The sequence below is a fragment of the Aptenodytes patagonicus genome, chromosome 3 (assembly GCF_965638725.1).
Source record: "Aptenodytes patagonicus chromosome 3, bAptPat1.pri.cur, whole genome shotgun sequence".
Lineage (NCBI taxonomy): Eukaryota > Metazoa > Chordata > Aves > Sphenisciformes > Spheniscidae > Aptenodytes > Aptenodytes patagonicus.
Window position 1 is genome coordinate 81,087,043 of NC_134951.1, and position 288,358 is coordinate 81,375,400.

At 39.8% G+C, this 288,358-nt stretch overlaps 1 protein-coding gene across 1 annotated transcript; it reads right to left on the bottom strand.

Moving 5' to 3' along the window:
* Positions 1-19,474: 19,474 nt before the first annotated feature.
* PDE10A (phosphodiesterase 10A) lies at positions 19,475-213,088 on the bottom strand. The gene is made up of 22 exons (XM_076333970.1): positions 212,242-213,088; positions 132,985-133,113; positions 100,168-100,196; positions 88,490-88,610; positions 86,506-86,555; positions 70,906-71,046; positions 68,371-68,526; positions 65,460-65,510; positions 63,515-63,573; positions 60,813-60,864; positions 57,172-57,314; positions 54,881-54,973; positions 54,053-54,239; positions 52,485-52,627; positions 50,338-50,421; positions 47,253-47,403; positions 44,030-44,185; positions 40,607-40,779; positions 38,476-38,587; positions 33,887-33,967; positions 29,802-29,890; positions 19,475-24,124 (listed from the first exon to the last, which is right to left on the bottom strand). Exons 1-22 carry the CDS (start codon positions 213,086-213,088, stop codon positions 24,007-24,009), a joined length of 3,165 nt encoding a protein of 1,054 aa, XP_076190085.1. The 3' UTR covers positions 19,475-24,006.
* Between the last annotated feature and the right edge of the window lie 75,270 nt (positions 213,089-288,358).

The window sequence follows — 288,358 nt, forward strand, 5'->3', positions numbered from 1 at the left end:
GAACCTGAATGACAGAACCATACACAGCTTTTACTCGTGTTCCCATTTTTAAGCATTGAGCCAGTTTTGAGTGACTGTAAATTAAAAGTACTTTTAGTTCAAAATCAAGTTTACTTATTTGAAAGGAAAAAGAAAAAAAAAAAAGGAAAAAATTTTCTGATGGGATGAGAGTAGCATTTTCTGCCAAACTGTCATGGTGCTTGGATCAACACACTGGATTAGCATGGATCTGACATCACCAGAACAACACTGACAATGACATCCCTGGAGCATATTTACCAAGAAATGATGCCCATACCTACCATTAATATGTCTCAGCCTTAGACCATAGCTCCTTTGGGATGAAGATGGCATAGTGCATTCTGTGTCACCCTCATGACCCAGAAGGCCCACAAACATTGCAGCTGATAACTAGCTGATAATTGTGGTGGTAATGATTTTGTCATCCATTTACCCACCCAGCATTAAATAATGCAGTAAACTCAGGTAACATCAGGACGTTACGAGGATGATCCTAACACTTGAGAAAAATGGTAGGCTGATTTTCCTAATTTTTCCTGGAAGGTGAGACATTGATTAATTTTTTTTTTTTTTGGGGGGGGGGCGAGTAGGGGGTGAGATCGCCATCAAAAAATGAAAACTTTTTTGTAACTCATGTTATTATTGTACTCTGGCTCAGAGTGACCTAATAAATGAGTCACTGTTGCACTCTGGTGTATTTAGAAGAATTTAGGTTTAAGTACATAGATACTCTGGTCCTGCAGGACCTTGTTTCCCTGCGAGGTGAGGTAATGAAGACCACAGAAGCAGAATTAGGAAGACAAGGTTTGTGAGCTGTCTCCAAAGGGACAGGAATTTGGAGGAAAACAATGCAACTCTTTTCAATGCTGCACTGAGACAAAGGACCAGGCAGCAATCAAGGGGCAGGTTGGTGCTTAGGCCAGCTCTCCGTACCTCAGGGAGCTGGACAAGACCTTAAAACAGCTGCACACCCTGGCAGACACCCACACAACATATGAAAGACACTCGAGCCTGCAGGCGGCCATGCTAGAAGGTCAGGGCACAGCCTGACCTCAACATCCCACTCCCCAAACCCAATGGCAGCCCATGAGAAAGCTAATGAGAAAGGCAAGAGTACATTTGCATTGTCAGTGTGTGCCAGGATGCCCAGGTGGCATTTGCTCTCAATGCTAGTAACAGGCAAGGCCAGCTTCAATGAGCTAATATTTCCAAGTGGCTGTCATTTTTGTCTCCCTAGTACAGCTTGCTTCAGCTCTTCAAGATGGTGACAACCTAATGTGGCTAAAACAGGTTCCTCTTAGCCCCTCCTGCCTCCCCAGCAAAGCGAGCATGCATGTCTACTGTATTAGCAGCACACCAGTGCTTTTTCTGGCAAGCTGACCCTGCCTGATAGTGAATACGGAGGGCTTGTAGCAAGGGGAGGCTCTGACCCAGAGAGCCAACAGTGCCGTTACAGTGACAACCTATGTCCAGCAGTTCTGAAACAGCGGGACATGTTTCGTCGTGAAGAAACAGTCACGAAGTGAAGAAGGAGTCCCTCCACAGAAACACATGGAAGCACTGCCTCTTCATTTCAAACAGTACAAGAGACTATGAGTTGAATGCATTAACATTAATAGTAAAAGCTAAAAAACATGGCCACCCCGCTCAATAGGGAAGCAGGCAGAGGAGGCCAAAAATGCCAAAGTGAGCTTTTTCCTTCACTCATCACTGAAAAGGTGAGCAGGAGGCTGGTACAGGTAACATCAGCGAGAGAAGGGTAAATAAATGTAAAAAAACCTAATAGCCTGAATGAGCAGATTAGACAGCTTAGGGTGATGTGTTGCTAATTTGGCTGAACCTGATGAACATCTGTCTAGCATATGTGAAAAACTGCCTGAAACAGTCTCAGACACGTTAGCAGTTACTTTCGAGGACAGCTGGGGTCTGGTGAGCCACCAACGATGGGAATAGTGCAAGTACAGGGTCTGTGTTTGGAAGAAGCGGGGAAGGGAGAAAGGAGACGAGTAAAAGCTCAGCAACTTTACTTTCAACTTCCAAAAGGAAAAACAACCTGGAAAAAAGTAAACTTGTTCTAAGCACCAAGATGAAAAACAAGGAGCTGAATAACAGCCAGTATGATGGTTTAAGACTGTTAGTGCAGGGGAGAAGCAGTAGCTGTTGCATATTTTGACTTTACTTAGGCTTTTGGCATTGTCTTGCATTCTTATGAGCAAGCAAAACAAAAACAAAAAAAAGAAAATCATCTAGATGGAGGTAGGCTAGCATGGGTCCAAAATAAAAACAAAAGAAAACTCTGTAAAACTATATTCAAAGAGTAGTTATAAAGGTTCCCTGTCTAAATGGAAGAGGTACCAAGCAGTATTATACAGAGATTCATCCTGAATCTGTATCTAATTTTCCAAGAATTTTTGTTTATACTGTGGATGATGGAATACACAGTATGCTTGTTAAATTTGCAGATGACATGAAATGGAGAGGGGATGCAGATATTCTTAGAGACAGGATTGGAACTGAAAATGCTCTTGATAAATTGGAAAATTCTGAGAACAGCTGGATGAACTTCAATATGTGCAGAAACAATCAGCTGCCCAGCAGCCAGCAACAGCTGGCTCAGTAGAAAATTATTTAGAAAATATCTGGGGAATATGGTGGATAACATGGTCAGCACAAATCAACAGTGTCAGTATGGTGAGCAAGACAAACGCCATTCTGGGATATACAGGCTAGTGTTTAGCACATAGCAAGTGGGAATACTCCTGTCAGTGGGGCCAGCACAGAAGAGTCTTCAGCCAAATGTTATGCCTAGTTTCAGGCACTGCTCTTCAGGAAAGATTTAGGACAACTGGAGCATTCCAGATGAGAGTGAGTTGAAACCATAAATGAGAAGAAAATTTTTGTGGTGGAAGAATTTAATTTAGCCTGAAGAAGAACCCAAATGAGGGAGATAAAGCAGAAAACATGCTTGTAGCATGACTGTAAAGATTTTAGGAGTTCAGGTATAAAAAAACCATCTCCAGTGTTACAGAGCATGCCTTGCTTTTCCCAGTTTCCAAATGAGCAGCCTGGGATGGCCAAAAGCAGACCCTAACTGCTCTTGCTACCCAGGAAAACAGACTGGGGACTGATAAACGCAGCCAGAAAGTCAAATCCTGACCCGTCAGCCTAGACAGCATGATAACCCACAGAATCCCCTTGCTATTAAGTGGTATTTGAAGCACATATTTAAATGTGATGCAGTCGGATCCTTGATTTACATATCAAGGAGCAATAAATTTAAGTGGAATTGGCTCACTGGACAAAGGACCACTGGGGAGAAGTAGGAGAAAGTGTGCGGATATGGGTAGGTTTTAGCACAGAGTAAATTTTATAAACTGACATCTAATAAGGCAGAACTATATTATTCCTTCGACAATATGATACAGGGAGCAAAGGGGAGGGGGGAAAGAAACCATTTAATTTTCCCTTCCTGCCACTCCATTCTTATCTCTGTTTCTTTTTTAATTGTCATTTCTAATTCCAGAGCTGTTTAATTGTTCCCATGATTGACTTGTGCTGGAGGGATGGAAATGAGCATGATAATAAGGTCTTGATTTTTTTCATAGAAACGTGCGAGAGAGAGAGCATATTGCAGCATTATGAGTAGAGGAGAAGCAGCAGCAGCTGCTACGGAGAAGGATCTGCCTAGCCGATTATATTCACATCTCTTTTCTGTCTTTAAACAGACACAAAACCCTCTTGTGGAGATTACCGTTATTTATTCTAGAAATGTAACAGTAGGCTGGCTAGGTACAGGGCAGAAAAGGAGACTAATTGTGTTTTCCCATTCAGAATATAGCCTGGAATGGCCCTGAAGGGAAGTCTAGAGCTCGTTTAGGATTAAGTTCATACTCAGATACTGTCCTTTCATTTCCTCTCTGAGCAGATCACGGTAGTCTGAAAATCTCAACACAAAAGCAGCCTTGAGTTCAGTCCTTATTTAAGCTGAAGCTTTAAGGTCTAAGTGGATAGGAGATGAGGCAAAGTACAAGGTAAGGCATGAAGCAAAAGGAAGCAAATTGTCTGTTACAAAATGGTTTTCTTGAACAGTTCAGGGGCAGGAATTCTCTAATTTGTCTCCTTAGTGACTCCGTCAATGAACAGATAGCAAAGGTGAACACCTCAGGGCCTGTTTCCTGCTAAGGGATAGGTCTGCATCCTGTCACTACCATTTCTGGGGATAAGTGGGAAGCCGATAGGAAAGTGAAAGTTTCCAAAGGCACTGGGCAACATGCTGGGCAGCACAGGCTCTTCCCCTTCCAAGACTATCTACCTCCACTGCAAGTAAGAGTAGTCTGCTTCTAAAAACCCATCCCACCATGCCTCTGTAGTCTATAATAAAAGAAAACACTGCTCTGAGGAGGAACTAGGTCTTTGAACATGTCTGCATAGCATAAACGCAAGCATAAGAGGGTGGGAAACTACACGCTTAAGAAAAAGTAGGGGATAGAAAAAACAGTCTGAGAGACCTTGACAGGCTGGAGGAATGCGACAACAGAAACCTCTTGAAGGTCAAAAAGAAGTGCAACATCTACAACTGGGATGGTCTAACCCCACATAGCAGTACAGGCTAGGGACAAACTGGATAGGTAGCAGCTTTGCAGAAGGCTACTCGAGGGCTTCTTTTGGGCAAGTTGCACAAGTGAAAGCAGTGTGCCGGCGACAAAGGCAGCTAACAACATATTAGGCTACATAAGCAAGTGCATAGCCAGCAGACAAAAGAAAGTGCTTATTCCCCTCTACTCCGCACTGGCAAGGCCACGCCTGGAACACAGTGTCCGGTCTTGGGCCCTATAGAGCAAGAAAAACATTGACAAACTGGAGAGAGTCCAGCAGAGGAACACCGAGATTGCTGAGAGGCTGGAGCACAGGCCACCACAGGAGGAGCTTCTTTGTATAGCCCAGAGATGAGACCACTAAGGAGAGGCAGGAAAGAAATTGCAGTATCCCACTGCAATGAGCGGTAGAGAAGAAAGAGCCTCTTCTTGGAGGTGCACAGTGAAAGGGCGAAGGGCCACAGCCACATGTTGCAAAAAGGGAAAAATAGGTTGGCTATAAGGAAAAAAATCTTCACAGCAAGAATGGTTGAGCACTGAAGCACGTCCCCAGAGAGGCTGTGAAAACTCCATCCTTGGAAGTACCTGCAACTTCACTGGATAAAGTCCTGAGCATCCAATCAAAATTTCTTAGCCCAGCATGGAGGACAGCTGGACTGGGCAACCTCCAGAGGTCCCTTCCGACTTAACTTTTCCTGTGTTTCCAGGAACGTCTTTAAGCTTGCAGATGAAACACTGTAAAGTCAGGAAATATCCTGATGTGCTTCCCCTCATCCTCTGTCTTGCGAATTCAAGCTGTGCACTGCAGGTGGCAGAGAAGCAACAGAAAAGAAGAAGTCATAGTGCCTGAAGGATGTAAGTGAGGCAAGATCTGTAGGAAGAGGTAACCTCTTTTATTAGACCGACTGATATAGTTAGAAGAACTTGGACGGGATTTCAGGCACGCAAACACTTCTTCAGCCTGAAAATAGAACCAGCCCCACTTCAGCGCTAAACACAGGTTGAAAACAGTTACTCTGAATTTAGCTAGCTATATTTATCAACTAGATCATCTGAGAAAAAAACCCACATAATTGGCACTTACGGAGTGGAAGAGATTTTAACTACATTTTCATCTCTCCTCTTGATATACCTCCTGAGAGAGGCAGAGGAATATTTTTGCCTACAGAACATGAGGGTGGAAGAGAGGTTTGGAGCGTGACAAAGCAGCTCAGTATGGCTGAGCACGGCTTTCTGGGAGTTGAGGAAACTTGGGCTGCACACTGCGAAACACATACATGAGCCGGAGCCCGGCATGAGGTTTCAGACAAGGTCACTGAGCAGGGGCGGCCCCACAGCATGTGCTGTGGCTCGCTCGTCGGCACAGACCACACAGGCGATGCTCAGCTTTTCTTGCCGCATGGAAAGTCCACGCATCAGTTGGCAGGCTGGGAAAAGGCCTTGCCCACTGCATCCCTCGTGGCTTCCTCACCATACACCACACGCCCCACCTGGCCTTTCAGCCATGACTGGCTGACAGGAACTGGCGCCTCAGCCCTGAGGTGCTCACCTGATCCTCCCGCTGCTGACAGGGCCTGGCAGAGGCTTGGGGCCACGCTCACCACAGGCCCCATCCATCACCACGGTCACCAGCTGGATGTCCCGCTGTCCCCACGCCCCCGCCCAGCACTGGGGCCGAGCCCCCGGGCCTGAGCCTCACCTTCCCTCAATTGCGTTTCAGCCTGTGACATAAGGCCCGACCTGGGCTTGGTTTGGGATCAGCTTTGCGAGGCGCTTGTCTGCCACCCTGCTGCCCCCCATCGAAGGTATGGCAGGGCCCCCAAATCCAGCCCAAATTTACTGCAGGAGCCCATTGCTCCTTTGCAAGCATTAACCTCCAGTTACAAACCCTGGGGTCAGCCCGACACACCTCTCCCTGCCGGCAGCATGGCCCTCCTGCCCAACCCTCACGGGCCCAACCACATCGTCCTGGAGGATGGGTGCTGGGACACGCAATGCACCCGGCCAGGCTTTTGAAATAGCCCCTCCAGCTCCCCAGGTACTTCTTGTGCTAATTACTACTGCTTCTTGCACTAATTACTGTTTTCTCCAGTTTTGTCTAAGAATGGCCTGACTGACACTATTTCAAACCCCCACAGACAACCAACACCATGCATCCCTTGTCTAAAAGCATTAGTGACCAAAGGAAAAAAAAGGAGGGGGAGGGGAAGCTTTTCTTCTGGCATGTCCTATTTTTGGTAAATTTCCCTCCACCCCCCGTTTTCTGTTCCCTCCATGTCTTTAATTAGATTTACTTTCAAAATTTGTCCTGAATTTATATATTCCTCATGTAACTAAATGTCAATTAAATTGGACGCAGTGCCTAGCTGTTACTTCTTCCCTTCCTCCTCCTCTTCCCCTGCTATCCTTGAATACGGGTGGCACAATTGCTATTTTCTAGTTCGGCAATGATACCCTTCATCCGATGTCCTTTTTTAAAAAGCTCTCAGGCTCGCAGTACCATGCACCAGTCCTTTCGACATCCATGCATCGCGACTGTTCAGACTCCCCAGAGGCAACCCGAGCGTGGATGAGCAGTTGTGGTTCCTGTTCAGACAAGGTTAACTCCTTTCCACTTGACATGGTCTCTACCCCTTCTCCTCCTGCCTCCCTCTCTTCTCCACTCACCCTCAAGTGCCTCCCTCCACCTCATTTAAAGAAAAAGCTGTGGCAAAGCAGGCCCAGCTCAAGGCCACTCAGGAGCATGGTTGTAGCAAATCTGAGGCACCCAGCACCCATTTCTGAAGAAGTCCCTGGCTCCTGGTACATGCGAGCATCCACCTGCTGCTTGTGGCAGGAGAGGCTGTGGCATTCCCAGGCCAGCTGTGAGGAGCCAGGAGGAATGCCTACACAGAATACATGCTTAGTTTGGATATTTCCTGCAGATCTATGACATTGATCCTGTTCCCACTACTTAGCTCCTACTGCCCCACTTTTCTTTTACTCCCCCACATGCCTGCAGATGCTTCTTTTTCACCAGTACAATATCCCTTCCAAGCCTTGCACGAGCCTTCCTGTTAACGTAGGAGTGCAGAGGACCTTGGCCACCACCCTCACCTCCTTGCAGGGTGAGGCTTCATCTATTTCTAAAGAGATCATGTGACTCAGGTACTATAAACACAAGGGAGCTAAAGGACCAAGACCTTACATCTAGTCATAGAATCATAGAATAGAATCATAGAATAGTTTGAGTTGGAAGGGACCTCTAAAGGTCATCTAGTCCAACCCCCCTGCCGTGGGCAGGGACATCTTCAACTACATCAGGTTGCTCAGAGCCCCGGCCAACCTGACGTTGAAGGTTTCCAGGGATGGGGCATCCACCACCTCTCTGGGCAACCGGTTCCAGTTGTCCTCCAATAACACTTGGGTTTTCCCCCCACATTGGCTAACCTCCAAAAAACATAGTGCTCTTGTCTGAGGAGCATTATTATGTCTTTCATTGACAGAGCACCAAGTCTTTTCATTATATATCAAAAATATTTTAACCTTTAAGGAAAGAGGGCTTCCTGCTTTGCTTTGCTGACAGCAGTCAGTGACTGAAGATTTTTTAGCCTTGAACTGAGCCGAGGTGTTGGGTGTCTGCAGTGTGAAGGACCAGCAACAGGCCTAATCCAGGAAAGCTGAATTCTCGTATCCTCACACAGTCACACCAGTATCTAACGAGAGATCAAGAAGCAGGATGAAGTCAAAGCATGAGCCTCTCCAGGAATTTGAGGTGGGTGAGAAGGACCCGTTACATAGGAAACAGTCTATAGGCAAGTCTGTACTAAGACTCATGGATGAGTCTGTACACTTAAATCAGACAGCAGGGCAACACCATTCAGTAAATGGCCTGTGGAAGAGGTGAAAGAAAACAAGTGATAGGAAGTCTTAAGAGCACAGTATCTAGCAAAGCTACAGCCAAATCGAGCCTCTGTGAGTGTCAGACCAGACTTCTGAACCCGCGTCAAGTTGTTGAATCAAACTGTAGACAAGCTGATGACATAGTGAGAGTGTGTGAGAAATAAGATGGAAGATAGCCTTTCCCCAAGAGATAACAACAGGTACACGTCTGACTGGCTTTAGGACCATGAGCAAGGCCCCATCTGCTTAGCACAGTTGTCCCATCACATGTGCATCAGCTTGAAAATCCCATAATTTGTTCCCAGTACAGGTAGAAAGGAAGAACGACAAAAAAAAAACAAAACACAAACCCCAAAACCAAACAACCATATTGATGCCTGTACATTAATCCTACAAGCATACCTAATGAAATCCATTTCTCCTGAAGCTTGAGTAATATCAGACTGCATGCCTGATTTCTGACAAACTAGATGACAACCATTTTAGTGAACGTTGAGCACAGCACTGGTCATCACACCTGCCTGACTCAAAAGGCTGTCCTAAGGCTGACAGCTATCCTGCAGATTGGCACACAGCAGCCCGAGCCCCTCCTTCCGAAGGATCTTTGGCTTATACTCAGGAGTCACAAAGCAGTTGGACCCAAGCAGTTGGACCCAGTTATAGTTTAGAAGAAACATGAAACCTCCCATCTGCACCCAGCAGTGATCATTCCCAGCCAGCATTCCCATGTACGGTGACCACAAATCTAGCTAAGTCAATATAGCTTTGTTACTAGTGAAACATGTAGGCGCCAAGCTGCAAAGCCTTTCTTACCTCTGAGCTATTGCTCCTGCTCCTCAAACTATGTTTGTGTAAGGGGAAAAGAAGCAGCAGCATTCCTTCCATTACTGTTGGTGCTACAGTGGGACTTTTGTTTGCAATGAACAACAGAAAAGGCTGCCAAGAAACCAGATTTATTGCTACAAGTTTTATGGATATTATCTTTCCCCTCGAATGTCCTGAAATGCAAATATCTTACAGTTGTTACGTACTTCATCAGTCATGAGTTCCATTTCCTTTAATTTCATATTGTTATTAAATAAAAAGACGCAATCAACCAGAGGGCAGGGGGGCCATTTGAAGGGTCAGATGTATTTGTTCTGCAAGCCTCTGTGAGGGGCCCAAACCAGACTACTGCAGCTGGAGTGACCTTGTGCTCAGACCCGTGGAGCAGCTCAGAGGCTGCATAGGCCCATTGCATTAAGTGCTGCAGAGGCAGCCCTGTGGTGTGTGGAAGAGGCAGGATGAGGGCAGACTCTTTCTCAGTTATCTCCAGCACAGAAACAGGCTGGATGCTGTGTTAAGCCAGATGTGTAATCTGGGCCGTGTGTAGTGGGCCCGAGCAGGCTCAGACAGGTACCTGTGTCAAAGGCAATATCTCCAACGCTGGGGAATGGGGGCAAATAGCATTTGCATTATTAGAGTAGGTCTTCTGAGGTCACTACCAACCATCACTAATTACACTGCTACCTTCGGAGGCTAAATGGACATTGTACTTTAGGGACTGACAGTGATTTAGTCATTTACATCTGTCCCAACCCCCCCTCTAAGACTGGTCTTTATGAAAGGAGTCAGCAGGACCTTTCTGTGGAAATCCTCCACGGACACAGCCAGGATCCAGCTCCAATTTTTCCACACGAACCATGACAGAGCTGAAGTCTCTAGGGTGCAGAGAGGAAACAGCAGGAGGCTGAGGAAGGCTTACCATAGGACTGGGATAATTCAAACCTGTCTGCTGTGCAGGGCAGGCTTTATACAAAGGGCAAAATGGAGCCCTTAAATACAGCCCATCTGTCAGAAACTGTTTATAGGATCCGGGGACAGCGTCACAGTCCAGCTATTCAGTAGTCACACCATGCAGTCTCATCAGTACCATTGGGAAGGCTGGTGTCAACACCAGCAGGCTCCAGGATTAGATTTAGGAGAGTTTCTAAACTTAAATCTTTAAACAAAACCAGAAGTCCTTAACAAGTCAAAATCTAAGATGATTTTTACAAATGTGCTGCTTAGTTGTTTGTCTCCATCCCAGTTTCATAATCACACTTTTGTCCCAAAAATATAACCTGTAGGTAGTCCAAAGCATTGCTGCACTCAGTCTTGAAACCCAGACTCATCTGTTAAGAAGTATTGTTCCCCATTGCAGACAGTGGTAAAATATCTCTACGTAATGCATCTTAAACAGAACAAACAAGGTAACTGCAGACTTGTTCTGAGATACTGCAGGCAAGTTGCATTGTTTAGTTTGTGTATTAGAAATGCCAAAAATTTTGTTGGTATTCATACAGTCTATGAGGCTTCAATAGGTCTTATTTTTTACCATAGTTCTAAAGTCAAAGTTTAAACCATAAAGCACAGTCTGGTATCTTAGGTGGCTTTCCAGCAATGTCAGACTAGACCTCCCACTCCCTGGCACCTTCATTCTCCTCCCATAAAGCTTTTGAATGTATTGGCTGATTTCATCCAAACTTCAGAGGGGAACAATCTCAAAAATAACAGAGTTCCATGTTTTATAAAACAGGTGGCTGTTTAGAGAGAGGACTGTGGTTCACCCCATAACTTTTCATTCTGTTAGCTAATTTCTCCAGGATATGGGAGTCTGTGTATCATAGCCAAAATACTGCAAGAGATGGATTGTAACAGGAAACAAGAGGAGAATTTCAAAAAGTTATGTGTTACAATAGCAGAAAAACCTAACAATATTTTTAACCTAAGAATAATAATGCAAACCCATAGGAACCCAGGCTTCATCACCTGGTGGGTCAGAGGAATACCTGTTTGGGAACACAGTGCAGGCTCAGGCCCTTCGGGAAGGATTTCACATCAGCTCTGCTCCTGTGGATTCCACCAGTTAATATTGCTGGGAGCAGAGATGAGCAACACCATGGACTTCTGTCCCAAAGTCTTTTCTGCACAAGGGTATATTTGGTTTGGTTGTGTCTACTGCTTGTTGTTTTGGTGATTGGCAGAGATCGCCTTACCAGTGGTACTTACCTCTTCCTTGTCAAACAGAGAGGACTCGCAGTCACACTGATCACCCTCCGATCCTATTAATGCAGTGACAGTGATGTGCAGAACAGCTTCTGGGTTAGATCACTCTAAACAGCCAGCGTTAAATGAGATGCAGTACCACACAGGCGTATGAGACTACAGGAGAGAAAAGTGACTGCAGCTTTCCTAAAGCTGTCCCTGCCCTGCCAATACCCCATTTCCAACAGGCTGGGGATCTGCCACATGCTAAAAGTAGTTGAGAAAGTTATTTCTCAACATTTCAGCATTTTAACACACCAATGTTTTGCTTTTTGTAGTTTATTTTTCATAGTTTAGTTATGAAGTCTGTTTCTGTGTGTTCCCAGCCTGTTGCTACCGTAAGTGTTGAGATTATATTATTTCCAACAATCATAATAGCTATTTGGAGTCTATATAACCTGGACAATTAGTATCCAGACGGTTTATTATCAAGTTAAATGCAACTATCCTCAGAGTAAAAAAGTTTTTTTCCAAAATATCACTCTAATGGAGTTTTCACAAGCCCTCCGCTCTCACCATTTCTTGGCATGTAGAAATTATAGCATGTTACCTTTTTCTCCTAGGCTACTAGACACCAAATGCAACATGGGTATAGTGCTGGAGAACCATACAGGCTGTAGGATAATCACACATTTTAAAAATGTGTGCTTTTATGTACATACACATGAAAAAGCATGTGAAAGATTTGGACCAACCCTGTAGGGTCATGTGGAGAATTACACAGTTAGTATTTGGTTTCTAATCTTATTGCAGAATGTGGCATATTCTATTTATTTCATTATTTTTTTTCCGAGGTGAAAGTAACACTCGTGAAACTGATGTTCCCAACCAGCGTATCTCCAGGATAACTTGATGAGACAAGCTCTAGAAAGGAAGAGAATTCAGTCTGTCCCAGCCCATCTTCTGTCTCTGCTGAAGTTGCCAGCATCCCCCTCAATTCAGGACAAGCATGGCAGTAATGTCACTTACAGAAGGAGAGAAAACGGGTTACAGCCATCAGCCTACTCTGTAAAGATCATAGAATAGATACTTCCAGGCTGTGTCAACCTCATTAGCCTTGACTGCGGCAGCATAAACATTAAATTACAGCATTCTCAGTCACAGGACTCTCTTGCTTAAAATGTAGAGTTGTTACTAAAACACAGTAAAACAGTTAGTGTCAAGTCATTGACACAAAGCCTTCACACATCTGCAAAAGAAATAATGTTCTGCTCCAGTCTTCCCATGGTATGGTTTATATTGACTGACTTAACTGAAAAAGATGACACAGATCCTCTCTTGGTACATGTACCAGTTGAAAGAGTGCGAAAAAAAATCTTTCCTGTTTACCACGTGGATGTCTGCCACAGCATTTCCCGTAGCATCAGTATTCCTGGGGAGGGGGAACTCTTATCAGTGTCAGAAGTGTTTTGTCAGACTAAGGTTAGATACCAAACAGAAATGGAAGCTCAAGCAAAATTCTGCAAACTCTGCTCTGTTTTACTGCCAGTATAAGCTAGCAGCAAAAAGAGTAAGTACACAAATGGCACACGTGACGTAGGCTATGCAAGATCAACTAAATTCAGGAAATTATTAAAAGGTTTTGCAAATGAAAAACCCTCTTGATCTCACTCTGTAGTCCTTTCCTGTCACTTCCTAAACAGGTCCATAATACAGTTTCAGCTTCTAAAGAAAAGCACCAGGATCCCCAACCGCATTCATTTCATCTATGCCAACTCTGTGTAAAGACACTGTCCAAAGCACTTCAGAAAGCTCTTCTGCATAATAAGCATTACACGACACCGCTATGAGGCAGAGGGTGATTCTGTATGAGGCCTTTATGCAATTCAGGGCAAAACTTACTGTGTAGGAAGACTGGGTAGCTGAGACTTCACCCTAGCTACTTTAGGCTAGCCAGTGGGTGAGAGAAGCTTTCCCTATATGCAGAGCCTGTCTTTCATTTTAGTTCTGCCCTCAGCTCACCCTGACATGCCACAGCATTTACTTCATTCCAGGCTTTTCAGGTATGTAATACTGCATGCAAACTGTTACTCTCAGGGCAGAAAGAAACTAAGGTCTCCTTTCCACAATTCCAGCCCATTAACTCAGTATTTGGTATATACCCTGTTCTCTGTGCTTTACATAAACCTTGGAAACATAGCCCTGCAGAATAGCTTTACACTTTTAATTCCCAATTCAGACCACAGAAGTAGAGAGGGTAGAAGAGGCTGTAGAGATGGCAGTCTGTTTTACTCATGCAGTCCTCAAAGGTGAAAGAAGAAAAGAAATTGCTCCACCAGGAAAGCAAATTCATAGGACAAAAGAGCAGAAAGGAAAAAAGCAGCAAATGAGGAACCTGCCAACCTATGGTCCAGCTATGCTGGACCTTGCTCTCACCAACAAGGAGGGGCTGGTGGGGAATGTGAAGCTCAAGGGCAGCCTGGGCTGCAGTGACCATGAAATGGTGGAGTTCAAGATCCTCAGGGCACCGAGGAGGGTGCACAGCAAGCTCACTACCCTGGACTTCAGGACAGCAGACTCTGGCCTCTTCAGGGATCTGCTTGGTAGAGTGCCATGGGACAAAGACCTGGAGAGAAGAGGGGCCCAAGAAAGCTGGGTAATATTCAAGGATCACCTCCTTCAAGCTCAGGAGCAATGCATCCCAACAAAGAGGAAGTCAGGCAAAAATGCCAGGAGGCCTGCATGGATGAACAAGGAGCTCCGGGACAAACTCCAACACAAAAAGGAAGCTTACAGAGGGTGGAAGCAAGGACAGGTAGCCTGGGAGGAATACAGAGAAATTGTCCGAGCAGCCAGGGATCAGGTTAGGAAAGCTAAAGCCCTGAGAGAATTAAATCTGGACGTCAAGGGCAACAAGAAAAACTTCTATAGGTACGTCGGGGATAAAAGGAAGACGAGGGAAAATGTGGGCCCTCTCCGGAACGAAACGGGACACCTGGTTACCCAGGACATGGAGAAGGCGGAGGTACTCAATGACTTTTTTGCCTTGGTCTTCACTGGCAAGTGCTCAAGCCTCACCGCCCAAGCCACAGAAGGCAAAGGCGGAGACTGGGAGAATGAATAGCCACCCACTGTGGGAGAAGATCAGGTTCAAGACCATCTAAGGCACCTGAAGGTGCACAAGTCCATGGGACCCAGTGAGATCCATCCGTGGGTCCTGAAGGAACTGGTGGATGAAGTTGCTAAGCCACTATCCATCATATTTGAGAAGTCGTGGCAGTCCGGTGAAGTTCCCACTGACTGGAAAAGGGGAAACATAACCCCCATTTTTAAAAAGGGAAAAAAGGAAGACCCAGGAAATTACAGGCCAGTCAGTCTCACCTCTGTGCCTGGGAAGATCGTGGAACTGAATCTCCTGGAAGCTATGCTAAGGCACATGGAGGACAGGGAGGTGATTCGAGACAGCCAGCATGGCTTCACCAAGGGCAAGTCCTGCCTGACTAACCTGGTGGCCTTCTCTGATGGGGTGACTACATCGGTGGACATGGGAAGGGCTACAGATGTCGTCTATCTGGACCTCTGTAAGGCTTTTGACACGGTCCCCCACAACATCCTTCTCTCTAAACTGGAGAGGTATGGATTTGATGGGTGGACTGTCGGGTGGGTGAGGAATTGGTTAGACGGTCGCATCCAGAGGGTAGTGGTCAACGGCTCAATGTCCAGATGGAGACTGGTGATGAGTGGCATCCCGCAGGGGTCCGTATTGGGACCGGTACTGTTTAATATCTTCATCAATGCCATAGACAGTGGGATCGAGTGCACCCTCAGCAAGTTTGCAGATGACACCAAGCTGAGTGGTGTGATTGACACGCCAGAGGGACGGGATGCCATCCAGAGGGACCTGGACAAGCTTGAGAAGTGGGCCTGTGTGAACCTCATGAGGTTTAACAAGGCCAAGTGCAAGGTCCTGCACCTGGGTCGGGGCAAGCCCCGGTATCAGTACAGGCTGGGGGATGAAGGGATTGAGAGCAGCCCTGCCGAGAAGGACTTGGGGGTACTGGTGGTTGAAAAGCTGGACGTGAGCCAGCAATGTGTGCTCGCAGCCCAGAAGGCCAATCGTATCCTGGGCTGCATCCAAAGAAGCGTGGCCAGCAGGTCGAGGGAGGTGATTCTGCCCTTCTACTCTGCTCTGGTGAGACTCCACCTGGAGTACTGCGTCCAGCTCTGGAGCCCTCAGCATAAGAATGACACGGACCTGTTGGAGCGGGTCCAGAAGAGGGCCATGAAAATGATCAGGGGGATGGAACACCTCTCCTATGAAGAAAGGCTGAGAGAGTTGGGGTTGTTCAGCCTGGAGAAGAGAAGGCTTTGGGGAGACCTTATTGCAGCCTCTCAGTACTTAAAGGGGGCTTATAAAAAAGATGGCAGCACACTTTTTAGCAGGGCCTGTTGCGACAGGACAAGGGGGAATGGCTTTAAACTAAAGGGGGGTAGATTTAGACTCGATAGAAGGAAGAAATTTTTTACGCTGAGGGTGGTGAAGCACTGGAAGAGGTTGCCCAGAGAGGTGGTGGATGCCCCATCCCTGGAAACCTTCAAGGTCAGGTTGGCCAGGGCTCTGAGCAACCTGATCTAGTTGAAGATGTCCCTGCCCACGGCAGGGGGGTTGGACTAGATGACCTTTAGAGGTCCCTTCCAACCCAAACTGTTCTATGATTCTATGAACCTTATCAGCAAATTCTATTTAATGATTTCAAGGAATTGATTTAGAAGTTTTCACATAGCAACGATGCAAGTCTCTCATAGGATGTTTTCCTGTGTGAAGCTTTCTTTTAAGTCCGCAGTATAGTACATCTTGCTTTTCTGAGACTGGTGGTCTTGGGGTTCACACACCTTCTGGTGAAGGACAGAAAAAGTCTTCAACTGATGCCTCAGCAGCTAGAATGGCAACAACCTCTAAACCCTAGGTCAGCTCCCTCTGATCTGTTGGTATTGCAAAGGTTTAGAACAAACTCAGTGAAGACTGCTGTCCTTGTACATTCTGGAAGCAAAACTGTATTAGCAGACATCCTGGATTAGCTCTGAGTCCCAGACCATGTGGAAGTTCTTTAGGTTCGCTTGACAAACCATGCACTTAGTTCACTAATGCTTCTGGTATATCACCAGTAAAAGATAGCTAGCTCTGATGGCAATGCTTTGCTGGGGACAGGAGGAGGGATTTCAGACAACATTTTTCTGTAATATGCAGGAAAAAGTAATGAAAGACAACTTCCAAAAGGAATATATTCTGAGTTTTTGTGTGTTATTTTACACACATACCAACAACAAACAACATGAAAAAATGGTACTTATTCCTTGGAAACTTTAGTTCTACCATGCTTGTGACTCTAGAGTACCGAGAACATTTACTAGTGCTGTGGCTAATTAAGAAACTTGGAAAGGAAGGAAGTCAATATATTGCACATGAAGCTCTGCATGAGGTTGTAGCCTGTCTTAATATATTCGGTAACTAATCACGAAAACCAGGGAGAACTGCACAGAAGATAGACCAAGTTACCTGGACAAGTACTGAATACAAAATGGGATGTTGTCCGACAGCTGGAGCTCATTCAGGTAGTTTAGAAGACCAGGAGAATTAACCATACCACTCCCAGCAGGCCTGGAACAGGACCCTGCAAAATGGCTGTGGAACAGGAACTACAGATGTAGTACTCAAAAAGCCTTTGCCATTGGCCCTCACATAGAAGTCAGCACAGCTTTAAAATAAAATCTGATACTGTGTTTAATTAAAGGAGTTTGAAAATTTTAAAGATTATATGGCACTGTGACAGCTCAAAAGTTGTTAAATATGAAACTACATATGCCAGCTTGAAAGTTTGCCCTGTAATTTCGTAAGCCTCCCCTCACATCTGGAGAAGATATCTGAGGGCATCACAGCTCTGTAATATTTGTCCTCACCTGAGAGGAAAGTGAACACCATCATACATATTACTAGGTGACCACCTGATTGCTTTTACATATGTTTTGAATTCTGGACTGCACGTAACCAGGGAAATTTCCAAACATGCATAACACAAAAGTGTGTTTAGAGGCTTACATAAGTTAACAAAAACCAAAACCATCCAGTGTTGGGCAACTTGCACAAGGGCATAATGGAAATCTGTCACGGAACAACTTAGTTCCCTCAAGTCACTAAGTAGCATCTTAACAGATGTCCATTGTCTTTCCAAAGATACTGTAAATATTCTTCTCTGCAAGCTTCAGTACATTTTCATGTTAAGAGGAAAGTCACATGTCACTGGCCTTTTTCCCAGGCTAGTCACATGAGAAACTACATTTTTTTCAGCAAGGTGGGATTTTTTTGTTACAAGATGTAAAATACGCCCAATATTGAATACTGTTTTTCTCTCCACAAGACAGCAGCAGAAAACAACTTGGACTTCACTAGTTGGAAACTAATGTTAGTTGTCATACTGCTTCTCTTCTTTATGATCAACTTGTCCATCAGCACTAATTCCAGCCTACCCGTATTCACCACTGCTACTAACGTTGATGGTAAAATTTTCAAAGGCTTCTGACAGATATTGACTCTCTTAGGTGCTTCCAAAAGTTTCTTTTTTTGGCTTTTTTTTTTTTTTTTGGTATTTTACAAGCTCTGGTTTTTTCATTTCCATATACTTATTAAATAGTGTTTATTAACAACTTAAGTTGCTTCCATAAGCAGCATAAAGACAGCTCAAGGAACAGAAGTAGCTCTACAAACATCATATTGTCACTTACATTCACAGGGTTTACATTGCTATAAAAAAGAAACATAATTAATGCCAGCTGAATGTTAACAGACTATGTGGTGAAAATCATTTAGCCTTTCCAGCAATGTTACAAACCAAAAAAACATGAAAGGAAAACTTGACCTGGTATAATTCATCCTTTTCAAAGTTCTTGAGTCTCAGATTTCCCCTTTCTTTTAGAAGACTTTTAAACAACAGGTCTTACGCACACAACTACTACGTTCTAAAGCATTCTCAAGAATGTAACATTCTTGATCTTCATCTTCGTAAGCAACATCCATGGTACAGGTAGCTCTTCCTAGAGCACTACTGAAACACATTGAAAAAAACTTTTCTCCCTAATCCGAGGAAGAGGGACTACAGATTGAGGAAGGGGAATTTGTCCTCAGTAATTGACTTCAGCAAAATAAGCACAACAAAGTAATCTCCAACACTTGTTGAGCAGGTGAAATCCATTGAAGTCTCCATCCCTTACAATTGACCCAAATGAGCACAGGATCCTACAGAGCACTTGGATACTTTCAAATAAGCCTAATTCAAAGTTCCTCAAAACCAACAGAAATGCTCCTTTCCTCCCCAAACTTCAATGAGCTTCAGGTAAGGTGCTTTTACATTTATATTTTCCAATATCTGCAAGGGAATGTATTCATACACAAAAGTTAGCCCTAGCAGCATGTCCCTTGCAGCAAACAGAGCTTTCTGGAAGGGCTGGTCACAACAGTACAAACCCAGGTATAGTTTGTAAGACTTGTTTTTGACAATTGTGTGCAGTAGTTAAATCAAAACAGTTGCCCTGGAAACCTGTTTCTGGCCAAGTTGTCCTAGCAATGCTGAGTTCCTTCGGTGAGGAGGAAGACCAGGGACAGTTGGAGGCCATGTTGAGATCTAGAGACAGAGCTCAGGTTGAACTCGCTATCCCAGGCTCAACATCCTTCTCTGAGAACGGAAGGGTCATGCAGAGTCATAAGACACAAGGCCACTTTGAGGTCTATAAATGGCGAATACCCTGTTTACCGAGCATGAACATTGCAAGAGATCTGTGAAGCAAATCAGTGTATTAGGTACTGCATTATGCTTTGATTCCGTGTGGATTACTCGTGGTATACACACACACATATGCACACACACTTCCCATCCCTCACTTCCACGCCCAATAACAGCAAAAATAAACATGAAAAATAATATTAAAAAACTCTGTATTCAGTAATATTCACACCAAAGTATATGTATAGATATATCCATTAAAATTATGAACATTTCTAAATATATTTTATGTATCATACATATATTTATATGTATAATTACATATCCACAGAAGTAGTCTTGCTGTGCTAAAGCCAGCAGTAAAAGCAAAAACAGGTTTCACAATAGGACACCCATATATGCATATGTACTGGCTGTTTAGTTTGTGAATTTATTTACAACTTAACTATATCATAATAAATGCTTACTGTTCTATTGTACAAACGTAATAGTAAAGGTTTAGGTTTGTTTTTTAAATACAAAGACTGCAAATGAATACATGAAAAAAATTACATACCATGTACAGTATTTATAATTTATAAATGCAAAGTTAAGACCTCTTTAAATTATTGCACTTGCATATTTTTTGTTTTTTTACAAAGATAGTTTATATGTATCATATATATATATGTGTGTAAATATATATATATAAAACAAATTTTTCAGCTCACTAAATGTAGTAAAGTTGAATGTTGTTACCTTGAAGTTCGTTCTTCTTCACATAACAGCCCAACCTGAATTTTGAATATATATGAATCTACTCTACAAATCAGTTTGATCTACCCTAGAAAGCAGTCCATTATTTTAGGTTTTTTGACAGAGTATACACCCGTATTACAATCGAGCACAGTTTTTGGTCAGAAAGCAAAATAAGAGTTATGATGTGCCTTTGCTAGATTGGGATATATAACCTAAAGTTTGAACATGAACTTCCTCGTAGTAGTGTGCAGAAAGCCTTTTCTGTGTTTAGAATGAACAAATTCATTGTTCCACTTCACAGAACTGTTCCTATATCACAGTGTTTGAGGCAAATGCATTCTTTCAAGAGGGTCATAATTGTTTTTGAGCATCTAACAATCTCTACTTTTTCACATGAATAGTGCTATTTGCTATCCCTACAATTTTAACACTAAATGCTCTAAATGCAGTCACAGCAAACTGATTGCACTGTTCTAAGTTTAAACACGTGAAAGAAGTCTGTGCCACATAAAAACATGAATTCTACACTGCATGTCCTCTCCGATGTAAATACGTTTTATCATATACTCCAACTAAAAAGATGTATTGCATTTCTCTAATGTAATAACTAAATGGCCACTTATAAAAAAACACTGCCATGAGTTGAACCATTACAGCAGAATGTTGTACTACTGTACAAAATTCATAGCTTAATTATAACAGTGGAGTTTCTGTCAGTGCTGTAATAAAACATGCAACATCTCAGATGAGTGTCATGCTATGTCAACTATTTTTCTCACTTAGTGCATACCTTTCAGGCACCATTTCATAATACATTAGAAATGCTCAGATATGGCTTCAAACAGTCCTTTTACCTTTACCGGGCTTATAAGGGAAAAGCAATTGGAATTATTAACAAAAATAATGCAGTTTTGGGAGTATAAAGTCTAACACTTCTAGGAAAGGAGAGATCTGCTAGGTTTTTTATACATTCTTGCTGATCTTGGGCAAGATCAGTTTTAGGAGGATAAAAATGCAAGGAAGAATGCCCTTTGGCATTTTAACTTAATGAGCCAGATGTCTTACAGATCTAGATGTCTTACTGCTCTATTTGTGAGTCCAAGTCCAGAATTTTGAACAATTAAATCTCAACATGTACTTGAGCCATGAGATTCAAAAGCCTCTTCAAAGTTTTAATTTTTGGTGGTTTTGACTTTGGAAGTGTGGGTATAAGTTTGTTTCTACAAAAAATTTACACATCTGAATCTGCACTCTGTAAATGCTAAGGCAGACTAAATTTGCTTAGAAAATACAGCCCGTTGTGGCTACTTTTTTGGTCTAGGTGCTAACAAAGAGTAACATTTTGTCATGACCTTTTCTTCTTTTACACACCAGGAAAACAAACCAAATCACAACCACTGGAGCCAAAATTTTTAACTCTAACGGACGTTATTCTATAGCAAACATATATTTTATGTGGTTTAGATAGTTCTATATTAGAAACAATACCTGATTGACTTGAGACTTTAATAGAACAACTTATGCCAATTTGACAAATTTGTTAGGGAAAGATGTTCTGTATCGGTACCTACAAACTTCAAAACAAAAATATCATGTGATACTGCCAAATATTTTGAATGGTAAGTAACAGAACTAGTGAAATTATCTTTACTGTCAACGAGTAAAAGATGAATTAGAAGCTCTCCATAACACAGACACAGTATGATAAGGAACTTTTTTTTGCAACGCTTGTAAGATCAGCATTCAAAGAGGGAGAATAACAGCAAATATACTTAACCCATGAAGGAAAAATGTTCCATCCAGTTGTTGGGGTATCTGAATTTCAGAGAGTATTTTTGCAGTCACTGTAGATTTAGGTAATTTTCATGTAAATATTAGGAACCGTGGATTGTGTCTCAAGCACTTAGTGGATGAAAGGTTGCATCTACACGATTTAGTTACAACAGAACTGCTAAGGAGTAAAGCAGAGGACACAGCATGAGATACTATTCATTCTACTTTGGTGTAATTGTTTCCTGCCTTTTTTTTTTAATTCCAAAATAGTTTGCTGTGGTTAACAATGAATTTCTGCACTTAGAATTGGCAAAGCAAACTGAAAAAAATGACGGGGCTGCTGCCAGGTAACCTGTATCATATAAATAAGATAACTTCATACTGAATTCTCAATCTCTGGGATATCTATGTACTGCAAAGGCTTAGGTGCATTTATACATTATGTGATTATGTATCACATACTGTACACATGTACAGATACTGGTATGTGCTCGACCATAACAGAAGGCAAAACTCAAGAGTCCAAGTCATTTACACGAAACCCATAAGATGGCATGCTTATTAGAGCAATACAGCTCAACACACATGAGATGGCAAAAGAGAACCTGTGTTCTGTCTTTAAGTCACTACTAGTATTTGTTGCAGTTACACAAATGGCCGTGTTATCACAGAACCACTACAAGGCTGTATTATCTGTGAAAAAGCATATAATGCAGTATAGGCTGTATGTGAAAGGTATGCAAAGACTGTGTTTTCACTTACTGTGTGGATCAATATGAAGATTTTTTTTTCTTATTATTTTTAAGAGAAAGATGAAGGCAAATTAAGTGTTGTTGAAACATAGTCTGTACAATTGCACTAAATTTAAAAGAGTGGCATTAAATGTAAGGTCTTAAAGTCTGTGCATAAGTTTTTAAGGCTGAAGCCTAAGTCCGCACAGAACTGTAAACACAATATTTTAGAGTACTTTTCTTCAGTCAGCTATTCTTTCATTGAGAAAGGCAGTTCTAAGCCTGGAAATCCTGCTGAACTAGGGGAAAAAAGCAAACGGACAAAGGGAGAAGTTTCCTAATTTCACTCATCTTGGGATGGGGGAAGAGAGCAGTAGAAGACATGCAGTGTTACTGTGCAACACAAAAGCTAGTCAATACAAAAACATTTTTAATTTATTGTGATGGTACCACAATCCCTCTTATCAGACCTGACTTTTCTGACAAGGCTTTTGTTCCCAGCAGATAGCATACTCCAGGTATGTCTCTAATACCTTTTAAAATACAACTCAGCAGGTAGAAATAAAAATTATTACTTTACTTAATTGTGAGCTAGGCAAGGAAACCTTTGCTGTCACATTTAAATTTTAATCTGATACTTCTGTCACTATGGATACAAAAACTCCAACCTGAAACTCTCTCTCATATCGGAGACAAATATCCAGTACTTCCAGTGTTATAAGGGAGGAGTTGTCTAGGTTTATAAATCATTCTGAAGAACAAAGCACCATCACTAGTTCTTTCAACGTTTGCCTTGTGAGTGACAGACAATTTGCATCATGATGCTTAATGAAGTACTTTAAACCTTTAACCTGAATGTTGGTTTTCCTTTAGTTTGCAGCAAGAGAATTCACTGTAACCTAAGCATGAATTATAGCCTCCAAGGATTCTGCTGGAGTTCAAACTGATTACAAGTAGATCACACATAAACATTCACAATAGCAATGGGTATATTGTTCTATTTATAGCCAAGAACTCCCAAGTGACACTGGTGTTAAAGCCAGCCACAGTACGGTATAATAAAAGTACCATTGAAACCCTCACTAGAAAGATACAATTTAGAAGTACCCCCTAAGATTTTTGTTTCCCCCCCATCAGTTTTAAATTAAGGCCTCAGCAATGTAGCCCATGAGATAAGGCCAGTCTTTTATATTCACAAGTTGTAAGTTCTCTTTTGATAGCTGATTCTAAAACATCTGGGTTGTCGTTTTCCCTCTGTTCACATTGTGTCACTGGTGTAGGTCAGGAGATTGGCTGCCAGAGTCATTTAGCTGAGGTAACTCCATGGGTGTTACCTTCCTAGGCAGATCTGCTTCTTAGTTAGCATTTTGTAGCTTTTCTTTTTCCTTTTTTTTTTCCCCCCCAAATAAAACCGAAACAAAACAAAAAACAACCCCCAAAACAAGAAGGGATGCTTTTCAGGTTCAAGCAATCTGTTGCTGCTGTTCAGTCATCGATCTTCACAGGAAGTGAATCTGAGGTCCCAGGAGCAAGGGACTGGGAGGGAATCCATATAGAGGCTTCCTCACCTCTTGTTACTTTCTCCCATTGGTTGAGATTGTCCCTGGAGATGCAAAAAGTCAAAGAGGTAAAGCACTGTTCATAAGTTTACTAGGATTTATTCCTAACAATACTGTCTGCTGTACTATACTTTGAGAGGTAGCTTTATGCTGTATGTAAGTGCCTGTACGTCATCAAGCTTTTATCATCTTTACATTATTTCACCCTTTACCTTCAGTTATTCCATTTTGTAATTATGTGTGGCTCATATACTTGTTGACTATGTGTAAGCCTATGGCATACTTTCCCCAGAATGAGCCCTGGAGCGAGAGGCTAGCACCTGCTTCCATTACAAATTTCTAGCCCTCATGGCTACAGAGAAAATCCAGCTGTGACCCAACAGAGACGTGTCTGCAGAGACTCTGAAACAGCAGTCTGGAGACAAGCAGCCTTCGTCACTCCAGACTTCAGGGATTTTACCACAGCATACTTCGGCCCTTTTCAAAACCACCACAGAGATCAGGACTTTTGCCAGGAAACTTCCTTCACTGGAAACCACAGAAGCGCATTAAGCCTTCTGAAACTCCTGCACATGGGCTGCCTGACAATGTATAAAATGTTGCATGCCAACATCATAGTATCAACTCTCAATTACTAATGTGGTGATCATACTATCAATCTACTACATTTAAAGAGTACCCTTTCCTCAAGACAGAAATTTTTTTTTTAGTGTCTCACAACCTGGCCAACCCCCAAGTCCAAATTTTGGCTCACAAGCCATAAAATGATGAGAAATTAAGCTGGCAATGTTCTAATGATCTGAAGGGAGTACAGACCCATAACCTTACTTGCTGTACACTAGTACCACTCCAGTGACTTGGAAGTCTGTGTTGATGATATCCAATAGCGGACCATACCTGCAAACTATGGCCAAATCTAGCATTCGGTCTTCAAAGACAGAGAGAGAGACAGAGAGAGAGAGCACAAGCTCAACTGTTTCAATTTCATACTATCAGATACCTAGTTACTAAAACAACAGTTTTAGATGTCTTCAGTAAACAAACAGGATGGTAAAAGCACTAAGGTCTTACATGCTATGTGTCATATTATCATATTACATCGGAATTTACATGGCAGAACTCTTCTGATTTTTATGTCACAGCTTTGCTTAAACAGTTGATAAAACAGCAAATAATGAGCTGAAAGCACAGTGAACAGGCAAGAAGAGAAAATGTTGCATTTTCTGGGGATGGGGGAAGGCAGGATTCTGATGGAGTCTACCGAGGAAAGCTGGTGCCCTCTAGGGGAACACCTACACCATTTTCTGCAGGCAGATGGAAACCTGCTCTGCCAGTGCTCCAGGCCAAGTGGAAGTCATGAAGCCAGCATTACGATGGTGCTGAATCTCAGCTAATACAATCAGGCACTAAGGATCAGAAAAACTGAACTGTCACTATTTCCCTTTCCTGAAACTGGGAAAGTAATGAGGAGAATTACAGCCAAAATATTTTTAAATTATATCAATTTCAGCAAGAATTGAGAGACCTGAAAGCATGTAGGAAATTGTTTAAAACTATTTGGTCTGAAATAAAGGAAAAAAATAAATCACTTCACCTCATCCTTAAAATAAATATACTATCATAGATTTGCCACTTTGGTAGGCCTACTGAGTACGTGGGCTACAAAACACACAGAACTTGTTCTGAACACTGTAACATAGGTGGCTGGTAGTTTTGATCTACACAAAATGACAAGAGAGTATTTTGAAATGTGGAATAAATTACCGGACAAGAAAACCTTCTAGATTCTTAGCTGCTACCTTACCTCAGGGAAATCAGTGACTGATACCTTTTTTTTTTTTTAAAGATGCAGATGATACGATTCATTTGCCTTTGTGCTCCCAATGAAGCCCTGGCTCCTAAGTGTCTGGAATAAATGCCCAGAGGCTCTCAAAAATAAAAACCTTGATGCTGACATGCTGCCTTGGCTGCTTCTGCTGCTATTATTTTCAGCTGGTTCTGTGTTCCAAAGAACTCAAGGACACGGCAGCTTAAACACTGCATTCCAAGAACGAGCACTGCTGGTGAAGGGGTGATATCAAAATCGGTTCAGTCAGCAGCTGAGGCAATACCAAACAGGAATGAGGCTGAATTCCTCTCATCACACTGAATAACAGTTACCCATCAAAAATAAAGGAAAAAAAAGTGTAGTGCAAAATCAGCTATTTCAAACACTCTGGAGCAACTTAAACCCTGCAATAACATACATTTTAATAACTAGGGAGTTGAAGTTAGATCTGTGTTCTTGATTTCCCAGTCTGCATCTCCAAGTCTGAACGCTCACCACTTCCTCCTCAACCCCCTCAAACAGACAGCAGAGGGTAATTTCAAGGCTAAGCTAAAACTATCAAACTGCTCCTCAGAAGACTTTATGCCAGGGTGTGGATTTTCAGGAAGCTCTTTAGTCTTACAGGGATCTTAAACCCTATCCACACATCTATGTCCCAGTTCTGCATCAGTGCAATCTAAATTAAGGAATGCACAAGGGCAGGGTGGGGAGCTGTGTCTGTACAGAGCTGTGCCCAGTCTGGAGACTGTGCCAGCGTAGCTTTCAGAAGTATCAGTATTATAACTATAATTGGAATTCCAAACAACAAACATAATTTCTAGAATAGAAAAAGTTCATATAATCTCTGCCAGGAGTCTGATTGCTTTTACTTCAGACATCACTCCTTTTGCAGAGAAACTCACTCTTGAGTGTTCATGCTTGATCTTCAGAAGCATGAAGAACCTTTCATCTAGAACACATACGTATGTGGGTGCTTGATACTCTACAATTCAAATTTAAATCTCCTCAGCTGAGTACTGAAAGATGGACCATTAAGTATTACAAGCCACTTTTGCAAATAAGCCCCGTTTGGATATCCATGTGGCTAGAAATCAAAAGATATGGGTCTTTCCAGAACCCTGCTCCTGAAAAAGATGCTGTGCAGGCTTAAGCACTCAACCTAGCCTCTCTAAGCCTCAGTTTCCATTAAGTGGAATAACAATGCTAACTTCTTACCAAAGGTGCTGGCAGGCTTACGCAAATCGTTCTACAGTAAATACAAACCCATTTTTAAGACCTCCCATTTGATTGTGCTAGTAACAGAGCTTTCCTGACATCCAGCGCTGAGGTTACTTTATTAATCAGACTCTGCAAGACATTTTCATGTTAAAAGCATATAGATACTAATTTGGGGAGTAAAAGTACACCCAGATGTTGACAAATAAGTAATACAAAAGAAATAAAAATTTTCACATATATAAAGAAGTTTGTCAGTATCTGTTAGCTTGAGTAGAAACAAGTAACTGGAAACACGCATGATAAACATTACTGCATTTCTAATGATGGGTATTATATTTGATGCTGTTTAGTCCATGTAAACAGTATAAAACTCTCTGTGACCGAAAACATGGTTACACAAAGCACAATCTGTGTTCCAGTTACATGGTTCTAATAACTGACCATTTAGCTTTCAGCCATCAATACAGCTGAAGCAACATGCCTTCAAGCAAGGATTACAAAGAAAAAGCAGCTAGAAAACTTCCAAAATCTCAGACTACCTCTCAGTAAGGCAGTTGGATGACTCACGACCTTGTAAAGACTGAAAGGATTACAAGCAGTTCTGTAGTTTACTTCATGTTCCCTGATTTCACACTGAAAGCAACTCTTCTTTATTTGTCAGAGTACACATTATTCAATTATCTATAATCAAACTATCATATACGTATGTATTAGGTCAACACGGCTCAGGGAGTACACATTCCTACCCTGTACTGTAACTCCGAATTCCAAAACAGGATTTGGGCTTTGATATGATTATGATAGTAACACACTCTACAGCATTTTGAAACGAGAGAAGAGTTTAACGCTATATTGTAAGTGATGGAACCACTAAAATATGCACTTATGAATACTTCCACGTTACCCAATTTAGGATAACGAATTACTGCCTATTATTTACCAGACATTGTTACTTTCATAGCTTCTAAGGACGAAAGACACTACTATAAGGATCAGCTGGCCTGACTGCCTGGAAAAGACAGGCCTTGGGAATTTCATCACAGTAACTGTGCCTCAGACCCGTATCCCTTTTACCTCTCTCTTTTTGAAAGTATACCTAGCCTTGGTTTAAGATCTTCAACTGACATTATTCCAAATGCTAAAAAAAGACGTTTGCCATATTCCTTGGTTGAACCTTTGGGCTTCAAGTGGTCTTTACCTACTAAATTAATGAGCTTTGTCTAACCAGAAAACATACTATGGAGACCGTTACGGATTTTGATAAAGTCATTCTCTTGGATAAACTAAATACATCATGTCAGATTTTTCAGTCTCTCACTACTAAGATCTCAAAACGTTCTTTAAGCTCTTTCTTAATCTTCTCTTATTGGCTAGTGTCTTTATGTACTCTGAGCACAGACGCTAAACAGGATTCCAGCTGTAGCCCCATTAACGTAATAACTACAGAGGTATAGTCTCTAATCCTACTTAATATTCCCTCCATATCCATCTAAGGATTACACAGCCATGTCCAGCAGCAGGACCTTAGAGGCAGCTGACTATTAATGATGGCCCCTAGATACTCACTGTTTTTCATAAGATAGTCCTCTTTCCCACTGGTACAGACCTACGTATTCTTCTCACAGCTATATGAAATAGTGTTTGGGTGCGAATGAAATTATTTTGCTAACCACTACATTAAATTTCACGGTGTTTTGTATACAGTGGGCACCCTTCTGTTACTTCACACAGATCATTTAGCCCACAAGATCAGGAAAGTGACAGAGCAGGTAGATCTGTACCACACAGGACAAAGAAAAAGTTCAATGCAAGCTAGAATTTAAGGACCACAAGAGGAAAAAAAGATTATGAGAGAGGTGCTAGTAAAAGCATAGAAAAAACAGGCCTCTTTTCCCTGGATGTGACTAAAGATTGCTGGCATTTTATGAACCAACTGTTTTTCCTTAGGGAATACTGATTAACCTGAAACTGCAACATTTTCATGAAGCATACCTGTTTTCAACAGAATTTTTGTCAGGAAAGATTGCTAAGGTCCAGGATATAATTATTGGACAGAACTACCTACAAAGAGATCCACCATCGTTCCAGGGTAGAAGCAGCCAATTGGTTAAGGACCCTTGACTCTCCTCCAGAAGACCCAATTTACAACCCAACTGATTGATAGGACAAAGTTGCATTTGCCTCTCCCACACCCCAGTGGTACTACCCTTATGCTTCCAATTACTGAATATTCTGGGGATCTTTCTTTTTCTGCTTTTGAATAAAAATGTTCTGACATGAAATAAAACCACATGCCAAAACCACATTTTCTTAGTGAAACAGAATTCTAGCCAATCTTAGTTGTGAGAACCATGTTGAAGTAGAAAAGACAGAAAGGGAAATTGCACTAAACCAGCCTAGATAGGGATACATAAGCACTGAACCTGTTTCTCCCTAAATGCTTTTGGTGTCAAACACATTTTAGTCAGCTGTGTCTGTAGATCTGCGTTGGATAGTCTCAGCCAGTAGTTACTGCCTCTGGGTTTCTGCATAGATTAATGCGATATGTGTACCCCTGTTTATCTGCATGCAACTTCAAAAATTAAAAGTTTGTATTTCCAGACAAACTTGCAAAGCATGTTTGCTTTTTCTTTAACCAAGCTACACACTATGCAAAAACTTGCACATTCACTCACCTGCACGCTCGGAGTAGTGGCCCGGTTGGAGGAAAGATCTGTGCTAGTGTGGTGTAACATGGGATGGCTACAGCATTGTAGAACCCGATCTATGAAAAACAGCAATGAAAAAAAAAAATAGTTAAATGTTGCCAAACTACAACACTGAAAGTTAACAGCCAACTAGCTCAAAGCTGTTGAATACTTACTTAATTACTACTTATGTTAGTACTTCATGCTTCTGCATCTTATCTTAATATCTGAATACTTTAAAATGAAGCACTAACAATGAAGTCTCTGGCAATTACAAGTTGCTTACATGCCTTTCTCTTATGACTAATATGGCTGCTTCAGATAGGATTTTCTACAGGACCCTTTATTATTCAACTGATTCAATTGATTTGCTTAGGATCTGTCTGGCTTTTTGGTGTCAGTAGTGGCAGGAAGTAGGCGCAGATGGCAGAGCCATTTCTGCAAACATTGTTCTTGTGACAAAATTTATTTTTTTTTTAAAAAGGAAAGTTGTGCAGCATTGCCAAAATATGGTCAGATTCTGGATTGTTCTGATGTCCTCCAGTGTATGTATTCCATAGCTCAATTTACTTGAGATGGTAGGGGCTTTGCACCTTTGGAAAGTTTCTAAAAGATGTGCACTGTGATCAATAATTGGTTTGCAATTTCTTTTCATGTATGCGGTTCAGTGATATATTTTTACCCTTATCATACAAATCTATTTAGAGAACATCAAATGAGCACCTTTTTAATGATATCTGATTCATACAGGCTTAGGGGCCTATGACAGCCACCATGTCACAGCTGAACTGTCATGACACGAAGGAATTTTTAGAAAATGCTACTTATATATTAGCAAGGATGACAGGTTAAATTCAGATCCATTATAACATCACTCATTTATCCCAGACTCTCATGATAGTTACAGTAGTGCACTATGATCCCTTTCTTTGGGCACAGTTTTTGAATGCCTTTTAGTGAAATACCACGTATTATACTGTGACCAAAGCATTTGATAAGAAGTCTCTTTTTAACAGTCTAAACATTGGCCCTTATTCAGAAATTGAAGAGCAACTCTTGTCCTCACCTCCATCAATGCAGAGATTCCTCCCATACTGCTATGTAACCAAGTCCGTTCTGTACTTTAAAAAAAATAAGATACCTTTTCTGACCTGAGAACCCAATAGTCTGAGTTGAAGTAATCATGATGTAACTGATAGAAAGAAACTGCAGCTGGTGAGAAGGCAAGGCTGCACACAGCTGTGATGTCTGCTCATCAACAAAAAGTTTGCTATTTTGCATAATGCATTGTTTTCTTCTTATGTGTTTTTCCTTGCGTTTTTCTGTCTTGTTTATTTGTTTTTAAGGGGGAATATTTTATTTCACTGGAAAATAGCAGATTACTCCATAGCTATCAAAAATTAAATGGGACCTTAGGTACAGTCACGCTGTAGACTTTCTTACTCAATGAGAAGTGAGTTGCCATTGCAAAACATAAAAGATTTCAACCAAACTAAGTTCATCTGCAATATATTCCGAACAACCTTCTCTTTGGAACCCCGGTATCGAAAATAAAATGTGTCCTTTAAGGTCCTGAAAGCTTTTAAGTTAAAATGCACATCAAGGAAGAAAAACCTAAAAGGCTCAATGGATTTTGGTTTTGAATAAAGCCAAGCTAACTAAAGATATTCCTTTGCAAAAGTTTCCATTTCTGACCAGAGCAAACTCACACAAATCCCTTTTGTAAAAAGTTTAGGTTATCTGAATAAATTATTCCAGACTGATTTTCATGTTGCTGTGGCTAGACAGAAAGCCTAGAGTTCACTCAGATATGAGCAATCTATTGAAGTCACTGCAGGAAAGGCAGTGTACGTATAACCTAAGACGCAGAAGAAGGAAGAACTAGAGAATATCTTTTGTTTCTGAATTAAATTGTTCCTGTCTCTTCAAACTGTGCATCCTAAACATACTGCTAGCTTTAAGAGCTGTATCTTTAATGATAATAATGATGATAAACCTTTTATTTTCAACCTGAAAACTGTATTTCTGGGATAAGCTTTGAATGGCTGAAGCACGTGAACCGTTCCTTCTCTCTCCTTTCATTACTCAGGCTGGCTTGACTTGTTTATCAAAAGGGCTTTCAGGTCACTGCATAGTTTTGGCATTTCTGTTTTCTTCACAGGTTCCAAAAGGAGGGGCAGAAAAGAGGGTGATGGGATCCTTGCTGAGTCAGGAACAAATCTGCAGTACAGGTTCCACAGTAGGAAGACACCAAACTCGGAGACCTTACATGAGTTGTGCTGCAAAGGGTGTGAAGCACAACAGAGACCAACTGATCCAGCCACCCAACTGAGAGGAAGAGATATGTACAAGCTATTCTCATCAAAGATGAGTACTTGAGGCAGAAGTAGTTTTTTTCAGAGATTACATGTTTATACAAATCCTCATTTCCTAAACATCACTGTCATTTAAAAAAGGTATTAATGCTTTAATTAAAATCCACATAAAAATACTCATTAATGCTTTTTGTTAGAGCCCAAGGAAATGGATGATAATGCTTTATTAAATTCTTCAGTCTCTACATAAATATAGGACTGGTTACTTTCACAGAATTATATAGGTCCTAAATCTCACATTTTGCTGTAATGTTGTTGTAAGATACAGCAGCTACAACTGTACTACTGAAGCTGGCTTTTAAGGTCCTATTTTGCTTAATATTTTACTGTTATACTATTAAGAAGCATGAAACAGAGCACAAAGTAAAAAAGAACCTGATGAAGACAGTACCTGGAACAATATTTATTGCGTTTTAAAGAGAAAAAAAACCAGTTTATTTCTTAGATCTGTGCTTTCACCCCATTAACAATTCTTTCACAAATGCCAAGATGACTACATACCATAATACTGTGTACTTTTCAAGATGTTCAAAGATAACTAATATAGTGCATGGAAAAATAAACCAAATGCAGAAAAGTGTTTCTTCTCTTTTTAGGCTTATACTAAACATACAAATTCAGTAAATCAACTGCTAATTCCTTGCTATAACAAGGGTAATAGTTTTAATGCTAAAATATGATAGAGCATATGGAGTAAAGTGTCAGAATATAAAAATGTCCATAGTCTTGCTTACCAAGTAATTAATCTACAATGATTTTGTGATACTTTGTCATTTCATATTTATTTTAAATATTATTGTTAATTTCAGAGCTCATGAAATGCTTTGCGAGTGCTGACTACTGATAATCAAAGCATCAGAGGCCACTGAAATAAAAAAAAACCCAACTTGTACATATATCTATGTATATGAATGGACAATGGACAATTTAAATTTCTTCTTCTCTGCTCAGATAATCAAAGGACAAGCTACCTGTTTCGTTTACCCAAAAAAGTTAGTCCAAAGACCTTTTTTTTCCCCTCAAATTTCTGTTTACAAAATACCAATTTTCCCTAAGGAAAGCATAAAAAAAGCAGTAATTTCTGTACATTTGTGCACAGGAAAATCAGTACCCAAAGACTTTGAAAAACAGACAATTGAGGGTCTTAGAAATACACCCTTTATTGCTTATCCTCAAGAAACTCTTCACATTATTTTTTTTTTTTTTTAGGAATGTCAAAAGGCAGTGTTTATAGTTCTTCAAAAAAGTAATGAAGAAGTAGTGGTCTAAAATTACAAATATTTTGAAATCTGAACCTGGATACTTTAACCAGGAACAGGTGACAAAGTTAATTTTGCATTCAGGATAAAACAGCGAACCCTTTTAGCTAAGGGCTGAAGCAACCACTTACAAAGTAGAAAAAGTGTTATTGACACTTCTCAAAATCGTAGGTGATTGTGGGTTTAGCTGGAGCTACAAGTACAAAGAATGGAACAGGTGACAACAGCAAAGAGCACATTGTCATTTAAGTAATGTCTTTGAAAACAAGTTTTCCACTGCTACTTAAAAAAATTCACCCTATCTTGCATGCAGAACATAGAATTCAGTAGCCCACATACCCTAACGTCAAATGAAATATTCCTTAATATATAAAATGGTTTTTCCATACATGTTTTATTAACACTATAAAACGTGTCATTTTACAGAGAGAGTTCATACCTGACCCTGAGGGACTTCGTCTTTCTTGTCTCTGTCCATCATAGGAATAGGTTGAATACCCGTTTTCTTCATTTCATCACCCTGGAGAAAAGCAGAGAGAGAGATTAGGGAAAAAAAAAAAATCAAGACTACTGAGATCTGAACTAATTTCCATGTTCTATTGTATGTCAATCTAAAACTCCAGAATTTAAAATGATGTGTGGTACCGGTCTAAGGCAATCTCAGAAAACTGCCTAAGGAGATGCTCACTTTATACATTCACCTAAATGATAATGTAAATAGCAGATCCTGAAAGTTTTTGAGTCAATGTACACACATTTTCCTTGTTTCCGAGGGCATCTCCATAATAAAAAGCAACTGGAAGAATAAAACCAAAAAAATCAGTTCATTCTATTCTGTTCTATTCATAGTTAGTCTCATCTTTCAAAACATTACCTGTTTAAAGCACTATAATGCAATGACCAGTAGAACACAACTCACCCATCCAAGGAAAAGCTGAGTAAACCAGATGAATTTACAATGTGCCCTCTTTTTCAACAATCCAGTCTTTTTGACCATGCTGCTTTGAAGAAGCTGCCTGTCAAACAGCCTTCTTCTCTTTAAGTACGTTATCCCTCTACATTCATAAAAGGAATACTGGGAAAGATGCAGTATATCCAAAGACCAGATATATGTAATGTACAAGAGAAAACTGCCTCCTTATATTTCACCCATTACCAGCAGAGCAGCCAAAACACATTTCTGAGCCCTATTCTGGGCCTGAACACAATTACTCCTTAAAAATCCGTAAGTAGCTGGCTACTTTCTGTAACAAATTGAAGTTTTCCAAGTCTTATGCCTCAACTGCGTTGTCAAAACACCACGGATGTTTAATCTTGAGGTTATAAAGGCAACTACAGCCATAGCAATGGTTGCTTTTGGCTACTGCTCATGTCTGAGATTCCAAAGTCAATGTGATCTTCAAATTGCTAACCTTATGTATTGGGTTTGCGTGGCGAGGTCCTGGTAGCAGGGGGGCTACAGGGGTGACTTCTGTGAGAAGATGCCAGAAGCTTCCCCCATGTCCGATAGAGCCAGTGCCAGCACTATGAGGGCTGCTATTCGGAAAGTTAACTCCATCCCAGCCAGACCCAACACGCCTTAGTTAGGGAGAAAGTTTATGCAGGATAATAGCTCATACAATATTTGCTTATCTGTGTCCTTTAATGTGAGATTCAGCTTACAGAGGTTTAGCTATCTGAAAGCTTGGGACGTTCCTAAATCCACGTGTTTCTGCTACAGTTAGTGAAGGCATCTCCAGGAGACAATTTATTACATCTTTCTCATAAGATTCTATCAAGCCACGTTTCAAGTGCCAACGTGCCCTTCCAAGGGAGGATTTTGGTACTTTTACTCAAAGAGAAGTTTGCAATAAAATGAATTGATCCTGGTCTGAGCAGAGCATCATTCTGTTTGACTGCCTTGCAACTACCTTGAGTGTAGAAAAGATGGGGGCTTCTGGAAGTCAGTTCCCTCTTGCATATTTGGCCTCAACATCACCTATTAGCTATGATCCTGCTCAGTTAACCAACAAGAGATGTAATCAGGAAGCTATTTTTTAATTGGTGTCTGTACTATTCTCTCATATCACATATCTCTTTCACCAAGTAGTTAGAGAGGCTAGAATCATCGAATCTAGTCTCTGTTAGACATTTTACTGTTGAAAGAAACAAAAGGAAAGGCCTCCTTCCTCAGCTGACAAAAAAAGATGCCTGTAACAATTCCAAGCACAGAAATTCAGTGGATCGTTACTTAGGAACTATAAGCAAATTTTGTTTTTATGTGTTCCCAGTAAATAATATTTTTTTTTTTTCCCATTTGCTTGAAGTACTGCAATTGGTTGATCCAGGACTGTCTGCAGCTACCATAGTCTCAATGATAAGAACCTCAACACTAAACCATTTAGCATCATATGATTTTAAGCTCTTTGATTAACATAATATCAAGTGCCTGAAAAACACTTGAAGTCAGAGCTTTGAGGAAGCTGTCCAGCCTCTGACAGATCATGCCAAAACTGAACGAAGCTCAGATTTATGTTCGCGATTTCACCTTGAAAGAAAAAGGTATCACAGAATCACAGAATGGTTTGGGTTGGAAGGGACCTCTTGGGATCATCCGATCCATCCGACACACCTACCCCAGCAGGATCAGCTAGAGCAGGTGATCCAGGACTGTGTCCAGTCAGGTTTTGAATATCTCCAATGACGGAGACTCCACAACCTCTCTGGGCAACCTGTGCCACTGGTCGACCACCCTCACCGTAAAAATGTACTACGTTTAGATGGAACGCATGCACTAGAAACACAAGTGTTTTCTTGTCTTCAGTATGTGTGAACACATATATGACACACTGTTGTAAAAAATACTGTTTTTATCCTCATAGTTATGATCATGATCAGAAAGTTAAAGCTGAAATTTTAAGCAAAGAAGTTTGTGTCATACTTGCAGTACGGCTATAATAAGTGGACTATAAGTCTCTTACAAAAATACTGCAGAAAGTGTTTAATAGCTGCCTAGTGTCTCACATCTCACAAAAAAATCACAGCAGACAGATCTTATACAAGTTTGTAATCCTATATAATTGATCAGCAAATGTGTTATTTTGCTTAAGTTACAGCACTGTGGGAAAGCTTCATGCAGAGTGATATCAAGGTAGATCTTAGCTGAAAACACTAGCTACACTGGGCTTCGTTCAATGAAAAAAGGTCAGTGTGACATACCACAAAATTGCTGCAACCTTTTCTGCAGTTATTGTTTTAGTTAATAATTACACAGAGGAGAAATATTATAAAAATGCTCTGATGAAATAATTCAACATATTAAGATTATGAACTCAAGTAGTAATTAGAAGCAACATTCTATCCTACTTTCAGAACTGTAACATAACCATTCAATCTAGTCAAATATACTTTTCTAGAGTTTACCTTTTTTCCCAGCTAAGTAACAATTTCTGCAGTGAAACACAATCTAAACTTTCTATTGGTTTACCTTTCCCAGGATTTTCTCTATATCTGTCTCCAGCTTCCAGTTTCCAGAAGCGTTTAGACCTGTGGCTAGATTTGTCAGCCATCCTGACTGGATCACAACATATCCAACTTCTGACATGTATCAGTTAACCTCTTCTTAAAGAGGATTCAGTAAAACACCAATTACAGAATTAAATTTCTGTCAATAACTTCTAATTTACATTTGCTCCATGAAGTAGCAATATAACAAGATCCACCTTTATTAACTCATCCTTGGATTACAAAACAGTTTAAAGTCTGGGCAGGCTCAATTATGTCCATAATTCCATCTTTAGTATTGTTGAGTAGGAAAAATCAGTTTGATCCTTCCTTCTCCACTGAGTTCATAAGATTTGCATTAAAAAGTCATTTTACTTGTAAGCAAAAAAGTTGAGTATGTAATCAGTGAGACACATCAACGTTATACCTCCATTATATCACTCATAAGAACACTCATTTTCCAGTGATGACATTTTAGAAAGTGAGTACTGTACTAGATCTTTGAGCTTATACAGTCTGCATTTTTCAAATATTTTATTGTAGTCTGAGCTGTTCGTAAGAGAAAGAGAACGTGAATACAAGAAACACCCACAAGCCATGCACATCTTGAATTTCATAATGAACATGCAACAGGCACACTATGTGCATGCTACATCAACTCTGTGGGGCCCGATTTCCATTTTACACCTGTGTAAAACAGAAATAAGCCCACTGAATTCTGCAGACTTCCACAGGGCACATAACAGAAAAGAACAACACTTTATGATACAAATGTGCAATAGTAGTTCTGAAAATACAGCGTATCTTCTAAAACTGCATAATTCAACTCTATGCAACACCCTCAGAATTTATTCCTTATCCCTAAAGTAGTCACTTCCACTTTAAAAATTAAACGATTAGAACATTTACTCCTCAGCATAAGACACGTGAGAGATTGCATCTTTATTTATGAACATGATTATATTAACACAGCTCAATGCCTTGTTTCAATTCTCAGTACATCTTATCTGTGGAGTTACTTTCAGTATATTAAAAAATCAGCTCTCTCTGAGACCCAGTTGTTGAGCTGTCTCATAAAGAAGGTTCAAATGGTCGGATCAGAACAATTTTAAAGGTTTGTCATATTTGCTTTAGCATTTCCTGGACTCATACTACAGCTTTATAAGTGTGTTAAAAGGCAGCTGAGCTGGAAGATGGTTTCATATTTTGGATTTCTAGAATACAAATAGATCCTTCACAAAACTACAGTTAGTGACTCAAAAAACCTTACAGATTTTCTTCTGTATTCTGTTGCTTGGTCACTTCATGCTAGGACATACTTTCTAAATTCATCTTTAACAGAGAGGAAAAAATGTTGCCTGAAAATCAGGAAGCTAACTCGGCTCTTTAAATAGCTTCAGAGTAAACAACAAAACACGTGCACGCACCAATGAACACTCTTTAAAACAAACACGCTAAGATATCAATTGAAAAATACTTATGGTTGTTTTTTTCTTCCCGGATACTTCCATTTATAAGGAGAGTAAACCAAAGAAACACACATACCTCGGCCCAGAACTCCGCATATATATCATTGGCTGTCAGTCTGGTAACTGGCCACAACTTTGTTACAGAACACAAATCACAAGCCGTCATCATCAGACCAATCACTCTATCTCTGAAGTAAAACAACATTAAATTGTAAGTTTGGTAAAGAATTAATGACCACACTGCAAAGTTTTTATTTGCCCTTCCTCAGTTCAACCGGCAGTAAAGTATATATACTACTAAATCGCTCCGACTTTGCTTGTTTCTTCCTCACTTGTTTATGATTCATTGGTAAGGCATCACACAAATTGTATATTTTATTCCCTGTAGTATTCCCTGTACTGTTTGCAACCAGAGTTCATTGACCATCCTCTGCAGAATCACATTCGTAGAAAAGTACACAAGAATGCCTGTCTGTTGAAACGCTCGCATGCCCCTCCTTAATTTTCTGAAAATACAGTACAAGTCTATAAAAAGAAAGGTGGCATATCCTGTTGCTGCATTCCCTTCTGTTCTTTAAAGAGAGGAACACATGCTCCAAAAAGAGGAAAAACTAGTTCTGAGTCTATCTCAAAGTACTCTGTCATTGCTTTGTTGGAATGAATTCTAACCCTGACAGGCAGAACAAGAATCCTACACATAACTCTGTCCTATACACTGACGAACCTGTCCACAGAATAACTGAACAGCTTCAGTAGAATTATAATAATTATTAGAATAAGGCACACACACACAAAAAAAAAATCTTACTTAAACAGTTTTCTAGTATTCGCCTACTACCCAAACCTATGGTTTATGAATCTAAGTTTTATAAAGAAAACTGGCAAATTAATGATTGAATTCATGTGTTTTCCACCCAATGGAGAATTTAAGATGGCACTTAAGGACACCTGCATCTTTGTTAATAATGCCTATTCCATGAAAAAAGCACACAACCTGCTAACTTGCATGCCAATGTGATGGCAGTCATTATAACTGTACCAACAGACAAATACACCAGGGAAAATACACAAATACACAATATAATCAATAAATAAATGGCAAAGTGCAATTCCCCTGAGTTAAGAAAGAGCATTCATCAGCCACGTAAGGGCCAAATTTAGCATTCCATTGCATGTACAGATACCAACTAGAAGTCTTGGATTCTTTAGCCACATTACAAGCTGATGTCCTATCCTCGGGAACGTGGCTTTGCACTGAAAATGCTCTGAGGGCAGGAAAGATTAAAAAAAAAAAAAAAAATAGAAAATTCAATCACACACTACATAGTTGTGATCCTATTTAAATTTTATAAACCCTAAATTCAAAATTTCTGGTAAATTTCATTCTGATTATCAGCAGCTACTATATCTTTGTCTTTTTAAGAAGTTGACGTTTATTCAAGTCTGATAAGCTTCAGTTCCATACTGGGAAATAAGATTTTAAAAACTGCCCTTCCTACAGCGTTGTAATAATTTACTCAAAACTACTGGCAAAACCCTGTAAAACTCCTCAGAAAGAAGACCCACGTACCAAAGTTCCTTCTGAAAAGAAATCAGAATCACGACTCAATATTTTCCCATATACCTCTCTAATTTTTCCCTGCATTAGATTAATGACAGGATCCACTTTCCAGTAAAGAAGCTCTGAAGGGCTGCATGAGCCCTTTAACGAAGCCTGTTACAAGACACATCTCTCATCCAGGGTGCGCTATGTTTTGCTTACGTGGACAGAGTCATGTGTTTATGAATAGGAATATATGCACTTGTATATTTTTAAAACTTAGAGCTATCTTAATTCACAAAGGTTGAGATCTGACCAGAATTTTTTCCAAAAAAGCATGTTAACAGAATAATAAAAATATTGACATAAAAATAAAACTAAGTAATTATTGCACTATACCTTTTTCCCCACCACCTAACTGCCTGTGCACTAACTTTCCTCTGCAGATGATCTGTCACTGAACTGTGCAGATGACCTCCAAAGGCAGTGACATGCAAATATAAAACAATGGAAATTACTGTTACATCCTTGGAATTTTACACACAGCTGGTCTTAGAAATCTCATATGTAAGAAAATTACTGTGTACACAGAGATTTTTTTTCAAAAATACGGTTTTTCTTTCTAGGACTAATGCCATAGTGAACTAATACTGGTTTGCTGCTTTACCTGTGTGCTTGGTTCTTAAGGTTTAATGCTCCCGTCTGATGTAGCTCTTCAAGCTGTTTTCTATTTCCAAAATACAGGGCAAGGTCTGTGGCGATGATGGCTTTCCGGATGATCTCAAGTACTTGCTCATATTCGCTGGAGCTCAGATTGGAGAAGACATTGTGCCCTTCCAGCTATGAAAAAGTAAAAAACCAATAAAAAGCACAAGCTCTAATTCTGAGATGATTTCAGTCTTTACTTCACCAGACAGGTTACAATGGTTTTACAGCCCAATGACAATTTTTGTTGCAAATTCAAATGTTGACAGCCTGAAATTCCCATTTTTACCTTTCCTTTTTAAATACTGTCATGAAACCTATGACTAAGCCACTGATTCGGTTTTGGGACTGCTCCTTCTGAAGCCTAAAGGTATTAATAGAGAAAAATGGTAGCTTTTTCTTCTCTGACTTATAAGCACTACAGACACAGCACTTCCTGACAGTATTAGCTTGGGAACTTGTGATTCAATACTGATCCAGAGCACTGCATTGCCAAGTTGGTAAACTGAGTGTCTGATTCACTCTGAAGTACAATGTTGATACTTCATAACACATAATATGGATAAGGAAATATCCAAGTTAAAGTACTAAAATAATTTTGTTTTCATAGTGTTCTACATGAAATGTGCCTGAAATTGCTGCATTTACCGATACAATTTTCTCTATAGAAATAAAGTTAATTACAGTATTTTAATGTATATGAACATTTAGGGGAAAAAGCTGCTTTGTTCAACCATAAGTTGACTGACTTATAAACTAAAGACAGCGGTTTCCACTACGGAGGTTCTGGCAACATGCTACTGTCTTCCCTTTTCAATTTCCACTATGTATTATTGCACATTTAACTGACAATATCCATGTGCTATGATCGCTCGTGAAGCTACATCACATTTTGAAAAGTCAACACTATTCGCTTCCTCTAAGATTTGGAAAACAACTTGTCAAAAGTCTTCCTACTGTTGAGAGGAAACAGAGAAAAATAAGAAAGAATGAGCCAGCCGTGTCAAGGTGTGCACATTCACAAATAGAAAATATTATTAAAATATATCAAAAGCAGATGTGTTTTGACATTTAATTGGCATTTGGGCTGAAGCTCATAAAAAGTTTCCCTGACTTTTGTCAAGCATTTACATAATTTGTTGAAAATAAATCCTCTGTGGTACAAATAGGCTTGGTTTCTCTCACCATCCGGAACGTAAACGTCATTTTCCAGTATTTTTACTTGGACAAGTAGATTTGTTGTGAATAACGAATAGAAAATACAATCCGTCTATGACTCAATGCTCCTTTGACAGACTCCTAAGTCATAGAACATGATATTTAAAAAAAAAAAGTTCAGAACGTTTTAACCCATCATCAACACTTTGGGAGCAGGAAATGACTACTACTAGTTTTCATGATTTAGGGTTTTGGGGACCATTTCCTCCCCAACCTTGCTGCCTAATCCATGAGAACAGGCTATTTGTCCTAATATTTAAATTATTCTAGATTCTGTTCTTTAGGTTTTAGAAGCTGCACTATCAGAAAGACCACTGTGACAGCTTCTGTTCATACTACTTAGAAAAGAACTGATTCTGTTAAGTACTGACAGAAGCTGCCATTTCTGAGCATGTCACTTAGGCTTTTGAGTAGTACCTTCAAAGTACAGCTCCTAACGTTTTATTCTTTCCCTGCTGAGCTAAAGCTAGTGAATAGAATCCTATGTATTCGTAAGTATGGTGTACACTAGAACTGCAGGCGGATGAGCAAAGCAGCTATAAAGTTCCAAACAGTGAAAAGTACTGCAGGTTACTCACATAAAATTAAAACTCATTGAGATAAACCCTAAAGGGTTTGGTGGGTTGATTGGCTTTTTTTTGTAACAGTCCAGGAATTCAGTAAGGCTTTTTGATTCAAACAAAAACCAGCAAGTCCAAAAGGCTGCTCTAAATTGTCTTTGCTGCTAATCACCACCCGTGGGCACTTGGGTAGCCCGTGTCTGAATCCACTCTACAGCCCTGATGACCTATCTCCCTTTCCTCACTCACACTGACGGCCAAGGCTAGGAGGTAGCAGGGAAGCAAAAGGGTTCCCTGCCTTCTTGGCAAATGGGACTTTCACCGATTACAACATTTCTGCAGGAAAAATGCAAAATGGTTTTTGAAGAATGACTGAAGTCTGCTTCACGTAGCCATAGTGGGACAAAGAAGTGTTAATGACTGAGGAACTTGCTCACTGTGCACAAACTCACATGAAGAATGAATACTAAAAATCTAATGCCATACCACCACTGAAGGATTCAATTACACCCTCCCCTACATGGAGGAGCATTCAGAGATAAAGCTTCCATTCTCTGATGAAATGTATGAGATACCTAAAACCATAATCACAAGATGTGCTTCTGAATACAATACAGAATATGTATTTTTCCTAAAAGGTGATTAGGTATTTAAGAAAATAAATATCTTCCCCCTGAAAGACCAGAAAGAAAGAAAAGTTAACAATGAATTAGTGGCACAGTAGTATGGTAAGGCTGTGCATTGAGCATGTGCATGGTAGACTAAAACCGGTGAGCACAAGTATGTTATGGACTGGCAGTGGTTTCATCGGTGAGAGTTCTCACTCTTCTCTAGTCGAGCATGAAAAAAATTTTCACCGATGAGAAAATATCTGTGCATCAGTAGCACACTTGGATTTCCCAAAACGTGTCTGCATGCTTTCTTGTAGTTTTCTATTCATTAAACATACAGACACCTCACCTCATATTAGGAAATCTCTTTCATAGAACATTACCTTACTCAGTTTTTTTTACTTCAAATTGCTGAATAACAAAAAAGCACACGATGACATAATGAAACAAGTTTAAACTTTCCATGCGTGCAAAATTAACATTTCCTCCTTCATGCCACACATTTAATGTTCACAGAATTTATTACAGCAGGTTTTCAAGCTTCTCATGCAAACTTTTGCCAGTACTTGAGTTTTTATTCAGAATTTCAGGATGGTTGAAGATTTTGTTGAAGCACATTATGTCGGAAATATCTAAGTAAGCAAGAAACTGATTTTTCATTTTCAAAGTTCCTATTCCATATGGTCATAGGAAAAACCCTCATTTACCCAGGAGCTAAAAGCTCCAAAGGAAGGCCTTAAGCAAAGACCTTCAAATACACAATATTTTTAATAACATCAAGATTTTGGGGAAGCTACGTTTTGCACTATTATTGAATGCTTGGGTTGCTAATTGTGGAACCCGGCTTGCTGTAATAAATCTTCCTCTCTTCTAAATGAGCACTACAATCCAGAAATGAAATTAAGCATGCTTCAGAAAATCTACTGGGTAATGATGTGACTCCTATTTCCACCACTGGACTCTACTGCACAGAAGATACAATTTCAATAATCCTACCTGCAGGATGGACACAGTCTGCGAGAAGTGGTGCTGTTCCATTGTTGACGTGGAATAGAGGGCAGCTAAGGGGTGATCAAATTTCTGAAGATAGCTGTTGCTGTAACCTCTGTGATCCAGGTCGTGACACAGGCATGCAACTAAAAGACCTTTTCGCTACAAAAAAATTGAGATAAACATGAAAAGTAAGATGTATTTCCTGCCCCTAGATGTCACTCTCTTCCCAAAATACTGTCAAAGTTGCACTAAGCTTCACAGCCTTCAAAAAGCACATGGAGAAACATCCTTAAAATTGCAAGAAACACGGAAGTGACGTGCTGAATTAAAATTCTCAGTCCAATTGTAATTCAAACCTTTTATATATTACGAATTTAAAAAACATTGTTCCACAATCACATACTATTGGAGGGATTCTGCTTCAGGAAGAAATCTGAGTTTTAAACAAATAGTCTGGTCATCCACTGAATCCTTACCATGTTTATTAAAAAAATAAAAAGTGCAGTTATTGAGGGAGAGGATATACATAAGATGTATGATCTCCTGGTCAAGGCAGCTGCACCAAAGTCCGATGCTAGACCTGCCTCTGCAACACTCCTTGAAGACACTGACCAAGTCTCCTAGGTGAAACTTTTCCTAGGAAGTCACTAATATGAGCCACAGAAACGCTGGAGAATGGCAATTGCAAACAAAGACAGACTGTAAAAACTGATTTTTTTTATTTAGTTAACTCTTAATAGAGAAGAAATGGAGTCCCTGAAATCTCTCTTTCAACACACAAAATACGTGGGCACTTGCAAAAGTTTTTCACACAGCAGGTGTGTTTTGAAAACACATTCATTAACGTTTGTGAGGCGGTCACTGTCAGCATGGACTATCACAAAAATGTCTTTATAGACTTAACAGCTCTGTCTTATAGTTGGTTTTGATGAGTGTTCAGTAAACAAGGAAAAGGCTATAAAATGAAGCAGAAAAAGAATACTGATTAGCCACCTATTAAGTGAGCAACATCCAACCTGTATACTGTACTAAGAGGCACATGATTCTGTGGAAAAATAGCAAACAATGATGTAACTAAAGATTTTATCACAGGTATACAATGTGCAGAATTAAGGTTGTAGCAACCCTAACTGTATTTCTGATTTTGAGACCACTTTTATTTTAAATCCTTCACTTTTATTTTTAATGATGTCTTTTCAATATTGCATCTTGTGAAGTGCATTTTTAAAAAGCACATAATAAAACAGATGATGCAGCAGCACACATCCACAGATCCTCAGCAGAAGTGGAACCCTTAGGAACATGACACACACCTGAATTACTTGAAGTGGTGCAGTAACAGCTGTAGGAAGCTGGTATCCCCTTTTTACTACTGTCAGGGGGGGCAAGACATGTAACCAATAGACTTGAAAAACAGTCTCTGACAGCAAAAGAAAGATGAGTCTCAGAATCCTTTGTGCTACACGTTAGATCTAGTGGGCATAAGCTTTTCTGTCCTTCCCCCACAAGTTTAATTCTCCTGTTGCATCCTTTACAACCTGTGTTTTTTCCAGTCTTACAATTCTCATCAGTCTGTTCCTTGTACCAGATGGTTCTCTTTGTCTAGCTTGTCCCACTCTCCACATCCCATGAAGTCATTCTTGTCTCAGTCCTTCAGGATTATATCATGCCTAATCCCAGTGCTCTTAACCTTGTATGCATTGTCCCTGCTTGGGTCCCAACTCTTTGACCACTGCCAACTGCTGGATCTATTTGTCTCTAGATCAGAGTCCCCTTTACAGTGTTTCATACTTCTTTTCCCATCTCTAAGTCTATCGAGGTTCATGTCATCATCCCTCACCTGAGACCAGCCCATCCTAGTTCCCCAAACTTTTCTTCAGCAGTTTTCTGTATTCTTGTTGGATTCATCTCCAGTCTCAAGAGAGGAGACTGCTAGAAAGAGCTGGAACATAGGCTGGGATAAGGCATTCAAACAGGTGAAGGCTGGCTGGAGTTTGGCAGGGAACAAAGGCTGTTTCCATCTCTCTTAACGGCTGCCTCTTTTGCTCTCCCTGTCTTTCTTACTCTGTGTCTCCAAAAAGATGGGGCTTACTACTTGGTTAGTACTGAATGCTATCAGAGCTTTAAATATTCCCTGAGGCTGCAATCCAGATTTTTGTTGTTAAAGGAATACTGATTTTTTCAAACCTGTATAGCTTTGCCAAATTTCAGCATGTGCTTGGCAAATGCCACTTTCCTATTTCAGTGTCAATTTTCAAGTCCCTGCTTTACAGCAGAATAAACTAGACCTTTTCAAATGAAAGCTCACCAAATTTTATTTTACTCTTATACACTCAACAAAAACTTGATTTCTCCTAGCATGTTTCTTTAAAAGAGCCAAACAATTTTGGCTGAAATTTCCCCAAATGAATCAGCTTGAGGAAATCATGGAGCTTGAAAAATTACAGCCCAAATGGCAGTACACAACTGAAACCAGGTTCTGCCAGTCAGAAGTTTCAGGTAGTATTAATAATAGACAGCACTCCCAGTTGCACCTACCATAATTCAGAAAAAAAACAAGTGACAGTTCTTCATAGTGTATATTAACATTTAACGATTCTAAGCCTTCCATTTTATTATTACAATTTTTCCAGTTAGTGATCTATTCAAAGTATTTTTTTTCCTGATTTTTTTAAACACTATGCATTTATCTTTAGAATATGTACACACATGCTAAGGAAAACTGTTGTATAATAAAAGTTGACCAGTGAATTAGCACATTTGGACAACTGTTTTCCTTCCATCCTTTCTACTCTTCTCCTTTTACACATATGTCAGCCACCTCTGCAACCCTTGTCCTCCTATTCAGGATCTCCCAGACCTCACAGGGTTCAAGATCCAGGGTGTTTCCCTCCCCTCAGTACAGATCTGACAGTAAGTTAAATAATTAAAATAAGGACTGTGGTTGTACGCGGGCAGGGAGAACCTCAAAATGTGGACATGGACTTAGAGCAAATCTGCTACTGCTTCTTCAGTGGGCAGACCTGAAAACCATGAAGGAAACACTAGGATTAGGAATCTGAATAATTCTCCTTCCTCAAGCTTTCTACTCACACCCGTTCCTCTGCAGGGACCTTTATATACACTCTGCCCAAGCCGACAGCAAAACTCTAGCATAGAAAATGTACTTCTACGATGGCTGATACCTCTGGTGAGGTCTAGTAACTGATACAATCATCTCACCTACCTCTAGATCAGTGAAAAGCCCCTGGTTGTTCTGAAGTATGGCATACATGCAATGTGCAACGGTAACTGCATGCTTCCAGTTGTGGTACGGCACACGGCGATAATTCTTCTTTACAGACATAGTAAATCGGCATAGCTTTTCAAGTTCAAAGCTAGAAAGAAATTAATTTGGTCAGAGACAAGAAATAAGAATGGGGAAAATAACCAACAGAGGAGAAAAGATGCTCTTTGATTTACTCTTCTTGCTAGGATTGACTCTCATTGCGGATGACTCATAGATTACAAGAGTCATTCAAGTTTTGACAAGGACAGAGGAGCGTGGATACCTGACAATGCTCTTAGTTTAATCTGTAAAGTTCTGGAACATAAGTCTAGCTACCCAGCTCAGGCAACGCAATTGCATAACCTTCCCTGCTCCCAGAAACTTGAAGCGTGGTTTCTTTAAATCGTTACCTATTCAACCTGCTAAATAGTGAAACTCTGCATCAAATGGACAATTTGAAAACATCATTTGTGATCAAAACAGAAAATTAGGGTTTTGTGTCAAGCTGTGTCAAACAAATGACACAGAAGAAATAATCCTGTTTAAATTAAAATTTCAGTCAAATGCCAAATGTGTAAGTTGTTTTGAATAAAAGAAGTTGAGATGCTCCATATTGACATCATGAAAAGAAGATTTTACTTTTTCCAAGGCTTTAAGATTTTTTTTCCAGTTTGGCCAAGTGAACAGAAATTCACGTTTCACCATTTTTTCGTTTTTTACCAAACAATATTTTGTTAAGTAATTGCTGGTCAACCATGAAAATGCCCCAAGTCTACAGTATTTGTAGGATTATTTCTTAAAGATTGTTTTTTATATTTTTGCTATTAATACAGACAAGCAAAATTAATTTATGATCAAGAGTATTTTCACTAAGGTAATAATAAAAAGCAGTAATAAAGTAATTGTTATGTTTGGCTTATATGCTCATCAAAAACACCTCTGAGAGAGTTCATATTCTGTAGTACCAGAGCTCTGCACAATCTTTAATAGACTTTATCTACCGATGTTCCTTTGAAAGGAAAGCTGAATACTTTTTGTTTACACATGGGAAATTCAGGCACAGATTAGATATCAGGTAAAATTTTCTAAAGTACCTAATCCGAGCTGCCTGGGGTGAAAAGTGAATTTTACACTTGAGCCCAGAACTGAACTGAAGATGCCAGAGTCCCAAGTCACTGACTTTTTCCCCTCATAAACAGATCTGTTTTCCTTTATTCTCATTTTTTCCCCTGTTACTGTGGTTTGAGGTTTTTTTAAGTTCCATGTTTTGATAATTTCTTGGGTATCTCAGGGAAGTGGTATTAATGTTCTAGTTTTGCAATACATGTGGGCTGAGAAAACAAAGCTGAATGTCTCCGACCTATATGTAAAAATGTAAACACATCTACTATACGGAGCCACTTAGATAGAAAAACGTATTTCTATGGTTGTGTGCTGAGGAAGGTAATATTTCTTCTCAGCCTTAGTCTGATGTTAGTAAAAATGGAGGTATAGTCTTTCAAAAAAGCTTTAGGCTTTCTTTTTTAACGCTAGAGAGTTAAGTCAGACAGCTCTAGAACAAGTGTTAGAACTACTGTTTAAAATAATACATCGTAATTCAGAATACCACAACAGTCACTTCCATCTACATCCAATATCAACTCAATGGTTACTATGGGATAGTACAAAGGGGAAAGTACAAAGCCAAAGCGAAAATCATTATCAATGATACCTCAACGTAGAATACTATTATTCCCTCCACTGCTGTATTTTGTATACTTGATTAAAGCAGTAAAAGATTATTTCTTCATGAGAGCAAAGAAAATGTAGCAAGTATCATAGATTTTTCTCCAAAATCCTCCCTGGACACAACAGTTATACATTACATAGGTGTATACTTAAAGGCACAACCTTACTCCTCAATATATTAACAATCAAATTTTAGTCTTAAAATAGCTGTACTTGTTTCAGAGGGTTGAGAAGTTTTGTTCTTTCAGAAATTAAATACAAGTCCAGTCCCAACAGCCTCCTTTTCAAATATTTTCCTCACTTTTGTTTCTTTAATTTATATGGGAAAGCTGAGACTCATTTGAAAAACGTCAAGTGGGTATCAATTCTTCCCCATCAAAGTTACACCTCGAAAGAAAGAGACTGGGAGACAGAGAGGGAAAAGAACAGAACTTAGCTGAAAATCTGAACCCCAGTCCTGCATCCACAGCCATTCAGTCAGGAATGGAAACAAGCTAACTACACTGAGCAGTAGAGAACTGTATCTAGAACAGTCACCCACTTTGCAGTATTGAAGAAGACATGAGAAGGACCCTCAGATTTGACTGTATGCTTTGAGGGCATGGAGATTGATCCAGTTACTAAGATGAAACAGTCACCAGCAAATTTTTCCCAAATGTTGCTGCTTTTTGCAGGGAGATACTTCCCCTTTCAATTGCCCATCTGTAGATTTTTTCCATAATTTGGAGCAGCTCCTTTCTTTCAGCCATGGGACATACTTAGCCAAGAGACTACTGATCTTAGTAATGATAATGGACACTGAAGGGACAATAAATGAAACATTTCATCTGAAAATCATTCACTTCCATAATTAATGCACAACGATCCTGATAACTGATTTATTTAGCAAGGTCAGATCTAACCTTGGATTATTTTAACCATACATTGTATTAATTTCAGCAACTATATATTTGAAAAATCAGTATTCATGGACCTTCTCTCCTTTTTGGCAAGAGCGCCTTTAATATCTTCACCATCTTCTGTCTGAAAAGCAATCTCATCTCAGAACCAAACAATACTTCTATATATTGGAAGGACAACTGTTTGGATGATAACATGAGTTCTTTTACCTGGCTGTTCCCAAATTTTATTAACTGAAGACCAAGAAGCTGGGACAAGAAATCCAGCCTGCTTATTACAGCCCTGTACAGAACAGACATAGTAAATAAACTCCGAAGAAAATAAGACCTTGAATTATAAAATAATGATCTCAAAATTTCCTAATACATAAACACATAAACAACAGAATTAAAGCAATAAATCAAGTACTTCATACCAGGCTGTCCCACAGGACTGGTGAACCATGTAGACAAAAATGGCAGGCCAGACATCCTCATACGGACTGATATCAAAGTGGTATCTAAGAAGAAAGTTTCAGCTTAGTAAGGACAAACACCTTTTCTTTCTTACTAAAAGCAAGTGAAAACAACTAGGTAATGTATATCCGACAGCATTCACTTGTTTCTGAATATACACAGGAAACTGACTTTACAGGCTATATTTTCCAGCAATGTAAGTTAATATTTTTCCGCTAAGGTCAATGGAACTATGCTCATACAATCATACAATCATTTAGCTTGGAAAAGACCCTTAAGATCAGCGAGTCCAACCGTTAGCCTTTGGTTAGCCTTTGGCTTTGTTTAGTTAATAGAAACATAAATCTTTATTTAAGAATCCATTGCTTAAGTCATGTACAAAAATCTTTGTTCTACAGGGATGATGAGAGCTTTACAGGCACTCTTAAAATATTTCAGGCTTTCCTCCCAGGAACTGTAAAGATGGTATCTCTAATTATATATTTACTGGCTTTTTTTCAATAATTTCTCTTGCGAATTCGGTGAGACACAAAAAATAAAAAAACAAAAAACTTTTACCGGCTAATAGAAATTAAGTCCAAACTTCAAAAATCAAACATTTAATACTGCATTTTTAATGTTTCGTTAGCTGAGGACTTCTCCCCTCTCCCGATATCAACATTTAGGCCTAATATTAGGGACCCACTCAGCAGAACTGTTTGTCCTTTGATTATTAATTAACCCCTTCCCCTGCACCTGCTGTGCTGCAAGTCTTCTGTTTACTTTCCATTGAACCCGGCCAAACGCTTGCACGTACGTGGCATACTGAACAGCACAGCAGGTACAAAAGAGCTGGAGGTAGCTGAATTGCTTGGAAAATGGTTAAATGTATTCAGATTGCTCGAACTAAAGGATGTTAATATAATTTAGAATGAAACCTGTCATCTTTGCAAGTAAAAGTCATTTTTGCTGAGGAGGTGGGTTATATAATATCATCTAACAAAGCACAAGAAATTGTATGGCAAAGAATAAGCTTCTATTAGGGTGTAATCCTGCAAGCTGCTAATACTCTGGCGTTCAAGCAAATCACTTCAGCATGTAATGAACTTCAACTGTAAGCAGTCCCCGTTAAGCATACGCTCGCATGCTTTGCTCGCTCACAGCTACAATGCCTAGCGCCTGACAGGAGCGAGCAAGTTCTGGAGATTACGTTTACAAAGACAACTTAGATTTTGTGACTCAATATCATAGAGTTCTGATTTTAGGCACCTGGTCACTACAGTAGAATCTATTGTCCTGGGCCACAAACAGTGACTAAAAAATGAGATGACTCCCAATGTTAGCATTGAGTGGGGACTGACTGATAAAATGCAGGTAGAGGTACATCTTCAGCGCACAGCAGATCCTTGAGAGCTGAACGTAACTGAATTATTTCAGAGAAAGCCTAAGAGTCTGGATGGGAAGTCCTCCTCCAAATTTAGGCCGCAACTCTAAACTCTAGCACCTGGGATTCATAACCCTGAATTATCTTCAGAAGTTTGGAGATCTGTATCCATTTCCCCCTCCTTCAAGAAACACAAGCAGATGCACAAAACACACACACCAAAAAAAACCCAAAACCCAAACCCCAACTCCTCCCCCCCGCCCCCAAACCCAACAAACATACAACCCAGAAAATCCCAGGAACGAGCTGAATCTTTTATTCTAAAACATATACAAGGGGATGAGATCATCCATTTGGTCTTCTTAACTACGGATGTTCCAGCTCAGCCTCCTCTCTGGCTCTGAGCTGTTGCTGACTTTGGACTATCAGAAAGCAAGCTCATCTCTACAATCTTTAGATATAAACCAATACTTAAAGCAACTGCTGTAGCTACCCATGCCTGAGGAAAATGCTACCATTCTGAGTAGGTATCATTTTACATCTTTGATAAATAAATTTCATTCACAGGTCATTAAATATAGCTAAGTATAAGAAAGCCAGAGATAAACCCCCATGATTTTGGGATAGTTCAATAATAAAAGTGCTTCCTACAAAACCCTCCGCTACACCTAGGAAAAAAACCTAAACATCTTTTTCACAGACTGATACAAGATGCAGCTGTCGCTATATGAGAAAAATACTTACAGTTCAATTTCTTTATAAATATGTGGAGGCAGTGTACAGTGCATGAGGTTTTGCCACTCTTCTGCTGTACAAACACTGTGGTAGGATAGCTTCTCCATTGTTACACGATAAATACACTCTGAATGGCGAATTCTGTGGTACATCTGAAAAAGGGAAGTCATTTATTAATGTGAAATTTTAATAAAGGAAAAAACATTTCTTTCCTGTACTCAAGCACTTATTCTTAAAATACACATCTGCAAAAACGTTAGTGCTTTTGGCTGCTCAAAAAGAAAAGTAACAGATTATATGAAATTCAGTACTTCTGGAAAACTGGGCCTTCTATCACATCACATTCTGCATCTACTCACTCAGGTAAACATCTAAGGCTCAGCTGATTTTTCACTGCGTCTGAGCTCTCCCAAGAAAAAGAATCAAAGTTCAGGAGTTAGAAACAGAGCTCAGTCCCTTGCAATATGCAAACAGAAAGAAAAACTGGTAACAGGGCACAATTCATATTTTGTGCCACTGCATGAATTCAGCTATTGATACAAATAACTGCTATCTATGCACAGTAAAAAGTACACAAGACCTATCATTATCATACCTACATTACTGTGCAATAACTGTGAAAAATAAGTACAGTTAATTACAGAGAGGTTCAGACAGCAACTGCAGACATGGCATGGTTTGTAAACAAGTGAGGGCACAACAATTTTACTAGAAAAGATAATCCTCTGGAGCAGTCCGCCCTGAATGGTAACATACACCATCTAAAAAGAGTGAACTCACACACAACTGAGTGATTGCATACTCCCATGCAGACCTTTCTGCTTGCCTTGAGTCATGTGGAACATGTTTAAGTAACTGTTAGTAAAATTTGCTGCCCCAGTATACCGACAGCATGATGTTGGTAAAATGGCTTAATGTAATTCACCAGGCTTAACTGGCATTGCATTGTATCTTAACTCCCATGAATATGACGCATTTCTTCTGCATTGCATTTATTGCATTTTTATACTTATATAGTAATGATCATTAAATTGCTTACGCTTCCTACAAGAATAGTATTTTTTGTGACAATAGAGGGTTTGAAAACAAAAATAGCTATCCACTCTTATCTAGAAGCATGGATAATTCTGAGTATACAGCACAGCATATAAATGTATAAATTGATATCTTTGAATATTAAGCATATGGAATCGAGAGAATACATAATATCTCCATCCCTCAGTTAAATCTGTAAAACATGTGATCTGACTTTATAAAAGTAAATAAGAAACATACTTTCTAACGGAAAAGAGAAGACAGACAGGTATCAGTCACATTTCAGAGCTTGCTCTCTCAGTTTAGCTACACGACATTGATGTATCCAGAGTATTATTATTTCAGAAAGCATCAAATGAATCCCGATCATCCTCTTAAAATACAGTTATTCAGCAAAGAATTCAATGATTCCTGTTTCCTCGTTAATTCAACGAAACAGACTTATGAATCACCTTAATAATCTGGAACATCAAAATCTTTAAGTAGGATTCTAAGTCTTCCCATTACAACCAACAGCTTACAAAACTGTAAACAAAACTTACATTAGCACAGTGTAAGGCTAAAGCACAAAAGACTGCAAACATTTTAAAGTTGTTCTCATCAGTTTTAGAGAAGGCACTTCCACTTATTTTGTTCACCATCTGCACAACACCTATTACACTTCCTCGGCTTACAATAGGCATGCACAGGATATTTCTGGTTGTGTACCCTGTGTAGAGGTCTACTTCTCTGGAGAGCCAGAAAAGAGAAAGAAAAAAAAAGAAAAGAGTTAATATTATTAATTAATATCTATTCCTTGATTCTCAGAAATGTTGATGTACAATATACTAAATAGTTTTAAAGTAGATGTAATTACTACCTGCAAGAAGTTCACCTCCAAAGCTCTTAAATATTTCCACCTACTGTGTCATATTTAGAAAGAACTTTTTAATCCTTTAATCTCCATTTGCAAGATAAAGAATTAATACTTCCTCAAATGTACAGTCAGCTTATTCATAAAATTAAAGAATACATTCAGGTACTTAGGCATCCTATTTGTTAGTGAACTTTTTTCTTGTCCCCTGAAACTAATCAGATCGCAGGGAGGCTAATAAAGAAAATCAGCAACAGTCTACCTAACTGGGCAAAGTTCTGTAACAAGAAAAATAACTAAATTTTTCTCCATTATATTTATATTTGATAAAAATAATACTCTTTATTTGTATCTTAACAATATCTCCGATGGCTAAAGCATTTAAATAGATATCTATAGGTTGCCTCCTCATCAGAGGATCACGCTTCCATAAAAGCATCCTAGTATGAAATTTAAGTAGTAAATTTAAGTAAAAAGTTTGGTGAGCTATTTTCCCCTCCCAGGAATAACATCCTACCTGTTAAAGCGTGGATCTGCATAGGCATCAGGGATGTTAAGGACTTCTCCTGTTCTTGCCACTTGACCAGCTATTCCTTTTTCTATAGAAAATCTGCAGAAAATAAAAGTGTGTGTTAGCCACAATATGAGCTACCTGGAAAAATATTTTTCCCGTGGAGTCTGTCTTGGGCACGGTAATGGATATTTGTTCCCAACCAGCGTCATTTTGATGCTTTTAGGAGAAAAATCTTACAAGACAACAACTAGTAGTAAATAATAAAAAAGCACATACTAATAGATACTTTCTGAAAACATTTTATATAACTACAGTTTAATACAAAAGATGCCATAATATGACCATTTTAGCGACAAAAATTCAAAGTCTTCAATAACCCTGAGGGTTATGCCTAACAAACATGACATTTGTACAGAACCTGAGACTTGTGTTTACCTGTACAAGCTATTGATTTTATCATTGCTTTCACATATTCATTGTTTCCTTAGACACATCATAGGCAATATGGAGCTTATTTCTTCAGCGGGGGCGAGGGGGCAGGTGGATTTGGTAAAATAAACTTTGGAAAAAGACCAGTGGTAATTTCAAAGCTAAACATTATATGCATTTGCCATGTACACTTCAGAATAACTAGCTTGTTTCATCTCATGACATGCAAACAATGCCACGGTGCTAACTGAATCCCTTAATCACCACAAGAAAGTTAAACACAACAAATATATTCTGGAGTTGAATCAGAAAAATCTACAAGTCTGTCTTGCGAGGAAATAATTTTCAATTCTTTGACATAAAACAGTTATGACATACAAGCACAGAAGAATTCGTGGAGAAAAACAAGTAGAAAGAATCACATGTGGAACACTATCAAATCTAAATGTACCTGGGCAGTATCCTGCCCCCACTGAAGTTAGTGACAAAGCTGACAGGATTTCACCCTGCACACCTGATTTTAAGTTAGTTTCTTCTGCTGCTTCTTATGATATGTACATCACACCAACTTAAGGCTCCTTTCTGATGACTGACTGACTCAGTGTCACTTTCTTACAGATATTTAAGTTGTACCTCTTTTTCAGTATACAGCACCCATGAAATGGCTCACACCCTTGCACTCAGAGTCAACATTTCAATAATTTTCATACAGAAAAGACAGAAAGATATAAGCAAGAAAAACAATTATCAAGTAGGAGTATGAAAGTGTATGTTAAAGCAGGCCACCCTCTTTCATTTACACCACCTCCTTGCTTCTCAGTATGTAAATTGCACCAATTTTGACTCCTTTCATTCTCATTCACACAATGTAGTAAGTGGGAGTAAGTTTGTCTAAAGGAGTCTAAGTGAAGACATGAATCACATCTCATATTGGCCCAGAACTTTAAAAGTCTAAGGAGGAAATGAAAAAAATTCTGAGAAAATCTATGCCGAGTATTTTAACAAAGTTTTAGTGCAGGATATTTAGTGATGCATTTCTTTCTTTTTAAGAAGCTGTAGGTTTAAAACCTGTGTGCCTTTGAAAATCTTGATCTGTATCTATTAAGGATTCATAACTTTTGAAGAGTGAAAAATGTTATCTTTACTTTGTTGTCTTGCCTCTTTCATTAAAAAAATATGCATATGTGTAAAAAATATGTACTTGTGACATCAGGCAGAAATACACATCAATTTTAGGCAGAGAATCCTATGTATTCATTACAAGCCCATATACATTTTCAAATTCACCACTTCAAGCATACTTCAGAATCACAATTATTTAAAAGTTTGAAAATACTCTAAATTCACATGAGAAAAAGTAAAACTAAGTTACTGGACCTGAAATCTTCAAAAGCAATGACCAGCCCATGCTAGATTCTACATATGCCTAATCCATCCGTAAGAAGTACAAATTGTGATTTCCTTGCTTCGGATATGCTTGAATCGCACAAATTTCAATTCCTCTTGGGAACCCTCTTGGGAAAAAAAGTCCCATACCGGCAGACTATGGATTAGGTGCACCTTTACCTGCACCTTTACCTACCTCAGAACACCTCTGTTTTTTTCCCAACATGATTTCCAAAAGGACCGCCTCCGGAAGACGGCATTTCCAGGAGTGACGTTATAGCTTCAGAGACGTTGTTTCGATGGCACTGCAATGTCATTCCCAGAAGTACTACCTTCTGGAGGCGGGTCCTGGTGGGAATGATATCACAGTATGACAAGTATTGTCAGGGTACCTGCAGATAGGCACAGAGACTGGGTAATAAAATGCCTGCACATCCGTAGTTATAATGAAACTGCATTCTTCCGCTAGCTGCTCTTACCTTATTTCTTTGGTCTTCTTGAAGACAGGTTTCCCATCATTTTCTTCTCCAATATCAAAAAGGTCTGAATACAGCTCCTTATTTTTGTGGTCAACCTGGAAGAGTGCACACCTATCTGCATTCACCAGGTTTTTTGCATATATCTATAGACAAAAAAACAAAACTAGAGTTAACGGTCATGAGTTAGATTATCCTCAGTCATTTATCTGATAAAAACATAAGTCCCTAGAAGTTAAAAATTTTGAGAAATTATCCAGCATGAAAATATGTTTGAAGGAGCATCCACCTTCACAGCAATCTTTTAGGATACAATTCAAAATGAAAGTGTGTCTTTTATTCAATATTTTTTTGTAAATTACAGTGTTCTCTTTGAGAAACACAGGAATATCTTTAGAGGCTTGAATGTTTGCTAAAAGAAAAAAGGCTTTCCTATTACACTGTTTTTCAAGTACAAGGAATACTTTTCAAAATGGTACCATTCCTCCCTCCATGTTTAGATATTGTTCACCTTTACTTGATTTTAAATAGATAGGATATAGCAAGACCTAAGAACATTTTTGGCTTTTTGTCTTTATCTTCAATACAAATGCATTGGTATTGAATATCCAGCAAGGAAAGACATAACAGAGAGACTAGTGTTTGTTTCTAAAAAAGCTAAATGTGCCTGTAATACATAACAATGAACAAATAGGGAAGATTAGAAGTGTCATTACGGATTGCCCTATGCAGCGGTATAGGAAATGGCTGCGCCCTCCTGATGCTAGGGATAGTTCTTGCACAAAAGCTGAGACTTAGTAGTTCTACATAAACTAACCAAAGCCCACAAGGTACCTCCCATAGTCAAGAAAGTACCACAGTACAGCAATAGACTTGCATGGTCTCTATCATACTTTGAACCAGCTAGTTTCATCTTAGCAAAACTAACTGCCAGCCAGCGCTGATTGTCAGAACAGAGTCTTGTCCTGGGAACACGGCACCCCTTCGCTGAAATGTTTCTCTGACATACAACGGACCTTCTGAGAACAAGAAGAAAGAGTGAACCAAAGTCCAACAAGGATCACTGTGTTAACTTAAGATGCCATATAGTCAGGTTCAAGAACCTGCTCTATCCAATTCAGATACATCTCCTATGTTTCTTATCTGCTCAGAAAGTATAGTAACTGCACTTTTTAAAATTGTATGTAATAGCAATCTAGTCATCCAGCCACAGAAAGAGGCTGACTACATCTTGGTGTGCAATGTATGCAGGTGGCGTGTCTTAAGAATTCTCAAGACTTCCATATGAATGAATTAAGTTTCCCCCCTTCTCTCTTGTCTTTCAAAAATAAAAACAAAAACCTAAAATATTTCATTTCATATTAATGCAAATAGGTAAATGTTAGACCTCGGCAGAAAAAACCTATGAGGCTCTAATCCCATGTCATATGAGCTGTGTAATGGGAACTGCACAGAAACCATCTAGACCAACTCTATAAAACCTGGAGGGCCCTCCCGTACCGACAGAATCTGTGGCTGGAAAGATTCTGTTGCTTTCTACTCCATTTGCTTCATCAGAGCAGTAGAAAGTCAGGGAGACTGCAAGCTAAGAGGTAACTTTTGTGAAATACTTCCCACTTAGAGCATTAAGAATTTTAAAGATCTCAACCACTCACACCATTTATTCCTTTGCTCAAAACAGAGTGAATGTAAACTGTGCCAAAAAGGGCAAGGGGTCCAGTAAATGCTTCTCCACACCTATTCAGAAACTGTATCAGATTTCTTTATAGAATCAACAGCACAGTGTTGATTTTATACAATTAAACTTTTGTGTTCTAATGCATATGACTCAAGAACTTACCTTGGCCACGACTCATGCTTTTCAAAAATAACTGCTTAAACACTACTAATTGAGAGAAACAGTTAATGGGATGAGAAAGTCTTACTTCTCTAAAGCTCTAGCTCAAATCCAGGCCAGTGGCTGCAGGGGAATATCAGTACAAAAGGTATGCTTTGCACTGTCAATAGGGAGACCAGGGACCACCTTTTGGGTAGGTTGTTTTAACTACTCAAGCATACTGGTAAGAAAATTTGCAAGGCAACTTGAACTTCTGCTTCCCCTCCTTGCATCTATATTCGAAAACACCCTTATACCACTAACTTCGCTGAGTGATTTTAATGAAAATAAAAATGAAAAGAATGCTAAAATCCCCATACTTTTTTCTTTATTATTACAGGAACAAATCAAACTTTAAATATAATCACCAAAGGGTGAAGTAGTGAGGTGAAATTGCGTTCCACTCTTTTCTCACTGTGAGACACAGAATAAGCCACATAATGATAAAGTCGCACTCCCATAAAACGGCAATAAATTTGCAAACACGCAATTCAATTAATTGGCCCAAGAAACAGCCAACTGCTACAGCTTACAAAGGAAGCTGAGTATGAAACATCTACACAGGTTAAAATGCAGAATCATGATGCAGCCAAATGTTGGAAAAGAAGATGAAAGAGTAAGCCTATTTCACTGCCAATTGTGTTTTCCACCAGACCTCTATTCATAGGGAAGAACAGGGAAGAATATAAATATTTGTTCTCGATGCCATATGCCATATTACACCAGTTCTTTTAAATGTTAAGCTATTTTTAAGCAGTTCATTTAAATTGGAAAAGTCAATGTTCAGAAATGTGTCCTATGTGCAGAATTCTTGACTGTGTACTAAACTAGAATAAGACAAACACTGCAGAATATTTTCCATTACTAATTCAAGTGTCTAAAGAAAACCACTTTAATATTGTTTGCATTCTAAGTTTGTTGTCTTTGAATAGTCTAGCTAAGAATATCACTTTGAAGACTGGAGCAAGTATCGGAGTACTGTTGGGGAGTAATTTTTTGAATACACAAACTGAAACAATAGTATCACAGACCTGATTAAGATTTACATTCAGGAAAAAGAACTGCAGTATGCAACGAATGTGCATAAAGCTAAAAAGCATAATTTATATATCAAACACTCAAAATGTGCTACAAACAACCAGTCTGTATGTATTTATAAACACTATTCAGGACATAATTCTGAATTCAAAATTGATTCAGGAAATTATAATCTTTCTGAACTGTACTTTAATTCATTGATAAGTTATTTCAATGGACTTGGCTTTAGTGGTTTTTATAAAACATTGACCGACTCTGTCACTAGTTATGGGTGTAAATACTTTTGCAACTGGAACAAATACTCTAGGAGTAATGTTTGACCTCCAGTCGTTCCTATAGACAATAACTTCTACAGGAGTGTTTTCCTAAATTCAACTCACTACATGCTGCAAAAAGGAATCAATACAACAAGCTGAAATAAAAACAAAACCAGAAGTCTTTCTGTTACAATTTTCAAACCTTCTCTAAAACACAATAGTAAATATTTAGTTCAGAGACAATCACATTCCATTACTTATGAAAGCTGTGAAAGAAAATTGTTGCGACAATGAAAAATCAAGCTGACCTTTGCCACCTTCTTCCATATAGAGACGTTAACACTGTTTGTATTACATATCCATTATAAACAGCTCATGTATTTAAATGATGTAATGTCTTACTTCAAGGAAAGGAGAATGAAGGACTTCAATAACTAAGACTAATAAACTTACAAGTGAAAAAGACAACTTACCATTATATGTTCAAGTAGAGAATCTATTGCAACTATATTATCGAAATACGTTCTGCAGAGAAAGAGAAGTCAGTAAATATTGGTATTTAGTCAAACACTTCTCAAATGGCTGTCAGGGGCTCTTGTTTCACAACTGCTTAACAGTGGAGCCCGAATAGGTAAAGACAAACCTCTGCACCTTGAAAATCACTGCCTGGCTTGCTATAGCACAAGGGAATTGAGAAATGGTCCTAGCTCTGTTCCTTTAAGCCATTATTCTACGATGACAGAATGTAGAATATTCTCTATAATATGTAGAATTTTCTCTGTAGAAAAGGAAAAGACTACCAAACATTGCCTACCATGGATTGAATAGGCCCCTGCTGAGCAACACCAAAAATCTATCAAAATGCTTTGGCACCCTTTACGCACTGAAAATTTTAACAGGAGGAGTAAAAAGGAAAAGAAAAGCAATCCAAAAGATCAAAAAAAAATTTTTCTTCCATTGCTGATATATATTATCTACATGCTTTCAAAATATCTCATTAGGTTTATGCATAGAGGACTATGTACTGAGAACTTATGAAAACTATGTATTCTAGCTAAATTCACGTCATATTATCCAACCCTTAATACTATTTCAAAGGCAACAATATATAAAACTCTTAATGAGTCTTCTCTATCAACCCAGGTGTAGCATGTTAAAGTTGCAGAAAAAGACTGATCAAAGGTATCTCAGTTTCACAGCAAAGTGGTAACTGTCCAAGGACAGTCAAGAACATTGAAAGATAAAGGTCAAACTTATTAGTAAAAGAAGTCTAAATCTTCCACATGCCAAGTCTTAATAACCCTCGGATTACAATGTTCCCAGCAGAGAGAAAGACATTGTCCCATGGCCTTGAACATATATACAGCTCAGTTCTGTTTGGATCTAGTGGAAAGGAAATATATAATACGCTAGTCTTACATTGTCAGGGACATGAAGAGGTGGAGCACTGCATACTATGCTCTTTCTAAAATGTTACAGAACATGTCCCAGTGACATTGCATGCAAACAATTTCGTCACTGAATAGGAAACCCTCCTTCCATATATGAAAAGGTACAGACCATTTCTAAGAGGAAACTAATTATTTTCTTGCTAGTGCAAGTCTTTACCTACATGAAGTTCATCAAGTTGTTATTAAACAATATCCCAATTTTGTGGCTCAAAACATAGGGTTTCTTTTTTATTAAAACTAAACAATTCTAGCAAATGATAATGCTGTATGAGAGGTATTTTCTTATAGAAATACATATTAAATATTTGCAGTATTTATTGTAATTTTTATCTTAAAAAGTTAAAATAATTACAAAGTTCTTTAAAAGAATCTCAGTACTATGTACCAAGAGTAAATTGCCAGCCCATAAATTTGGGTAGATTAATCCAGAGTTCTCTGGTAAACTAGCTCAGTACAGATGTTAGCAATATAAAAGCACTCTGGAAAGGAACATAATGGTGCAAGACACTGCAGCAAGTGGGTAGCTCTGGCAAGGGAATGATGAGAGTGCCCTTTAGGGGAGACACTCTGAACCTAAGCTGAAATAAAAAAAAAAGTCAGGAAAAAAGCTAGGAAAAACATCTGGATACAACCAGCTGGCCCTCCTTGCAAGGCGTAGACTCCTCTCTGCGGTGTATCACTCCCCATTCCAGCCGGGTCAACTCGGCTTGCCTGCACTTCTGAGAAATGGCACAGGAATCTTGGACGTCCTCTAATCTCATCAGTTTGAGAATTGTTCATCAAGACCCACAGAAGTGTTTGTAACAGCAAAAATCTGAGACATCTCATTTTTCCACAGTATCATCAGTCCTCTGTGTAATGCACTTAGAAATTCTTCAGCCAACTAGTTTGATAAAACACTGTTAAGCATCCCAGACTGTGATTTACCAAAAGTACAACTCTGGTTTGTCTTTTAATTTATTGGCTATCTCTACTATTTAAAGATGCTAATAGCAGCAACAAAGAAAAAGGGATGAAGGAAGAGCAGATCACCTAAGACACAAAATTGACTTTGGAAGTCTAAGCCCAAGCTTTCATGCTCTTACTGTGTTTTCAATTTAATCTTGCATTTATTGTGACAAGAAATTAAAAGAAAACATACTACATGCAGTTACAGTCTTTGAAAATGAAAACAGAGCCTCCATAAAATGCAGGGGGAGAACAGATGTGTGACAGTCCTGATTCTTCAAGGATATATCCCTGAAGTGCGCATGCTTATGCATGTGTGTGTGTATATACATATATGTCAAAAAAAGCGGGGGAAGCTGAAGCAAGCTAACTAACTTTTCATAAAGTCCTTTCAAACCTTCTAAAATTGGCCATGAAAAGACAAGGCAAGCCTATTTGTCACTTCTCAAAAGAGGGACATGTTTAACTCTGACAGAAGGGGGGGGGGGGAAGGCAAAACCCCATGCAAAAGACCACAACAGTAAACAAATTCTGTAAGGTATAATCGGATGTTACATTTTCTTCTGCACCACCACCAAAAAAAAAAGTTTAACAGGTATACACCACTGGCACCCACATCATTCGTTCTTGTCCCTGTGCTGAAGTTTGCCCACCCTCCGAGGTATGCCTTTGCACCTGCTTGTGAGCTACAGTGTAAAACACAGGTAGATTGGAAGAGCCATGTAGAAAAGCTCATAAAAACAAATTGATGAGATTATAGTGCAAACCACACTTACTTCGATACATCAAGCAAGAAGTCATTCAGTTCAGTCTGCTTGGCAAGGCCCCGGCACACCTAGAAGCACAGATCACGTTATCATTTGCTCCAGAAGAACACTGAAGTCAGAGGGAAACTGAAGTCACGCAGTCTACCCATTTATTTTGTATGAAAAAACCACCACTACTAGTATATACATATGTTACAGCACTGTATAAAATTAAAAGCTAGATTTGTGTGCTGGGCTTCAATCTTAGCTATCTAGCTGCTGAGCTAAAACTGTCAAACGCAAGTAACATCTTTCTTAAGACTCTTTGAAAGATGTTGGTTGTTACACTTGTCCATGCTGCCTCAAAGGCTGCCATTGAATGTGGTTGTGGGATCAACTTGATGACACCTCCTTATCCAGACCCTCAGGCTCTTCTGAGAATGTCAAATATTTTGTTTGCTTTCTTCCTTACCATACTTCTACCACTTTTTTCCAGGTTGCAAAGTAGCACGTAGACACAACTGAAGACTGACACCAGGCAAGTTTAAGTAAGCTAACTAGCAGATGATACATGCTCAACTTTGGGAGAAATCAGCATGAATACGAACCCAAAAAATAGTATGCATACTACATTTTAGAAGCAAAGTGTTAGATGAAGCAAAGCTTTGAACTGTATTTTTACTCCACCTAATTGCATACTCTGTATCTAAAGAACAATTGTACACCTGTATATTACCAGAGCAAGCATTGAGGTCAAAAAAAGAAAACAAGCCTCTACTGTTTGTACCTTTTACACAATAAAATATCACTCAGAACTAGTAATATCTTTCATCTGTGCAATGCAGATATAAATAAATAAGCAAAACATGACAAACAACATCCACAAGCCTTACTCTCACATATAGTTAGGTAACTAGGTACGACTTCTTGATATACACTACTTCCTAAAGCCCAGCTGTGAGTCTGGTAGGTACGGCCCAATGCCAGATCAAACCTCTGCTTTCTTCTCATGCAAAAACTTGGGAAGGGCAAGCCTTCTGCTTAGCAGAAGGGAGACAAACGAAAATGACCAATGAACAGGCTTAAACTAAACTTTCCATGTTTTGTTTTGTTAGGTGTGAAAGACTTCGCAGTTAAAGAGGGAGTCATTGTTACAAAGTGAAGCTACAACTGCATGCAATTGCAATTCTACTAGCGTACAATAGCCTACGCCAGCTAATTCTGCCTAAATGTGCCAGGGTGAATGACCACCCCAAACAAAGTCAATGACTCCAGCACCAAGGTGTCAAATATTAGAGTCTAGAAAACAAAAGCAGGAAGCTTTGTGTGAGTCTTCTGCCAAGCCTATAAAAGACACCTTGGAAAAAAGAATGTCACGAACTTCCTCCTGTGAGTTATATGTTTAGTTTCAGTGTTACCCTCTTCTATTAGCTGAAGTAACAAAAGCTATTAGCAAAGCTGCTGGGGTTTGCTAGAGCAGCTTGCACTGTGTGGAGCTTCATTAGGCACCTGACTAGGGACAGCATGAAGCATCCTTAGGGGGATTAGTTACAGGACCATGAAGCAGCTAGCAAGGATGGCTTGAAGTAGGCTTAGCCAGCAACACCTAATAATCTCAAACTGAATACCAAAGCAGGAGGAAAGCAACCAGTTGGCCGAGCAGTTGCCTTCTTGCAAGAAAAAAAACTGCAGTTGTTATAATTCTGCTTTAACAATTATTTATCTACTTTGTTAAAGTTTCTTTTTCCTTTAGTAAAAATACTGTTAAGCTATTTGATCCACGGTTGCCAATGAGGAAAACTAGCTCAATGAACACCAAAAATGTTAGCATATTTTTCCCAGGTTCAGGGAAGGGGCTTGAATCAATGTTTGAGTAGTGACCTCCACTTAAATTTGACCATAATCCATGTTCCTACTAATCAAGTTCTGGCAGAAGGGTTACACAACGAAAAAGTGAAAAGCCACCCACACTTACTTGTACTTGATGTATTGCTACTGAAGCCCATGCAAGATTTGCTGTTGCAACCTGAAACAAAAGAGAAGAAACTAACTCTGAAGAAACCTTGAAAACTGCACATCAGTTACACGCTCGTTTTCTCTATCTAGCTGCTAAGTAAATTCACTGAGCTGTTTTAGACAGGCAGGCAGTAACAATTTGTGGGAAGACAGTTATTTTGTGAAAGTCTCAGTATACTTGCGAGTGTTTCAATTTTAGTAAGGTACATTCAGTCACAAGAGAACAATCCTCATTTTTTGTATCAAAAAAATGCTTACCAATGCTCTTCAGAAGCAGTATTGGGAACCCATCAGCTCAGAAATATAACAGCAAAACAAACATCCCATAAGCCAAGGGCTTTAAAAATTACATTATGTACATTGTTGAAAGGCATCTGCCATAGCAATAAAATATTCCATAACATCTTTCTGGGGCTGTATCTCTTCAGCCACAGCTATTTCCAACTGTAAACAGGCACCGTTTCTTTCACTACCATTCTGGTGGCAGAAGAACCAGACCTGATCCCTCAGCTCAAGACTAGTGTTTTAAGTATGACAGTTTCCAGGCAACTTTTCAAATAAATGTCATGTAAACAGCAGTTAACTAAGATGTGCTACCATGCATAATCTCCTGTCCTTGAAACACAGGAGCTTTATAGGAACACAGAGGACAGAAGTACAAGAGGTCTGCTGCTGCATACGCTCCTAAGATACTTCTTTTAAATTTTTTTTTTTTTTTTTAAAACAGAACACGTTGTACATTTTATAAAAACTGCTAATGGTATCCAGAGGCTTTCTGAAACCTGAAAATGAAAAGAATGCTTTAGAACACTCAGAAAGTGACCTTAAAATATTTTTAATTTACTAATGAAATACTTCTATTTAGCAGCCAGTCTTTTCCAAGTAGAACATTCATGAACTTCAGTTACAGAAGGTATTTCATAAAACATTACAAATTCATATTTGCACAGAACAATGCATGTCTGAAACCTACCTGAACTGTAGATTGATTAATGTAATAGGATAATTTTAAAAAATAAATACATTGCGTGTAAGCAGCAGAATTAACGAAGCCTGGTTTTGTATGAATGCCTGTTCTTTGTTCTGTGAGCAGGGACACTGGCACCACGATACTAATCCAGTCCCCTACCATGACCTCTACCTACTGGTGAAAAAATACCAGGTGTGACACTGAGGATGGAGCTACATTGACTGCCCAACTAATATACACGTATGAGCATCATATGTATGCTAGGCTACTTAGGTTACTGATAAACAGAATATACAACTGACAAATATTGCTGTTTTTTCCTTCCTTGGGAGGGCTAGTTTTAATATCTCGTCTGCACATTTTCTGTTCTTTTCACAGGAATAATTCCTGTTCAGTACAGCTAAACTGCTCCATGGTGCATCTCGTACCACTATCGAGACAACAGACCTGGCTACTACTCACCCCATTTTGTCCTAACCTCTGTGTTCAGGTTCCTGAAGGGAAAGGGTACAGAGAGAAATGAAAGGGTACAGAGAGAAATGTACAGAGGTACATTCATCTTAATGTGACAGCCATCTTAATGTGTAGGTGGGACATAACAAGGATCCTCACCTAGACATGAGAGCTAAGATGCACTTCTAACACCTTTAATACAGCGATAGCCTTTGAGACATCTGCTCCGTTTTCAAATTTTTTTGTACTTGGCTAACAACTCATAACTTTGAATTGACAAATGGACATGTATGGGCAATGTAGCTACACAGGCCTTATATAAATACAGTAAACCATGCAGCATAGAGAACAGTCATGGAAATGGGAAGATGGTTATGAATGGGAATATCTGGATGGGGAAGCATCAGAAGGAAAAAAAGGCAGAATAGAGCTTTACGAATGGCAGCTAGATTAGCAGGTCATCCAGGTACCAGCACATCTACACACAGTTTCTAAGGACATCTTGGTCAGGAGACAAAGGACAGTGAGTAAATCTTGATGACTCACAGAGATGGGACAGGCTAGAGAGACAAAAGATGTCAGCTCCTAAAGGCTAAAGAAAAGGCTGACCCAAAACCAGCACATGGTTGTCAACCTAGGAAGAAACCAGGAGACGTAAGGACTCAACAGCCGGCATCCCTTGTCCTCCCATTCCAAGGCATCCTGGAGAGACTAGCAGGGTACGTGCATCTCTGTGCGCAACTCTTAGAAATACCACCTGGACACACACATCTTGGTGCCTGAGAGCGTGTAGATGTACGAATGTGAATGCAAATACATGAAATCTCTTTTGCTTCACTTTTGTTTTAAAATAAAATTGCTTCCCCCTCCTGCGAGACCTAGCATTGAGACTGGCTATACTGTTGCTACAACACTGCAACATTATGTTTTACGATAGGGCTCATTCACTTGAGAAGCCACACCAAAAAAGTCAGCTGGGGGGAGGAAAAAAAAAATAAATAAAAGTCTTTCCATACTGTAAAATAAAGCTTTACTGGAAAGTTAAAATTGAGACTCAGGATGACTCGACAATGTCCTTTTTATATAAAGTTATTTCGGTTTTTGACATTTGATTTACACTTACATTTCATTCACCTGCTCTGCATTAACTTCTCTAACAACTCTGTATTGAGTTTATAATCAATAAAGAAATCTTGAACCTGTTTTTCCACAGAAGAACACAAGGTAAAATTCTTGATGTGTCCCTGTACTTGTATATGTAAATTTTACGTCCTGTGACTGAAAATACAAATCACTACCTGTTTTTTTCAATAAGTAACATTCATTGAGAACAAAAATCAAGTATGAAAAAAGTCAAAAACACGAGAAGAGCGAGAGAAAAAAGTTTGGGGGGGGCTGAAGGGCTGACCATTGTGGGGAAGTGGGGAAAGGCTGGGCATGAGCTCACCTCTTGGTGACTAAGGTGGAAGGCTTCTTTGCCCCAGTGACGGTAAAGCTCCAGGATACCAATCAGATCACCAATTGCAGTGACAATTGGCAAACACAGAACAGATTGGATACGAGTCCCTGATTCCAGTCCAGTACCTTTGGGAAATCGCTCATCCTAGAAAATGTAAACATAATCTGATAAAACGTAAATATCATAACATTAACATGAAAGATATAGTGACGTTTTCCTCCCACTCCTGGCTGATCAAATCTGCAGGAAAATGATAAAATTCACTAAAACTCGTATCTCAGCATAATTTACACACAGTATTAAGACATCTACTAAAAAACTGCAACAAAAAAGTCTCAGCATTAATTTACATATACAAATAACCTCATTGATGTAAAGTTAGAATTAGCTGTGATATTAGACCCAGCTTTGCGTTTGTTTTTATAATACATTTTCTCTAATCTCACAGGCAGCAAAACCAGCACTTCATTGCTAATGCCAGTCCAGATTAAGTAAAAACCCAAACAAACAACACTACCCCACCCCCACCCCCACCCCCAAAGCATTTGTAATCATGAAGTGGACTGCTCAGATTTCAGCGTTACCAAGCAGACAGCAGTGCTTCCGAGAGAACAAAAATCAAAACCTGAGGCTAAGGCCTTAGGTTATACAGAGTTATAATCCACAACCAACTCCCAAGGAGGAAAGTGTCTTCCCAAAAAACTATGCAGGAGAATAAGAATCTTTCTCCTTCCCTTGCTTATGCATCCTGAATAAAACGGTGCAACAGTTATAGGAACAAATGTTAAAATAATCCTACCAGCTGCTATAAAAGGCCCAAATTCATAACTTTTAATCTAAATAGGGAACGTCCAAGGCTTTATAGCTTCAGTTCCCCATGTGGGAAAACTCACAAAGACCTGAGAAACCTCCTGGATGTTACAGTTAGTAAGGCAGTAACTAGCTGATGTGAAATGTGCAAGACCCACTTCATTGCACATCAATCCTTCAGTACTTGATTCGTACCAGATGTTGCCTTGCTCAGGCAAGACAGGCACTCCTTCAAGGCTGATCAAAATCTCTCCTTTCTCGAAGAAAACAGCAAGTAATCTCTACCTTAATTTCTAAGTTGACAATCAATCTGAAGGCTAGGAACAAATGACAGACAAAAGAGAGTGGGAAGCACTTTGCAACACGAGCCTCCTGCTTTCACTTTTTAATTCTGTCCTCCCAATATAAAGGGCTGGCAAGTCTATCTGCAAGCACTTCCCTTGCACTGTTGAGATGCTCCTAAAATCACATGAAGGCAAACCACGTCACCAAAATGAAACTCCCTGTTCGGTCAATAATCCACTGATACTGTAAACCAACAAAAAACTCCTCCCCACTACCCCCCTGCCCCCGATTTGATTATGAATATAAAATCAAAACATACAGCCCTCATATACAAGGATATTGTTATATTAATTGGAGATTACCAGTAACAATTTAAGCCCTGTGTGTGACCGAACAAATCTAACAACATATAAAATCTTTATAGTCCAGGGTGTATAGAAAGCACTGACTGTTACTACAGGGAAAGCGGCTTCTGCCTTTTGTTTCCGTGGTTCTGTTTAAGTGTACTCACATTAGGCATTTGGTATTTTGTTTATAGCCTGGGTTTGCCCACTAAAGGTCATACATTTTTTAACAAATATTTTTTAAAATAGAGACAGCAATGTCCAATTTTGGCCACAGTATCCAAAGATTGTTATTCTGGACAGAACTCAAAAGGATAGAAAACACTGAAGAGAGAAGAGAATTTAAACTTCCTTGGTGTTCTCATAACCAGCTGATCATAAAGTGTTCTCATAAAGTACAGTTTAAATATCAGTTTCATACAATTGCATAGATACAACTAGAGGATGTTGACTTGAAGTTTTTCAAGAAATTAAAAAGGACAGACATACAGAGTGCCAAGAATTATCAGAAGATCACCTTAGGATTTTCTGAATCCTTTTACGGACAAAAGCCTGAATTTTGTTACAGTTACATTAGTGTGCCCTTCACGTAGGTCTACTGATATTATAAGTATTCTAGCTTTACATTAGCGTAAGCAGAGATCAAAATCCTGTCTAATAACCAGAATTCTGATTGACATTCTTGTCAGTGTGAGCCCTGCATTATAATTAATTCAAACTTTGATTGACTACATGGAAGTCGTCTTGTTTGGGATTAGCACACTAAGTATTTCAAGACCAGGAGGACAGGAGTTTTGACTGACAGTTTTTTTTTCTTTCCAAGTGACTATGGTACCATTACTTCCCTTATCTGACAACCAAAAAAATGTTAAAAGAAAAAAAATAATAATCTTTAAACTTAAAAATAAATGAGATATTCTGAAATTATTCCATCAAGCTAATCCAAACGCAAATTTATTTTCTTGGAAGCAAGACAGATGTAAATTCTATCATTATACATTCAGCTTAATAAACATTTCGGCATCAAAATATTCATTCTAAGAACATGCTGTAATCATCTCATTAAAAAGAGAGAGCTTTTTACCCCCAGAATATCTTCTACTAACAACGTTTTTCTGGATCTGGCTACATAAGCAGATACTGTAGTGCCATGTGCAATGGGCCCTGCAGGAATGAGCCGTGGTTGTCCTTCTTTAGCTCCTGGTGGTGTAAATACACACAGACTCTAGTTAGAAGGAAAAAAAGAAAAAAAATGCAATTAGAAAGCATGGTTACTTTTACAGAGTTACTGTGCTACCTATGTAGTGTAAAGGATTAAGTAGATAATGTAGAGAAACACAGCTTTTGACAGTGAAAAGTAGTTGGATAAACTCCGCTTAACTGTTTTGAAATCTTAGGAAATCCCACTCTAAAGTCACTGTTCAGACAGCGGATAACTTTTCTGCCGAAGTCAGTCATCGCTTATATCAGGGTTGGACTGCATTTACCTTGAACACACAGTACACTGCATAAAGACTCACAGAGGAAAATATTACCTTGTAAGAGAAAGATTTTTTTTTTCTAGGATGCACTCATTTATTTCAATAGAAAATACTCAAAAAGTAAACACAATCTTTAAATTTCTTGTTTATCTCATCCCATGGAAAAGTAATTTCAAAATTATCCTAACACTATATTTCCTGAAATCCAAGTGACTGCATTCGTCCCCTGTACTAGAAGAAACATCGATCTTACTTGCTGTCTACCTAAAACAGTCTCATTTGTAGAAAAGTCAGGTATGACAACATTCACATCATGAAACTCACCCAGAAACGTCTGATAATTGTTCTATAACAAAAATATTAAACAAGTTAACACCACCAGAATGAATGGGATTGCAAATATTATTTTACAAAAAGAAAATTAAACACATATATAAAGGTCGAACCTGCAAACCCTTCTGTATGTCAAACACTCTTCAAATCTAAAATTTCTTTCATTTTTGGATGAAAAAAAAACTTTATGGAACAGTAGAGTGCTGGAAAACAATGCCCCTATCACAGTCTCTTTAACATTTTCCTTTATTTTTCTCCTCAGACAACCTGCAAAGAAGCAGCCTGTTAGTGACCACCGATTTTAAAGTCACAAAACCACAAAAAAACCCGTCTTCAATGCAATCAGCAGGAACAGTTCATTTTACAAGCAAAAAGTTTCATCTTCTGTTTCATTTTTCTACCTTCGTCTCATTACATCCATCAATTTATGTGTCTCCTAACGCTACAGCATCCCAGAGACTCTCAAAATTAAAGCATTTATCACTGTCACACCCTATTCAGCATAGCAGAGCTATTACCTTTTAAACACAAAGGGAATTTAGGCACATGAAGAATAGGTGACGTGGCAAAGGTTACACAAGGTGTTAGAACAGCAGGGATCAAATCTGTATTTCCAAGACTTCAGCTTAATGTCCTAATCTCTTGAGCCACCCCTCCTTATACATTCTTAATATTAACACAACTAAAACACCACCTCAGAGACCCACCTTCTATTGGCAAATTGTGTTTTCTTATTTACTGTAATCAATGATCCAATTTATTTCATGGATAAATTTGTAAGACCAGGAGTATATATAGAAAGCTGCTGTAGTAAGTAACCCTACTGCTAAATAGCGGTATGATTTTAAATTATGAACTTAAAGCATATGAACTAAGATGAAACATTTGAAGCAAAGATCCTTGCTAGGAAAATAGAATTTTTTTTTTTTTTTTTTTTTTTAATTTACATATATAATACCACAGATAGATGATAGTGCCACCACATTCCTGGTAAGAACAGCCACATGTTGTGCTACTCCTTTGTACTGATGAATTTTACTATAAGACTTTGTTTTCATTAGGGTTGCTACAAGGATCAATCACCCAAGATTCTATAGCATCAACGGTTATGATAATTAATATTAATTACATCTAATCTGTCTCCTACGTTTATCATTCACAAAGGTTTCTGTAACAGTAGACAAAAGCAGGTGCACAGGTACTCCAGATTCCAGTAGCTCAGAATGCAGCGTTGCCTTGAAAGACTGAAAAAAGAGCTTTTAGCTTGTTCAAATAAGATTTCGGCTTAGGCTTAGGAGTAAGCAGGGAGCTTTGCACAGGAATTGTTATTATTTAAATATTATGCCATTATATTCATACTTAATTCCCTGCAGAAAAACACCCAACAGAAAATCTAAAAAAAAAAAAAAAAAAAGAAAAAAAAAGAAAGAAAAAAATCTATCGGCCTGATTCATTAAAGAAATTAAGTTAAATTTAGGCACTCTGAAATCAATGGCATTTCTCTTATTTTGCTCTCCTAGACCTGTGTGGTCAGTATCACTATAGCACCTGAGTACCTCACAACCTCTAACTACGCATTATTACATCTCCCCTGTAAGGTGGGTGGTGTCTCTATCCTCATTTTATAGATGGAAACTACGACAAAAATTTTGTATTAATACGGTTATTTTAGCTGAGGCTCCAATTACCATTTGAGTATGAACTTCACAGCTCACCTCAGAGCCTACAGAATGCCTTGCACTATGGCTTAGAGCTAGAGCGAGCCGAATGGATCACAAGACAAAGAAAACTCAGGTGTGAAAGGAGACAGACTTCAGAGATCGATAGTTATCAATTTGGGCTCTGTGAAACCGGGTAAATTACTAAACAAGGGCTGTCTTCTAGCACAGAATATTAAAGGTACAATTTGCATGTGAAAATTCAGCATCTACTGCCAGCTGTAGAAAATGAAGTGATGAGATGCATCCTCAATAATTATGATTTCTTTATTCTGCAAACATGCAAGGCACATTATAGAACATACTAAACAATTCCAAAAGGAACACACTGAAACGTTCAGAAACTAAGGAGATGCAATATAATGCACCGTATGTAGGCACTCCTGCAGTGACGAAGGTACCTTAGCTGTAATGGATTAACAGCATTTTGGAAGCAGAAAGTTGGACTTTATGCTGAGGGGAAAACAAATGGTCAAAGTACAGAATTCATAGCCAAAACAAGAGTGAAGTCTATCTAAGAAGAATCAGTACTCCAATGGTTAGGGCATTTGCTGAGTTCAAAAGAAAAACACTCAAGACTCCGACAAAACCAGTAACTGAGCATCTGTCTTGTTCTTAAGCAGAAAGTCAGGCAGTCTCAAAAAGTTCAGAAAGACAAGGAAGAGAGTTTTCCATCCAGTTATTCTTTTGCTAATATTGTGATACAGGTGAGAATTAAACTACCTTAAAAGGGAAAAGGGAGCTGCCACATAGTATTTTAGCTCTGACAAGTCATTTCAGCATATTTATTTCATACGAATCATGCAGCTGGAAGGAAAGGTGCTTCTTCCATGGGGTAGCTCTACTGAACATGCACGCTATTTACTCCATTTTGATGCCTTGCATTATGGTACAAGTGCACGAAATCTTGAAATTTTCTGTTTATTCTGATCCCAAATATCAGCCTTATTCTTCAAACCCATTTACACTCACAGCTTCTTTAAAAAGTGGCCTTTAGCAGTGAAAGACACTGGAAAAGTCAGAATGTTTCTTTTCCGTACAAATTACAAGAATGTGCTACAAAAAAAAAAAAGCAATACAAACACACACAAAACCCAAACAACAAAAACCATTAAATCAGTACTTCGAATCTGCCAGAACAAGCCTGCTTAATTTACCAGAATAAAAAGCTCCATTTATGCTTACTTTCTTATAATCTAATAAAATAGACACATATAATTCTTAAATGAAAACTTAGTTTCGCAGTTACTTGCCTTCATAAGCTTCAGTTTCATGTTTTTACATGCACTTAAATAGAATGAAAAAGAACATTTTACATAACAGATCCAAGAAAAGCACCCCATGATCTGAAAAAAAGTACATTATTCTAATAAAACTGAAGAAACCACAGTTCACGATTTATTTAAATCAGTGTTCTGATATATTTTTTTTTAAAAATCAAAGCAGCTAGTAAAAGGTTTAGGATATAAAGGGCACAGAAATACCAGAATACATACCTTCACAAATGTTTGACCTGCTACACTATATGTTTATAGGAAAAAGATTTACTATTAGAAAAGTACTTTTATAGCAGGAACAGTAACACTATAATGTGTTCAATACTGAAAAGGTGGTTCATACTGCAGAGTACTGCAAAATGTAGGAGATGAAACACAATATTTAAAGTCTGAATTCTGTAGTCTAAGTAGTGGAATGAGTCAAATTAAATTAACAGGACACTGGAGACCAAAGTTGCTCTCCCCAAAGACTAACACTTTTATTCGCACAATTCTTCTTACTTTTTCTTAAGACATTTGCTTCTTTATGCCAGGATAGCAATGTGTGACACTTAGCAAAGTAACTGTGTTATTTAAATTACGTGTATAAAATGTGCTTTTCCACACTGGTCTCCTGAGTCATGCCCATAACTAAATATAAAACGACGCACAAATCTTTCTCTTCTCAGAAACAGCTTCTCAAAACAAAATACAAGAAAAAAAAGACAAAACCAAACGGCCACTTTCACCAGAAAACACTCACTTCTTCCACACATACATATTTTTTCTCCAGAAAAGGCCTTCACTGGATCTTCAATGGCCAAAAAACTGTGTTGACACCACAAAGTGTTGCTAGCAAAAGTTGCTAGCACAAGTCTTTCCTGTGTCCTTGTGTAAGTATCAGTTTGGCTGGTGCACCCCTCCATTGCTACTACCGTGAAGTACTGCTGTGAACAGGCATCCCTATATTGGAAAAAGCTTGTGGACGTTATTTTATTTCCAGTGATAAAAAGAGTTTTACAGAAGCAATCCTATTCTGCTTCTTATGGGAAACTACAAACCCCACTGCTAAGGGGTCAGTGATCAAAAAACTCTTCAAACTACCTAGTAGGTTCTGAATTTGCCACCATTCCTCCCGACTCTGTACAGGTAGAAAAGTATGACTGTGCAAGGACAGACCTCCACCTAGACCTCAAACAGCAACCCTGTTGCTGCAGACGATGCAGCACTACTAAAAAGAAAGGCAAATTTTCTCATAACCATATATAAGCTGCAATTAGTCCATAAGCTTCTACCATACCATATTGACTTTATATATACACCTAAAAAAGTTTCATGACTGTTGATACATTCCATATATGATCAATTTAAATCTGAATGAGTTTAAACATTTATTGCCAATTAACAATGTGGAAACTTCTCGAGTTTTGTTGGGGTTTTGTTAACAAAGCTTTTGAATCCTAAAAGCCATCAATGGCAAGGTCAGCCAAAGAAAACGCAGTAAGAACAAAGAAGCTGTGCTCTGCTCTACTATGGCATGTTACTGAAATAATCTCTGAGGCATCCCACAGAGACAGCTTTAAGGGAATCTCTTTAATTACCACTGTCCAAAACGACCAGGTTTTTCACATCACCTATCCAGCTCACATTCCCTGTTTTTCCTTTTGCTTAAGAAAATACTTATAAAATAAAATGTACTGTAGTGATAATAAAATTTAGGGCTCACCTACTCTCTTCTAACCATGAATCACTCCAGCATTCTTTTAATTTGCAAATGCACGTTCAAATCATCCTTCACCAGCTCAAAGAGCAATTAGAAATGTTCCCATGCAGACATCGGATATACTGTATACAGCTTCACAAGCAAATGAACAAGCGGATAGATTGGGCCCTTTCAACTTACTTGCATTTCTTTAGTGGGTTTGAATATTTTACTTCAAAAACAGACTAACAGTTTGCATTTCTGGTAATGACCCTGAACAGTGACTAATAATCAAAATAAGGAACCAGTGGATTTTCAACCACAACTTAAACAATATATCGTCAATAAAAAAGGAAATATGAGAATATAAAGGCCCATAATTTCCCAAATACTATACTGGTAACTCACAATGCAGGAAAAGGAAAAGGCTGAGGGGACAGCAGGATGCCTGTGCGCTGCTCACAGTATCTTTTGCTGCTATAATCACTTGCGGTGAGAATGTAAGTCAGTATCAGAAACAGATAAACATGAATAGCTCTTTACTGACATTGCAATGTCACTGTCTCTCTTCCGGCAAAAGTTAAGTAATAAAAGATATCTAGTGTAGACAGAGCATTAGATATCTCTACTGCCGATGAGGGAGCAGGCAATCAAGATGGGAGAGTCACTCTGGGTTTGATAAACTACCAAAAGAGCAAACATTGTCTTGGAGAGCGAATCCTTTGGAAGCATCCAGGTTCGTGCATTCCGGCTCCCGGCAGCCCACAGGATCCTGCAATTCCCTATTTTGATCTGTTTCACCTCCTTCCAGACACAGACAGAATCTCCTTACCTACATCAAACTCAGCTACCCTATCACCAACGTTTTTCCAACAAATTCCATATGGTGAATGGACTTCTTTCTTTAAATGTAGTTAGGCAGAGGAACACTGAAGTCTGACACCAGAACCCTCCTATACTTTGTTGGAACCTCAGAGCACATGAGGTGCTTCCTTTCCTGCCTTCTGTGACACAACAGATTGTTCCAGCTGGGCCCAAAATCTTCAAAATGATTGCTTCCCTCCTAGTTTAATTTCTTAATTCACTTTGATAAAGTCTCCAACCAAAAAAACCTCCTGTTAATTTTGACTGATGTTACAGTGTGACTTGGAATCCACTAATAGCATTATCGTGACCACAGAGAGCAAGAGGTGCTTAAAAAAAACAAACTGAAACAAAACAGAAAGTCCAAAACAAATAACAACCATAACAAAGGTTCAACCACTGGTGAACACAGAAATGTAACAAAATTCACCCTTTCATATTTCATAGGCACTTTAGTATAGGCCACATATTGTAATCTCTAATGTCTTTTTAAAATGCTAATATATTAACAAGTCTTCCAGTCTACAGGAATGCAGAATGATGTACACTGTAATCACTTCTTGAGGGATATCAACACGACAGCATTCTCAATTCACAGCTAAACACAGCAAACTTGGCTTTCAGATACATAAAAAAATTAGCGTATATCCAATAAGCCATAACACCATGGCTTTTGGTGCTCTTTTCGTGGTGCCATGCATACAGTGTGTTTAAATTATGAAGTAATTTATCTTGAACCTCTTTTACTGTGGCTGGAAAAACCCTCATTACTCCTCGTTTGTTACAGCTAAGAGCATGCACATGAAGAATTACTGATGTTCATCTTGTCATGCTGTCATAACTTGGCCCCACGGTTGGTTTTTCTAGTAAAAATCTAATGCTTGACAGAGGAAGCAGATTAAAATCAGTAAAAGAAAAGATTAGGAGCAGAAGCTCAAGTCTCTTTACACTGTACCATCAGCACCTCCTGACAGATATTCTTACAGTGATAAGAAAGTACCTATAGTTTGCAGGTGCTTTCAGTCTTTGGCTCTTCTGATGAAGATATCAACCGCAGGTGTAATTGATGCTATTTTTCTAGTTGGTGTGTAGCCCGTGGGAATCCGGCACTCCACCAAATCCCAACCCACAAAGGCTAGAAACCATTCAACTAACTATATAAAGTTTGCCAGGACTGGATTTGAACTGCAAACGTGTATTGCTTGCCATTTCACAGACTGCTCAGTTGTTTCTTCTTTTTTTATAACTTTCCTTATAACTAAGCAAATACCAACCATAAACTGATTTTTCTAAAATTTCTTTGCAGAAAAGAAGTCTGGATAAGAATCAGGTTTAATGATTAGAATGAGGGTTAAAGTATACATGACAAGCACTCCATTAACAAACTGGTTTGGTGGTAAGGGTGACTGGATCCTGATCTAGTTTCTTTCACAGCAAATTTTGCTGATAAAACTGGCCCTAAAAATGCTTAATGGAAAATCATTTAATATTCGACTGACATTAAATGAAAGCCTTAATACTAAAGCATTGCTATTTGACTTGATGCTTGGAAAAAAAAAACATTAAAGAGACATGGGAACTAAGCAAGTTGATATTAAGTGAGCGTAATGGTTTTTGCTGCTCACACCTCTTTCTGTTCAGTAACAGCAATAGATCTTTACTCTTGGTAAAGGACATAACAACCTACATGTAAGACCACACAGCCTAATGATAAAATTATTTGCAGATAGGTATAAAGGCTGTGCCCTAAGGCCAGGTTTTTTGCAGGAATAAAACTCATCACAATAAGCAATGATGACCAAGAAAATGAAACAGAACTAATTTGGAAACTATCCACAGACAAAAACCTTGGATTTGTAAACTGGCTAAGTTGAAGTAGTAGCCCAATACTACCACGCTAAAATCTCAAAGAGCTACAGGCAATCATGTCCTAGGTTTAAACACAAGTGCAGCAATCCTACTGCATGAAGCACACAGGGATAAAAGAAGAAAAAACCCGCAGCAACTAGCTCCATTTTTTACAAAAACTTCTTATTTCCTTCTTGATAACTGACATTGTACTTGACAGGAGATTTGCATTTTTAAACTACATAGCATGTACAAATGTTGGATACTTGTGAAATGAAGACAATGCACTTATATGGTGTAAAACAACTAGTATGGGGCGGGGGATGGTGTTTAACGTTTTCATCCTTCTGAATGGTATCAATTTCTTACTGCACTTCATTCCTGGAAACTTTCCAGTTGATTTACACAACTGAAAAACACAACAAGAGTTATACCAGTTCATTGACACAGAGAATTAAGTTGACATACGTCTCTTCCATCCCTTCCATTTAAGGCATGGTCAGCTAAGCATTTTTCTGAAAGATGTTTGTCCAGACAGTTCTCAAACACCTCCAGAGATGAGGATCCCTGAGCTTTCACAGGCAATACGCTGTAGTGCTTCATTACAGCCACAACTGGGGAAGCTTTCCTAATGCCAATTCAAGCCCACTACTACTTCCCTTACACACCGTAGCTATGGAGAAGAGATGATTCCCTTCCTCTCTGGCTTATCCAGGCGTATCTTCACCCCTCAACTTTCTTTTCTTTAGACTAAGCAATACTAGTTCTTTTGTCTCCTGACCATTCTCCCTGCTCTCTCCTGAACTCACTTCAGCTCCTCCAATTTTTCCTTAAAAGTGCAGTGCTTAAACCAGACATAGTACTCCACCTGAGACCTTAGCAGTGGACAGAGGAATGAGAAAATTACTTTACACAAAGGCTACATTTCTGCTTCTGTTACATACAACAGTGTCTTTTTTGCTACAGCAACGATATTGCTGATTCATGTTTACCTTCAAATTCACTGCAAACCCCAGAATCTTTCTCAAAGTCACCAACTGCCCTACAGAGAGAGGGGCAATCTATGGAGAGCCCAGCACTTGTCCTCACTGAATCATTGTCCAGTTTCTTCAGACCATTTTCCCAAGATCATTTTGAATTCTAATCCATCCCTACAAACACATCTGCAGTCCTTCCCAATTTCATGTAATATGCAAATTGAATAAGCCTATATTCTTCCTTCACCCATGCATTAATGAATATACTGAGCAAAACCAGATCCAGGATAAATCCTTGAGGATTTATGCAAAATACCCTCCCATTCTGATAGTGAACCACAAACAACTAGTCTCTGTCTAGTTTTCTAACCAGTTCTGCATTCTACCTATAGTATATTCATCATGACCATATTCCACAAGTCCATTTACCTGAATATTAAATGAAACAGGACCAAAATTTCACTAAATTAGATCTTGACAGTTATTTATCCAATTTCTTTTTTGGAGAGTTTGATAATTTGTTGACTCAAAGTTAAACTCAGACACTATAACTCATCAACAGCTTTCCCTCTCTGCTGAGTATCACTATTCACTGGCAAATAAGAAAGCAACAGATTTCTTTCACTTTATGTATAAAAAGAGTACATGATGTTAGAATTGATTCAAGGACAGAGACCAAAATTTTCTGAATTGACTTGCAGCTAGAAGGGTTTCACCTGAAAACATGTTTAAAAGACTCAAATTTCAGAGAAGGTATCTACACATTCAAAATAATGTACCTTAGCCTGGCACAAAAACCTGAGACAGTTAGCAAGCAGTAGATGTTTTTTCCTTAGTTCTTAACAATTCAAATCACCCACCCTATAAATTCACTAGGTGGCACTGCACATCAAGCTACAACAATTTCTGCATGAACAGAAATTCTAGAATAGCTTATTAAGATACACCCTGAAGCACAGAGTATGTGCACATGTTTGTGGCCTCACATAAATTGTCCTGGTTTCGGCAGGGATAGAGTTAATTTCTTTTCTAGTAGCTGGTACAGTGTTTTGGATTTAGGATGAGAACAAAGTTGATAATGCACCGATGGTTTAGTTGTTGCTAGGTAATGCTTACACCAGCCAAGGACTTTTCAGTTTCCCATGCTCTACTGACGGAGAAGGCTGGAGGTGCACAAGAAGCTGGGAGGGGGCACAGCCAAACTGCCCAAAGGGACATTCCATACCATGTGACGTCATGCGCAGTACATAAACTGGGGAAAGCTGGCCGGGGGGGCCGCTGCTCGGGGACTGGCTGGGCATCGGTCGGCGGGTGGTGAGCAACTGTACTGTGCATCACTTGCTTTGTGTAGTATTATTATTATCATATTATTATTATCATTTTATTTCAATTATTAAACTGTTTTTATCTCAACCCACGAGTTTTTCTAACTTGTGCTTTTCCAATTCTCTCCCCCATCCCACCGGGTGGGGGGGAGTGAGCGAGCAGCTGCGTGGTGCTTAGTTGCCGACTGAGATTAAACCATGACAATTTCTTACAATAAAGCTATTGGAAACTTCTACCTGAAGCAAGGATGATCTGTTTGTCAACACAATTTGCAGTTTCAGGAGCTAAGTAACACTCACAAGACCTAGTAAAAGCTACTTGAAGTGTATGCCTATTAAATTCAAAGTCATACATCTTTATGTAGGAATCACAATGTAATCATGAGGTGAATTACTCACACGAATAAGGACTATAAACAAGAAGCATCTGAAGAATCAGATAATATAAAACATTAGAAACTCTGTAGCTGTTCTAAGTATTTTAGAACTATTGCCTTGTAAAGATGTCAGCTAGCATGGTACTTCGGCACATTGATTTACACACACACACACACCATCCAATATGAGGATTTCAGTAAAGCCTTTAAGTCATGTTTGAAGAGGATATTCAATTAAGGTCATAACATGAGAATTATGAACTATATATTCATCCCCATAAGGAATAAAACAGAAAGCTGAAATAAAGTCAAGTCCTTTGCTGGAGAGTTGTGAAACATTCCTGTTTGATTTGGAAGTGTTTCCTGTCTCCAACATATGGTATTTGCAAAATGACTGTTATGTACCTTAAGAATAAATCATTTTATTTGCATAACTGCACTAACCCATGGACAAAGACAATTTCTTAGATAAGGAGAAAATTCAAGAACCAGAGGCAGTATGGGCACAGGTCTGTTCAGATCCCTTGACCCTGATGAGAAAGCTATATTGTTTCTAGTACCTGAGTATTCTGCAATGCATTCAGCCATATGTATAGTATATGCAAAACCAGATTCTGACACACAGGGCAGCTTTATGGGGAAGGAAGGAGTTGGGCATGTGAGTGGTACTTACCTGTTTGGGGGCAATCATTTGAAAAGCAGAATCATACTATCAAAACACCCTTAGCAAGGAGTGCGATGAGTGCTAGAGCTCCCAAGCAATCTGAACAACCAGAAGGTCGCTGAAATAACTGAACCGGCCACGTGCATTCTGGCACCAATTCTGAGCAATACTTGCATAAAGAAATGCACTGTAACCTGCAATTGGTGCGGCATCTTCCATTTCGTTCAAATTCACTCAGGTAAAGATCTTGAAGCCATTTGACCTGACCTGTCAGCCAGAAATTACCTTGTCCTTACGCTGTTATCCAACTCTAATACAAGTCAAGATATAGTTTTGTATACTTCAATAGAGAGAAAGAAAATAAGGTCATAAAGAAAATTTATATATGGACAGAGATTTTAACAAACTCACATTTGTGCTGTTAAACACCAAAGGATTTTTTTCTAAAACAAGGTCCTCCTTTAAAGGCCAGCGTATCATCTATGTTTTGCAAAGAGAAAAGGACCAGCTAATCTAGAGCTTTTCTTCGCATTAAACAAATTTGCTTTCGGTTCTAATATAGTTTTCATGTAACGGAAGTGCTGTCCATGTTAAAAATTGCACCAAAGAAAGATTTAAAATGAATTCTTAGTAACCCATGAAAAAAAAATTTGCAGTGATATGGCAATTCTCTCAATATTAAAAAATAATAGCACACAGTATGCAGTAATCATTTGCTGGTTTTCATTTTGTAAATATCTAGAAATTCTGTAAAAAGAAGTTATCTTCTATCCTAATTAGAAACTCACTATTTAATCTAGGCTAAAGGTAGTTATGGAAATCCCATATTGCAAAAGTGTTCCTTAGCTGAGATTAACACGTGTCAAGATTCTCGAATTTGGATTTCTTTAAACAGGCACAAGTATACCTATACGTATTTGCAGCGGGAGCTGAAACGAAGTAGAGTTAATGCTTTTGCTTCAGTTTTGATCCTAAGTTCCCTCACAGAATATAGTCAGAACACACATCACTAAATGTTACAAAACCATTTGGGAGAAAGCAGGTATCAACTTATTAACAGAATTCCTCCATTCTTACACAATCCCCTCACAGTACCTAATTCCCAAAAAGATATATACTCCAGAAAAGCTGTATTCAGGCACAAATTATTTCTTTGAAAGCATGGTGGAAATAACTGTTACATCAGGTCTAGTTCTGAAACACGAGGCTGCTGACTGGATAAATACAAGCAGATTTATGTATATTTCTCAAGCTAACAAACAAAAAGCCAAATGCTAAAATTGAAAAAAAAATATTGTCCTGGTTTCAGCAGGGATAGAGTTAATTTCCTTCCTAGTAGCTGGTACAGTGCTGTGGTTCGGATTTAGGATGAGAACAATGTTGATAACACACTGATGTTTTAGTTGTTGCTAGGTAATGCTTACACTAGCCAAGGACTTTTCAGCTTCCCATGCTCTACCGACTGAGAAGGCTGGAGGTGCACAAGAAGCTGGGAGGGGGCACAGCCAGGACAGCTGACCCAAACTGGCCACAGGGACATTCCATACCATGTGACGTCATGCTCAGTATATAAAGCTGGGGGAAGAAGGAGGAAGGGGGGGACATTGGGAGTGATGGCGTTTGTCTTCCCAAGTAACCGTTAGGTGTGATGGAGCCCTGATTTCCTGGAGATGGCTGAACACCTGCCTGCCGGTGGGAAGCAGTGAATGAATTCCTTGTTTTGCTTTGCTTGTGTGCGCGGCTTTTGCTTTACCTATTAAACTGTCTTTATCTCAACCCACGAGTTTTCTCACTTTTACCCTTCCGATTCTCTTCCCCATCCCACCAGGGGGGAGTGAGCAAGCGGCTGCGTGGTGCTTAGTTGCTGGTTAAACCACAACAAATAGTTTTGTTGAATTTGCGAAACTTAAGTCACAAGCCAAGCATCAAAAATTAAGTCACCAAAAAATAGAAGCCATTCTTCAACATGTGGCCATAGGTGTTCAGCAACTACTTTGTCCAGGCTAATGATAGGGGGGTTTACCATTTTTGAAACTTCAGCTTAAAGAATTAGCTCCTTTTTGCCATTTATGCTATGCAGAAACTTTTTGTTCCCATTTAAAAAAGATATTTAATAAAAATAAATAAAAATACATTGCCAGTATTTGCTGGACAATGGTTAATCTCACTTGGACGCATCCTTTAAATTAAATATTCAAGAGACAAAGCTATCCAAATTAATTTTCAATGACAATTTCTTACAAAAACTAGGCTAATGCATTACCATTTAGTTACAAGACTACAAACATGAGGCTGGCCCAAAGCCCACTAATGTGAATGGAAAATCTCACACTAACTTCAAAGGACTTGGGATCAGTCCCTATAATAACTACATGAAGAACATTCCATTTTGGGAGATGCAGCTACATAGCAGCGGTTAATAAAGTCTATGTGTGTTTTTAGTGGTTGGAACTTTTTTCAGGAAAGAGTTATACTGGGAAACAAATAGATTCAACTGCCTAACAGGCAATTAAAGAAAAAAAAAAAAAAAGCAGAAGGTCATAAAGTGCCCAGGCCCTCAAGGTATCAGAAGACTGGGAGGAACCCCGTATTATGCCACACTAATCTAACAGAAAAACCTCACCATCGTAAGAATTTTCTAGGTCTCAAGCTGTAAAGTTAATTTTACTGTAATCTTTTACAACGCATTTAGAGATGAACATGCTCAGCTGGCATGCAGTTACTGCCACTGAAGCTGGCCAGCGCTGTGCATTCAGAACGGGTGGCTGCACTTCCTGCAAGCTCCTGCCTTTGGCAGCAGGAGGAAGCTCTTCAGTGACCGTTTGCATCACCCCCCACCCATGACAGTGGACGCTGTCACCTTCTAAAGAGAACCAAAGATGGCATTCACAAAGGATGAACACGTTACTTAAATTACACCCCTCAGCGAAAGGGTTATTAAAAAAATATATGCTATTTACATACTTACAGAACTCATTCAGAGCAGAGCCAATTTCTGAATAATAAAACGGGTTATCTTTATTATACAAAATAATCATTAAATGAAAAAAAATGCAAAACCCACTTCCATTTCTTTTAGGAAATTTCTGTATGGGCCTTCTTCCACATCCTTCAAATTAGACACTATCTTTTTGAATAAGGAAAAAGTGTTCTCAGGCAAGGCTCAAGTCACCTGCAGGTTTGTACATCTTCAATCCTGTTTCCATTATTTCAAAAATGTCATTCTTTCCCTTTTTCTGAATTCAATTATTTCACAAAGAGCAAAGTAAATTGGCTAACGGACTATACAAAAATAAACTATTAAAACTGGCTGTGTAAAGTAAGGAAACAAAAACAATGAGAAAAATATTTTCCTGTCTAGTCATTTTTCAGTAAGAAGAGTTTAATTTGTTTCTTGAACCGATGAAAGACAAAATTTCTGACAAATTGTGATTTTTTAAGTTGATGGAACTGACTGAAGCATAAACTGCATTTCCTTCTTGGTAGCCATTCGAAGTAACTACAAAATCTGGTATAATGGTAACTGTACAAATTAATCTGGATAGAAAAAAATGAAATGCGTTCTAAATGCCAAATAACAAAACAGCAAATATTGGACTCACTGTTATTCAAATTATTACATCAGAAACTAATTTCATTCATAAGTTTTAAAAGTACAAGTTATTTTACGCTAACTAAAATCTACACCTGAAATTTACATTATCTCACTATCAAGTTGCAGCTGGCAGTTAACAGAAGACCTGATAATATCTAAAAACAAATCAGAGAGATAACTAGATGGGAAGAATAGGCTATGGAGAGAGTAAATCCAGGTTAAGTTTTCTGTTTGTTAAAGACAATTAATAATGGGGTTAAATCGCAAGTTAAGTTGCTATAGTCAGAGAAACAACAGCACTACTGCCAAACCTTTAAAAAAAAATTAAAAGGCCAAGGATCTAAATGCAGGAAACTTTTTCATTACCACTATGTTCAACAAACTTCTATTTTACAGAAATAAAGATAACATAAAGCTAATATTCAGCACTCAGGTAATATTTCCTGCTAAATGACATGCAAAATAAAATCAAAATATCATTGTCAAATTGGAAAATGCACTTGTAACTGTACAGAAAAGTAGCTTCTTAATCCAGTATACTTACATTATTGCATTCTCCCAGGAAATACAGTGCAAATCCATCAGCTTTTGTAGCTGCCAAAGCAATAATAAAAGAAATAATTGTACTTACAGGGGAAATCGAACTTACACAACATCTCTGAGGTGAAACCACAGATTCAATTCCACTTAGGACAAACATCTAAAATTCTAAAGGTGAAGGGCTATTGCTGTCTCCCTTGAAACTTCCCAGACTCTACAAAGTTAGAGGTATGAGATAACTCTTGTTTTCCCCCATCATCACTTACTACATTCTAAAAGATAATTAGAAACAACCTCTTTATACATCTTATTCCTATTCCAAGGCCTAATGTCTGTAAATTCAAATTAATTCATATGACAGTAGAGAAGTAAAATAAGAACATGTATTTACAGTATAATCAGCCAGACAACATTACAATTTCCATGAGTAAAATAAATACCATTCGTAGATGGTAAGCTATATTTGTCCTCGCCTTAAGATAGAAAATTATGGGAAAATAAAATGTTGCAAATATTGCCATAAAAATGTATTTCAAAACAAACTGTTTCTATTTTCTGCACCTGCCCCATATTAAAAACACTGACACACACCAGAAAGTTTATACTTGTCAGATTTCTGCCAGATTCAGATTGTTGTATGAAACTGGGTAAAGTCCAGTTCCTTAAACTCTCAAATGTTCAAAGTCAGCCAACCATCATAACTTACTACTAAAATGAAAACTCTCAAAATCAGAAGAGGATATAGCAATCGATGTTTTTTACCCTGCTTTACACAATAGACTTTGATACTTTGAGCATAAGTCTGTCTTTCCAACAGTTAATATACATTCTAACCAGTAAATGTACATATCCGATACCTGTTTTTTATGAATGAACACAAGAATCCATTTAGTATGTTTCAGGTAGTGATTATACTTGTGTGGGATCAAATCAATTGGCTTTCTGCATTTCTTTGACAAAAGGAAAAAAAACCCACTGTGTAGTTACTTGCTTATTGTCAACTGTGAAACACCAGTGAGAGTTCAGGGCATGGTAATGTGCATTCAGATTTTAAATCCTTCAGCTGCAGTATGTAAGCACATTGAGTTACGAGGCAAATGAGCACTGTAAAGGAAATATAACAAAAAAAAAAACTCATCTGCTTAACAAAAGAAAAAAAATTGTAAAAGATAAGCAGACCCTGTCTCCTATAGCTTCTTGCTTGCCGTGTATTAACAAAATCCAGTCTGATTTGCTGTGAGCTGGACATCAATATCCAAATAACCACTTAAGCAAAATCAGTAAACAGAAGTGGTCCTTTTAAAACATCATGTATATAAACCAGAACTATTACTCATCATTACAAAATGATGAAGTAGCAGGGACGGTAAAACCTTTCTAAAGAGTTGACTTGAAAGCTATACTGAACAAAGCTATTGATACTTCCTATTGAAGTCTGAGTACATCCACTCTGGCTAAAAAGAAGCCGAATTGCACTTATTTGGAATTATTTTTTTGTTTTTATTTTTTAACTTTTGATCATGTATAGTATTTTCTTACCACAAAAGGTACTTACATCAAATAGAAAAAAAATGGTTAAACAACTGAACGTAATTTGAGATCACGCAAAAGATATGCCCTCCTTCAGTAACATCTCAGTTCTGTTTCAAAAGGAGTTCAAGTATGCAGTGATATTACCGATAGATTTTTTTTTTTTTTACACTTTCAATATTGCCATTGCAACACCATCGTAACCAGAATAGTCTGTTCTTTGGTTCAGGGGACTCTAATTTTGCAATTGGATACACAACTCTCTCCAAAGATGAAATTCACTTAAGTGCAGTCAGGGATTCACTGAGGGACAGAAGGTGAAGTAAGTTCATACTGAGACAACATCCAAAGGAAACACTGTTATCCCTCAATACCTGTCTTTATTAATTAAACCACATATGAAATGGGCTGTGCACTGATGCTAAGTAACAGCTCAGAGATATCTGATTCTTTCTTACCTATTTTAATGATGCTGCTCAGTTCATACAGAAGTAGTTGGTTATCTCCTCCTGTATCCAGGCGCTGTTCTATGTAGCTGTTCAATTCGTACACAACACCTTGCATATTCGTATCCTGGTACTACGGAAGCAAGGACGAGAAGAACATTTTAGAATAACTCAGATGTATTTTGCAGGTTTTAAACATACAAATTCATTAAAAATAATACGTTGAGATTTCAATACCAAGTCAATCGTGACTGTCCTAATCCAGCTGCCTGAAGAACTGGGTCACTGCCAAGTAAGAGGCACAGCACTCCACTCTATGCTCCATTAGACATTTGTTCAAAGCGTACCGAGTACACCACTGAGCAATTAATAATCACCTAAACTTGGCCAAGGTCACATGACAATGTCTCAAGAAGAAACTGAGAGATGTGACAATTAGAAGGTAAGTAGCCTTCAAGTCCTTCCTTTTAAGCTCCTGCTCCACCACAGAAGGAGGCAACTAGCTGCCTTTGCCAGCATCTTCCACCTCAAATTCATGAACCAAATGACAGAACTGTGCCAAGCACCAGAGCTTTGAGGTGGTAGCTCAAGGAGCTCAGCCTTTCAAATACAGCAGCAATTAACACCAAGAGACTGAAGGACAGAAACTGCAAGAGTCAAAATCATGCTAGCCGCTGTGGCCTAATAGGCATTTGTTTCAACTGAAGACAGCAGATAAAGCCAGAAAGAGATTACAAATCAGCTAGGATATTTAGGTGGGAGCAATGGGGTGCTGGTTGCTGGCACGATGAAACAGCATGACATGGCTAAAATCTCATAGGAAAGGAGATGCAGCCTCCCTTCAGGGGCCCAGCTGCATTTGGTTATCCAGTTCCTGAGTCCTGAAACCAAGTCCTGAAGGGCTGATAAAACTGGCAGTAAATGTGCACGTGTAGCACGACAGCATCACAAACAATAATTTCACAGAAAGCAATACTTGGCAGTAAGTAAAGATTCATTACCCTGCCCAAAACTGGTAATGTGGTAACTGAAGAAAGTAATATGGTCAATTACTTATTGAACTCAGTGACGCAGTAAATTATATTGCTTAAACTAAAAATGAAGCTGGTGATATTTAGACAAATTACTGTTGCTTGAAAGACTAAGACTTATTCTCCTGCTTATTCATACTTTAGAGCCAAATGTAATATAGACCAGATTAATGTAAACAGTACTATAGAAAATAAAAAACAAAACAAAACAAAAGCAAAACAAACAAACAAACAAAAGGCAAAAAAACAAACTCCACCAACAAAAAACCCAAATGCTTGCTGGATAATATCAATTCCCGATTCCTTTAAATTAAGCAGATCTTAATCTTGACTTTAAAATGGCTCCTGAGAACATACAGTCTTTGCCATGACCCCTTCTTAACACATGGTGTTGTATTAATCTATTGCTCCAGATGGACATACTAGAACATTTGAGACCTAGGGTGTCCAAAATGTTCTCAGTGTAACAAATACTTAATAATTCTTTCTATAAATTGATGTGATGATTATAAATTTTGACAGCGATGTAAGGTCACACTGCATACATGCATAAACTGCTCTAAGTCTTGAGTTTACAATACCATTATTAGCACCGTATGGCAGCTGGCAAGCTTCCACTGACTGTCCTCTATTGTGTCCCACATTTACTACTGTATGATTCTTCAAAGGGAGAAAACAATAGCATAGTTTCATGAAAGTGGAATTTTTATACTTATGATACAGTCGTAAGTAGCCATATAACAGGAGAATGGTGAACGAGAGTCTATATTATTCATACATGTTAACCCATATCTGCAAAAGTATGTGTAGCCACATATCCTAAAGCAACAATAGCTAATCAAGCACACACACACAAAGCCTTTATCATGTGGAAAAATGCCTTCTCAGAACTTGGAAATGAATATATATCTCTTCGCCTGTGATGCACAGTCAGGATTTAAATCAAATCTTCAAAGGTTAAAGCTAATACATTAAGAGAACACATCATCAAAATGAGCCCACTGGCATAACAGCCGTGGCAGAATAATAACTTTCCCCGTAATCAAGCAGCAGTTCCGCGTGCATAGTAATTACATAATAAGCTATGTGCCCTTTACCCTCAGCTCTGCAACATATGCCTGCAAACATTCTGTAAGCAGCGCAAATCATTGCATGCATCCATGTTACTAAAAAGATGGTAGCTGCATAACACATACAGCTTTAATACGGCAGATTTCTATTACTGACAATCTGTGGATCCACAACTGGCCAGATGAATAGAATTTGTCCAGATTCACAATTAAGTAATTCTATGACTTAGATCAATCACCAGCAAAGAATTACTCCATCATGCTGCAGAATGGTTTTATTTTTATTACAGTGGAGTGAAAGAGGCTTATTTATTTGGTTCTAGGCATTTTAGATTGGATAACCACAATTATGTTTGGTTGAAAAGCCACAATATTCTTTATGAAACCGTTTGTTTAAACACTGAGTAAGTCATCAGCAAACCTTGGTACAAGCACTATCCAATGCGGTTGCTAACACAGACGTGCGCATATTTGGTGTAAAACTTACTTTAGGAAAGTAACTCCTCAAAAGAATTCGACACACTCAGTGGAAAAAAAGTATTTCTTTGTCATCAGAGATAGCTAAGTACTGTTTCTTAATTTGTTATGGTAATTTAGTTTGCAATTTAAACATTATTAATACTCAAATCCTTTTACTTAATTCATTCTTCCCATTGCTGATTTCCTTCTATTTAAGATTCAGTGTCTACAAGTATATTGGCATATTTACTGTAAAATTCTGAATTTCAGCGACATTACATTGAAATAATTCAAGTGGAATAAAAACTGGTTTAGCACTATCATACCACTATCATACTGGCATCATATTTCTAGTAGTTGCATATATTATAATGCTATGAAAAAGAACTAACAATTAAGGAGGAAAATCCTGTTATAAATATTCATATTCAAATTTATAAATATGAAAGAAGGACGTTTTTGCAGGATTTATAGAAAAATATTTCTATGGTTATTTGTCTTTAGAATATTGTGGTGCAATAGAATACAGCAACCCATGGCAGGTGATTTAAGAATAGTGCTGTGACTTAGTTCTAAACAAAGAGGGTGAGAATCACAAACATTTTATTCCATGAAAGGAGATACTGAAATACCATAAAGTGAGATGAATTTTAAGCATTCATTTTGAACAATTAAGACACCTCCAAAAAAAAAATATTCAAGGACACAATTTAATATCTAAAATAAATTTTATGTATGACAAACTGAAATGAAGATTAATTTCCATGCTTTCATGCTTATAGGGTAGCTGCGCCAGGGGCATTTTATGCTCCTGCAGAAAAGAAAAAGCCCTTCTGCTGCAACAAAAAGCTTTCATTAATACAGCACAGGGTCAATAAGTGCCAACATAATCCAGAAGTTTATCTGTTTTCTCTGTAACTTCTTAAAATGTCTTCTGAATAGCAATGAGAAAAGCAAGTTCCTATGTGATACTTTCTCCCTACTCTACAGAGCTCTTTCTCCACAGCAACAATTGCCTGGTTCTGCAACAGAAACATGCCCTTTACAGACCTCATAGTGTATGACATTATCACAGGTTAGGAGGAGTTAGAATAAATGAACAGTCCAAATTCCATGTAATGTGCAGAGGGATGGCCAAAAGTACTTTGGGGACGCAGAACTTCATTGGATGAGGAGAGAAAAAAAAACCAAACCAAACTGTGAAAGCCAGAAAATGTGGAGGGAAGTGGCAACATCCAGAGAGATTCCTCTTGATGTTGTTTAGTTTTCAGCTGTAATTTAGACATCTTAGGCTGGTTTCAGAGGATGTCAGAGAGAACCACAAGACAGAGCTCTCTGTCAACTGATGCAGGCAGCCTCTAGACAACCACAGGGCTATGAGGGCCAGAGTAGTACCACCTTCTGGGAGGTGGCTGTAAAGTCCTGTTTCGTTACAGGCTCAATGGAGAAGGACAGCACAGGCGTTTTGCCCAGGAAACGGGAGAAGGTGCTGACCTGTCGTATCAGTATGCCTTGGAAACAGACTTTTGGGAAAGCAGGGACCAATTCTTCTAGCAAGCATCAAGCATTTTCTTAAAAATTTTCAAGGCTCCTTGCCCACCCTTTCAAGTATTCTCAGACTGAAATGTAGAGAGGCTCTAGGAAAGCAGTATGGATCTTCATAATCAGTGCTTCAGGTCCGGCCCCTGGTGCCATCCCAGGCTTCCCCTATTTCATTTGCTATGCGAGAGGAGCTGGGAGGCGAGGGGCGATGCCTGACTCTCACCATTGTGCAGGCTGGCTGGACAGAGCGTGCAATGAGGACATCAGCAGCGCTGAGCGAGCTAAGGTTATACATGTTGTGTCCAGTGCCACCCTATCCATTTGCAAGGCACTCTAGAGGTGTCAGAGGGGCCACACCATGGATAGGTGTAGGCTATTCTGTCCCAGGGCACTTGAAACTGAGGCCATAAATGTAATCTGAGACTAGGATTAGGATCTGTTGGGACAAACAGAGGCTCTTGTAAGGAGCCTCAGTTGTTGAAGGGTGCTAAATTACTAAGAACAAAGGATGTACATAGGCCAAGGAGATTGTATATAGGCGGGGGAGTTTCAAATGCCTATTCTCTCTTTGGTTACATCAGGTAGTATTTCAGACAACCAGCTAATGCTTCATCAAACCACCTAAATTAATCTGTCAATGACAGCATCAAGACTTGCAGATGGTGAATCCAAGTGATGCTGCACAGCACTTTATACAAAACGATGGCCTTAGGCAGGGACTGGATTTCACCACAAACACCTAAGTCATGAGATCTGAAATGTGACAACAACCTGCACCCAAACTTCTTCAGTCTACTCTTTAAAACTGACAGCTACTCCCTTCTCTATGAAGCATACTATAGAACATAAGCAGCTGCTAAACCCAAAATGACCAAAATATCCTGATAAACTTCCAGCCAGCGTAAGTTTTCTTTCCTGTAAAACTATAGTCTCAGCAACAAGAGTCATCAGGGAACAAATTGAAAGATGAACTAAAAAAACCTTCAAATAAAAAAAAAAAAGTGCATTTGTTTGCAGTCTTAATGGTCTGAACATTTGCTTGACGTTTGATTGAGATGTCAAACTAAACTATTTCATGCTAGGTATGTTCATACTGGACCAGAAGTATAAAAAGACTGGTCTTACATATGTAAGTTCTCAGTGCCATTGGTACCTGCTTTATAAAAAAAAAAAAAATTTCCAACAGCAACACTTTGGTATTTCTTAAAAACAAGCATTGCAGTCACAAAAATAAACAAACTACATTGTTTGATGCCTTTTGTTGAAACAGATCAGCTTTCCCTTCCTTTCAGGTAGCACTATGAAAAAACCCAGATACACAGTTACCACCCTGATTTAAGAGACTCACTCTATATAATTTTCCGGTTGCTTCCGTAACTTACCTTCTGGGAAGATCATCAATACTCAAATTATTGTATCTTTTTTAAAGAAATACTATATTTCCTTTAAGAATTTTGGGACATTACTTTATTTGCCCACGTATAAGCAGATTTTTAAACAAGTATATTCTTGCCTCTTTCCTTTTTTTTCCTCCACCCCTAAAGGAATGCATAACTAGAGAGGAACATATTGGTAATCAAATCCAGTCCTTGCAGGCAAAGGCAGCCTTGTAAGAGACGTCTTATTTAAAAGTACCTAGAATATTCACTCCATGTGTCACCACACTTTACCATAATGAGTATTCAGACAACTAATTTAAAAACAAAAAAGGCCAGACCTGTAAGTATCACAATAGTCACCCACTTCTTTAAATGCAAGAAATTATTGTATTTTAGTTATAGTAATGTTATTGCATTTCTGATGACCAATGGGTATAAAGAAAGAAATGCTTGTAGAAAAAAAGCCAAAATATTTAATTAAACCAACTAATAAAATTGGGAAAAGGACACAAACTTTTATTCAGGTCATTTTTATGTGTATATAAGTTAGGTTGTGTACATGTTTGATATGTATGTTGACGTGTACTGCTACCTTCTGTAGGCCTGGTACTTTCACTGGCTGCGATATTTTGCATTGTTTAGCTGCGCTGATGGCTAGTTCACATCTTACACAGAAACTGGTGTTTCTCATTTTTGGGCACAGATAACTAAGAGATAACTGTGTCCTAATAACAGTGAAAACACATCTAAATTGCACATGTGAAGAACCAAAAATATGGGTCTGGACTTCATTCCAAAAAAACCCAAAAAAACCCAAAACAAACCCACAACTTCCCCCCTCCCCCCCAAAAAAAAAGAAACAACCCACAAAGAAACCTACAGAAAGGGAATAAAACTGCTTGCTTGCTTCAAGGTGGAAATGCTGAGCCGAAGGATGTCAAATCCTCAGACTGAAAAATAAAAGTAGAGAGAATGTGGTAAGCAAGCTTACAGTGCAGAGCTGGCTTTCAGAGGAGCAGTGAGCTTGGCGAGGAAGCTCAGAAAAATCTCTCTGCTCCGAAAAATCAGAAGAGGTAACCGGGGTTGGCTGGAGTAACCAGTTTTGTTTAAACTTGGACACTGGAAAGCAAGAAGCTATGAAGAGCAGACTTAGCTGAGGTGATTAATTTTAATGTTTGTACATAGCCTCAGAGAAAACTGCTTCTACACCCATTTGTCTGACGTCTATCCTTCTTGTTTTGACTGGAGAGGACATGGGTTAGAACTTGCTCAGTAAATAAAGTTTAGCATTGTGGCACCATACACAGGTGTTTATGGATTGTTTGTTCGCACATCAAACGCTGTTCACGACAAAAGCAAAGAAGGGAAAATATGAGATGACATTTGGCAGGACAGGCCCTATTATGTCAAAAGATGCAAACCAGTTCTCACTCTGCATAGAAAGGGTTCACTAATTTTGAAGGCACGCATTTCCCAGCCTGTTTACATAGCTGATTTCCAAGCCTTGGAGAGATGGTGAATACCTTCCCTAGGAGAAGCTTCTTGCCAAATAGCCCCCATTCACTGGCATCCAATTCTAATCTTTCCATCAGCTCCTTCCCTGTTATCAAATGGTAACACTGAAATAAATTGCTTCACTAGTAATAGGAAAAATACATAATAAAAAGCAAAGGCTTGGCTTATGAAAAAAGAACATTATGATTATATAGAAGTAACCATATAAGCTGTTATTAACTGTAAGGCTCATAAAACTGCATGAATATCTCAATTATATCACCTCTCCAGATTATATAATAAAACAGCTTAATGAGCTTCATTTTAACTTGACAAGGCTGAATACTGCTCCTCTTTTTAAAAAGTTTTTTATAAAATCACATTCCCTCCTAATACTTGACTTGCAAGCACTCTAAAGACATCATGTACAAAATTAAAAATAAACTTCCTCATTTTCCCACCACTGTTGCTTATCACTACCACAGTATCCACAAGATTTTCTTTATAAAGAAATCAGCTTATACAAGCAACTTCTTCCCGTGACAATGGGTGCAATGCTATTTGGACCACTTCTAAAGGCTGGAGATACATGTTTTTTCTAGTTCCCCTAACTTTTTGATGGATTTGTCGCAGTCTTCAGTTCTGGGACTGTGCGAAACCATTTAAATCCCATCTTTAATAAGGAAATACTACAAAGAATGAGCTTGCTTTGCCAGTGTGTCCTAAGAAGCCCAAATTTTTATTATCAGTTGCATGGTGAAGATACATGTAATTACTGCAACTATTTACTGAAAACACACTTGCTAATTCTATAGCTGTCAGTGACATACTATGCTGGGTGCTAGCTGGTGCCAAGGCAGCTGCCAAAAGCTCCAAGTCCAAAAAGGGGAAAGGAGAGGATTAAAGTATTATTCCTGTTTCCAAGAATAAAGTACTGTAAATGAGCTAGTCACTTGCTAGGTAATAATTTTCTGGTGTTTATATGGTAAACTTCTGCAAAGTGAATTGCTGTTGGCATCACCGGCGTTTACAAAGCTAAGACACTTGCCAAAATGCAGCTTCACTGGAAGTATTGTTCAAGTAAACACGGAATGGAAAGTCATTAAGCAAAATGAACAACAGCTAATTTCGCTGTGATCATATCAGGAACATTAAGTATTTTTGTTTAAACTTCAGAATCTGAGGTACAAAAGAGCACACAGTGATCATGGGAAACTTAGCAGCACGTAGAACAAAATCCTGGCTATAGTTCATGTAGGAATGGGGTTATTTTTGCCAACTGAAAAGAATAACATGTCTCCAATGCACACTGTTTTCACTAATACTGTCAAAGAAATATATCCTTAGTCTAGATATACATGAACACATATGCACTTAGTGCTCAAACTCACACTCTATTTTCATTTCTTTTGCGGATAAAACAGCAAAACAAAGTATAAAATTCAGCTTAAGTTTTCTTCACCAAAATAGTTCAACAGTTGGTTTGCTTTCTGCAATCCCTCTGCCCAGAAAACCACTTCTGTAGCTAGGATGGATGGGATCAGCCAACACACATCTGCACAATAAGCAAGCAGAAGAAACTCAGCATTTCCAAGGATGTTCCCAATACTACCTCATGTGAAAAGGAGATTTTGTCCCCAGTTACATATATTTCATAAATATTGGAATCTAGCGTGCAGAAAAGAGTTCACAGGTTCACTGTTTGGTCACAGATGCTCACGAGATATTTTGTAACCAGAGTTGTTCTTATGCCAAAAGCAGTCTACGGGAATCGGGAAATCTTTTTTTTTTTTTCTCCTCCCCGCCCCCCATCAGCTACTATGTCAGGCCAATCAGGGTATCTTTACACATAACTTCTGAACACCAAAATATTGATGAAATTGCCATTAGTAGACCAGATTTAAAGACATTAAATTTTGAAAAGCTTCTTTTCTATTCTACAAACCTCAAAATTTAAAATATGTGGAAGGTTTCTCCTACTCTCTCCTTGTTTCAAAAATGTGCAATGTAATGCTGATAGCCAAGATTGCTACTTTATTTTCATTCTTCTACTAAGCTGCTAAAAATGGCAAAAGATTAAAAATGCAGTTCCTATACAACAGCATTTTACAGAACATCCTCAATTTTCAAAGTGTGAAACTGCAACATAAACCCTTGAAAATGCTGACATTTGCTTCCAATAATTAAAGAAGTAAAAGATTTTTTTCAAATATCTGGACACCATTCATCCCACTGCATTTTGCTGATTAAAAGAAAAAAAGGCAAATGAATGACGAGTTCAGTATTTAGAGCCCCTAGAACTATCCTATAGTCTTTTATGTTTATAAAGAAAAAAGGTGAGGCTTTTGGGGGGGGGGGGGGGAGAAAGGGCTTAAAGAAATTTAACAAAAAATATCCTCCCCCAATTTAATTCTGTTGTCCTGTGTAAGCACAGCAGAAAAGGAGACTATTGAAGCAACTGATGTCACAGCCTGAGACTGTGAATATTTTAATGTTTTCACTCTGCCCAAAATTGAAAGATGCGGTAAAAACCACATTTTTTTCAGCATATTTCTATCTTGGTTCCTAACTAATATAATATTTTAAACCAGTTGGTGATTTAATTCTGCAATAAATTTCCTTTCACTAACCTTTATTTTTGCTTCCCTATGATATAAGCTGCTTCTTGCAGACATTTTCAGGAATTAAAAATGTAACACTTAATGACTTTAAAACTCATAATTCTTCAGTCAGCATGAACATGTCTTTTTGTCTGAAAAACATTACTCACGTACAGAACTTTCCTAATTTAAATTCTAATTTATGTTTAGATTTTAATTAAACTGGCATCTGTTTGAGCTGCTGCTGACGGAAGAGGATGTATCACAATGGTCTACATTATTATATACGGCATTATTCAAAAACAGTAGAAACTAACAAACATGTTCATTTGTAGTACGGTGCATTACTGAGTGCCCTCAAGTAGTGTACTTTAAAAAAAAAATAGTAGTGTAACACGGTATACACATCAAGTGCACAATGATTGATAGCTAAAAAAAAAACCCAAGGGAGAAAACATTTACTTAAGAACATCTGAAGTATCATCTGCGCCTCACTGACTCCAGGACTTGAAGTGACAGCCCATCCATCTTCAGGAAAACTCTGAGTCACTACACATGACTTCGGGGGCTGAGATGGCTGGGACCAGCATGTCTGAGAGACGGAGGGGGTGACTGGTAGGGCAGACTCGGGGAGTTTCAGGGTTCCAGAGCTTGCTTTTTCTGCCTTAAATAGCTCAAATGTGGTAACCTAGATATGTTTTGTAACTCCATTTTACAGAGTTTAAGGTAAAATGTGAATCTATTTACCACATTAACAACAATTAAAATGAACTTTCTTCCACAGAAATAATTATGGCTTCTGAGATTTTTAGGCAGACCTTTAATTACTTTGAAATCAAAACAATATATACAGATATACTAATAACAATAATCTTTGGTTGCACCGATAGGTATTTACTCAACTGCCATAACTGCTGAATACTAAGGGGTGACCAAAAAACCTCTTATAAATTAATAAATTACTAAAACGTATTAATTTTCACCTAAATTCTCAAGACCCTTATACATCTATAGCACATCACACATATGGAGAACTTTTGCTTGAATAAACTCATTTTAGACATCATTTAATCTCTTTTTCATAGTCTTGTAAGAGCTGAACTTCAGTTCCCCCTTATGCCAGCCCTCTGCTCTCGGGGTTACCAAACTGAGGTTTCCACTACCAGCCTGTTTCCCCTCCTTCCATACCCTAGTATTTTCCAAAGGACTTCTACTGAGAGCAAGACCACCCAGCCGGCTTTTGCAGTCTTTCAATCAGCCTTGTTCTTAATATGTGTCTGACACTATTGTGTTTCTCCTGGGAACGTGAAATAGTTTATGCAAGACATTCAAGAAGAGGAGCAAAACAGGATTATGGTTGCACCTCAGAAAGCTGTAAGTGGGTCCCTCATCTTATATGAAATAACATTTGGGGGCTTCGGGCTGACTGGACACATCTGAGGGCAACAGGTTGTCCTGTACTGATCTTTTGTCATACCCAGCAAAGGCACTAGTATCTAACAGATCCCCCTAACAAGTCCTCCACCATGGACTGATACTCTGCAGGACACAGGGTCAATCAGATGCAAGGCTAGAGCTGGGAATTTATTACTGAATATGTTTTTTAAGATTTTACATTACATTTCATACAGTACACTGCAAAATATTTCAAATTGAAGAATTTAGCTCATCTGTAGAACAGCACATCTCAAAAGGAGTTACTAGGTAGGGCATATTCCTTGCCTTGTTTCCTCTTATGCTTGCCATCTCTCGAGGCAGTAACACTGATTAAATAGTCTGCTGTTATGCCTAATCTCAAAGTCCCATGATTTTCCTGGTTTCCATGAAGTACCTTTTTAAAACTCAATCACAAAAATAGCACTGTGAGAACTCTGAATTTGTTAATGCAAAATATCCTTTAATTTATTTACAGCCAATCAAGTGTCCTTAATATTTATTTTCCTTATTAACTGTTCTCTAGTCAGTCAGTACACCGATTTTTTTTTCTCTGGAGATCCACTATGTCCAGGGAATAGAGTCAACTCTTGATCAGAGACTGCACAAAAATCATCTCAAGTGAACAGTAGGGCTCAGAAACTAATCTTCTTTTTAGAGGGGATAGAGAGTAGCACTTACCCTGCTGACTTCTTTGGGAGTCGATTCATCTAAGAGGAAACAAAACAAACAATTAGGCACTCAGGAAGTTTCTAGACTGAATGAAGAACAAGATACCACACTTCAAACAATTTTTGCACCTTTGTACAAAACTTTTCTAACATGGTTCAATAAAGTAATTGAAATATCCTGAGACTGGTATGCATTTACAATCTTTTAAATTTCTAAATCTAAAAAGGAATTAAAATTAGAACAAAGCATTCAAGAATTCTGTTCTGACTTAATAAGAACACAAAATTTCCTACCTTTCATAAGTCAATTCACAGGCCAGCTAAACCAATAAGTCCTGTATCATTCTCCTACATTTATGTTCCAATTCAGTAAGGCAATTGTTAGTATTGCACAGTCTGAGAAGTAAAGGCCCTTTGCTACCAAATATATGCCACCAACGTCCTACATATACAAGCAAGTTAGTGAGTAGACTTAGACTTTCTGTTCCGAACATCAAAGATGCTATCCCTGTTGACTTCTTCGGATGTGGAAAAAAAGCCTTGCGACCATAAGAATAGAAGAACATCAGTGATGTGATCTGACATAACACGTTAAAAGCACAGATCACAAGGTTTTATATTTTTATATATATACACAGACACACACACTATTAAGTTTTGTCCTTTCAAATGCAAGCAGACTCTTATGCATTTTTTGTAATTTAAATATGTAAAAATAAACACCGGTACAATGGTACAATACCAGAATGCTAGCTAAAACATTGAGTAGCATTTCTGAAAATAAAGGGAAAGCAGTTATACAGCAAGAATGCATCTGCCACAGGAAGAGTTTCCAACTTCCAGTTCAACCACACCAAAAGCAGCTTAAACACACCCTTACAAACCTCCAGTTGGTTAGCTGTTTCTGAAAACACGAAGGGAACTATTTGTAAACTTTTATTTGATACTAGGAATCAAATTACTATGCTTTGGAAATTAATTTTAAGACACCAAATAGATTTAATCTCACAGAGAAAGATCATATATTTGTGGCCCTTAATTTACACATATTTTGATACATCTCTATTGAGTGGATTTTCAGATAGCTCTGACAGATACAAACATAGTATCACCTAGGCTGCTTAATAGCAGATACACTACTTTTTCTCCAAAATCATCCCCAGGCGAAGGAGGGATCTCAAGGTGCCCCTTGAGAAGGGCACATTTACAATTATTTCAATGTTATCACCAGCAAAGGCTCTCCATATCTTGCCATTTAAGATGAACTGTTAAACAATAAAGCCAGGAAAAAAAAATTTCTAGAAAACAGATTCAAGACCCAATTTCCAATGAAAGAACTCTCTACAATCATACAGATTTCTCCTCAAAATTGAGTGATATCAAGTAAAATAATAATTTCACAACTATGAGTGAATATTAGTCTTCTCTTACCCCCAATCAAATGATATACCAGTAATTTACACATGCAGAACACGGACATAAACGTAATTGAGCTATTTAAGGTAGTTCCGTTGTTTGCAATGCAATGTATAACACATACTCTGCAATGTTCAGTGATGTTATCTTCCTTGACCAGACGAATCTACATACCAGTTACAAGAACAGCCAAAGCTAGACTCAAAATCCATCTCCCTTACTACCTGATTTCTGACAGGGAGCAACAGAAGATGTGAACGACAGAAAGCCGAGCAATGACATAATGACACTTTCCCTGGAGTATACTCTCAGTTTTCAGTAACCAATAGATCAAACATTTCTTGAATCAGTGGTGATATTTTTTCTGTTTAAAAGACTAGGATGGGATTTTCTTCCTCACACTTTTGGGGGTAGGAGGGGTGTTAGATTTTTTGTTTGTTTGTTTCTTAAACCTGAGCCACCATCCTTCAGCATTCACAACATTCTCTGAGTTCCACGGTTTAAATGCATATTATGAGAAAAAATATCTCTGTTTTATTTTGAATCTGCACATTATGAATTTCATCTGATGCCCTCTATTCACCTTATCTATGGAGCCTGTGATGCTACAAATCTCTCAAACAAGCCCTTCACTGCTTCACACCCCATCAAAACCCTTCCTGGCTTGAGAGGTCCGGTCTGGTTTGCTGCTGGTGCCAAGCAAGCCACTCGGCACTGCTGGTCGCTTTCACCGCTCCTATCTCCTCTATCCCACTGCATCCTTCCGGGATGGGAAGTCCAGAACTACAGGCAATACTGCAGCTCAGGAAAACACAACGGGGACTTACAGAATGACACAGGGATGATTTAGGGGTCTGCTCTCTATTTCAAAGGAATAATTCCTTACATTTTACCTGTTTCTTGATGGTTACTAAACATTGGGCTAACATTTTCAAACATTTATATTTTGTAATACCACTCTCTCTCTCCAGAGCGCTAACAACTAATTAAGAGCCCACTACTGTATGTGTAAAATTAGAAACATCTTCCCCCATTTAAAGCAGTCAGTGTTTATCAGTATTAACTTTGTCAGCTGTTTACTCTCTCAGTTACTCAGTACTTTTAGCACACTGAATAACTTCATACATTTTTCCAATTAACTTCAACCCTGCATCCTCTTACCCAAATCATGTATGCATATGCCGAAAAGCATGGGTAACTCATACTAGTGATCTCCCTCTACTGGAACAAAATGAATTTATTGTAATATATCTAGTATAAATGATTACCATCACAATCCTACGGCTTTCACACCATTGCGAGACATAACTGCCACTGCAGTTTCCAATGACAGACAGAGGATAGATCAAATGCACCAAATCTAAAGGTTACTACACAGTATAAGAGTCTACAAAACTTCTATTTGAGCCACCATAAAAAAATTTCACTGCCCCAATATCAGAAAGAGCAATTAATGACTTCCTATTCTTTGAGATCCTTGACAATGCAATTTCATAATCTGACCAAGATGTTACAAATGCCATCAACCCATCATGAAACTTCCCACACATATATAATACTGTGCCTTAATTTGTATAACATGAGATACACAGGTATCACTCCTGCCTTGCAATTCATTGTTAATTCCTTTATTTATAATAAAGGATAATTCCTTTAATGATAATATTTATATTTATTTATAATAAAGGATTCATTCTTTTATTAAGAAGTTGTATAAAGGTAACATATGAAGCCCCCATCTAGGTCTGTGTCCATTTTGCTGGGTACAAGACATGAAAATGGACAGATGGTCATTACATCAAAAAACTTTTGATTTCTTTCTGTGAGGAAATTAAAAGAAATACGCTAACTGATCAGGAAGGAAAAAATAACACCTATGGTATTCAATAAAGGTAAGTGTTATGGAACAAATAATAGAGAAAATACTTTTCTAGAATAAAAAAAAAGATATAATCAACATGCCATTTTTTCAGAAGAAAGACAAACAAAGTGTTTGGGAAGTTTGGTATTAAAACTCCACAGATAAGGTTTGCAATTCAGGGATTATGAACTGGTGGGAAAAATGGAAGATATTTTTAGGGGAAGGAGGAAAGCAAAAGATGGGGGCAAGAAGGGAAAAAAATAGCATCAAATACTCTGTTAATACATCCAGATGCAAGTTAAATGACTACACAATGAGCTAGAAAATAACTTTCCATATTAAAAGAAACCAAAGGCCTAACAAGATGCCTTCCCCCCCCCCCCCCCCCCCCCAAGAGTAAAGGAAGAAATGTGACCCCGTGAACCTGGAGTGAATCAAATTGCTTTTCTGGAGATGCAGTCTTTAAGGCCTAGGTACACACCAAGTACGCACAGCACACGTACACCTCAGTGCTGGCACCACTTTGCTGTGGTTTTATCCATAGCATAGAGTACACCCCTTACGACTTAGTTTCTGTGAGCTAAATACAGGGAAAAAAAATCAGTGGAACAGCAGCTTTTCCCACAAATTATTTTAATAGCCAAAAGGATTAGTTAAGATATGAAAGTAACAGGGGGCTGATGAAAAATACCCTCAATTTGCATACTCCTGTTTATTTAAAAGCCGTGAATTCTGTTTGTTTAAAAGGCACAAGCACACCAATCTCTTGTTTGTAAATCAAGTTCCATCCCTGTAAAATATGAAGCTTTTAAAGAAACAGATTAACCATTACAATAAATTCAGAGACATTAAGTACATCAATAAATAGCAGCTTGCTATATAGTTAAATCTCACAGAAAAATTCTGTGCTTGAATTTAAAGGCCCCTATTTATTATGGCATGTTGCGTGGGAAAACAGCCAGATAGGGGAAAGCGTCTTATTAGTGTCTGCACAGAGGGAAATAAACACTCTGGGAGAAAGCAAGTGTTTGTGAAAGAGATCATACAGATGCTCCAGCCATTAAAAACTTTTCAGTTGGAGTTCACTTTTTCTTTAGACATCAAGTACAATCAACCATATGAATAAGTGTCACCCTCTCAATCCCATTTGTTGGTAGTATTGCCATTCACAGAATTTAGGAGGATCGCATTAATTTTTTGTGAAACCTGACATAATTATTAACACAGAGTAGTACAAGAAATGTGTATGATTTCATTTCTGGCACTCTGAATATGCCAACATTGTTCTTAACAGTTTCAAAAATAAAGTGCTGAACTCTTGAAAAGAAATCACTATACACGCATACATTAACTTGGCTGTACTGCTCAATCGAGGCTGCTGCAAGCTGTATTTTTAACACCATGATTCTCCACGTGGCCTTGATGCACAGTGAGGTAGGTAGTTAGCAGCAGTGCGATGGGAGCAGCTCAGAAGAGCACACGACCTGAGCAAGAGGTAATTTTGTCCTCCAGAAGCACTAGCGCGCATCAGTAACCTCGCAGAACGCCCTGGTTTAGCTGATGCTGGAAACTCCGTTATGTTAATGTCTTGTTAATTTCAGCATAAACACGCACTGATACCACAATTGGAAAAACAGGAAACTGTGAGGAACAGAACTAAATTTCAAGGGCTTCCCCACCTCTGTACACCAAGTTTGCAGACCAAAACCCTTGCACCAGCAATGATGTTGTTCTACCCCACAGTGAGCTGGTTCGGCCCACTAAATGTGCAGAAAATGGTTCACTTTCTAAACTTTCAAAACCAGGTAACCATCCTAGACCACAAGAATAAAGCTACACTTGGTTTTATCTTGACAGCTTTGCAAACATTACTATTTAAAAAGCTCTCTTCAGAGGTTAGTGACATCAGGAGGAGGCATGGAAGAATGAGAAGAGTTCCATGATAAGATTTGGGTCTTAAGAACAAAATGACAATTTAACAGACTTCAATACCTCAGCTTCACTACCTGTACAATTCTAATTAACAACTGCACAGCACACTACAGATATGCATAATAATTGGTATCGTAATTAAAGACAATATCCATCTGGGAAAGCTTCCATACTAAACCAAGACAAGTAAGATAGGAAGAAGCAGAAAACAAGAAAGGGAATAGACAGAAAAAAAACTCCACAAAAGGTTTGGCATTTGGCACAGTATAAATGAGGGCAGGTTTGGTATTTGGCACAATATACGTGAGGCCAGGTTTAGTTTGGTTGGGGGTTCTCTCTTTTCGGGGGTGTGTGAAGGCGTGTTAAATTGTGTAATAGTTCATTTAATAGGAAAAATTCAGATTTTATTTTGCACATTAAAAAAAAAAATCTCGTTTCATACTTGTATTTCTACGCATGCTTTTTTTTGTTTTTTAAAAACAAAGGTGAATGATCTGCCTACAACTGCAAGATGCTAAGCCAGAGTAGTCACAAAGACAACTTTAACGCAAAGCAAGCTTTCAACATCTCAGATATGATATTCTGATGCATTTATCAAGGAAGCAATAATTCTAATGCCTAGTTAGTTTTATCAGAGGAACTCTTTCGGAAAAACAATATTGCACTTTCTCCCTGGTCTTCTGCTGTTCTTTGTTCTGTGTAGTTAAATACTACTGCTGGTCCACCATTGTTGTTGATGACAGCAAACAAATGCTTAGGATTAATTCTGTTTATGAGATCCCAGATAGCTGTACAGTCACATTTTCCCAAGGAATGCTTTCCCACACAGCAGATGTCAGATTGACCTAATAATTTTTCTTTTCAAAATTTGCTTTAGGCTCCTTTTCCTTCAGCTACTGAGACACAAGTTGTTTGGAATGCAATTAGACCAGCATAAATATCTTTGCTGCTTTTTTTCCCTTGAGAAGTGTCATATACCCACACATCAATAGAAATTCCACATCAATAAGTGTAGATTGGTTAAAGACTGATCTCACCACCATGAAATAAAGTTTACCAGGTTTAATTTATTTCTGTGATAGAATGGCATCAATCAGATGAGTTGGTCAGTCTATTTTAATTGCAATCTGTTTGAGACGCTCTGCATCCTTATTTTAGACACCTTGCATCTGGCAGCTTATGCCTCCACTGAATTTGTAAGATCTTTCAAAGACACCTTAGCTGAGGATGAGTTTCCTAAAGCAGCAACTATCACATATATAACAGAAATTCTAAAGCCATCATTCAAAAATGTTCTTACTTCTTAATGCACAATCTCACTGAGAGCACCTGAACAGCTCTCCTGACTTTCAACTGTCTGGAATTATTTCACAATTCAGAAGCACGTTAGCGTTACTTCGTAGAAAACTAACTTAGAGAGTTTGTTTAGACATAGACTTAGACATTGAAAGGGAATATTCATTAGTATTGATCCCTGGTGGCACACTAGGTTGCTTTCCTTGAAGCAGGACAAAACATGAATTCTAGCTTTTTTACATCAACAGTAAGATCCACATTTTTAAAAGTTCCTGAAAAAGGATGCTCAGTTCTTCCTCTGCTTAAACAACAAAGTAACATGGATCAGAAAATAAGTAAGTCCTGAACCAAGACTTCATTGCAGATGGTAAGCAGAGAAACATATTGTCTGCCAGGTGTCCTAAAATTTGTATACACTCCTTAGCATATAAGTAAACAGGGCACTACACAAAATAGGAGCCAGGAGACAGTGCATTTGACTTCAAGAGAGACACCTAAACGTTTGGAAGCTCATTGTTTTCTATGGTCTTAGCCCTCAAAACTGATGAAACATTTGGAGCAATTTTGCAGGGCAACCTATTCTGGCCAGAAAATTTCCAAAAGGGACCCTCTGAAAGTATCACCAGCGCTTGCGAGAACAGAAAGGCATATGGAAGATCCAGATTTTGCTCTTGTTTCTGAAATTGCTTAGCAGTACAAAGCATACTGATAGTAGCTCCTCACTTTCTGTATCCATGGGCAAATAATTCTCAACTGTATACTTGATGTGACAATTTAGGCTAATCTAAGCAGGGTACTTCCACAAAATTATGATCAAGAAAATTGCTTTATAATTAACATAGACTTACCTTCTCACTTCTGTTTAAATAGGGTGGCGATGATGATGATGGATGTGCCTCTGAACTTGTGGAATGATATGTTCTCCACATGAGCTAAAAGTTTCATAAAATTCTGTAGAAGTCTCTCAAGTTGAATACACCTCAGCAAAAATCATGTTGGAACCTGGTCTCTGACCACCAGGAAGAAACTTAATAGTTTCCAGCAGTGAACGTACTTCACCAAGAAAGTCTAAAATTGTGTTTTATGGTAATTAGCCTATGACTTCATATCCTATTCAACACAACTGTTGAATGAAGAGAGTGTTAAATTGGTTAGCTCATCTATCTTATCAGTCAACGAGGTGCAATCATCATTATTACTGGAATACAGCCACTAGACAATGGGCTGAAGAGCATGTATAACAACTTACAATTTTTTTTCATACTTACCAGTTTACAGCTACATCTTTTTGCCTATATCTACCACTTTTCTTGCCTGACACTCAATTCTGTTTGGCATTCACTGCACTAGCTGTTGTAGGCAGCTTTCTTTAAAATTGATTACAGGTCTTGCAAACATGTTTGGTGAAGGAAGTTTCTCATCCAGTAGTAATATAATTTCAGTATCACACTTGTTAAATCAAACTTGACTTTATCCTATTTTTTGGTCCCAGAATCCTGCTGGTTGCCGAGTATAAGGTATCCTTAAAGTTCACTGCAATTGATGTATTTCCGAAACAGCATTATCACTACACTACAAAGCTGTTCTCTCACTACTGAATAGAGCTGTTCCTTCACTTTTGAATGTGTTTCAAATATACTGCACAAAGGTTGAAGTTTTATTGTGTTCAGCAGGTGTTTTCAATGAGAAGGAAAAATTACATCGTTGTTGGCTCAAATACTACTCAGTCATAATACCTTAAGCAATTCCTCTGAAATCAACAGAACTGCTACAGCATGCATTGGAAACCAGAAATGCTTTTATGTATTAAATGTTGCGGCACTCCTGGTACCTATAGTGATCCAGGGCTGAAGGAGATCATTAAAAGGGAACGCTACTCGAAGCAGGTCCTACAAAGCTCCAACAAGCTGAGAAAGCCATATTTGGATCTTGTCCATTGCCAGACATTTGGGTATTTTAAAAACATATATTATTATGCATACTCTTTGGACCCTGCTGGGCCTCTCTTGGGTTTGGCTTGTTCATTCCTAGTCCATGAATGCCTCTTCCTGACTGATAAGCTGTCTGGAGGATTTTAAGAAAAGGCACTTCCCCCTCCTTCCCCAACATCTGTATGCAGCCCATCCTCCACGCTCAGCCCTACCAGGCAAGGGTGGAATCACAGTGCACACAGCTCAGTGCCATGCATCCCTGGCATGGAGTGAGGCTTCAAAGTTTTGTTTGCCCAAACAGGCCAAGAAATTTCAGCACGTTCTCAGCTTCCGGAGCAGGAAATACTGCATATGGCTCAATGACAGCAAGAGAATATAATAATCTTACACTTGTTGGGAAAAATGTAATCTTACACTTACCTTGGGGAAAAAGAGTGTCAGATACCAAGGTTTTTACTACACTTTTTCCCTTTAATTCTTTCTATTTTGTTCTCATCCCTACCTTTTTGTTTACTGTATTCTCACTTCTTTCTGTTTAGAAACATATAGGATTTTTTTAGGGAAAAACACGTCCATGTAATAAAATTGTAAGCTATCACACTCTTATGAAGTTGTTTAAAATTTTCAGATTCCAGTGTTTATCTGCTATAGAGAATCTAAAGTAGAACAAGAAGCTTTGCAGCCTGCCTGATTTTCTTGTTTCTGTGTCTCTGACTACATTGAAAACAAATGTCGTGTTACTGAACTTTGCAGTAAAATCCTCAACATCTGCAGAAAAATCAAGACTGAGCAGTTTTCTTCTCTTTAGACCAGCTGACAAAAGAAACAAAAGAAAATGCCCCAGAGGAAAAGTCTGCTAACGTCAACAAGGGTAAGGGATCATTAGAGCTTGAGATGATAGGTTACCACATGGGAGGGTGTAGTGATCTGGTGTGAAACATATTTACGTCAGGGGAATCATTTCAATCCCTCTGAAGAAACCCTACTGTAACTACAACATACGTGCATTTGTATTAGAGACGTATTTTATTTATTTTACCCTGGAGATTGAAAACTGAGAAACTGAAAAAATGTTCAAATTAATCTGGATAATACTGAAGAAGAAAAAGTGACAGAATAAAATTTACAAATTAAGCCTTTTTACTTTCAGGATATTTCAGCTGATTTGTTTGTAATCATAATCAAGCTCTCAGTGACTGTGTGTTGAGCATTACAGAATAATGATGTGCAGATAATTCAGGACTTTGGAGTCTTTGAAAAATGACATGTTACACTAACACAATAAACAGATTGAAACCAAGAGAAGATTGAACTATTTACTACTTATCAGTACCACCACCATGAGTGAAACATTTTGCTTGCAAGGAGGAGACTGTTAGAAAAAAAATAATTATAACTTCAGTGAGTGTAAAGGAACAGAATATGTAACTACAAAATTAGAGATAGCTCTCTATGAAAGATAATGACAGTACCATCTGAATTTCTAAACTAGACAGTTTTACTATAAAAAGATTTATAATGACAGATAATTATAATCCACAGGAATTATACAAGAAAAAATAAAAAAAAACCAACCCAAAATCTATCTTTTTGGCTGCTGTAAAACAAAAAAAAAATCCAAGACATGTTGCAGAGTTCGGTATTCTTATACTGGCATTTAAACAAATGCAAAATTTTAACTCTCCCTAGTAGCAGGTACAGTATTAAAGATACTAGGCCAGACTTAGAAAAGTTTTCAGGCAGTGATACATGCACTAGGAGTTCCAAAAATCTCTAAACAAGTCAGGCACCCAATTCCTTGAAATGAAAGGAAGTTAAATACCCCAACTATGAGTAGGCATGATGATTTACCACAGCTCAGGTGAGAATGATAATTCACTAAGTTGTGTGGACTCAGCCACTTGTGACCCTATAGCATCATCTTAAGGCTCTGCACTACGTAATGAATCTATGATTTAATGCGTGAAATAATTGATGAAGGTTATAATATTGGACAGTGAGCTTACTAAAAAGCAATATAAAAAAAAAATGTGACACATACCAGTTGTTCCTGGCTGAAAACAAGAATGTTCCAAATGAAACTCTGTTTATATACCTCTGATTGGTCTTGTGTAAACCTCGAGGACACACTGTGACAGCCAACATCAGACACTTCAGCACCAGAACACATGGCAAAGTCATGGCACCTAAGAGTCCACATACATCAGGAGTTACGGTCATTAAATACCTTGGCACAGCAGCATCCAGATTACTCAGTCCTTTTAACCACAGTGGTTCTCTAAGAGATTCCACAAAAATTGACAGGCAGAACCCAGTCCTCAGTGGACTGATGATTTTCTCATTTCTGAATATACCTACCAGCACATCCTCACACTCTACTACGCCAACAGATCTACTGCATACCAACTTCAAGTACAGAAACTTTGACGCAGGCTTCAGAAGACTGGCTGTACTATCAGGCACAGGTGGTTGCCCCATCGCAAGGATCTAGCTGACCAAAACATTCAACCATAAGCAAGGGAGGTAAATCACAGCACCTCTGCAGTTAGGAACATGAGAAAGACTTGGTGACAGAAAGCATCCTATTTTTAGAGGTTGCAAGGCAAATGTGGCTCAGACACACACCCATACAGAGAACAGATTACACTGGCAGTTTCAGAAGGAATTCTCTGCTCACAGCCCACCTGACAGATAGATATCAAGGTACAAGGAAAAAAAAAATTGTAGAAACATCCAAAAGAAAACTGCAAATACAGATGTACACACTTAGAGTGAACGAAGAACTGGATGTGTTCATGCAAGACAAAATTACTTTCATGTGCTTTTTTATTTAACTAACAAAATCCAATGCAGATGGTAAATTAATTGAAATACTAATAAGAACTCAGGAAATATATAAAGAAATCAGCTGGGAAGCTAATAAACTATATCTAACGCAGCAGTAAGAGAGAGTGGAAGTACCACTTCTGTCGGTGGAATAAAGGGAGCCAGAGCCAACCGTACCTCTTCAGCATGGCTGAAGTTGCCACCTGCTGGGATAAGGAGCTGTGTCTATCTCCCAAATTGTCAATCTAAGAGAACTACTAATGATCACACACTGAGAGCAGGCAACCAAGCAAGAAATCTATTCCTGCAAGTATGAAAAGGGTAATTAATAATCTAAGTCCCTTCTCCCCATGCTTTCAAAACAGTTTTGAAACAGTCATGATTGAGGAATCTCATGTTTTGTCAGTTACAGCATCATTCTTCCCAACTTCCTTCATCAGGCCTGCCATGTAGTTCTGTCAACACCAACATGAGTTTCTTACATAAGTAAAGCGCCACACAACTACCTGGAAGAGGAATTTGGAAAAACAACCCTGTGATGCAACTGCTCCTTAGACACTTTCTTTATATTCTGCATCTACCTAGCTAAGGAACACCAGAGCCACGTTACTTAATCCGTTTGGGTCTCACATCCATGTAGGCATACATATAAGGACATCTGATTTTCACAAGCAATAAACGGCCAGCAGCCCTAATTCATTCAGGAGCTACTAGGGACTTGACCATTTCTAAACATCAGGCCACTTGTTCTGACGCCTAATTGCAGGAGTGAGATTAAGTTACAAAACAGTACACCACAGAGAACAGCCTCATAACTACATAAATAAGCTGGTGGTTCAAAAGACAAACATTAAGATAATTAAATAAAGCAAGACTGAAAGTGGAAAGAAGAGCCAAAGAAAAGAGCTTCAAAACAGAGTTTCAAAAGGAGGAGATGCAGGGAGAGAGGGACAGAGATGCCAGGATGAGTAAGAAGCTTGGACAAAGACGTCAGATGCTACTAACTGCGATGTACTTTTCTGACCTTTCTAGGATTACTTTACTTTCTGCCATGGTAGAAAACAAGTTCTACTAAAAAGAAAAAATAATACTGTTTTTTACTGATCAAAAAAACAAACTGCATCTAAAGAAAATCATACATGTAATTCACAAAGTAAGATTTGTGCAAAAATGTATCCTTTTGTTTCCAATATTGTTCACTGCCGCTATTAAAGAAAAAACTGGAAACTTAAACTTTAAAAATACAGCTGTCAAGAAAAAAAAAGGCAGTTGCTTCAATGTGCTTTGCCATTTTCCATCAAGTGAACAGATGGCATTATTAAAATTCTAGTAGAATGAAGTATTTATAAGTTCATTAGACAACACTAACTATACAAAAAAAGACAGTAATATTGCAAATAAAGCTGCAGGATTCAAAATAGCATAAAAGTACAAATAACGGTTATAAACCCACATTTATGAGTTAGTATATAGAAACAACACTGCAAAATGAAACACAAGCACACAATAAATACATGAAAAACTCTATAAAACAGTAATTTATTTTCCAGGGTCACTTCCAAGTTACACCATGCCTTCTGAGCCTGAATTCTATACAAAGGGTTTCAGTTTAGACAGTCTATAAGACAGATGAGAGGGAAAAAAACTGTTGGTTTCACTACATTTACTTTTCTTTAAACATATATGCAAAATTCATACTATGATATACAGTAAGTAACAATGAAGTTACTCTAGAAATAATCCCCACAGAAATTTCAGTCTTATTCTCTGAGGTGATGTTCCCAGAAAACAAACAAAGGGTCAGCCAAATGCGTCTAGCACACGTGTCAGTGCTTTTAAATGCTGTGCCACACTAGCTTATTTGATACCTGAGATGCTTTATCTGCTGTTCTCTTCACCATCTTGAATTATTACCCTACACAGAATTCACTTAGGAATCGTATGATTTGTAATTGCTTGTCTTACTTTCTATTGTCTTTCTTCCAGCCACAGCAATGTCTTGACTCAGTAAAGTGATGTCTTGTTAGTATTCTAATTTACTTGAAAAAGATGCAAATTCCTGTCACCTTCAAAATGTGACAAAATGGATTCACTATAAAAAGACATAGCTAACACACTGAAAATTCAGCTTTCACTCCAAACTAATATATATCAGTTCCCATAAGTGCTGATTTATTCAGATGTACACCATTTCTCTCTGCAATTTTTATTAGTACAATCTATGTTAAGGTTTAACCCCTTTAAGCACCCTGTCCCCTCTGAGCATATTTTATCCAGTCTAACACACCATTCTTGGAAAGTCCTCGCTTTGATACCTACATGGAAAATGATTCAGAGAGGGATGTATATTATTTCAAAATGTGTATTTTTTCCAGATTTTAAAGAATGGCATGGTACTTCTTTTTTCTTTTGATGGATCTATTACCCAAACCTTATCCAACGTTTTGCCAATGTGCACCTATCACTTAATCAACTACAGTTGATGCAATCTCAGATTAGAATATTTGAAACTGTTTTTTCCTGAAGAGCCAAACATATCTAGAGAGGAATTGCAAGGTGCAGGTCCACACCAGCAGAAACCAATTTAAGCCTCAGCTGCCACCTCTGCACTCTCCCCACTGCCTCGGGGCAATTTTCAGCTGCAGCAACTCAGTGAACTGTAGATATAATCTCTAATCACATAAGCATAGCGACCAATGCAAGGGAAAGGCTGGATATATGCACCCAGGGATGGAAGCTGAGGGCAGGCAGTGCAGGCTTAGATCGACCACAGAGTTATTTCCTGGGAACCAAGAGGTTCTGGCTTGCGTGAATACTGCTTGAGCAGACAGGACTCCTTGGCATCTCAGTTTCATAATGACTGGGCTATTCAAGACTAGTCGGTGCCTACTAAAAGAGCCTGAGATTCTGAAGACTCTTAAGGAGGCATTGAAAGTTGTCTTTGCTAAGATGTTAATTTTTTTTTTTTTGAGCATAACAAGTTCCTTCATATGTTATAGTTTCATATTTAATTAAAAAAAGATGCAATTATGGCTACCTTCAAGGCAGGAGACACAGACAGACACATCCTCTTTAGTGAAATGTAGCAGTTGCAGAGATGTCTAGATTTAATGGGTTCTTCCATTTAAAGAGTTTGATGATCTACATCAACATTCATTTCTATTTATTAGTTTCCTCTAGCACATTACTGGAAAGAATAAGTTTTAATATGTTTTAGATATCTGTACAGCATGCAGAGAAAGGCTTATGTAAGAATTCACACTATTCAGTTCAAATCTTGAAACACTGTTTTAACATTCAAGACAAACACAGCTAAGTCGTACCACTGAGCAGCTTCTGTTGGTCCATCCTACATTTAAATGATTTCGGATTGACTCTTCAGATGAGACGATTTTAGGAAAAGTCAAACAAGGGCGGGGGTTAAGATTTAGAATTATTGTTAGCTTCCTGGTTTTGAATTATTTAGTCAAATCTCAAGAAGAAAACAAGCATGGAGAGAAACTCGCTTTGAGAGCACAATGGCAGATTTCCTAACTTCCTTCTAAAAGATGCCTGTGATTCCAATTACTGATTTACGCTGTATTATTACCTTTACTGCTTTCTTTTTCCATTACAATTCCAGGTATAGTGAAGGCATGCAAAACTACTCCCTAATTTACTTTTGTTGCTTGCCTACCGTAGTATGGCAATGAAATTGGATAAGGTATGTCTACAATGTCAGTGACAGCATAAAAATGTGTCCATTTCCAAGAAAAATCCTAGCTAGAGACTACAATTTTTACAAAGACGCTTTAGGAATGAAATGAGTCTATTATGTTTCAGCTTTGGCTTGGGAGAAATATGACCTACATGGCTAGAGAAAATTTATTCCTGTGAATATCTAATATAAAAGATTACCATAAAATAAAAAGCTATGGCTGAATGCTGTAAAGGGGTGGATGCACCCTACTGTGCAATAGAAAATAATAGCCAGCTTTCCAGTGGAAAGACTTGGCAGTCAGCCATGTGATGCAGACTGGGTTCTGTCCCCAAAGACACATTCATGTTGGCAACATATTGGGAGGTTGTTTAGAGTCTAAAGATTGGGAAGAATAATCTTTCAATTTAATCTATCACCTGGTCAATGCTGGTCACAACCATATTGTACATAATTTGATCCAAAGAAAACACAGCACAACAAATACTCAAAAAGAATTATTTTAATGATGGAATCCTGTGTTCTTCTACTAAACATCATTTTGTAATTATCAAAGCCAGCAAGAAATCCTGATTAAATGCTTCAAGTTCTGTTTTAAAATATTATCAGTCACTAGACTCATTTCTCATTCCATATATCATTTAGCGATAGTGTCCTTTAATTTGACGTATAAAAGGATTTCCCATAACCTTAAAACAAGTATATAATTGCAGGCATTCTTTTAGAAACTCTAGCTTGTCTGTTTAAGATAACAGCTAATATTAATATAAATAGTACTTATTACTTGAATTAGAACTTGTTATATTCTGGAGATTATGTTTTCCTTAAGACCAAAGAAACCCAGGTTCTGTAGCACCCTACCTGATCAATCTACTAATAGCTGGAAATTAAAATTAACAATAAATATTCCATATTTGTTGGAATGTATGAGGTATTAATTAGCTGAAAGGGAAAGTCTCTCAGCCTGCTATCAGCAATACATTACACAAGCCACTCCTCCTTTTTCTAGTCCCAGTGTATGTACTCCCCCTGTTTTTGTCCATTTCTTATCTGTCCTATGCTACCCCAAAGGGCTCCAGTTTCAATACATAAGGGAATCCTTAAAGAAACCACTAGATAAAACTGCTTCATATTCCTATCTTTACTGGGAACATGGCCAAGGATGTTTACAAAAAGCATGAGTGGGATAAGCAGGTAAGCTGTTTTCTAAGCTTCTCTACTGACAGAGCAGCTCAGTTTGTAATGTATTATGCCACAATGTCTTTGAAACACTAATCTTCAGAGCCGTAATTTTTCTAGTAAATGCTACAAGTAGCAGAAAATTTATAAGATTCTGAATTTATACAAGGACAAGGTGTCCAAAGAAGGGCAACGAAGCTGGTGAAGGGTTTAGAGCACACGTCTTATGAGGAGCGGCTGAGGGAACTGGGACTGTTTAGCCTGGAGAAAAGGAGGCTGAGGGGAGACCTCATCGCTCTCTACAACTACCTGAAAGGAGGTTGTAGCGAGGTGGGTGTCGGTCTCTTCTCCCAAGTAACAAGCGATAGGACGAGAGGAAATGGCCTCAAGTTGCGCCAGGGGAGGTTTAGATTGGCCATGAGGAAAAATGTCTTTACTGAAAGAGTGGTGAAACATTGGAAGAGGCTGCCCAGGGCAGTGGTTGAGTCCCCATCCCTGGAGGTATTTAAAAGACACGTAGATGTAGTGCTTACAGACATGGTTTAGTGGTGGACTTGGCAGTGTTAGGGTAACAGTTTGACTTGATGATCTTAAAGGTAGTTTCCAACTTAAATGATTCTATCATTCTATGACTGTATGATTCAATAAGGTGAGGATTTATAAACAAGCTAGGAGGGTTCTTCAGATACAAGTTCAGTATGAAAGGCAGGAGTAAATGATTAGGTACTGACAATTTCTTTAACACAACTATTCTTCGCATACAGTATATTTTTGGCCAAACTCACAGAAACTTCATCTTTAGATGTGTTTTAGGAGCAAAACAAGACCTTTGTATCATCAACTCAAAGAAAAGCATCGTTGTTCAGCATGCATTCTCCTGCAGCATTTCAATTGGCCATAAGGAATTCCAGATATCTTTTCTCTGAAAAAAATACATTCTGCTTTTGCATAAACCTAGACTTTACTAGTAGAATTCATGAAATGAACTGGAGTTATGTGATTTTTTTTTTCCTGTCTATATGGATGCCAGTATTTGGAACTCAACATATAGCTTGTGCAACCACTAAAAGGAAAATTTGTGAAGATTAAAGATGTCAAATGAAAAACATTTAATTAAATATGACCTCTTTTGCAACTAATCAGAGGTATTTTCAAAGCAGAGGTCAGAGTGAGATGATAACAGGATTACTGGAAGGTCAGAACAGAAATTCAGTACTGTTCTCTAGATTCCTAATCTGTTTCCGCGAGGAAACACAAGAGTTACCAAGCCGGTTTTCACTGATTCCTCCTCCAGGTTTGGATCCTGGACATGGTCTAAAAACATTTTCAAAAACCAAAGTGATGTCTGATGCAAAAATCCTAAAAGAGGCCCTGGTAAGAATGAAGAAATGCCTGCCCTTCTTTTACTTGATTCTCCTTACGGAAATGTGTGTCCTTGTCACTTACCACAGCAATGGTTTTCCTTAACCTTTTGAGAAGTACAGATGAAGCCTCAAGGATATGAAAATAGTAATGACAGGAGCCCTTATTAAAGATTTTTTTCTAAGAGGTAAAAGTAGAGTCAAAACTCACCAAAGCTTTATTAAATGAAGCTCACTATCAGTCAGAAAGCCCCTGACTGCCTGGCTCTGAGACAAACCTCATCTAACTGCTGTACAAAATAAGGTGCCAGACAAGTGTCTCCATTTCTACACTCTTTAAGAAAATCCATCTTCAGAAAGAGCACTGAAAGACAGACAACCATGTCTGAGGGATTTGGACATACCAAGAGAGGAAGAACCTTGAAACGAAGGGAAATCGTTCCATCACTGTGACATATAAAAAGAAATGGAAGACCTTCAAATGAAAACCTACTAAAAATTTCATATCTCCCAATAATCTTAGAACTACACAAATATATTAATATACATATTAAAAAAAAAAAAAATCACAGGCCTAGGGAGGTAGAGGAAATTAAGGAACACCAGGCTTTATTCTGCCCATTTATCAAAAGGCAAATAAGGTACAAATACAAACAAGCTGATGCTGACCTAAGCAGGTGTTGATTTCAATGCCTGAAGAGAAGGTCTACACAGAGGTGATCACTCAGAAAAAGCCAATCATTTCTTAAACAGTCTGTAGAAGAGAGAGCTCTTCAAAACCTCAACTAAGAAATTCTGGAGTTGAGAAAACTTCCAGAGAAAATATTGTAGTATTTGAAATAAGCCGTCACTGTATATTTTAAGATGCATCATAAAAGTACAGAAAAACAAGTATAACAACTCAAGTACTAAGATACATTTATCCAAGATTTTATGCACGTTTATTAAGAATGAAGAAAAGCTAAATCAAGTATCTTCTTTCCCTTTAATTACAGATTTACGAGAAGAAAAAAAGAAGAAAAGAAAAAAGTTGAACTTCTAACCTGACATGTATTCCTGAGGATTCCGTGTATATAGCTTTGCTTCTCTCATTGTTCCTATTAAAAAAAAAATTGGCTCTGCTAAAAATCAGAAACCTGCCCAATGAATTTGTTTCAGCTGACCCCAGAAGCACTTCTAGATTCTATCAGCACTTCTATATTCCTAGAAGTGCTCCAGAAGCACCTCCAGATAATTAGCTGATGGACAGCTACATAAACTAACAAATGACAAGTTCAGAATGATGACAAGTCATCCACATCTGTGAACAGGAACATCATCACCACTATCACACTGCAAAGAAAACGTTCAAATAACCTACATCATCCAGAAAAAAAGCATAGGTTTAGTGAGTTTCTTCCAAGTGTGTTTAAAAGCATCTTATTTATGTCCCTATATCAAAGGGCCAATCTTGGCAACGCCTAAATAAATCTGTCTGTGAGGAAATATACAATTGTAGTATGTATTACAAAATTCGAGTTTATCCATTCTCAAATCATAAAGACTTATTTGTGAAATACGAAACTGCCATCATGGGCCAGCGGTCCATTCATCAGTATTCAGCTCTGAAAATGGTCAGTAAAAGATGCTGGACTGGACCATGTCAGACAACAGTATTTCTGAGATTTCCTATGTTTTTGTGACTCTCCAATACTGCTCTGCGCCATCTATTGTGAATGGAAACGCCAAACGTTTTGAAGAGTCTAAAGTGTTTTCAGACCTGCTCAAACCATGTTGATTCATAATTTGATAATTGTTATTAATCAGTGCAACCAAGAGTTTTTGATGGAAAAAAACCAGAACTTGAGAAAAGACTTGTAATACCCTTTTCCTATATTATATGCTGCCATTTTCACTGTACTTGGTGTATACAGTTGGTTGCTATAATAGGTACCCCAAACATTCAAATATATCAGAGATATACTGTCACCGATGACTACTCATAAGCAAAGCTTTCTGAGGAACACAAGCATGTTGGCAGAGGGGAGGATAACAGTTACTGTTCTATAAAAATGTTTTTGGCCAAAGAACAGTTGGAAAAGGCAATCTGATAATAGTGCATGCCTGTAAAAACACACTGTCATTGTAGAACTACAATTTTGCTTAAGAAAAGTAACAAGCAATAGAGAAAATTCAGATTATTTCTAAAGCACATTTATATGATATACCATGAAATATATACATAATGGTAAACCAGCAGGTGTCACAATGCAGGGCTTCCTAGTTCCTAGCAAAAAGAACACATTACGGTAATTTAAAACTTCAAATGAAGTAACCTCTTCCCGTCCTAAAGGGGCATTTACTGTGTGGGTCATGACAACTCTCATTCAAAAATATAAGTCACTGTGTAGTTACTAGCTTTAAAAGTTGGTTTTATAAACCTCCACAAGTATTCTACAGTAAATCTAAAATCACTGCCCAGCAAGTCCCCAGGAATAAACATCCTTATGCTATACAAATACCTGATGCACTGCATGAAGATACTTCTGAGTGTTCACAATGAACCCACCTGAAGTGAATTAGTATAATTGTAACAAGTCTGTTGTCACTTCCCCATCCCAATCACCAAAATCTAATGCCACTGTTACACCCAATTACTATAAATCCCTCAAAAACTCACGCACATTCCTCCTCCCACACATATCATTGAACTGTGTCTTATTAATTTCCTAACCCTTGTTCCTCATCAACACAATCATCTCTTTCCCTTTCACTCCCAATACTTATTTAATGACAAATGAAATGAAACTGTACCACTTTGGGGTGAGGACCAAGCACCCTGTAAAAGAGCTCCCTTCTGTTAGCTGAACAACCAAACAAGCACACAAAACATTCTAGCTTTGCATTAAAAAAAATAAGAAAGTTATTCTGTTGCTCAGTGTTACTCAGCAATTTCAGCTGGATAAAGATAAACCTTCTCTTTTTCTGCAAGCCAAAGGAGATTCACAATCACCACGTATGGGTATCTCTGCATAATGCAGGTTGGAAGAAAGAATAAAATAATTTAGCTCAGTACTGCAGCTAAGCAACATAAGTCTGGATAAGGTGCTGTCTCCAAAGGGTTTGGAAGATGCCTTAGTGTTACAACTGAAAAGACCTCTTGCAGCTTATCTAAAAAGATCCATAAATAATGTGTTATAATATAAAAACACAATTTCTTTTTCAGCATGTTCAAATGTGTTATTAAGACAACTTGACTCACAATTCCAACAATGGATGGTATATAAATCCCAGCGAGGCAGCAGAAGAGTAATGATAAAGAAGAATGGCCCTACTCTGCTAAACTAAAAGTCCATCTACTCGAGTTCATTGTCTATGACAATGGCTAGTAACAGCTTATTATGGAAAAAGTACAAAGAAACTACAGTATATGAAAAGGAGAGAGAGCACAGGCTATAGATGCACGGAGTATACTTACTCCGGTATGTCCTCAGAGCAATCAGATGCTTATGAATTTTCTCAGCTGGAGGTTGCATCAGGATCGTAGTATGTAACAGCTCTTGATGAAGTATTCCTTCCTTGGAACGTGTCTAATCACTTTTTGATGCCATTTACATTTTTAATATGTAAAATAACTTATGCTAATAAGTTTACAATTTAGGCATGGGTTGTGTGAAAAGGGAGGTCCTGTTGTTTCAGATCTGTAGCCAGTTCATTTTGCCAGGTGCCCTTCAGTTCTTCTGTCAGGAAAAAGGTAAATCTACCAACTGTCTTCATCATGACAGTCATAATTATAAAACTTCTGCTACAGTTCAGGTCTTTAGCAGAATGAAGAATCCCCCTCTGTTTGGTAGCAGCATTGTAAAACTCATAACAGTGTAAAGATAACAAGCAAGGCAGGCTTTATAAAGAGGTAATAGTGTTATCAGAAGTGGGGGTCTTTTTGTGGCTGAATTGAACTAGATTCACTAGCCAGTGCAAAAAAATTCAGACCTTGCTAACCTCCCTCCACCACAACAAGCAGCCCCCTACAAAAGAGCACGAGATCTACGGATATTAAACGAGCATCCCCAAATGTCATATATTTAGTTCAATAGACGTAAATGTCTTCATGGAATTTATAAAGAACAGAAACTCAACACTAATGTTGAGAAAAGATTATTCTTTAAACAACTAATTCTTTTTTAGCTTTTCAGTCCTTATGCTTAAAGAAGACAAGCCCTTCAAATAAAATTTATACCTGTTATTGACTCAACACCCGTTGACACCGGTTTTATAACCAATTATAATTTCCCCCAAAACCTCCTTACACCTGAGCTTTAAGTGTTGCACAGGAGAAAAAAAGATCCATCCCTCTCAGACCCAGAGAAGATTACAATCTACAATCTCCTCCTGTTCCATAATCGATAATCACTCATTTTGCTCAAATTGTCTAAATGATTAAAATAATTAAACATAATTAAACTCAGTGTGCTGTTATCCAAGTACATTCTCCATTGACAAAGTCAGGTTAAGTGGTTCCTCCAATCCTCACATGCTGCTAGTCAAACAGTTCATTCCCCGCCCCCAGCTGTGCTGATAGAACCGTTAGCTTGTCACATATTGGATCAACAAAAAGATCTATGTTAAAAAAATACTCATTCCTTGCTTGTTTTTCAGCCTTTCAGAAATACAGATTATAGACTTCTACACATCTGGTCATCTTTGCTCTTCTATGTATCCTGAGAAGGTGACATTACCTGTATAGAGCATCTGAACTTCAAATTAATTGCAAATTTCCACAACGGCTTAATGATGTTTCCTGTTTGGTTGTATTTGGCTGAACTATCTATCTATCTAACTATCTATCTGTTTCCAAGCTCTAATGGCTGATTTTTCCACTATATTCCCAACATCTCTCCTTGAGCTGCATTAGCTAATTCAGGCTTTAGCTAGGGCTAAAGTAACAGAGGAAATAGGGCTGGAGACTAGGCTTGAACATCACTAGTACCTGATTAACTGTTTGCACCCACAGCATGGCTTGGACCTTGCCAATTTGCACTTTCCCAAAACAACGTTTGGGCTCAGATGAGAGGACTAGGACCTGCCCAGGACCATTCTAGGAGGTAGTTTGGATGCAACACCCTATTTGGGAGGGAAGGAAAAGTAGTTTAGCCTTATAGATGTGACTTGTGCCATGCAACTTGGCCTCAGAAGCAAAGATCAGTCAAAATTTATTTTTATCTGATACTTTATTCTTCAATTACTCAGCTTTATGAGATTCTTTCAAGCCTCTATACATCTGGTTTTAATTTTCAGTACACCTGAAACTTTATCATCCTAGTATGCATCCATTTTTCCAGAGAGCTTATGAAAATAAAAATCCCTTTCAGACTACTGATGACCTCTGTAGTGAAAACTGTCTAGGCATTCCTATAGTTTACTTCCCAGTTTTTAGCAACTTAGTAATCTATAGGAGGACTTTTTCTCTAATACCTATATCTTTGAATATCACTGAAGAAAGTTAATCTCAAAGCTTTGTGGTTTTGTTGGGGTTTTTTTAATTATTATGTGAAACTTGAGTACACATTTTAAACCAAATAATTTCCATCTACGTGCTTAATAATATCTTCAAAGTATTTGAGTAATATTTGTGACTTAAGTCTTCCTTCAACAAAAGTCTATGGCAGCTAAACAGAGGTAGCAGTGTTCATTTATGCGCCATAAACGTCTCCCTCCTATAACATACTTAAACAAGTATCACCACCTGAAGCAGTAAGTTAGGGAATGTATAGCAGTAAACCAACGGGAATTAAGTCATGCCTAGGCCTTCCTCTTGCTGAATGAAATGGGAATGTAAATTAACATGCATTCATAAAACATGCAAAAAAAAAAGAGAGTTTATTATAATCTAGTTGAAAGTTAATTGCTGGGATTTATTTCACTATGCATAGCATGAAGAAGTCGTTTGTGGACAAAGCTACCTCTTCAAAGCACTTGACCTACCAGTGACCACTAGGACAAATAAAGTGAATATCTATGACTCACCATGAAAAGTACACTTTTTGAATCAGCTGCACTAAATCTGATAGACAAGCACAGGACAACTAGTCTAAAACTCTATCTAATCATAGATACTTTGAAGGATAAAGTAACTGAATTACCATCATCATTAGCTAAATCACTATGGGATGACACACTGAAAATTGGTAGTCTTCATTAACCCCATACTATGAATATACTGATGTCTGTGCTTTACTTGTCTGTCTTTAGAATCTGAATTCAAAGTCTTAAGACAACAGAGCAGTTTCAGAAGTAAACTTTCCGCTGAAAATCTTCACTAATAGCCAATATGAAGTTAAGACAAATACCATTATTTGCTTCCACCCACTGAAACATAAAATCATCCATTTACAGAGTATGGCATTATTATTTATATCCAACTAGCCATCTCCACAGTGAAAGATGACTTTTCACTCATCCTCAGGGCTTCCCGTACTTCTGGGAGATAAAAGAGATGGCAGAATTTTTACACATATATTACGTACGGACATGGTATCGAGAACTTTGCTGAATTGAGTTTTCATTACTGGCATACAGACCATCCATGAATAAATGTTACTCATCCTTTCTTTGTGCACAGGTACTGTAACAGACTATTAAACTGCATGATCACATACTGTCTTTTCACCAAAGATGCAAGTCTCATTTAATGGACAGAACAAGCAATGCTAACATATATAATTATTTTACATTTTGTCTTTTTATCCTTATAGGTCAATGTTTGATTACAGGCCTTGTCTAGCCAACATTTCGCTACTTAATGCTTTTATACTTGGATTAAAAAGCTACTGTCCCATAAAAGTTAATGACTATTCCCTTGTTCTTACTTATTGCTTTCTCAGCTTACAGACCATGGGAATGTTCCTACTCCGTCTTAATGTAGGTAAAACAGGTTAGCTTACATCGCCATAAATAATCATTATTAAAAAGTGTTGGCTACGTGGGTATACAGTCTCCACACGTGATCAGAATGGAGCTTCTCCATCAATTAGTGAGAGATTTTTTTTTTTTCTTCTTTTGCTCACTTGATTTTTACTCGAAAACCAAAGATCCCATGTGCAGGAGGTAAACAATCTGAAAACAAAATGCAGCAGGGCCAGACAACATTAAGGAGTACTGTCTTGCACAGGAGGGAAATGGTTTTGTATTGCATACAATACTAATAAACGCATTATTGCAATACTCTCTCTCTTACACTGCCCACACTTTATAGAAGACATTGATAATCTGGAAAGGTTCAAAACGTAAACTGATGAGAAACAATAAGAAAACTGGGATACCTGCTTCTCAGTAAGATACTAAAAGAAGCTCCATGCCCTAATTTACTTGAAAGATTGAGAAATGACAAAAAATCACACTGTTTACTTTCTAATACAGCTAGCAGATACAGGCAGAAAATGATTCAGTGAAGCAAGGCTTATAAATAAGGAGAAGCAGTATTTTTGAGTAGACAGAAAAAAACATAAATCTCTTAATTCAAGCCTAACAAAGACACAACAAACATCAATTTAAGTACATGTTGAGAATAATTGCTTTAGATATAATGTGATTAACATAATTAGTTCAAGAGGGAACTCAGACCAAGCAGTGACGTCTACTTCCTAAGGCCAAACATCTCATCATTAAAGGATTACCCTCTGCAAATCTCTGACCATCTAAGTAATTCTAAATATGCAGGAGAGGTCCAGAAAAACAGAAAACCCACCTCCTTCACCTGACCCACTCAAAAAAAATTTCCAGACAATAAACTCTCAAATACTTCAGCAAATTAGAAGAAAACAATCCAGAAACATATTCAACTGGCGGACCAGGGTTATTTTTGCAGTTGTTTGGAGCTTGCTAGTGATAGCCATTCAAATAACAAAGAACAAAATCAGTAACTGCTTCAAGATCAAGACACATACTGAACAAAAAACACCATCACCACTCAAGACCTCAGTATTATCTACCAAGAGGACACTGCTCAATATTTCTGTACTATCAGTACATAAAAACAATTCCTGATCTATCTGACCTATATATCCTTTCCACTAACCTTTTTTCCTGCCCAAAGGAACAGCCTGACAACACAACAGAGAGAAACTTTTTCACTAACTCCTCCTCAATATTTTCACAGCCAAAATGAACCCACTTCTAAGTTGGCTCTCTTCTGATTAACTCAGGGAAAACAATAAAAACCCCATTGAAGTGGACACACAGGAAAGAAACAATTTCACCTTGGACAGTTATTCTGACCGTTTCAGAAAATGACGCAGTGATAAAATAATTTTTAAAAGCAATGGTACAATACAGCAGTCTCCCCAGAAATCAGCTCCAAAATTATTCTGTACCTGTGACAGATGTATGCCACTTTCATCATCTGGACTAAAACCGCATTCCCATGTAGAGCTCTACCACAGCTCTGGGAAGTGCCATCACTTCATCTGCCTGCCTCTGAAATACTGATACACTAACATAAACTTTCTAGACACATGAAAAATGGCAACCTGTAAACTACTCCATACAAAAGCCTACTGATCAGTTTTATCTCTGCGGAAGTAAGGACTATACCAAACACACGGAGGAACAGGGTCTATGCAGTCAAGCCCCCGGATATTATTGCAACTTTTCCGAGAAAAACATTCACAATAAAGACAACTTTTATCAGTCAGGATATTATCCCTGAAAAGTAGCACCTGTCAGCATCATAACAGTTACATTGGTTCAGACCAACAAGACCACCTAGCCCAACATCTTGTCTCCAACCGGCCATTAGCAGACGCTGAGGGAAGAGAAAGAACAGGGTGAGCAATTATGCCACCTGGGGTGAATGGGACTGGAGGATTCATCCTTTCTGTCTTATTTTGAGAAAAAAACTCCAAGAAAGGCATCAAATATGTAAATAGTGGGGTTTGGTAATAAGAAGTATTAAGAGCTCCTACTACGGTGTCAATGGTGCAAGTCATGCGTTACCCAAATCATTCCCACATTCACTCTTGCTTTTGGGAAAGTATTTGTTGCCTGCTTGGATATCACAAACATAAGCACAGCAGGGCTGCATCAGAATGAAACAGCATGTCTGCAGCGTCAATGAAATACGAAGACAGCCTAATTATAAATCAAGGAGGCCGTTAACACACTGCCATATCAGTTCCTCTTGCCTGGGTTGAGATGTCAGAATTGCAGCAAGCTGTGGAGTATCACAACAGTGACAGTCTCCAGCTTCTGAGTGTCCTTCATCTACAGTGCTACAACTATTACCCTATGCTACAGAACAGGTATTTCTGATTAGTTAGCGTGGAAATGCACAGTCCTCAAAAACTAACAAAGCAAGCATAGGTTCCATTTTTTTTCTTTTTAATTCTGGCAGCAAGCTGACATATATTTAGCACACATATACTCTTCCTGCTTACATTTATCTTTTCATACATTCTATTCCTGCTTATGGAAATGCACATCAGCCATCCTTTCACATATTTAACCACCTTAGCCAAAGTGCAAATAACATTCGTCTACACAGCATCATTTAAAACCAGGAATGAATTACCTATTTAAAAGAGCAAATAAAGGAGTAACTGTGATTTATTGTAGAAATGTGTACTTCAGTATTGCTTAACAATAAATACGTAAGTACAGACTTGCTCCCTAAATGGAGCCACACATCAACATCTCTCCAAAACTCACTACTTCCTTTCACAGGACTGCAGCAAACTTTAAAGCATATTATGCCGATATCTTAATATCTGAAAGTGCAGCACCAGAAAAGAAACAATTTCCAGTCTGTTTTGGATCACAGAACTTTTTTTTACATTTTAATGATGCAGCTTAGCACAATTTTTCTTTTAGTATTTGCCTTAAAGGACTAGTAAACAAATTCTCTCTCTGTATATAGTCTCAAAGTCTGGGCATGATGAAGTCTTTTGCCGCAGATCCTATTCCTCCAATCCCTTCTCTAGTACAGAAAAAAAGACTGGGGGGGCGGGGGGAGAAGACTTCTTTGTCTAAAGACCACAGAAGGTATCAGGCTTAAACAAACTAGCTCAGGCACCAGAACCATTTCAGTCACCGAAACCTTTAGCTCAGCACAGACTATAACGTAAGAAAAAGAAACGTGTTTAACTAACCTGCACAGAGCTCTATCCTTTCTATGCTCAATTAGCTCACTAAAAGCTATCATAGGTATTGCTAGAGCATATATATGTAAAAAAAGTATATTGCGAAGACCTAAAGGAACGTGTGGGTGAGGGATTTTACACAGATGTCTCTCCTCGTGAAGCCTACTCAGTTTTCTACCAAAGGGAAGCTACAGTGATTTTCCAAATGATTAGAATGAGTGTATGCAGAGACGACTGCTTCCAGTCCTCTGCCAAACTTAAAGCCATCCAGTGCACCAAATCTGATTGCCATCTTTGCCCACTTCTAGGGCACATAGTAGAAAGGAAGGGGAAAAGGGTGAAAAGCGAAATGGCTGAGCTAAAAAAAGGACAGAATCGGGGCTTAATCTGATTTCTGAACCCACAGACAGTTGTCATATTTGCTTCACAAGAAACAACACAAGAATGAGAAACACATGAGAAAATCATGCCTTTAAATGACTAATGAAGAACTACATTTTATACTGCAGTCAGCCAGACTGCTTACAGTAATTACATAAAAGTAGCAATGAATACACTCTGATTTATTGCGTAATGATAAATACAAAAGAAGAAAAAGTACTTTGAATGTTCACAAATGTCCTTTAACTGAAACAACCAAATACACTCATTTAATCATTTGCATCATATTAGCAACAGCGTATCTATCGAATAGCACTTATTTAACACTGACGGGAAATTAATGGATACAGGAAAGCACGACAGGAAAAATCAACAGTCCATAAAAGAATATATGTAAAATTACTTAAAAAGTCATTTCATGTTTCTGTTTAAACAACTCATGTAAGGAAATAGCAGAAAATGCTAAATACTTTGGTCACATTACATAATACATTCTCTTCTTGCTTGAATGTACAGCAAGTTACAGCACAATATTACATTATGAAGTCCATAAATGGAAATCTTAGTATTAGGATGTCAATACCTTGGACTTACCCTAAGACATTCAATCCTATTGTTTTTCAAAGCCCAGGAAAAATTATATGATATCTTCTTGAGGACTATACATCCTGAATAAACATTACAGCAATATCACACTAACATTATATTACGCAATTAATTTTCTAATTTCTTCACTTTTTTTTTTAAAACGGGTCAATTATGGAATTTTGGGTTCCTGTAAATGCAATAAGACCACCGCACTTAACAGACAGTAAATTCTGACTGTGTATAATCAGTGTCATATTGTGTACTGAATGTACTATTCTATATACAATTTTCCATTTAAAAATTTTTTAAAAATTGTATTTAAGAATTACTTAACAACAGCATTTTTATGGTAGCAAAGCACCTTAAGTTCCCACTATACATAGCTTTACATGGTTTTGGCAAGTATTGCTGGATATTTTGGCAAGTATAAAGCTGCTGTTGATGTGTCCAGATTCAGCAGTAATTAAGCACATGATCATGCACTTTGATAAACATGAGGGCCATCCCCTTAGGGAAGTGATAATTTTGTTCCCACAGAGCAAGAGGTGATATAGGCAGCTTTCCATGTAGAAATTCTGTGTCAGTACAGTTTGTCCTTTCTTCATATACAAAAACGCCATTAAAAAATTAGGAAAGACACCTGTGAAATTCAATATCAGCAATGTAAAAGATGCACATCTGGCTTATAATCAATGTGCTTAGCCTCTTCTTATTGTTGTGGCGGTGAAGCTTTGAATAATATAATTAAGGTTGGAGTTTGTAAATATTCTTCCGAGAAATTTGTTGGGAGACGAGGATTTATCCAGCAGAGCCTAAAACTTCCATAATATTATGGCTCTTGCTACAATCATCTGTTACGTTTGCTTGAATGATATGGAAGAGGACAAATGGAATACATCTTGTGAGTTCTGTGAGTATTATACCTGGACATCTGGAAAAGAAAATATCTCCTTCTGGCAGATTAACTCTTAAAGTCCATTGAAAAAATCTCCTTCTATCAAGATGTACCTTTAAAGAATCTTTAAAGCAAGATCATGTATCTTATTGGTGTAACTTACACCAGCACATCAAGTAAGATTAGATATACGAGCAAAGGCACTTTTTACTGTGTCTATATGAAGATGTTTTTCTGATCTATAAACTTCATAAAACATCCCATGAGGCCACAATGCACGAAGTACAGGCCAGACCTCAGACTACAAGTAGTAGGCTTAATCTGTAAACAAGTTTCTTCCATAGCTAATAGGTAAACAACTTTGAAGAACAGTTAAAATGAACCCCAAAATATCTAATCAGTTTCTTTAATCAAGACACCCTCTTACTTGGTTAAATTTTGCTTGCAAAAACCAATCAAAAATACTTTGCCTGAGAAGAAATCCAGTTTGTGCTTCAATTTCATTCAGAGTCCTGCCTAACTCAGCCATGATCTGGGTATGAAAAATTTAAAACTCAAGTGTTAGTTTATTACAGACAGAGTTGTTTGTAAAAGCTGTGAGTAACAATACAAGGCCTGGGTGTGTTTTGAGCATGTATTTTATCGGTAGATAATAGTCAGGATTCAAAAAGTTGCAGCGAGTACCCAAATATCAGTATGAGCAGCATTCCTTCCCAGTGCTACCTTTGCAGGTTCTCTCTAATATACTAAAAAAAAAAAAAAATAAAAAAAAAAATAAAAATCTTATAATCCCACGTAGATCACCATCAACCTGTCATGAGTGACTTTCAATCTAACGTTTATAATTTTGGTTCATTTGAGTCCAAATCAGACATTTCAGTTTACGTTCATGCTAATGAAATTCAGATAAACTACCGTGGCTGCAGGCCCATTGACTTCTGGCTGAAGAGTCCACACAGCTGGATGCCTGTAAATCAGGCAGAACACAATTTCTGCATATAGGTTAATGACTGTTGTGCGTCACCAATGTGTAAGAGTACAGACACTAAGCCAGAGATCTCAAAACAGCATTTCGCTTGCCTGGCAACTTTCTAATAAAAACAAAGCTTATTTTTCTGTCTGTATCACATTACATGATGTGAACATTTGTAAAGTAGACTACACTAAAGCAAGAGGGATAGAGGGAAAATTATACCCCTATTGATGTAAAATTACTTAGGCTACATATTCACTTTGAGTCACCACAAATCCATGCTGACACCAAAAGAATCAGTTCCATCTTCCCCTCCTCATTTCTCACCGCCACCATTACTCAGGCAGTAGGATTTGTACATACATAACGCGTACTAAGTAAATCATCTAGCAAGTTTCTTTCCTAAAAATGTTGCTTTCTGACAAATTAAGATGTTTTGTTATCAGAGATGTTTTATATGGCTATAGCTTTTATCTGTCTAGAAGAAAATCAGAGATAAGGCTAATCAGTATCTGTTTCATTCTATAAACAAAATGCATTCAAATTATTCTTTTTGACTTGGCAAGTGTAGTTTTAAATCTGGTTCTGCTTATTTTCGTCTAAAAATCCAACACTAAAAAAGCCACATGTGCATAACTGCCCTTAGTGTAATAAAAACGGCCACCTTAAAGATCACTGTCAGCAAAAGGGAAGTAGCAGAGAAGGCAGAAAGACCTGCTTGACAATAACAGATATAAAGCAGAATGACAATGATAGCATAACTGTTGCTTGACATTTTTAATTCAACAGTCTGGGGAGAGTTAGCCATAAAACAGAAGTTTTAAAGTTTAAGAAAACAATGAACAAATCACACCATCGCAGCTATTCATGTTAAAACTTCACTAAGACAATGGTCAGCATTTACTTTGCTTTTGTAGTTGGCTCAAAAAATTTTATGAGCACTTTTGCAGAAATTTATTTTGAGGTCACCCCCCCCAAAAAAAGGGAAACCTTGAGCAACCGGTAATAAATTCCACTTAGCAATATAAGATTCTTGAAGCTGAAATGTTATCCAAAGCATTCATTCAGTTTTAGCATCAAGATCCTTGACCCAGACTACAAACTGTATTTCAAACAAGCAATGATTTCTTATAGTGATTGCAAGCACCTTAGAGAAAAATCATCATTTTCACAGAAACATAGCTCTTTAAAATAAGTAGTATTTGTTCCTGATAACATCAAAGTATTTTTTCTCTTCTGTCTACAAAAAGCATTGTCATGACTTCATTCAAAACACTGTTTTTCTGATCGCATTTGTGGATTGTAACGATAGCCATCCTGCGGTGCTGCAGTTTGTAAACCACAAAGAAAGTAGTCAACAGGTGGTCTATTGCTACATACTTTTACTCTTCCATTAGGTAACCTCTTTACACCAACAAACATGTACTACCACCATAGTATCAGATATGTAGTCATCACCACCAAAAATCTGGCTCGATATAGCCTTTTCTGTCCCTTGCCATTCTTTTTTTTTTTTTTTTCCTATAATTCTGCAGAAAACACTCAGTCATCTTCTAGGAAGTAGCAATAGCCCCTCTATTTAAAATGGAAATTATCACCAGAACTTAAACCCCAAGCACCTTAGAAGTCAGCCACAGAGCAATGCAAACACAGAGCAAAATCAGTGTTTCTTTCCTCACCTTCTTGGTAATCTCCTCTTTTGCATTTTACCTGGTACATTCCAAATCATTGTTAGAATTGCATTAATCTTATGTTTGCACACAACCTCACAAAATTTGAGATCATTACAAAATTTACAATCATTGTCAACCCAGGCTGACTCTTAAGGAACAGTTTTCTGCGTCTAGTAAGTGAGGGAGTATACCTAAAGCAATGTAACAGAAATACCTCCAGAATTCAACACACTGCTTTATAACCTCTGTGTCAATGTTCATATTTAAATTTGACTTAATACACGTTACATGTAGGAACTTTTGAGATGGTATATCCAGTATTTTACTGAAGCTTACATCCTGCACATACTGCATAATTTTAATTCAAAACTTACCAATTTTAGATCCAAGATGACCAAAGTACGTTCTCAAAGCATACACTAATGTAACAGATATTACGGGTTGGTGGAATAGTATTTGCAACTCAAAATGGGTAAACTGAATCTCCAAAACGAATAACAGTATATTCCAAAATAGAAATGCAAAAAGGCTGAAAATATTAAAAAAAATCGTTAACCTCTTTTGCCTTTCAAAAACTGGTGGAACCTAGACATAAAAATTATAACAGTCAAGTTTTACCAAAACTAGGTTTCCTTTTTAAATCTAAAACTAGGAACTGGGCCGTTCAAAGCTAAATATTAAATCGCAGATAAAAAGGACTTACCTTCCTGTCTGTTATTTTTCCTTTTTAGCCATTTTTCCACAGTTTCCGCACTTACGCTTTCTGACACAAACTCATCCAGTACCTGGGGGTGAAGAGAAAGATAGGCCTTCACTTTTTCATCTGTTAAACCTGAAAGAGAGAATATTAATTGATTACATTATTGGTATGAAATTCCTCATATGAAACAATACCTAGACGCCAGCAACAATCGTTTTGTTTAAGACGTTGATTGAAGACATGCCTATTTAAAATATCTCCTCCCAGACAGAACAATATACAGTCAAAAAAATGAGCTGTCATACAGAAAACAGTAGAAGCAAAGCACATCCATGCAACATACTGTGTACAAAAAGTCCCCTACAGGAGTACACATAAACATTACCTGGGAGAACTGGCCAGGAAGGAATTTATGACTATGATTATGACTCTAAAATTACTTATTTCCAAGATATACAAGATGATACATTGATAAAGAAACTGGGTGGAAGGAGATAGAAGACAGCGAACTGGTATTTCTCGTAGATCATCAAATTCAGTATTCTCACTGCAAGTGGCAGCAAAAACAACAAAAACTATTATGCAACACCAAAATCAAGCGCAATTTTTAAATACTGGAGTTACTTAAGTAACTTCAAAATTAGAAACTGCTTTCACAGGCATGCTTCCATTGCTTTAGTAATTCAGTTATCAAATAAAAGTCATTGTAGATAAAAGGCCTTTATAATATCTGCAACAAAAAGAAAACTCCAGTACACATTTCGGAAAAAGAAGCAAAATTCAGAATCTCAGATCCCTGACACAATCATAAATAAATTCCCAAATTCATAAAATTACAATCTGATCATACCCTTCACAAATCCCCCAAACAAAACCACTGGCCACAGGGAGGTGAACCCAAGAGTGCCGAGGCTTTCCGAGGGAGGGCAGGAAAAGAAGCACCCCTGTCCCGCGAGACTAAGCTCCAGGCTGCCACAAAGGGAGCAGGCACCCCAAGTACAAAAGCCTTAATGAGATCCGAGGGGAAGAGGAGTAACAACCGCTGTAATGACTCCAAATAGGCCTTCTCCTTTTGTGTGGTGTGTATATAAACGCAATTGTAAATTCTCCACAGAAAGCAGCCTAGGTTCAGCAGAAGAGAAACTCCCCTCCAGACAACACTGACCTCTTTTGGAGAATATTCGTGCTATAAAATGAGATCAATTTTCCTATTTTGTGCTTTGCACAGTATCAGAACATGCTGAAAACACCTATAGTGTAATTTAAATGCTAGTCAATGACCGTAACTTTTAAGATGTCTTACAAATGTTTACTATGAAAGCCTTCAGGAAGCAATACCAGAACACAAACCAACAACTCCCGCCTGCAGAGCGCCAACCACACATGCCACTCTCCCCACACCAACTGCACCACGTCATTCCCACCACATCAGCCCCCACCAGCCCAAACCTGGTTCAAAATACCCTTTCTCTTAATCCACATAGGCAGCAGTTCCTGGTAGGTATCAGAGCCTCAAATAACAACATTCCCATCTACAGGCAAGAATCTCCAGATCTGGATCACTTGAACTAAGAGAGCTAAGCGAGCATCCTGATTTTCATTAGTAAAGGAGAAAAGGTTCTTCCTAAATCAGTAAGAGGAGGAGATGATCAGCAAGTGGGGGGAAAACAAACAAACAAAATCCCACTGCTTTAATGGTTTAACCTTAGGTGATAATTTGTAAATTTAGATCATAATACATCTATAAAGAAGTACATGTGCCACATGACTGAAAAGATTTTTCAGCCAATACAGGTATTGCCTCACATACTGAAAAATCAACTAATTAACAGAATTTTGTAATTTGCTCAACTAAGAAAAATGTAATACCTTGAAAAAGTCATTCTAATTTCATAGTAATGGAATTTAAAAAGAAAACGTGTTTGGAGAATCATTCATAAAGACTATAGTGTTTTGAAGATTTACCAGAGTTAACCATCAGAAAGTCATCAAAATTCATCTGCCTTTTTAAGTTCTGGATGAAAAATGATCAATACAGGTTTGTCACAAAATGCCTGCTACTTCCACGTTGTCTTTAGACTGCAAACAAACAGTTTGCTTCTAGTAAGAAACTAGGAACTGAGAAGTTTGTAAAATTAGCAACTGAAATTCTACAAGGGTTGTGTTTTCTGTGAAAATAACCTTAACTTTCTTATGCGTGCAGTCTGTATTCCTTGACTTCAATGGAAATACTTCCTCAATTCAAACCTTTATGGGTTGTGTTTTTTGTAATATACACATCAAAACTCAATAAAATGTCAATTTGAAATAAGACTTCAGTCTACATGTCAGGAGTTTAATTTCCATTCCAGATATACTGCAGTTTCAGCAACCTGAGGGTAAAAACTCTGCTTTAACCTTACACGGAAAACTGATTCACGAAGCTGATATAAGAAATCCTACAACGGTCTTTAAATTACCCTCCTTTATTTCACTAAAGGCATCTGTGCAGATGTGCTTTTTCAGTGTCAGATTTGTAGGTGGGAGCAAGCAGAACAGGATTTACAACTGCATTTGCAGACTTAAAAAGGAGTAACTTCAATCTATTTTCTACAATAGATTAAAGCAGACTTACCGGTCCTCCTAACTGTTAAGTCTACTGTGTCGAAAAATACATGCTACAGCCATACACACAACACTCAACCAAAACGAGCAAGAACACTTTATAACTTCACAAAGTGTAACATTAAGAAAATGCAACATTAATAGAAAGTAGCCTTTTAGAAGCAGCTTAAACGTTTTGTTTTACATACATTAGGGCAAAAAAGTGTTGTAAAGAAGCTTGAATGTAAGAGCATTTTACAGCTGTGCATAAACAATTATTTTATGGCATATATAAAGCCTTCTACATTGTAAGATGTACATAAGAATGAGATTTTTACATAAGAACATGCATAGGTTCAATGATGGACACACTTGCTCTCTTCAACATTCACATGTTCCTGAAAACTTCTGGTACATACATTGTTGTTAAATACTATCAACCTCTCTGTCAAATTGTTGTAATCTTTTAATTCTGAAATATGAAAAAAAAAAACCTATTTGAGAATTCAGAGGCACTGATTAATAACATTTGAATAAACAGGACAATAATACTTACACCCAAACTCAGGAACCAAAAGTTTATCATGCCAATCAGGTATCATTTACAGAATTAGAAACAAACAAACAAAACACAAGCCAATGCTGGTTATTATTTTTTCTGTTACTAATGTATTGGTCTTAAGTATTTTGGGCAGTAAACTTTTCTACATGCATTCACATTAGAAATATTTCTCGACTACTCCTTTCTTCTCCCCTTACTACTATTGGACCCGTAGACGAGTAGCGACAGTAGTCTATGTCTACTGTTTCCACAGTGCTTTCTACACAACAGGGAGCTTCCCATCACCTCCAGTGATGCCAGGACTTCTCTCATGCGTGTTCATCAATACTTGCGTGACGCATAAAGTATACACATCAACAGTATCTAACAAAGAAAAAGGTAGTAGTGCACACATTCAGAACTGTGTTTGTCTATAGGCTTTCTTGCAAGTAGCCCAAACAAAAGCTCCCCTCGCTTCTTTTCATGCATCCCCAGAAAGCATTGCCTCTTGTATCTGGAACCTGTCTGTCCTCCAGCAGTGCTGTGGCGGTTGTCAAGAGGGACCATCACTCGGGAGGGCTGAACTTGGCCAACAGCCTAGCATGAGCAGGCCAGAAAGCACAGAAAGACTGGAACGACCCTAATTCCTCTGGGAATTAAAGGAGGAATCTGGAATTTGGGTTGAATGTCCATTCATTCCAATTATGCATTAGAGTTTGCCTTCCTGATTCATACATATATCCTGTTTAATTAAAACCACACACACACCCCAAACTGCCTTTCTCCCTTGTATTCTTATTTTAAAGTGATAAACCCACATTTCAGTGCTGATACAGAATCATTAAGGTTGGAAAAGACCTCTAAGATCATCGAGTCCAACCATCAACCCAACACCACCATGCCCACTAAACCATGTCCCTAAGCGCCTCATCTACACGTCTTTTAAATACCTCCAGGGATGGGGACTCCACCACCTCCCTGGGCAGCCTGTTCCAAGGCTTGACAACCCTTTCGGTGAAGAAATTTTTCCTAATACCCAATCTAAACCTCCCCTGGTGCAACTTGAGGCCATTTCCTCTCGTCCTATCGCTTGTTACTTGGGAGAAGAGACCGACACCCACCTCGCTACAACCTCCTTTCAGGTAGTTGTAGAGAGCGATGAGGTCTCCCCTCAGCCTCCTTTTCTCCAGGCTAAACAACCCCAGTTCCCTCAGCCGCTCCTCAAAAGACTTGTTCTCCAGACCCCTCACCAGCCTCGTTGCCCTTCTCTGGACACGCTCCAGCACCTCGACGTCCTTCTTGTAGTGAGGGGCCCAAAACTGAACACAGTTTTCGAGGTGCGGCCTCACCAGTGCCGAGTACAGGGGCACGATCACTTCCCTACTCCTGCTGGCCACACTATTTCTGATACAGGCCAGGATGCCATTGGCCTTCTTGGCTGCCTGGGCACACTGCCGGCTCATGTTCAGCCGGCTGTCGACCAAAACCCCCAGGTCCTTTTCTGCTGGGCAGCTTTCCAGCCACTCTTCCCCAAGCCTGTAGCGTTGCATGGGGTTGTTGTGGCCGAAGTGCAGGACCCAGCACTTTCTGGCGCAACTTGGTATTGCTGTGTTTTATTCACGCATTAACTATTTGTTCTGGATTTGTGATTAAATAATAAAAGAGATAATAAAAATACCATGCAAAAGGACATATGCGTATCAGATAAGCTCTTCCTTTCTTCACTTCCCTCTGACCAAACTGCAGGCAAAGAAATGGCTCGGGCTGCCCGCCGCTTGTGCTAGCTCAGCAGCTCCTCCCTTCCTGCCCAGCACACCTGTTCAGGTTCTCTTTGTAGACCTCAATTTGAAATGTTCTCTTTGGCCATGCCATCTGCTTTTAAAAGCTCATTCATACACACAGAAAACATTAGTCAAGGTTGGTTTGTTTTCATTTTTTCCATTTCTTGGCTATCCCTGTCTGAACAGTAAGTGGAAATACAGCTTTTCAATAAATGCTGGGGTTTATGCAAGTGTTTCACCTTATTGTGGTTTTTGTGTAACTCATTTATTATAGGGATGATACAAAATTGGCAAAGTTCAATACAAAGCAGAGGGCAGAAGACAGCCTGTCCCCCCAACACCACCCAAGAGGCAATTCCTTGATCAGCGAAAGGCCTTGTTACCGCCCGAGGGAACGATCTTTCTGGCAAGACATTCATTCTGGGACATTAGGAGTGGGAAGGATGAATCAAATGATAGAAAAGAAAAAATTGTATTTACTTATAGTATTTCTATAAACTGATGTATCGGTGCACTCTACCAAATAAACAATAGCCCTGGTTTTCCACTTTGCATATGCCTGAGGCTCAAGCTGTTCACCTAATTTGGCGCATAGCTCATGCTATCATAGTCTATCAAAATTTTGGTTTCGTGTTTTGTGGTTGGGGTTTGGTTTTTTTGGTGGTGGTGTTTGTAGTTTGTTTTTTTAAATAACTCCTTGGCTTTCTAAGAGTGTTTTGGGGTTGGGTTTTTTTCTTCCCCCTTCACAAATAGCGAATAGGAATAATTATTCACGTAGATTCTGAACCACCATAAGAAACTATCTTTTCTTTCTATTTATTTCAACAGTGTACCAGGACTAGATCATTTGGGCTTCAAAAGCATAACTAGGACTTTGACTGTTTTTGTTAGTACTTATACTAAAAGCCAAATGAAAACAAAGACCCCAGCACCACCACCATCACCTTCCAATATACCTGTATTTCTGTGTCCCATACAAAGCCAATGAGAGTACTGCAGGCTGCTTGATTTAGTGATTGCCTGGCCTGCTCAAGCCTGGATTCCCCTTTTCATCTACCAGTAAAGCTTTCATTTCAATCCAACATTTCATTAGTGATAATGTCAGGTAGAACCCTAAAAGAGATCAACTGAATTCACAGAGCAATCTCCCACTGTCCAGTGTAAGTAAACCAACAGCTTCATAAGTCAAAAAGAAAATCTGTAGCACTAAAAAAAATACTAATTAAGATGAGAGAAAATTAGGGAACTTGCATTTCAGCTGGGCTTACTATGCAAGCAGATCATTTTACAGGTACTGGCACAAATATTTTTCAAGAAGCCTCATGTGAGTGAAAACAGTTTCCAAATGAAATGTATATTTGAATGACCAATAAAGAATAAAGCATAACAGCAGACAGAGCTTATGGAATAGGAAGATTCATGTAATAAATGTGTTCATGTTCACCCTGTTGATTATCACAATCCTCATAATGTCTACCTTAGGGTTTAGGAGAGACAGAAACTGTAAACACTGTCACAGTCTTATATGCTGCTGTCCTCTTAAGATGCCAGCAAAATACTCTTTGGAAAATAACTAGATATCAACACTTTAAAAAAAGAAAAGTATAAAACACCGTTACTTCTATCTAAAGGATGAAACTGCTTTTTGAGCAGATGTGACAACGTATACCAAACTCAGCATCTTAGAAGCTCACTGTACTGGTTTAAATTGTAATGGTACTGCAAGGCAACATTGTAGGTTTGTCTACACCAGTAAACTGAATACGTCTAGGGCTCTTCACTGACCTGAAACCAAGCGGCTTATAACCTCCTCCGTCCTTAATATTAAGCTCTCTTGACCTCCAACAATGAAGATGAGGGAAAACTGGAACGGGAATACATGCTGATTGCCTGCTAGAAACCATTCCCGGTCTGACCCTACTCCAGAGCAATGCCCGGGATCTGCCTGGGACATCGCTAGCTGGCTTCGGCCAATGCGCTGCCAAGAACCATTCTAACAATGTAACAGCATAGACAAAAGAAAATCCAGTACATAAGAATGCTCCTTCGCACTGTTTGTTTACTATCCCAGATATAGCATAGCTGGATTCAAAAATAAACTAAGAAACAAAACCTCCTTCAAACATCAATTATCAGTAATTACTCCTTGCCTTTGAGCCAGTCTCCAACAGCCTTCTTTTTTAAAAAAAAAAAGCCAAAAATCACTTGAAAATTATATTTTTGCTTTCAGCTTTTTACACTGCCTAAAATATTTAAAACATTTCTTAGATAACCTGTGTAGTACTGAATCGATTAATGGCTCCACTCTCTGGCTCTTAATCCATGTCATACTGCACTCTCCTCTGAGAACAGCTTCACTGAGCTCAGTATAAAGTAGAACTGACTGTGAATGAGCTGAAAGAATTGAAGCCTAGAGCTATGTTTAAAAATCTGCTCCATTTAGCAACATGAGTCAGTCACATCATTAGCAATTCTTGCCATTTTTTCCTTAGTGTTATGATATTTGGTCTTTTTCTAAAACCACTAACTCCATCAAATCTCATGATTAGGCAAGAATTTCAGTTTTCATCTAAAGTTTCTGTTCCCAGGCTGGGGGGCATGCAGGGAGGCAGGGGAGAATGGGTAAAAATTGATGAGCCAGCCTAACACTTATCGAGGCTCAGCATTTTATCCTAGAACAGCTACACTCTGAAAGACTGCAGTCATTGCTTCCCTCAAAACCCTCACAACAGTGTTTGATGCCTATGACATACCTTTCCCCCAGTCAGACAGGATCCAATGCTTTGAAAACACATTGTGAGGGTACACATTGGCCAAAGAAGAAATCGGATAGCTTTTATGTATCGAGAAAGCTTTTATTAACAAAGATGAAAGGAAATAACTATAAATGTTGTAAATGTTGCATCTGTTAACATTTAAAAAAAAAATATTTAAAAAAAAAAAGAAACCAAACAAAAAACCCTACAAATTGGCTTGTTTGGTTTAATAAACATTTCTTCCCTGAAATTAGAAGGGCCATAAAGTCACAGCAAATATGGGCAAAGCCATAATTTCTCCAAGTAACAAACAATATATTGTGCCACATAGAAAATGTACAAGCCAAAGAAGAAAAAAAAAAAAATCATGATGATAAACACTTTCCAGATAAGGTATTATCTGCAATAGAAAACAATCTTACCTTAACTACAAGTAAAAAAAATGTATAATATTAAAATAAATCTTCTTATCTAGAATATCAAAATGATGAAGAGAGATGTGTAACACTTCCTTACAATCAGCACTTGAAAATAAATATCATACTTGTACAAAAAAAGAAGCCTTAAAAATATCTGAAAGTAATCCAGAAGAGCTAATTTGAACACAACTTTGCCCGTGTTCTCCTTTATTTAAAGCTGTCTTGCCCCATCTCTTTCTTACACAAAGATCACCTCTCTGTATCTTTCTACAGAACCTTATAAATGATATTTGTAGTTATTCTCAAAAGCATTCAAGGCATGTGTGTACATTGCTTCATTTGGATTAAGCATTAATCCCATTAAATCAATCCCTTCTTTGTTCAAAGCATCAGGATTCAAAACCACAGGCACAGTCAGTTTTGGAATATCCTTTTCAAGTCAGACTTTTTATCTTAATCCATTTAAGTATACAGGAATGTAATGCAACCAAGTGCCCAAACTCTGTGAAACCTCACATTACTGGTCTGGCAAAAAGTATCATCACTAACAAGAAGCAATCGGAATGGTCAAACCTCTTTTTCATTTTTCTTTTCTTGAAAAATTAATTCACAAACTCATCTGCGAGCAGCTCCATTCACCATTTTTGCCCCTCCTCCTCCAACTCCCGCCGGCACTGCTAGAAGAAAAACAATACACAGCTCCGGCGTTCGCAGTATTAGCAGTGAAAAACAATAATGCGGTACGCAAAAACTACACTGTCGATTCTGGTATTCAAAAAGGGCATATGTTTGTTTCACATATAATAAAATTTATTATTAAACATTTCAAATCTTCACATAAAGATGAATGCTTAATTACGCCAGCCTCCAGTCACTGCATAAAACTGCAAGGTCTGTATACATTTAGATCACAGTTGCACCCACAATCAAGTGCAGTCACTCGTGCAGTGGCTACAGCAGCCAGCAGTACATGATGCAACATTTCAGCCAGGACACCAGCAGCACTGCTTACGTTTTAGAGAGAGAAAATAAAGACCAGCTCAGCCAAACAGAGCTGGAATGTGTTTGTACAGAAAGAATACCAATAACCACCTCATCCTGTACCCTGTAATTCAAATCCCTTATTCCTGATGAAAAAGCCGTGGATGTATCTTTGCATCTGAACAAGCCAGACGCTGAACAACACATGGACATAAGTGCCTTTAGTTTCCACCAACTTCCACGGTGTTTTTTCTGATATTACCAGCATCTGGCAAGCTTGAGCCCTGGACATCTACAGATACTCAGCCGGTTGTGTCTCCCAAAATCTAGCACTCAAGAACTGCATAGTACTGTCAGCTGTGAGCACTGTTCGGTATTAAGTTAAAAAGCCACATAAGAGTATTTATGAAAGCGGTTTTCATCAGCTAGAGGTAAAAGGCCTACAATATTTCCACAGGAATCATACATATGCTTAACAGGGTGAATGAGTGTTCCTAATTTGAATAATCATTTTTCATAGGGTATCAATACACACTTTAAATTGTCTGAATGGCATAATCCTGCACAGCACGTATAGTGTTACGCTTAATACTATCCATTATTTGATGTATGGGGCTTTTTAAAACTCTGAATGTTACTTTCCTGGTTTGAGAGTAGCTTCTCTCCAGTTCTAATTAGCACTTTGGAGTAACTCTGAGGGGTCTGTAACAAGCTTTATTCTCCTTCCAGGTGCATGATGGGACCAAATTTGGGGATTTAATTAACACTCAGCAAATAGCTAACAAAAGGAATACAGAAATGCTTTAGGAGTTGCAAATTGTAATCAAATTTATTTCAAATCTTTGCTTGAAGAGAAAGCTACATATGATCTCAAGGTTACTGACAAAAACAATTATCAACATACTTAAAAATAATGCATCGCACTAAAGCAAGCAAAACTGTATCTGTAAACATTAAGAAACATCTCAGAATGACTTATAATTTTTTGCTCTTTTTTATTCTCTTGTGCAGACACACAGCTGGGGTACCTTGTCTCCTGCCCAAAATATACCTGACCCGTGATACTCAATTTAACAGTGACAAGTACCAAAATACAGTTCATTTGGAACTCATTATGAAAAACGTCAAGTCACTCAGGACTTGCCCGTACCTAATCCCTGGGAAGATCATATGCAGCTGTAAATTAAACTAGTTAAAATCTAACAATTATACAAGGTAAGAATGCCTTAACTCTTCCCTTGAATACAGGTGTTGGGACAAAGTTCTTGGTATATGAGTTCTCTGATAAAACCTTCTGGCTGATGTAATGTCTTCCTCTCACCTGATTCCTGAGTAGCTCCCTATTTGAGTCAACTCTTCCGGCTCAAGAGTAGTCCCATTGTCTTTATTACCAAAGTTTTACTGCTGATTTTTTTCAAATGAACTCCCACTAATAAAGTTCTATAAATCCTTTATAATATACTTACCGATATAAGCTCATAGTGCTGTTCCCTAAAATGCTACTTAACTTACTCCACAAACAAGATCCTGTATGATGAAACCTCCTTTGAAGGATACTACGTGCCTGTGCCAAGTCTTACTCTGCTACTTTACTAAATAGGATATAGAGAATGTTCTTCCTTTTGAAAGGAGCATCCCACTTCTTCTTAACACTTACATTAGTAGACATCTTAGAACAGTTTCCCAGGGCACAGGACTCTTCTTAAATAACAACTACACACAGTCAAATAACATGCTACTTACCAACAAGTCCGGACACCTGAGTGTTCTCTACTTTGGTAGTACTAGGACCATATCTGCAGCACCACAGATAAGGATTTGTCATTCTTTTTTAATCCCCTCCAACCTTGCAGTCTTAGGAGGCTTAAAGAGAAATACAGTCAACATCCTTTAAAGAATGAGAAGGTACAAAACCCAGAGAAATCTGTCACTAAAAAGCTCTGTTAAGAAGAAACCTAACACAGCTGCATCCAGAAAGGTTTGATCTGGTTCATGGGAAGCAAGCTCTTCGAAAACAAACCATGCTAGTCCAACATTTTTCTAGACATCATGGCTAAAAAAAAAGTATTAAAAAATACATGTCTGTTAGTTTAAATTATGTATTTTGCAGATTCTGTAACTGTACTGTGCACAAGCCTGCTGAGTATAAGAATGGAAAACTTCAGAGAGGATGCAAGGACCAGGCTGCAAGGTACTATTCTTACCTGATCTAAAGCTAAGCCACGATGTTTACAGGTTCATTTGTTTTAGGACAGACCAAAACCACTGTCAAGATCCTGACCTACTGATTAAGACAAAGAATGTCACCTGCTAGCTGTATATTAAGCCTAATAAATTGAAAACTGAACTAGTGCATATCTTTTAAAAAAAAGACATATGATTTACAATAAAATACTCAAGCTGTAGAAGAGTTTAGCACGCTTCCCAGTTAATCTCTTCAGGTTACTAGGGCACTAAATGGGTGTACCTATTAAAAAAAAAAAATTCTAATTCCAGTATCAACTTTTCTTATTTCAGCTTCCAGCAATTAAGTTTTTTTCATATTTTAACTTTTCGCTTTAAAGAGTTTTCAGCATTAGAGATCATCTCTTTGTAAAGGTACCACTAGTCTGAATGAGTAACGCCTGTCCTCATTACGAGATGGAACAGACTCATTTTTCTAAATTATAACACTATATTCTTACAGCATTTCACAATTCCAAAGATATTTAAATCCAACTATTCATATGCACTATCTTACAGTAGTTTCAGAAAAGTCTCTAACCTAAGTCAAGCACCTTGACCAAATTTCAATACTTGCAACTAGAAAAGAAGTTTTTTAAAAAATTGGAAGCTTCCAAAGGTCTCAAAAAAATCAGTTTTTGTGACAGAGATTCTGGCTTTGTCAATTGAATATTAGAGTGTACAACATAGCTTTCCCTCAACCCCACCAGAAGTGCTACAGCAGATGTTTTAGCAATAAAGTTGAAATACGAAAAGTTAGTACCACATAATTAATCTTGGAAATTGCTTTTTTACCTTACCTTCCATATTACTATAAAATATAGATACAAGATGCCTCTTTATACAAAATTAAACTTTGACTGACATTTAAAATAAAAAAACCCTATTTAATTCTTTTGTGGGGAAAAGAAAGCCTACCTTCAGACTAATTAAGCACTGAAAGTAAAGCACTGACTCCATCAAACTGTCAGAAAAAAGTTACAAACTCCAGTTTATTTAAAACACAATAAAGGAGAGAATTATTTTCTTTTTCTGCCACCCCTTTTTTTCAGCTGTACAAATGAACAGAACGAAAGATGATTTTTCAGAGATGCTCTCTCTGCTCAATTTTATGGTGATGGATGCAATGATATCTCCGTGTCAGTAAAATATGGCCTAGGAAAAGCAGTATAATTTGACATATTTAAATGAATATGCCACTGAAGTAAAAGAGGTTTGAAGTGATAATTAAATACTGCGTTACATATGCTTGTACATTACAGACAAGGACACATTGTGCAACCCTTACTTGCACTTGTGAACACTTAAAGGAGTAGTCCTACTGACGTCAATGAGACTTACGTGGTAAGAGCTCACTAACATGTGAAGAGTTGTGCAACAAAGCCCCAAACACATTTCATTCCACACATTGTTTCAAGCTTTGTTCCTCAACCACAAGTTTTTCCTTAATAGTGTTAATCATATTATTTCACTAATGTTATAAAAATATGTGAGAACATACAACTTGTTCAGTGGTATCTGACGTTGCCCAGTATTTCAGCTAAATACCAAATCAGAGGCACGCAAGAATCACAGATTCACCGAGGCTGGCAGGCACCCCTAGAGATCGTGTAATCCACCCCCTGCTCAAGCAGGGCCAGCTAGAGCGGGTTGCTCAAGGTCCTGTCCCATCGGCTTTTGAGTGTTTCCAAGGATGGAGACTCCGCACCCTCTCTGGGCAGCCTGTGCCAGTGTTCAATCACCCTCACAGTGGAAAAAGTGTTTTCCTGTGTTTGGGTGGAAATTCCCATGTTTCAGTTTGTGCCCACTGCCTTTTGCCCTGTGGCTGGGCACCGCCAAGAAAAGCCTGGTTCCGTCTGTTTTACTTTCCCCCCCATGAGGTACTTACACACACGGATAAGATCCCCACGAGTTGTCTTTTCTCCAGGCTAAACAGTCCCAGTCCCAACCACCTTTATGGCCCTTCACTGGACTCACTCCATTATGTCCATGTCTCCCTTGTACTGAGGAGCACAGAACTGGACCCAGCACTCCAGATGTGTCTCACCAGGGCTGGGTAGAGGGGCACGATCACCCCTCTCGACCTGCTGGCAACACTCTTCCTAATGTAACCCAGGATGCTGCTGGTCTTTGCTGTGAGGGAATGCTGCTTGTGCAGGTTCAATAGAAAGGAAATACAGGACCCAATGCTATAGGGATTCCTACTTCCTAGCACGTGAAATAAATGGAAATACCTTCTACTGACTTGGATGTTGGCACAACAGAATAAAAAACAACATAAAGGGTTGGCTGCTTTTCCACAAGCTTTCACTGGTGTGGCAACCAGTGAAATCACGCAGTCTCAACTGGCAAAACGTCTTCCATCGATACTATTTTAGACAAGAACTCAAATAATCTATTGTTACTATTTTAACATTTTCCTGTTGGCAACCACAGTAAAACAAAGATGCAGTGTTTCAGTCGGGCCCCTAGTTTTTATTATAAAGCTTAAGCAAATGCCACAGAATTCAAGGCTTGTTTCAAAAATTAAAAATGAGCAGCTGCATCTTTTCCCTGTCCTCCTCCCCCTCATCATCTCCCCACCCTCTTTTGTTTGTTTTGGAGACAGTGTAGCTCACTAACATGTGTTCACCTCCAAAAAGCATCTTTAGAAGAAAAAAAAAAGGGGGGGGGGGGGGGAGAAGAAGAGTTGGAAAGAGCAGAAGTGAAAAGGAAAACAGGAGAGATGGAAACCGAGAACTTGTGTTTGTATAGGACTCAGGAAACACCTTAAAAGAAGCTTTTCGGTCTGCATTCCCGCATTCGCAGGATGCATGTTCTGCATTGTGCCTTTGCTATAATGATTTATATAAACTTTTCACAGGCAAGGACGATAAAGTACTCAATGAGGAAAAAAAAATTCTGGTGGAATTGCTTCATCTTTCAATGTAATTCAGCTTTGTAATAACCTGATTTTATCTAAAGCCTACTTGAACTTGGCCATTGGCTACATTCAGAAAACACTTTAAAACTATAAAGATGTCCGTATAAGACAGACGCTCTAATACAGGAACTCAAGGCACATTTCCACAGGGCTGGTCAGAAATTTTCACTTTAGTGTGTTACAGTCCTGGGGGCTGAGATTCCGATTTTTGTCCAGCACACTGATTGACAAAAACAGGTCTCATGAGACTGCAATAGGCCTATTACAATACCATATAATGACAAAACAAAAATTCTAAAAACATACCGAAAAATCACATTGATAGCACATAAACAGACTAATCCACTGCCAAAACTAGCCAGTTAAAAGCTGTTTCATAAAATATCCAATAGGAGAACTAAACAAAAGAACTTCAAAAATTTCAAATCAGGCAAAATAAAGAGATTTAACAAATAGGTAGCTTTCAACATTTTTAAACTCCTTCAGATTCACTCCGGGAAAGCCTCCAAGACTGCAAGTTCTGTAGGCTGGAGAATACAGATTTTAATACTATTCAATTTAACTGACAGTGACATGAAAGACCTGGAGAAAAACCCAGTGCACCCAAGATAACTAAAAAGGGACTCCGTGTTGTACTGCAAGAAAAATGGCACCAGGAGGTCTCTCAACAATATAGTATCAATGATAAAAAGCAGTCATAACTAACAGTAAGTTACTGTTTCTCCTTTAGTACCACTGTTGCATTATTCTACAGAGTAATGGCTTAGTAATTTTGTGAACAGCATTTTCGGGGACTTAACAGTGCTGGCGCTTTGTTCATGTTACTTCACGAGCTAACAAACATACCTGACAGTCAAACCCATGAGAGTCCCCCGGCATGCCTTTCCAGCAAACAAGCAATCCTGTATTGCTTATGTTCAAATGACAGTGACACACATACTGTAACTTCACTGCAAGATATCCAAGCATACTGAGGTCAGTAAACATAAAATATTTTCATAAGTAAATTGAGTGCACTTAGCATGACAGCAGCTGAGGAAATCTTAATCCATATGTATTTTTAATTGAGGAGGGGGCAGAGAGCAGTAAAAGGAATGAAGAAAGAGGCAAGCAAAGAGCTAATGAAAAATGCATCGACTCAAAGTTTTTAGGCACAGTCGTCTTCTCTTGTGATAGGCAGGCTCAAGAAATGCTGGATATGTTATCAGCAGGAAAAGGTCACAGAGCTCCATCCGTGACCACTCTTTCATCATGGATAAATGGGCAGAGTAAAGCTGGGAGAAAGCACAAAGAGAAGATAGAAGCAAACTTGAGGGGCATGAGGATGAAGACAGGTCAGAAAGAGTACAAAGAGTGTATTTAGGAGGTAAGGGAATGAAGCTTGAGTGAACCAAACCAGTTCAAAATTAACCGGCCAAAAAAAAAAAAAAAAAAAAAAATCAAAACCCAAAGTAACAGCTTTTGCCACAATCAAGTTATCCTGTCTACCTGCGTGAACCTTAATGTTGTAGCAGAGTGAGCAGTATGAGGATGGGAATAAGCAGCCTGGGTTGAGGGAAGGCATGATCTCTTCATACAGCAACGTTTTTCATCTTCTCTGGTTTACAATGATTGTGAATTACAGCCTAAAACGTGGAAGAATGAAAGCATGCCAGCTGAGGGTCCACGTAGCTACACTTTAACTTGCAAGTATATAACGTACAGAAAAGATCAGCTAACACGCTTTTTGGATATAATAAACAAGTAACTCACACCACAACTCGTTTGACGGAGTATGAATCTATTGTATAAAGACACTACAAAAAATGCCAAAGATTATTAGATCTCTACTGCACACAGACTTGAGCTGTTCAGCCTTTCTGGACCACAAAAACAAGCAGATGCAGGATAAAAAGGGTTTTTCTGATAATTTCCTCATTGTACAACACTGTCTTACCTATTGCACATTGTTTCCATGTCAACAATTATAACAGCAAGCTGTTTTATTCTATGTAGTCAACTCTATGAAGGTCCTTTGAACAATATTTTTTTGACAAAAGGAGCCTAACCTTGAAAGTCTGATTTGAAGATACAATATACGATCCCTATGAGTTTTAAAAAAATGATGGAAACTGTGCAAGGAATTGCCTTAACAGACTTGGAAACCAAACCTCTCCAGACACCTGCAACACAAGAACAAGACAATGCAAATGTCTCTACAATCACCTGATTTAAAAGTGTCATTTACAAGTGTGAGAGCAAGGCTTGCAAGTCTTGGTCAATGATTAGTATCTTTAAGCTCTTTTGAGAACCCCTGTTTTACCAAGGACAATCTAGCTAGCCTAAGATTTGAACTGATGAAAGCTATTGTCCCTCTACCTCCCTATCTGCTTCCCTGGAAAGACAACGCCATTACCCTGTTCTTTGTGAAATCTTGGGGCAGGGGGAGGTTGGGTTTTATTTTCCAGAAGGTCTGCAGGCAAAGAGAAGCTTCTCTGATATAAATTTCTGAACTCTTCTGCTCATAGCTTTTGCTATGATCACTTAAAACTCATCTAACAGCAGATTACCACCAAAAGGGACAGTGCTGCTTCATCTTCCACATCCAACTGCATATTCCTGATGCCTTTTTTGTATCTTTGCAAGCTTTTGAGCAATTATGAGGTGAACTGCATGGAAAATCCATCCTTCTGAAAACTGATGCAGCAAAAAAGTTTGATTTCAGCAGACCTCTTCCCTGGGAGTGAAGAGAGTAGTGAGGACATCCCATCTGATGGCATCCTATCTTTGCGTCACCTTAAATCAAACTTCACTTAGGAAGAAAAAAAAAAGTTTTAAAGTGTTGTAATTCTCAACAGGTTTCTGATGACCATAAGAGTTCTGACAGCAAGATAATCGAATATAGATTTCTTATTTTATTTCGAAGCTGCACAACAAAGTTGTGCCTTTCAAGGTACCGAATCTGAATTTTGGAGGTATTGAATCTGAATTTTTAGTACTGGACTCAGTGCCTCCTAATAGCTAAAGCATTTTAAAAAAAGTGCTAATAGCTAAAAAAAAGCTAATAGCTAAAGTTCTTTCTTCTCCAAGAAAGGTATTGGTACTGGTGTTTTCAGGACATACAAAATACTTATTAAAAATATCCAAACCTAATCAATTTATTTCTTAGAAGTAGTTGGAAAGTAGCATTTTTCAAGAAACATAAATATTCCAACATCCTGAAATTTGTTTCCATTAAAAAAAACCACTTTTGGCCATTTACAAAAGAACAAAAATTGGGGACTTCTGTGTTTGGTTTTCATTTTATATGACACAACAAATTGCTCCAGTCACATCAAAATCATATACTACTTAATAATTACATTATTTTATTTAGAATTCTCAAAAATGTAAACTGAATTATTAACTCAAAATCTTTCTAATAGAACTAACATGTTTGTACTTTTATTTCAACAAAGCTGCATTTTCCAGAACCTACAAGTGAGTGGTGAGAGCCCACGTCTCCATGCCACTCAAAACCCCTCTATTATGCAATATGCAGACATGTGCCTGTTTCTTTAACTTCTCCTTACTAGAAGCACCGGAATGAGCTGAACCTTACTAATCAATTTACTTGGCAAACCATAAAGAAAAAAAAAAAAATGTTACAAGCAGCATGGTCTCGTAGAGACAAAAACATAACTGAGCTGCCTTAGAGGCAGACAAAGAAAAAATAAGCCTAAATCAAGCAGCGTTTTTCAACATAAGCAGGCTACCTAGTCAAGCTGAAGATGCCACCCAAGAGACGCAGACACACTGGAGTCAAAACTGCCATTCAAGAACTGTTTTGTGCATAACCATCCCTCATTGAGCACCTATGTACTTAATTATGAACTTTTAAAACTTTAACCTGTTAGTAAAAACCATCATTTAAAAATAAAAAGATTAAAACTCAATCCATGTTTCCCTGTCCACTGAAAGGCTTACTAGCAGAGTTATGTGTGGATTAGCATTTGCAGCATTTCTTCAGGAAAAAAACAGTGTAATATCAAAAAAACCCTTGCCATAAGAAGCACTTTTGCTGAAAAATGTGTTCCAAATATTAGCCCATGTGACACATGAAAAATGAGTGATGTGATATCACATCAGTGTGATATTCTGCTTCCCTCTGATGTGGTGTGGCATGTCTTTGAATTTAAAAGATAAATTAGTAGACTAACGGCCAATATTACATTACTTCAAGTTATCATAAGAATGACATAGCAACTTAGTGGGTTTCTATTTTGTGGTCATCTTCAGATTTAAAAAAAAAAAGGAAAAAAAACCCACAAAAATCCTTGGCCAGAGATAGACTGCTAAGAGATTCCTTGAGATGTATCTAGGAATACATGTAAATGGGACAGGCGTTTCTCCCGTTATCCAAACTGAGAAAACAATTTTCTTCTCCAGTATTGAGAAAAACCATGTTTGAGCTTTGCTTTCCTTCATGCTCAGGGCATGCACATACACTACATCTTCTGACCTATCTTAGTTTCCTCGAAATCAAAGAAACACAACATGAAAAATCTCAGGGGACGCTGTCACCTACTCTTCTGCTCCTGTGACCAGAGGGTTGCAAAGGGATACCTAAACATCTAAGAGAGTCTGAAACTATGGATGTGGTCAGTACATTGCTAACATAGGCCAACAGGAACAATCAAAACTACCTCTTTATATAACAGCGCAGTAGCAGGAACACCTGTGGGGAAGGTGGGATGCGTAGTATTGTTGCCCTCCGTGGTCAAAGCTATTTGAACCAACAACTCTTAAATCCCTCCAGACTGCCTTAACCAGCACACAGCGAGGAGCTCTAGTTGGAGGCAGGCGAAGGAGGGAGGTAAGTTTTTGAAGCAGGTCGCAGTCCTTCCAGACACTGAGAACTGACAGAGCCAGGAGCAGAGTAAGCAACAGTATTCCAGTGCAGGGACCGCAGCACTGAGCTGGCAGCAGGGGTACCCCCTGGTCCTGATTTGTTCTCCTGAAACTATTTCTGGTTCCCGTACAGTGACTTTTTACCATACAATACACACAAAAGGTAACAATGGGGGGTGTGTGGGTGTGTGTGTGCTTTGTTTTAAGTAAACCTCCTAGAACAACTCACATCCATGCTGCACACACACTTTTTTTATTGGGCCTTTATTTTAACATGTAGCAGGAAATGCTACCAAACTGCTGCATCAGTTAAGGACTACACTTTCCACTTCCCTAAAAGAAATGTAATGTCCATGCTGGAAAGATGTTCTGCACTTACAATCATAAACATTGCAAATCCAGAGATAAAATATTACTACTTTGTCCTCAGGACCTAGTGCTCCCTTTCACCACCCTCCCCACACACCCCCTAAAAAAGAGAAACTCAAATTTTTCACTGTAGGAGGCCACTATTTCAGAAAGTTACTGTACAAACATCTAGTGTGCAACCATTCCCCACACATGCTAGAACAACTATTCCCTTGAAGGAGCTTTAATGAAATTGATAGAAAACTACCAAGGATTAACTTCCCCTATTACTAAGGATGCATAGTTATGTTTGCCAGACTAATATAGCATTTAATAATTTTATAGATTTGTCTGCTTATTCTATTATAAAAATGCATAAAGCTTATTTTATTTGCACTATTAAGCAAAAATATTAACTGAAACGTTACAACTATGGTTATAATGGAGTACATACGCATGACACGTACCTGTCCAGTCATTTAAAGAAAAAGCCATAGAAATGGAAATACTGTGGGCCAGCGTGATAATTAAATCATGGCAAGTGAAAGAACAATCAGAAATATGTTCACTCACATTAGCATAACAGAAGCTTTTCTTGTGGATCGCAGCAAGTTGGTAGCTGTAGAGAGTCCCCATTTCAGAGAACTTTTGATGGGAGATGAGGTAGTAGGCACACACACAGCTCGCTTTGGGGAGCATCAGAAAGCAGCTGAACAGCTGAATTCAGTATACTAAAATCTGGCTCTGACTGTTTTGGATACAGAGAAACCTCAGCAGAATAGTTGTTGGAATATTAAAAGTGAAATTCTTCGTTCTGTCCAATCAGACAGAATAGCAAAGGAAAAGCATCAAAAGACACACACTACTCATGTCCGCTACAGCACTGATTTCACCTTGCTTTTATATGTCTCAGTTTCTTTTAAATAACATCATGAAAAAAATGTGTTATTTAATTAAAATAAAAATTACAGCAGCACCACATGCAGTCACAAAAAAAAAGCCAATGTCACGGTGCCTTGATGCTGAAAGTTGTTTCCTACTTCAGAATAATTATACTGAAGTTAAGAGAAGCGTCTTCTCTGTTTAATGACTGGCTTATTAGAAGCAGCATCTTCAAAACAACCTCAGCTTTTCTTTGCAAAAAGTAGATTGCCTCTGAAGACAGACAAAATAGTGTTGCAGAGGTTTGTATACTCTTTAATGTCACTCCTTTTTAAACAACATGAATCTTGTCATAAGCAATAACTGGTTCTTAAAGTTTTATCCTCCTGCATTTCCTATACTTCTACTCTATCAAGCTGTAAAAAACACTGGGCGAACTTTGATTTTTAGAGCCTACAGTCACTACCTAGTTATTTCAAAATAAAGCATAGACCTCTCAAAAAACTGAAATATAGCTTTTCTATGTTTGCCTAAAAAAAATTTTCTTTTCATTTAAATATCACCTCAATGTACTATAAACATTAATTAATTAAACTCACAGACATTCCAGGATATTAATTTTATGATCATATAAAAGAAACGGAGAGGTTAAATGATTCCTGCACTTTGTTTTCCTCTAAGTTTGGAGGAGTCCAAATCACTACTACTTCATTATATGAAATAAACTCATACAGCTTTAAAAGCTTGTAATACTCCTGACACTTAAAGATGAACTCAGGACAGTATTTTAGTCTTAATGTTAGAGTTATACATTCATACCAAATAAGAAACATTTCAACATCAATATCTCTTACCAGAAACCTTACATATTATTTACAACTCCTAAGACAACATCTAACATTACTTATACTTGTGTACACAACGACTTTGCTCTACACACCCTGCATAAACGTTTTCAAATGCGATTTGTGTCAGGTCATTTTAATCATCTGAAGTACTGCCTGTCTTCCGTATTCCCAAACAAACAGTACAGCTAAAATACTGGCTGCTCATAAGCACTCATCTCCATTAATTTAACATATGTTGTTACTGACAACAGAAGGAAGAAATGTTTTTGCACGCAGTGACCAGCTGGATTACAAAATTACGGCATAGTCTGCCCCTAGCCAGAAATGGTAGGTGCTGACTTTGGTCTTGAGTGTAGAAAAAGGCTCAACAAAACTCACTCTCTCACTTCCACGTGAAAAGCACCTGTAACGGCGCTCGGCATGGCAGGGATGAATTTTCATTCTTTGTTCTTACTTTGCTTTGCTGTCAATTACACCAGTGAGACTGAGTCCAGGCTTCAACGATTGCCCCACCCTAGTTAACTCACTTCCTTTAAAAAAAACTTCATAGAAGACAACCACCTCTTTCGGTCATTTTCTTCTACTTTCCACATTATTATACATGCAGTAATCTATCCTGAGGGCTCAACACCAGTCAAATTATCAGTATGGACATCAATTCTCAGTAATACACAGAGTTGCATGAAAAAATACGTATCTCACACGTAGGAGGAATGTAGTTTTTTAAACGGTGTGTAAGGGGCCTTATGCTTATGATCCTAGCATTTTAAGACCCTCATCTAAGTAATGCTATTTTCAGAACTGCAAAGCCTTCCCATTAACTTTCACTTAACTCAATGGGAGTTAACTGTAATGTTGCCATGTCCTCAATGTGCAGTCCACTTTTTCAGTGCTACTTATCCAAAACCAGTGTAACTAAAATACTCAGAGCCTAGTGATTTTTCAGATCACCTATAAACTCTGAGAGCAGCGACAAGTTTTCACACTTTCCAGTTCAGCCCAAAAGGTAGACATATATCTAGCAAAATTAATGCAGTCTGAAATACAGCAATGATTCTACGAATGTTTCTAAAATAGTATTATATTATATAGACATACAGAACAAATCTTGCTTGTGTCTTAAAATCTGTGAATTCACTTATAAATAATATTGACTTTTATACCTGCAGAAGGTTATACATTCTCAATGAAACATCCTGTTGATGAGATAAAGGAATACGAATCAAAAACCTTACACTAAAGGGAAATCTCTGTTTCTGGAAAGGCTGAATTGTTCCCACAGATGTCACATCCACAAGAAAGTATCCTGACGCTTTCAGCAAACATAGCATAGTATGACAATAACAGGGATTTAATTTGGGACTTGAAAACAGTAAAGGACAAACCACATTCGCAGAGATTATACCCTCACATAAAGATGGCAGATGCTTTAATAAGCTTTTTAAAGGCGGTATAGCCCTGTAGAAGCCTAAGCAGCATTTATTTCTAAGACAGTCATCCAACCTGCTTCAGTTCTTTTGCAAATCCTCCTGCTTAGTGGAAAGAATTGGACGTATTTGGATAATTCATACCAAGTTATAATAAAGTGCTGTAATACCATTCTGGCTTTCAAGTGATAAAAGGAAAACTGTCAGTTTAAATTAATTTAAATCATGGGTGTCCAAAACTTTTCTTTTTGATGTGCAGGCAGTGCAAAACAACAGCTAGAGGCTCTAGGCAACAACTGTCCCATCACTGCTTCCCTCTAATCCACACATTGCATTCCTTCAGTCCATGAAGTTTGAGCTTGCCTGCCTTTAATTGTAACCTCGCACCTTCTTTTGAAGTGAAACGTCCTATTACCCCTTCTTTTTGTTTTAAGGTATTTTTCAATACTTAGTAAAGGAAGAAAGAGTATGTTTTGCCAGCCACTGAAAAAAGAAAAAAAAAAAAAAAAACAGCCAGCATGGGACTGCACATTCAGCTGCTGCAACTTGGCCTAAGCTCTCTATAGAGCACTAACCATCCGAAAACATCATCCACCTTGCTGAATTGCTGAACGCTATTTTGAACAGTTGCATTGTAAGCATTGGCAGCCTATCTACCATGTCCACCAAGATCATATGCAAAAACATACCTGATCTCTCCAAAGCTTGTGTTTTACATTTACATCCATCATTTTGTATCAGAATAAAAGCAATAATGCACCACAAATGTGCACTACAGTATCCCTCACATCAGGCCTCCTTGATACACTTAAATTGTTTCCTGTCCAGGCTTCTGCAGTTCCCCATATACGATATTAAATGCACACATTTTTCAAGAAGCTTGAATGCAGTGGCTATATTCTGCTGTCGTGCTAGTTAGTAAGTTTTTATCACCTCTCTCCTCCCCCTCCACCACACTCCTCTTCTACCTCCAGCAGACTTCCTACAGCCACTGTCAGGGTGACAATTTTAAAATTACATGCTGGTTTCCAGACCTTCCATAGTAAAATTCTCTCATTTTTTGAAAGTCAAATATTCACCTAATCTCTTTGCCTGCTCATTTTGCGTCTTCTGTCTTGGCTCCTTCTCTGTCTTCATCTTGCATTTTTCTACAACTGGGGACAGAGATACTGAACTTTCAGTTGTCTTTAGTCTACACGCACATCAAGAATATTTTGTCCCTTCTGTAAACAACAGGTTCCTATTTCAGGTAACACTTAAGTAAATACTGCCCAAATTCTTGCCCTCTCCTAGATTATAAATACCTCCTAATGGATTTTGGAAGACGCTTTATAAAGAGCAGAAAGTAAAAGCAAACCGAACTGCTTAATCACATTAATTTAACAACAGCATAGTGTTCACATACCAAATTCTGTTTTGGAAGAAGTAAAAAAGCTGTGAAAGAAGTTTAAACTATTGTTCTCTGTGAAAGAAAAAACAGGAGAAGATTTCTAACATCTCATAAATCTTGCATTTTCCTATTTGCTGCCAAGATTCAGGGGAAAGACTAAAGGGCTAAAATGCAGGTCACTCACTAATTATCTGTCTTTTTTATTTTGTTTTTAAATTTGTGAAAACATAAAGCCAAAATTTTCATTTTCACTATTACAAAGCTTCTCATTTAAATCCTTATGTTTATAGATTCAAAGTTACACAATAGAGGTGATCAAAAAAAGGACTCAATTACACAGTAAACAGCACAGAAACATAGAATATGAAAGAATCTCTAAGTCTCTCTGCTCTGAATCAAGATTAAATAAGTACTTTTAAGTGTATCCCTTCTCAGATATCATTTGATAGCTGTTCCTAAAAGTCGATGGTAGCAAGCATTCCAGTTTATATTGTTTTACTGTGAATGTATTTCTTACTATTTAGTCAGCATCTCCCGATGTTTTCTCTTGTGATACCATGACCTCCTATGGAAAAAAACTGTCTTGCTTCATGTACCAAGTTTTCTCAAACTGACTGCTATATTCTATATTGCCCTCTTCAATCCATCTTCTCTTTCCTAGATGGATCAAAATTTATTATGTTTTCTACATCTCTTACAAGTTCTGTTGCTTTCCTTTGGATTTTAACTCATTTGTATCCCCCAGAGCTTGGTCTTCCAAAATACGCATTGGCTACAGCCTCAGCAGTGGTGAACAGAGGGGAATCGTTTTTTCACATTTCACTTGCAATGTTTCTGTTAATAAAACTTTTGCCATACTTTGTCGACTTACTCGTTTTGCTATCCATTACTATCCCTGTATCTGATTCTGCAGTACTTATACCTACCTATTTCTCATTTTACATTTGCACATGTTGTATTTCGCATTATTTATCATACTTTGTTTGGTTCATTACAGATCACTACTCCAGTTTATCAAGATTTTTGAATGATAAACCTTCTTTGCAACTTCTCTCTTGCCTGGTGGCATCCACTGATTTTTGTACATGTACCCTCATGTTTTGTACCCTCTTCCATGAAAGAGATGAAATATATGTAGCCCAAGAAAAAGTTTGCATGTGCTGTCAAGTTCAAGAGCAAGTGACTAATAATTATTCTTTGAGTAACATTGTTCACTTTGTAAAGTAATCCCATTATAATAATTTAAGTGAGAGTTCCCTGTTTTACTTGTGATAACGCACAGAACGGCATTAAAGTTGAGATAAAGTTCTGTAGGTCACCATAGCAGCTCTCAAACCAAGAAGCAGAAAAGCCTGAAATGGTATAGGAGGAGGAAGGAGGAGAGCAAAAAAGGGCACAAGAAACGTTCAGTTTATGATCAGAGTCCACTACCACATACAAGCCACAGTAATGATAGACAGCTATTATTGGTATCCCTTCTGAATGCCCGAGGGATGAGAATTTGGGACTGCCTCTCGGAGGCACAGAGGAAACACACACAAGGGCATGGAAGGAAAAGGTACGTCCCATTCCCGAGCAGTCTCGCCATGCTGCAAGCTTATTGCCCCACAGGAAGCGGCTCTTCTCACTGCCCAGGACAGCAACGCAACACACACACGGTGCCTGCTCTGGGAGAAAGAAGAAGCAGCAGCAGGCAACCGAAACCCTGTACTGGCTGGGAGGGAGGGGACAGCCCCCACAGAATTAGAGCCTCGAACAAAGATATCAAGAAGAATTTCATCAAATCCTACTGCTTAGGCTGCACCTAACTTCCAGAAAAGTTTCTCACCTGCTATGTTCCTGCTATGCACTGTTAATACAGCTGTATAAAATGTTCAGTCATAGTTAACCCTCCTACAGTCATTAGTTCAGCCTTAAGTGCTCACTTCATTTGTAACTTCCCTCTGGCTCTAATGGCTAGGCTTTTTCTAAGGAACGTCTTGGGGTTTGTTTCACACAAGCTATAACTCATTTTACATCTCACCATTTCTGATTTTTTTTTTTTTTTTGAAGAGTGGTACATTTTTCCAGTTACTCTGCATAACGTAACTTTCATCCTCCTTCTTTCATGTCACACTATGTCCTGTATTAAGATTATAAAACATCTAGAATGTTATTAATATATTACTAAACCACCCTTCACACAAAAACCTGTCTTTTTAAATAGTTGATTTATTCTAAAAGGGGGTTGATCAGTGAGATTCAATGTCTGTTTTAAAGTCGCTTTTACTCAGAAGAAAATTATTTCATTAATTTTAAGTAATATAAGCAATACAAAAATCATTATAGCAAAAGCAAAAGAAGAGTACAGGGCCTGGTGCTTCCCTTAAAGACAGTGAGATCATGCTGCTGACTATAACGAAATCCATTTCAGCCTCCAAATTGCTAAAGGACCAAAATTATATAATTACTCACATTAAAACACAATTATCTTTTCATACTATTATTAAAATGATGCTAACCGATAAAATGAGAATTTAAGTTATTTTGTATTTTATAAACATTAACATTTTGTGAGTAGAAAGTAGAGTCACATTACATAGGAAATTAATATTATGTATGACAGCTTCCCACTGAGGACTCGTGAAATGTTTTTGACTTCAAAATAATAATTGTAATTCTTTCCAAAATTATCTCGGGATAATCATTCTTGAATCCCTAGGGTGAAACTTCATCCTGCAGAAGCTAGATGGTGAAATTTGGCCTCTATTAATTACAGTATCTATCTGTACTTCCTCTTGCAAAGTTTAAGCAGAAGAAAAGATTTGTCAGCGAAAGGCTCCCTCTAAATACGACAACTGTGAAAATATACGGGTATGTGTACAATATGCGGATCTGTTTTATTTTTGTTGTCAATAGTTAACTCAATACTAGCCTTTTAAGTCATACTTCATAAAATATTCTCTTTAAAAGGATTCTACAGTGAATACGGTCTCTAGAAACCAGAAGCAGCAGAGGACTAAGGGAATACCTCTCCCTTCTTTTCCATAAAGAGGATCCACAAAACACTTTTCGTAGGCATTATCTTGAGAAACAAATATACAACAACCAGATCGAGAAGGGGAAGAGAGCTAAGAGAAGCCCTCCCATACAATCAGGAAATAATGCCCACTGTCATATGGGAGAGAGAAGGGGAGATGGGAGAAAAACACTGTATACTGATGAAATTTACTGCATAATTTATTTCTAAATAATAATCCCCAAAAAAGTCAGAGTTGCACGTAATTTAAATCACACTCTATTCATTCTGACTTCTTATGCAGTCAAAAAAATACATAACGGACCACTTGATGCCCAACTTCACTTCAGGATGATTGAGGTAGCTCTTAAAACAACTATGTACTTGAGATGTAACATGGTCTTTCACAACAAACAATACTGTATCTAGTATTCCCATCTTAATAAGAGGCTGCATAAACTACTAATAATATGAAGTCCCATCGTTTCTAACACACCTATGTATCCAATCCTTACAGAAATCAAGCATGTTTGTATTTTAGACTTAAATGCTGTGCATCCAATCCAACACAGAGCCACTGAGGCACGAATCCTGCAAGCTCTTCCTGATTAGAAATTCAGCTGAATTTTGCAAGCATTGCCTACGTAGCCAGGGGAGTGCCAGCCCCAAGAGAAGTTATCTTTTGGGATACCCAAAACAGTACTTTGAGCGGCACTGAGAGCTAGCATCATTCTGCAATTGTGAAAAGCTGTGTTGCAGCAGACTTTCACATCTGGCATTTTAAACATACACAGAGAGAGACACACACACACTTCTCGGGCAATTTTTGGTCTATGATAAATGAATGAAGTTCTACAAATGGATGACAAGTAGCCCAAGATGAGTCTAAATATTTTAATAACTTCTGTATAACACCTGTAAGCTGGCACATATACCACATACACTGATGTTCTCTTTATCATCACTGAAAATGACACGTTAAAGTCAGCACCAACCCCACACTTCACAACACACAGACATATCTTAGGTACAGATAGTACTAGAAGTAGAGCTCCAACAGTTGTATGAGGTATTCCCTTAGACCATGAAGCTTCCCAAAGAAGCTTTGGATAAGGGTTTGAATCGTTAGCCCAGGGTAACCACGTTAGTGCCATTCTGCCACTGGTTCACTACACGCGGCAGCAACACTTCAAGGCTACCTCTAGCAGCCTTAGAGGGGCTTCAACAACAGTAGCTGCTGCAGTGACTACCCAAGCCTTTGAGACCTGTGATTAATCGGGTCACCTTGGCATGTCTGTTTTGGATTTGGCTTTACAGCAGCGTAACATAAAATTGTCACTGTATATTCCTATAAATACATCTGCAAGTACACTGAAGTGTGAAAAAATGAACATAGACATAAAAATTGCAAATAACTGCAAATTTTAGAAATGTTTATAGATAGATGAATGTACCATTCTCAAACAAAAGGCTTATATAATCACATGCTTATTTTTGTATGTTTATGAAATGCGTTCAATTTCCTATCTTAAAAATACTACAACACTTAAAGCTTTGAAGTCACGTAAGCTAATGACCCCATCTTATTTCTAAAGGTTTTATCATTCTGCAACATTCAGCAGTTATTTTTTTAAGAAAAATTAACAAGAGAAAATATAATACTTTCAAAGCATGAGCACATCTTTCAAAATCTGAAGTACTAAAACTACCATTTAATACAGAAGGATCAAACAATAAGAACTATAAAGATGAATAGAAACAATAAAAAAGGTGAAAGACTTCAGAGGGTACTATTCTTCTATGTTTGTTATGGAATCATTTTGACAGCCAACTCTTTTTTTTTTTATCATAAATGTAGTCTTAAATGTAGTCTTAAATTTGTGATTTTTTTTTTTTTTTTTTTTTTTTTTTTTTTGGTTCTGCTCCACGGTAAGATACTAGGTTCTTGAAAAGCACGCTTCATATAGCTTTAAACAGCACTGTAACTTGGCCTTGGCTATCATGCTTTATAAATACTACACGCTGTATTGTGTGTCTGATGCTGCAAGTACAGTCAAATATACATCACACATGATGAATTAAACACACTTTTTTGAGCAGACATCTATTCTTGCCAAACAATTCAGAAATAATACCAAATAGTTTAAACAGACAGAAATCTGGCCCGAATTCAAGAAAAGCAGCAAGATGTTAAAAAAATATCTCAACAGAGCTGCCTTTTCCAGACAAAGAGCCTTTTTTTCCCTCTTGGCACAGAGGTTTGGGACCAGAGCCAAGGTGCTACTTATCAGCTGTTTGACATCAGGGGAGGACTGCGTGCGTCAGTGGACCCAGTAGGGACCCCTGGCTTATGGCAATGCACCATGTGGTTCTTATCTTATCAGTTTGCAGGGTCTGGCACTTCAACTGCTGCACTGGAAAAGAAAAGGAAAAAAAAAAAAAGGGGGGAAGGAAGGAAGGTGTGTATAACTGGGAGGGAGGAGGTCAAAGGGGACTTGTGAGCCAGGTTGGACTGCAGAACAGAGCCCAGATTATACTTTGGCCTACTGCGCTGCGTACAGTTGCAGAAAATCCTAACGGAGTTTTCTCCTGCTTTCCCCATACGCTTGTAGGAGAGAGGAGCTCCTTCTTCTCATTTGGTTTCAGAGAAGGCAGAACAATGTGCAGATTGGGGGGAAATGCTCCCTTTCACATACAGCTAATAGAGAGGGCTGCCAGAGAAATGAGGAATATGATATACTCGTGAAAAAGCTTATCAAGGTAAGTGCGTCCTCCAGGAAATCTCTGAACCAGTGCAGTTTCTTATTGCGAACAAGATTTAAACGGCCCGGATTATTTCTTCAAATGCACAGCTTCAGCAAGCTTTATTATAGCAAATTATTCTCAAGCACAAACAAGACTTATGATACAGTACAACTCCAAGCTTAAAACTTGATTGCACAAATGAACCTTTGTATTTAGTACTAAGGAAAACATTCACCCAGGAAGGCAATCATCAAGTAAAACATCTGCTTTCCAAGGTTTATTCCAACTGAAAAATTAATATAATTACTCAGAAAAAGATGATTTCTCTTACCCTACCCTTCCTACACAAGGTGTATGAATCAGACAGCAAAAGAAAAAGTCACCTCCTTCAGATTAATTTCCTTAAATTAAGCACTATTCTACCTCTAAAGCTGCATCACAAGGTATAAATTACAAGAAAAAATGAGAACCTGTTAAAGTATCTGTGGAAATTAGTGGTTTTGTACCCCTGACTGATCTTTATAATTATTTCCAGGTATTTCCCTACAAAAACTTTTCATCTTATACTGCAGTGAGCCAGACTAACATCAGTACAGAACAAGAGAGAACTGCTCAACGCTTGCACAGAAACCTTCTTTGCTAAGGATTCAGCAGAGCTCCGAGAACACCTCCTTGCCGAAGGACCAGGACTGGGCAGCCTGTCATGGACTTCTGTTCACTCTAATTTAGGTTCTAGTTTTGTTACTTCAAAACACTGTGTTCATAAACTGCATCGTCAAAAACTGTTATGTTTTGCTGCATACAACCATGCTGTGCTTCAAGTTTCATTCCTCGTGTTATGTCAACTTTCTGAACCACAATAATACTGTGTAGTCTGTGGGACAATCGTTCATCTGAAGAGGCAATATGCTTTTATGGTCAAAACGCACTAGCAGAAATGACGAATTAAATGAAAACACATCCTAAGCCTTTGTCAACATTGCCAGTAGGAGAATAAAATCTGCATTGTGAGTTCAGTGTATTTTGGGAAATTTTCCAGTACAAGTAGTACGCTTTCTTCTCCAAATATGATCTGACTATTTATTAGGTAAATATCAATAATGTATTCTTACATAAAACACAAAATAAAAATTTATGATCAAGGATCCTGACATTTAAAACACTGTCTATAGAGTGAAATACTACATAACTACTGGTTTGCTATGAAAATCTATGAAATTACCACAATATGACACGATTTATGATTCTGATTTGTTTTTCTGTTTTCTTACTAGTGACTTCATTTCGGTCAAACAGGTTGCTGCTTTATCAGGTTTACAAGACAGAGAGAGAGAGAAAAACAGAATCAGAAACCTGAAGAGAAACATCACCTTTAGACACTAATCTGCAGTCTAACCCTCACTGATGGATTTCTGCACTTGGATGAAGTCACCGCTGCGCTCATCTCAAAGGCCTGTGCATAAGGACTGGGATACAGAATCACTGGCTTGCAGAGCGTGCTGTTTCCCCTTGAGTTAAATGATAAATATAGAAGTTATAGGCAGTGATCAAAGATCACGTCATGTGGGATCATGTGTCTCCATGTGTCATGTGACTTAAGAAGAAGGTGCGCTTCTTAGTGTGATTTTTCAAGAAACAGTACTCTTTCTACTTCAATTAGAAAAGACAATTGACAAATGAATTGTAAGTGAAGTTACAGATCTATGACACACATACATAAACACTGGATGTGATGCTTCATTAGCCAAGAAAAACAGACACACATGAAAAAATAATGTGCATCATCTCTGAAGACCGTATCTGTCACATTACGTGGCTGCTCGAGTACAAAAGAGGGCCTACCTTGTATCTGCATTTTGCAACTCCCCCTCTTCTTCTTCCTTTGTTTTTTTGGAACAAGACAATCATCAAGATTTCAGTGCAAATATACAATACCAAGTCATTTTATAAGTCGATTTAAGTGCTAAACTTAAGTCAAATACCAATGCTTTGCCAGATGTTGTTAAGGCAATTAAGTCATTTTTTACATAATTAAATCAGATCACAGGCTCTACACAGAGAGTATATATGCTATGTATTATTCAAGTGTGGCTTTCTTCAAATATGAAAGCTGATTTGTTTTTATAATAATGAAAATTCAAAGCTACATCCAATTAAGTTAATGACCAAAGTCATGTTTGGACAACACTTCTCCCCACCCCTCAAATCCTGCAGAACCAACATAGGCCTTGAAGAATGAACCAGATGACACTCCTTGCACACTCTTGTTCAATTTTTTATTTAAACTGTATCTAAATTCTAATTAATGAAAATGTTATCATGTCTACCAAAGATGCGATTTCACAACTGGCACATTCTCACCCACCAAGCTTCCGTTGTTTGTGCTGTGATTAACTCACAGAGAAGAAAGACCTCAATTTCATTTTCAGCTTCAGATTTTAACTTGCTGTCAGACACAAAGAAGTTGATTCAGGAATTCTGCTGTTGTTGTTTCGAGGTTTATTTTAGGTTTGTGTTCAGATTTTTAGTGGATTTTTTGGCTTTTGCAGGGAGAAAGAAGAGGAAAGAAAATAAGGGGGGAGGAGAAGGAAGAAGAAAAAGGATTTTTTTTTTTTTCTTCTAGAAAATAATAGAAAACTAGAATTCAAGTTATTTACAGGGAAGGGGCTACTGTTCCTGCTGTTTATATGACTAATCAAGTAGTTCCCCCCACTTCTATCCCAGAATACGAAACAAGAACAGGTATAATATTTTTTTCTGGAGAGCTCAGTTTGGGACCGGAGCTCTGGATCCAGACTCTGAATCCACTGCAGAGGCAACGCAGCCCTCCGGAGGAGGGCACCTCAGACGTTTCTTACTATGGCTAGATTCCTTTTCAACTGAAGAAACGTACGTCTGCCAATCATAACCCTATCCTAGAGAAAGAAATTCTGATGACACATTGGCCTAAACACCAGAAAGAATAAAAAAATCTGGCCCTCTGGTTGAGAGCATGACCTGCCAGAATCACACAGATGAGACCACTGGAGAGGCACAGTACAGCTAGCAAGCTTGTTCAAACATGGTCAATCTTTCAACACAACTTCTTGTAGCAGCAATCCTTGAAGAAGGATTACCAAACTTCACAAGGAGGTGGCAGTTCTGGATTAAAACCATTGATTTTTAAATTAAACAATTTCAAAATACTTGTCAAAAAGTAGCACCCAAGCTGGCAGAGGAAGCATACTTTTTTTTAAGGAACAAAAATTTTTTCATTTCTGATTTTAATGTAGAACTGTAAAAGATGTTACATTAATTTCTCTGAAATTTTAAACAGACCAAAAATTAACAAGGATTATTTTATATTCTCCGTTACTGAAAAAGAACGGAAGTTATAGATGAGTAGCTAGGGTATTCATTCTTCCATTTAGGTGACAAGCTATATAAGGAGCAGGGGGAGTAGAGAGCATGTTATTTACTCCACTACTGAATGTTTTAGGCAACAAAGTCAAACTTCAAGCTGAAAAAGAGGAACAGTTCTTTGGTAACCGGTAACCTGAGAATCAAAAAAATGAAGTATAATTTCCTAATTCTTGTGTCTGACCATGGAACACTGCTTCATTCTATACACCTTATTTTTGTATCTGTTAAATGGATATAATTCTTTTCATTCAAACTTTACCTCTTCTCTTAGGGTAATATCCCAATACTTACATGCTATTTCTACTCATGTATTTAGTATAATGAAGTCAATAGGATCTGTTCACATGCCTAAAGATAATCACATCTGTGGTCAGCAAAAGGAAGGACATCTGTTTGTACCCCGCACAGGCTGAACATCCTCTTTAGCACAGTGTGGCCTTGATCTTGACCATGTCTGCTAAAAACACTCTAATTTAAAAAAACAAACAAACAAAAAACCCAAACCACCTTGCCATTAATCATTCTTTTATAAGCACATTTATTTATTCCTTTACTTTCCATGACTGTTTTCTCCAGTTTTCAAACTAATATGCAAACAGTGGATAAAATTAAGGCTCCCAACACCCATGTGAGATGGATGAAGTGATCCCCAAACTTTCCTATCTCATCAAAGAAACTCCATCAGACCTTAAGGCAACACTGCTTTTTTAGACATTCTCATGTAATTCAGTTCAACATCTTTATGTATGTAAATAGGAAAGCATTAGAAAACCAAAACTGCACAAAGAATGTAAGTCAGGAGGAAAAGCATTATGTGAGCTAAAATGGCCAAAACAAGGGATTAACATATCCCAGCTAATGAAGTGCCATGAGAAAGTTAACAACACCATATAGTACAAATTGTTATCTTATCCAAAGATAAGACATGTCCACAGCTAGAAGAATGATTCAGCATGGACTGAAGGAAAAAAAATGTTTCTTTAACCATATGAAATTTCTTAAAATACTCCTTAGCATGAGATCCCCCAAAAGATCATAGCACAAAAAGGTATGCACACGGGCCAACACTATCTCAAAAAGCCCTAGAATGTGCTCAAAATATATTAAGAGAACAACATAAGAAATCAAAGTATAAACATGTGCTCTCTTTAAAGCTAATGTAGGTTTGGAGGGTTTTTTCTGGTTTTAAGTCTTCATTTTTTACCCACGGAGATCTTGGTCAGCTTTGGCAAGACAAACAGCTGTGGAGTTGTACAAAAAAATGACAAAATTCTTTGTGTATAGAAGGAATTTTGAGTCTATTATGAACAAGTTGTACTTTAAACAACTTTAGGTTGTTTTTAAATATCAATTATGTAAAAACATCTAAGATATGGAATTACTGAATGTTTTGCTCTTCTTGCATTCCATCGTGGAAAATACTACGAAAGTAGCAGAAAAGAGTCTACTGTGCTATTATTTTAACAAGTCTGACAGCACGAAGGTCTGCAAAAACATAAACTTTAAATAAAGCAACATAAAAAATAATGTCTTTTATGCAGTCTCAGTATTATCTATATAACCTTATGTTTTTATCTTCGTTGAACTAGTAAGACTGCCCCACAAGACATTAGTATGGGAAATTAAGCATATTGTAAGGTACATACGGATGCAGTGAACCTTCTATCCATCGCTATTTAGGCAAAATGTTTATTCCTCCACAAAATTCAGTAAAACTACCTGGACGGGTTACTTTCAAGAAAACACTGCAGACATGTCCACAATTATGACCACTGTTTTTAGTTCCAACTAATATGAAATTACAGATTATCTTAACACCCATTCCTATTTTCTCACAGAGGAATACAGTTTATAAGGTTAAAAGCCCAAACTAAACTTCGTGCTTCAAGACAATTTTAAAAGGACTGAAAGAGCACTCATACCAAAAACATTAGCTGTTACTCCTTCTGGTAACTCATTTTTTCCACCTTAACAAAATCTCTTCTAAAACAAACAATGCTGTCTTTACTTCACCACTGTCAAGTAACAGATACAGTTCCAGACCTACACATTGGATTACCTGACTTTATATTGCATGTCCAAATTATACTTTTCTGGAAATTCAGACCCTGTGCGCCCTAGAAAGTTTGGCCAAAAAAAAAAAAAAAAAAAAAAATCAACTAGACTCTTGCTAGCAACCAAAGGGCTCCAGCAGAACATTCCCAGCCGGCTGCCTTTGCTTGAGCAGTCTTCACAACATCAGGTCAGCTCAGCTGAAAAGATCTGACCTTGTTTGTAGGCACTCTTTCATACCACGTGCTGCCAGCTAACATTCCCCTTCAGGGAAAACTTTCCCAGGACAGCCAAAGCTGATGCAGCACACTGCAGAAGACGCTTATATCCTCTCAGGGAACTGTAGCCATTTGCAGTCAAACTCCACAAAGCTCTATTTCAACCTGTTACTTTTTCATCTTATTTTTCTTCGATATGGAAAACACAATGACATACAGAGAACCATAAACTCTCAAAGAAAAGCCTCTAGACAAACATTCCCTATGCAGAGGGAGAATAACAAACTGTTTGGCATTAGTAAAGCAATTCTATTACTAGCCCTCTATTAATTGCATCATTCTGCAGGAACGATGGCTCTACCTGATTCTTAAGAGTTCTCAGTGGTTGGCTGATCAGGTACCATTTTTCTGCTATTTTTATTTACAGGCTTTTGCCCAGAAGCTCCAGGCTAACTACAGTGCGTTGTCCAGTACCTTACTGGATGCCCACAGTGATAATACTATCATAATTCAAAGTGACACTGAGCTGCTCACTTCAAGGGCGAAGTGCAATGTTAAAAAGTACTCGTTTACCTTTTTGAAATACACACAGGGATTGCGTTGTTCACAGTGATCTCTGGATTAAGAGTTTAAGATTTATCCAGAATGCTCATTTCTGCAAGGAGACTGCACTGCCTGTTCATCGCTGGAGAAAGGGTTTTACTGACACAGGTACATGAACATTCCCAGTGCTAGTACACTAGAAAAAGGCTTTGGTTTGTTCATAAACCTATCAGCAGATTTGCCAGCAAAATCTAACAGCTTTTTTCAGACTCCAACTTTTGAGTGGGGAGGCCCATGAGATGATGCTTACAGAATAAAATTTTTGCTCAGAAAACATTCTCTGTGCTGAAGCCTAGAACTCAAAACCTGCAAACATGTCAGCATGTGTCCAATTTCAAGTATTACTGATTTCAGTAGGCATATTCACATATCTAGAAATTTTAAGTGACTCCCACGCACAAATGTCTACAGCAGCACTGCAATTGTGAAAGGGATCAAAATTGTTGTACAAAGATGACTTTTCATCTTCAAGTTTTAAAATAAGAAACGTTGCAAGCTTTTTTAAGCATTTTTAAAGTAGAAAATGTAAGAACTTCACCTAGCCACAGAACTGCGATGTTGTAGTTCTGTAGCAGTAACAGAACAGGGCTTGTTTGTTTTTAAAGCAGCCTCACTCTCAGAGGAGAGTGACACTCAGGATTCCACCTGGCTTTGGTTTTTTATAAAACAAATTCAGCCCTTCCTCCTGAATCAGGCAGGGACAGACAATCCAAAACTGGACCAAGGGACGGCCGTAGAGATTTTTCTCCCCTTGCACTGCAATACTGCCTCTCTGCTTCTCCAGTGAGACAGTAAGGCGTTGTCTGCAACAGGCTTTGAAAGGTGTCAGCCTTCCAGCCTCAATAAAACAAACTAACCCGTTGCCTTTCAGACCTGAAAGTTCTGATGGTTTCTCTTTGATTTGTAGGTTGTTTTTTTTAAGCTGAGTGACAATTAGGTAGAAGTAATCAACACATTTGTCATGCATGTTTCAAGTAGTTACCCCAGGCTCAAGTGTCTGTGGTTTATCCAAAAGAATTCCAAGGCAAGCCACAAGTGTTTGTAGCTGGGAACAAACATTTGAAGAGTGTCCAGATGAGCGTTTCAAATGTGTTGACAACCTTGAGAAAGTAGCATGTAATGACTCAAGTTGCAGGTCTGGTCAGGACAAACGCACACAGAACGGTTCTGGGTGACGGATGCCGGTAATTGCTTAGGCCTCTCTGTAAGAGTCATGCAAGTGGCAAGACCCAAGGAGCCCCCAAAGGTTCACATAAACTTTTAATGGACGCTTCAAGCTGGTCAGACCCTTGATTTCACATGCCAACTCATTCATCCATTTTAAAGCCACAGAAAATATACAGTGCTAAGAAATCCTAGACTAATACAGGGATACCACATGAAAAAAAAAAAAAGTTACTCTTGCATCTTAACAAGGGATTTTTTAATATTTAAGCTATCAATATTTTCATGTGAACAATGGGGAGGCAGTTGAGTTGAATTCAGGCTAAGCACTGCAACAGAAATGCTCAGCAATTCCATATAAATCAGTGGAAAGTACATGTACAAAATGACAACAGGATTCAACTTCAAACACCCAGGATTTTTACACAGGAGACAAGCTTTAATTTTTAGGTTATTCCTTTTTGAATGTAACACACAGAATAGAAAGAACACTCAGAGTGTGAAAATTATAGGACCTATATTTGATTCAAGTTAACATGTATTTAAAAGAGAGCAAAGCAGTTCCATAAACTGGTAAATGGTCTGTCATACAAGAGATGGATTTTTAACTCTTCAGACACTGAAACCCTAGCTAACTGCATGCTTGGTGCCATTTTGTCCTTTAGAGGTTATGCCCGTTGCTTACTCTTAAACTAGATTCCGTGTTTTCTCTTTCCTTCACTGTATGTATTCTTTTTGTTCCCCCCATTTTCCCTCCCTCCTTAACAGATAGACATCTATTCTTACCTATTATATGGGGCAAACGCAGCTTGGATACTTGGGAAATGTGAAAAAATGGCAACAGAGGAACATGGTAAGGGGCGCAAAGCAAACATACAACTGAGTAGCTCCAAGTGAGGCTAGCCAGGGTCTGGCACGGATTCCAACATCTGGAACACTGAGGAACTAGAAGAAACTTCCAATATTTCTGCAGTAACCACTCACGTACGTAGTATCTGATGCCTCATTAAGCTAAAGGGGCATCAAATGAAACACACCAAAGATAACTGTTCATAAATACAGCTTAATCATGTATTATAAAGTGTATTTTCTGTGCAATTCTAAAAACTCTAAAGATGACAATATGACCCACTTGTTTGAGATTTATCTGGGCTGATCACCCTCATTACGACATGATTTAAGAAGCCACAAGAAAGCCATCTCTGAATCCTCCCTTGACAGTTATATCAATACAACAGAGAACACAGCAAATATAAGAATTTTAAGAGGCAAGTAGAATTAACTTATGTAGTACAAGCAAAGGCCAGGTTCTTAGAAGCAGAAAAAAAAAAGTGATGTACAGCTAACTTTTAACTTCAGCTAAGCTGTATGCTCCTTGCTTTCCCAAGCCCAAAATGTTAACACAACTCACGTATTGCAAACACTGTCCTTTATTCAAAATAGCTCAGTTTGAGCTTATGTAATGTAAGTAATAACTCAATTCCAAGTCTAGGCTGACTTCAGCCTCAAGCAAGGAACGAAAAGCTGCTTGTTAAACATATATAAGTTTACTAAGTATTAAGCATGTGTGCTCTACTACACTCAGACACTTTTAGGCTCTGTTTAATCAACCTTCTCCTACACAAATGTTCCCAACTTGCATACAAAAAAATTATCACCTACAGCGTGTTAAGAGACAAAGATTATTCCTAAATAAAACTGTGTTTGGTTTTATGCATTTTAATAATTAAGAGGAGACCCTTTCAACATAAAAAATGTACATAAAGTTAAACTTTGACCTAGTCTATACTTGACACCAATTCCACTTCAGCTTGCATTCTTAAGGTCTCATATTAAGCGGCCCCGTGAAACATTACTGGTAATGCTTGCACAAAAAGAATAAAAATAGTTTTTGGAAATTAAAATTATCATTAGCACAAAACAGTAAAAAAAAAAAATCGGTTCTAACTATTACTATTTTGTGGATGTGCATTTCAGGAGTTAGTTATGTCTTTAACAGGAAAATTAAACAGCTTTAACAAATATAAAGTTGGAGCCCACCTTGACAGCAGTGCTGTTCCAGTGTCTGAAAAAAAATTACCGTGCTGCAAGATGACCACAGAAGCCACATTCTTAATACAGCCATAATTTCTTTCGCTCATTTTTTTAATATAATAATTATGACCCAACTCACATGCTCTCAGCTTAGTCATATCACATTTTTTACCTTCACCACAATGTTCAGTCCCCAAATCCAGCAACGACTGTCCTGCAACTGAAAGGCATGAGTATTGTACAGTCTTATAGAAATAACCAATACTAAATGCCTATCAAATTTCTCGCACAAGAATGACTTTACAGCAGCGTTCATTTTTTGAATATAGTATTAAAGTTCCTATTACATACAGAAAAGAAAAATTAAGATTAATAATACTTAGAATTGTGAAGTTCACCTATTTTTACAAAGAACGTACAGTGTGCATGTAGAGTATAACATGCATGTACTGTACGGCACTATGGATTAGAAGGAAGGAGCACTAAAAAGTACTTTTGAAAAATACCGGCAGTTTCTCTACAAAATGCATTAGTACTTTTTAGCTAACATTCCTAAGCCTCCACACATACATGAGTAGCGCATAACAACTGCAGAGAGGATCTGGGAAACTATACATTTTAAATCCTAAATACATTGTCAGCTCTGATCCATAGATTTATATTGTTTTGATTAAATCTACAGTCCCATACAGAAACACAAGTAGTCCAGTCCACACTGCTTGGAAAGAATTGCCAATAGATCACAAGAAATTGAGCATGAATGCTCTTTAAATAATTATTTAAAACATGAAACAAGATCTCAGTTGACAAAAAGAGAAACTATATTACAAAGAAATGCATTAAAAACACCATTAAAATAACTTCCGTCATCACATATTGTCAATATTTGCATTCAGGTGTCTGGGTTCCAGTGTTTCCTCTGCTGTAATTGGCAGCGTCAGTAGAACCGAAATCAGCAGAAGGAATGCAATTCCCCACAATTTAGGTGTGAGTGATGTCAGCAGCTGTTAGAGAAAAACAGCAACCCTTCGGGCTTTGCTCATGTGAGGAAAAAGCCTTTCAATTAACATGTAAAATTAAAAGCTGCAGCATTATTTAATTAAAATAATGTGGCTATTTGGCTCCACTCCAGCTATACTTTGTTAAAAGTCCTCTCCTTGAAGTAGTCAGCGGCCTTAGTTCATATGCATCCTTCTCATAGCATAAGGAGAAGGCAGAAGCATTTAAAACACAATGAAATACAAACCTCACAATCGGCAGGAAAATCCAGTATTTTCAAAGTCTTTTGGGAGGACTGAAATTACTTCCAACTCATTAACTTGAATTAGATCCCAAACTAGCAGTTCTTAAGATTACTTGTGTCAGAAAAAGCCTTTTTCAGTTAATTGTAATTTTCACTGTTCAAGACAAGGTTATCAAAACATTTGCAGCCAGTGAAGACCAGACTTACAGATAAATAGTTCAATTTGTTTCAGAAATGGTAACATAAAGTATACTTGCGATTTTTTGGGGGAAAAAAACCCACAAAAACAAAACAACAAAAGCCAAAAAACAAACCACTGATACTGTCAAATTTAAAAGTACCTCAAGTACCCAACCAAAGGATTAACAAACTGAATTTTAGTTTCAAGACAGACCTGCATTGGTGAAAATCTGGTTTGCATTTGGTCAAGTTGGAAGGTTTTAAAAAAAAAAAAAAAAAAATCAGAATATGTACATCTACTCTATTTTTCCGTTAGTAAGTTCTTAACTAACACATCAAAAACGTGATAGAATTTTAGACCACACTAGCATAATGTTATCCTTTTTCAATGCCTGATCTTGAGATGTGAAACATGAAAACACACATTTGTAAAATGCAAGGTATTGAAACTTATAAGCAGCAGACCCTCTCTAGCTACTCACTTTATACACTTAATAGTGCTTCAAAGTGAATCCTGTACATACATTAGCTTTCAAAGTTTGTATAGCAGTCAAATCAAAACCTGAAACACTTCAAACAGGTATCTCCTTAGTAAGTACAAGCTTCAACATTTAACTCAAAGTTTTGCTTCAATTAAAAAAAAAAATTAAAGAAAAATTAAAACCAAAAAAATAAAAATAAAAAATTAAATTTAAAAAATTAAAAAATTTAGAAAAAGTCACTGTCATCATTCCCCGTCTCTCCTCTCCCTCAGAAAACTGTATTAATGCAAATTCCCAAAATAACCATTCTCAGCCAGAAGAAAAGCCTGGGAATTGCTACCTAAAGAGCATTAAGTTTTAGAGGGCAATGAGCATTTAAACCAGGAAATCTGAGTGGAAACCATGATGAAGCCTTAATTATAACATTTTGTTAATAAAAATAGATTTGCTCTAGAGAACAAAATTCTGTTTCCACTTCTGACATCATTTTCCCATGAGATCTTGAGAAGTTCTAAAGGCCAAACCACTCAGTAGGAACCAGCAATTCCAGATGTCATGTTCTGGTACCCGTCAGAGACTTCTTCAGCCTGATTGTCGGAAGGGCTAGTTTGTTTTCTATTTAGGTTCATTCTGTGTTATGAAAGCAATTTTAAAAAGCCCAGGATTTCAGGAGAGACGCTCTAGCACAGAGAATTGTAAAATTTGTGGCTACATTTCACAATACGGGTCTAAATGTCTCAATTTCCCACCTGTAAAATGGCCCTTGTGCTAAAAGGCTACAGTAACGTGTATAACAATCCAAGAGACAATTATGATCTTTACTGCCATTCACTTATTTTTAGAATTTTTTCTTGGAACTCTTTCACATGGAGGAGTGGCTGTTGAATACCATGATTAATCTATGGTGAATGATTCCATTAGTCAATCAACCAAGCAAGAATATAAAAGCAAAGCAGACTGAGTATTGTTTTTTCAGTCAGAATGATCAAATAAGCTGTTACTGAGTCAAGATGCAAAAATCCCTATCATACTTAGAAGGTTAAAGTTAGTTGAATTATTTTATTGCCAGGAATTTGCTGCTTCTCTTTTTTTTTTTTTTTTAAATCATTAGCCTTTTAAACCTAGAATATTTTTATAAGTAAGCAATGATCAACTGCTACTGTGTTACAGCACAGATTAATTCTGTCAAAAAAGCTGCATGCTTGAATCAGACTCCTTAGATACTAAATAAAAACTTTTAAAATACATATTATTACCTTATTTAAGGTTATCTTCTCATATAATTTTTAAAAGCTGACTAGACCCAAACATTTCATAGATATGGATAATAATAATGAAAGACAGAAATCTGAACTGCCCAAATTCCTCAAATGTTAGGTTATTTAAGAACACTTAATACAAAAACATTATTAAAAATATGGAAAGTGTTTTCCCTCTTCACTACTTAGATGGCTTACAGAATTCATAACATTGGTATAATTTTTATTTTGAGCAGCTGTAATTGTCTGCCTATTAGGTTTGCTTTTTTTTTAAAAAAAAAACACATGAATACCAAAGCCTGTTACTAATCTGCTATTTTGTACACTTGGTGACTGAAAAGAAGCAACATTTGTCTAATATGACACATCTGTTATAAACTCTTGAGATTAACATTTAACTGTGAACTGATAATCAACTGGATTTATATTTTACTTCGATTTCTTTGGCCTAACGTAGATTCCTCCAACAACAGAAACTATTCTATTCCATTGTTTGTTTTCTTTAATATTAACCGTAGCAGTACATATTGCTAACGGTTGCTACATACATACCATAAAATAGCAATATATTCAGCAGGTTCACATGAAAGCATCTATACCTATCTCACCTTCAGTATGTAAACAATACTCCTTGTTCTTTCCCTACGCTTTGCTCAAAAGTTTTAAGTAAATTGAAAGTGTCACACGGTCACAATTTACAACTGATCTTGCAATGAGCTGCCTATGAATGATCCTAGTATGGATTCAGAGTTAATTTTGGCTCTCTGGAGATGCAGGGTCTGCCTTTGTGGGGCTGCTATTAGATTATGGACAATTTTGGACAGTATTTTGTCTGTGGTCATCTGTAATTAATTTCATGATGCAATGCTGGGGGAGTGAATTGTGGCATCAGTCCCTCAATGAACTGTTTGCATGGAAGTATCACTGAACAGAGGCTGAAAACATGAAGGAAAATTAAATACCATAATACACAGTCACACGGGTGTTACTGTGCAATTATCAGCACCCACGGAAAGTGTCATGGGATCTCTGAAGCCCATTTCAAGACAGTTCTGGAGCACACTGACAAACCAAGTTGGGAATCCTGAGAAATGCTAGACAAGCTCTAGCTAGAGAGAAGAAGCTGAGGCTCTTACTAGTAGATTAGTCCTCCTCTCTAACAAGCACTGAATTAAGTATGCCAATTTAGTTTTCACAGACGTACGTATCATTTAAGCTTTAAAGTAGTTCTCTGTGGAAAGTGGTTAAGATTCTCTCCAAAATATCACAAAAAGACAGAATCACAACAACCAACCCAACAGGGAAAAGAAAACAAGGAGGTATTTTCATATGTACACCTAGTGCAGTAACTCTGGATAACCAAAGCAGCCCAATTACAAATACTTACAATTATTCCTCTCCCATTGTAGATTCAACAGCACTAAATGCACTCCAAGTAAAACATAAGCTTACAAAGACCATGTATTAATACTCTTGTAAGGCTTAGGAAAACACTGCTTGATGTTCTGTTTCTATGTAATAGCAGTACTATTTTTTTGTTATAAACTGCAGAATGTATAATACTAAAATTTCAAGAACTTATACAGATGCAACTGTTAGTAAAGAAAGCACTACCTCTAACCTTGCATCAGATTAGATACACAGTAGTGCCCCTGGCAGTGGCAAACTGCCACTGAGCACGTAATTTGATGTGTAATCTTAGTGGCAATGTCTAAAAGCATTTATACAGTTATCACAATATAACCAGAAAAACTAAAAACGTATATGAAGGGCATCTATGTTCTACATCCCTATCTATCCTCTACCTCTTACTTTAAAGTGGTGCAGGCTATTCTTTTCTTGGTGCTGGTTTGTCAATGCACGCTAGGTCATTTTCTCCCCTTGTAGCTATGCGACGCCCACTATCCTTTTAGGAGCCATTAGGATAACTATTGCTGTAGCAGTAGTAGTAGAGCCATTACACTGCTCATAGCAGTCAGATCACTTCTGATAGCTCAACAAAAAGGAAAATATGACCAGGGCTGAAAAAAATAACATGAAACATAGAAGATAAACAGAGTATTACTCAAGAGCAGAAGGCTTTAAGATTAGACACGTTCTCCTGCTCAGCTTTCCAGCCCAACGGTCACCACAGTTCTTAGCAGTAGGTAAAGCACAGAAATGGGACATCTAGTCTCGAAGTTGTGTGCGGCCCTTGCAGTCCTTCCAGTATCCCGGTAACAGATGGAATTATATCTATACTGCGGGCAGGAATTAATTTTTTTTTTTTTTTTAGTATGTTCTTAAAAAAATTATTTTCTGGCTTAGAAATGTTCCCTCGAGATTGTTTTTTTTTTTTTAATAAACTTTCTGTTCTGCTTTTGCATGTGTACATGCAGAAGGTGAGCAAATGAAAATATTATGAAACCTCAGGCATAACATCCAGAAGTATTGACGTTTATTTTTCATCTGGCCTGTTAAATACCACCTTGTCTACACACTTTCCCGTATCCGTCGTTTGCTTTCTCATATATTTCATACTGTTGCTAGAAGTTTATGAAATATAGTATTATAAACTAAAACACCAGCAGCATTCATTTTTAACCAGAACAGTATCTGCAATCAATACATTGGCGAAAAAGAATGCTACATGATCCCCTCGATTATCAGACGTTTTGGATTAGATCAGTTTTAAAATAATAAGCTAGGGGGCTTATTTTCACAGCTGGGTTTGCCTTATATTCTATTGTCTGCCTCAGGAGTGCAGTAGAGCCCCCCAGGAGGCATCTCTATAAAGCACATAACATTACTTTGGGAGCAAGACTTTCAAAAGGAACAAAACTCCGTGCACTGGACAAACCTGGGGGGGGGAGGGGGGGGAAGTTGCTTCCTTGCTCTAATACAAAAAGTTTCAATTAATTCTACTGTGCTACTCTTGAACACCACACAATGAACAGTGAATTGTATTCAGAGGATTTACTTTACTGCCAATTTTTTCTGCCTTTAGCTGAGAAGCAAAACTGGAATACGGAATTTCAAATTTCTTAGTCAACATTTAAAGCCGTTGCCATTGTCAAGCTGATAATGCTAATTTGTTTTATTATTACTAACCTGCCAGACCCCAGCTGTTGTCTTAGTCAAAACCTGAGTTTTCCAATAACTAGGAACTGCAGCTGCTCAGAATGGGTCGCCAGGGATTTGAACCACCACAAACATTACTCATCTGGTCCTGCCCTGATCAGACTTCTTTGGCCAAAAGGCAGGGTCAGGCCTGCCTGAGATTTGAGACATACAAATTAAAGGCTTTTTTTTTTCCTGATCTTCAGAAAAATAATATTTCTCATTCAGCCTTGGAAAAGTTATCCATGATTCTTACCTAACGTGCATCCAATCTGGCAAGGCCTACTTTTTGTGGATACTCTACACTAATTAGCTTTTGAAAAAAAAGATCACAAATTATAACTGAAGATATCCACTAAGTTACTGCTCCCATCTATCATTGTTACTGCCAAAAACTCAAAACCAAGAAAGTATTATTTATTTCAAATACCTTTAGTTAAAACAATTGAGACCCATAAGTTTCTACACTGTGTTTGCCAGCTGCATGTAACAGGTGTAACGATAAACATTAGAAAATGCTGCATTTTGATAGGCAAACAGCCAAAGTGCTGCCTGATTTAAACATCCCAAACTGGAATTATTTTTGTTTAACAAATACTATCACATGAAGTACCTTCAACAGAGCCCCAGAACTTATAGGAAATGACTATTTAATGCTTAACATTTCACTGATATTTATTGTTGTTTTTACTCTCATATATTAGTTTCAGATGGGAATCCTCGCCAAAAAAACCCTAACTTTCCATTCCTCCAACTCTTATTAACTGTTTCTGTTTGGATTACCGACATCACACATCCTAATTTCTTCCTTTCCTTTCAACAAGTTTCTCTCCAAAAACATAATCAAGCCCTCCTGCTCCCTGAGCTCTGCAGCCCTCTACTGCTTGTCCTTCCTCCTCCATATTTTCTTTCCTGTTATTCCGGCTTTAACTCCCGAATACCATTCTCCTTGCGTTTTTCTACCACTTCTGCATCGTACAGCATAGTAAACTCTCCTGCAAAGTAGAAGCACTTGCTAACGAGCAACTATCTAACTGAAGAAGTCAAGGTAGCTTGTTCAAACTCATTGAACACAGAAGTGTTTTAACCACAGAGACAGTATAAATAGGTGTTTTCCCTGTGGCTCTCGAGATACACGTACATGCATTGTCCATAGTACAGGCTAGAGACCACCCAACAACCGGAGCCCGTTTCCTGCAGAGGAGTGAGGAAGAGCTCCTCCCACAGACGAAGCATACTGAGCTGAGTTTAGCAGAGTACGAGCCAGTTGTTCAGAAAACAAAACACACTTACATGCAAAGTCATATGAATGTTTCTTAACAAATGGACTGAGCCCTCGGTTTTCATCTTAGTGATTTCAATATTCAACAGCACACTAGCCTTTAATATTATGCTAAGCTCCTGCTCCCTTGCAAGACACAGGAGAAAGCAAGCCACACACTGGCCAAACCAGTTCCAACCAGTTCAGCTGGAGACCTTTTCTCTTCAGCATTATCAGGCTTTCCATGTTCAAAAGCTGCATAACTACATGCTATCTACTGCTAAAGGACAACTACTACTGTCCTTTGCATCTCCAAGATTATCACGTTTGGCAGAAGAAATAACAAATTATTCATTAATCTCCACACAAAAGTAGACAATTGTCAGTGATGGAAGTGACAGGTCAGTTGAGTGAGTAGGCAAGCCACATCTCCTCCAGAGGCAGGGGAAGAAAAGGATGCAGGGACAGAAATCTCTTTCGGAGTGAAAAACTTTGAAGGCTTTCCCTTTTGCTAAGTTTATTTGCTTCTCACATTTTTTAAAGTTGAAGTGGAAAAACATGAACAAGCAAACCTTGAACAGAAAATTTTAAAAAACACCTTTCACTGACCTTGTAGAAACTGAAAGAGAAAAATTTATTAATTCCAAAGCCATTGAATTGCCTCCTGCAAACAAGAACTGAACCCTCTTCAGGCAAAAAAATCTGTCAGTCACAAATGAATCAGTGAGGCATGCTTATTAGCAAAGGTTTCTCACTTTAAGTCCCACAGTCTCTACAAGCACTGCCAAAATTTTTAATCCTAGAAAAGCGGATAATTCATCCCATTCAGCTGACCAGCTCTACCTTTCTCCCCCAAAGGAGCTAACACCTTCCCTCTCCCCATAAAGCTAGCTAACCTCTCTCTAGGAGAGGACGAGGCCATGAATGGAGTTACTCAGCAACAGCTCTTTTCTCCTCACATGGAAGACTGACCTTTCCATCCACCACGATCTGGCTGGCTCTATGTTTTTTTTCTTTCCCTTTCACTAGCTTTCTCCCCATCGCACCTCACTTGGCCCTGCTTTTGTCTTCGTATTTTCTGGTGGTCTGCAAATACCTGCCAAAACCTGTCATCGGTTACAGTGCTTATAGTTTGGGATGTGTCCACCAGCTTTGCTGCTGAGGGCTAACTGCCCCTGACACTAATCTTTGGCTTCCTCACAGCTACCAAACTTTGGAACTTTTTTAAAAAAATATTACTTTAAAAAAAGAAAAAAAAAAAAAGACTTTAAATGAGAAAAGTGAAAATATTTATTTTAAATTCACAGAAATAACTTAGGACCTAGAGAAGCTTCTGGAAAGAAAATGCAGACATGCTGATGCATTTATTTTAGCTCTAGGCTTTTGTAGCTTCTTCTCATCAGTGGCAGATGTGTTAATTTTAAAGCCAACAAACCAACCAACCAAACGCTGAAAGAATTTCAAATATAGTTATGCCTGCCCACTCGGGCAACAAATGCATATAAAGCAAAAAACAGCCCTGAATTTTGACATGTGAAAGCTTCCCCCCCAGCACTCATTTTCCCCTCAACAGGCCAGCCCTGACCATTCGGTGCTGCTCACAAGCCCTGGCTCCCAAGCACTTTTTCCTCACCCATTTCTCTTTCCTTTTTCTTTTTTTTTTTTGTCATCTTTCCCATAGTTCCAGGTGTCACTTTTCGGTCCCCTCTGACACACTGCTTTACGCCACCCTGGTGGATCAGGGGGTCGAGGACATAAATGCTGCACACCCTATCAGGGCTAGTGCCACACTTGGCTCACTTAGCTGGCAGCAAGGACAAAGGATGGGGTGAAGCAGCAGTGTGGAGCAGCAAGCGCCCTGCCCCTTGCCTGCTGACGGGCAACGCTGGCGAGCCGCTCCACCAGCCTCCAACCCACCATCTCTCCCTGGGAGCTTTTGCTGTGGGCCTTCGCAAAGTGTCTGCAGCCTAAGGCTCGCCCACTCAGGACAGCGCAGCACCACCACCCCTGCAGCCCATCACAGACACTGGAGGGAGGGAAACCTGAAGCAAAGCACTACTAGAAGATTCCAGGGGTATCCAAAGTGCTCTTTAAGCGTGTTAAGAGCACTGCCAGAGGCACCCTATGGGGTGCATATCCATGCTAGCATCATGCTAGCATGCTATTCATACATCACAGGCTCAGAAGTTTGCCTCTGCAGTGAATCTCCCCATTTCCCCCACTCACCGCACCTTGGTTCCCATGGCGGAGCAGTCTCAGAGCACATGCATGGAGGCTCCCCCATAGGCTGAGCTACACGGGAAGATGCACTCCAGGAACTCCAAGAGTATTATAATGCACAGAACTGAAGTAGAGCCAGGCTGAAGTAAACCTCACTAAAATGCATCGGAACAATGTTGAATCCTTAGCACAAACTGTTTTCCCCTACAAATCCATTTCTCATCACAGTACTCGTCTTCTTTTCCACATCTCCTTCCCTGCAACTCATATCCCCTCCACTGCCCCATTTCTGTGGTTATCACTATGTACCATCCGGGAAAGGGCTAGACTCCCAGGCATTTCATTGCATTACTTCTGAGCACCGTGATTCCCATTCTTCATCAACATATTGGGAAACATTGCGTATCACCAATAGCTTTTGCCTGAAAGAGCACTTTGTCTCTAACACAAAAAACACTGAAACAATAGCGTGGATGGCAAATGAAAACAAGATTGCAGACAGACTTACCTCTCAAGCTAACAGAATTCCAGTCCATTTGCTCAGGGGTTATGCAAGTCCTCAGAGAGTCACACACTAGGCACTCCTCTTGGTACACTGGGTCACACACCAGGTGAGGATAAGTGCATTTTCAACTAGTTATACCGCAACACACTCACATCCACTCCGCATCACCGGAATAGTCAGTCTGTTGACCTGCAGAGTTTGGCACGCCACCTTCTCAGGCAGGAAGGCAGTGACTACATGATACCCTGCAACTTGAGATCAGGGATACAAATGCCACAACACGGGAGTGTAAAGCAGAAGCAAAAAGAAAGAATGAACTTTGCATTTGCCTCATTAGACTTAGCAAGTCTGGAAACATCCTGTGCAAGTCAGAGCCGCTGCAGGAGTCTAGAGGAGAAAACACCCAGGCTCCACAGTATTCACGCCTTCAGCGCAGTTCCTGTCTGACTGGCCAGATCAGCAGCCGCTCAGCTTTCGTCCCTGAACTTCTGGGCTTAGGAGCCAATTTCAACTATAACCAACACAGGACAACAGTTATCCAAGGATAACTACATTCCTGAAAGTTTTATGGCCACTGGCAACTGGCTAAACTGACATGCCCATGGTTAAAAAGGGTGCAGGTTTTCTCTTGCCTGGCCAGGGTTTAGTCAATCAGCACACTGGCAGCCAGTCAACCCACGCCATCAGTCATGTCACATGCTACATCTTCTCTACATGGCCGTTAGGGGACATGGGATGAAGAGTATTTGGGGACACAGGCCAAAAGCATTACAGTGGGGAAGAGGTTCCTCTAGAGATACTAAGTTCAGAATGTGTAATTCAGCTCCACATGAATCAACTTTGGTTTTGCATGATTTCCAAAAGGAATGAGCAAATTAGATAATCAATATATGTGCAAACATGCACAAGTATGTGAGAAAATATTAAGTTCTGTTCATTTGCAACTAAAAATATTCATCTCCTTCAGGGATTTAATCTGTTTGAGATCACCACAGAATACCCTGCAACTTGAGATCAGGCATACAAACGGGAGCGTATCATTCTCTGTGAGCTGTTACAAAAGGAATAGTCACCGAAATGTTAGGTTATTATCTAAGCCTGCACTGCACTAAGAAAAAGTCTGCAGCATGGGCTAAATCCTTATAACATAGAAGGGCATCCACAGAGGGGGACCAGCCACCAGACAAAACCAGAGGGAAAAAAGCTTTATTAGTCCCACTGTTCAGTCTCATGGGGCTACTTAATCACTTGTTCTCTCACTCAAGAGCCGACCAACCCTAACTTCGCGCAGCCTGAGGCTAGCTCAACAGATAATGTGATCTGGCATATGGCAGCATCTCTAGAGCACCCCTTCCTCTTCTCTCAACTATTCATTCCTCTCCCCACAAAGTCTTCCCTGTTGTTCTTGGGCACATCAACACACTCCTTCCTTGGGGAAATGTTTTGCCTTGCCCTCCCTTGAGCTGGCAAGGAGATCTCAGAAACACCAGCATCGACTCTTTTAGCAGCAGTGTTAGCATATGCTGGTTTGAAGTATTTGTTAGACTGCCCTAAAACATCAAAGCACAAGGTCTCAGTGGTCCAACTGCTGTCTAGCCTTTTTTCTTTTCTTATTGGTATTTGTCTTCACAGAGCTTAATGAACACAAGCAGGCATCACACCTAATTATATTACTATAATTACTGCTAAATCATTAGGCAATTTATCAAAGTAAAAATAAAATCTACAGTTAAATTTTCCAAAATGGATGACTGGGATGACAGTGTCTGCCTTTATAGTTAAGCCTGCCCAACACTATTCTTTAAAATCATCACTTCATAAATCACAGATTTTAAATAAAATTTTTCTGTGACTGGTTTTAATTCAGTGGAACTTACATTGAACACAAAAATGAAAACAGCAAAGAATGATTTCAGAAAACAGTGATAGAAAATGTTCAGATTTGCCTGCATTCAGTAAACTCTACTCATTTGCACATTTGTCTAATTAGTTCTAGTGTCTCATGGGGTTAAAAATAGGAACAGGGATCACAACAGAAATCAGTGATACATAGCTATGCGTAAAGACTTCACCAAATATGGTTAAACAGTAACCAACAGATATTCTTAGTTGACTATGCTCAGAACTTCAACACTAGTCCCAGAAATTTCTTGATGTTCCACCTGCATTAAAAATGTTCCCAAAGTGTGGTTAGTCTTAGGAAAAACATCCAGTTCCACAGAAATCACAATAAAATTGGTAGCTCTGCATTTTATAAGCATGTTATTTAGCCTCACAGCATGGTAGAACATGTTCTCTTTGAAATCCTCACTTTATAGTGTTCTGCTCAGCTTCCCCTCACGCTCACTTGGGTTGAGGCTTCACTTCACAACCTTTGTTAACAAACAGTGTCACATGCTGTTAACTTAAGAGGCCCCATTTTACAAGTTGGATATCTGAGTATTTTTTACAGTGGGAATATAATTAAATTTGCTGATTCTTGAGTTTTCTTTTTCTTTTTAAAAAGAGAGATTTAAAGACAAAACCCACTATTTTATGTCATCATTTCTCACTCATGCGATACCAGAATTCAGAAGTTAGAATACACCAACTTCAGGCTCATCATTCAAACCCAACCCCATTTTCCTGTGCCTATGTGGTATCATTATCATCACTAATTACATGAGCGTATACTACGCTGTCCTAAGGACTGTCTTAGTGGCCACACAAAGCATACATTTCTTGTGGAAAGAGATGACTGTGCCACGCTTATTAATCTCTATGAAAGTGTGATCTCAACACCTACCATGCAACAGTTAAACAATGCAAGGGGTGTGGAATTATCACTTTCTCTTGATTTTTTTTTTTAAACTACATTTAAAGAAAGAAAAATTAAGATTTCAACATAAATGCAATTCAATCAGATAAGTATCATAAACAGTTCCTATATATTCCACTGTCTTTTTAAATTATTTTCTTTACATGTAGTATTGATGTTATATACAGCACTGTTAAATACAGCAGTCCTCCTTCTGTCTGAAAGGTTTATAGCTGTATGCTTCCAAATTTCTACCAGAAGAAACATCATCTAAAAGCAAGTATGCTATCCCAGGTGGAGCTTTCAGATCTTGTTAAGAGGGCGTGCACCTGAGCTTTATACCCTTTCAGAATTAGAAAGTACACAAAGTGTATAAATCACCAAAATATATAAATCATCAAGACTACAAGTTAAATATCATTATACTATAATGATTTATGTATGTATTTATTACAGCATCATTCCTGCAAAGTCCTTACAATAGTCAATCTGCTTCAAAATCAGCATGTACAAAACAGACAAGACCTGAAGTCAGACTGAATTGAGTATCTATCACCTTCAGGTAACCTAACCTCCCTCCTGCCCCCTTCCCAACCCCCCAGCCCCCAATTAAAAACAGTCTCATAGTGGGAAGAGGCTTAGACAATAACATTTCGGTGACTATTCCTTTTGTAACAGCTCACAGAGAAAGAACAACATTTATTTTGTGCTTACATTTATTTCCATGATAATGGTCAAGTGCAGCCTAGCAGCTCTACCTTCTGCAGTTGACAGCGAGAACTGTTTTGCCTCGGGAATGGCTTAAGAATACCGAATAAAACATGCGCTCTAGAGAAATGGACATTAAACAAGATCAAACACACGTATTTTATATGTTGGTGTGTACGAAATATAACGCTGACAAACCTGGATGAGAAAATTAAAGAACACATGCCCAGCCAGACTCCTTCATCTCCATTTCATCATAGAGCCTGAATAGGATTTAAACTATCATAACTTTCCAGGAAAAAAAAGTGGCAATTCACACTAACTGTAGCAATTATTACAACTGGGAATACCATTCTCGGAAACAGATACTTACAGTGCTGGTTTTTCCAAAACTCAAAATCCACACCTTGGAGGCAGGATTCAACATAAGTCTATAGTGCAGAAGTCTTACACGTGACTATAAAGATAACAGAAACAGGTGGGTAGATGGTTCAATTCATCTCAAGAGGGCATGTAAAGTCAGTCACAAACTCTGCATAGTTTATATGTTATGTGCACAAGTATGTTCACTTACAGTGTTGCATCACATTCATTGTTTCAGACGAGTACGCTCATGAACTCCACTCTGCTATTTTTCCAGCTAACAGCCTAGAACCTTATGCAACAAACCGCATCTGTGACAAATGCCATATCTGTATTTTTAACATGCTCTCAATGTAAGCAAACAGCAGAGACAGAACTATAATAAAAAGTACCAACACAGTACCAATGGAAGTAACATTACACAAAAGAGCAATTAATAAAATCACCTTACCTGTGGTTAAAACATTGCTGCCAGTGCCCTCTATACGAGCTACACGGCCCTACTAAAATTCAAAAATGCCTAGCTAGTTAGCTTATATTGTTGGAGTCAAAGGCAGCCTTGGATAACTTAGCTGAAACTGGTACAGGTACAGCATTTATCACACAAGAGCTCGTACAGTTTACTTCCTAAAGCAACTGCACATCAGAAACTCTGGATATCAAAAACAACTAATAAACTGCTAATGTTGCCACAGCAGCATTGACAATGCTTGGCTTAAAAGAACAAAAGGAAACAAAACACAACAAAAACCCCAACACACACACATACACACTCACTCCCTAATGTTACAAGCGCCAAACACTTAATATAAATGTCAGTGTACGCAATACTTCCTGAATGCTCTACTGAATTACTCCAAGAAAAAGAGAGAGAACACCAAACTTTAATATGTTTCTGTCAGTGCAGTGCTTGTACTAGAGATGATTATAGTGTTAGTAATGAAATACATAAAATTGCAAGATAGAATAGTGATTTGTTATCAGTCAATAAAACCCTTGCAAATAACTCTGACCATGGTTACATAAAACATCAGCATTAGGAGAACATGCTGCACCTGCTGAAGGTAAAACCAGTGATTTACTGAGAACAGAAAAAGAGAAAAACAGTATTTAGGAGTAGAATCAATTACAACGCACGCGTGATTTTTTTTTATTATTATTTTGTCTTATTTGGCATTCCAGCAAATGTAACAAAAAGGCTTCTCATCAGAACACAAATTATTAAATCCCAGCAGGATAGCTAGCACCATCCTATGAACATCTCCCCATGCCATGCAGAGAGAGGCAAGAATGGTCCCAGTGCATCAGACCTGGAAGTAGCCATCACAGGATTCATTCCAGCTCCCGGAGTCAGGGAAAGCTTCACTATAAACTTCAGCGAGAGTAAGGTACAGCTCATGCTTTTTATAATATTGGTTCTCTGCTTCATTGCTGAAACATGCACTTTCTTGACAGCAAATATAAATTCCTGTTAGACTTATAATGTTACACTGATCAATGGCATAAGATATCAAATCAGACTGGTCTTCACACAAATGGGAATCCAATTAAAACGGTATCAGCATAGCCCCCAGCAGAGGATGCAATGTTCAGTTTTATTTATTTTTGCAAATATGGGTGTTCCTATGGCCTGCCAGTGACACTGTGCACTGCCAAATGGGAAGTCAAGTTTGAAGCTCGAAATTGGCCTTTTGCTTTTCTGCTTGGGAACACGAAAGCAGTAGCTCCTGGTATGTGATCCAGCTACACAACACCTCAAACACTCACTCTCTTCCAATAGCTGCTTTAAGAACCAGGCAAGCTTTGGATGATTCTCATTTAGCTTACCTAGCCAGAAATTACACTAAAACAAAGATGAGAGAATGCAAAGTGAACCTTGTTTATACAGACAAAGGACAGTCTGAAGATTAACAGGAAAGATCTATTCAAAAATAAATCACACCACTGGAAACTGAGAACAAGCTCACTGGATTTATTCTGTACGCGAGAAGTAGCAGCTTAGAATCGGGATCACACAGTTCATGAACATGTGTTTTCTTCAGACCTTTCTGATTAAGGTTATTTTATTTTTAATTAGGTTAGGTAGTCAGAAAAGGGGACATAAGTTTGTCTGTTAGCCATTATGAGGCTAGGAAAAAATGCACTTGGCTAGATACAGGAGAACAAGGAAAAAGAAAAAAAAAAAACCAACATTCACAAATTTTGTCAAGAAAACTCTCATTATATCATTTAAATTAGGACTCTTCTATCAGATTCAATATTGGTATAAATACAAAAAGAACGCACAACAAAGGATTAGTAGTTCAGTCTACTAAATCAGTTATAAACCAGAAAGAACACTGAGTGCACACTGTTATTTAAGTGTGATGAAGAATGTAATATTCGTCTCTTGTCATTTGTGTTTTGAAAGTATATTGGATTTTTTTTTTTTTTTTTTTTACTTCCTATTTCATACTCATGGCATTTCATAACCACACTTACTCGAACTTTCCATAACTACATCCGGCACAGTGCATAGTGCTGTTCTCAGTGAAATAAAAATTCTGATTTTCTTTGCAAGTAGGCTCAGTTCAGCAGGATCAAATTTATAACTTTAATAAATCACCAAAACCCAAGATAGCATCTCAAAACAGTGTAATATATAAGCCTTAGCTATGTTTTACAAACACATTAATCATGAACAGATTGAATAGGCCCATGGTTAAGCGATCCTTCATCCGCATCCATCTGATTTCTTTTCAATGGTTGATGAAATATTCTTAAAGCAATATTCTACACTATTTCCATCATGCTTTGCCAAAGCTCTTCAGCAGACCCTGGCCTTCAGAAGATATTTTTCAGACGCTTACATGCAAGCAAAATGTCAGTCAGTGCATGACATACACCTTGGGTCCCCCCTTCTGCCACCACCATAAAGGATTCCTGTGGCACCGCTGAATTTTCATAGCAGAGCGAGCGGCAAATCAGATCTGTGCCTACATGAGCACATAGCACAGCCTGCCAGCAGTGGATTTCCAGGCCAAAGCAGGTGATTACTAGGACCCAGCATTCATACTTTTAATGGTTTGGTGGGTTTTATTTCAGACTAGATCTCATCTGGTCCTGTGCACCAAACCTGCTTTGTTGGGTAGAACGCTGTAGCTCACATCCCAGTTTTGTTTTGTCTGGAAAGAATCCAGTTAATGGATGGATGCTCTGTGGGAGCATTTTCTGATGTGAACCAGGAACTAATGAGAACAGTTAGAACAGTCACCCCAAAAGCACACCTCTGACTTGAACACACTAGTGTAGACATGCTCTCAGTCACACTTTTCTCCACTTAATGTTAAATCTCAATGTCAGCCAAGGAAGAGCAATCCAGCAGATGGAGGCTTCAGCAATGGGCAATCTAGTACCCTGTCACCATAAAACAGGCAGAACTGAGCCTTTAATAGGAGAAAATTGTCAGTGGTTCTTCATAACCTGACAATATAAACCTGCCCCAAATCCCTGCCCTTAAACTAGCTGTAAGTAGAGCAGACATTCAGGGTGATCTCTCCTCTAGGCTTCCCACCGATCTGCACAACCATCTAACTCTCATTCTTTCAAACCAAAACTGAGGCTCCAGCAGACCTGCACGCACAGCCCTGAATACAGCAATGATGCTGAAAGAACAGATGAGGAAGAGTCAGCCTGTGGCAGCCTGGAAAGGAAACAGGTCTCAAGCTATCTGAAATGTAACGAAAATGAAAACCTTGCATGAGTTCAAGAGTCAGGGAATGGTATTACACTTGAGTCAGGAGATTGTCAGAAGGAAGACATTCAAAAAGCTAGCTAACAAGATACAAGGGAAGAGGGAAACTGACTCCAGAGAGTAGAGTTGCCCAGGACAGAATGAAAACAGATCTTGGAAAGTACTACATGCAATGCAGAAACATTAAGTGAGAAAATATATACCGGACAGATGCAGATAATTCCTATGGCTAATTTTTTCATTACAAAAATCTAAAATACTATTTTGCTATTCTTTAACAAAGTGCTACTCACTAACATGTCACAAAATCTCCAATTTAATGCTAAATAAACTTATTGTAGAGCTTGGGCTGGAGGCAAAATGCAGCCAAGCTATTGCTCAGTAATGGTTAATACACCATTTAATTGATCTACTTTATATAAACTAAGTATTAGTGCAATGTATGAAGAAAAGCATAAACGTATACATTAAAAAAAATCAGTGAAACGTAGAAATAAAATGAACATACACCTCATTTTTATTCCTCTGTTTTCATATTCATTCTCCTTGAAAAATGAAGCTATTACTGTAAACTTCATCTCCAACAAACAAATTTGTGTAAAGAAGGACGAAAGAAAAATATTTAATTTTATCTGGCTCAGTTGGTTTTTGTTTGCTGAACCTAACCTAACCCCAACTTTTCACCTACTGAAAAAGTGGTCCAATGTTTGCTATGGAACTACAAGCAGATATGGATTTTCTTTTCAACAGGTGATTAGGTATTTCTGAAAGCAGGTGGTAGTAACGAGAAACTATTTTGTAGCACTGTCTTTAGCTTTCAGCAGAAACTGTAATAGTAAAAACAGGAAAAGGCTTAAACTAGCTAAATTTAATAAGAAATACAAGAAAATGCAATAATAGTTTTCACAGCTGAAGATCTGTGCAAGGGTTCTAAGTCAACTCTGTAAGAGGACCAGGAAACTGAAACACTCACTGCTAAGTTTAAAAGGCAAAACAGAAACGAACCATTTCTTTTTGCAATTAAAAAAATCATCACAAAACACAAATTAAAAGTCATTGTTGCTCAGAATACACATATAAAATCCTTAAAGAAGCGAAGCACTTTCCCCACAGCGTGGAAAAAACTCAAGGTGAAAAATTTAGGCCAGAAATGGTAAGTTTGAACCACATCAACCTCCTGTTGACTGAAGAGAGTTAAGCTTACAGAATCCCACACATTTACAGACTATGGAAACTGCATTATTTGATGTCCTGCTTGGTAACGCAGTCAATCTGGGCACCGTTCCTTTATAACACTTAAACACCCTGGTCTCAAAGATAGGATGCATGCTGCTCTCTTCCCCGATATCCATTTCTTCCTCCCCCTCTTGAAATTTCAATACTTTCAGTAGCCAAAGATAATTTATAATCTTTGTTAACCCAACCTCTAAGACAACAAAAAATATTTAAGGGGATTTTCCTACTTTTGGGAAGACTCCTAACAACTGTCAAAAAGAGAGATCATTCAGTTTCAAGCATCTGTCAAATCTAAGCAATCTGCTGTACAATGTTTTATTTCTGTGTAAGAAATTCAGCTGAAATTTTCAGTGATGCCTAAAGCAAATCAGCTGCTCTGTTCCCGCTACCCTTTAAAAAAAAAAAAAATTTTTGCCTACTTTCTCTTATATACCTTCTCCTTCCAAGTACAACAGGTAGGAGGGAAGAAAAAAAAAAAAAAAATATAAAGCTGCTCTGGGCTTTAATGTGCCAAAAAACGTCATAATCTTCAAGACTGTCAACACAACTCTAAGTGAACCTCCAGAGCAACATAACAGTTTTAGGGAGGATATTTGCTATTCAGTATACTGCATGACCTCCCCTAAGTCAGAAGTAAACCAATGTCCAAACCAGGGTGCCTGTGGGCTTGACAAGGATTGAGACGAGTCCTACACACAGTCCCTTATCAGAAATCAAGGACCCTTTCTACAGTCCCTATTCATCAGAAATCAAGGTCTCTTCTACTACACCTGGATCAAAGACATTAAACATAAAATATTGTAACCAGTTGAAACGATATTAGTAGATACAACATAATCGTACAACCAGGAGTTTGACTTATTCCCCCCACTACTTCCTGTCCTCAAGTCTGTCATCTGATGAAATGCAGAGATAATGGCATTCCAACAACGGCTAAAAGAAACTTATTTTGTGGTGCTTTAGGATCCATCTGAGAGAAAACTGTTTCACTGCTTCCCCACACATATACTCTGTATTTCATAGTCTCCTTGAGCAAAAACAGGGGGACCCCACATAAACCCCAAAGTTTTTGAATGACTAGAAAATAACACCACAATTCTGCAGTCAACTCAAGATTTGTCCAGCTGTTCTTGGATCTCCTATGTGATAATGATCAGCTTGATCCTCCAAATCATCAAGGAATACTATTAAAGGTCTTCATACAATGATAAACAAGCATACTACTGAGTCACAGATAGCCAATGACTGAAATAATCTTTCTTGTATTTAACTTCACCTTAAATGTCTTCCTAGTCTTTAACCCAAAACTAAATAAAAAGGCAATGAAAGCCTGCAGAGCTAGTCTGCACCAGCATCAGCATTGTTCCTTCTCAAAGCAAAGGCTGCCCAACAACTAGGGTAAGCGTAGACACACTTACACACTTCACATCTATAGCTGCAATTCTCTAACACTTCCAGAATACAAACCTGAGCCCGTGCTGTTTTGAAGTGCATTGAAGCGAACAACCATCCATTATTTTAAGCTAGACCTCTGCTTATAAAACCTTCATTTTCCAAAATCCTGTAACATTCTATTCTTTCCTGAAAGATGACTGGTTTTACTCAGCCCAGCAAAAGATTTGTCCATATATGGAAAACCCCAAAGACAACAAATGGCTCTTTTCCCAGTCTATTATCAAGCCAGGAAATTAGACTGCCTGAGGTGCTCTGCCTTACTTACTCAGTTCAGAGCGGAGAGAGGAAACATTCATGAGTTCGTCAATCATCCAGTTTCACACGAAGGCGAACGGATGCTTGTCCTTTACAGCTTTAGCAGCAATCACCACCACCAATTATATACAAGAGTAAAGTCCTCACACAGCCGTGTGAGATAACAGAGCGCTAATGATGACAGTCGAAGTTACCTGGCAGACAGCTGTGTCCCCTAGGGCTTGGCGGAGGGGAGAAAAAAAGAAAAAATTAAAAAAAAAACCCCCAAAAAATCACACATCAATAAATTCAGCAACTCTGAAAGAGTGGAAACAGGAAGAAAGCAAAATCCCTTGCCTGTTTTTTAGTAAAGCCTCAGACATTTCCTTGCCATTGCTAATACTTAAATCCAGTTCTATATAAACCTAAAGTCTGAAGAACGCTATTGGTATGAAACACTTTGCCCTCCAATACTCAGGTGTCTGTAAAGCTCTTTGGCCTTTCCACATTCAACTTGCAGTTGAACTCACTTTCTTTAGTAAGACAACATATATGCAAGGAATCTATACTCGGAATAGCTCTGAAAAATAGATTCAAGGTCCAAAGAGGTTAAGACTTCCTAAATGGCCAAGAAATACTATCCTCCTTTCACACTGGAAATCCTGCAAAGAAACCCCTCTCACAGAGTCAGCTCAGCTGCCTAGAAACTTAGTGGCAGGCCAGTCTTTGCCTTTTTAAGCTGCAACAAAGGAAATGATTAAGGAAACATTAAAACCTAAGTGCACCATAAAAGGCATCTACCAGAAAACTAGCTGCTATTTGCAATAAAGGACGTGCCTTATTTACACGATAAAAAACCACTGCAGTCCTTATATCCTCCTAACATATAGAGAAAAAGAACGTATCACAAGAAATATGACCAAAGATTTATATTTCAGCTCCTCAGACGGGCAGAATTTCTTTCAGAAACTTGAGTAGGTGGGACTGTATCTCCTCAATGGAAAAATATGAACTGATGTGTCATAATCTATTTTTGTTTTGTTGGGATTTTTAAAGTCTTCCTCTTCTGCCAGAAAATTTCTTATTGCCCCTTCCATTTCTTGATGTCCCAATTGTCTTTCCAGCCATGTTTATTTTCTGATTGGCAAGGAAACTATGAAATTCTATCTTGTTTCTTTTATATGCTTTCTTGCTCTCTTCCGTTTTCCTCCTATTAACACATCCTGCGCACGTTAATCTTGCAAAGTACACTTCGCAGTAGAATCAAGCAGCCCTTTATGCTGCCAGCGTTAGTCAAGACAATGAATAGCTGTAAGATGGCTACTTAAAGCAGTCACAGAATTGTAACTATAAGATACCCATATATTTCTCAAAAAGATTATGTGTATCTATAAAACTACCAATCTCATTCATTTGACAGCTGCTCTCCCTTGGTAAAGCTGTCAACATGGGGGCAGGTGTTTGGTCTTTCAGAGAAAAGTCTCTTCTGAAATGGAGTTGTGATGGGATAAAAAACAAACCAAAAAAAACCTCTTCCTGAAGATACTGCAACTACTAAGAGGCTGTGCTAGGAATCAATAAACAAAACATACGAGAAGTTTTGGAAGGAGGAATGGCCACTGAAAGCACTCTCACCCTTTCAGCAGATAGCCCTAATAGGGGAGGCAAAGCCGTCATCTCATCCCACCAGGAATCCCATCTCTGTATTTTAGGAGGATATGAACAGATCAGTCTATGTCGTTAAAAGTACTGTTACCAGCACTTGGTAGTACTCTATTTCCTTCCCTAGCTTCCACCAGCTGCCCACCTTCTACATGAATGATACATGGGAATTTGACAGAGGTACAATACATTAGTAAAGAAAAATATACTTACCATAAATCTAAACCTAAACCATGCATCACTTAAAATCAGCAAGGGAAGGGAGCAGGTGACTAAGTGAAACTACAACAGCTCTAGCAGTTCACAGTTTAACAACAGCATTTAAAAACAGTATTTCCCTTCCTCCTTTTGACCATTAAATCAGTCAGATGAAGGATTACTTCATCTGCCCAGCACAGTAGTCCACTTCAAAATGCCACAGCACTGAAAAACAACTGCTGTCTACATACAATTATGTGAATACCAAAAGAAAAGCTGTAGAATGGTAAACTAGTTTACAATCATATTTTGGACTCCAGTTTCCCAACCATAACCAACAGCACCTGTTTCCTCACTACAGCCTCAGAAACAGCAACTACCATTTCTTTTCACAAAGCCTGCTGATTTTCAAAGATGTCACAAGCCCATCTGTCGAGCCAAAGAAAGGAAAGTCTCTGTAACTTTTTTAAAAGAGTCAGGAAAATTAAGCTGAATTCAAGTCAAGTGTAGCAAGTGCCTGAGTATGAACTATTGCTGTGAGCTGAGCTGGAAGGGTAAAGGGTCTTAAATATTCTGTAAACCAGATATTCATTTCCTGAAATACAGCAGCTTCTTGCTTTCCACTTTCAAGAGATAAAAACTCAGTTAAATATAATGAACTACAACATACGCAGATGTCAAATATTCTGGTTTGGGCAGTTCCACTGTGCTTCCTTCAAAACCTCAAATGAAGTTAATTAAATGAATTATCCTTATCCAAATCATTATCCTAGCAGCTTTTTAGTGTGTTAGGGAGCTTTGATGGTCTACTTCCACAAGTGTCCCAAAAAAAATTACATTGACAGACTTTCAGCCCTGAACACTGCACAACTGGCTGAAGGGCAAGGAGGGAGTTGCCCATCTGCAGCATCCGATCAGGAGAACCATCTCTGTGCTCTAATATTACAACTGCTACAGGATCAGTATTGCCCTTAACTCGTTTTTAATACTTGCCACAAACACTGGGGGAATAAAAAGTCTGTTTCAAGTCCAAAATGCAACTTATGAATCAGAAATACACCTCTAGTGTATTTTATGACTGGTGCCTCTTTGTACAACAGCTATTTAATGTTTTGTTTTCTTAAAAACTTCCATAAAAACATCACAATCCTTTCATAAGCAAAACATGAGTCACCATACTCACGCCCCCCAAGCTGCAGGCCAGCAGGGAAAAAGGCCCTATTTTTTATCATGGGTGAGGTGGTGAAGGAAAGGTGTTTTCCATTTTCTGTTGGACAAGCACATAAGGGGAAATCAGCAGCAGAGCTCTGTAGAAGTTTCATTAGAAAAAACCCATCACCGCTTGCAATTCCCTCCTTTCCCTTGATTTCCATTTTCTTTATGAACACAAAATGCAGTTCATGCCCTTGAGCTTGTGCTAATGTATGATTTTACAGAAAGGCCATGTGAAAAACTTAGTGGTTCAATATGATTTAAGTGACCAAAAAAACCAAATAAGAGGATGACGTTTTTTCAGAGGAGATTGCTATGAAGTAGGAACTGAGCGCACCAATATCTGAAAAAAGAAAACTTTCACCAGTTTAATATACCTTATTCCTTAGTTCAGACCACCCGATAGCGTCCTTTCAAGTTCATCTTCCTGAAATCTGAAGATAAACCAGTCTTCATTTAATTCACAAATGTGTTTAGAGACACATCACCGCACTTAAAAGAAAAAAGTCTATCTGAAAAAAGAAAAAAAAAAAATCTATGTACCATTCTCATCTGTGACTCTAGCTCTTGTTTAGAGAGTTATATTGGGATTTGAGTTGCAAATACATCTTTGGCCTGGAAAAAACGAAGAGCCACAAAATGACCATAAACAGAATAAATATCTTCAAGCTGTTACAAAACCATACTTTGTTTTATTTTGCAAAATCATTTTATCCTACTGTTTTTAAACCACTTGTAGAAGTTTTCTTCAGCAAGATTTATGCACAGTTAAGCATATAAAAACCCAACCATTGAGTTGTCTGCCCTACGGCATACAGAAAGAACAACTGTCTGTCTAGTAACCATTCCCTTTCTATCAAGGCTGCCACAAGGTTCAGCTAGTGGCTTGCAAACTTCCTTGAGATCACGGGCTATAAAATAGCACAAGGAATTTTACCCATAACACAAATAGTTACCATTATTTTCAATAATACAGAGCCATCAGAGCACCATTATGACCAAGAAACAGGGAAACCTTTTGCAAGTAGTCATTTTTGCTCCCTTATCTGCGTACATAAGTAACTGATAAAGTGCCTAAAAAGTTCTACAGAACAACATCACAACAACATCATGCAGGTCTGGCTGAATTCTGAAAACATCAGCACAAAAAACATTTGTGCAAGTGATGAAACACAATGTGTTTCTACTTCAGATTAAATGAGTTTTTAGCCAAAATAGTTAAAATAGTGTATAATACAGCAAAGTGATTTGGTTAAACATATACTGTTGCAGCAGACAGGATCAAGGTGATACTGTTTCAACGTAATGCATTTTAGTTTCCGAGACAGACTGGGAGGAAACAATGCATCTTCATCAGAAAATACATTCCTGACAGGAGTAATACGCATTAGATAAATATTTAATCTATTTGTAGACTTTATCTATCAAGTCCATCCAGCTTTATGCATCTAGCCCCTCTTGCTGTATCAACTATGTTGATTGCAGCATAGTCTGCACAGGAAAAGTCTAGAAGTTTTATTGAAATCGGATTTGGCTGCACCATATTTCAAAATATTTTTTAAAAATACTCTTCACGAATAAAAACTTTCAACACTGCTTTGAGGGACTGATGTCAGGAAATCGGATTCATAAAGCATGAACAACTCGTTACAACAACAAAGATCAAACGATACAAGTAAATATCACGGCAACTGAAATCAATGACAAATCTTGCATTAAACGGAGCGGAGCTGCGATTTTGTTCTGTTTCCAGGAAACACAAATGCATTACATCAGTTACGATGCACTTCCCATCACGATGACTCGATTGTAGAGTCCCTTGGTAAATTACACTTGAGAAGGAAGAAGCTACTGAAAACATCATTGACCTCTCCCCCAGAAGCTATGTATCTCTACCTTGTGCATAAAGCATTAAAAATTTTAGGAATCCAAAGAAATTAGAGCCATCATTAATAGAACTTCAATGCTACTGAGAGAACTAATAAAGATGCAACAACAAAAACCCAACAAATCTTTAGAAGGTCAAAAGAAACAAGACATGCAATTGTCTTACTGGCTTTTCAGCTACAAAATTTGCCCCTACAAATACATTTTGACCTTATGACTAATTGCAATCAAATTTGACCAAACAATACAGGTATCAGATGAGTTCATGAAAACCAGCAGCTAGGAAGACCACAGAGACATGAACGAGTGGCTGCTAAAAGAGAACAGAAGTTCTGCCCACCTTATGAGACAGCAGAGGTTCCAGGCAGCACGAAGGCTAGGAAGGAAGAAATGGGTGGAGGAAGCAAAGAGAGAAGAAAAAGCAGCGGGAACATCCAGACTTCAGATCTAATGCCCACTGAATTGCTTGGGGTTTAGAGATTATTGGTCTTTGTCTTACTTAATTTGAAGTGCTCTGTCATAGGTGCAGGGTTGAGCAGATTCCCAGTGTTTCAGCAGAAAAACCATGCAAGCAAAGTAGCTGAAAATATGAAGACATATAAAATAGGAGAGCAGTACTTTGGGTGGTACCCAAATTATGCATTGCTCCAAAAAAAAGAAAGCATTATGGCAGTAAGATGACAGTAATTGTATTACAGTGTTTTACCAAAATAGTTCATAAATACATAGCTAATTTTTTTTTTCAGAACAGCATTATTATCAAACAAGCGTGGGATAGAAATAAACTGCTAAAAACTAACTAAATAAATCCCAAGCCTGAATTCAAAAGGTTCACTGATCTGTGCATCAGCTGATCAGTTGATAAAACTGAAGGACTAAACCTTCACATGCAGATTTTGACAGCCAAACAATATAAAAGACAGCAGTAAGTAAAGGACCACATATAACCTCCAGCAGTACAAGATAGGAAATCACCGTTAACCACGCTTCTGCATGTAAACGACAGTGTGCATGCTGAATAGCAACATAGGAAGGTATCACTAACCATCATCTAGACTGAAGATGCATTACTTTACAGTCACTGTACAATTTTAAACATGCTTATCTATTTCTCCTTATTTTCACCCTTTACTGATACTCCTCCCAAAAAGCTATAATTATTTTGAAGTTCAAGAGCTCTGACATAGTTTCACAAAGATTTCCCAACTGATGCAAAGATGCAAGTTTGAGTTATGAAAACATCTACAAAAACCATCACATTACCGAACTGCAGTTCTCCCTCACTAAGGCTTAATACTTCACTCTTTAAACAGCAGCACTGACTGCAGCACAATTAGCCGTGGCCAGACCGTACCAGTAAATACATAGGAGGAAGAAACTATGTTCTGAAACTCAGAGCAAATTCATATTAAAAGATGAAGTAAAACAGCTGCAAGTTCTAATGCTCAAGATCAATAAATGAGGCAGAAAATGGTAAGTGCCCAGAAGACTATGAATTGCAAATACAGTCTAGAAGCATCTGAAGGATATCTTCTCTTCTGTCTTCTCTTTTATCTTTTTTCTCCCCCGAGTCTCATTGACACTGGTGAGGTAAACTTGTTGTCTTTATTGCTCTTACCGTTTCTCAACGAATATAATGCTATTTGCTGAAACAGTAATTCTTCCCTCAATGAAAATGTCTCTTAGAAAAGTGGCAGCAGCAGAAGTAGGTCTAATCAAAACTAACCATTACCTCACTTCACGGTTTTAATACAAGCGCATTTAAACCGGTTTCACTGTTGGCCTTGAAGAGAACGATGCACCGTTATGTTTTTCATTCGAAGCTCCTAGAGCCTCAGTGTCTGGGAGCTGTTTACAGAAAATATAAACACTAAACACAACAACAAATTAAGTCATGGGAAGCTATAGCAACATTCTCCTTGGATCATTAAAGCAACGTTGCCTGCCAGAGGGATCCCCAGATTAGAAGCCAGGTCGTGAAGTCTCATTGTGGCTCTGCCATTTTTCTACTTTGTAGCCACATCTAATTTGAAATGGTTTCCCCAACTGCTTGGAAAGATGACAGAGGTGTCCATGTTGTCTAAGTTTTAGACAACCTCCTGGTTTAGAAAACTTCCAGTTTTGTTGTGAGAACTAGTCTGTGCTCACCCAGCACTTGGGGCGGGTGGGGAGGGAAGGGGTGGTGGATATCATTATTTCAGGTTATCTCCAATCATTGACATACACAAAACTAGCGAATGTTCTTGTACTTCTGTCTAATCCCTTTTGCATTCTTCAGTCACATGCAAAAGTCTATTACTGTCCCATAGTACAAAAAAAAATATTTCACGCCCACAAAACTTTCATGCAACCACCACCAATAGAAAGGCCCGTAAGACAACCAGCAATTCCAGGCTCTCTGGAAGGTCTTCACTATAGAATTAGAAGGATTCAGGGTTTGCTAAGAAAAAAAAGAAGATACTGAGTAACTCTTCCTGTCATCAACATCATGCACATTCTGGGCTGGGTAAAGTACTGGGCAAGCAAAGCAAAAGTCCTGTGCGGAAAAAAAACCAACACCAAAACATAAAACACTGAACACGCAGGTAGAGACCTTCATAAAGCTGACTTCCAAGATGGCAAAATCTACGTTACATAAATCACACTATTTCCCCATCTCTGAAGGACGCTTCTGCCTTAAATAATGTTTTAAACATGCACTTCCAACTTATTTTCGGAAGTTTATGAACCCTTTAAAGTATGCATCTTCTCCCTTTTGACAGCAGCTCCTCAATCTAGATCACCATGGGGCCACACGAATGTGCCTGCACAAGGGAGGAGTACATGTGTATAGGAAAGATCAGCCTTAGGGAGGAAGAATTAGGCCATTTCTTTAAACAGGAGGATTAGTTTATGTGAACTTCAAGTGACCATGAAAGTATGGCGTAACTGTATCAAGCACAGCCAAGCTGACCTAAGATGAGCTGCTGATGAAAGGGGTTATCCTCTCATCAGCTCCCAGCAACATGCTGACATGGCTTGTTTTTCCATCAGCACTGGTGATCCTCTGACTCCACAGTGAAGTTATTCAGGAAGTTAACCAGCAGAAAACTTACCCTCAACAGGCACCTACCATCTCAACTCCCTGAAACAGCTTGCTTTGGGGTCAGACATGTTTCAGCATTAACAGACAGAAAGGGGAACAAAGCAAGTAGTGTAACGGTTTATGTCCTCACTGCTCCTAACAGCCTCTTGCAACCTGCTTCTAGAGGTTACCAGCACACAAGTAGGACCCAAGGTCACTTTTGCAGTTCTTCATCAAGCACAGCAGCCTACAGCTCAATATATTAGCAGACATTCACCTCTGCATGTATCACAGGTTAGAAAGCCAGGCAATGTGCTTGAGCCTTCCTTCTGCTACCTCTGCTGAGCTGGTAGTGACTTCGAGCAGAGAAGCATAGGTTAGGTATCTCAGCTGCCACTAGTAGACCTGCCAGAGCTCATCTCTGAGAGATCTAAAACCTATCAAAATTATATTAATTTAAGCCAATATAAAAGTCTTTATACAGACTTTCAAATCAGTTTGACAACTCAGTTTTAAGTTCCAAAGTGAAGTTCAGCACCAGACATTTCTATATTTAAACAAAGCTTAAGTCTTACCAATTTATGTTTTGGCAAAAGAATTTCAATATTCCAATATTGCTCAATGTAACTGTGTAGCTGTTCTCATGTTCCCTTTTCAATTTTTATATATATAGCGGATTTCAACTTTCTTACCATTCCTCCCTTCAGCTCCGTAAACACCAAAAGAATTGTTGTCAAACAAGAAAAACAAAAACCTCCTTTTACAAGTGCTTGGGAAAAAGCATTTCTTGGCACAGCAGAACGGCTAGTTGCTTTGATTCAAACACAAGTTGTTAAAACAAGATGTTGCAAAGTGCTAAGAGAATAGTTCAACATACTTAAAAAAAAAGGTACACACAATTGAATGGACAAAAACAAACAAAAAATTAGCCTTGCAGTCAAATCAGAAGGTAACAACTGCAACACCATCTTGTAAACAAGAATCAAGGCTTGTCATGGACAAGTAAGAGGTCAGCATCAGAAAAGTAACCAGCCACAGTGATGTTTGCTATACTCACAACATATCCACGGCTAGAGCCATCCAAGGCGATTCATGTTAAGAGACAGAGAAGGGGCATGCACTCTACATGTAGCCAGTTTTATGCTTTAATAAACTGTTAGAAAAAACAGGAACAAGGTGGATAAGTTATTAAATTACAAATAAAGCTTTAAAAAAAAAAAAAAAACCAAAACCCACACAGGGTAGAACAGTAAAACTTTCAGAGTGACCTAGTAAAATAATGGTGAAAGACATGGCCAGCTGGCATACACAAGAGATTGTCAAATAGCAGTTGGCTGATCGGTGAAGATAACATTAAGCTACAAAAAGTGAAGAAATAAATTAAAAGGTTATCTGTAAGTACATTCATAAAGTACATAAGGTTTACCAGGCACCATTTATGTTGTTACTAAAAAGAGGAAAAAAATTATAGTTAAGCAGAAAGAAAGCATTTGTGATATTAAAAAGAAAAATAACCCTCGCACTTAAAAAAACTGTAATCTTACACTTCAGTGATATCTCATACTTCAGTGAAAAGATTTCTTCGAAATTTGATGATTTGCTGGGAGATATTTACATATCAAGTCTTTCATCTACCCCAAAAGAAATCTCTCAGAGTTTATAAATAGCTTTCCCTATAAGGATGAACATTTTCTTCTGCTGTAATCGCATTCTTTTGAGCAATAAAAATGTTGAACTTCTCTTACCATTCCAATCTTCTCCCTTTTCTATTTCTGACTTCTACTCCTTCAATACTACTGCCATAGACGGATAAGCCTCCATCATTTTTCATTAACATAAGATATGTGATATCACCACACACACCTCATTCATCCTTGTCAACTGACAAACTTTGTGTCTTCTGGTTCCCCTATGAACATTCATTTACACATTTTAGCCACAACTTCTAAGAAGCCTTCCAAAGCAGCAAGTTGAGGAAACAAAGACAGCCAAGCTAAATAATTGCACTGAGTCAGGCAGCAAGCCATGTCGTCCAGCAATGGTCCCTTATTCACTGGACACATCTTTCATTCAGGACTTTGTAGAACCTGTGGTTCATTCGCTAGGAGAACTTGGCCTGTAGAAACAAGGTCTGCCCTAGTGCCACAAACAGTATAAAGATTCCTCTGCTGGTCTATATGGCTATGTCCCTATACAAGTAAATAAAACAGCCCAGAGCCTGTTCTCTAGCCCCAAAGTAAAGGGGCATGACACAGTTTGCATCCGCAAAGCTAAACTCTTCTCCTTACACAAGGTCAGAAGAGACAAGTACCATTCCCACTGCCTTTTGGGAACAGTCCCCCTTTGCTTTCTCCCAACACACATGCAGGCAGTTAGGCATCGGTCTAAACTGGACCAAGGAGCACACTAAAAATTAAGCAGAATGGGCAGGGCTAGAGCTCGAGCCCACATCCTCTCTGTGCTTAGTTCAAAAGTATAAGCACTGCATATAGCTCCAACGAAAGTCCAAAAAAGGTTTGAAAGAAACAGGCAATCTACAAGCACATTCCTACCCACAAACAGCCTATGAAAGTTCCTACAACACACCAGATGATCCTGTTCTCTCTACCACCACAAGAGCTAAGCCAGAAGTTGTAAGGGGAATGCACTGTTCTATCAACATTGGAGACCGCAGGTCACCCATACTCTCTGATGACCTCTTGAAAGCACTTCTCAAAAGGACAATTCTAACGCTAAGACCCTCTTGCATTCATAATCAGGAACTGAAGGCCACAGAACTACATTTAAGACTCAAGATTCATGAAAAAGCAGCTTCTCGAGGGTAGTTGTCTCGGGAATCTTTACTGGTGAAAACTGAAGTCTGAAGAAACAGGAACAGTGAGACACATCCACACAAAAGCGATTTGCTCACAAGCATGAGACGCAAGCAAGCTCGACACATCGAGCCTGGCACGATGAAACCTGAGCATACTCAAAACAGGCTCTGCCGTAGCCAGAACAGATGAGTTCAGTTTCCTGTTACATCAAACAGTAACTTTCATCAGTCCTACGTTTGCTTAAAAAAAAAGGCAAGAAAAAAAAAATCTCTACTGACATCACACTTAGGGCTGGGCAGACAGTGGGAGATTAGGAAATACAATGAGTCACTGCAAATACAGAACACATAGCAAGAGTTTTCAAACTGCCGTGCAAAATTTAGTCTTACCAAAAAAAACCAGACAATACAGCCGAAGTGAACTACACCAGCAGAAGAGTAACAGCAGCGTAGTGCCTTCACACAACCAAAGCAGTTGGGGAAAATAAGAACATTGTAAAAGGGACAGGGTAAGACACAGGCCCACTGCAGGAAGAAACAAAATCAACACAATTCAGCAATCAAGAAGGAAACATCAGCTAAAATAAGCTGATGGGTGGACAAGGAGGAAATCATATTAAGCTGAAAATACAGATACAACTGAAAGAAAGAGAGAGCCATACAAAGGAAGCACAGCCGACAGAGCTATGTTCCAAGACAGAATTCACTCTGGAGAAGTTGCCAGGGTATCTGTATATGCATGAAAGAAAACCAAAATATAAACACAAAAAAACAGTGTAAGTAAAAGAATGAGTTATCATAAACTTAACCGCTATGTGTTAGGGGAAAAAATCATTAGTGAAATACTAAGGCACATAACTTTTTTTTAGAATAAGTCAAAGAGTACTAGAAGAGAGGGTAGTAGCTTTACTAGTTTGGAAGTAAGTAAAATAAGACACTATGGAAGAAATACTTTGGGGAAATAAAAATTAGGGAGTCGGGAAAACTACTAAAGAATAAACAGGATGCACACTTAGCCACCATAATTCAGGCTCAGCATCTTACTCTCTGAACCAGCAGAACACCCCAGTGTTGCAGAAATGCTACCAAAATATCTAGGGCAAAGAAAGTGGCATCCTTCCTGCCAAGTAGGAAATTTCCCCACAGGGTGAAGCAAAGTAACAGTATTATTAAGGTGAACATGGGAATGGTTGTCAGCAGCTAGAAGTATCTGCTATTTTGGGTACGTATGGATCAGAAGGATTAGAGATGCGAGGTTTCTGTACAAAGTTCTTAGAACTTCGGATGCAAAAGTTTTCTTTCCTTTAGGAACTATTTGTGGCTTGACATCAGGGGATTTCTTTTTGATGCAAGTGGAAGGATAAGAGGAAGGAAGAATGTTGGAATTATTAACAGCTGAATAAACTTTGTTAAGACAAGTACAGCTCAGCTGCACAGGAGTTGGTTGATAATGCAGAAACAAGGAATCAGAACAGTAAGTGCTAATGAAAGCATTAAATCTTCACAGTTTCCAGATGGAAGGTGGATTAACTGGTCTCAGATCCTGACAATCTCTTCTTTGGGTCCCAACATCAAAGAAGGTGAGATTACTACTGCTGCTTCTATGTTGAGGTTTTTTATTATTATTTTAATTAGAAACCACTAAAATGAGTACGAGTTCTCTAAAGGCAGAGAGTAACATCCAAAAGCCTTCTCTTTTGGTATTCTTGAGCCAGAACTACTTTGGAAAGCCTTCAAGTGATACAGAGACCCCAATTCTAGTCCTATTGAGCCATAAGATTCGGCATCTCTTAATGATGTGACATTTTATTGTTAAAAATCTCACTCATCCAGACTAAAACTTGCTATCAATGTATTTTTCAAAAGAATATGAAATTTGGAAACACAATATTTTTTCTTCTTAATGCCACCTATGACAAGGTGCTTAGGAGCTGGGAATTAAGAAAGCTTCCTGTGGCGATAAATCACTGAGAAGAAGATATATAAAAAGAACTCCAAAATAAAGGAGTTCCTTGTAAATATGCAAATGATACACTTTTTTGAACTAATTCATACTCTTGCCAAGTTTTTTTTTTTCCCTAAGAACATAATTAGCATACTTCTAAGTTGAAACAAAGCATTCTCAGTGTACACTAACAGTGAGGATGAATTCATCAATTTACCATAAAAATTTAGAACTTGTTAACCAGATTGTCCTTCTCTCCTGCAAAAACAAACACATTGTGAGCATTTTGGAATGTTCATTTGTTAATAAAGTCACGATTGCAAGTCTGTTACCTGCCTTTTGAACTGTCTCATTCGAGTGTGCAACGCATCAATACAGTCTGGCATAGCAGAAGCCAAAGTCTTCTATAAACGTCAGCCAGGCTAGTTCCTCCCACACTAATTATGACAGCTTGATAAGAAGTGATGATGAAACCACAGAAATACACCGCTTTCTCACAAGCTTTTAAAAAGGGGACAAGGGAGGGTGGGGAAGCCCACCTCTCAGGATGAAAATCCTGTTTCCTCACCTTGAAACAAATTAGAAAGAAAAAATAGCATCATTTAATAGAAGAGGTCAAAGCTGAGGCTTGATTCAACACAGTTGCCACGTTCAACCACATCAACTTGTCACATCCCACAAGAAAAGCGAGGCTGAGCTGTGAGAGCCTTCAGATGGCAAAGGAACAAAGTACTGCAAGGAGCTGTCAATCAGTAGATGGCACTCTTCAAACTCTGACAGTGGGAAGCCAAGTACCAGCACAAGTGAGGACACATTACACAGCAAAGTCTGGATCTTTAGCAGAAATATCAACAAGAAATACTGAACAATTTTAACCATAACTGACACCCATGGGGAATGCAATGGCTTCATTTCAATAATATATACAGCAATCCTTGTACATCATCTCTGAAGTTCCTAAGAATTACAATTTTTGAGTTCTATAAATATTTTGGATGAACACTACCGTATGGTAGTGTACTAAAACCAGTATCTTAAGAAATTATCCATTACATCTGCAGAATACTTTGAGTGCAGCCTTGTAGCTAATTATGTAGATGCAAGTCAAACTCATGAGTGATAATTTTTTTTTTAACATAACAGAACAGCATAAATATTTAGGTTTTGCCACAGCTGTTCTTCAAAGCTGGGCAGTAAATTTGTTACAATAAATGGAACAGATAACTAAATCTTTTGGAACAATGTATGAAATGTTATTTCTGTGATATTTACTGGTGAAAATTTGGCCTACGCACCAAAAGATTCAATTGGTTTTAGAGTTCAAATCAATACAAGGTACAACAAAAATGAAAACATTGCTCCGTAAAACAGGTGTCAGATTTTCCATTCCTGCAAATAGTGTTTCTTCATTTAATAATTATAGACTTTTTTTGTATTTTAAATACAGATTGAAATCAATACACGTTACTGCTCATTTGATAAAATGGTAAAGGAAGAGCAAATTTAGTAACAAAGTTCAAGTACAGGTACTTGTAATTGAAACAGCCAGCAGAGGGAGTATAAAAACAAAATTAAAAAAACCCAAACAGCCCTTTTTCTTTTTATATTTTTTTTTTATTTATGATCTTAGCTTTCTTTTGGAATATGATAATAGTGCCAAAAGTGCAAAAACTAGAATATTGTAAAAAACATTGAATTTTAAAGTATTAAACATAATGACTTGAAACTAAAATACTTTTTAAAGTAGCATAAAAGAATTAGCTCATATTAGCCTCAAACTGAAATACGATTTTAATCACAGACAAGGTTAACATCGACCAACAAGCTGCATAAGCCGTTTCCAAGTTATAAATCCACACACACACAGACTCTCATTCTTATTTTCCGAATCTAAAACGAAATTCATGATTTGAGAATACTGAGAGAATGTTAGGTATAATCTATTTGTATTAGAATACAGCACAAAATCTTAAAACTGAACAAAAGGTACTGTTGTACTGATCTGTACAACAGAAGATTTAAAAGCAAGTAAGCCAAGTATATGCCCTAGACCATTAGCAGAAATGAGCGTTTACATGACTGTTTCAAGATCAAGTCACTAAGTCATGTATATGCTGAAACAAAACCTCATCTTTACGCTTTCAGGTTTTCACTATGTCCAGCTGATGAGTATGGCTTAAACACAAGCAAAAGGAAGGACGTGAACGGGTGATTGGAGCCCCCAGCCATGTGTTAGAATCTTAAATGAGCTGCTATCCTCCTCGCACAAGTGACAAAAAGAAGCCATCTCCCAACTCACCTACACTACCCCACCGTGCATAATCACACCTTCCACAGTCCATTTTACACGAGGAGCAAGCTTACTGAGTTAACAGTGAAGGCGTTACCTCCTTTCTCAAGGCCTATGAGCGCTAGGTGCCCTCAAGCCATCAGGCAAACACGGGCAGCAGAGCTGAGGAGTCAAAGGGACAGAGGATTAGTTATTTCAAATGTAAACTGCATGCTTTATAGACAACCATTTGTGAAAATACTTGACTCGGACAAACAAGCCCTCCTTCACTGTGAACTGCTTGTGCCCGCACGGTTTCCATTCCCTTTCCACGCCATTCCTTGCTGTCTGCCCTATGTATTGGTCGGTTATCCCTCTAAATAGAATGGCAGTGCTTCAGACCAGGATATATGGTGTTCCTATACATTAATGCAAAACGTGGTATTATGAAACACCAGTCCTGATGGGAGCCGCTGAATGACATCACTTATCATCAAAACAATACACCGCTTCAGTGACAATTTTGCTTTCAATTAATGCGGAGCCAGAATCCCTGGGGTGAAAACCAGAGACAATTCTGTTTTCTACATCAGCATCTAAATTTTAAGGATGATTTAATTGTAAAACCAAACCCTATCCACCTTTACACATGGGATTCATTGCTGAAGATCAGCATTTGACTTACAAAACCCTGATTGCAAGTAATGAATACACAGATGGGGGGGGGGGGGGAGGGGAAGAGTCAAGCCAAGCTTAACTTTCCCATTAGTGCAGGTAACAGGAATCCTTTTAACTTTATTTAAAACTTAACTGCTATTTTCTTCCACAACTACAGACCTTACTACATCTACTCTTTCTTAGAGTACTATTCAATCAGAAAGTCTTAGCATCTGTCACATGAAGGTGCAGGATAAACTTGCTGCATCACAAAAAAAAAAAAAAAAAGCCAGGTAAAAGGTAACTCTATAAAATATCAATATACTGATAATGCTCTGATGAGCAGAAAGCCCCCAGACTGTAAAATACTCATACCTGTGAGTAGACTCACGGGACACAGATGAAATATGCTACACACGTACAGCTTGAGAGACCTTGAGTGTAGAAGGATCGTGGGATGCTCCCCTGAAGGTAAGACATTTCACAGAAACCTGGAATACCTGGCAGCTTGCAGTATCCTAAATACGGTAGAACTCCACTGGAGAACTGATCCAGGATGTTAGATACTAAAAGTTTCTCAAAACACTATGTTATGCACCAAGTTACAGATTTTAAACAGCTAAGAAAAACAACACACAAAATACAAAGTTCATATAAGCTTCTGCAGTCCAGTCCAGTGCTCTATTAGGAATCTTAAAAACAAAAATAGCCAGATATGGCACAAACCGAGTATTGCAGAACCTAAAATTTTAATAATATCAAGAACCTTCCAACAAAATCCTGACTGGAGAGCATGCAAATCAAAAGAGCTCAGAGGATAAAGAAGAATACATCTCTAGCGATTTCATTGTTTTCCAGTCTTCAAGATTCTGTTAAGTGACTTTTAAATCTCCGTTCCAAAAGAGCTCATCTCAACTCTCTTCCCTACAGAACTCCTCAGTTTCCCTGTCAAAATATTTAGACTTTTTTTGTCTTTGAAGTCAAATAGTGTATATATGTATATATGTATAATTTACAACAAAAGCTATGAGATACAGCACATTATCATCATTATTCTACATGATCTCATGCTCTTCAAAACAATAATAGCCTTCCAGCTGCACTGTAACCAGGACTGCGCACAGTACTCCAAACAGTTGGACAAGTGCTCTTACAGTAGCTGCACTGGAACTGAATAGTATCTTGTTTGACTTCCCTCCACTCCTTTTTTCAGCCTGGTTTCCTAAGGAAATCAGACTTATGCAATCACTCGGGGAGGGAGGGAAGCGTACGCATATGTATATACGCACGCACGTGGATGTCTGTCCGTCTGACCTCACTAATACCTTTTGAACCCATTGGCCAGTTTCAATCACATTCAAAAGAGGAGTAAAGATATCAGACATTTAAGTTCTTGAAAGTTTCATGAGAGCAGGGTGCAGAGCACGGAAGAGTGTCTCCACAGAGAGAGAGGCTGCATGTCTTCTTCGACGTCAGTAAACTCACAGGGGAAAGAACCATTCTGCTCCTTTCCTGCCTGCAGGAAAATCTTCAGTCAGAGGTCACAATCAGTCAAAGACGACCCGGTTTCTTGTGTTAAAGTGTTCATAAAATAGCTCAAGTTGAATTCACCACTGCTTTTAAAATGATGTTTTGAACAGAGCTGATGTTTTCTGTGTCATCTTTTTCTTGGTCTAACATAGGAGAGAATTGCCCTACGTGACACACATTCCCTGGCTCAGTCCCTTGCTCCTAAGACCACGTATTTTAAAACATCAGAGTTGTACCACAGGCATGACAGCATTCTACCCCTCTCAAACACAGAGAAAATAAAAACTGGAAGAGCTTAGGATTCCCTCCAGGCCTCAAAACTAAACAAGTATGTGGCTCTGTAACGTAATCAACTATTGAATAAAGTTTCAAAAAGACAATGCAGCAAATATACAGTCATCTTTATTCACCTCTACCGTAGAATGGAACAAGTACCACCATGCTTGCAGGTTATTGTGCTAAAGACAGCTGTAAGGCAATAAGAGAGATGATGAGGTTTCAGCTGACTTTCTATAGTTCTTCTCACATTCCCCCAAAATACATACATGTGTTAACTATGTACTATTCACCTGTATCCAAAAAGCCACCTAATAAAAGTATGCTAACAGATTAAAATGCAAATTTAGGGACACTTTAAGGCATAAATGTATGATTTAAGAAATTGTCACAAAAAGAATAAAAAAACCCACACCAAAAACAAACAAACAAAAAAAAAAATAACCACAGCTGACTGAAGTCACCCTAAGCATCAAAACATCAGGCGAGCAAAAAAAAGTTTCCGAGAAAAAAAAAAAAAAAAAAAGTATTTCAGCCCTGATACGCGCTCCGCTTAGAAATTCATTAATCCCATGACCAATCTGAACCCCAGCACATTCCCCGGCGGGGCGCTGGAGCTGAGGGCTGGCGGAGGGCACGGGCAGCCCGACCCCGGGAGGTTTCAGCCCGAGGCCCCGGCCGCCGCGGGGACGCCACAGCCCCGGGGGCGCCCACCCGGCGGGGCGCGGTGTATCGCTGACACGCCTCGGAGAGGGGAAGGCGGCAGCGGCAGGCTCGGGGCGAGACACCCGAGGGGAGCCGGGCCGCGTCCCCGTGAACGGGGAGTTTCTGCCGTGCGAAACCCTCCTCCCCCCTCTCACAACCCGCCTCAGCGGCTCGGGCCGGCCAGCGGCCCCCGCTACCGCCGGGCTCCCCCGTCCAGCGCGGGGAGGACACTCGCCGAGCCCCGCACCGAGAGGCCGAGCGGCTGCCCTCGCCCCACTCCCGCCTCCCGACGCCGGGCGAGCGCGGCCCCGCGCCCTTCCCCCGCGCGTGGGCTCGGCGGGAGCCGGCGAGGGTTTCGCCGGCAGCGGAAGAGGCTAGCTGCCGAGCGCCCTTCACGGAGCGCCTCAAAGCCCTCCCCGCCAGCCGCTCACTATCCCCGTTACAGCGCCGGCCCCCCGCAGCAAGGAGCACATGTTTCCTCTCCGGCTTCTCGCCCGCCTTGCGATGAGCCACGGCCAGGGGAAGGAGGCGCCCGGTACCAAAGCCGGTTCAAAGCCGCGGAATTTGCAGGCGTGTGGCGGATCTGACAGGGGATGCAGAAAGAAGCAATACATTTCACCCTTTCCGGTCCTCCGCCGCCGCTTCTCTGTCAACTGCCGATACCGTAATGCTTCCTTATTGCTACTCCAATTAAGTAGGGGCGAGAGGCTCCGTTCCCCTACGTATCGTTCCTGAGCGAATTAAGCATGCACCAAGTAAAAGGCTGACACGCATACACGTAGAGATGTCCGATCCCGAAACGATGCCGAAATCCCCGAGGCGTTAACAGCCAGCTGCCACAAAGAGCACTCAGTTACATCGAGCATCCCCTTTGTCCGTGCATCCTCAATACACGCCCGGCCGCTCCTCCGTGCGTCCACGCACGCCCCACGTATACGGCCCCTTTGTGTCTTCGCCTCCCCCCCATTCACAAAGAAATGCCCTCTCCTCAAGGCATGCACCCAGCCTCGGACACAGCCCTTCGCCTCCCCCCGAGACACGCGCCACCCGCCGCCGGGCACAGCGCTCGGGTACCTACTTGTGTTCAAGAAACAGTCCGTAAACCTCCTAAAGCAGCTTGCAGAATTAGATCCATCTTCCATGTCTGGCCCTAGGAGCAGGGGAGACGAGAAGGAGAAGAAGGCGCCGCTCTGCCGCTGCTGCCGCCTAGGAGTCCTGCTCCCGCCGGGGCCGTCGCCTCCTCGGATCCCGTCGCCGCGGGCTGCTGCTGCTGCAGCACCGAGGGAATTGCAGGACCACGGGCGAGAGGCGGCTGGGGAGAGGAGGAGCCGGGAGTGGTGCTGCCGGGGGCCGCCGGCTGCGGAACGGAGCAGCAAGCCCTGGATGGAGGAAGAACAGAAGAGTCTCCTCCTGCCGCTGCCGCCTGGATGGGCGATCAAGTGAGCTGCTGCTGCTGCTCCGCCAACATCTCTTCCTCCTCCTCCTGCCGCTCTCGCTGCCTCTCCTCCTCCTCCTTCCCTCCCTTGGAGACTTGTGAGGTTAAAGGAAGACGAGGAGGGGAAACGAGGAGGCGGCGGCAAGAAGTAAAAAGAAGATGGAGAAGCGGAGGAAAAGGAGGGGATTGGAGCGAGGAAAGGAGCCGCTGCCGCTCTGGGGACGATGCTGGCGGAGGCGGCGGAGGAGGCTGTCCCTGCAGCGCGGCTCCTGCTGCTGCTGGTGGTTGTTAGCAGAAGAGAGAGGGAGCTGCAGGCAGCCGAGCCGCCTCCAGGAGCGGGGGGAGGAGGAGGACACCCGCCGCTGCCTCCACCTCCGCCGCTCTGGCCATGGGAGTGGAGCGGGCGGCTGCCGGAGCCGGGCTTTTCCCCGGGTGCTGCAGCCAGGGGGGCCGAGGGGCGGGATAAGATCCGCTTCTCCGGGTTGGACATGCTTCCGCTCTTCCCTCCCTTTCGCGGTAGTTTAAGGCAGGACGTCTAGGAGAGATACCGGAGTAAAGCGAAAGGGGAAGCCGAAATAGGACGGAGCCAAACGAGGGGCAACCGCGGTTCGGCGCTTCGTTCCCTCCAGCAACCCCCGGGCAGTATTTCCTCCGCACCCCGGCTCCCCGCCCTCATAAAATCCTCATATTTCCGTTCCCCCTTTAGGCCGGAGGGGACAGGGCGCTACTGACCGCCAAGCGGTTCCGATCCCCTTTTAAAGTCCGCTTTTCCTCATGCTCCGACCTCGCATTCAAAGCAAGAAAACGGCAACAAGCTGTATTTTCTTCGAGCGAGGCAAATATTGCCCCGTATGTGCGTGCGCGTCTGCAAAGAGGCAGATAAAATCACTGCAGTGCCGCTTCCAGTACCAGCCCCGGCCGCCAGAAAACGCCCACTGGCGGAGCCAGCGCTTCCCAGGCTGCCTCCCTTCCTCTCATTACCAGGCGCGCACACAGGAGCTACAGTACAGCGGTTACCTAAAGGGAACGCGGGGAGAGGGAGAGACACGAGAAAAAGATCCTCCCTATGCGGCCTCATTATTTTAAACAGATATTTCCAGCCACTGAGATCAAAAGGCAGACGCCCTGCGGCGCCCGGGATGAAGATGCCAGGGCGCTGCCCCTCTGTTTCTGTGGGGTATCAAACCCCCGTTCCTATACGGGGATGCACAGTCCCTTCCCGGTGCTCCGCATCACACGTGTTTGCTTCGGCCCCCCTCGGCCCCTCCACCCCAGTCTCTACTTGGCACACCTGCAGCCACCTACCCCTCAGCCCCAGCCCTCCAAAGCCGGCCGGCTCCCCGAGGGGCTACCTCAGACTCTGGCCACAGGTGCGGCGTGGCTCCGGGGCCACCACCGGCCTTGCTCCCCAGGCACGGGCGGCGCCGCTCACCAGCGGAGCCTGTCGCGCCGGCCAGCCGCCACCCCGACTCCGTGGCGGGGTCCACGGGCAGGCGGGGTCCCGCCCCGCAGCCCCCAGGCGGACGCGCTCCCCTCGAAGGAGCGTCCCGCCGCCGCCGCCGCCGGCCCCTCGGCCGCCGCCTCGCCACCCCGCCCCGCCAGCCCGGCCGCAACCCGCCCGTCCCGGCGGCACGGCGCCTCGGCGGGCCGCGCTACGGCGTCCCTCAGCAGGGCAGCCGCCGGGGGAACGCCCGGCCGAGGGAAGCCCGAGGGCGGGCTCGGAACGGAGCGGGGCCGAGGGCTGCGCTGGAAGCCCCCGCCCCACGTATTTCGTTTTCGCCCCGAACTCGCTCGGCCCTCGGCGCCAGCCGCCGCCGAGAGGCCGGCGGGGAGGTCCAAGTCCACCGGAGTTTACCTCCGGCGGGGGGCGGGGGGAATCTCCAACCGGCCGCGGGGCTCCCTTCAGCCCGGCCTCCCCCGGCTGGGGCGCTTCCTTCGGGCCGGGCCGAGCGGGACGCAGCCCTTGGGGAGCCGTTGCCCCGCGCCGTCTGTCAGCTTAACGGAACCTCAGGGCACGGGCAGCCCGCCGCCGCCCTCCCTTCCCGGGACAGCCTCTCCCCTCGCCCCGCTGCCCTGCCAGCGCCGTTAACCGGCGACGATCGTTCGTGACCCGGGCGGCTCGTAGAGCCCGTGGCGCCTCTGCCCTCGCCCTGAGCCGGCGGCGCTCACCTGGGCGGGGACCGCCCTGCCCTCGCCTCCCCTCGCCCGGCGGGCAGCTGCCGGGCAGCGGAGCTCCCCCCGCCCTCAGGGGGGACGCTGAAGCGCAGAGCCTACTGCCCGAGCGCCGGGCTGGCAGCACCCTGCTCCCTCCGGGCAGCCTCGGTGCCAAGCCGCCATCCGGGGGAGAACCTCCCGGGGCTCCGCCTGTGGGGCCGGCACGCGCCGCAGTGCCACCCCGCCTCGGGAACACGTCCCGGCCGAGGCTTCTTCCCCTCAAATACCTGGACGGAGCGGAGGGAACCGCGGTCCTCAGGGAGACGGCCGGTTCCCCCGGCGCTCCCGCCCGCCAGCGGGCGTAGAAGCGGCCGCCGCGGCGGTGCCCACCCGGCCGGGGCTGCCGCCGTGCCCCCGGCGGCAGATTTTGTTGCGGTGCGGCGGGGACGCAGGCACAGCAGCGCGGGCGCTGCCCCGCTCAGGGGGGCTGGGAGCAGGTACCGCGGAAACCGTTGCAGACGTTCGCGGAAAAGGTGTTTCTTCCGCTGTTGCCAGCGGGGCACCCGAAACGCGGGCGATTCTGTTTTCCTCCTCTGTCTTCCGGGAGACCAAACCTCCGCGTCGTCCGGTGTGACTCCGGGTGCTGCCTTAGCGGGTCTGCGGTCCCAGGTGTCACCGAACTACCGCACTCGTCCTATTTCCGTTCAAAATTAGGCTCTTTTCTTTAGAATTTCGACTCCTGCTTTGAAAACAATATAAACCTACGCTTCTGGGGTTTATTTTAAATCGTTCAAGTATTTTCTATGTATCATTTCAGGACTTCTTTTCATGCTAGAATGCACACTAACTCCTGTCAAAGTTAGAGTCTGTATGTTTCACTTAATCTGGACGGCTGCAAAATAAGATGTTCCTCTGAAAATAACAACGCTTTCAAATTAAAGTGCGTTTTCAGCCAGTTGAATGTTCTGTAACAGTGAGAAACAATCCACAGAGTTTGCAAAAGCTTTAAAATGCCAAACAGATTAAAGACTCTCATTATACAAACAAAACCCCCATAAAACAAAACAAAAAACTTAGAGGGGGCAGGTTTTACTAAACTGTTTTCATCTGCATGGTTCTTAAAACCTGCTGTTGCCTAAAAATCCCGAACTAAAATACAGAAAACTGAATCTGCTTTTGTGTTCCATTTTCTCTTAGTATATTTGACTTTATCAAAACAGTTTAATAATTTCTATTTCATATGTCTATTTGTGTGAGATGCTTTTATTTCCTTAAGTCCAACCATTACCTACTTTACATATAGAGCTTTTCTCTCATAACTGCTGCAGGATGACTAGAGATCCAGCAAATATTTACATTCTCTGAGAGAAAGCTTAGCTAATGGAAACAAAACTTTAGTGAATTGTGTTTTGTTGTTGCAGCCTATTTGATTAGCAATTAACAACTTCTTAGCAGAAAATCTCTTATACTACAATGTTTTAAATTGAAAGAGATAATCAGACTGAAATGGCTGACAAAAAGCAAGAGCTATTCACCTGAAAAAATGAAAGTTGCTCCTTTAGACAGATTAGTCCCAAATTGTTCTGTCAATATCAAGAGTAAATTACTGAAACTTTACATCATCAATTTATAATTGTAGAAATCTTGTTTGACTATGTTTATCTATGCTAAATTCCTCAATTGCTGTTCATCCAAACTACAGTTGTTCAAATATTGCTGCCTGAAACTGGATAGCCGTGTGTTTATACAAGGAATGCGAATTGTGCATGTATAAATATGCATGTGTATATTCAGCAAACCAGGCAAAATACATTTTGATTTGTAAAAAATCATCAGACATTCTAGACAAGCAGCTTTCAGGTTAAGGGTTATTTACAAACTGTTCATTTGATTATTATTCATTAGCTATTGGCAATTCATACCTGATTGGTCACCTGCTTCTTGGCTGGGCAAGCAAAAGCAATTACAGAAGAAAAGTTAGATGACAGTGAAAATTAATTTTCAAGCTCTGTACATATATATCTGTAAAACGTACGGATTAGCGGACAAGTCAAATATGCTTGGTGGCCATCTCGATACCTGGGGATAAATTAGTGATGAATCACGTTTGCTCATTCCCCAATGTATCTGTCAATCTGGGTTTTCATTGCTCAGTCAGCATGACAGTTTCCATTGCCACCGAGCGATGATGTCACCGATGCCGCTGTGGTACTAACCATACACCCACGGCATTTACTGGAAAAGTCTCACCCACTCCAATAGGAATTTTTGATGTGAAACAGTGAGGTTTGCTACATCATCCCAAAAAAGGAATTTAAAAACTCTGAAACACAAAGAAATGCAAATTAAAATACTCTGATGCATCCGCTTGCATTGGGTGCAAGGGTTCTGGTACGAATGCACTATGTCAGCGCAACGGTGGGCAGAAGTCTTTGGTTGTATGTGCACGGGTAAATGCGATTTCACAAGAGTTCAGGAGTCAGAGTGCCCACTGAAGCCATCAGGAAGTCTAGCGTGCATCGTGCCGGCAGGAACAGGCCTGGTTTGAAAGCAGCAAATAAGCCTGTTTGGCAATAATTTGGCAATATTAATCAAAATATTTGAAGGAAAACATTGTGGGGAAAAAGTAAAATCAAGTTATAACAACGGTTGTTTGGTATTAAATACGGCTTTAAACCGAACACCTGTCCTTTCCCAATTCTGTCTGCTACATTTTAAGAATGACAGTGACTCATCTTTTATCTGGTCCCACTCTTTTCCCTGGTAAATCCTCTTATCTCACTCATCAACCTTATATCCTAAGAGTCCCCTCTATGACGTATGATCAATTCCTTGAAAAAAAACAAAGAATAAGACAGATCATGGGGAAAGGGAGTTTAGAAAGATGTAGGATGACGGCAGTGGAGGAGCTGACGGAACCAACCACCTGAATGTGGGTGAGGCAGGAGCAGCCACAATGAAATACAGAGAAGGCAACCTGCTGGAAAGGTGGGGTGGGGGGAGCAAAAGGATAAATGCAGCTAAAACCCAAGCTCTAGAGCTGAGTAAATACAGCCCCAAATTAAATCCGTTATGGAAAAGTCCTGTGCAAGTTAATAAAAATAATTGCATTTTTTTCTAGGGATTTTCTGCGAAATGATCTTACAGAATATAGTGATTATTACCCAGCTACTGAATTGCTATCACAAATTAGAAACCTACAGAAAAGACATTGTTTCCTAAAGCCTTATTCTATACACCTTTAGAGTCATTTATAGAGAACCCTATTTCATAAGGGATTCTTTTTTACCAAGGACTATTCTCAAACACTGTACACATGCAAGGAGTAAATTTGCTTAAAGGGTATGTATCAGCCATTTTCTTTGATTCCCACAAACGCTCATACAAGCCACCTCTTTTCCACAAGGATATTAACTGCGAGTGTTGATAACATGCACGCATGTGCTAGCAGCCATCTTGAAAGTGTTGTGGGGAACTACCTAGTCCAGATGCAGAAGAAATACTGAGATCCAAAATGAACTGCAATTCGTTCAGCAAATCAAAACAACACTTTTTTTTTAAGAAGTCCAGGTCTGTTCAGAGATAACTGACACATAGAAAAAGAAAAAAAAAAGCAAATAAATATATTGTTCGCTTTCAGTAGTTTGTTCAGCTCTGTTTATGCCACTTCACTTTCTGCTCTGCAAGGTGACAGATGAAAGGTTATGTGGCTGGAACTATAAATAATAAAAGTTTCTCTAGAAGTGCTATGCTATGTGATGTATGATGGTGAGTACATTAATATAGCTGTGAAGACCATGTCTTTTCCTGGCAATTTTTTCCTTTTAGAAATGCACAAAATGCACAAAACCATAAACTAAAACGCAAAGTTTTCAGTATTCTTTTTCAGGGAAAAATTGCAATTCTTCGTGGAAAGAAGATACCTCATGTGCAAGGGTAGGACTTTTTTAATCTCAAAATTTTCAGGTAGGCATATTGCTACATATTACATTGTAATAAAAAGCCAAATACATTTAATTTTAAAAGGGAAAAAAAAAGCTAGCACTAATCTATAAAGGGAAAGATTTACAGTAATTGTACTCAGATTTGTTTCCTATAAAAGACTATGAAAAAAGCTAAGGAAAACCTTATGATGCCATCTACCATTTTGTGCTGTCTTATGCAGCACAAAGACCAGATGTTTACTGGTTTTATTGAAAGGGTGTTCAGAAAAGGAAACGGCTGTTTGGGCTTAAGTTACTTTTGTTAAAGCAGAGGACCCCACTCCAGAGAAACTGTCCTCTAAATAAATTAAAACTCCAACAGCAGCTCTTTTTACCGAGATGCTATATTATAAACCCAAAGCACCATAAACGCTGTAAGCTCTTTGACACAAAGACCATCTCTTGAATCATGTCCAGCACAACAGGATCCTGGCTTGGGACCAGAGCCTCTTAGGTAGTAATGAAACACAAACAGCAAACGACGTAACAGTTGGCACGGTAGGCAACAGCACTGTTGTTACCTAATACTATTGGAATAGCCATTTTTATTGCAAGAAAAATAAATAGGGTTATCAGGGTTTTTGTAATTTTATCTTTCTGTTTTCAAAATGAAATCTAGAGTTAATTTATGACAGAAGAACATTGTTATAATTATTTGTCTCTAGCAGATAGCAAATTATTTCCATTCCATGTTCAATTGGAACATAGAAATTCTAACCTTTACATGCATTAAAGTTGCTTTGTATGTAACAGATTTAAGAAAAATCCAAAAGAAAAAGTTAATACTAACTTATCTTTTACTCCTTCACCATCAGTTGTGCATCTTGCTAGCATGGAGCACAGACCATACACTGCTACTGTCACAACAGGCATGCCAGCTTTCCCCCATAACTCTCTCCTGCAACCCCCTTCTTCACTTTCCCAAATTTTCCAACCACTAAAAACAAGCAGACTTTCCCCCAAAACCGTTTGCATAGTTCATGAGAAATCCTACTGCCCCATCACTGGCAAATTCTTTGATGGAACTAGCAATCTCAGCTCTGAGCTTAAGTGTAAGGCTTTGTTCTAGCCTAAGCCTACAGCTGATTCCTCTTTGATATTAACAGCAGGTCCAAAAATAAATGAAGAGACTGAGTCCAGCCTTTAGAATTATCTACAAAGAAACCAAATTTACCAAGCACCTTGTTGTGACTTCTGAGCATCACTCAGAGGGAAACAAGTTTCTTTTTAGAACAATGCTTCGTCCTTTTCACTTGAATTCCTCCTTTGTTTTACAGTTTCTGACAAGTCCCATTTCGCCCAGTTGCAGTAACTACCAAGTCACCCCCTAGAAAGAACAGGACTTTTACTCCCACCCCACCTGTTAAAAAAGTCAATCCTGGAACTGTGGCTGTTGATAGTGAAATGCAGTCATTAGCCTCCAGAGTTAACACCCTGATGAGACAAAAAGTGCAAAGAAATGCATACCTCTAGCAACCACAGGCTATTTAACATGTTTTCTACAACAGTTTGGTTTCAAATCCATGCCCTGTTTCTTTGTAGAAACATACCTTTGCAATCCTGAAAACTAGAAAGCTTGACTTTGAAATGAAACCTTGAACTCAAGGTTTGTTGTGCACCCATAGCTCTCCTGTGTAGACTCTCAGACTGATGCCACTGTAACATGCATTCATTCAACACCACAATCGAGCTGGTAAAATCAAGAAAAGTTTATTATCTAAGTAACTTTTCTCTATCCCATCCTCACTTTAGGCACCAAGAAATTCAACCCAACTTACCTCCCTACAGCACACATGCACACGCTATGAACATGTACCTGCTGTCTTTATATCCCACCCTAGGACATACTTGCTATCTTTTTCTTGTCTGTTTTTCACACTTCTCCCTCTCTTTTTTTCTCTTTTTCTTTCTCCCCCTCTCTCTCACACACACACAGCGCCAGTATTTCTCTAGCTGCAGAACCAAGATAACGGTACAGATTTCCTTTGGAAAATACTTTAATATCAACATGTGAAAAATACCATGTAGAAGGCTGGGGTATTACTGCCATCATCCCTGAACAAATACTGTCTCACATATGCAACCCTAGACCATTGCAGACAAGCTTATTTGACTCAGTACAATTCTTCTCCTCCAGAAATAAGACACCACTGCCATGTACTTTTATTCATTCTCTTTTACCTGTCTGTTTACTTATTCCCCATTATCTCCTTTGCCATCATCCAGCAGCCTCTGTTACTCCAACAGCTTTCTCTCCCTCATGCATGATCCATCCTTCCATCCTTCTCTCTGGTTCACCATTTCTCCCCATGCTAGCACATCTGCCATGTCTCAGCAAACATCCTTCTAGCTGGCAGCATCCCTGCTGTCTCAGCTGCAACAGGCTCTTCACCTGCTTTCCCTTCACTGCTTCCAAAGTCTTTCCCCAGCAGACGCACCTCTTCCTGCCCTTCTGCTGGCCGGGTCCCACGGAGAGCTCTGGTATTCATTAGGGGAGGGGGATTCTTCCCAAGCGTTGGGTCTAAATAAAGGTCAGCTGGTAAAGCAGAGGAAGAGGAAGGACAGAGACTGCTTATGCTCTACCAGCAGCCTGGGGCTGCCTATGGAGAATACTTTAGGATGGTAGAAATGAAGCAGCATTTTTGTATCAGCCTGGCCACAGAGACGGAGAGTCGCTCATCTCTCCTGCTCGATATGGATTCCCTGAATGAATGACCGAGAGCCTGAGTACAGACCGTGGAGCTCAAGCAGAACAAACAGGACACATCCTACCCCCATGATGATACACGATCAGCAGCTACTCGAAAACAGTCCAGAAATAAAATAAGTGCAAATAATTTCTTTATGAGTTTTCCTTAGAAAGAAAGTAAAGTTATGTTCCATAGGTATAACTGACAGGAGTCCTCTTCAGGCTAGGAAGCTTTATATTCATGCTAGCCAAACAGGGTGGGGATTTTAAAAGATATTGATTGCTTTATTATATAGAAAATAAATACAGAGCAGTATACTGCAAAATACTGCAATCACATTTGGAAAGAACAGACCTGAGTATCTACCAGATTTTTGCAAACAGTTTATCTGAACTGATCATTGTTTTCTTTTTTCTGCAAATCTCCTGCGCCTTTAGGACAAAAGCCGAAGAGAAAACACAGTGTAACCCGCTTGAAGCAAACTCTACAGTATCCCCAGCTCAGCTTTCTCTTGCTGGATACAGTCTGCAGAGATGTAAATGCTGCACCTGTGGGTCTGACTATTTTCAAGACAAAGCAGCAATGTGGCTCCCACCGAATCCCTTAACCCAGAACCCCTACACTGAGAAAGCTTCTGGCAAGCCCTCTATTTTGTAGTTTCTAAGAGCAGAAAATCACACGGTAGTCCCAACACCCAAGTTACATCAGCCCGTCTCTACATCTGATCTGGCTCATGCACACTCAGACATAATTATCTATCATTACCTTTTTTTTTTTTAAGTACAGATTGACATCCAGACTAAACAAGCCATTAATGCAGGAGCAACTCTGGGTTTATTTCTGGAGAAAGGGTTCCTTTGTGAGACCGCAAACCTCCCATTTAACTAAAGCTCTATGTGGGGTTTTTCACCCGTGGTTACTCTAACCTAAGTTGTGGTTTGACTGGATGTGGCTTCAATAAATAAAATCTAAAGGATTTTATTAGAAAAGCAGAATTTTTGCTGCAAATAGCTTTTGTTGCCTGTCAGCCCTTGTCCTGCGCGTGGCTTATCACAATACAGACTCAAAATTGGAGACCATTTTTCTCACCTACAAAACTATCGGAGCTGATTTTCTCACTACTTCAGCCCCATGGAGCTCCAAAATAATAGGCTACCGTTAACACAGCTTTAAATGATCTGTGGAGCAAGGCTTTAAATGAGGGGGAAAGGGAGCCACAGGAACCTCTAAAGGGGGAAGAAAACAAAACTGAGACAATCAGGCAGAATTTTGGTGTGAGGGGAAGCTTGGGAAACGGCGCGTGCCACAGGAGGGGAACCCACCCACCGCCCCCTTGCCCAGAAGCTGGGCTCCAGCTGCAGGCGCTGCCACGTGGAGCCTGTCACTCTCTTCCAGGTCAGTAAAGCTCTGAACCAGAAGCCTGCAAGGGATCCCCTGATCCCTGACATCAGTCCCTTCTATCGTAGACTGGTCACACATCCAAAAATCAGTTACACGGCTTCCAGTGCCCTAGTGAAAAGGTCATTCAGAATCTCACTCTTCCTCCTCCTAATTTCCAGCCAAAATAAATGTATGGCCATTTCTTTTACATCAGCTTTTTCTTCTAGCTTTAAATATCTCTTCTGCCTTCTTGACCTTTGGTATTTAAAAGGACCAGTAGTATCTTTCTCAGACTTCATTTTCCTTGACTAACCGCAGCACAATCTTTTAGTTCTTTCATGTAACGGTAGCTCCAGTCTCCCGACGTCTCACCTTACAAGCCCTACTCTACAACTCTTCCACTTGGAATTCATCTTTCCTCAGGACAGATGACTACAGTTGCAGACATGCTCTCGCTAAGGTTTTACAGATGGCTTAAACACTTGGCCAGTTCTTTTGGAGAAATTTTACCTGATATATCATGGTCACAATACTGGGGGGGTGGGAAGGGTCACTGTTGCCCAAGTCATTTCATGACGAACACAGCTATGAGGACTTTCTATCCTCTTGGTTGTTTCCAACTGATGAGCTCAAAGACAAAATTTGTATTCGTCCCTAGGTGAATGATTTTGCACTTTGTACTGCTACGTTTCATTCCGCTTCCAGTAATACAGACTTCAGAGCTCTCTGAATCATCCCAAAATCTGCTCCAGTTCCCCTCTGTGCAGACAATGGCCTCTCAAATTTTATAATCTATAAACTCTGCTAACACATCCTTACTTGCATACAGGAAAGAAAATATGAAACCAGTTCAGTCCCCAAACAAATTCTTGCTAAATTCAACTCGTAACCTTCCTTATGCCAGCAGGGCAATTGCCCTCCCTTTAGCTGTAAGCCCTTCATTCTCAGGTGGTCTACAGCACCCAATGTTTCTGCAGACTTCACAAATACTCAAGGCATTGCCCGACAGCTCTGCAAAACAGGGAGGTACTATTCATGAGTGCTGCCTTACAGAGAAAGAAACACAGAAGTTCACCTCTTTCCCTAAAGTTATGCAGGAAGTTTAAAAAAAGAGTTATAAAAGACCGTTGAAAGAATGACACAAAAGTATCCTGGTCCCCCCTCTATTCCTCTGCCTGCAATATCACCCTCTGTTTTCCCATCCATCGCACGTATGAGGAAGGAGTCCAGGCTGGGGCTGGCTTCAGGCAGAGGCAAAGTAAGCAGATCCCGAAAGCCACAGACTGCCAGAGGGCACCTGGCTGCCTGCTCTGCCCTTCCAGGAAGGCAAGCAGACGAGCTCTTCCAGCAGGGTAGCCACCCAAAGAGCACAGCTCCAGCCCTGCCTAAAAAGCCTCCTGCTGTCTCAGCCACTGGGTGTATGATCACAATGCATGGCTTGTCCCTAGTGCCTGCTGTCCTGCCTTTTTAAGGAAAACAAATTTCTGCTCTCCTTTGTTTTCCCTCTTCCCATGGCCGTTTTTCTTTCTTATACGTGACACTAAACAGTTTTTAAAACAAACCCTCACATTCAACAGAAGTGTAATTTTTCAAAACCGCACTCATTGCTGAGATCAAACCATGCCTCCTCAGCTGTGAACCACCAGCCTTCTACGCAAGCCCGCTCTACCAAACATTAAATTACAATGTACATAAATGACTTAATTTAATCTGAGAAGAAATTTAGAAACTCCAAGCAACAGTAACTGACCTGTTATTTGACTAAAAAAGAAAAAAAAACCCTCTTGGTTTATTTGTTCGTTCATAGTGAGATGTAAAAAAGCCCCCACCTCCCCAGTTATACATGCCGCCTTGTAAGTGAGAACTTGTTCTCTGTAACCAGATATCTCGCCTGGCCTGGGCGTAGAAGGAATATTCCCACCTAGAGATTAGTGCATTGTCAATATTAACAGTTTTCATGAGATTGCTGCATTACGCTGCCAAGCAAAAATATTTGATCCACGTGACCCACGTTGAAGCCTGGCGCACAGTCTGAGGTGCTTCTAAAGTTTTTCTTAGATTTTTCTAATAGTTGGGTTTCAGGCAGCAATATGAACGTAACTGACACAGCAGCAGCTGCTGCAGTTGCACTGACCTGTACTCCTTTTTGGGACACAAATGACCCGACCTCAGCAGGATTTATTACAGCTGCTACTTCTGTGTACACTGTGTGTCAGATTAGGTTTTTCAAAAGACATTTTGAAATGGCTCTTGTTTTGAGTAACAACAACAACAACAACAACAAAGTTAATTCACACTACTACTCTTCCATGAAAATCAGCATAGCTGTGTTTCAGCAAAGATATTTCTCTATAGAAAAGAGATCTCAGTGTATACTACTTCCCCAATTCTCTATAGCGCTTTAAGGAAATGCAAGAATAAATGTAGGAAGGAATGGAAAAGATCTAGAAACCTGACGTATGAAAGTATACAAAAGAGAAAGGAAAAACAGCTGTGTTAACAGATGGCAGGTTAAAATTCGGAAGGAAGGGAAATGTAGAGAAAGGTAACGGAAAAGTAAGTGGAGTCAAGTGGAGTCACCATCTTGGAGCACTGGGGGAGCCCCGGGAAAGGATGCATCATCTTTATTGAAAAAGCAGAGCATTTTTTTAAGCTGTTTAACTGGCAGTTATTGTAAATCCTACCACACCCTTGCAGTAGACTTAGGCAATCAGAAATATGCTTGTCTAATAGACCCTTCATATTCTTACTCCCCAATCCATAAAAGTCTTCTTGATGAGAAGTTCAAGCTGAGCAATGACAATTCACTCACTGACCCACAAGAAAGATTTTGTCCTCGCTATGCCTGAAACTTTGCACCTGATTCTCTTCTGCTTTGCGCCAGCATAAAGCCATGGACTTCAATGGACTGAGTTATTTCTACCACAGTCAAAGAGAAGAGCCAGACCACATGATTTTGGCCTTTCCTTCCAGCCCTTCCCTTGCCTGCCTGCCTTATTCACCCTTTGTAATACTTTTTTTTTTTCCGTTTCAAAGCCTCTCTTACTGCGGCTCACAGGGATCTGGCTGAGATGAGGTTCTCTCTCTAGGGCAAAAAATGCTAGAAGCTATCTAAGCCTTATGCTGCGGGTGAGTACTTGCTGCATTTACATGGGACAAGGAGTAGATCTGTTTCTCGATGAGCAATGGAAGCGGAGAGAAGTTTAGGAATCCCCATGCAGGTAACGCTGTTCGAATTGTGTGAAATGAGCAGCAGCGAACAACTTCAAGCCCACCACTCCAATTAGATGAATCTACCAGATGGAAAATTACTTAAAAAGCTAACAAGACTGTCATATTTTGCTGATTCGTCAATATGTGCCTTCCAAGCATGTTTGAAAACAAAACAAAATCCTCAGAAAGCCAGGGAAAGCAGAATTACAACTGGGCTTTTCACACATAAGACCAAAACAAACTGCCCACATTTGTAGACTCAGTCTTCACTGGCTATTTAGACATAAGGTAAATTTCTCAAGCCCTGCATTAACTGCTGAATGAAAGGGATTTCTTTATAGTTCTTTACAATAAGTATATTTTTAAAAGAAAATCAGGTGGGACAAAAGGAATAGATGCTATATGAAAGCCCGTTTGTACTTAATACACCAAAGAAATTGTTTAAGGTTCATTATTCCCTGGTGTCACTGTCCGATTAGGTAACTCATCATAAGTTACAATGGGAATAATTCTGACTTTGCAGGTGTCTTCAAAACCATTATGTCCTGCTGTTTGGAAAATGCTTTGTTTACTTGAAAAAAAAAAAAGCTTTTCTGAATTTCTTTACTTTTGGCATCATTTTTTGTACTGTACTTCCCATAAGAGCCCAATGGAATGGGCTTTTTGACTCTATTGGTACACATTATGATCATGGTTTTGTTAGAGGTTTTGCATACTCCAAGCACAAACATTGACCATCCTCAGCTGACAGGTCATTTCAGCCCACATTTAATCCTTGGAACATTTTGTTCTTGTGTGTTTAAGGACTCTGTGAACACTGTGTTTGTACAAATGGCTATGCACACAGAACTAACTAAATAATTATCACTGAATACTGAGGTTTACCTAAGCACTTGTGCATGGTGATGGTACCTGGTTGTTTTCAGAAACTTGAGAGTCAGGCTAGTGTAGTGTAGTTAATAACTAAAAGGGTTTGCTTCTTTTCCAGAAATGCTAAAACTGTATAACAGGTTAAAAATATCTAGAATATGCAATGTGTAACCATGCTGTTGGAATCACTGCTATTTTTAAAATGAGGTGTTTATAGACAGCTAACAAGGTTAAGCTTGAAATTAGAAAAGAAGGTCACCTAAGTTTCAGAATTTAGGCTGGCAATTCAATGAATGAGGCTAGGAAAAATCCTCTCCCACGAGCAGTTCATTCCACAGGTGCCTTCACTGAGATTTCTTGCAGATTCTTCCAAAGTTTCTAAGAGCAGACCCTCTCAAAGCAGGGCAAGACCACTAGACAGGCTTATCTGCAACGGCTTCTTCTATGTTTCTAGCAAACCTAACTTTGGGGAAAAAAAAGAATTAAAAAAAATGCTGGGGGGAAGGGGGACGCATGGTTTAACCACAGCAAAGCAGCACTTCACATGAAAAAGACATTTGGCAGAACAGAAGATGAATAAGGACTTCAGAATATAGCCTGACGAACAGACTGCATTCCCAAACAGTACCTGGCTGGAACAGTTGGTTTAACTTGTCCTGTGTGATATAACAGTACCTAAGAATAGGAAGTGATCTAAAAATATTAGTGTTCATATGTTAGCAATAGTGGTTTTGCAAAACATTAAAATATTGTCAGAAAGAAGAGATTAAAGCATGCAGCATAAATGTAGTGATTGCCAAATGTCTCTGTCCCATATTGTTAGAAACTCTGAAACGTGCCTGTTCACAAATGCCTTCTGGACATCGATTTTTTGCCTCACTGTCTCGCTCCTTCCCCCGCCCCCAGTCATCAGTTTTCCTTTGCAGCTCCGTGAATCACAAAACTGAACACACTCTGAATCACCCCAACACTCATCCAAAAGGTAATTCCCCAAGCAACAATTTGCTTGATGTGGTGATTGCAAACAACATATACGTGGCTGAGGCGCGAGGATCTGCGTGTTACCACAGACAGTTTTGGCCACCAAGGCCAGCTGAGCTCAGCTGGGAAAAATACTCCACCTTTTAGAAAGTTTAGCTATTTCCCCCCCTTGATTTTTTTTTTTTTATTTTAAAGCTGTCTAGAATAATAAAATGTAAACAAGAGACTGAAAGGGACACATGGATATGGACATACAAAGATCCCCAAAATCTCTTGAAATGTTAGCTTTTAATGATCCCGTCTTCATGTTCAAGAACCTGCACTTCATGATCACGCTGGGAGACATTTTTGTGACAACTTGATACATCTAAACATAGATACCATTTTTTTCTTATTTTGGTTCCACAAGTTGGAATGGGTTTAAAGTGGAAAAAAAAAAAAAAGAAAAAGGTTTCTTTCCCAGTAGAGCAGCCTCTCTTGGGGGTGGATGGGCTAAGAAAGCATACTCAGGGGGCACAGAGGACACCCATGGGCTGGGGATAGCACTCTGCTCCAGAATTAGCTCTCCCTCTGACAGCCCATCTCTTCTTCCACCCCACAGGACAGGAATTCCTCTCTACTGCCCGTCCTCTTCGTTCGGTCCCTCAGAAGGTATCCTGTCAGTACTGGGCTCTCTCCTCCTGCTCTCTGCTGACAGGAGGACCATTATATTTTAGCTAGTCATCCAAACTGTTAACAATTTGGCCCTTTTCCCTCTCCCTCCATTTAATAGCAGGTTGCAATGATGAAGCAAAATTGACAACCCCAATTTGCGCTGCCTACCCCTGATTCTTAATGCAGCCAGGCAGACATTGCCTCTACCAGGATGCAGGAGTTATTCCTCACCAACAGGTGATGGAAGTTCCTTACACCTTACTTTTTATGTTGGAAACCTTTTAGGCATGTCTGCTCTCCATTTCTGTAGGCATGAGCATTACTGAGCTCGTTTTTATCTCCTTCTCTTTCACGTCTTTGTACATGGAGCTTTTCCTTCTCCTCTGAGTCGTCCCCTTGACAGATTTTGCATGTTTGAGTTTCTAGGAGCTGGTGCCTTGTTTCATTTTAACGTCTTTATGACTGTGCTTGAATCATGGTTGCAATGCTGAGCAACACAATGAAAGACTCCCCGGAAAGGGCTTAGATAAATCCCGCTCCCTGTACCTCTAAACACCTTCATCCTTTCTCTCTGTGCACTCACTGCAACTCTGGAGCGAAGCCTTGGTTTCCGGGGGTGCCGAGTGGGCTCTGGCCCCGGAAGGAGGATTCAATCCCCTCCAGACTCACCCAAACTTGCCCAGGGTGCCGAGCTCCGCACCATCACCTGCATTCAGCACCCAGGAGCTCCCTGTGCTCTCCCTTCCCCCACCTCTTAGCCAATGCCAAACTCCTTACTTTCACTTTTCAGGATCTCTTTACAAGCAAATCCCCTTCCTGCCTGCCCATCCTCCTCCTCTCGCTGTCTCAATCTGCTCAGCCTGGCCCTTCCCTGTCTCCATTCACCCCCTCCCTCCAGCCCCTTTGTGTTCCCCTCACATGCCTGCTTGCAAGCTCTTTTCATGCTCTGTGCCTGGATTTCTCTTCTTAAACCCATCTGGCATCCATTCGCTCTCTCTTCCTCCCACCTTACACCCCTTCACAAAATTAACTTCAATGACACTTAAACAGTGGCCTCTGCCACGTTCAAAAAAATGCCTTTAAACTTATTCATATTAAACTGGAAAACTCACCAGCATCAGTCATCTGAATTAGTTTTTCCAATAATCATGCCGGTCTCGCCTTCATTCACTTTCTCCCCTCTTCCCTCTCACCCCCCTCCCTGTTGCCCTTCCCTCCTGTTTGTTCTCCTTTAAACTTGGGCTGGAAGCTTTTCAGGGCATCTTTATCTCGATCGGAAAGTGCCGTGCATGTTGATGAAAGAGAGAATTGAGCTGAATAGAACCAAAACATCCTACTAACTCCAGACACTGCTGGAGATGCTACATCTGAGCTGTCTTAGTAAACACCAGCCAGAAAGGATGAGTTGAGAAATTATAACTAGAGATTTGGCTTGTGTCAAGGAGTGATTTCCTGAGGTAAAGTCTGATAACCCCTTCTCTGACAACAACTGGTGTTTTGCCCTCCCAACTGAAGGCGACAGAATCCACCAGGAACTTCTTGCTGTCTTCCAGCACACAGGAGCAGCACACAGCGTAACCCAGGCTCCCCAGCATCTCCAGACCTGCAGTGGGTGACCCTTTTTAAAACTCAGCATGATTGCATTTTACATGCTCTCCACATCGCCATGCCAGATCTGGCATTCCTCTCCCAGAAACACCAGCCACTGAATTTCACTGCTAACTCAGGAGCAACAAGCATTGTGCTGCTCAAGTTTTGCAGGCAGGTAACCACATCTGTCGGCGCCGCCTTCTCCAATTTGAACTGGAGATAACGTGTATATACCCAAAAACGAGCTGTGAAGACTACTTTTTCCCTCCTAACATACAGAAGAGAGTAAAGATGCGTATGTCACTCGACTATTTGTATAATGGTAGCACTCAGGAGGGCCTGTGGGGACCCAGGCACTGTGCAACCCCTACTCTGGTGAGTCTGTCACCCAAAGCCTCTAAGGATGTTCCTGGGGGGGCAATTACACTGCTGGGAAAAGCACTCTGGGAAGCAGAGAGGGAAGGTGCAGAGGCCAGGGACAAGAACGAGAGGCGAGGATGGCTCCTGACCTGCTGTGAAGGGGCAAGGAACCAAGAGTCCTGTGACAGAGGCACAATTGACTCTCCTGCCTATTCTTGAGCAGTCCCCGATGGTGATTTGAAACCATACAATTAATGCATAATGGGTTGCATCAACATAGTAGTCTAGCATCAAACACAAAAAGCAGCACATGTTTGTATGTTGGCAGTTCATTACTGAATTAGCATCTTCGGTAACAACAAAGGAAGAGCAAACAGATACCAAAACAACTTCCTTCGCAGGACAGAACATGAAAATCAGAGCAACGGTACAAAACTAGAGTGGAATGGGTATCTCAGGAGGCTGGTAATAGTAACAGCATTTCACCTTGAGGCTGACCAGGCTAATAATTGAGTTATTAATGTCCTAAGACTCAATACAGCACTCCTCACCCCTTAAGAAAAGGGGTCTCATTTCATTCGCTGCGAGATGTGTCTGTCCAGAATGGCTCAAACCTTCCTCTGTGCTCTGATGGCTTTCTGGTTGCCTGTAGGGCATTAATGGTTGCAATTCATTTCTATAAAAGGGAGGGCAACCACACTTTGAAAACACATCTCTAGAATGAAAAATTATTAACAAACCTTCTCAGTAGTTTCAGTGGAAGAAACACAGGGCTGAAGAGGCTTGCAGACTTAACTCTCTTTATTCATTTCTAAGAGTCCTTCCAGCCAGCGCAGAAGAAAACAGGGCCATGACACTGCTTCTGTGCCTAGATCTCAGTCCAGGCCTGCCAGTCTCAAGGCTATTGGTGAGGAGCAGCTGGAGTTTCCACAGCTGGGATGACTTCAGCATCTTGGTGGCATTTTCATGGGCCAGAATTTCTATTACAGAGCCATCCCAACCTCCCATCTGAAAAGTAACTTTAACTTTTGGGAGATTGATTATCACTAACCATTACTCTGAAAGGAATCTCAAGACTCTTCCTTCCACTTTATTGACCTTCAGTTATTAACTGGTTGTCAAGAACTTGATTTTTTCTCGTGGAGAAGTTTTACAAGAGGGTGTAACTAATCAAAGCATCTGACTGCAGGGAAGTGCTAACACCCACGAAAACTAATTTTCAAGGACTTGTAAAGCCTCGTGCACCTTTTTAACAGTACTAGAGAAATCTACAGTAATAGCCCAACAATCCACTCCTCAGTTTTTATCTCTGATAGGCCAGCAGAACCCCAGGGACAATCCTGGAGTTTGACAGAGTGATGAGAGCAAACTGTGTTCAGCAGCCACCACGCATTTCCTTAAAAACTCACCAGAATTTTACTACAATTTTTTTTTTCTGTTTCACTAAGAAGAGCCTTGAGTTGTATAGCTATGAAGTAGCAGTTGCCTGAACCTAGCTTTATGTGGTTTTTTTATACTTCATTTAGACTATGTATTTACCAGTTTGCTTGTCAGGGCTTTGAAGCAGGGACAGTCTACTGTTCTGCGTTCGAGCAGTATGACAAACTAGCACGACAGACCTCTGTTCTGGGTTACTCCAAGGCAATTCTGGAAAAAAAAAAGCAAGCGGTCAGTACAGGGGACACAGAGTAAGTACCTTAGAAGCACGATTTTCAATTGACCTTTCTTCACTGCAGTTTAGGAGCAACCTCTGTCCCCGGGATGCAAACAGTAGCACAGTGGTCTCCTCCCAGTGTCTACAATGCCGTAGTCACAAGACCTTGGCACAAGCAATTTTTTGCCAGGGGAATACTAGGGTAGAGAAGGACTTCACCGAGTCTCCATGCATGTATATACAGTGTGCATGAATGTCAGGGAGCAGGAGAGATTAATGAAAACCTGATTTAAAACACCTTATTGCTTCACAGTAACAGTCCAAAATGCTGTAGCCATAACACAATTTAAAGATGTGGTGGGTTTAGCCACTGCTGTGAAAGACTAAGTTTTATTTTGGTGCTTTTTAATAAGAGGGAAGGAAATGCCTCACATTGCTCAGCAATGATTCCTTTGGGCAATTAGGAACGACATCAACAGGCTAGAGGGAGGTTTGCCCAGAAAAATGAAAGGTGCAGGCCAGAAAGCAACAACAGCAGACCCTTGGAGATTTGAAAGTAACATGAAGGATACCCAGAGGCAAGACCGGGAACATCTTAAATCAGGGAAAACAGCAGTAGCTGCATAAAGCCCATGCTGTTTTCTGTTTCAGGTTTACAAAAGCTTCTGCAAATGAGTAAGCCATGTGAAAACGTTAAAAGGTTACAGATAAGATGCGGAGTAAACTCAGCTGTATCTGTGTCACAACCAGCAATATGCTGCATTCCTAACTAGAAGATCCTGGATGCATTTTGGAAGGGACTCAAGCTGCCAGGCTCAGAGCCAACACCATCTGTGGGTGGGTGCTGGATGTTTGCCTTGAAATCCTCTCCTTGCCAGCTAACCTATGGAGTAATAATGGCATCAGTTTTGGAGGGAGATTTCATAGTGCTTAAAGCTAGAAGAAAGCACAAGTTGCTCTACCGTGACCTCCTGCTTATCACTGGCCACTAAATTTCACTACTGCCCTTTCTATTGAGAATAATGATTTTGGTTATAATAAAGCAATTCATTCATTGGTCAACCAAGCTATCTGCATGCTGCGAGACTATGAGCAGGAAGGGAAGAAGGAGCTCAAATACTTGCAACCACAGGTGTGGTATGACCACACGTTCCTTGTAGGTGGTCCACATACCTATCCTGAGAGAAAATCAAGATGCTTCCCAGGTCTCAGCTGAGTGACCAGGAGAATCATTTTTTCCCCTGGCTGATCCAAATCTGATCAGCGATTTCACATGAGGTGTAAGACTATGAGACACTAGACAGGTATCTTAAAATGAGAACTCCCTCTAGTACCTACCCTATGTGGTCTCTCCTCTACAACTGTGGCCTGTCTTTGAGGAGTGAAAAGGTGGTGAAAAACAGCCCCCTAGAATGCATCTTGCTAACCGTGCATCAGGGGAAATATCCTTCCTAACCCCTGTGGGCAGCCAGCTGAAGCCCTGGAGCATGAGACTTTATTTTAACACCAGGATATCTTCCAGAAAGGAAATGGGGGAGGACAACAGGATGGAAAGATGAAGTACAAAAATACAGCACTGTCTCAATTCCAAGTAAATCTGCTACCTTCCGACTCCAGTATACTCTGTGGGAAACTTACAGAGTGGGCATTTTCAAAGATCACACTCAGAGGTAAAATCATGTTATAAACTCCCAATCTCTTCTTCTAGCCCTATCCAACCTTCTAAAAGCAGCAGCATAAGGAATTTCTAACAAAGAAGTTAAAACAAGGTAGACTAAGCCCAATGGGATGATAGTAGCATGAGAAATAAACATAACAAAACCCTGAAAAATAAGAGAGCAAACTAGGCTCGTTGAGAGATAACAAAGCATTAATTTGAAAATGTGGAAGAATTAACCAGTTTATTCCATATGTGAGGAAATAAATATTAACAATGCTGACAACATTTTCAGGTGAACTAATGAAGGCAAGGAGCAGAAAACTGGTCGTGAATGAGGGGTAAGCAAGCATATTTTAGGGACAGAGGAAGATGAAGCACTATGTCAGCATGAGTTACCTAGAGATGAAAGTTGAAAAACATGACTCATTCACTATTTGTAGAAGTGTTTTCCAAGTATTTGGAAACAGACACCATAGTTCCAGCATTTAGCAAATAAAGATTCTAGAAGATAGGCTGACATTATCTTCCCAAAAGACTAACACCTACATTTTTTTTAAACCCTCCGAGATATTTATGAGTAGCCAGGGGGTGCACTTGGAATTGTGAAATTTAGTGAGTCACTACAGAATTATGAAGCGTAAATCAGGTCAAATTCATTTTTATGCATTAGCTGTTGGTCTTGATTCACACGACGAACCAACAGATCTGACCTAACAGATATTCAGGGATATTTGTTTTTAAATCAGGCTCCATGTGGACTGGATTGCCGAATAATCCACTTCATTCATTAACAGCAATTTTAAGAAATAAGCCTGATTCTGTAGCCAGCATGTTAAAAAGCCCATCGATTATCATCGTTGGGAAAGCTTTCTATTTAAAGAATGGGAGCAAGGAGGCGGACATCTAAATCTGGAGGGTTTGTACCCTGCCCTGGAGCTGGTGAGGAGCAGAGCACCGACAGGGCGCTATCCTCACTATTTGTTGACCATTTACATCAAATACAAGCACTTCACCGTCCCTTGCAGTGTAGTCTCCAGGGGAGGCTCTCCCGGCACTTCCCAAAGGCGGCCGTTACACACAGAGAACCGGAGCTGGGAAAGGCTCGGCCATTTATCTCAAGTCACACAGCAAGTGCCTGGGTTTGTGCCGGGGAAGCAGTCGTGGTTTGGCCAATGGGAACGATGAGCACAAACCATCAGTGGATTTCACAGATGTGCTCCCTTCTATCAAGGTCGTGCTGAGTGCTGTTCCTAGCATCATTCCTACTACTGCAGCGGCAGAATTTCTTCCTCGTATCCCTCCTCTGTTTCTAGCTCCTTTTATTGTGAAAAAAATTCATGTGGTCTTGCTCTCATCGTCAGAAATACTCGTCTCTGTGCCCATACTCCCTGTGCTCATCGATCTTTTCACATTCCTCTGCCAGTCAATCCCTGATCTGATGATTCTGGCAGGTTCTGCCTCCCGTTCCCTGTTCAGAGCAAACAGCATTAAAGAAGGCTAGTGGCTACTTGTTTGCAACAAGGAGAGCATGCTTTATAAACAAAAGCACTTAATAAGAATAAAATGGAAGTAGCATCCAATCACATTGTGCTGTGGTTGTCTGGTATCAAAAATGGAGGTATATGAAATATCTGAACAAGGCAAGGGTTATTTCAGCTTTTCACATGTCCCCTTGAAACTTTTGCACTGAGTACAGCAACTCAGAATGAAATAACTGCTCTAAAAAAAATCATTAATTGTTCAGTTTCTTCATTTCATGCAGCTGACAGTGGTTGCTACATGCTTACCCATTTTTCTTTTTTCCTTTTGACCATAAACACAGGCAGAAAAAATCCTCTTAGAATGTTTTATTGTTTTAAAGTCATGGTAATAGCACTTGAGCTGCAGTCTAAAACTAACCAGTCAAGTTTTAAAATCATGTTAAACTTGGTGATCTAAAGGAAGTTGTCCAGAGCATAAGGCAGGGATATTGGGATATAAACTGAATGAAACTCTACCCCAAAAAAACCCCAAACCCCAGAAAACACTGTTATTTTACACCAAGCTGTGAATAATTGAAGCTGACATCCCTAGCCGGATGGCAGCAAGTTTTTATACAAAACCTGGAAGACAATATGGTGTGCACCAAGAAGATATCTGCTGGAAGCACACAGGCAAAAAGCCTTCCTTGTGGATTTAGTGACTTTTGTTCAGTTCTACCACCCAGCCCAGCCTGGCCTCTGGGATATTTCACGTGGCAGAGTTTCTGCAATCTTTCTTCCAGAGATGCTCTAGATGATTTGACTTTCTGTTGATGGCTCATTTTACTCTCTGGCTACGAGGCGTCAGCACAGGACTCCCGTGTTTGGCTTAGCAAGATTAAAGGGAACATTTGTAAGTTTTTAAACCTAATTTCTGGCCCTTCCCCTATTACCTGAAAAATGAAGACTTGAAAATAGTTTGCTTCAGACTAGTTTTGTAAACCAAGGTTCTAAATCAAACTCAACAACTAAAATACTAGGCCCCAACTAAGGTGGCACTGTCTTTTCTTAAGTCTTTGTAATCACTGCTCTCAAAAGAATGAGAAAGTTATAAGCAATAATTTCAAACTAGAAGGTAGTTAACCCCTCCCCCCCATTACTAAACCAACACCATTCAAAAGCAACTTCCGCAAAGAATCCCTAAGGTATTTGCATGTGCAATCAGTAGAAGACACCAGAATCATCTCAAAACTATTAAACAAATTAAAACAAATCACTTGAGACCCCTGTGTTTAATAAAGAGCTGTGGGGAGACTGTGTTCTATATTTTCAGTTCCTCTGAATATTTTTGTTGCAGTGAAATGAATTAAAGGATGTACATTCCAGTTCAGCCTGTAGCAGACAACCACATTCAAAGATGATATTCCCGGTGAGACATGTGAAAGGTTCTTTAGGTTCCCTGAACTCTTCTTAGGGCTCACGCATACCGTACCATTACAGTGGTGGGGGAAGATACTACCCACTGGTTAACCCAGGGTTACCAATCACACACGCTAACAGGTGAAACAGCAGAAGATGTTTAGGTAAAGGCAATATATTTAAAATTTGTAAAGGCACAAAGGGTTATCTTGTCTCCATCGGCACACGGTAACTCAATGGTGAGACAAAGCCCACAGTAATAGCTTCCTATACTCCAGCGACACAGGCATGGACAGTAGCAAGGACAGCCTTATACTGCAGACTTCTACGCTTTGCAGGAGCACTGCAGCCCAGATATGGTGCAGACAGGAGCAACACATACATATGACCTTCTTCTGGCTGCCAGCTCAAAGCCTGGGGGAGGAGGAGTGTCTGCCAGTTTTATTCCCACATGTATTTATTTGGTTAGTACTTCCATTTCCCCTGCATCATCATTAGGTGATTTCACCGACTTCATCAGGTAGAGAGATCATGTTGTTAAAAGTGGCAAGTGTTTAAGTTTTTCAGAAGCAATTCAGGTGAAAGTGGCTTAAAAGGCAGAGCACTGAGGAGAAGATAGGTTTGACACCTTGGACCTCAAACTGGATCCAGTTAATGGCTCTGCAAGAGACTTCCAGTATGATTTAATCCCTCTTTTGACACCCTTTACAACCAGGCTAATGGTACTTCTCAACCTTGTGAGGACGATGTCAGGACTAAGCCTCTAGCGCTAGAGATACTCAGATTTGGTGATGATGGGGAGCTTCAGCAACTTCCATAATGAGTGACAACTGGCAGTACAGTACATGCACCTATCTCTTTACAGGTATGATATTAAAAAAAGCAAAACAAAACCCACAATCCCTTCGCATCAGCTCTGAATCCTAAATGATTGACTCTGGACTCCCATACTTTCAATATACAGAGCCTAAACAGGTTTCATTCAGTTTAGCGGTCGTTAAACACCAGCAGCAAATATTGCATCAGGGAATGAAAAAAATAAAATACCTCAGAAATCTGAGCTTGCCCATAACAAAAACCCCCTTCCAGTCTGGAAACTTCAGGACTTTATTCTCCCTTTCCATAATGAATTAAATTGCAAGTGACCTGACTATTTTCTGCACTCTTAACCTTTAACGTTACTTCCCCTCGGCTGGCGATACTTGGATTGCAGCCCCAGCAGTGTACTCCATTACACCGACAAATGGTGATTCTGCATCTCTGAGGTTGAGAGGATCGTGAAGGCTGTGGGGTAACAGGGCCGCGCACCCCAGTGCTCATCACTTCCCTGCTCCCCGGCACACGACAGATGCAGCCGGCAGAGTGCCATCTCCCGGGTCCCTGCGGCACCAGCCCATTCTGCCCCCCTCCCCAAGACACCAGCGGCTCGCAAGGAGCCAGTGCATGCTTTTTTCATCTCAGCTAGCTCTTCCACCCTGTGAGTCTCCTTTCATGGGCAACTCTTTTCTTTTGCTTATTGTCTGGCTCAGCGGCATAGCTAGTTTGGGGAGGCTGGTTGGTTTTGTTTCTTGAGACAAGTAAGTATTTCGGGTAATGCACTGCCACATTTTCCAAACACTTCAATAAAAGTGAGAATTTTTATACAGGGTGACTCACTACCTCATAGGGCCATTCTACGGAGGAAAAAAAGGACAACGCTGAACTTTGAAACAGTTTTGAGTCCTAGACTTCGAGTTAAACAAGAAGAAAGTTAAATAGTGGCTGGTCCAATACATTTATTTAACTCATAGTGACTGAATGTGCAGAAACATTTTTAAGCATGTTCTGATCTTTTGTTCAGGATTTGGAAAGGCAGGAGCATTAAAAACAGTCATTTTCTCCAACTTAAGGAAAACTCCAAACCAAAACCCCAAAGACGGCAAAAAAACCCAAACAGAAAGCGGTTTGTGATGGCCCTCACTACCCAATGCCTGACATTCAGAGGCAAGTTTGACCTGCCCATTGCACTCCCAATCAGAGCAGTTAAAGGTGAATGCTTTCTGAAACAAAGAACTTTACTACAAGTCAAAATTGTAACTATAAAGAAGAACAAAGAAAATAAGTCTCATCAGTTGACAGGATTTTCTGCTCCCTCCTTTGTTTGAAAGCTATGAGCCTTATCCACCCCCAAAAGAGGCTTCAGTACAGGTTTTTTTTACACGTGAGCTCCAAGGGAAAGGAAAAAAATGCCTTTAGAGAGGATTTTCCGAAGCTTCATGAAATCAGTGTCTTCAAAGTATGTGAATCAGATGACCGAAGGATAAAAAAATAAGGAGGAACTTATTTTCTCCCTTTCTTTTCTAAAACCACTGTCATGTTACTACATGAATCTGAAGAAGTTCAAGTTTCTGGAGGTCACTGCCTGCGGATGGGTATCTTTGAGGAGAGGAGAGGGTCCCCACACTACACATAACAGCAACTCCTGCAGACACAGCTGAGCTCCCCCTGAGACAGCCTGCTCAGGGACCTCCATCTGAACACTGCTGCTGCCCGGCACTGACTGAGCACTGCTCAGGGGGTACAGTGCTGCACAGCCCACGTGGGGAAAAACAAGCACTGCAGCTCTGGTAGCACAGTATTTGTCACTGGGAGTTTTAGCCAGCATGGAGAAAAGCAGTATTATTACTGCAGCTGTATCCAAAATACAGATACTCATGAACTATGAAAAAAATTAACTCTATCCCAACCAAAACCAGAACAGCATCCTAGGAGGTGGGGAGTGAAACACTGTCCTCATTTGAAGATGGGGGAAGCAAGCAAATCCCCTGAACAAATTTTTATACATCTTCCCTACCTACTGCTTCCCACCAACTACCAGGATGCCCAGCTGACTCTAGATGACAATGTGCATTACTCATGACGTATGTTTATAAACAAGCATCTTTGTGTTGCTCCTGATATTTGGCTAGGAGCTTCCTATACGCATCCACAAACATCAGTAGATGCCAGTCCTTCAGTAAAGCACCCTGGCACTACAAATCGTGTCCAGCACCTAATCGAGGGTTGGACTGGTAAAATACAGCATCGGTTGGTATCAAGCCATCACTATGGGAACAGGGCTGCATGGAGGAGTCTGAAAACTCTCTCTCTCTCACTTTCAGTTCAGTGAAGATCATATTACACTCACTTGCTACTTTTTTAATTTTCCAGAAGGCTTTTCACTGCTTCTGCTCCAAACACCATTGAGTCTGCAGTTCGGGAAGGAAAGGTCATTTCTTTAAAACAGGACACAAAAGTTAAGTACCAAGGAGCTACGTCACTTAAGAAATTAGAAGAGTGGAATGAAACTGAATTTCCTTTAGTGCTTGCCCATTACCATACTCAAGTCTACTTCATACTTATTCACTACCTAGTATGAGAATTACTGGTGAGCTATAGTTCATAATTCTGCCGATGAGTTAGGCTACCACGGGTGCAGCATGCTAACCGGTTTCATACCCTCACAAACCAGAATAATTTCCCAGCAGAATTGTTCAGAACAAAACCAATGACAAGCCTTGCTCACAAAATATTAATCTGTTTGCATATTGAGTTACTTCCATTATTTAAAATTCAGACAAAAACCTTACAGACAAAAGAATTATGTGAGAAAGGAGCCTATCATTTATGAAGACAGTTAAACGTGCAATTACTTTTTCCCACTGATGGAACAAAATACAAATCGGCCCCGGGACCACCAGACCGTCACGTGGGTGAGCAGAGCTCACTGACAGAAGCTGCAGTAGTGTCATACCAGAGGCAAACAGGAGAACCCGAGTCTCTTTAGTTCAGCAGAGAGAAAGTAGATCATAACCTGCGCGAGAGAGATTCCCGAACCATTAAACTGTGGTTCAAATAGGAAAAACACCCACGGCAACAGTAAACAGGAGTTTACAATTAAAAAGGCCTCACTGTGCCCACTGTGCAGGAACTGCTTTTTCATAAGAAAATACACAGAAATACAATGCCAATGATCTGCAGCTGCATGCAATTCTGCAGACACCACATATACAGCTACAATGCTCAGCCCTTCCTCCATAGACAGAACCAAAACACTTCACTTATGCTGTAGACTTTTACTACAGTTTTAGAGTTTAAAGGCTGTATCATGGTTGGGAAACGTGGTTCAGTCTTCCCTGTAGGAAGCCGAATTAGACAAGCACAGAAGTCTTTTGGCCTTCACCAGCTATGAATCACCTACATGTGATAGGATGTTACTGTATTTTAGCCACAGGGAAGCACGACATGCACTTTGTACAACAAACTGGACTAATAGCCCACAAAGCAGCCAAGGTCACGTTCACCCTATATGCACACAGGGACCCATAAAGTCAACAGGAACGATACATGCACTGAAAGGTGGACTTTTGCCTGAAAGCCACACTGTAGGACCTGGAGCCATAATATTGTAATGAGCTTTCCACCCATGGATTCAGCACATGTATTTTATATTAAGATATGACTAGACCGCTGAATTTAGCAATTCCCTTTGTTCTCTTCTATTCATATTTTTTCATATGACACCTTCCCATTTGGTCTCTAGATGCTGATCTTCCTTTGGAAACCTACACTTTGTTGCTCATTAGTCTTCTCCCCTCAACAATAAAAAGTAAAAGAAAAACTATAGTCTGTCTTCCATCCTGCTCTAGGAAGAACCTCACAGAAAGACAGAAACCTCATAGATCCTGACAGAGCAGACTTTCTACAACAGGGACTTCTAAAGAAAGTTAGAATTACAGGCAATCTTTAGTTATAATTCACATATGTTCTTTTTTGGGGGTCCAATTTTATCTTCTAATAAAGGAAGATTCATGGGAAGCTGCATTTTTATTAGTAACTCTACTTTACCCCACTCCCTAACTTGACCCAGGACTGATCCTGCACGACCTTAGCAGAACAGGGTGGGAAGGGAGGGAACTGACTGTGCCATTTAGCATTGCATCACGTTAAAGTCTCCCTCCAAGGGCCCGTGCTAACTAGGGAGACGAAGCTCTCGTCCCACTAGTGGAAAATCTTTGCCCGATGGAACCCTCCTCGCTGACCTGCCTTTCAGTAAAACTAGGAAATTATCATGCGTTGTGAAACAACAGTGACCGTGCCTTCAGCATTGCTAGCATGACCACCTAAACAATAGACACTTGCTAATCCTCCACCTACAAGAGGGTATTTTACTATGAACACAAGCATCATGAATCACAGACCATGAATCCTAGTCTCAATTCTGCTCCACAGCAGCATCAGCCTTCCCCCACTCCAATTACCTATTGCTCCTGCACACCATCCTTTTCTGCTACAACTCGATGCCACAGCCAGTATCTGCCGCTGCCTGCGTTTTGTGTGGGGAAGGAGAAGGAGCTAGCGAAGAGAGTGCAGAAGGGCAAGCTTCCTCTCCACTAGTTAAGTGCGCGGAGTTTGCAGTAACGGTAAGGGATGGACATGTGGGTGGAAGGTATCCACTGCCTCCATTTTCCAGATTCTTCCTTTTCTTTGGTTTTGTGTCAGCAACGCTGCACGTACATCAGCTTTTGATTTTTACACTTTTGTGGCTTAGGGCCTTCAGGGTTGCTATATACACACAAATATACAACATACCTGTTTCACAACAAAGATTTTTGTGCATTAATGCTGCAGAGGGTTTGCCATCAGGAAGTGTTACTGAAGACGAGAACACCAGTTCTAGCAACAGACTGATACAAAGAAGTGTTATTTAAAACACAAAGAGAACAAAGAATGGGAACATCAGGAGAAAGGGAATACCAAATTCTTTTGCAGATAAGGACTGCTCATATGTACTTGTTCAAATTATTTTCTGATGTAACTTCATAGACTTCAGAGGAGGAGTGAGAATGAAAGTGTCTGCTCTTGAAATGTATCATCTGTTCACCATACTCATGTAGGTGGGCAGGTTACCTTTAAAACTACAAATTAGAAATAAAAAAAAAAAAATTATTGGATGCAGCTTACTCGAGATCAGCTTGTCTACTTTAATCTCATCTTCTTATAAATGAGTCACTAGAAACAGGAGTGTTTGTCTTGTGGAATTCCAAAAAATTCAGGCATGAATCTAAAAAACCATGAAGTTTAATTTAAATAATTCAGACTTCTGCCTGCAAAACTGGGCTGATCTTGCAGATGAGTCTGCAAGATCCCTTTCCTGGGATGTCACTTATCATAGTAGACAGAAGTGACCAGAACCATATGGGGGGGGTGGGGGGGGGTGGGGAGTGAACCCAGTCTCAGATGCACCACCATAGATGTTACCTCTTCTCATTTGCCTTCATGAGAGAAGGAACACTAGCCACATTGGATTCTGCTCATTTTTTCTTTTGCTCATGTTTCCCTAGTCCTGAGAAACCTGACTGAGGCTCACTGAGGAGTATTCAGATGAACAAAGAGGCATTTTAAGAACTGTCACTACAAATTTGTATTTGTTCAAGGGGCTGTCTTATAGAAGGAAGACCACAGCAAACTTAACAACTTGGGCTACATAGTCTGAGATTTGGATCGCTTTTTATTTCGTTTCCACATTGCATGTGACAATGAAAGGTTGTGACATTCTAAGTGGTTCCAGACTCCATCAGGCTGTCCACAATGAATTAAAAAACAATAAAATCCAGATGCTTTCTCAAGTAAACACTTCCTTTCTCAGCAAAGCGAACCAAATGCAAAGGATACTGTTGAAAGTTTTCTTCTAGCATGTTTATTTTATATAAAGGTTATCTTATACTTCACTGGCACTTAAGTGTTCTCCTTCCAACACAGTAAAGCCCCTGGCACTCTTTTCCTGTATTTCTGGTGTTGAAAGCCAAATTCTTGAGAAAATATCTCACTTACATGAATGATTTTAATTTGCTTGTAGATATTTAATGAAGTCTACATCTAAAATAACACTGACAAGTTAAATTGGCTCCTGGCCAAGTTTGCAATGAGTTCGAGTAAAATAAAAATATTAGTTCTTTAAAAAAAATGTAAATTCAACTCTCAAAGCACAGAATTTGTGTCCCAAACCAGGAACAAGAAATTGCTTACCAGTAAAAGAAAAACATATCTACTTTTTATTAGCAGGCTGAGAATTGAAAAAGCAAAAATTAATAAACCCACAAAAAATTATAAAGTCAATTCATTGTGTTGAACCATTTGTTGTAATCTTCTAAAACATTTTTCATAACACAGGTAAGGACTTTTAAATGAAGTATAAATATTATCCCTAAGTGGAACTGTGTTCTTGAGAAACACTTCAAACATGAGATTCTAACTGCAATGCATTGCAATTTCCTTAGTAAAAATAAATCAAAACCAAAACAGCACCTCCAGCTCCTGGCCTGCAGACGACAACAGTTTATCCAACCTGGGCATACCTGAAGAAGAATACAAATACCTCGGAGCTGATGCCCTCAATACCTAGAACTATTCAAAGAAAGGTATCCCCATAAATGCTACTTTTAGTCCTCTTTTCTGTCACGAGAGTACTTCCATTTTCACTGCCCTTTCAGTGCTCCTGGGCTATAATGAGAAAAAATGATGCTGACTATTTGCACAGCCAGTCTCTTTCCATTAAAGCCCAGCAGCACAGCAGACAGACACATCTAGCCTTTAGTAGCAACAACAGGGATCTGTTTGTCAGGAGGTAGTGGCTTCATTCCTCTTCGCCAGACGTATGGCTTTCTATAGATCCACCCCCGGCCCCCACTGAGCTTCAGCAGTGGCTTGGTGGAAGGCAAAAGCACTAGAGCAAATTTATTCTAAAATACAGTTCTTGTAAGGACTGTACAAGGCATTGCTTGATCCAGAAGAAGCTCTGAGAGATTAAATAATTCTATACCTACTCATCCTCCAATATAAGGATGTATTTTCAAGCTTAAAGAATTGCCAGGAAGTTTTCTGCTTTTTGATTTGGGATCTTCAGCTAATACATATCAATCTGCCTAAGGGGAACACCCCCCACCCCCCCCAAGTCTTATCCCTAATCTTGTCATCTTGAAAGCCAACAAGAGATTTCAATATAAAGTGATTAAAAGGATCCAACCATATTTAATATAGAGCATGTACTCCAACAACACTCAGGGTGATCCTGGAGACCAAGCAGAGCTTTCTTTTTTACGGGACTTTTCTCCCCCTTTCAAGAAAAAAAAGAAAAAAAAATATTAAAGAAATACAGGAAAACATGAAAACCAGCAATAACAAACAAGTGGAACGAGGTAATCCTTGGCAACAACTGAAATTGTGACTGTAGTCATTGCTCCACACTTTAAGACATTAGAAGAGCTGAAAATATTTTTGCGTGCTAAAACCTGACATCATAGCCCCACGTTTTTTCTGATGAAGTTGCCATTGCTGCCACTAATAGCTGATCGCTTCCTCACACCCATCTCCCTTCCTCTAGCTTTGGGTAGCGCTGAGAAATGTTCTCTCCTCCCTTCCCTCTCTGCGAGTCCATGGTAACTCCACAGAAACTAGTGGAAGGGTGCTGGATGTTTACCTCTCATGGAGGAAACGGGTATCGCTCCCACTGTGACTTTAGAGCAAAGAGATTTACAAATTACTTCATTTTAGCTGTTAGACACTCTCAGTTCGGAGAAAAGGGGTTTTCAGTCTTGCAAACTGTTGAAAACACAGCCTTTTAACTTATCACACCTTCTGATAAAGCAATTTGGAAAGCCTTAAAAAATCCTTGAAAGGAAAAAGGGGGTGAAACATTCCTTAAAGACGGCTTAGATAGAAAGAATATAATTTTCCTCTGACCAGGCCACATCACAGAGGTTTACTTGATAAAAGCAACATGTTGATTTATTCCATTCCTTTCCCCTGCTGCCCAAGCTGTGAAATACAGGCAGATGATGCAATCCCTCCGAGAGAGAAAGAAAGGGGAAAAAAAAAAGAAGAAAAAAGAAAAAAAAAAAAAGGCAGCAAGCAGGCAAGAGACTATTTCACAGCCTAGCATATTGCTGGCATGTCCAAAGCTACGTAAGCTGTTCCTGAAGGGACTGCAGGAGCTCCCGAGTCCACCGCACTGCAGGCAGGACTGGAAAGAGGGTGTTCCAGACCCCTCCAGCCTCGGGGGGCTCGGAGCCCACCCCAGCAACGCTCCCACCCGCCTTCAGCCCAAGCAGGAAAAGCATCCGAAACGGACTGACAATCTTAAAAACCAAACAAAGCTGTCATCGCCATTTGTGTTTATTAAAAACAGAATCAAAACCAACACTGGTGATTTCTCCTAACTGAAGATTAGCAGAAAGTCTTTTGTTCTGATGTCTGAACTCATCAAACATGCTTACCCTTTCAAAACAAAACACAACAAAACAAAAGCAGAGGCAGGAATTATAGTCTCTTCTCAAATTGTGTGTGCTCCTTACCAATTTCTGCATAATATGCTCTCAAGACTAAATCACTAAAATTTACTTGAACTCAAGATCATTCTTTCTATTTATAAGTGAGATACTAATTAGACAGTGTTAATTTGCACATGAAATAACATAAAATTAGATTAACATAAAGTTAAAGCATTAGATGATTTTATAACATGATGGGTTCATTTTTTTCAGTGTACGAAATTATTTTAATATAATTTACGTATCTGTTATCTACACGTAGGTCAGATCAAATTCCCTGCGAAGTCTGGAAAGGCTTGCTTAATTTCAGTGTGGCTTTGAATTAAACAATATCTAGGGCATTGCTAAATTCCCCCACTTCTCTCACTCTCATTTTTTTGCAACTTGTCTCATGATATTCAGCCTTTTGGACAAATTCACTAGGTTCTGGTTTGAAAGAAACAGCTTAGGACGCTCAGTTTTCATTTATATAAATTTAAATAAAAGCTACATTAGTTTTTTGATCATCAGGGATTTACTTAAAATGTATAATAGTTGAATCCTTCAAAGACCAGAAGATAAACCGAAAAAAGACAAATCAACCTCCATTTAAAAAAAAAATATCTCATTAAGTTCTCTGTAGTACGAGAATAATTATGATCCAGATCATTCACTTATTTCCAATTGCAAGATAAGTATATTCATTTTAAAACTATAGTGTCTTCCTAGATTTCATCTTGCCTGTCACAGCCAATTAGTCAAGGGCAATTATACACAAGGGCACTGCATCATGAAAAATCAAGCGGTGGTTATAACGGTATATACACAGAAGAACAATAATACCCAGATATCAATTATGCCTTCTCTCAGCTTCGTACACTCAGGGATCATCCCACTTGGTGGATATCTGATCTGCATTGAGCAATGGCTAGACGCACAACACAGCAGCCTGCAGCAGGAAGCAAAGACCTTGGTCAGCTGAAATAGCAAAGAAAAACAAGGTAGAGGGAGTGCAGTGCTCAGTGACATTCTTGCCTTAGAACTTCATGCCAAAAGATCATGACAAAGCACATAGGTATGTCCTAGGTTGTCTAAAAATACAGTATAATGCCAGCCGTGAACAAACACTTTTTTTTTTTAGCATGTATCTTCTGACAAAGGAGTCAGCCCAGATCTCTCAAACGTCAAACCAGCAGAGAAGGTGACTCAGGAGGTCAATGGTACGGATGTTCAATTGTTCAGTAACCACCGCCTGCTTCAGTCCATCCCAAGCTTCCCCATTGTAATCGCTTCTTCAAAATATTTATAATGCATGGCAAGAAGCTTGCACGGATGAAACATCAGATCTAATTTTGCTGAACGTATACAGACGGTGGGCTTCAGATCTGCTCTCTGAACAGAGCTAATGGCCAACTTCTATGCAGTCTGACCGGTAGGTGTGCCAGCCCAAATAAACCTATCTTGAGGAACACTGTATTGTACCCTTTTCAAGTGGAATCAAATCAACAAACTATAATAAATAATGGTTCCTCAAGAAAAAGCATGGTAGTGGCCGGACAGTGGGATTGTGAATGCTCATGAAATATGAATACCCGTACTTGATTTGGGCTCTGTTCTCGATTGATAGTGCTGTTCAGACACGTCTAAACCTTTTTGGATATAGTACAACCAGAGCAACTAGCCAGAACTGACCAGGGGGACCTGAAAGCCTATGCCTACGCTTCTGAAATACTTCTCAGATCTGGAAAGACCAGCCCTGCCCAATCCATCTCCAGACACTGGATAAACACTGTAAATCGCTTGCCACCACCCTCTGATAGAAGCACTCATCATAACATCACTGCAGCAATTCCAAAAGTCTTTGGCACTGAAACGGCAGGCACAACCTTAACTGACCCTGGCCTGACCTCTGCGACCTCTGACAGTACCAGGAATGAAATGGCTTTTGGTTGGTGCGCTGACTTGCAAGCTTGATGGAGGAGTTTTGTTCCTCTGCAAAACCACAGGGCAGAGGGTACCGCACGCCCAGCCCCAGCCCTCGGGCAGTCAGGAAGCTGGTAACACCAGCAAGGACGTCTGAAGATGAGATGTTGGCTGTACTCTTGCTTACCCTCTTATTGGAGGATAACTAACCCCCTCCCTGGTCCCTACATGTTTAAGCTAATTGGGTCACAAAACAGTGAGCAAACGTCTGTGGGATGGGCCATATCTCATCACTCGGAATGAACACTGTTACAAGCCTGAGTATTTCAGGTCCTCCCAACAGCCATGCCAAAACTGATTTAAATACGTTGCACAAATCAAAACCCTCGTGTTGTTCCCCACCTTAGGTACAGACCTTTCCTACTTTTCCATCGCATTAAGACCAATTCTGATTTAAGCGTCCCCGAACACCAACTGTAGCCCAGATACCAGAGGGTGGCTTCAGGTCAGAATACACTGCAGTCTCAAGGCCAAACCTGGGATCTTTACTCTCTACATCTTACTGGCTGACGTCCACTGCTGTCCTCAGGGACCTCTGCATGTTCAGCAGGACTAGGTTTCTGGCTCTGGGCTTGTTTAGAAACCTTTAAATAAGTTTATCAAGTTATTTAAATCATGTGTATGACATGATTTACATACAGACAAAACCAGCCAAGACGGCAGAACAGGCATTGAAGCTTTCTTCCAGAATCATTCCTCTCCTCTATTTCCAGAAGACACGCAGTACCGCAAATAAAGCTGCCACTGATTGCACTGCTGCCACCAAGGTGCCACTGATGAGCAAAGGGAAACTTGGCCCCAAATGTCCTGCCTCTCCCCATCCCCTTACACCTCTCTAAAGTAGGAGATGTAGGATAGTTCCCATCTATTACAGAATACTGGCTGAGACCGCTAGTGAATGTTATTAGTAATAATAGGAATAAGGAAAAAAAACAAAGGAAATTAAAATCCAAGTTGTCAAAACAAAAGAATTGCTTGATATTGCATGCCAAGCCATAGGGGAGAGACTTAAAGAACTTCAATCCAGAATCACTTCTGCTGTCCATTTTCAGACCCACCACTCTGAAAGGGATACAACAGCACCGCAGAATATTTAGACTAAAAAAAAAAAAGCCTTAGAGGCCTGCAGAACATGGGCCCATGCATTTCTCCCTGTTTTATAGACTCCTGCTTGAGATTTGACCCCAAGTCTTACTTAAATAAACAAATTAACAAATATTTAACGTTTTTATTTTGCAACAACAGCCTTCAAAATATAGATGGCTCAGTGGTGGTGAACACCGTGGCTGTGAGCCCCAGTCTCTCAATGTCTTGGAGATCGGGGCGCCCTTGGATAGACAGATGTGGACGAAGTCCCATTACTGCCATGACACTTGCTGCTAGTGAAGTCCAAACCAACATTTCTCCACAGCTGAGAAAAATAGCTTAATGCCAAGGATTTGGCATTAACAGGTGTAAACAGCAGAGAAAACACTCTGGCAAACCTACACGCTCAGCCCAAACCCCATCACCAAGACAATAAAAACAAAGAAAATAAATAGGGAAAAAAATCCAGTAATTCTACAAACACGCTGAACGCAGTGTTAAACAAATACGCCAAATTACTTTGTGAATTGCCAAGAGCTGTACTACTAGGTTTCCTCCTGCACAGCGTCAGTACTGCGACCGCAGGTCTGGTTAGGATCACTGCCGTGAAAAATAAAACTTGTGAGATAGGCCACACAGTTTCTTTGAACAATAAATTATCTTCAGCCTGGTTTGAACAGCATTAAAGTGTGTACAGAATTCAACAGGGAAACTTCAGCCTCTCTTGAAAGTACGTGACAAAAATCTCATTTGTGTCAGCACGATCAGGTTTTAACCCCGACCTTATGTTACGCTTGTTACAACGTTAAAAATACTGATCTTGGATAAAGCAAGCAAAATGGCAACACATGCATCAACAACACAAGAAACATCCTCAGCTTGGGAAAACTGTCCTTTAGAAACTGTAATATTTGTAAGGTCAAACCATGTTGTGCTGTTCCCAACGCTGATTTTGGACCAGTCATTGCAGTTCTCTACGTTTCAGCGATCACAGCTGCAATAGGGTGCAAAACCACCCCCACAAGCACTTTTTTTTAAAGCTCATCCAAACTGAGTGGAGAGGAAAAGTTATATCCAGAGCTATAGTACGGCATCATTAAGTGTTGACACTGAGTTTAATATGACCAGCAAAACTTTTCCACTTCCACCAAACTCTCTGTCTTTCCTTTTGTTTTACAGCCCGCTGAAACAGTGATAGTCCACATCTGGTTAGTGTCTGGTTCAAGACAGACACCAAATAGAAAAGCCCATGTTTGGGACTAAAGAGACAAGCATTCATTGCACAGGGCAGAAGAGCCAGTTAATGCTTTTCCGCACAGCAGCAGGGAAGGAAAAAGCGTGCTGTAATTTTGGGGACATTTTGTTCTGCTTTCTAAACCCCAAACACTTAGTTCAAATTTAGTTTTCTTGATCCTTCTTTTCTCTGAACAGAGACTGCATCTAATAAGAACAATGAAATACACAATAAAGATTAAGCTATTTCAAATGTTTCCAATAGCAAACGCATGACGTGTATACAGGGAAAGCATGAAATGAATTTTTCAGTAATAGTCTTATCAACATAACAGCCCAAAAGACCCCTCGGCGTTACCAACTAGACACGGTAGGAAAACCAAGCGGTAATATATACAGTGGGCACCGGCAAACAATGGAAATAACCATCATATAGGCATACAATTATAGAGGGACATCCAGCAAGGAAGTGATGAATACATTAATGGAAAAATAAGCAGAGATCAATGGATGCTACAAAGGAGGACGGAAACTATGCTACCTATTAAAAATAGTGAGAAATGCAGTATAAAGCGGTATTTCTGAAATTTCCGTATCTCCTACGTTATCAACATAGGCTCTTTAAGCATCACCATGATCAGTTTACTTATTGCAACAATAGATGAGTAATTACTTAATGCTGTAATGGATTGTATTAAATCTCTTAGAAATGTGATGAGTCTAACAGCAGTCCGACGTGTAGAAAAAGCATTTAAAAAAACCCCAATATAATTAGCCTCATTTCTGGAAGAAGGTATCAGAAACAAAAGCAGCCTCCTCCTTAAACATGGGCACAGATCAGCCCATGAACACAGGCACACGCTATACATGTGAAGGAAAAAAGGTCTTTCAGTGACTATTCCTGTAAGAGGAGGATGTACGACCAAAAAAACTGAGAGGAAAAAAAAAACAAATAAGCCAAAGCAAACCCCCGTGGAGGCAGACAAGCAGAGGGAGCACAGCATGACTAAGCACTGGGCTCATGGACCCCACCCCCTCAGGGAGCATTTTGTTTTCCAAGTAAATAGCATCTATTTGGGGCTCTGTCGCACCCCCTCCATTTCCCTCCACCATCCCCCCCCTCCCAAACATACACCCCCCCCCAGTGCAGCAATACAGGATTATGCATATTCTTTGCTGGCATGCAGGGCCATGGCACAGATACACAACTCCCACCATCATTTGCTTGTCCTCATTAGTACAGCTTGCCTTGCCTTGAAATTTTGCTCAACTGTTTGAGTCCAAGAAGGCAAATTATATTGTTTGGTAACTGCATAAAAGATGCTCAGCAATGTGAAAACAACAATAAATTGAAAATGTTTCATAGCCATTACATTAGTGATTTGTTAATGTCAGGGAGCAACCTTGGATGTCTGAAATGTAGGTCTTGCATTAAAAAAAACAAATGCAGCTACATAACTCCTAGTGTGCTTAGAAACAGAACTCATTATTTTAACACATCTACTAAAACCATTTTCCTCTAGGATGTGATTACAGGTACTTGAGGAACAAACACGTGGCCTTAAGACAGAACACCTCTGAAACCTGCCTACTGCTTTACAATGAACCACATCGCACCGTATTCACAATTCTCCATTGTACCTGCTGACTGTGATCCTGTTAACGTCACCTTGCTCACAAAGAACTTAACAGACAATAAAATGAATTGCAAGAACAAAAAATCCCATGATAAAGGAAGTGCATCCGCAAGAATATTCAATATTCTGCCCATGCGGACAAGAACTGGGTCAGAGTTTCTCCCAGAGATATACCTGTCAAAACTACGTTACAAATACACAGCTATAAAATGAATTAAGCAATCAAAAGAGACAAGATCTAAACTTTGTTATCCTTGTTTCATTCTACAATAGAGAGAAGAATGAAGGAGAGATTGATGCTACCGAATAAGAGACACGTCATCTTCTCCCTCATTATTCTTCATCATGACATACCACGAGCAGAGATTAAATAGAAGCCCAGATAAGTTCAAATGATACAGCTAGCAAACTTAGGTGTTTCTAATAGGCCCTTCACAACAGTATCTGGACTATTAAAAGGAGGTAACACAAACACTGGAAGATGGGTGAGAGAAGAGAGTCAAAGAAAATGAGCTACTCTGAATCGCTTAAGAGGATAGCCACTGGGAAATGAGGATATGAAGGAAAAGGCAACACTAACATTGTGTTTAATTTTGTCTCCTCCCAGCCAGCAAAGCACATAAGGACCGATTCATCTCTCCTTTTTATCAGCATAAATAAGGGACCCCACAGAAGACCACGAAGTTACACCAATATAAGTGAAAGAGAATTTAAAGCGGCCTTAGATTACTCCAGATTGTCCAAATTACGTTCATGCTGAAATGAAAGGGGCTTTTCCCCCCAGGGGTGAAGACAACTTGGCTTTATTAACACCCCGCTCCAGCCATGATCCAGGAGGCCTCTGCACAATGAAGCAGGAGGAAAGCTGTACTACCACCCTATCAGTGCCTTCCCTGAGAGCAAACATACCCTCCAAGTACAACCCTTATTAGACATCCGAGAACCCACCAAGATGCAGACCGTGCCTGACCTTCCCCAAAGACACAAATCCACAGGGAAGCAGTCTTCATTATTGCAAGGGCTGCTGCCTGTGGATCCACGTGTGCTTTTAAAGGGGATGGTGTAGGAGCCCATTCAGAGACACTGTTCTTCCTGTTGGAGTCACTCTTCACGATTGCTCCCGCTCACAGGCAGTAAAATAAGGGGATGCCTCTGAGATCCTGGATGCCAGCAGAAAATTAGCAACAGCCTGGTATTTAATAGCAACGCTGCTTGTAACTACAGCATATGGTTCTTTCTCTGTGAAATGGGATTTCTTTAGGATAGAGATTATAAAGCATTATGTTTGTTAAAGTACCACCACAGTAATAAAAATAATAACATAATACAATCAAGCAGTAAAGCTGATAGTGCCTTCCATTCACAGATCTGAAGTTTAATGACTCAAACCTGGCAGCATCCTGGGAGACCTGAAAAAAAGAGGTTTTCCTAGCTTTTAGAAAAGGGCAAATGAACACACACAGGCAGATTAAATGATGTTCCCTTCAAAACCAGGAGACGAATCTGTGGCTGAGGTGGGAAAAACCCCAAATTTCAGACCAATGGTTACATGCTGCCCTTCTCAGTAGTATCATTTTATCAAGGAGACTGTGTTACTGGGCACCTCTATCCGTGCCACCCAGGAAAGTTATAGCAGCATAAAACAGAGAGTTGAGTTAGGTAGATATTCCAGTGTGATTCCTGGAGTAAAAAGACACTTCTTAATTTACTTTTGTCATTTGAAAATGTATAAGCTCTGTCAAAAAGTCACTATTACACTGGAATAAAAGCATCTATGCAAGGAATGATGTTTCTAACCATCCTGCTATAATTATGCGAGTACGACTGGCAAAATTTCACCTATATGAACAAACTCCTACCGCCTCGGGTAATAAATTTAAGGAATTGACTAAATGGGTATTAAATTTGTTTCCAGAAAAATTAACTTTTTAACAGAGGGGCCTGAGTGTTAAATGTTTGCCACTGCTGTATTGCACTTCCCTGACAAGTATATATTATATATACAGTGCGAAGAGCCACTGGCACAACAAACTTTCACCTGCACTTGCTGTGAGCTGAAGCAGGTTAAACTCAGCGGGCACCTTGCTTGTCCTTGAGCTCCAGTAATACTGCTGTCATGGAGCTGAGCTACTCCAGAGCAAAATGACAGGAACCCATTTCCCATCCTATTACACATACCCTGTCCACAATGCCAAGCTTCGCCTGTGGCTCCATTTAAACTCTTCTATTTACAGGTATCACCCCATAACTTGAGGTGCTGCGAGTCCACCGCGTGTGGGGCCAACTAATGGGGAGCTTTTGTGCTTTCTGCATCGAGGAGGAAGACGTGGTATGTATTGGGAGGACGTGCAACTATCGTCTCAATACATGTCATCACGATGAGCCAAATTCCATAAAGAGAAAAGAAAAAAAGACTTTTCTGGAGATATTTCCGGCCAATGCATTTGCAGTTTCCCACGGCAGTTCAAAAGCTGTGTGTTTTACAGCATGAGAAGAGAAACAGCAAGGGGAGTTTCTGGGCTACCCCGTGCCAGCGATGCAGGGTTGGGGGGTTGCAGGGCTGGATTAGGCGCCTCCTCCTTCCTGCCCAAAGCCAAGGCAGCCCCATTGCCAGTGTGCAACAGCCCAGGGGAAACTGCGGGGAGAGGAAGGCCAGGGAGGATCTGCAGCTCCCTGCCGTCATCGGGGGCACACCACACCACACTATGCATTGCCACCACCATCACCCTGATACTCACCCCAAAGGGCCCTGTGGCAGCTGCAGGGAAGGGCAGCACAGCCGCCCTCTCAGGGGAAAACCAGCCCGCAGCGCACAAAGCCAACAGCAGCATGGGGTGCCCATTTTGATCCTCCTTGTTCATGTCCTGTAACTTCCTCACCAAATCTCTCTGGCTAGTGGCCTACGGACAGGCAGAGCCAGACATTGTTGGGGGAGAGGGGAGGCCAAAGTTGTTCCTAGCATTTGCAGCTCTTTTTTGCCTTTAAGTATCCTTTATGCATAACGGTAATATCTACTGTAGAGAACTGCATATGGACCCAACCATCACATTCACCTGAGCCATGGATTTGTAGGTTCAAGTCTCCTGTTGCTGGGTTTGAAACCACTTAAGTCCACCAATACCAAGGGACTCACTGATGATATACAGTGAAAAGTAAAATCAGATCTGGGAGAGAGGAATCAGTGTGAAGCATTGCAAGTACAAGAAATGCATCTCAGCAGACATGAGAAGCAGCCTGTTGTGCTTCATTACGAAGCGAGAAGAGGTTTGGTGGGCTCCCACAGGCAGGGGTGGGCTCACACACAGCTCAGCACAGCACCACACCTTTGTACCATGCCTTGGACCACCAAAGCATTTTACACGCTGTCTCAGTGTTTCCCAGTCAGCGGGGAGGGAGCACGTGCTGCGGGGGAAGTGGAGTTACACCTCGCTTCCCTAGACTGGGAAGGTATAATGTGCGGGTCAATATGGGGCACAACTGGTTTCATTTCCCTGAAGCACCAGTGAAATGCCAATAAGCTAAATACTGCATCCCTAAGTAAATACCCTGTAGCAGTATTACCCCTTCTGCAGATACAGCCTTAAAGGAAGGCAGCTAAGGGTCACTCTTACCCCAGAAAATCAGCTGGCTTCAGAGTTAGACAGCTGCCAAAGCCAGAGGGCCAGACTCAGCCTGCCTGCTCCCACCCCATTGCACCTTGCGTCCCCCTTACTCAGAGACAGCTCAGGAGCCACCAGCTGCCCCCTTGGTGCCAGAGGAATTCCTCTCAGGAGGCTGGATCCCACCACTCGGCATAGCTGCTTGCGCCAGGGAGCTCAAGAGCTGATTTTGGTACAACCGTGCACAGACCCCAGCACAGCTCACTGCGCTGAAGGGGAACGCATGAAGGATCAGGAATCTGAGCTGCACGTTACCTGGCAGCTTGGTCTTCAGCAACTAGACCTGCCGTCCACTTCGTGAAACACGGGATACTCAGGTAAGGACTGGGATTTCAGGAGTCCCAGGACCGACAGTACCCTGAGGCGAGAGCCTCACTGTTGCATTCACTGCCAAAGCTCAGTGAGCCACTACAGCGCGAGGAACAACCGGGGGAAGACAGAGCAAAGCCCAAATCCAAATAGCTGCAACCGTGGACTTTGAAACAAAAAGACCCTGATATATTAAAATGACTAAGAAAACACACCTGTGACCCCTAGCCTTTGTGAAAGCAGAGATGAGTAATCGCACAGACTGTACCGTTGACTACTAGTTACAGAGCTATGGCAGAAACTCATTAATGCAGTTAGAAAGTTTCTATTCTTAGTCTGAATTTGGATGCTCCTCTCTTGTGCACATAGACCGTGGTTAAGAAAGTTAAATAAAATCCATTTCCTTATATAGCAGAACGCTTTTAGGCTACAAGCTTCCCAATACCAGAAGGATTTTCAGCCTAAAAATTACATTATGATGACAATTCAGACATTAATTCTTTGTTTAAGCCCTGTGGATTGAGCAGTTCTTAAAACACAATTCTTTTAATAAAAATAATAATGAAAAATAAATCCATGTATATACGGAAAAGGATTACGGAAAAGTCTCTCTTTAGGAGGGGGAAAAAGAGTTGAACAGACTTTACTGAGAATTTACAGTATTTTATAGTTCATGATGCATGTTTCTACTATTTTTCTTTAAGATTATCCTACAGAATAGTGGGGACTTTGTTCCCTGCTACTGTGCATGGCTCGGAAAAATCTATACAGATATACTTTTGTGTAAAGGTTCACCGTCCATGAAAGCCCATTTTTTTAAAAACACAGCTAGAATTAAAAAACAAAACCAGTAAACTTTCTAGAGACGCAGCAGAGCGTGGAAGGTTATACTTCCTAAGACACCAGGAAACACAGTTTCAGTAATGCTCTCCTACAGGACGTACCCACTTAAGTTCAAGTGTCAGTAAACAGGGAACTAACATCCTAATTAATCTGCAGGCCACAATCCCTACCCATTACCCACAGACTAGTTAGTCAGGGCTCTTTTTCTCCTTAACATTGATATAATTGACAAAGAGCATCAGTCTGACTGAGCAAAGGCTGACCTGGCAGAGCTGGGCTCTCAGGAATCTGAAGAGGTGCTCTTTCCCCCTATAACACCTTTATCCAAAAAGCAAAAGATCGTTCCAGAACCAAATTCCACAATCCCTGTTTTAAAGAGGAGGAATTATAAAGACATTGAAAGGTTAAATAATTTGCTCACATTTTGACACTGAATGAGGAGCAATCTGAAGCTTGACTTGCTGGTCTCTCTTCTACCCACCAGACTTGTGGGTTTATTCAGCAAGCCAGGTGGGCTCTCGCAGATATATATTCACTCGTGAGTGTGCATCAATAACAGCCCAACAGCTCGCAAAAAAAAAAAAAAAAAAACCAAACATGAGCACAGGACCAGCATCTCCACTCAGAGAAATGCATCTTGCATTTAATTCTGAGCACAGGAAAGTCATTTTTAAACAGTTCTGCTGAAGAGGCCCAATGCACACATACAGTTCCTGTGATAATCCTGACCCAACGCATTCACAAACCTCTACAGCTCCACGCAGCCACCACCAGTGCCTGTGGTGCTAAACCGCAGGGCCAGTCTTATCAATGTCTTTGACGGCGAGAAAAAAAAGCTGTGAAAATGGGACCTTTGTATTTCATAGATGTCCTGGTTTCGGCAGGGATAGAGTTAATTTCCTTCCTAGTAGCTGGTACAGTGCTGTGGTTTGGATTTAGGGTGAGAACAAAGTTGATAACGCACCGAAGTTTTAGTTGTTGCTAAGCAGTGCTTACACTAGTCAAGGACTTTTCAGCTTCCCATGCTCTACCGACTGAGAAGGCTGGAGGTGCACAAGAAGCTGGGAGGGGGCACAGCCGGGACAGCTGACCCAAACTGGCCAAAGGGACATTCCATACCATGTGACGTCATGTTTAGTGTATAAACTGGGGAAAGCTGGCCGGGGGGGCCGCTGCTGGGGGACTGGCTGGGCATCAGTCAGCACGTGGTGAGCAATTGCACTGTGCATCACTTGCTTTGTGTATTATTATTATTATTATTATTATTATCATATTATTATTATCATCATATTATTATTATAATCATTTTATTTCAATTATTAAACTTTTTTATCTCAACCCACGAGTTTTTCCTCACTTGTGCTCTTCCAATTCTCTCCCCCATCCCACCGGGTGGGGGGAGTGAGCAAGTGGCTGCGTGGTGCTTAGTTGCTGACTGAGGTTAAACCACGACAATAGAGTAGCAACACAGGAAAGAACACTGGGATAATGTCTTCACACGCTGGTACAAAAGGTATGAGCCAGTTTACTTGATGAAGCCATACTGGAGTGTGTGAAATTTACCTCTAGATATGCACTCTGATATTGGGAGGCCACAGTCCATGACAGACACAGGGCACAGCCTTGTGTCCTGTTACAGACCAAGGTATTCTCTCCTAGCACATCCATCGCAGCAGTCGCAAAGGATGCAGAAGAATCCCTCGTTTGTGGACTAGCTTAACAACCCTTTGCTGGGAGGGAGCAGTAACACGGTGCCATGCTCTGTGATGAAGTTCCCCAGTTGCCCCAGTTTAGGTTGGGTCTCCCTACATCACGTATTCTTTGTGCCCAAGAGCAATGGTGGATAAGGCAATAAAGAGAAGGTGTTGTCCACACTTTACATCAGAAGAGGCATAAAGCTGGTGTCATGGTATTCGGGCACTTCATCCTAAAAACTCTTCCTAAAGGTTTTAAAAGAAGCTGTGAATTTGTAGCAGGAGAGAAGGAGCCCTGGAGGACAAAGCAGGTGAGAGCACTGGAGGTGAAAGCACTGTTACATGCTAGCACCTGCATGCACAAGGGCGGAGAGAAATGGCTGGCAGGCACTGCAACAAACCCTCCACTTCTCCTTGGCAATAACGCAGGCATCATTTTTTATATGAGTATAAAAGTAGTGTAGAACGCCCAGAAAGTCATCCACAGAGCATTAAACCAACAACACTGGCCAGCAACACAAGACGCTGGGCGATCCCGGGCTAGCTCACTGGCCTTGTTTCTCATCAACATGAGCAAAGCAGGCCTTGTTTTAGTAGATACTTTATATTAAATCAAGAGAATAAAATTATTTCAGTATCAACCTATAGAACAAAGGCAGAAGGTAAAGGATGTGTCTTCTTAAGATGGCCTGCATTTCTTAGGAGAGGTATCACTGATTGAAGAAAAGAAACTGGGAAGACCTGCATCTACCAGCCCTCTTGATACACAAGGAATCTGAGAAAACAGCATTAAAATTTAGTATTGACTCCTACAGACAAATTTCCTTAATAAATGTGAGTCACTCAGTCTGAGATTAAGAAAGACACAGACTAAGGAGCCGGGCCCAATTTTTTGGCAAAGGGACATTATTGGTGTACTTGGCTAAAATCAACATCATCTTAAAGTGATGGCATGCGCTCATTTATTTTGGTGTGGCAATCGCCTAGGAACTCAGACCAGAAAAAATGCAGAGTTCAGCCCCACAACCTTATGTAATGCTTGAGGAAGGCATGTGGGAACTTTGAAGGTAATTTAGATTTTTTTTTTTTAATTATTTTTAATAATTTTCATTAAAAGAAACAAGAGTTAAAAATTAGGTGAGAGAGTTTGAATCCAACACTGCAGTCTCATGACAGCATATGTTAAATATATGATAAAAAAAAATCCAGCTAGCCCACTATCTCTAATAGCATCTGTGAATTTTTTTAACTGCCATTTCTGTAGACATCTGAATTGGTCACTGGAGGTGGTAAATAAGATGATTTGCCACAGATGCAAGGAACCAAATCCCGGAGCTGCGCAGAGAACAAACGAGAGCTCTGTTCGAGCCACAGCGGAGCCTTCTTTCCTCCCCGTTTGAGGCCAAACGCACCCACAAACAGCTGCAATAAATCCATCGCATCAGTTACGGCCCTACTGCTGCTGGGGAACTGCACAAAGTTGCATTTACTTGTTAAAAATGATTGATTTTAGCTCCCCTCCCTATCCATGCTTCGTGCAATTCCCCTGCATGCTATACCATCTGCTGTAATTCTCTCGGGTTGGCTCTGGCATACCGTGACATACAAAAATCAATCAAAATTGCTCGATACGTCAGCGCCCAAGGAAGAAGGGCCGCATGTGCGATCTCACTATTTGTTTCGTACTTTTGCTGCCTGCCCAGCTAGCGTGGAGACAGTACATTTCTCCCCTTTCCAACAATGTGATCTTATCGCAGGCAGCTGGCCCGCACTCTGCACTTTCATTTTTATTGTGTGGGTTCTGAAACTCTGATGCAAATAGTCTGCTGAACATCCTCCCTCCACGGCATGTGGCTTTTTTTTTTCCCCCTCTTCAACCTCCTTCCACGCGGCGCGCTCCAGCGTCAGGCTGGCTCCGGCCAGCTCCCATTGTTCACATTGTTATTTTCATGTCAAGGGCATGAGAGGAATATTATACTTTTTTTTTTTTTTTTTTAACCAGAACAGCAATTTAGAGCCTAGGCCTTGAAAATACACTTGCCATTTGCGGGCAAACAGCTACTGGACTCACCGCAAGGCCAAAGATGAGGGACAGACCCACGTGGTTAAAAAAGGTGGATGCTAATATGAATTAAAGCAGGACCAAAGAAAGAAGGCATTTGCAGAAGAGGATGAAGACACCAAAAATTTAATTTGCTCTGCAGTAGCCTACACAAAAGAGGAACTGCCACAGCAGATTAGATGCGCAGTCCGCTGGGGCTGCCGTGCCAGCACTGCTGTGGCTATCTCTAAAAGCGCGAGAGAAACGATGCGTGTGACCGGGAGTGACAAATGGGAAGAGGTAAGTAGCCAGCTAATTGTGCAGGGCTGTACATGGGTTGTACAAGAGCTACCTCCCCATACCTGCTTGTGAGCAATACCGTCACTTATTTCTTCAGGTGCTACAATACAAGCGTTGCATTCTGCCACAAAATTGCCAGTCTTTCAACAATAAATCCACAGCGTTTATTTCACGTGCCTCCACCTCTTGCGACTGCAGGCTGCAACAGTTCACGAGGTGTTGGGAAAGGAAGTATATCCTTTGATTAGCTCTACATTTACTATACCAACTTTACAGTATGGAGTGTGTCATCTTTTTTTCTTTTTTTTTTTTTTTGCTTCATTCAACAGGAAAAACAGGAGGAAATGAACATGTTTCACTATTCCCTTAACAGTTGTTTTTTTTTTTAATATTTTTAGATAATGATCTCCTTCACAGTTCAGAAAGCCTCAGGCCTGCCTCCCGTAACCTTTCTTCTTTCAAATCTCTTATACACTGATCCTGCCTCCTCCTGTGACCGCTTTTATCGCATCTTTTCCAATTGCTGCCACTGAAGGAGATGGCAACCTTTCACATGATATTCCAGCCCGCCCGCCCTCAATTCTATTCCATATAGGTTTATACCTTCTAGTTGAATTTTAATCCCCTCTTTAACAGAACTGAGTATCCTAGCAACTCCAGTGGTTATTGTGGTTTCCCCAAGCACCCCCAACCAGGTTAGCCACAAGAAGCCCCATGTGTTTGGAAGGAGGAAACCCATGAGAATTCATGGGAACCTCTGGACCTTTGTGGGATTTTCAGCTAATATGAAATCTCTCCTACTTCTCTCTGTACCTTCAGTGCCCTTCACCCTCCTCCTCCTCCTCTCCCCATATGCACTGGTGTTTGCAACCTTTCAGGTGCTCTTCATCCTCTACGTTCATGTTTTGACCCGAAGCCCAAGGGAAGTCTTCCCACTGATTTCATAGGGCCTCAGGCCAGTTCCCAATTTACTTTCCAATCCCTCCCTCTAAATCCTTCAAATCCCTACAATGCTCTTGGTTCAAGTACCAACTTCTCCTAACTACGAGTCCCCTCTTAACTTTGCTCTGCTCTGAGTTGCCGCCAGTCATCATTTGTTCATTCTGTGGCTTCAGAGCACGCCCCTTGTTTGGCATAGCAGATACCTACACTTCCAAATCTTACCTCATCGGTTCAGGATAAATGCTCCTTGCCCAGTACCTCTGTATTTGCTTTCAAAGTTTCTTACAAAGGACTACACCAAAAAAATCTTAAAAAATTGAGGCACTTGGCCAGGAACTGGTTCTCCAGGACCCTACGCTGGCCTTTCCTCTCCCTAATTATGCTTTGAAGTGCCTCAGCAAGCAATCAATAACAGGCACTGCAACAACAACTTCCTCTTACCACAAACAGCTAGTCATAACTTGCTAAAATACAAAAGTTATTCATAAAGCTGTCTGGTCCTTTAAAGAAACCAACAACTCTATTTATTACACACTTGGGATGTCATCCTCCATCCGAAGAAGCATGCTGAGAGTCCTCTAGACTTCACCAGCATTGGGGCGAAGCCCACAATTCATTATTTTTGTGATTCCACACTATTTATTCCAAAAGCCTTAGACGTATACTGGTACCTTTTAGTCCTGGTAATTTATTGAACTTCAGGTTCTCAAGAGGCTTTACATCTTCCTCCTTAGATACTTCAGTCTCTGTTAAAGAGACACAGATAGGTTAAAATTATATTTACAAAAGTCAGCTTTCCTCTCCCTATAACAAGCAGCTACTGATACAGTACTTGGAGCTTTGGCTCGTGTTGTGCAACCCCAGGTTTCGATCATGCTTTTCTGAAAACAGTTTCTAGCCAGCATGTCACTACTGATGGTCATGGGAGGCCATACTACTGGCCTTAACATTTCTCACCTCCATTGGCAACACATGGAACTAGACTACTCATCCCCTTCTAAAACAGACACCTGTTGCATGCTCTTCCCCCACCACATCCCCACACAGGTTCTCCCGGATGGCAGCCTACAGGACTATGGCAATGGTACAGGGGCTGGCAGCAGGAGGCAACACAAGCTCTGACAGGGTACAGTGGCTGGATGGGTCCCAACCCTGCTCATGGCAGCCACCTGAGACAGAGAAATGATCAGCCTTTGTATCACCCAGTTGTTCAGCCCTTCCAGGTGGGAGGAAAGGGAATGGTGAGTACCCCCTCACTAGCATGGGGTAGGGAAGGTAAATTTGCCATGGTTGTGGGGTGAGTCAGATGTGAGGAAGACAAGGACTGCTCCCTCCTCAGAGGAGTTACCCACCATCAGTGTGCAGCCACCACCATCGCTACAGTCATGTCTCTCAGGAAAGCCTCCCTGCCCATCCTGTCCTCTCACCCTGCACAGAGCATGTGGAAACGATGCCATTTGCCCCCAGAAGTGCACAGGAGACAACACGTGTGCACAGTTGCATGCAGGAATACAACATGGAGCTACCAATGCTCTCTCCTAAAACCTTCCCTTGTGCTGGGGAGAGGGTGACCCAGAGACTGACTGTAGGAGAGCAGCAGGTCTTGGCAAAGTGCTTTGCTACCGGCCTGTCATTCTTATTAAAAATAAGACCAGAAACATTACGAGGGAAATTGAATTTCCCCCAGAACTTGAAGAATTTATCTGATGTGGGAACAGATCAGGTCATCCACCTCAAGTTAGTATGTGCTACACGGCCTTTGAGTGAGATGTACTGAGATACCTAGGGAAGCACCTGACTTTAAATGAAGGCTATAACCACATACAGTTTGCTCTGCTTGGGCTTTGATTAATAAACCATTGCTTTATTTTATGGGCTTTGATTAATAAACCATTGCTTTATTTTACTGCTAGGCCTGCCTGGCACTGTGGAACAAGATGAATTAGGGTAGAAAAATAATAAGGGAAGAGGACAGCTATGACGCAGGAATGATGTGCACACCAGAAATATGCTGCAAGAGCTTGGGGCAGGAAGATGGAAGGGCAGGGGGAGCAGGACGCCTACCCTTTGCTGTAATAACACAAATCTCATATAGCTTGTCCCTCCTCTCCACGTTCTTCCAAAGCAGCTACTGGTGTAAGGGCACAGAGCTCACAAGGGACATCTCCACACCCCTTCCTTCACGTCACTTGCCACATCACTGGCAGAGGCAGGCCAGGACACCAGTTCACTTCCAAACCTTAAATAGGGGTAGATATATCTTGGTAGGCATCAAACCAGCTGTCCTTCATGCACCTGGTCTAGGTGACACATTTCTCCGATGGAAGAATGTCAGGGACACCAGCTCTGCCCCACACCCTGAGCCTGGGACACAAGTACAGAGGAAGTGCTGGACCCTACCGCCCTACTCCATTCTAGTAAACTTTGCTGCTTCTTTCAGCCTTATGCTCTGTTGTGCTCATAAAACTCAGTTATAGCCAGTATCAAAGTGGCTATATTAATTAGTAATAGTAATAATAGTAATAGTAATTAACCAGGCTAGCAATGGGCACAGGTCCCCAAAGAGTCCTCTCATTTCTTCTCTTTTTGGCTATTGACATCACTGAGGAAGAGTTATTTCTCAATAAAGCTGGAACTAATCCTTCCCACAGTTTAACGCATCCCCGAGCTTTGATCATGCAATTGATCAGATTGGGGCAAAAAAACCAGGAAAAGGTCTGAAAGGAATAATAAAAAAAAAAAAAGACCACTGGATTGCATTTTCAAAAGTGTTATATTAAATACTCTTTGGATTTGTCAGCTCTCCAAAATAGCTTGGTCTAAAAATTTTGCATTCTTTTTATTCCTGCTGAGGAATGGTGCCCTTGACTAGTCTCTTGTGTATTTCTTTGTTTGTGAGGATTACGTGAAGAATTAGACAAATTTATGAACTACCCAAAGAACACAATCATTTACCCATAAGCAGTATAAATGACACATGCAATCAATCTGATACATTCACTGCAGACTTATTCCTGTCTAGCTGGTTCTTGGGAGACCTAATTGGCAAAGGCTCCCTAATGAGCTAAAAAGAGAGAAGACTGAGGATGGAGTGGGGAGCACCATCCCACGCTTTGGAGGCGACCACTGTATTTCCTAGCAGGGCTAGGTTTCTGACCCCTAAAACAGACATAAGGGGTGAGAATGTGAAGAAAAGTGAATGCGTGTGGACCTGACCCGCTAGATAAGGAAGTTCCCATGGGAAGCCAATAAGGTCCCTGCTGGGGATTTGTGATTTCTCCCTGTCCCCCCAGGTAACACGGTGCTACCAGAGGCATAGTCATGCCTCTCCTTAACTTTCTTCTTCTTTGATGCAGAAGATGACGTTTCTTAGACTTGCTTTCTTGACCTCTGCATTTTATTAGCTGCACGACTTCAAAGCAGGTTTTGTGCCAAATACAGACTTGATTTGGAAGGGTTAAGTTCTTCTGTAACAGATGCCAATATAATTATTTAAAATCATATCCAATCCTTAATTGCTGGCGACAAAGACTATTTGCAGCACACAGGGATGCCGGGAATACCCTTCTGCCTCAGTGTTGCCGGCAAGGAAAACCTTGGTCAGCAATGATCATTTTTCTGTGGCACACTTTGCACGCACTGCTTTGGCTGACACTGCCAGGGACAGTAACACTGACAAGAGGGGTACACGGAGCACCTGTCAGAAAGCTACCTCTCCCTAATCTAACTATAAAAATAACAAAGCCATGGCCAGAATAACCGCCTCCAGACACTCCAGCCCCACGAAGCTGAGGGCTCAGGGAGGCATCTAAGCAAATTGCTTAGCCCCACCTTTCACAAACCAGCTGCTAAGAGGGAGGTACAGGGGTGGAGGAAGGAGGTTGAAGAAATGGGAGGAGGTATAACTAGGTATGCAGACCAGGTGGTCAGGGCTGTCCATGGGTACCTGTTGGGCAGCACTGCCCTTGATTCCCACAGCCAGAGCAGGAAAACACACCAGACCTGTTGCTCAGACCATACCAGGCTCATCAAACCTGCTTCCGCCATCAGGAGGAGCAAGGGGATCCCAGCTGGCTTCCCCGACTAGCAGGGGAACATCCAGGATGGACAGAGCAAGCGTACCACAGCACCAGTGCCCATCCAAGGCATCTTCCTGGCAGCTTCCTGGCAAACACGCCTGTCTTCAGTGTCCCTATTACTCACAAGGACAGCTGACAACTGAAGACCTTATCATTCTCATCTTCCTGCATTCTTTTGGCTGAAATGAGACATCTTGCCCAACTAGCATCAAGTGATGTGGTAGATATGACCATATAGCCTCAACACAGCAGCAAGCAGTAGGTGAAAAGAAAAAAATAAGAATACCCAAAAAACCTACTTTATAAAACCCATTTTTTGGCAGCATTCATCCCTTGGAAAATTTTACCTCGCTTAGGAAGTTTCCTGAGGGACTTGGGCATACATGGGAGCCACCCCCTTTCTGTCACTGCCATTATCTTTCAGTCCCTGTGCCATGTCCCCCCCCCTTTCAGAGCAGGCTAATGCCTTGCCCCCAGGAGGGACACTCCATATACTTGGAGCCTTTGAAAATGCTCATTAATCACCTTCCTTTCCCCAGGACCATTCTTTGTCCTCTTACATGCTTTTTCTTGTCTCCTTCCTTGCTTGTAATCCTCACGGCCTTCACTTTCCCCTTCCACAGCTCACCGAAGAGCCCCTCTGCCCCGGGTGAAGGCCTCCTGTATCCCATTACCGACCATGGGAACCTCCTAATCCCTTGTACTCAGTTCTGAGATCACACAGGTGAAATGCAGATTGAGGCTTCTCAAGGCATCAGACTAAACATATCCTCTGACTTTCAGCTAACCTTCCACTGAGCAGCACTGTAATACTCACTTGCAGATACTGTAAGTGCAGAAGCGCTTTTTAATAGTAATAAAAATAATGTTCTTTTCACTCTGCTGAAACATGGAAGATTTCCAGAAGCAAGTCAGGCAGTCAGCCTCCCCTCTACGCCCACTCCCACAGGCGTGCGTAGGGAAGAAGTTCACTTTCTGACATGGAAGCCTGTCATTCCTCCAACCCCTCTCTTCTCTGATGCCCACATAGATGCTCTTACACTTTTTTCCCCGGATGCCTTCCCTCCTTCAGAGCTTAACTGAACCTCCCATCCCGATCATAGGCCTCTACATTCAAGGCATAGCTCAAAAAGTAAAAAGAGCATCTTTTTATAAGGCCACAGTAATGTACTAGGCTCTGGCTCAGTGAAAGAACAGACTGGTCAGTCTCTCCACACCATCATAAATTCACTTTAAGTGATAAAATTATTCATTCAGTCTTTACTACCTCCTCTGACGAAGACTGTGTTGGCCCAATTATTTCAAGGAATGCCGCAATACAAATGGGAACTCATTCACTGAATTGTGTTATAGGCCAGCGTACATCAATTTTGCATAGGCTGTTTTGTTTTTAGAGCTAATTTCTAATCCTAACTCACATCACAGACATATCTCTGCTTGGATTAATTAAGATCTCAGAGGGAACCTTCTGCTCCATTACCCTCTGTTACTGATTTATAAAAGAGGCCATGAAGCAATGGTCTTAATGATAATGAGGGGGATCTTTTATCCCTTAATGCCATTCCTGGTTCCTGTGCCTAAAATGCAAAGAGAGAAGAGACGTGGACATTTTGTGGAATGAAGAGAAAATCTTTGCTAGCCACGTTCTTCAGGATTGATGGGGGGTGAGGAGGGTAGGGAAGTTACTTGTTTTAAACTGAAAACAGGCAGGCTTGGGGAACAGAGAGAATGAAATCTCACAGGGCTCAAGCACTCTCTAAAAAATTCCACAGAAGCAGTTGATTCACATAAGAAATGATGCATCAAATGCATACATTTTTACTGTTACATCAAGAGCTCAGTCTACATGCATGTCCTCATGCATAGTCGAAGCCTGCAATGCAAATAAGGCTGAGTCAGACTGCAAAAAGGCTGTTTCATCCTCTAACATGAAACATATGTTAAGAGCATGCTCTCTTTACAAATTTCAGCAAAAATTCTGAGTACATTGATTTAGATACCAACATGAATTCTGACAACACATTCCTTGAAGAAGATATCTCTATTCGTATCTTTCCAGCCTGTGCTCTAAGTGGCTGCATCCCAATAAAGAGAAAATACATAGTCTAAATTCTAAGGCCAAAAGTTTCAAAGTATTTAGTAATTTTAGATGCCCCCTCTGAGATGCTTTGGATATGCCAAAGTTGCAAAAGATGAGAGCTCAGCATTTTCTAAATGTCAAGCTCTCTCCAAATTCAGATGTAATAGCTTAGGCACCTAGTTCTATATTTGGGCACATTCAAGTTTAAATACTGACAGTTCCAGCACATAGTAATAATTCATACTCTTTCCCGAGATCAAGATTCCTAGAGTCAATATAATTAGTCACTTAAATGTAAGCAGCTTGATTTCTTAGGTATTTATTGGCTTCTCTTTCAGTTGCATTTGCTCACCACCTCTGAAAATCATACTATTTTTATTTAGGAGTCCAAACACAGAATTAAGTGTAGCATGATATTTAACAGTCATAACAAGTGCTACCGGCCAGAGCTCTCAATACTTTGCAACAGTTATGAAGTACCACAGTCCTTTCATAGATGGGAAAACTTAAGTGGGAACGACATCTTATTCCAGTGGAGATGGTCTAAAAAAAAAAAAAAGAGTACTGCTTTAAATGGGAAACGTGCAAAGACTGCAGTATTACAAGCTTCTACAAAGGCAACACATTGGAGACCCTTCAATAGCCAAACATGTCACTGAAGTTAGGCAAGAAACTAGCCAGATACTTAACAGATGCCAGGCTTGCTTAGAAGACTAAAGCAAGCTACAAGTTCATAGCAAGAGAGCTGATCGTTATCATCTAAAAGCAAAATAGCAAACATTAAACAATTAACCTTCTTGACAAACAGTCCTAACAGGGAAGGTCCCCAACAGCAAACTTGTGGACCAAGAGGTGGTGCACCACTGAAGCGGCTCATTTGGGAAATTTAATCCTGTGACAGTACTGGTGTGTAACACCAATCCCCTAAGTGGCTGAATGTTAGCAAGTCCTATGCACCACCGAGGACTCTGATTTAAGAATCTAAGGATAAAATATGGCACTGCAAATTCCCCAGAAGTGGGCATCCTCCACCTTCAAATAAGAACCCCTGAGGTAGTCATGATTCAGAGAACAATTTTCCATTGCTGCATATAAAATAGCAGTCAAAGCAATATCTGTTTCAGATGTCAGTTAAAGCTATGCTGAAACAGCTAAATATCAGTTCATTTAGGTAGATTGCTGATTTGCTTTCTGCTTTCCACACTTCTAGTTGAATATGAAGATGTACTTTTCCCAATTTCTCTCCCGTTTCATCTTCTGCATAAAGGCAGTGCTGGGCATCACACCACAGCAGTTGTACCTTTCTTCTTTTCAAACTCTAGGGCAAGGTTCTGTTTACTAATGTTGATAAAAATGCTTCTGACAAGAAGTATAAATTGCAATATTAAACAAACAGGAGCCCGCCATCCTGATGAAAATTTACAAACCATAAAAGTAACTAACAGAACTTGGCCAGAGAGTCAAGACATACAAACACGGCTTCAGTAACAGCTCCATAAGAAGCTGATTGTTTTGGTTGGGGTCTTGAGAAAAGAAAATGGTTAATTTGAAAGCGGCATATTTTATGTAGTTGTCCACAGTTTGCTGCTGCTTTTTGTTCTGTTGCTATTTTGTATTATGAAGAATGATTAGTCAGGGAAAAGCTGCGCTTTCGGGGCAAAAAAGGATGCCAAGTGCCTGTGGACTACGTAGGATGGGGAAAATACTGTTTTACTCATAACTCTATGCAGTGAGAGATTAGCAGGTGGTTCTTGTTTCTACCAACCTCATTTCCTGCAGCGTCACCATGCCGGTGCAGGGAGCCCTCCATCTTCATGGGCTCCAGAACAGGAGTAAGTTTCTGCAGTAGTGGGGCTATCTCCCCACACAAAACAACAAATTCAGTTGTTAATTGGACTATTTAAATCTAGACTAACTCTAGGGGCCTCAACAGACCTACTAAAGATTTACCTTAACAAATGTGAATACAGGATCTCTTGCTCTACACAGGTAAACAATTTATTAGAGAGAATCGTAGAATGTAACAAACCAGATATAATGCCTTAACTGCATTTTTTCCACGCAGGTCTCCACCCTTCACAATAAATCTAGCCTTGACATCTAACCGAATATTTCTGCCCAGGAACCCAGGTAGGTAGGTTGGTTGCTCGTTGGCTGGCAACCCCACTGCCCTGTTTAGAGGTCTGTATAAATTAACGTCAATGCTTCATGTAATTGTTTTTTCAACCTGGTCAGGTTTCTGTGCACTCTAATTGTTCTATAGCAATGTGGTAAACACTTCCTGCAGACAATTTGTTAGGAAGTTTGGATTTTATATAACCCAGGAAATGAAGTCACCAGACCTGTGGGCTGCCTGTAATGATTCAGTCCCCTGGTTCCTGCAACAAGCAGGCACTTTCGACACAAAAATCCAGAGGCAATGATAAACTAGTGGAAAGAAAAAGGGTGCATAACAGTTTCTCCATCCACTCTATTCGTATTCAGAAATTCAGAAAGTTGCAAAGAACTTCCACAGACTTCCAGCCATTTATTTTTATCCTTGGTGCCAAAATTATAAATAAATTCTGATCCCTCTCCTCCTCTTGTCTTCATTGCACTGGGGAGCCGAACGGGACACAACGCATAGGAGGGGATTGAAGTTTCTGTCCGTATCTTTTCACTACAGCAGCACCGCTTTTTTCCTTTACTTCGTATTTCCATTGGTTACAAAATACACGTGTCCGTTTCTATTAACTTCTCTGCTTTTGCATCATCAATCACTTCATCAATGCTCTGGAAAAATGCTATATAGCTACAGCTAGCGCAGCATTCCCCGAAATGGCCTAAAGGCTCTGAAAAGTTCATAGCTTTCTACTTCAAAATTAACTTGGATTTGACCGTCTTTGGAGCTTTCTGCAGGTTTTATTTGTTTCAGAAAGCCTTCAAGGAAATTCAGGGAAGTGTAAGATGCTTTCTGACTCAGAACATTATTTGCATTTTACCTGAATAACTGTTTCTTGGGAAAAGGGATAATAAGATCAAATTAAAGTGCACGGATATTTCTGGAACTTGAAGAAAGTGGCAAACTGCTGGGATCCTCCAAATGACTGCTTTCTTAGTGCACACCAAAATCATTTCCACATGATCTGCCAAGCACTGCCACATTTTGAACCTCAGCTATGGCACTGTCCCTGTACAGGTGCTCAGAATTAGATTTACGCTTTTGTGCCTATTCCATGCCTTCTACTTCATCTAACATTAAAATTGTCTTTTTTTAAGTTTGTTTTATATAGCAGAAATACGAGTTCCTGATGTAATTCTCCTTCTTGAAAGATTTTTTGCCTGTCCTTATGAGATGTAAAATGTTGTCTCCTTCGCTATGAGTCGATCTCCTGAGCCATACTATTCTGTGGCCATGGAAGCTCTTGTCTAGCCTTCACCACCATGCAGCTGTGGTGTGTGACCTCAACACAGTCTTCCCCCAAAGTCCTCTAACTACGTAAGAGGAACCAAAATATTAGTAAGCAGAACAATGTTTCCTCCCAATGGTCACAACAAATGCCATTGCAAAGGAGGAGGAAAAGGAGAGACAAAAGATAAAATGTAAAAAGACTAAAGGAATTTCACATTGCAAACAAAGGAATAATCCTTGGCTGCCTAATATCCTGGAAAATATTCCCCATTTAATAAAAATAAAAGTTTAAATCAGGAAATCTGTTCAATCCTTATATGTTCAAGTGGTAAGATCAAACCACAACATCGTCTGCTTCTGAATCAACTGGCTTTGGGGACAGTTACTGGAACCTGAGGACTTCCTGCACATCTCAACTTTCTACAAAGGGAGGAGCGATTGCTCTGCAAACAGTTCTTCTTTAGCAAAGCAATTTCAACACTATACGACCTTCATTGTTGATGCAGGCGGGCGCACTTAGGTATCTTCTCCCTTATCCATCCGACACATAGGCAGAGGGTTGAATTCGTACAGCTCCTACCATCCTATTACTGTAGTAACTCCCTTCTCCCAGAATTATGCCACAACTGCATAATATGCCACTTGCCTGTGGACTCTGACTGACTCTGAATTCAGCAAAATGTAGCCTGTCCCATATCTGGCAGGTTTCTTTTCTGGCAGGGACACACAGAAAAATCGGAGTTGGAGCGGAGAAGGAGAAGAGATCTGAATGATCACATTGGGGCTAAACAACCAGAGTGGTAGCAAGCAGATGAGAAGAGATAAGGGAAGGTCTGAGTCACCCTTTGTGCACTTGAATCCTGACTGGTCAGATCAGGCTTTACGCTAGCCCCATTTCAACATCGCATATGAAGGGACTGAGTAGAAGACAAGGAATTTTTTGAGTTTCTTGGAAAATACCAGTGAAAGCAAAGAGCAGAAAAAACAGGTGGGCCTAGCATGTGTGGAGGTAGAAAACAGGTAGTGAAAGATACAGCACCAACAGTCTCAGGGGAATAAGAACAAGAGAATTTTGGCTCCCCCCATCACAGAACATAATCGTCTACCATTAGATGCCATTTAGATGTGCTTACCCTACTTTGATTAAATGCACATAGCCTCTTTCCTTTTATTGTCTTTGATATTTCAAAGCTATTAGCTATATTGCAGAATTTACTTTATTTTGTTCAATTTTGCTCTCACTGAGGTTCTTCTCTTCAGAGGTCACTTGATCCTGAAGCCAATGATAAAATTCATCTTCAAAAGAGGAGTGGAAATAAAATTAGAATTAAAAAAAATAAATCCTTCTGGAGAGCATCCTGCTGACAGCCTGTCCCACTGAATTTGATAGGAATACCCCTGGAAATTAAGCAAGCCTGGTTTATCCTTCCATTACCCTCAATGTTGACATTTATTAATTCCCAAGCATAACAACAGTTCTGTTGCATGTTTTTACATATTATGCATGCACTCACACTGCTAAGTTTTTCACAGATGGAAAATAGATTCAGAGCTTCAAATGGGTAAGAGAGGCAACAGTTGTAAGTAAATCCCAAGAGAGAAATAAAAGGACTTAATAGCAGGCTATTATTAAACTCTATTTGATATATTAAAAAATCACAAGGAAGCCTGTCAAAAAAATTACCATGATCAAATAAATTACAAGGCAAAGCTGCCAGTCATGTCTTGCGAACTGGTACGGCAGAGACACAACGGGAAATAAAATACCCAGAGCCCAGCACAAAATCAGGCTTGCACTGTCAAACACACGCCTGTCCTGCTCGCAGCCCCCCTGCCTTCATCCAACCTGCACCGGCTGCCACCTCGGCACCTCGCCCTGCACTCCCGGCCAGCCACGCAGCGGCTGAGGGTGCTGCACAGGCTCAGCGTTGGGGCTGGGAGCCCCACTCCCACTTTATTCCACCTCCTCCACAGCAAAAACGTTCTTCTCCTCAGCTCCTCATTATCTCCTGCCTACGCACCCGCTGTATTCACATGTACTTTGCCACTTTGCAAAGTGTTCTTGGGATTACTTAGGTACTGCACCAACCCAAAGTTGCTCCACTTTACAGCGCCGCAATCCTGGCTTAATAAAACTCAACCTCACACAGCGGAGAACTGCCAGAGAGATTAACTTCAAAATGTTCCCTTTAAAGTGCACGGTGTCAAAACTCTGCACAGTATATCGCAACCAGCGCTTCTTCAATGAAAAAGCCATTCCTCCTTCAAGAGGTTTGCGCAGTGAAGCACCCAAGAGGCAGGCAGGGCGGAAGCCAAGGCTGGACATGCAGCCTCTTCTCTCTCCTTTGTGCCCAGAGAGAGCACAAAGTACCGCCCAGGTGTGGCTGTATAACCTAAGTTTCTCTTTCCGCAGTCCTCCATACGTGCATTTCCCAGGGATAAGTGATTACGAGTTTAAAGCAGTAACAGTATTATAGCCTAACAGCGTAACAGTACAGCAAGGCAAAGTCTGGAGGAGGAAGCAATACTTTTCCAGGTCAACTGACAAAGCTGGAGAAAAGATAAAAGCATCTGGGCACCTGAGGCCTTTTTCAGATTTTACGAAGTTAAAGGCTGCACCAGGGTAATTTGAGAGTTAAGATAGATTTTTTTTAGCTTCAGCTTGTAATACCAGTGTAATCTCAGGTAATTTTTTCCTCCTTCATTGCATTTACTAGACCTTTTGTTTGCTTGATTGTTTTCCAAGTTGCATGTGGCAAGCTGAGCATCTGAAACCCTGACAAATCCTAGTCAAGAAAAAGCAGCCAGAAGCCCGAGTGGCTCCAGGGCACGTGTGTGCTTCCACACCTTGGTGTCCCTGTGCACTTCTTAACTTATTCCACTTAAATAAAAGTTTAGAGAGCAAAAACCTTGCTCTGCTTACATTTCCAGATGCTTCTTGCTGTCGCCCCAAAAAGCACCGCTTCGGCTTAAGGGACATCAAGAGCTTCTGTTTGGTTGGTGGTTTTTTTTCCCCTCAAACAGTTTAAAATCTTGATAACCTCTACCCTAGCTGTCAAATCAAGTACGCTTAAACGAGAAAACCCACTGACGTCAACAGAACTACTCACATGAATAGTTACAGCTTGATTTGGCCTTAAGGCTTTAGATGTGTTTAAACCATTTAGATCAATTCTAGGCCTCAGATTGCTTTTGCAGTTTCAACCATTTAAAACAAGCAGCAGCCCAGAGGAGGCCACAGAGGGAGCACAGGGTAGACAGCAGAGCTGCCACCGCTTCATTCACCATGGAATGCGGTTCGTGGCAGTCAAGGTGCACTGACACCAGCTAAAGCTTTCTGTACACGCCCCAAAAAGCCCTTCTCCCAAGGCAGAAAGTCGGAAAAACCAAACCCTACCCCACATCTTCAGTCCACGGTCATTCTGCAAACACCCCTAACCATTTCTTTCAAAGCAAACAGAAAGCATTCAGTGACCAAGCACAACTCCAAATTCTCTCAGAAGTGCCAGCTGTACACAGGCTGCTGGGAGAAACCCCGTGGCAGTAAGAAGTTGTGCTAGCAGGACTGCAAGGCAGGGAGGCCCTCGCTGCTGCAGATGCAGTAACTTCCCACTGTGACAACAGCTTCTATAGAAACCAGCCATCTTCCCCCAAGGAAACCCCCAAGAGATTTAAAAAAAAAAAAAAGTAACAACAACAATAAAAAAAGACGCCCCTGATGACTAGTGACCTAATCTTTGGCGAAAAGATGGCGTAATACATCCAGCATGTGAATCACAATCCTGCACAAATTGGGTGTTCAATTTCAGCAGTCCCACTGGCATCAATATACTTAAGCAATCGATCAAGTCCAGGCCAAACTGTTAGATGACATTCAACCCCTAACTTGCGCTATATAAAAGGGAGCATTTGCACCTTGGGCTTTAGCAGTGGAGGGTTTGAACACAAATCTGTTTTGAAGAGCCGGTTTTGTTATCCTCACACTTCCTTCATTTGTATTGAGTTGTCACTGACATTTATTCTTGCTTGTCGGTCACAATCCTCAGGACAACTACTGTAATCCTTTAAACAACTAGCTCGCTGCCAATAGGCTTTATGCAATATTACACAGAGAACCTGCCAGACTACTCATCCTTGCAGGTCCCTCCCAAAAAAGAGTCCAGGACCCTAAAAGAAGAGAGTATGCTTGCTGGTGGAAAGGCTGTGCTGCCCCAGGGTTCTTCCTCTGTCCATCTCTCTTTGCCTCCACGTTCAGCCACAGCACCTGTAGCACACAGAGATTCACTAGTCACTACACAACTTGGCTGTCACCTGATACTTCAAGACAAAAAGGTAAAGCAGAACAGAAGAGTTACTGGTATGTATATGGCATATGCCCACCTGCAAGGAATCTATGGGTTTTTTTAAAAGTAAACAAAACCCCCACGCCACGACCCTAGATCACTCTGCAGTGAGCACAAATACCATATTTGGGAATGTGCAGACTACGTCCCTACCATTCACCTCAAGAAGCTTCGCTCCTGCAGTGCTCCTCTATACCCCTCAAGCTACGTCCACAATTATCTCCAGCTCTCTGTCTCAGCCCTTACCTCATATGCTGGCACCCTATGTCCTTTCCCATCCCCTACACATCCTCCCACACACACTCTCTCCCACGTCTCTAACCTGTCTCTGGCCCACTGACCAGACATGAGGCAGTACATGTCATGACAGGTTCAGAACCAAATACACAACAACCTCCTGGTTCCCAAACACACTTTTGGCCAGCTCTGCCTGGCTGGCAGGGAAGTCCCAGCAGAAGTAAGGGCTGAGCCCTCCCTGCGTCCCACACAGCTGGGTATTATGGGGTCACTACCTGCTGCTGAGTCCTGCAGAGCTTTCAGGAAGATCTTGCTGCCAAATTGCTTGAACGTGGAGACACTGACTCTGAAAGCCTTTATTTCCTTAGGCACCCTCCTTGAAATTACAGGGAGGTTGTAAATTATCCCCAAACCAAGCACTGCAAAGCCCAGAAATTCTCAGCTAATATGCTGTACATTGAAGGTACAATTATGTTAATGTATTTGACAAACATCTAGTAATAAAAGTGCAACTATAGCATCCACGCTGCTTAAAGTAGGCCCTGAAGTGATGCTAGGCAACAATTCTAGAAGGATGATGTGGACATCCTTGTGTCAGTATAGGCCAGGCGACAGAGGGGATTACTGTGACTACCTCAAAGAAAGTACAACAGCATTGCTTCAGTGTAATCTCTGCCTGGACCTATCTATCATCACAGAAGCTGGGCCATGAAGCTCTATTTTAATATGGTCTGCACTGAAAGGCATTCTTCTATCCACTTCCTGTTGTTTATTATTCTTTCAAATATCTGATAAGATACTTTTCAACTGTGGCTATTCACTTTCTGTTTGCGTAGGTCTTGGGTTCATCACAAGCTACAAGGTCAGCATTAATCTAAACAATGGTTGGTTGTGGGTGATTTTACCAAGTGGAAAACACTCTAAAGGCTAGATTGTTATCATCAATAGGGCAACGAGCAGGCAGGAGAAACAAGCCCTACATACATGCGTACAGATGAAGCAGAGCTACTCAGATGCCCGGTCATGGGTGTAGCACATGCACTAGAAGCCATGGCTCCTGCCCAGGGATCGTTAAGGAGGAAAAGTAGGGAGGGGAGAAGGAGGAGCCTCCCTTCTGCCCCAACACGTCAGCGTGGCCAGCCAGCCGGGCACCTGTGAGGAGGATGGAGGAGCCATCCAAAAGGTGCAGGAAGCTATCTGCCTTCTACCTGCAGAGCATATTTAAGGCAATGAAACAGCTTGCAAAGCATGCCTTTTCCAGCTGTGCCCCACTCTGTCATCCAGCCCACAGCAAGATCTTTTATGGGCAATGTACTGACAAAGTGCCACAAGAAAATTAAAAAAGAAAACAAACCCCTCAGTAAAACAAGCAAAATAATAAGTCTGCATAAAACCTTTAGAATTAATTTCTTTGAGGACTGCTGGTTGATAGCAACACAAAAGAGTAAAGCTCCATTGGTTTGTAATATCAAAATATTACAACTATATTTACAGTTTGTCTTTGTAGAGCCAAAACCTTCCAAAATATACTCCCCTAAACGTGGAAAGCATGCAGCTTCTCTCTCGTCCTTTACATTCCCTTCTTCAAAACACACCCCTTCCTGCAATCTTACCAGCAGTGACTCACACCAACCTAATGAAAAAAATTAAAATCCCAACAGTAAAAAAAAAAAAAAAAAGACGACAACTACTAATCAAGCCTTGCTTATGCAAGCAATTTCATAATCCTGTTTTTACACAAATCTGTTTTCTGTAGGTCATCTGTCCATGAGATACACTGTGCTCCTCCTTGCCTACATGTATGTTTCTCAGGTTAGGACTAAGCATGATGAAGACTGTAGCGCTAATACCCATCTATTAACATTAATGGAACAAACTGCAAGTGATATTTGTTCTCCAGGTTTTGTTTGACCTCCAGATTGGCAGAGCAACCCTTCCAGAGACTAATGCTCTTTGCAAAGGGAAGGTAGATACAAGCACTGGCAGTACAGGCAGCCCAGCCAAAGAGTGTTAACCCTGACTCGGGAAAACAGCAGCTCAAGAGGATAAATCTCTATGGCAATGTAATTGTTGGTCTCTCTAAGAAGAATCATAGCTAGCACTTTTCTGTGATTGTTATTTTGCGATGAGAGGCAGAAATCAACTAAATAATTTATTTCCTCTGCTCAATATTCATGGTTCGCAGGAGCTACCTTAAGAGAGCTCTGATCTGGAGGCCTTCAAGGGAACCATTGCTAATTCTCTCATTAAACACCTCTGAGATATCCTGTTCTCTGTATTACTTTTATAAACACCTGAAGTAAAAATATTTACATTATGAGTTAACTATTCACTCTGATTGTGCAGTAACCTTGGGCTGACAATCCATATTGTGTTTTTTTAAGTCCCATTTTGTTCAGGGATTGTTCAACACACAATGGTCTGATGGCCCAGCTGCAGCCAAGAAGCACACCACAAAGCCGAGGAAAAGTGCAGGCACCCAAAACTGATTCGCTGGCCATTGTCATGCCACCGCCCAGCTAGCAAGGCCAGTTATCTAGTCCCTCTCAGTCAGACCAGCCGCCAACCGCTCCGAAAGGTCAAAAGATCTGCTGGGGATGGCAGGGCTGAGGGGAAGTCATCGTGACTTCAGCCATCGTGAGGCGTGGCAGTACAGCAGCTGCTGATTTAAAGCTTTACAACCATGGAAGATTTTTATATGTTGAGGTAAGCCTCCAAAGCAGCCAAGGATGAGGACTCAGCTCTCACAACATCAAAGCTGTTGTATTTGGGGTGATTACTTTGAAATGGTGAACTTTGAAGGGAAAAAGGTGAGGGGCTAATTCAGTCTGTATTACAAGTCGTTTGCTACTCTTCAGTTCTGCAGCTATACACATCTTCACATACCTTCTAGCACACTCACTAAAGCAAATTTCCTACAAGGATATTTAATCCTGTTCATCAAGAACAAGGTCAATGAGGGAAGCAAGATTAGATATTTCAAAAGACATGTGATAGTTCCCTTCTGTTGCCATAACAAAGAAAGGTACTTTAAATCAACACTGCTAAGCTGAATTCAGATTTAAGCAGTCCTCCCTGCAGAAGAATCATCTCCCCCCCAAAAGCCTCTCTCTTGTTACGAGATGGGCTGCTGCAGTCAGGGTTATCTCACGACTATATGTGGCCTTCCCTTAGCAACCAGCTTAACTTTATTGATTCAATAGTTGATTATTATGGCAACAAGCTCAATTCTTACTGTTTATAAACTTTTTAAAAGGTCATCAAGAAAACAGAAATAAAAGCTGTTTTTCTTGACTATTTTTGTGGCATGCAGAACCCATAAAGCTATTGGGAGAAAAACAACAAAAATGCAACAGGAAGGGAAGACAAAACCCAAAAATCCCAAACTAACAAAGGGAGGACATGCCCGTAGCTGTGGCAGGGATACCTGTATTCTCTTCTCAGCTCTGCCAAAGCTTCCTCAGTGACCTTGAATGGGAACTAGTTCTCCCACTATCATTTGTGCTTTGGAAAGTCTCCCCCTGTCCAGACCTTATCTTAAAATTTTTATTGTAGAGGCTGTTTTGTTGTTGTTTTTTTTTAATCCCAGGAAGAGGTCATGGATAACTTCTTAAAAAAGAGTTAAGAAACAGAAGTGAGCCTAATGTTTTTAAAAAGTACAGGATTTGCAGGCAGATGGTTGTAGGATTTCATCATCATCTGGCAGAGAAACCTCTCCCCCAGCTGTGCAGCTGTGAAGATACCTGAGTCAAAAGTGCATGCCCAGTCTGCAGTACCCCAAAAAGCAATGATCTAGCTTTCTTCAAGTCTATTCCATTGCTCTGACCTGAAGCCCAACACAAATTATATCAAAGAACTACAAGATCCCACATAATATCCCTGTTCCAATCACTCAAAGCTGATATTCCTTTGACAGCACTGCCGAAGTATACCCTGATTCCACCTGCACACACAGAGTCCTTCTTAACCGCACAAGAAACACAACAGCAAGTTTGTAAAGTAAGCAAAGAGCAGACTATACGGTGGCCAATTTCTTGTTCAGAGGTTTGTCTGGGAAGAATTCCAACTCATGCGATGTGTGAGACCCCATCTTATCGTTAAAAGGAAATAGCAATATTTTAAATTGCAAGACAAGGAATAGCTAACTAAATATCAACATTTTAAAATAAAAGAACAGCATTTCCTCTGCTTCACCTGAGTTACTCATAGGTAGCTCATATCACTTGTGCTTTCGTATAGAGTTCTCAGAAAATGATTTGATGCTATTTTAGAAATTAAAATAATGGTTAGTTTTACACCATCATTTGAATTAGATCTGTGTGAGCAAACTACTGCATTTCCTAAACAGCACGAATATTATCCTTATGAATGAATCAACTATTTCCAAATATGGATTGGAAAATATTCAGCTACCAGATATTTGGAAGAGCAAGCACCAAAACAGGCTCAGAAGTCTGATACAGATGTCTAGGACTCAAGAAAGCATTCCATCCAATCAGTTGCTGGATTTAGAGTCAGTCATTTCTCTGAGTCACCCATTTCATTGCTATTCTTCATTTATTTTGGGTGCGGACTGAAAGCAGTTGCTCTTAGTTCCTGAAAACTCTATGTTGTGAAATTCCCACACCCGAAAGCAAAAGAAATAGAGAAAAAAGATCGCTATTTCCTTCTGCAATGAGCCTGCTCCCTTTATGCAGCAGCTTCTTTTCCACCTCCCCTATTGCTGCTGATGTGCACGGCAAATGCCTGCTGCCAACCGGTATTGCCCATCTTCTAAGCTTTCCAAGTTCCTACTTCTCTGCTCTACTCAGCAAGAATTATTTATTGAGGGTTTTGTACTGGTGCCTGTGACCGTAGTCTTTGAGGTCTTGCATCTGTTAACCATGTTCTCTCATTAAGGTTCCCACAACAAACAAAAGCCTCAAAAGTCTCCTTTCTTCCTGCTCTTTTCATAATGATGCCCTTCATTCTCTGTCCATCATAGCTCATACTTTATCCATCTTATTTCCATTATAAGTTCAAAATCTCAGCATTCCAAAACAGCATCCAAACAAAAGACTCTCCAGATATGAATGCCATCTCAAATCAATTACCCGGGTATTCATCCTTCACAATAATATCTCTATTATATTCTCTTCCTATTGAATTCAAAGATTACACTGCTGACATGCTCTCAGGGTTTATGGCGGTGGTGGTGGGGAGAGAAAAAACACCACTCATAGCTAGTCAAGAGAATCATGTTTTTCAAGTTCCTTAAAACTTAAATCCTAAGCAAGAGGAACAAGGAGCATCTTTTCTGTTACATGTGTACACTGTACATAACACAGAAGCGCCTGACACACCCGCAAGGTGCTGCCAGAATGCAGTCATCATCAAACAAAATCAAATTCCGTGTTAGGAGAATGACATTTCCATTGGAGAAAATAAGAACTGCACCTGCATTTAGCCCTCTTTGAATCACATTACTCTGAAACAAATGGAGACCGCAGAGAACGCTTGCCTCTTACGAAAAGCAGCAGGTCCAACAAACCATCAGCCACCAAGCATTAGTTATCATAATTAGCAATTTTAAGATTCAGAGGGGTTTTTTAATTAAAAAATGGATGGATAGTTTGGGTTATAGCAAACTAACTAGAAGATTCAATAAAAGAGTCTAATAAACAGAGATTCCTGGCACAAACAGTTAAGTGTGATACTTTGATTATGCTTGAAAATTTGATATACACAATAAATGTTTAAAGCAGTCAAGTGCGAGCATGAAAACATTTTTGTGTTATATTTAAAATAACCAATCCCCTGCTATAACATGCTGAACGTGAGCAACATTATGCAATAACTCATCGATACAGGTAACACTGCGCTGACAACTAAACTCAACTTGCCCTTTTCTAAATACCTTCAAAAATGTTTAACACATTCCAGACTGTACAGTCATGCACGTCAACGAGGACTGGATACGCTAAAACCATAAAGAAATATATGCAGCCTCCAAAAACCACAGCATGCTTCATGATTCATTCTCCCATATCAAACCTCCTTTCATTTCTTGCCTCTTCCTACTGTTTGTGTCTTAAGTTAAAGCCCTTCACAGCCAGGATTCTCCCTTTACTTGTTTTGCACTCCTACTTCTAATAAAGCCCTTTGGCACCGTATCAACATCAACACCACAAAAACAAATAATAGAAAGTGCTGATTATAGGCATGTTTATCAGACCTCTGAGTCCAACATCCATTAACCACAGTCTTCTATGACACTGTCAATATCTCTTCGTAGGCAGCCAAAATGGTATCACAGAGATGCTGCAAAGACCACGTCATGAATCACTTTGCTAGTTCACACAGCTGACGTGTTCAGGAACACAGAAGTCAAGTGAAAACTCCAGCACTGAACCAGCTGACACACGGCTCGTGAAGCTAGCCTGTGTTAGAAAGGCCTCGTGGTTAGCATCCAGTAGTTAAGCATTGATTTATTCTGGTTTTCAGCCTGTGCTCTGGATAAAAAAGCAAGCCTTGAGAAAAGGATTATGGAGAGTTTTCTCGACAGGACTTACATTGCCCTCCCTAGCAGAGGAGCACGCACAGCTGATATTGAGGGTGGGTGCATTGTTCCAAAATGAGCTAGCAAAAATACACTTACTTGTTTACAGACTGCGTTACTGTCATTACATGGAAAAAAATGCTGAAGCAGCATGAAGTATCCAAAATCTCCTTCTGAAATTCCATCTTTCAGGTGAACTCAGAAGCAACTTTAAGTTGGCCATATGGTATGTCCTATATATTTCAAGTATTCAAACCGCAGACATGTTCTGGACTAGAGGAAAAATTATTAGTTAACCCAGCCCTCCTCCCTACTGTAGTTTAACACATAATTTTAATATTTAACTGTACTTTTAATACTTTAATGTGCTCTTTAATTCACATTTGCAGTACCAGCCAATAAGATTTAGCTTCTCTATGCAAGTTACATTTTCATTCTTGCCAAATTGTAAGTTATTAAAGGATTTTACTCAAAAATTCCAAAAGAAAAAACACCTTTCTATAAGAAAGTCAGAAAGAATACTTTTCATTCAAAAAGAAAGTTGTGAAAAGTGACAGCCCATGGGCTATGATATAAATTGTTATAAAACTTTTCATATGGTATCGTGAATGCTTTTTGTATGGTATGAGGGGTGCTATTGTCCACTACAACTACTATATTGTACGTTTACCAGAAACTCTTCAGAAATTAAGGCAGAATTTGATCCAGTTCCTGCTGAAGTAAATACAGATTATTTCCGAAGACAAGACAGCTTTCTACACACTTGAAGAGAGTTCACCATATTCCCATGGGCAGGCTAAGCAGTAATAAGCTTATATTTTAGCAAGAAAGATTTGGTCTTGATATTAGGAAAAACTCCAAAGCTGAGGCTAGTGAAACACCAGAGTAGATTGCCTGTGGAAGTCATCGGATATTTATCACAGGAGGCACTGAAGACAAACCTCCATCAGGATTCATTGTTCTTGGTGATCTCCTGCCTTCAAAGAGATGGACCTGATGGCCTCCAGCAGCTCCTACCCAATCTTCCCATGAACCTATGACCCCAAGTAGCAGTTTTACAAATAGAATTAATGCAGCATATTTCCTACAGATTTCTGTCCTACAACTCCTAATGCTTCCCTGCTCAGTCAACTCTCTCCTGTGTGCCAAGTGGCTTTCCTCCTCTGCGTGTTTCCCCCACCATTCCATGCTTGGCTAGCCAAGTGACCGCATATGCTTTGACCAGTCTGGAGTTACCTGTGTGCACCGCCGCTGACCAGATGACTACTACCTCTGGGAAGACAGAAAGTGCAGGATTATAACTGCCTTTGCAATGGAGGCATTCTTTTGACTCTCCTTTCTATACCTAGCCATCGGATTTTTTTCTTTTTTTTTTTTTTCAGGAAATTATCATCTCTATTCCTGCTAGCCATCCAACAATATATGTGGAATATGGGTTAAAACAAATAGAAAAGTTATCTGAAGATAAGTGGAGGAACTGAAAGACAAATATAAACAGTGTGGTAACATTAGCCTGTTAAAAATGGGACTTTGGATTAATCTCCAGTGGGGCGAGTTTGTTAAAAGTTTTGAATCTCTTTCAAACTAAAAATTAAAAAAAAAAAAAAAAAGGCAAGGAATTTTTATGACACTAAATTTCCTTATCGAACTTTCTGTAAAATACAAAGAGCCTTAAGTCATCACATGAATCACTGACAATTTAATCAGCTTCTGGGAGTTTGTCACCCTCATCAAGAGTTGAATTTAAGACCTTCAAAAAGTTCTTTCACTCCATTTATGAACTGCTGCACCTACTGATTCAGCCACCCACAACACACTTTAGACTACCAGAGATTCAGCCAAGAATCCAGAAAGTTAGTATCTCATCTTAGAGGCTAAATGAGCTCCTACCAATGTAACCCCTAGGTCTCAAGAAGAAACAGCAGCACATTTTTTTCAGATGGGAGAGCTTTAGGAAGTCATTAATACTTTAAAATGGAGCATCATCAGGTGAGAGCTCCTTTCGCCCAGCTGCAGCAATCTTCACAGACATTTTTGAAAGCCATCATGTGAACAGCAGTGGGAGATCCCATACACCGCAAGAGGCAGAGCAGGTGTAAAATCCAGTGCCAGATTCATCTCATCTACCCTAGAGCTCTCCTGGAAAAGAACTTTAGACTGTTAACGTGCTTAGACCAGGAGTTATTTTTTAAAATAAAATTGCTTAGCACGAATGTATGTGGCACATAACAGGGGCAGCTTTTTAAAATTAAAACTCTGTAGGTCACAATCTGCTCTTTTGCCAAATTAAATTAAAACTGCCATCAATGATAACAAAGCCCACAGTTCAAAGTTCTCGGGATGACAGATCTTCAAACCCTAAAACATTAACATCTCAGATCCCCGAAAGTGAGCAGTGCACTTCCTGATTCTTCTTCGGAGTGAAATAATAGCACCAACAGTGTAGAAGTCCTGTTTTTAACCTTCTTTATTAGTTACATAATTTATGATGTATCTGATGATGTCTTTGCAGAAAAGCCAGTGTTGAGATTTCTTAGCACCTCTGGGCAAAGAATCTTGCTGAAGTACAAACAAGTGCAACAATAAATAGCAGGTTAGCTATTTCTTCTGGCTTCTTTGGAAGAAGTCTTGTATCTCAGCTTTAAACAAATGGTGACCCTTTAAGGTGAAGAACACCACAGGTGCATGACTTTTATGGATCAATTTTGGCTGCAGTCTGAAAAAACCTTGAGACTTTTTCTAAGAAAAGGGTTTTCCTGTCATTGAAAAGACAAGGGCGAAGTGTTCAGTACCCCATAATTTCAGTACCTGGTACAACGTCATTCAGCTGCCTGCAGATTTGTGGATAACGTGTGATTGACATTTCTGTAAATGAGATCAACGTATTTGCAATACATCATTTTGTTTTCTGTTCCTTGACTTTTACTGACATCCAGTGGAGACACACTCAAACCTCTTTCAAGTGCTAATACCAGCTCCTGTCTTGTAAAGCACCTCTAAGTCAAGTTACCAATGGGATGGAAAGTCTGCCTTGAAAGTATCTGGTTTTCAGAAGGTTCTTCCCTGTTTAGTCTGTTCACAATACACATTCCTTTACAAATTCAAACCTTAAAATTGTTTCATTTTTTTCAAACACCACTTATTCCCAGTTCTCACAAAACCATTCTCATGGTTTAGTTTCTGTTGCACTGGTAAAATTTCACATTCTCCTTCTTCCTCTTAGCAACCTACAAATACAGGAAAACAGATCAGAATCAACGTCTGCTTCAAAGACTGTGTCCTCATCACTGTCAAATGAAGCCATCTCTGTATTCTCATCATAATTTGAAAGAAGGCCAGTGTATTATTTTTGTATGTGTGAACTCTGCTTACTGACTGGAGGAAGATTGTGAACACCATAATTAGACCCTCACATAAGTACACACAAGACACATATCCCAACAAGGGAGCATGTGGGATCCATTAACCAGAATCATCTTAATAACTGGAAATTAAACAATCTTACCTGAGCTTTTTTCTTATTCTTCTCAACTAATAATAGCTGCTAGAATCCATACTTACTACTTACAGTTTAAACCCCAGCAATCCAACAAAGTTCAGTGCGGTGGATTTGGCCAGGCTGAGCTGCTCAGCAGCACAAAGCAAACCTAAAGCCCACACTTACACATCCTATCCACACTACTGACTGCTACTCAATAGTATACTCAGAAAAGCAGAGGTGCTCTGAGATTTACATCATCCAAAATGTCTACAACCCCTTTCAAGAGAAAGAAAAGGGAAACATCTCCAGATTTGAGAACATGTGATTGCTACAAATTGAAATACCCGTATCTCAAGGTGGAACATGTTCTTCCTTGAACACTTGCATGCAAATCCCACTTAGATTAAAAGGGAGCTCTGGGACAATGAAGGGAGCAGCTAACATAGCCTTGTATGAAAAGTCTGTGCTCGACCATCGAAGAAAGAAAAGCATGACAGAACTCATTACCCGTGGTGAGTCATTTTTTACCATGGAAGGGTGTTCTTTACTTAGGCAATTGTTAATTAACAGCAGGAGTGCGAGACAATTTTCTTTCGAAACACTTTTTTTTCTCCAAATACATAAAATGTCCTTGTATATTGGAAAGGGAGGTTCAGCCCTCAGTTTCTCAGTTAAGTGGGTTTGACCTGGATGCTTAGGTTTCAAAGCATTCACGTAGCTTACAGTGCTATATGAACCATTCAAAATCTGGATCAAATGGCTAGCAACAACAGAGAAGACAGCTCCCACAATGATGCCTGCAGAACAGGAGAGACATGAGCTCACACTGTGTGAGATAAAGGTCTGGTAAGTGAACAGCAATAGGAAAACTGCAGTTGTCTTTACAGTGAAGTTACTGTAAGACAAACTGATACAGTGGGTCCCTCACTCTTTCTCTTTTTATCTTAAAAATAATAATTGGAATACCAATAGCAACATAAAAGATGGGCTGAACTAGTTAAATATTATTGCTAATCTCCTCAAATTAAGGCAAAACTCATTTATGGCCACGTGTCCAAACTGTGTGGTTCAGTTGCCCCTGAAGAAAAAATAATTCTACTAGATCCTCCTCATCTCAGTTCCAGTAAGGCAAAACAAGTGGGCAGTATAATCATTCTTGTGTGTCTCTGTGAATGCAAAAGCAGGAACATGTTCTCTGAAATTTGTAATCACTCCCAAGACAGTGTCCTGGCATGTCTCAGATAATCCGTACGACCTTCTGGCCTGTACCTCAAACAGGAACGCCTTCTTCGTTTGTTTTCTTTGGCATGGATCTCCCTCTTACTTCACCTCCAGTTTAAGCTTCCTGCTTTCAGAAACTATTTCCCTAACAGACAGAGAGTGCTATCTAGCAAGGTTGGATGAGAAATTTCTCCATGAGCAGAAAATAATACTTTCTGTAAAGCCCGGGGTTGCTAAACAAGGTCCCTCCACCCATCCTGTTCTTCATCAGAGAGAACTCCTTTCAAAAACAGCTTCACTGGTTGTCAAGTATCATAGGTATCCTGATCTGTAGAGGAGCTGTCTCATACCTATTAACGTGAAAACGTCAGCAGGATGTGGCCCTGACAAGGATTGGTCATCTCATTAGTAGTCACTAATCAGTCAGATCATTAGTAGTCTGTGCACACAGTGCCATTAGCCTCCCTGGGGTGCTGCAGCTTGCATTCCTCAAGGGAAGGACTGATAGGAAGCAGGCCACTAGGATGAAATCCCGATGCAATTCCAATGATATCCAAGTTTGGCTTTCTGTGGAACTGAGGAATAAGAAGCAAACAGGAGACAATTTCTTGCTGCACTGGGAGGGATCCACACCACCTTTCCATAGACATTTCACCCAGGTGCATAATTAGGAGACCCAGGTTTAGAATCTGCATCCAGTTTCTGCAGTTCTGCTCCTCCTACTGCCGCACATCTCAGCTACAGACCCAGCCACAATCATCTCTCCAGCAAGAAACTAGGTGGCCATCACCTGCTTTTGCTTTGGGCCAGGACGTGCTGTTACTGTTACACGCTGGTTTATGGTGGCGCTTAACTCTTGTGCCACCTCATAGTTAGAGCAGCTTAAATGATGTTTCAGCTAACAACACGCAAGGGTGTGATACTGAAGGGAAACCCCGAGGAAAGCTATACAAGGCTTTTGCCTGAAACTTGCAGATTAAAACAGAAGCCCAATTGAAAGACAACAGATTTGATTTTAAGTGAGTACCTGCACCACTGACTGTATATCCCGTGATGCACTAACTGTGTTAAAATCCTAAATGACTTTTAGAAGGAGAAACACCATCAGAAAGCAGTAACATTTCTCTAGTTAAAATGCACAGAAGCAAACAGAAGCAACAACATTTGGGTTCCAACTTCAGCACTCCGTTTTCCCACATTGTATGAAACTGACTTGAAAAGTCAACTCCACCTTTCTTATGCAGTCCCAAGCCCTAACACAGATACACA

Bases quoted from the DNA above. Each gene is read 5' to 3' on its own strand.
- PDE10A (XM_076333970.1), bottom strand. From the start codon at position 213,088: ATGTCCAACCCGGAGAAGCGGATCTTATCCCGCCCCTCGGCCCCCCTG. The intron at 100,197-132,984 runs GTAAGTCCTTTT...GTTTCCTCTTAG, and splicing joins GAAAAATAACAGACAGGAAG to ATGAATCGACTCCCAAAGAA. The intron at 44,186-47,252 runs GTAGGTGAGATG...ATTTTTTTGTAG, and splicing joins GGCTTTTCACTGATCTAGAG to CGAAAAGGTCTTTTAGTTGC.